The following is a 288,358-nucleotide window of genomic DNA, read 5'->3' on the forward strand; positions in this document are numbered from 1 at the left end:
AATTCCAAAGACTCCCACTGCATTTGGGGTCATAGCCAGTCTTTTTGACCTATGTCTTACCACCGTACTCTGATGATCTTGGAGGGGAGAATGAGTTTGCATAGCTTTGCCTCACTTAAATTTCTTACACAAGTCAAGACATCAACTCTTCTGACAACCTTGGTCCTCTTCCAGACTAGAAGACAAACAAGAGCCCTGGGAAGCATGAGGCTGTGGAAGAAAGGTAAACAGACCCCACCCAAATGTAGAGCAGAAAGCTGGGCCTAATGCCCTAATTTAGTAATTGAAACTGAAAGGAAGAATGAACCAAAACCAAATCAAACTAAACCAAATCAAAAACAAAATCCAAGCATCTTTCATAAAAAAATTATGATTTTTTCAAATAACAACTGAAAGCAGAGGTTACAAGGAAAAATTGATTTCTATCAATTATGTGAATAATTATAAGTGTGTAAATAATTGGAGTAATTAAAATTATGTCAATAGTTAGAAGAAATGCAGAAAGAGCTAAAATGTGAATAAGAACTTTTAAGGAAAAAGTTAAGAGGAAAGAATTTGCTTAGAAAAGAAAGAGGCAAATCTCACCCCAGAAATGTAATCCCTTCACCTGCTTTGTTGGGATCCTGCTGATTGGAAGAGAGGCATATGCTTGGTCTTCTCTTGGATCCTTTGGGTTGCCCTTCACATGCTGGGTTTAACCTCCAGAATCTTTTGATTTTTAGATTGCTGGATCTTCAGGGCCCTCTCTGGCATTTTAGAACAAAGCACTTTGAATCCCTGGACCTGGTGCAGCAGTATCTAATGGATTGACATTGTATTATTTGCTTCCTGTCATTTTCCAAGACTTCCAAAATCCAAACCTAATTATGACCATTCTTGAGCTTTTTCAGGGTAGTCTTTTACTCTTGCTGTCTTCAGATACAGAACCTTTCATATTACATGTGCCCTGTCTCTGGTCATACTTATGCTCAGTGGGGTTCCTTTTCTATTTTCCACAGATTCTGGCTCATTTTTTGTGAAATATTAGGTGGAATATATCAATATAATTTCTCATTGGATTTCTTGATCACCTTTTGGTCTGATACCAGTTTCATGGTTTTGTTGGAGTAGGTATGGAGGATGTGGACAGTCAGTCTCCAACTGAGGCAGTCATCTTGGCAGAATTTGTTGTGAATTTGTTGTGTTGTGTTGTTGTTCTTACTTTATAATGAGTAGACATGATTTATTATTGTTCTATCTTTTAGCAAAAGTTTTATATTGAAATATAAATAAATATTGAAATAGTGTTATAGTGACTAATTTTACATAAAAGGGGAGAAAATTGGTAACAATTCAAGAGATGCAGTGGTGAATAATAGGATTATATCCCCTGCAAAATGGGGTTATCTCCTAAGAACATGAAAGAAATGAGTGATTTGTAGCTTGTGGTACACCACAAATCTGACAGCATGAATGTAGGTTGGAGTAAATCAGCTAGTCCAAAGAGTAAGAGCTGGGGTTGGTGGTGCTATGCCACATTTGGAGTAAAATGAAGGAAATTAATTATAGAGTGGGGATTTCAAAGGGAATGGTGGAAGACATGGAATAGAATGTTTTGTGTAGGACTGAATTAATCATCATTGTTTGTTCTTCATTCTGGAAGAGAACCGTGATATCAGGGAGATGATGCTATGACATGCAAGTGAGTTGGATTTAAGTGAGGGAGGGCCGTACAAAGTGATCAGCCTCACTTTCTTCTCCAGAGCCATCTGGATCCAGTGGCAAGATATATATATCAAGGCAATTGAAGATGGCTCTGGAGGCAGTGGTAGAACTTGGCTTTTTTAAACTAAGCTCTTTGACAGGTCTCAATTTGATTGAGACCAATCCAATTAGTGATTAAGGCTGTTGTTATTGTTTGTCCTTCATTCTCAAAGAGGCAGGGAGATTATACCATTACATGCAAGTGAATCAACTGATAAATAGATATTATTCTGGTTTCCTTTACGTCTTAACTACAATTCCATTTTCTACAGGAAACCTTCCTAATTGTGGTGATTTCTCTTTGTTAATTATTTATTCTTTATCCTGTACATAGTAATATTTAGTTGCATGCTGTCTCCCCTAGTAGATTGTAAGCTCCATGAGGGGAGGGACTGTATTTTTCCTTTTTTTTTTTTAAATCCCTCGCACTTAGCACAGAGCTTGATATAGTAGGTGCTTTATAAATATTTACTTATTAGTTGATTAGAGAACAGGGATGAGAGTGGAACACAAAAGAAAAGATTTTACTTTTTAGTAATCTCAGAACTTCTACTAAAAAAAGACAGAAATGTTGGTAGCCCTGAAGTTGCACTTGAGCTCAGGACTATAACCAAGGTTTAGTAGGAGGTGGAAAGAACAGGCTGAAATTACCAGACTACTACTAGTGCTACTACTACCGTCTCCTCGTCCTCCCCCTTCCTCTTCCCCTTCCTCCCCCCCTCTTCCTTTTCCTCCTCTTACCCCCTTCCCTCTTCTCCTCCTCCTCCTCCTTCTTCTTCTGTTTTTTTCTTTTATTACTACAATGTTTCCCAGAGGATGGAGGACATGAAAAAAACTAGTTAATAGAGCTGTAGTTTTTCCTTGAGGGGAAGGGCTTGCTAACAATATCATTCCTTGTGGATGTTGGACATGGCATCAGGTGATCTTGAAGACTGCTAGAAATAGCTGAACTCCAGCTGGATTAAAGAAGTGACATCTGCCAAGAGTAGGCAAAGGTTAGACATTAGGGAAAAACTGAGATTCAATGTTTCATGGGGATCAAGGCCAGCAGAGAACAACATGGTAACATTAGGAGAATTTTTGCTATTTGAACTCCTTTCATGTGCCTGGGTACACATTCTCTGTACATGAACTCCTTTACATGGTCACACATAATCCCTATGTGTATGCAAATGACACAACATTCCTATGAGTGTATTTGTAATATGGGGAGCTCAAAGCTTTTTGGGAATTGGCTATTCTTTTCTCACTTATAAATGTTTTTGTTATGAATCAAGAATGTCCTATGGCCAAATGATAAAAATAGACATTAATTGGTGTTTTTAGCTATGACTTAGAGAGGATTCTGATGCTGCAAATACCTAGAACCAAGGATTGCTTACTGGAGAATTCAAAGATGGAGTGCTACAATAATTATCTGTCTACATAGTTTTCCTCTCATTAGATTATACATTCAATGAGAACAAGATCTGCTATATGAGTAGATCATAGAATCATAGGAGATAATAGTATATAAAATATTCTGAAAGCCAATAAGTACTATATATGTCCTCTATTGCCATTATCATTATTATTAAATCTGTTTGTGCTTTCCATATCTAGCATAGTGTCTCTTACACAGTTTTTGTGGTTCAGTCATTTTAGTCATTTCTGACTCCTCATGTCCCCATTTGGGGTTTTCTTGACAAAGATACTGAAGTTGTTTATCATTTCCTTCTCCAGATCATTTTATAGATGAGGAAACTGAAGGGTTAAGTGATTTGTCCAGAGTCATACAGCTAATAAGGCTGGATTTGAACTCAAGAAAATGAGTCCCAATTTAGTGCTCTATCCACCATACCATCTCACAAGTAGATTCATATAAAATGAATTGTGAATGAATGTAGGTAATAAGGAACTAAAGCCACAGTTCATATTATAAAAGATTCTATCTTCACCTTTCTGTTTTTCTCTCTACAATCAGTCCCTTAAAGAGCTCATTGATTCTTTTAGTTTTATACTGTATAATCAATGGATTATACAGTCTTATTATTATTATTTATTGTTATATTATATTATGATTAATATATTATTAATAGTCTTTACTTCTCTCATTAACTTTCAATTACTTGTGCAAGTTTAACTTGGAATTTCAACATCACCTAGATCTCAAAATATCTTAAACCAATGTCATTATCTTTAAACTGACTCTTCCCCAAGCCTATCATTTTTTTCTATGTATGGTACCACTAGGTTGTACCAGTTAGGGTCTTAGCGTCATCTTTAAATTTTAGAAATTAAACTCTAAAACCCTGCCTTCATTGCTTATATCCATTATCAACACTTATAAATTCTTATATGCCAATATTTCTTTCTTCTGTCATTTTTTTTTCTTTCTCAAGACTGTTTCCCTGGTTCAGGTCATTTATCAGTTCAAGCTTGGACTATTATAAAAGTCTCTTACCCCTATCATCTTCCCTCAGTCCAATTTATTGTGTATATCATCACCAGATGAATCTTCCCAAAGTACCACTTTCTTCATGTCACAATTCCCTTCTACAACTCCCTGTTGACTAAAAGAAAAAGAAAAATTTCTTTATTTTGTTATGCAAGATCATCTGAAGTCTGGCCCTTATCTAAATTTCCAGCTTTGTCTCTTATAACTCTCTGGTTTAATTCTTTTTTTTTTCAGTCAAATGGGCATAGTCACTGTTTATTTACCAAACCTTATGCTTTCCTGTTTGTATGTGTGAAATACTATCTCTTCTCCTTCTATCTGACTTCTCCCCATTGTTTGAGGTTTAGCTCAGGTTCTTCCTCTCTGAAGCCATCTCTGACCATGTCCACTGAAAGTGATATTTCCCTTCTTTGAAGTTAAACCTATTATTGCTCTCCCTAAAAGCATGTACAAAACTAAGGTGGAATATATGTATATAATACCTCAGTTTTTGGGGGGAGGGATGTTTGGACTTATGATCTCATTAGTTTAGGGATCATCACATAAAGAAACTGTATTAAATGATATAGGTCAGTAACTTTTCTGCTACTGATAAAAGTCTTAGAGAGTTGTCAAGGCTCAGCTTCTTAAATTATGGTTTATGACCCTATATAGTATCTCACAACTGAATGTGAGGATCATGAAATTATGATTTATTATTAGTAAATATTTGGTTTGCATATCTATTTTATATACCTATATACCTGGGGTCATGTAAAAATTTCTTGGGAGAAAAAGGGTCATGAATGGGAAAAGTTTAAGAAGGCTCTAGTCTAAGACACTAAGAAGTTAAGTGAATTGCACTGGGTGACCCAACTAGTAGTGTCAAAGGTAAGACCTGAACCCATTTTTTACCCATAACAGTGAGGCAGAGACTATACCACATCACGCTAATTGATTTAATCTTTCCTTACTACAGCATACAGTTAGTTCAGGAATCCTTATCATCAGTGCTTTAGTGACTATTATCGCGCTTTTTTACCTCCATTTAACAATCTATTTAACAATGGTCAATCAATCAATTAATGTTCAACAGATATTTATTAAACATTATACTTTATATTATTAGTATTTATTAGTTATTATATTATAGTTCTATTATATTATATTAGTATTATAATATATATTAGTCCCAGAGGATAATTGCTAGACAAAAATAAAGAATTCCTTGCCCCCAGGGAGATTCCATTCTACAGGAAGAAGCAACACATGGACAAAGAAACAAATACATTGTAGATTCATAGTAAATGCAAGATAATTTGGGGGTGGAGTGGAGACACTATCAAAGGGGAGGATCAGGAAAGACCTAATGTAGGAGGTAGCAATTGAGTTGAATTTTGAAGGAAACTAGGGACTTTAAAGGACAGAGGTTAGTTAGGCATGCATTCTTGGCAAGAGGGACTGCTTGTGCAAAGGCACAGAAATAGGAGATATGTAGAATGCCATATGTGCAGGACAGCAGGTAGGCCTTTTAGGCTGGATTGTAGGGGTGTGAAAGGGAACAATATATATACTAAATCTGGAAAAGCAGTCTAGAGCCAGGTTTTCCATATGGCTGAATGGAAATTGATGGCACTTTCTGGTGGACTTGAAAACAATGACAAGAGGCCAAAGATAGATATAGAAGTAAAAAAGAGAAATAGTATCCTAAAAGAGAAGGCTCTTTCCAATTAGACTGTGAGGTCCTTGAGAGCAAGGACTGTTCTTTTATGTCTCTAGTACTTAGCAAAGTGCCAGCACAAAATAGGTGCTTAATAAGTGCTTGTTGACTGACTAAATGACATTATAATTAGCAAGGAATGGAAGGAATAAACTGTGAAGCTGAGGAGCAAAAAAAGCAGGAACTGGAGGAGTTGTGACAGGTTGGAGTTGTGAACTCTACTAAAAGTGTTTCTATATGTTTTCCACTGACTGTTGAGAGGGAGAATGTGACTAACATGAGACCATAGGTCACAAGCAGGAAAAAACAAAACAAAACAACTTTTGTTCAACAGCATATCCTCAGAATGGAACCATTTCTGATGCAAAGTTTATTTTTTCATTCTTGTTTAGAGAAAAAGTGAATCCTGTGTTTTCATTGAGTTACTAAGCTTATGTTAGGAGCCCTACATAACGTTAATGCCTTAAAGAACTAGCACTGAAAGTTTAATGGATAGTCACACACACACGTTTTGACTCTTGTAGCACAATTTCATGCTACAGCACCTACTCTGACTGTCTGGTTGCAAAATCACTTCAATTCTCAGCCACTAATGTGTTCCTAATTAACACAAGTATAATAGAAGTTTTGAAAAATTCCCTCTTTCATCATGGAGAGGAGAGGCCTATAATGATCTTTCTATTTTGCTTGTGTGTCTTTTTGTTTGCTTATTGTGAGTTGCCAAATGGACACTTTCTTTCCTATAATGCTTCAGTATAATTCATCTTCTGCAACCAGTAATATTATAGAATTTCTCAAATATAATTTTCCCCTCTGTGGCATGAATAGGGATATTAAGAAGTGCCTCGGCCCGTGAGACAGAGTGTGTAGACCCTGGAAGAAAAGAGATAAAAGGCAAGAGAGAGGGCACGTGCAGAAGAATGGAGGCAAGACAAAACCATCTGATCAAACCTCGTTTAATTAGTGCAATAGTACAGATATATATATAGCACCAGGGTTGTTCGAACTTAATACAGGGTGGGGTCCTAGACAAAGGATTGGTTTCCCGCCCAAGGATGAGTTGATCAGGTGTCTTTGGTCATTTAGGAAGCTCCAGGATGTGATTAGGAATTGTATATCTGCCTATTCAAGGTTAAGGTGGTCTTTGGTCATGTAGGAAACTCCATGATGTGATTAAGAGATTCCTATTCAAGGTTAGGGCAGTCTTTTGGAATGTGGCCTTATGTGGCCATAGATTAGTGCAGGCTCCCCACAAAGAAGGGCAACTTATTTCTAAAAATCTGGAACCAGGAGCCATGTTTCATTTTTTTTTTCCTGAGGCAATTGGGGTTAAGTGACTTACCCAGAGTCACAGAGCTCTGAAGTGTTGAGTGTCTGAAACCAGATTTGAACTCAGGTCCTTCTGACTTCAGCGCTTGTACTCTATCCACTGCGCCACTTAACTGCTCCCATGTTCCATTTTTATTAAAAAAAATATTGTAGAAGGAGTCGTGAATTGATTCTACTATTCTGGAAAGCAATTTAGAATTATGTGAAAAGGATCAGCAAAATGTTCACATTCTTTGACCCAGAGATTCCACTACTAGATATATTTTTAATGACAAAAAGTAAGCCCCTCCTCATATATTACAAAATAACTATGCTGTTATAATAGCAACAGTTAATACTTTTACAAAAGGCTTACAAATTTCTTTTCATGTATTTTATCATTTGGTGCTTACCACAAACTTATAAGGGAAGTGCTATTATTATCCTCATTTTATAGATAAAGGAACTAAGGAGAAGAGAAGTTGATTCATTGGCTCAAGGTCAAGATCCTAATATAAGTAGATAAGGTAAGATTTTGAACTCAGGTCTTCAAGATTCAAAATCCAGTAGTCTATTCACTGTGTCATAGGGTAAAGAAGGAAAAAACAAGAAAATAATACCCATAATTACTAACAGCAGTGCAAATGTGGTTATTGTCCTTCACTTTTGAAGAAGACCAATGACACTACAAGGGTGACATCTTGACTTGGGAGTGAATTAGATTTAAATGAGGCAGAGAATTGAAAAGTCATTGGCACCTCTCTTTCCTCCAGAGTCATCAGAATTCACTAGCAAGACAAGAATTAAAATGATTGGTGATGGCCCAGCAGTAATGCAAATGGAAAGAAGGGGAACAGCAAAATAGTTGAAAATTAATATTTCAAAATTATAATGATTAGACTTTGTTCCAAAGAATAGATATGAGAAGATATATATATATTACATATTATATGTACATATATTATTACATATATACATGTTATATACATTACATATATACAATGTTATCTCTCTTGTCTATGTCTGTCTGTCTGTCTCTCTTTCTCTCTGTGTATCTGTGTCTCTCTCTCTCCCTGTCTCTCCCTCCCCTCTCAGAATCTCCCCCCTTCTTTGTAGAGGTATTGGAACACTACATATGGTGTCAGAATTTTTCACTACATTGGTTGGTTTGGTTGGACTTTTTTCATCTTTTAAAAAAATATTTTTGTCATAAGAGATGATTTGGGGAAAGTTGGGGCTACATTTGAAAATGGAGATGATCTAAAAGCAGATATCAATATAATTTCATTAAAAAAGAATGTTATAAAAGCTAGCTCAACTATGTCCTCATTGAAAAAACTGCACCAAAATCAGAGATCTTTGGAGCTGGAAAAGGCATAGTTCAGGTCTTTAAACAGTAATTAAGTACCTCCTATGTGCCAGGCACTGTGTTATGTACTGGGGATAGAAGGAAAAAAATGAAACAGTCCTTCTCCTGAAGGAACTTCTATTCTACTGATTTTTAAGCAATGATATTATCATAGGATCATAGAGCTAATGCAAGAAGGGGTCTCTGAAACCATCTCGTCCAACCTCTACATTATGTAGATGAAGAAACTGAGGTAAGATAGGTTGCTACTTGCCCACCACAATCAAAAAGAGTTGTTAGAATAGTGATTGGAATCTAGTTTCCTACCTTTTATTAAACAATTCTCTGTGGGCTAGAAACCATCTCTACTACATCAAACTGCTGTCAAAGGTGTAGGAGCTGTTCTTAGCTTCTAGTGCCTGGTACTAAGAGTCAGTGCATTCTAATGGATTATTTTTGATATCTTCTTTCTGTGGTTCATAAAAATGAAAGTCCATTTATGAAAAATAATCTAAAGTTACCTGAAAGGTAGGGACATAGACTTTTAGATCTAGAAGAGATTCAAATCTATCCCCAAATTATTATGAAGTACCTACTATATACCAGGAACTATGCTAGGAGCTGTTGACATAAAGATAAAAACAAAACAACTCTGTCTCACTTAATTACAATTCATGTCTAAGTCAAGATATCATCCCCACATGCTCTTCAGAAACAAAAGATGAGCAATAATTAACACAGGAGATCTGAGAGCAGCTGCCCCTTCCAGACCACAGGTGTTATTCTAACTCAGATCTTAAGGAAGCAGCACCTGTTGAGGGCCAACCACCCTCACTGATTGTCAACTAACTTTCATATGCATGACAGACAAGCCAGCCTCTTTAAAGAAGGAAGTAACCCTAAGGGAGAGACAGGCGATAGTATGTGCCTGGCAAGTCAAGTCACTACCACCATCTTTACTGCCTTCTCCCCTCAGATCCTGATGAAGATAGCTCAATACCATGAGCCTAAGAGTCCTGGCAATAACAATGCTTCCAGCCCACTATATTGAGAAGCAGTCCTTATGGAGATTTGGGCTTCTGCAGGTGTTATATCCATAGTCTTTATATAGAGAGACTTATTGGGTTTTTTAACTACCTAAGTTCTGTTAAATGATTCAAAATCAGAAAGTGATGATTCTATCAGTGGAAATGATGTTACAAAAGAGGCATTAACATCTCTTTTGCTACTGTACTCTAAGGACCACGGATGAGACATTATCATCCGACTTGCAGAAGAAAACTTTCATAGGTGTAGTCAACCCCATTAAAAAGTGAGCTTATTGAAAGTTTTGTATTTGTATTCTTAATATAAGTGGATGGTGTTCATTCAGTCTATCAATTTAAGTATAGGTGGGTAAGATGATTTTTAGCTGATAGTACATATTATAATTATATTTTTGCTGCAATTGGAGCCCCATTAAAATCCTGCTTTTCTTCCCCTTTCCCCTATTCCTAACTACTCCTTCCAAGGAGAGAAACAGAAATCCTTATCCATTGGAGTAGTAATTCCCACTAATGAATAGTTATTTGGTTTGTTGATGTTGAATTAGACATGAGTTAGAAGCTCACTTTGGTTTGATTCAAAACTTTGTTAGAGACAGCAGTTTGTGTCGATCAGAGAACAGAAGGAAGTGACTTTGAGTCAGCAATGACCAGGATTCATATTTTGCCTCTGATATTCATTAGCTTTGTGATCTTGAACAACTTCCTTCACTTTTCTGAGCCTCAGTAGCTCCTTTTGGCCACAGCCATAGGATAGAGTGACTTGAGAGATTTATGAAGGCGATAAAGTGCTGATTGGATAATTTGTACAGCTACCCATTTTTTTTTTTTTTTTTGAGATTTGCCTGTCCTTGATCTTGAAGGGGCTTGTGGGAAGAGGACAGAAACTATAGTAAGCATGCTATTAATGGTGGTGCAGGTGCTGGCATCCTGGACTGGAAGGAAGGTCAGGACAAATCATTCTTAAGCACTGCTTACTAAGAATCAGCCTACAGGGCTGATATGGGGATTAGGAGGAAAGATGATATATAAAACATCCTTAAAGCACTCTGTTACTGTCAGTTATTATTGCTACTGTTACCATGTAAGTATGCTCTTTTGTGTCTTCCACAAGTGCAGAAAGTGAACACGCATATCTAATCCTTAAAGAGAAATTAATCAGACCTTATATAGTGGAATAATTGGATTTAGGTAGATAGACATAACCCAAAGTTTGTGCTGCAAAGAGAATTGTGTTTAAGTATCTGTGAATACTAATTATGAATTTTTATTTGATCCTAGGTATATTTCCAATTTTATTCTGTCTAAATTCAGTGGAATAAGGGCTCCTATTAACTATTATGAATAAATAATCAGAGCATCGGGCTTTTGTATCACAGACATGTCACGTTTGCCTGTGAGAGCTACAAGCTAACTAATTTGAACTGAAATTTTAATTAATTTTCTCTGTCATAATTGGACACATAATCACTTGATGAAATAACAAAGGTCACGAGTAATTGATGACCCCTCTTATCATTTGGCTATTTTGAACCTCACAGATTTTATAACTGGCAATACATTCACTTGATACCAAGATGAATTTGTCACACTTTGGTCATATTCTTTTAAGATCCATTTTTTTTCTCCTGGATTTTTTTTTTTTTTTGCTAATAGGTTTCTGGGACCCTCAGAGAAAATGATTCTATCTTGAACAGCATGAACACCATGAACCTCAGTAGCCAACAAAATGTGTTACCAGCATTATCTATTATATTGAACCCATTTCCACAACTTCTCAGATCTCTTGCAATATTATGATAAAGGTCATGTTCCTACCATATCCACTATATAAGATTTAACAATTTTGCATAACCCAGCCAATTTAATCATGCAATTCATAGAATCAAAATTAGAAGAATTCTTGGAGATTACCTAGTTCAATCCAATGCAGAAATCTCTCCAAGGGTCATCTACTCATTGCTAGAATATATCCAGTTAAGGAAATTTCATCCCTCATAAGGCAATGTAGTTCATATTTGGATATATATATATATATATATATATATATATATATATATATATATGTAATTTGATTTTTTATTATATTCATACCAAATCTTCTATTGTGTATTTTCCAGCCATTTGGCCCTTGTGTTTGCCTGTGAGGTCCTCAACCTGAGGTCCATGGACCTAGGTAGATTTCAAGGGAGCTCTGTGAATTTGTATGGTGAAAAATTATGTTTTTATATTCATTAACCATTACTTGAAACTTAGAATTTTCTTCAATAATGATTAAAAAACATCACAGACACCTGTTATTGTGAGAAGTCCATTATCTTTATTTGACTACCAAGGTTAAAACTATTTCAGAACTACATGGAACAAAACCAATGACTTTTTGCTATGGAAATGTTCAAATATTTGAATATATTTTCTTGATTCTTCCAAAATCTATTCCATTGCCCTACTTTTTCCCCACTATCCTTTTAACAATTATTTTCTTTGTTTGCTGTAGTTTTTTTAGTTCCCTTCTCAAAATGTAGCACATTTTGAACTTTTTTGAACATATTTATTTGAACATAATATTCCATACATGGTCTGAAGAGCACAGTGAACAGAAGGAATACTAGTGACTAGGATAAGAATATTACACTCTTAGGAAGGGATCCTATGATTTCACTTAACTATTTTAATTGTTGGCTAGATTGAGTTAGCTACAATCATCTACAGTAAGTTATCTACAGTAAAACTTTCAGTTCTGCTATTTAAGCAAGATTCTCTCATCTGGTACTTTTGTAAATAAGTTTTCTTTTTAATTTGGGAAATGTTTGCATTTATGCCAATGAAATCCCCTTTCATTGGTTTTTATCTTATTGACCTGCCTGTTAACACAAATATCAAGAGTGCAAATGGTGCAGCCCTCATTCTAGACTCCAGGCAGAAGATACTATACTATATGTGTCTGTGTGTATTTGTACACACATAAATATGAGCGTGTGCACACACACACACACACACACACACACACACACCCCTGTGGCTTTAGTGTTGTTAAAATGAGAACATTTTGAAAATAGTTCCATATTGCTGAAAATTAAGCTATTACAAGATATAATAAAGAATGTATTACAATTTAATCCATTGTGGTCCAAAAATGTTTCGAAGGTCTCAGAAAGGAAGGAAACAAGCATTTATGAATCAGTACTCTATGCTAGGCATTGTACTAAGCATCTAACAAATATTATTATTCCATCTGACTCTCACAACAACCATGTAAGATGGGAGCTATTCTTATCCTCATTTTATAGTTGAGGAAACTGAAACATGAATTGCTCAGGGTCCCACAGCTAGGAAGTATCTGAGGCTGGATTTGAATTCAGATTTTCTTAATTCTGTATATCTCTCCCCATAGGCTTCTTAGGAATACCTCCATTAGACATAAAGATTAACAGAATCTGAAATAATTCCCTGATGATTAATTATAGTAATAATTAATCATATTAATGCTATAAAATCATTGTACTAATTTATTTCCATAATTTAGAGGAATAGAACAGGAACTTATTCCAAAAATTGGTAGGATTCTTGGTAGACAAATTGGTAAAAAGAAATGGTATTATACAGAATAATGAACTTTATGAAAACTTAGAAAGAGTTCTATGTTACACATTTCTAAAGTAACTCTTCCCAATCTGGACAGATGATTATTTCTCTCAGTAATTTCAGTATTGAGAAGTATTTGGGACATACTAGTTGTTCCATAAATTTTCATTAAGATAAAACATGAAAGAAAATTATAAATTGGTAGGAGTAGAAAGAATGTCAGAAACCCTCAAAAATGTGAATTTGTATTGCAGTTTTTCATAATATGCATATGAAAACAGGTTCTTATTGAGAGCTTGATGACATCACCCAAAGATCATGGTTTTTGTTTTTATTTCAGGGTCTGCTGCTTATATGGAAGTGGCAAGTAGGTACTGACTTATTACTACTTTAACATTTAAGAAAATAGGACAAAAATACTATTGCAATCTGCTTAGTCTTAAAATATAAAAACCAATTTATGCTGCAAGGAAGCAATGGATTGCTTAGCTGTGCAGCTGGCTTTGGAAAGCAAAGGTTTTAAAGGTAAAGTTGATAATTTAGGGAAAAAAAATAAAATCCATATTTACAGAATTTTCCAGTAGTGTAATATTCTCTGTTGAGATAAATTAAAAGATGGCATTTTACATTGATGGAGCACCTTTCATTTGGAGATTTACAATTTCTCTTTAGTTCATTCAACCTCAATCTATTTTTGTGAAGGAAAACTACTGAATAAAGAGATTAACTTGAATTTTGGCAGAAGAAAGATTCTGATTTCCTTCATTTTCTTATTTAGTCTGCATACCTCCCTGTCTTTGGTAATAGAAAAAATAATACAACTCCTGTCTACATTGAAACAGAGCTGATAATATCATGTCTTTTTACTTGTCTCTATTTTTTCTTTTTTTTTTTCTTTCCTCTAAACCTTCAAAGTGAATGTTTAAAGAATTTTGCATCTATTAAAATATTATCCTGGTTTTAGGAAGAGAATTGTGCCTTTGCAAAGATTAAGAAGAATTCCACATGAGGGTTGGAAAAGAAAGGGATCTCATAAATCAGAGGTGTCACACACAAATTGAAATGGATCTCTGCTGGCTGTATATGGACTTAGAAAATCATAAATTAAAGTTATCTCTGTTGTATTGTATTTTTATTGATTTTGTTAAACATTTTCTAATTACATTTTCATCTGGTTTGATATATTTGTGGCCTGCTTGTTATCTATCAGCCCTGAGTTTGACACCTTCATTCTAAATCACTTCAAAAATAGTAATGAATGCACTTGTCAAAGAATACTAATTTATTAAATTACAAAAAATAATTTAATAACAATAGGGATCTATTGAAAGTTCTTGGAGGAAGTATGTACATTAAGAAAATGTACAGAAGAACATTAGACATGTGCATTAGAAAAACACATATAATACCAAAAGTTAGGATAATTTCCTGTGGGAAAATAATAGAAAATTCTCTAACACAGGAATAAAGCAAATGATTATATTTACAAAGTACTAACAATTCTTTTTTTTTACCTTTTTGTTTTCATGATTTCAATGGTAAGAACTGCCTGTATAGATTATCTACATAAAAAAACCTGAGCATTTCTTTCCATGAAGAAACAATTAAAAAGAAAATCATTAGATGATAAAAGGGGTTCACCTTCCAGACATGTACTTCAAGGAAGTTATCATTAAGAAGAAAATAATTAGCATTTTTATACAGTGTTTTAAGGTTTGCAATGTACTTTATATATTTTTGATATATATATGATTTGATTTAATAGCATGTATCCCAAAATGTTCTTAGATGTTAAGTGGTACAGTGAATTTAGAGGCAGGAAGAACTGAGTTAAAATTTTGCTTCAGATAGTACAGTGACCCTATGCAAGCTGCTGTAATTCAGTTTTCTTATCCATTAAATGGAGATAATAATAGTACCTACCTCACAGGGTTTTTGTGAAGAACAAATAAGATATCATATATACATTATTTTTTGAATGCTAAAAAAACTATATAAATGATAGTTATTAATATTCTTTATAGCAATACTTTTTTGTGATAGCAAAAAATTGAAATTGTAAATAAATGTCCATTGATTGGAGAATTGCTAAATATATTATGATATATTAATGTAATATAAATTTAGAAATGACAAATATTATGAATATAGAGAAGAATGGAAAGATTTACATGAACAACAGGAGAGTGAAGTAAGGAGAGCAATGAAAATGTCATATATGATGACTATAATAATATAAATATAAATTACACCAACCATTAAACAATCAAAAGTGAATGTTGCACAAGTATAAAGAAAAAGCAAAGTTCCAAGGAAGAGACATAAGAAGATGCTTCCATTTAATCCTTTGTTATGGAGTGGTGTAGGAGAGTCCATGAGGTAGAACATTTCATATGTTTTCAATATTTTTGATGTAGTGATTGGTTTTGCTATTTTTTCTTTTTTCCCTTTAAAATGTTCTTTTATTATTGGAGCATTTTCTTGAAAAAAAAAAAAAGAACAGGAGAGATAATAGGGTAAATTTTAGGTGATGTAAAAATCATAGATGTTAATAAAATTATTTTTAAAATTAAAAATATAAAACGAAGTCCTTTTAGTTGAAATGATAAATCTATTACAACAAAAATATTTAAAAATCCAATAGTGTTTTTCTATATATTCAATAGGAAGACTAAAGTTAGATCAGACTTTGACCACAAAACATAATCATAATTAATCAAAAATAATTAAAATAGTAAATTAACCTAAAGACAAATAATTCATTGTATTTTATTATTATTTATATTATGTTACTATATAAAGTACAATGTCTTTTTATAGTATCAGCTTCCATGAGGAAAATTTAGATAACAATAATTAAGAAACCAATTGGCAAAACACCATAGAAGATGATAAAAAGGATGTATAACATTACCCAAAATGAAGGGAAAGAATTAAGGAAAGAATTTTTGTTTCTTAAGTGCAGTTCCTCAAATGAAGTTCAAGATAACAAAAAGTGTAAGTAGTGAGGAGAAATAGGAAATTCTTAGGTCAAATGTGCATCAAAGATGATGATTGATTGTTATGCTTTAAAAATTTATCTCACTTAAACTGAAGATATAAATAAGAGGGGATGTTTAGGGGAATACGTGTGTACAAAGCTTAGGTTAGGAGGTATACTGGAGAAATAAATGGAATTGCATACAATGCTGATACAACAATATAGAAAAAAATAGTGGAAAGAAAGTCCCACAACAATTTTAATCATAAATTTAAATGCTTTGAATTTACCTTTAAAAAGAGTGTGTGTGTGTGTGGGGGGGGGCAGCTAGGTGGTAGTGAATAGTTCAAATCTGATCTCAGACAATACTTCCTAGCTATGTGATCCTGGGGAAGTCATTTAACCTCAATTGCCTCAGAAAAAAAAAAGTCTCAGAATAGATTTAAAAAAACATACAAAATTCACAGAGACATATGTAGATTTTTGTGATGCCATTAAATAGGCCTCTGAAGAAATATCATATTTATAGTTTTACCTGAAAGGTCTTTATTTGGTATTTTTAATTTTTAAAAGTAATTTTATTAACATCTATTGTTTTTATATCATCTAAAATTTCCCTTATGTCTCTCCTGCTCTTTCTCCCCCCCAGAAATAGAAATAGGAAAATAAAGTTTAATGGACCTGAGTTAAAATCTGGTCTTAGACACTTATTAGTTGTGTGACCCTGGGGAAGTCACTTAATTCTAATTGCCTCCCTCCAAAAGAGGGGGATTAATGGAGTATAATATTAAAATGAACCCTTACCCTTATCTCTCAAATAAGCCCAAGACAAGCACAAGAAAGGAAATCTTGGAAATGAGAGAATAAATGAAGTAAGGTTTTAAAAAATGATTGTAAAGATAAAGCAAAAAACCCAATAATTTGAAAAGACTAACATTTTAAACAATCTGTTGAAAAAATTTTTTAAAAGGAGGAAAGTTGAAGTTACAAAAAGAAGAAAATTGTCAGTGCTTCATAGACATAATTATTTGCCAATAAACAAATCATTTAAAAGAAATAGAAAATTAGCTAAAAATTCAACTAACCAAACAAAATAGTTTTCTTGAAAAAAACAAATAAAAGAAAATAGAATAAAATTACCTAAAAGATTTATTATATTAAAATAATATTAATATTAAATTATATTAATTTATATATAAAATTATATATGATGTTATTCATATTCATGATGGTGATATATATAAAGTTTATATGTAAAATTATATATAAAATATATAATTAAATTATATTAAATATTATATTACAATAAAAACATTTGATCTGGATGAATTTATAAGTAAATTCTAACAAATATTTAAAAAAGCAAATTAAGTTCTGTAAGTTATTCTCAGGAATTGAGGAAATATTTTAATGAATTCTATATGAAAGTAATATCTCTAATTTCTTAGTCAGGGAAGCATAGTATAGAAACAGAGGCATAAACCTATTATCATTAATGAATATTAATTTGAAAAATTTAAGTAATATCCTAACAAAAAGATGTGTTTACAGAAATAATTTTTCATTATGATCAAATTGGACCTGTAATAAGGATTGAAGGATGGTTCAGCATTAGTAAAATAAAATAGTCCTAAAAGGAAAACTATTCTCAAATCCCATGGAACTGAATTCAGATATGATTTTTGATGCTAATTGCTTATGTGTGTTTGGGCACTTCATTTAACCTCAGTTTCTTCAAATGTGAGTTGAATTAGTAAGGCTTTGAGGTTTCTTCCAGTCTAGATATATATGATACTAAGGGAAAAATATATAATATAGGCCATTTTTAATGTAATCAAATTGCATTTACATACACACACACACACACACACACACACACACACACAACCAAAAACTATCATAATTTTCCAGTAAGGAAACAATAGAAACTTCACTAATATAGGAATAAAATAAAGATGCTTCCTTTACTCACTATTATTTAAAAGAGTTCTAGCAATGTTAGCTATAGCAGTACCAATAATACAAAAACAAAGAAAATAAGGCAGACATTAATAAAGTAGAGAAAAAAGCTTCCTTATTCATAGGCTAAGTGATGACTTACTTGCAGAACTCAGGTCAGCAATAAAGTGAATTGAAACAATGAATAGACCTAGTAAAGCAATAATATATAAAAGAAATCTCTATACCCTATCCCCCTCACAATTAGATATAAAAAAGTCTATTAAACAGTAAAAGAAAGAGAAATCTTAAATAAAATAGCTATAAAATGCACAATATGCAGTTGGATGGTTGAGTGGTTAGACTATTGGGCCTGGCTGGTAAGACTCACCTTCTTGACTTTAAATTTGGCCTCTGACACTTACTAGCTGTGTGACCATGGGCAAATCACATAACCTGTTTGCCTCAGTTTTGCCAACTATAAAATGAGCTGGAGAAGGAAATGGTGAAACGTTTCAGTATCTTTGCCAAGAAAACCCCAAAGGGGGTCATGAATAATTACAGCTGAAAACAACTAAGTCATCAGCATAAAATACATGTTTTTCTGTTTTATCTAATAAAGTTTATCTAATAAAGCACACTAAAGACACAGGGACACAACAGAAAATACTCTTTACAATTAAAGGAATATGCATTGCTCATAGAGGGCCTGAACCAATAAAATAAAATACTACTTCAATTTGCAGATTTAGTACTTTACCAATCAAAATATCAAAGGGTGTATTTTATGAATAATAACAGGATTCATTTAAAGGAACAAAATGTCTAGAATCTTAAGGAAACAATGGAAAAGGTCACAATAAAAAGAAAATATCATTTACAGACATTACATTATAAAGTTGTAATCATCATAGCTATTTGTTACTAGTTAAACAATGGAAAAGTAGGTTTGTGGAAGTGACTAAGTAAGCAAGAATTAAAAGCAATTGATCTCAGTAACCCAGAGGTTAATGAACCAAAAAAACACAATTTACTTGAGGAAGAACATACTATTTAAAAGAACTGCTGGAAAAACTGAAAAGCAGATTAGGAAAAAAATAGTGTCAGACAAACATCTTTTATAATACACAATAATATTCCCAAAATGACTATGCAATTTCAATATAAAAGATTCCCTTACATTTTCAGAATTGGAAGAGAAAAAAGTCGGGTACACATCCATTTGGGGGGAAACATCTTAACCAAAAAAGCATAAAGATAATCATAAAAGACAAAATAAGTAATTAATATTACATGAAATAGACATGTCTTTTTCCTGAACAAAGTCAATATTGCTCAAATAAGAAATAGAATCTTTGCATTAAATATAGCTGATAAAGTTCAAATTGTTAAGATAATGGAGAAGTAATACAAATATGTAAGATCAAGAACCATTCCCAATGTATAATTGGTCAAAGGCTATGAAAAATTATTTCTCAGAAAAAATTATACTCTATTAATAGCCATCTGAAAGATTGCTCCAAACCATTAATAATAAAAGAAATGCAAATCAAAACAATTGAGTATTTATATCACGTCCAGCAACTTGGCAAAACTAACCAAAGAAGGAAAGAAAGTCTATTATAAAATGTGTAATATATTTTATGTAATGTAAATTGTAATGTAATAATATAATTGTAATAATAATGTAAAAAATAAAAAAATAGACTGGTCCAATCATTTTGAAAATAGTTTGGTATTATAATTAAAAACAAATTTAAAATCCATGTCTCTTAATTCAGGTATCCTATGACCAGATGTATGCACCAAGAATGTCAACATTCTTTATGAGAGGCTCCACTCAAATATTCACAGCATCACTTTTATGAGGGTATAGAACTGGAAATAAAATAGGTGTCCATTAATTGGATGATTAAACAAATTATGGTAGATAAGTGTAATGAGGATATTACTATGCCAAAAATGAGGAAGATTTCAGAGAATCATAGAAAAACCAATATGAGCTGATATAATAGGAAATAAACTGAATAAGTAAAATCATAGCTATAACATTTTTAATGGAAAGAAAAAAATTACTACATAATTATAATGACCAAATCTGACCCTCCAAAATGATTGAGAAGACATACCTCCTTTACTTTTTTTCAAAAGTGAGGAACCACAAGTGTTGACTATGGCATATATATTATTAGGTATGGTTGATGTGTTGATTGGTTTTATTGGCTTTGTTAGAAGGGATGGAAATAGCTTTTTTTTCCTTTTCTTTCCTGTGTGTGTGTGTATGTGTGTGTGTGTGTGTGTGTGTGTGTGTGTGTGTAGATATGCCAATTTAATAAATATTTTGTGCTATGTACAGTTTTATTTCTATGCCAAATAAAGCAATTATGAGACACTTTAAGGAAGTACACAAAATAATAACAAAATTAGTTTGGAAGAACAAAAGCTCTAGAATCTTCAATAAAATAAGAAAAAACTATGAATGAGAGTCAGCATTGCTAGATCCCAAACTATATTATAAAGCAATAGACATATTTTTTTTGGTACTGGTACTGGTTAAAAATAGAAAAGTTAAATGCATAGAAGAGACTAAATGAATAAAAAACAAAAGGAAATCAAAATAGTATGCCTGTAGCAGAGAAGTTCAAAAACATAAATTAGTTGTGCAAAGACTCCTTCTTTGATAACAATTGCTGGAAAAATCGGGAAGCAGTTTGCCTGAAATTAGGATCAGACCAGTAATATATACCACATACCACAATGAACCCAAAATACTTATGCGGCTTGAACATGAAATGTCATATCATTTAAAAATTTTAAGAGAATAAAATGTTAACTATGTATGGGGAAGAATTTTTAACCACCTGAAGAATATTGTAAATAGAAAAAAAAAGGTAAAATAGATATTTTTGACTAGGCAAAATTGAAATTCATAAGAAGTCAATGTAGAACTACAAGAAAAACATAAAATGAGAAGTGTTTATATTAAATATCATTGATAAAATCAGATAACTATATACATGTATATAAGGAGCTAACAAAATGTATAACATCAAAAGCTACTTCTCAACAGAATTAAATGGTATGATTTGTTGTTATCTATCATTACATGGTATAAATGCTATATGAAAACATCTAAATAACCCATAATAAAAGAAATTAAAAGAAAAATTCCAATGTTTCATATCATACCAGACAAACTGAAAAAGATGGCAAAATATGGAAATAGTGTTGGCAAGATAGGCAACACCAGGTGCTCTTCGTGGAACTAGGAAGTTCCAGCCATTTTGGATTTCATTTAGGAATTATACAGTTTAGCTAATTCTTAAACTGTTCATACTCTTTGACCCAAGAATTCTAATGTCAGGCACATGCCACAGGCAAATTAAAGACAAAAATAAAATATAATTTTATCATCCACACAAATCATCAGCATTTCTATATATTCTATATCTATATATGTGTATACATATATATTACATAGTCTATATATAACTGACAAAGCTCATCAGCAAGAGATAGAAACAGACAGAAAGAGAAATGCCATTTAAAATAGCAAAATAAAATATTTGGGTGTCTAATTACAAAACATTTCTCATACAAATAAAGTCAGATCTAAACAAGGGGGAAAATATCAATTGTTCATGGGTAGGCCAAGCTAATATAATAAAAATGACAATCTGCCTAAATTGATCTACTTGTTCAGTACCATACTAATCAAACTGTCAAAAAGTATTTTCTAGAACTAGGAAAAAATAATAAGAAAATTCATCTTAAAGAACAATTTAGACCCAGGGATTTACTTTTTTTTTTTTTTTTTTTTTTTTTATAAACCATCTTATTTGTTTACTTCTATACCATGGAGAAATGATGGTTTAGGACAAATATCTATTAGAATTCCTTTCCACCTGAGAAAATAAAATTCATCTTCTATTGATAGGGCTTTCTCTAAAATAAACACGTTTTGCCTTAAATTTTGCCTGCTTTTAGTTTAGATTTATGAAATGGCTTTGGCTAAAGTTGTGTATATAAACAGATTCATCCCATATTAACCTTCAAATGGAAATGAAATGAGGCTTCTTTTATCCAAACTATAAAAGTTGTTCTCATGACTGACTTCCAGTTGAGTTAGACCTGACAGTCTAAGGATTGTGATCACCAAAGTGTTGCATTCACATTTCAGCATCATTCCCAGGGAAATGCTGAATTCAGCTTTTTGCTCTGGTTCAGCAAATTCCTGGTTCCCCAGTAGATTTGAGAAGTCATGAGTTGGGCATTAGTCCATGCTAGCGAGAACTTTGTCATTGTCCTTCAGTATACCCAACCAGGAACAAATAGGGTGCTTGAGGTTTGAATATTAAGGAAGCAATGAGGCAGTAATTTGCATAATGCTCTCAGAGAGGCCATTTCTACTTCTGAATTATGGAAAACAAATATCATCCCCCTTCTGAGATGACTATGGGAACTGTGGAATGGAGAGGCAGAACCATCTATATAGCCTATTGTGCTTTTATATTTCCTTTTCAAATTTGCAATTAATCTATTTTAGAGTGATAGCTAGCTAGTAATCACAATTCTCCCCTCCTCTTTATTTTCTTCATTCTCTTTAATGGTGTTCATCTTCTTTTAACCATAAAATTCTAACCTTGTTTTTAAATTTATTTTTACTTTTTAAATCTCTTATTCATGGGAGACAGAACGGTAAAGAAGAAAAGATATTTGTTTGGAAATGAGGAAATCTGGATTGTAGTTTTGGTTCTATCACCATTTGTTTAGTATCTTGGGAAAGTCACTTCATGCCTCTGGTTCTCAATTTCTTCAGCTGTAAAATGAAGAGTTATACTATAAGATGATACATTCCTCTCCCTCTCAAAAGTTTTCTTACTCCTCTGGATATCTAGGAGGAATGTTAAGCTTTTTGTGTGGAATTCTGTTGAGATTTTTAGGGTCTTTCTTATTTGTGGTTAACCAGAATATGGTCTCCAATTGTGATTGGGCCAATGAAGGCATGCTGGGTATCAATGAACTGAGCACACCCTTCAGGTATGGATGTCTTCTATGAAATGGGATGTAAGGGTAGAGTGACCATTAGCTACCATATTTAGTGAAAGAGGCTCTTTGACCAACTAGCAAAAATTAGGAATGCTCAGCATCTCTGCGCTGAAGTGGTAATTTTTCTCTTTTATTCCTAATAAATTTATTTATTTTTAATATACATTACTTTATGAATTATGTTGAGAGAGAGAAATCAAAGCAAAGGGGAAAAACCATGGGAGAGATAAAAAGAATTGAATATAACATGGGTTGATTTACAATCAGTCTCTTTAGTTCTTTTTCTGGATGCAGATAGCATTTTCTGTTCAAAGTCTATTGGGATTATTTTGGATCACTGAATCATTGAGAAGAATTAAGTCTTTCATAGTTGACCATTGCACATTCTTGCTACTGTTATTGTGTACAATGTATTCCTGGTTCTGCTTGTTTCGCTCAGCATCAGTTCATGTAAATCTTTCTAAGCCTTTTTATAATCAGCTTGTTCATCATTTTTTATAGAACAGTAACATTCCATTATCTTCATATACCACAACTTGTTCAGCCATCCCCCAATTGACCAGCATATACTCATTTTCCAAATCTTTTCTACCACAAAAAGAGCTGCTCTAAACATTTTTGCACATGTGGATCCTTTTCCCTCCTTTAAGATTTTTTTGGGATGCAGATCCAGTAATGGCACTGTTGGGCCAAAGGGTATGCACAATTTTATAGCCCTTTGAGCATAATTCCAGATTGCTTTCCAGAGTGGTTGGATCATTTTGCAACTCCACCAATGATGTATTATTGTTCCAGTTTTTCCACATTCTCTCCAACATTTATCATTATTTTTTCCATCATCCTAGCCTCAGAGTTGTTTTAATTTGTATTTCTTTAATCAATAGTAATTTTAAACATTTTTTCATATAATTATAGATGACTAATTTTATCATCTGAAAATTACCTGCCATATCCTTTGATTATTTATCAATTGGAGAATGACTTATATTCTTAAAAATTTCCACAATATTCTCTCTCTCTCTCTCTCTCTCTCTCTCTATATATATATATATATATATATATAGAAAAAAAATATATATTTTTTCTGACCTTTATCAGAAACGCTGGCTGTAAAGATTTTTTCCAAGGTTTGTACTTCTCTTTTAATTTTGTTTCTATTGGTTTTGTTTGTGTAAACCCTTTTTAATTTAATGTAATTGAAATTGTCCATTTTGCCTTTCACAATGTACATATAAAGTTCTCTAATGATATCTTTCCTGAGTATCTCCCTTGTTTAAGAAAATAAACCATCAAAGACACTTAACATTCAACAAAAATCATGTGAATGCCTCTAATTAAAAACTAAACCTCGTCATGAGAATTTTTTAACTTAGCCAGATAAGTCCTCTGGGAGCTGGTATAAAAATTATCAAGAGACTTAGATTCAAAAATTTTCCTGTTAGGCAAGATAATCCTGAGTATTCTCTTGGTTTTAGCCTTTTGAAAATCCAGACTCTTGCTTATACCAAAATGAGGTGTCAGAAGAGGAGTTTGGTGGATACAAAATGAATTATTTCTAAAATCAAACCAAAAAGAGACAATTTCGAAGCACTTTAAATGACAGACCATTCAGAGGGCAGAGTTTTGATTTTAGTAAACCAGTATACTTATTGAATCACTCATCAAGAAACATCTTTAAAACATCTATTATGCATCAGGCATTTTATTGGGGATACAAAAAGAGGCAAAAAAAAGAGCCTCTGTTCTTAAGGAGCTCACAATGTAATCCAGAAAACAACCAGCAAACAAGTACATACAAACAAGCTATACACAAGTTAAAAAGGAACTAATTAAGAGAAAGAAGAAAGCATCAGAATTAAGAGGGAAAAACTTCTTGTAGAAGATGGAATTATGGTTAGGATTTAAAGGAAGGCAAATAAGTGGAGAGGAGGAGGGAGAACACTTCAGGTAAGGAAGATAATGAGAGAAAATGCCCAGAGTTGAGGGAAGTATTTGTTTATGGATTATCCTTTATTTTAAAGATGATGAAACTTGAGGTTAGATGAGATGTGTCTAGCATAACTATCTGGTCAGGATTTGAACTCGGGTTTTCCTAACTCCAAGTTCCAAACTTTATCCACTCTGACATCTAGTTATTCAATCTATTCCATCTACTCTTTCTCTATGTTATATATTAACCTTGTTATTTTCATATTGTTTCCTAACTTGGAGTACAAACTTTGAGAATAGAAAACAAAACAAAACCAAAAACAAACCATTACTATCACTTCCAGCAAGGCAACAAAATCAATCAACACATCAACCATATCTAATAGTGTTGGCAATAGTCAACATCTATGGTTTCTCATTTCTGCAAAAAAGGAAGGAAGGAAGGTTTTCTCAATCCCTTTATGGAGTGAAATTTGGTTATTATATTTATACAGTGTTCAATTTCATTCTTTCTTTTTGTTTTTTCCATTAAAATGTTATAATTTTTTATGGTTTTCCTTGTTCAGTTTATTTCCCATTATATTAGTTCATATTGGGTTTTCTGTAATTCTCTGAAACCCTCATCATTTTTATAGTATAGTAATATCCTCATTACACTAATCTACCGATGTCTTCTCTGATTATAATGTAAGCATCTACTTTCCAGAGCTGTTGTGAAGACAAAATGAAATAATATTGTAAAGTGCTGTGTAAAACTTAAATCACTACATCAATGCTAGTTGTTATTATCATCACCAATGCAGATGGTCAATTGCCATGCAAATCATAGTTGTAGAAGGGTGTCTGAAGTGTTGAAAGGTAAATGGACTTTCCCAGCACCATACAACCATTGTATATCAGAGTCTTGACCAAAGACTTGAATTTCTGACTTTGAGGTTGGCTCTCTATTCACTGTCATGCTGCTTCTCATGCCATTCCTAATGCCATAGTAATGTACTCTATAATTATATGATCATGTTATTATATATCACTTGATGGTTTACTTCTTTGACACTTTCCTAAATATCTCTAATTCTAAATCTATGATCTTATGATTTCTGAGTATCTTAGTGGAACCTAATGGGCATTATTAACCTTTCCAATGACATTTGCATTTGAATAGGGGATTCCTGTAGATTGCAAAGCCTTCAAGACTCAAAGGAATAATTTTCCAAAGATGAAATCCAAGGGTGTATTACAGGTGGTAGGGGAAATATTTATGGTCCCAATGCCTGACAAATGGTTACCTCATACTGTTATATCACAAGACCATCCCTGTTCCTTATTAATTCCCTTTGAAAGGTCAACTTTGTAGCTCATAGAATTTGGCAGCCATGGATACTAGAACAATCTCAGGACATCTTGATGGTGTGTTTTCTCTGAAGTTTGGAATTCTCCTTGGACTAAGTGTACATGGAGTTGCAATTGAGAAGAAAGCCAGAAATTACCCAAATAGCATTTTTTGAACATTTCATATGAGGTAGATTTGTTAGAGTTTGAAACTGTTGGAAAATCTATTTTTGATATTTGGCAAAGAAAGAAATCATATGGACAATGTGATAAAAGATCATTGATTTAGAATAATTAAAAAATCTTAAAGGTGATGACCTTTATTCCCTATATTTTACAAATTGGAAACTGAGGTCCATGGAGGTTAAGTGACTAAGAAAAAAGGAAACAAGCATTTATTAAATACCTACTATAAGCACTGTGATAAGCACTTTACAAATATTATCTTATTTGCTCCTCACAACAAATCTGGGGGATAGGTGCTATCATTATCATTATTTTACAGATGAGGAAACTGATACTGAGAAAAATTAAATGCCTTGTCTGGAGTCACATAGCTAAGTAAGGTCTTTATTACTCCACCTCTATCACTTTGTCCAATGTGCTGTCTAGCTGCTTCTAGACTGGCCCAAGATGATATAGGTAGCAGGCATTAGAGTCAGAATTTGAATTTATGTCCCTTGATTCCAAAGCTAGGACCTTTCACTCTACCACATTGTCTGTGGAGATAATCAGGTTAATATGTAATGTAAAATAGCAATTTCTTTTTTTCTTCTCTAAGATATTCTATGGGATGTATTTTATCTCAAATATTTAATGCTTGTTCTTTTTTAAAAAATAATCTTTATCACTTCTCAGTTCCCGTTACCCATCTCATCTTACCCCTCTCTTCAGGGATAGACTGGTAAATGTTTAACTATTGATTCCCTGGGGTGTAAAGTGAGTACACAGAACACTTTTAAGTTTAATCTGCATTTTAAACCTTTGCTTTATAATTTTTAAAATCTAGACAATCAATAAAACAATTAATTAAGCACTAATTTGTAGTATTAGCTAATTTCTGAGGCATAAATGCTCACAGTGAAACTTCAACAATTGACTCTACCTCCAAAATATTCCTATCTCCCTTGTAACAAAATCAAGCAAAATAAATCAGCATACTGGCTTTTAGATATTATAATTTTTTGATTGCCTACATCTAGATTGAAGAGAGTCATAAGGGAGGCTACTTGCCTTTGGAAACTTTAAAAAAACAAAAGCTATTTGATTTGGTGGACTCAGAGTGTGGGCTAACAGAGCATGATGTTGGGCACCAAGTGAATTATTCTTTTCCTCTCTGACTCTGAGACTTAAGTACCTTCTTTTCATGAGGCTCAATGTGTGGGCACACACAACTATGTCATTCTGGCCTTCACTGTCCAGTATTGTCACCAAGCAGAGTGTAAAAGGAATTTTCAGCTTGTTGCTTGCAAGAGATTCTGTCTTTATCCAACTGAAGCATGAAATGAGTCAGGCTTTGCAGCTGTTATTACTTTCCAGAGAGCAGGTGCATGGTACTTAGCGGGGACAATGCCAAGAGCTCCACAAAGCTGTGTATACAGACTGAAGGGCCCAGCAGTAATCTGGGGAATGTGATCAATATAGACAACTAAGCTAAATAATTCAGATCTGGGCTGAGGGAGAGAACTCTTCTCTCTCACTAAGTTTATTTGCTTGAATCATCCAGAGCTTTGTTTAGATTCTTCCCTTCACTTTGTGTAGATAGCCATCTATTTGAAGAAAAGTTAGGTTACTAGACTTTCGACCTAAAAACATGGAGGAGAAATGTCATTGTGAAAAATCTGGGAGGATTTAAATAGAGATGAATAAAAGAGATGTGCATGTATGAAGATTTGTATATTAAGTACCTAATATTGTTTTCATTGTTGTTGTTGATCTTTCATTCTTGAAGATAACCAATGACAATATTAATTTAATGATTGATTGATAATTGGAGAGGTAATATAAATTTGTGAATAAAAAACGAATCTTGAAGAACTAAATTCAAGTCCTGATGCTGACATATTCTTTTTGTATGATCCTGGACAAGTCATATAAACTGGAAATATGCTGGATAATATTTTAAGGAGCTAAGTTGTGGAGCAGTTGCTCAATTGCATTAATAGAAAAAAATTTCAACACTGGGACTTTTCTATGCCAATGAAATCACAGGTCTAAGTTACTTAAATTATCTATTTTTGAAGAGTCCAGATTGTCTTTTGGAAATCCCTACCCTGATGCAGTTCTAAATCTCATAACTTATCAAGTTAGAGAATTGAATGGAATACCTAGAGATTAAATGATTTGTCTGGGATTACACAGAGTTAGGACTTGAACTTTTTGGACCTCCATATTTTCCTTCTATTCACTAGGTCATGTTATCTCTTGGAGAAGATAGAAATAGATGAAAATCTCTTGCAATTAAGGAACACCTTATATTATCTGCAGGTTAACATTCAGATAGTCAAATAGTCCCTTAGGAATCATTTTTAATTGCTTTTGTATTAGAGTAGAAAATATGGCCTGTTGTGAAGTATTTCTTTTTCAAAAAGGCTATGTGTAAGGTACAGAAAAGGAAAAAGATAACTAAATTCATTGGTTTGTATTCTTTGTTTCTTCTTCCCTCCCTCCGTCCCTCCCTCCCTCCCTCCCTCCCTCCCTCCCTTCCTTCCTTCCTTCCTTCCTTCCTTCCTTCCTTCCTTCCTTCTTTCCTTCTTTTCTGTCTTTCCTTCTTTTCTAACTAAGAACATTGTACAAGATCCTTTTGATCACACCAACAGTCTTGGGAGGAGCCTGAAGATTCAGATAAACAATTTTTTAAAAATTAAAAATATACTTGGTGATCTTTCAAGCAAAAGCAGGAGATGAGGGGGCAAAATCCTCACACATGAAGATAAAAACAGCCTTTAGGAAGGTCAAAAGCAACCTGAAAAGAGGTTTATTATAAGGAAGACTAAAGCTTCCTGTTTAACAGATAGAGCTGTTCTTATATATTGTCTGCCGCCCAAAAATATACAACTGATTTCCCGGTCAGTTGATCTGTGAGCAGTTAACTAGCAGCCTGTTTATTCACAATAACCTTGGGACTGAGGGGCAATTAAATCAGGCTGCCAGGAGTCTGTTGGTCCATAGTATACAGTAAGATATTGCTGATTAGTCCAGGACAATTATAAGAAATTAGTTTATTTCTAATTCAGAACCAGATGAAATAACAATGGAAATCAAGGAATTATTTATATCCAAAGTTAGAAAAGCTGAGGAATCTGAAAGTTCTGAAAAACTACAATGAAAACAAAGTACAAAATAGCTTCCTAGAATGGATTGCAAAAATAATGGTCTTGAATGACTTTGAAAAGGAGATGAATATCTTTGGACTAGAATTTTGTAAAGACCCTTTTGAATTTGATGTCATGAATCTAATAATTTAAATATAATAAAACCAAATAATTTTTAAAATCCCATGGAGAATTTCTTCATTTATCACCACATATAACAGTATATGTTGTGACTAGTGTTATAGTAAGATCATAGGAAAAAAAATGTTACCTAGGAATTCTCCTTAAGAACAGAATCAAATGCCTTAACAAAATGGCTTAAGAAAACTACTGATCTATAGGAAGATTATGTCAATATCTAACTGGTTTGTAAAATTAAAGTATGGAATATTTGATTAAAAGCAATGAAAAAATGCACCAAAGAATCTAGAATACAAAACTATATCTGTCGTTACCCACTACTTCCCCCCATATTATAGAATCTTGAAAAGTAATGATTTAAAGTAGAGATTAGAGACAGCCCCTGACAAAGAAGCATATGGAAAATTTCTTACTATCTCTGTGATCAAAAGTAGTCTAACATAACAAAAACAAGAGCTGTACAAAATGTGAAACAGGAAGTTTGCATACCATTAACAGAATTAACAACGGAACAGTTATAACAAGGGAGATAATAATAAACAAGGAAAAATAAAAGTTCTCTGGGAAACTGGTCATGAATCTGGATAAGATCCATAATCACTGATTCAAATGCTTCATAGTAATCAAGTGCTTTACCAGCTTACTCTCTGATACTAACCTAATCACTAAGTTACAGCTCTTCTATAAGCATCAAAGAATCAAAGGTATGGATCATTGAAAGAGCAATGGAGAAGTGCCTTTCGAGCACAAGTAACTTGCTTGTTTTTTTCATTCCTGAGTCTTAGTATTTTTTTTACCTTAAAATGGATATTTAGACTGCCTATATCACATGGCTAATATTAGGGTCAAATAGAATAATTTATGTAAAGTGTCTTGTAAAGTGTGAAATCATATAAATAAATTTTGATTATAATCCTACTTGTGTTTTTTTCTTATTCTCTAAAGTATCCTATATGACAAATTTTCTGAATTAGTGACCTCTCTATTACTACCACAACTACCATTTTATCTAAATATCTAAATGGAAATATCTAGAACACAAACCCCTAAACACTGTCCAAGGATCCTAGAACCTTACCCTGTTCATTAATATTCATTAACACTTAGCCTTGGAACTTTTAGATCTTTTTTATCTGGCCTCATGATGAACACTCATATGTGTTGCTGTCTCAACTGCAGTGTAAACTTCTTGAGAGCAAGAATCCATCTTTATTTTTCTACTTATGTCCCCAATGCTTAGTACATTGTTTGAGCCATAATAAGCACTTAATAAATCTTTATTTCATTCATTTGGAGATTTAAGACAGTAACTTAGAAATGTGGTGAGGGACAGAGGTATAGATTTATAAGATTTAGGGTTAGAAGGAATATTAGAGATTATCTTGTCCAAACCTGTCACTTTATAGATGAAAAAACTGGATTACCCAAAGAGGTAATTTATCAAAAATTGCATTGGTGGAGATAGAACTCAAATACAGACTTCAAAGTCATTTCCATAGAGGTAAGAGTCTAATCTGAGAATGAATAAAAAAGTGTTGAAAGGGTTGAACAAAGGACCAAGGACTGAGCTTTGAGAAAAATAGACATTTATAGAGAAGGAACCATTGAGAAGAAATGTTGAGAGATGTAGGAGAAACATAATAATTCCGCATTACTACCTAGTTCAAGGGTAAATAAGCATGCCTCTTAGACTAGTTAGGGCAGCTAGATGGAGCAGTGAAGAAAGAGAACACTGGGCTTGGAATAAGGAGAAATCTTCATGAGTTCAAATCAGGCTTCAGACACTTATTACCTCTGTGACCAAGGGCTTAGCTCTCTTAGCCCTAAATGTAAAATTTAACTCAGTAAAATGAACTTGTGAAGAAAATGGCAAACCACTCCAGTATCTTAGTCAAGAAAATCCCAAATGGGTTCATGAAGAGTCAGATAAGACTAAAAAATGACTGAACAACAACCCTAGATAAGCTGCCATACTTTTCCTTATTTTATTTTACAGGCAATTGGAGTTAAGTAACTTGCTTAATGTCACGCAACTAGGAAATGTTAAGTGTTAAGTGTCTGAAGTTAGATCTGAACTCAGGTCCTCCTGACTCAAGGGTTGGTGCACTCTCCACTGTGCCATCTAGCTGCTCCTAAAGCTGTCTTTAAAAACATAGTAAACTCCTTTTTAAAAAAAAAATACATGCCAATGGATTAGAAATATGTGGATGCCCCTAAAGTAATTTTAAAATGGTTGTGGAATACATCCCATATGATTTCTTTGGGTAGCACATTTATTTCCTAATTATGTTTTGCTGAAGTTAATAGGAATTAAGCTGTGTCCCTTGAGGTAGAAGTTGAAAATTTCCATGGGAATCAGTTTAGAATTCAAAATGTGATATGAGTGACCATAAAACAAATGTTATCTAACTTTAATTTTGTCACTGTACAAATTTCCTTCACTAATACAGATTGTTGTTCAATTGTGTCTGTGACCCTGTGAACCAAAGCATGCTACTATATCTTTTAGTATTTAAATACTGTCCATGGGGTTTTTCTTGGCAAAGATACTTGAGTGGTTTGCAATTTCCTTCTTCTCACTTTTTGTCAAAATTCTCTGCTATGGTCTATTCATCTTGGGTAACCCTAATATGGCAGAGCTCATATGCCATATATTATAACCCCCTGCCATGACAAAGCAATGATCCAAGAGGAGATGTATATTACTACCCATCTATATTTTAATCTCAGGGAATTGCCTGAGTTTCCGAGTTGTAAAATGACTTGTTCAGAGAATTTAAATTAGCAAAGTGCCTAGGGTCACATTGCTAATAAATAAATGCTGGTGAAAGAATCCAAACTTGGGTGTCCTTCCCTCTAAATCCATTTCTATTATGCAAGACTGTCTCAATTATCTTAGGACTGATTGAATATTGCAAATGAAAGAAGTCTTCTTTCCTTCCTTTGGAATGTAGATTAATGTGCAGCTATGTCAAACAAGTCATCTAGCAATGATTGTTTAAAGGAAGCCAGAAAAAAAGTAGGCAAGAAGTCCAAAGTATTTCATAGATCTTAATTTAATAAACCTTTTGGACACATCTAAATGCTTTCCTAAAAGTAGAATTTTTGAGAGGAAAAACAATCATGAAGATGCATTGTCAGTGCTTCAGAAGATGGCTATCACAGAATTAATGATGCCTTATAGGAGTAGCTTTTTATTTATTTTTTTAAAGTAGCATTTTCCATTTGTTTGGGGTTCTATTGATTATGTTGCATGTAGCCCTTGCCAATTAGTTCTGTCTCTAAGTCACTTGCTGAGCTTCTACGTGAGAGATAGGGCCCCAAAGTCCCTAGCAGCTGGAAAGAATGCCACTGAATCCGAGTGTGGCAATGACCCTTGGAGGAGGACAGATGGAGATAGCATAACTAGTAAGAGGGGAGGATCCTGGCAAAGGAATGAAATTCATTTGGATGGGACCCCCTGGAGGTTGGATATAGTTAAACAGCTTGCCAGTGGGAGGCTTATTATACAGCCAGAATTAGTTTTCTTCTGTGGGAAGAGTTCTTTACAGTATGAAAAATTCTTTCCTTCTCCTTGGCAATCATTGCTTTGGGCCTCATCTCTTTCCATCTCCCTTCCCTCCTATCCCTTTGTGCTCTCAATTCTTCCTCATTAACACTTCTAGTTTGATTAGACTGTTGTTCACTGATATGGGGCAGGTGGGTGGGGGAGCAAAATGGAAAACTCTAAAAAAAAAAGAGCCCAGGTTCCCAGTGTTCACAACAGGAAAAGTAGCTCCTGGTAATCTTTGACCACTGCCAAACATGTTTTCTGACCATTTCTGCCCATGTGCTTGAAAAGAATCTTCAAACTCCTACTCAGAAAGGTCTTTGTTGTGATTTCCTAGGAGATCTGGGGCTGGAACAAGTTTCATTTAGCTTTCTAGGTGTTGCCCTGTCTATAGGGTCAGTCTACACAGTACTATAGCCAGGTTCAGTGGTAAATTGTGAAAAGTACTGGTGGTTCTGTAATGCTGGAGAAAATGAGCAATATAGAGATTAGAGAGTATTTATTAATTTGTTTAATGGGAGATATTTACTGGGACCAAATGGATCCATGGTTTTTGATCCCAGGGCTGAATGAGACTATTGTCTCCAAGAATCCAGCTAACAATGAGAGTTCTTAATGATATATACACACACACATGGCTCAGACTCAGGGTAGACTGAAGCAGGGATGGAGTCAGGGTGCTGAGAACAGGAACAGGATTCTGACAATCCAGTTCTGACGGGATGAGGGGAGGCATGGGGGGAGGAACTCTGGAGATGGGGAGAGGCACATTGATAAGATGGGATCTGACATTCCCATAGCTTGGGATGGGGAGAGGCATTCTGATATTCTAACTTTTATTCTATCAAATATTCTGATAAAGAGGGAGGGGAGGTTTTGCAGGACTGAGCTTTTAGAAGCAGGGAAACTGAGTCAGGACTGGGTCAGGATAATTATGGAAACTGAGAACTGTGGTGTAACAGTTCAGTCTGGTTCTATGTGGGAGCTGCAGGCAGGAACCCTATACCAACATGGAACCATCAAGGAGGAGAAAAGGAATGATAGAATGTTCACCCAGAAATGCAATTTTCTGTACAAGTAAGAAACAGGGCATGGAAAGAGCAATAGATTTCGAGTTATTTTTTAGGATTCGTGTGATCTGAGGCAAGTCACTTAACCTCCTAGCCTCATCTCTAAAATGAAAGCATTTCGATTATGATTTCTAAAATTCTTGTCATTCTATATTCTGGTCTTCTAAGCTAGGAGTTTCTCTCTCTCTCTCTCTCTCTCTCTCTCTCTCTCTGTGTGTGTGTGTGTGTGTGTGTCTTAGACTCCTTTTTCCATTTGGATCCCTATTTGTATATGCCTACAATAAAATACACTGGATTACAAAAGAACCCAAAAGTTAGTGCAAAAGAAAAAAAGATGTCTTTTCCCCCCTTATCCATGTTTATATGCCCCATTGAAATCTATTCATGAGCCCATTGAAGGTTATAACACAAGGAATTCTCTTTTTAAGAAGCAAAATCCTGACAGGGTTTTCTACTAGTCATTTACACCTTTGTGTGACTTCTTTCAGCTTGGTGTAGAGAAAGAAAACTGGCCTTGACATCATCTAAGGAGTCTTTTTTTTTTATCTCTAGGATCAAATATCAAATCCCTGATATTTAAAGGTTTTTACAACCTGGTTCCTTCCTAAGTTCATTCTTATTCCAGTTGATTGTCCCTGTTGAATGCTAATGTTCAGCTTTGCTGTTCCTGAAAAATGACTGAAGTTCCAGCAGCCATCTCACACCTTTCAGTTGATTTATCAGAAAGCCTGAAAGACTCTATTTCCTCTTTTCCATGTTTTGGAATTGCTCATTTCTTTCAAGACTCAGCAAATGCCACTTTATGTAGGGAGCCTTTCCTGGTTTTCCTAGTTGTTAGTACCTACCTGTCTAGAGTTACCTTGCAACTACTTTTTCCAAAAAATAATATTTCCCCTCAATTATATCTAAAACAATTTTTAACATTCGTTGTTTTTTTTTTTTTTTTTTAAGTTTTGAGTTCCAAATTCTAGTTCTCTCTCTCTCCTTCCCTCTCCTTCCCTCCCTGAAATATGATATAGATTATACAGGTGCAGTTGTATCAAACATTTTCCTATTTGTAATTTTATGGAAGAAGATAAACAAAAGAAGAGAGGGAAAAAGGAAGAAGAGAAGAAAAGAAGAAAAGAAGGAGAGAAGGAAAGGAAGGAAGAAAGGAAAAAGGAAAGAAGAAAGAAAGGAAGAAGGAAAGAAGAAAGGAAGAGAGAAAGAGAAAAAAAGAAAAAGAAAGAAAGAAAGAGTATATTTCAGTCTGTATTTAGATGACATTCTTTTCTAGAGGAAGATAGCATTTTTCATTATGAGTCTTGGATCACTATATTGATGACAATAGTTAAGTCATTTACAATTGTTTATCATACAATATTTCTATTACTATGTACAATGTTCTGGTTCTACTTAATTCACTTTGTATCAGTTCATGTAAATCTTTCCAGGGTTTTCTGAAAATTTTTTGCTTGTCATTTCTTATAGAACAATAATATTCCATTCCTTGTATCTTCTTAGTATCCTGAAAGAATGTAATTTTCCTCTTCCATACTCTATACCCTCCTCCTTTCCCCTTTCTCCCCCAGCTCTCATCTTTGTAATGAAGGCCTGTTCAATTGTTTCCTTAATGGGCTTAGGGCAGTCAATACTTCCAATTCATCCCTTATCTGTGACTGAACTGGCTTCAGACTAAAAGGGACTGTGGAAGGAATGAACTTGCCTAAAGTAATTTAATTAAGAGAAAACATCTCTCTCTTTTTTTAAGCCTCCTTTTATCACTTAAACCTGTTTACTCAGAACTCAGTAGTTTAGGGGGTTGGTCCAGAGGGGGTAAAAAAGAAATATTAAGGAAAGTTGATCTCTTTTCTATTACTGAGGATTTTATAGGAATCTTTTAGTATAAAATGAAAACTCACAAGAATTTCTTTCATATGGTTTAAGCTCCAAGATAGAGTCCTGGGGAGAATCCTTTCACAACAATCCAGAGTGAGTGCTTGTTTTCTGCTTCTCCCTTTCTTTCTGTCAACACCCCAAACCATTCACAGACTTTTCCCTTCCAGCCAATTTGCTAGTTAATGAGAATGCACACAATTCACAAACCAGTTGTGACCAGTCATAGTTTTATATTTAAGGGAAGGCAGCTTTTAAATTATTCTGAAAATCAGAAATTATGAACAATTTAAAGAACAATATATCTTGTAGTAAGTAAATAAATGTCTGTTGTTTGTCAAAAGAAGGAGGAGGACATTGTTTTACAATCTTTTCACAGTGAATTTGAGCCAGTAGAGGTGGAAAGGTGGGAGGATTCAAATGGACCCAGCATCAAAGTTTCAGTCTCACATGATCATATACCTATGGGAGCCTCTTTCTATGACTCTTCATCTGTCAGTCCATACTTTGCCATTTTGTTGATTCCTAGTCTCAGAAGATAATGCAGAAGAAAGGATTCCTCACGCATTGCCTCTCTTTTCCAGACTCTTATCAGATCCTTCTCCTTCCAAGCAAATACAATTAGACTGCAATTACCACAAGTTCATTCAGCTAAGTTCTGGCTACTGCCTTTTCTTCTTGCGTAGGAGAACAAAAAGCAAGTGTTGTGTCCTGTTTTCTAGAGCCCCCAAGTTGGGGTGACAAAATATACCGTGATTTTTAGAGCCCTCACGCTGGGGTTATTAAAATAGCCTGCTTTCTAGAGCCCCTACGTTAGGGTGACAGAATGTATTGTGCTTTCTAGAGCCCCCATGATCAGGTGATTAAAAAATACCTTTTTGTGGAGTGGAGAAGTGATGAGGGGGGGACTCCTGAGGATGGTGGAAAAATGGAATCTGTTTATTCTAAGGACTTTCCCCTTTTTATACCCCCCATACCCTTATGTAACAAAAACACTGGGCATGTGCTAAGTATGTACTGCACAAGTGGGACCACATAAACAACTTGCTATTGTATGTAGTTTGCCACCTGGTATCACTCTTCCACCTGGTATCACTCTGCTTCAATCACAACACAGGTTATCACTGCCCCCTGACTTCTCAGGAAGGCTGAGAGGGCTCAGGGAAGATGGGGAGCTGAACCAGACATTGTCAGCAGGTTCCCTCTGGACTGAAGGGTCTTATACTTTACCTAGAGTTTTCCCCTTGTCTGTGACCCTTTACAGGTAAGAAGGAGAACAAGCTATACCCACTATGCACCAGGCACTGTGCTAATTGCTTTAGACCTCCTCAGCACCATCTCTCTCTATTTCTCTCCCTCAGTTTGGAGAAAATGGAGGATGGTGGGCATCTGGAAGCTTTTCCCAGACCTTCTGTTTGAGGAGGGTACTTATGGAATTTATCATTTCTTACCCAGCTGATCTCAGGATTTTTGTGAGCTCCAAAAACTCATCCTTCTGCAAGATGAAACCAACAATGAGACTTATCTATGTCCTCATCACAACCTTCCTCTAACTGGAGACAGTCTGTATTAGATATCTGAGAGTTCCTCTGAGTACAGAATCCAAAGAATTCCTCTCATCATTTTCTACCTAGCTGTCCTCCAGGATTTTCATAATCTTCCGAAACTCATCATTTTGCAAGATGAATTCAACTCCGAATCTCATATCTCCCCAGATCATTTCCTAGCCCAGCTGCAGAACTTCAATATTTTCCACCAATTTTTAGTTTCATTTTATGGGTTGTCTTCCCCCATTAGATTGTGACCTCTTGAGGGCAGTGACTGTCTTATAGCTTTCTTTGTATTTCTAGACACAATGCCTAACACATAGTAAGCACTTAATAAGTATTTGTGACTCTGATACTATTGATTATTTACATATAATATCTAATTTGGGGTGGTTCTCCTTCAGAACCTGATTAAATATTAATAACATTTCACCTGTCAGTCCTTTGAGGAAAGGAAATATTTCTTTTGTCTTTGTATCTAACATAAATAAACACTGGTTGGTGTATAAAAATTAAATTCCTATCTGAGCAATTTTACAAATTAAGAAATTGTATTGTTGGGGCAGTTAGGTGGTGCAGTGATTAGAGAACTAGTCCTGAAGTCAGGAGGACCTGAGTTCAAGTCTGATCTCAGACACTTAACACTTCCTGGCTGTGTGACCCTGGACCAGTCACTTAACCCCAATTGCCTCAGTAAAAAAAAAAAATAATAATTGTATTGTTAATCCCTCAAATTCATTGAGCTCTGCCCTGAAGTTAGAAGAGGAACACCATGGTAAATAGAAAAAGTATTGACTTGAATTCAAATCTTTCCTTTTATGCTTATTATCTGTGGTATATTGTACAAGTGATTTAACCTTTCTGTTCCTGAGTTTCCTTATTTTTTTAAATGAAAGGGACTGGACCAGATAGATGGTCTTTGAGGTCCTTTCAAAGACTAGATCTATGATCCAATAATTATAATTGATAGACTCATCATGTTCTAGTAGATGGATCTGAAGTTGGTGGCTTTTAATGATAGCTTTACTACTTACTGTGAGCCCATGAAACAGGGTGAGTCTCCATTTCTGCATGTGTAAGATGGCATTGGGACAGCTAGCTGGGGCAATGGGTAGGGTACCAGGCCTGGAGTCAGGAGGACCTGAGTTCAAATTTGGCCTCAGACACTTACTAGTTTTATGCCTTGGGCAAGTCATTTAACACTGCCCCAGTTTCCTTATCTGTAAAATGAGCTAAAGAAGTAAACGGCAAACCATTCCAATATCTTTGCCAAGATAACTCCAAATGGAGTCACATAGAGTCAGAAATGGCTGAAAAATGACTGGACAAAAAATTGAGCATGATAGTTTGTTGAAAGCACAAAAGTAGAAGGTATCTCAGAGACCACCTAATAAAACCTCATTTTATAGAGGAGGAATTTGAGGACCAAAGAGAAATATAATTTTTAAAATGAAAAATGCTTGGAACTTCCTGTGGAGCATGGAAAATTGCAGAAACTACACAGCTTCATTTTCCAGTAACTTAGAACATGAAGATACTTGCAAATCACGATGGTTGCATTTGCTGCATTGAAAGTTGAACGAATACAATGAAAAGACTAGAGGTGGAATTTATCCAGGACTAATCCTCTCCTGTTGAGAAGAGTGTCATAGAATCTTTCATGACTGTCAGTGTCACGAACTTTGGGTTTTTCTTCTCACTGGCAAGAGAGATCAAGCACGAACAGAGTCCTGGGCACTGGTTCAATGGAGAATCAGCTGGCAGACTTCCAGTAGCTAACTCTTTAGTTACTCTTTAGATTCCAGAGGTATTGAGTTGACCCATTTGAGAGAGCAGGGACAGTGTCATCTGATAAAATTCTGTTCAGCTCCAGAGATCTGTTTGGAACAGAAGTTCAAGAGATAAGATTACCAACAACTATAGTTGTATAATTGTATATATAATACTTACATACATGTTAAATTTAATAACTGTGATTAAAATTGTATTTATAATAACATTGCTATGTGGATTTAAAGAATTTAGAAGAAATATTGTTATAATTTTTTAAAAAGTCCAATTAGGAATGAAGGTTTTGGAGTAATGAAATAATTTGACAACTTATAAATTATAAAATACTATATATCTACAAAGAATTAACAATAAATAATATCTGTTAAGTTCAATTTAGAAAGTGATGATTCAAAAGACATTTCAGAATATTGAGGTGCCTCTCATTTTAGAGAACTATAGGTACTGAATAATAACAGCTCAGATTTGGATGATGCATTATAATAAAAGCTTTTTTAGCTCATTTTCTACCAAACATCCTGTACATACTATACTATTGTTGCCATTTTGCAAATGAGAAAACTTAGTTCCAGCTACTGTGGCACAGTCAAACTCAAATCCTAGGCCATCTGAGAACATAACCTCTCAATTACATTTTAAAACCAAATCCCTGGGATTAGCCTGTTTACTTGTCATTTGTCTTTTGAAAAAAGTAGAATGAAGAATATTCAGAAAGCGTTGTATGGTTGTTTGGAATCTAAGTTAGAAATTTACTCTATAGTATTCTTACCCTGATTTCTGGAAGTGAACTTGCCTTGATAATGAATTCAGATGATACAAAGCAACCTAAATTTCTGATTACTCTTTTCTTTAAAATAGAATTTCTATGTTTAGTAAGAGTTCCATGACAATTAAGAATGAATCAGAAGTATTTTTTATGTGTGATCTCTTTTAAAGAGAGCTAGGATATGGACTTGGCAGCTAACTCTCCACTTTTGATTAGGAGTTCAGCTTTTCCATTAAATATGATATACCCTGGTGACTTCCTTTCTGCTTTCCAGATTTTTCCATGCCATTTTTCCTTCTTGGATTATAAATTCCTTGAGAACTGACTTTATTTTTATACCCAGTGCTCAATACAGTACCTAGGGCATAACAAGTATTTGTTAAATGTTTATGAAATTGTATTGTATTGACCATAAACTTTCATCAAATTAAAATATGTATTTGGGAGATTTCATTGATTTAAGGAAAATTGGTGATATGATTTGGGCACTGAAATTCTGGTTTAAATTGCACAGAATAGCCCCCAAAGTCCATGTTTAGGAAGTGAAGAAACCTGAATTTCAGAATTTATTGCCATTTTTTTGGACTGATCTAGGTCTCATTTAGTTTAGAATGATTAGGTGCTTAAGGTTCCTTCTAGTTCTCACAAAAAATGAATGGATCAAATTCAGATCATATATTTTTTGCTAAATACTGGGGATGGGAAGAAATGTTCCCTCTATTGTCATGAGAAGTAGAATAATGAACCTTAAAAAATTGACAATTCATTTTCTAATTATTTCTAGATTATTAACATATTTTGCAAATGAGATTTCAGTCTACGTGGTCTTTATTTCTCTTTAATTTTTATACCTGTTATGAAATAAGTTTTTCTCTTTAATTTTATACCTGTTATGAAACAATTTTTTCAAATTTATAATTTTCCTTCTCTTCTGTTTCTATACTTGACTCTTGACTTTTCTACCTCATCCCTATAAAGATAATTCTTTCTACCCTCCCACCTCCCCCATTAAACTTACTTTAATGTGTTGTCTACCCCCATTGGAATATGTTTCTTCTGGGCATATTGTTTGATCCAGCAGTGTTACTACTCTGTCTGTATCCCAAAGAGATTTTTTTTAAAAAGGGAAAAGTACACATATGTGCAAAAATGTTTGTAGCAGCTCTTTTTGTAGTGGCAAGGAACTGGAAATTGAGTAGATGTCCATCAGTTGGAGAATGACTCAATAAGTCATGGTATATGAAGGTAATGGAATATTATTGTTCTTTAAGAAAGGATGAGAAGGATGATTTCAGAAATGCCTGGAAAGACTTAAAGGAACTGATGCTCAGTGAAGTGAGCAGAATCAAGAAAACATACACAGTAAAAAATAATGTGATATCCTCTGTGATGGACTTGGCTCTTCTCAACAATGCAGTGATTCAAAGCAATTCCAGTAAACTTGGAATGGAAAATGTTGTTCTCATCCAGAGAGAGAATTACAGAGATTTAATTTAGATTGAAACAGTATTTTCACTTTTTGTTTGTTTTCTTTTTCTTTTTCTTTCGCATGTTTTCCCCCCTTTAGTCTGATTTTTCTTGTACAACATGACAAATATGGAAATATGTTTAAAAGGATTGCACATATTTAACCTATATCACATTGCTTGCTGTTATGGGGAGGAGGGAGATAAGGTAGGAAGGAAGAAAAATTTAGAACACAAAGTTTTACAAAACTGAATGTTGAAAACTATCTTTACATGTATTTGGCAAAATAAAATACTATTTTAAAAGAATATGTTTCTTAAAGGTAGAAACTTTTTTGTTTGTATTTGTATCTGTGCGCTCTCTCTCTCTCTCTCTCTCTCTCTCTCTCTCTCTCTCTCTCTCTCTCTCTCTCTCTCTCTGTTTCTGTTTCCCTCATCTCTTTGTTCCCCCTCTCATCTCTGTTTCTATTCAATTCCCTCCTTCTGTCTCTTCTTAATAATTATAAGGCATTTAATAGGACATTTCTAAAATAATATAGCAATCATTCAAACAGTATGATAGATATAAAAAAGCATAATATTTCCAAATACTTTGGGGATTATGGTCTTTCATATAAAACTAAAAGATTATTAGCAAAATAATTTATCACGTTTTTGTAGGTGATTTTTTTCTTAGTTTAGTGTTATGTTTAGCTACCTTAGGAGTATCATGAATTTTATATCATCATATCTTTCTAATTATCCAAGTTATCACCTTTGAATTGTCCCTAATTCAACTTTCCCTAAGTCCCTGTAAAATTACTGCGAAACCTTACTGGGCACATTCACTAATATAAACAATTCCCTTTCTCCACTCACATAACAAATTTCTTTCTTTCTTTCTTTCTTTCTTTCTTTCTTTCTTTCTTTCTTTCTTTCTTTCTTTCCTCCTGCCCTTTCTCTCTCCCCCCCCCCCCCAATCTCCAATCATGTTAACCCTGCATCCTTTCTTAAAAATCTTTAATGGATCCCTAATGCCTCTAGGATAAAATATATTATCATTACCTTAGTGTTTAAAGGCAACCATACCAACTCCCACTTACCTCTGTAATTGTATTTCATGGTATTTTCCTTCATGAACTTTTTGTTCTAATCAAATTGGTCTGTTAGCTGTTCCCTGTACATAATATTCCATCTTTTATCTCAGTGTTCTTTCAAATGTAGTCCCTTTTATAAGTAATCTATTACTTTTCACCTCAGTTCCATAGAATCACTAGATTTCTTCAAGGTTTTACTTAGGTACCATGATCCCACATGAAGTTTTTCCTGATCTCCCTAGTTATTAGTATTTCTCTCTCTGTCTCTGTCTCTCTCTCTCTGTCTCTCTCCTCTGTCTCTCCTCTGTCTCTCTCTGTCTTTCTCTCCTCTGTCTGTCTGTCTCTGTCCTCTATCTGTTTGTCTGTGTCTCTCTCTTTCTCTCTCTCTCAAATTTACTAGGTATATAGTGAGAGAAATGATTGTTTTTCTCTTATATTAATAATTCTTGAATTAAGGCTAACATTTCCCCCTTTTCCTATTTTCTCATCCAGAAATCACCCAGTGTGGGATTCAGTCTTAAAACTCACCCAGGGAGAATGGCTGGGATGTAATCAAAGATAATAAAAGAATTTCCAAGTTTAGGCTAATGGATGCCATCCTGCTCATTGTTTTTGCTCAGACAGGTCTGAGAAAATGTGAATTCTCCTTTTTGTCAGACGATGATTAAAACGTGATAAGTCTCTTTGACCAAGATTTGGGTCACCCAAGTCATGTATCTCAAGACCCTCATTGTAATATTTATTTTCTCATTGTTAACTAGTTAGAGTTAATTGTCACTCTCAGCAACACTTACTCTTTCAAGAGCTTATACAAATTGTGAGCCCACTACCAAGAAGGGTCTTTGGTCTAAGAAAGAAAGTCAAAATGATGATCCTTTTATTAATAAACATATTGGCATTTCTAATAAAATTATTAAATTACCCAGAAACTATGTGTTTTGACCTTTTTAAACATCCCAATACTTTTTATTCACTTGTATATCTCTCATATCTACTCCATAAAATTTAAGTTCCTTGGAGATAGGAACTAGTAAATAAACTTTTGTCTTTACATATCTAGGGCCTAAAAAAAAAAAAAAATCCAAAGGCACATAGATCAACCAATCAATCATTAAAAATTTATTAAGAACTTACTACGTACCAGTCACTGTGTGAGCTGCTGTTGATATAAATAAAAAGAATGAAACAATCCCTGCTCTCAGGGAAGAAACATTTCTAATGAGGTAGATAAGTATACATATAAGCATATTCACCATATATATCAAGTAAGCATGTTGAACAGAGTTTGCAAGGATCTCTTCAGTTATCTTCAAGCTTTCTTTGACCTTCTCTGAGGTGTTTTTGCTTTTGACATTTATTTATGTTTGTTTATTTAGCTTGAGAGTGTCTTAAATTCTGTAGCTGCTTCTGGCTTCCAGATTTGAGAGAGAAAATGGGAGGTGACAACTTCAATTCAGGTTATGGAAGGAAAAGAATCTGGGAAATAGCCAACATGAGAGGAGCTGCCAATCTCCATCATATTCCTATTCTCAGTTTCCTATACTCAAGAACTCAGGGAGTTTTCACTTGGATAAGATCTAGTTGAGATCTCTCTCTTGGTTGAGCTGAGTTTCTTTACTCCCAGAGGAAAAACTTCTTCACTCTGTATTGTCTGATATTTATTCATATATATATATATAATATATATTATATATATATATGCTTTCTCTGACTTCATATTGCTATTGCTTTCGATAAATAGTTTCTTAGCTAAATGCTATATGTGTGTACTTATAGAATTGGAATTTGGTGGGAAAGAGGAAAAGACTTGTATGTAAAGCTTGGGGTCTTCCCTCTCTAAATAATGAAATAGTGATCAGAAATTAGTTTGAACCTGAAAACTATATTCCCTATACTACCAATAATACTTAAATATAATTCTAGCCCACTACTCTTTCTTGAAAAGTAACAAATTGACCAAGTTTTTGGCCTCAACTTTCTGTTTCCCCTTTTGATAAGAAATAATGTCTCCATTGGAGAAGATGGAGGAAAAAAAGGCCAAATATGTCTATTCTGCCTCCCTTCAAGGAATACTGTACTTTTTGTATAAGAACCCTTGTGAGAAACAACCCTCTCCACATATAAATACAAATAAATGTAAAGTTACCAAGTACAAGATAGTTTGGAAGTTAAGCAAGGTTGTGCATATAAAAGACAGTACTTTACCTGTGCCTTGATGGCAGGCTGTGACTCTTTGAGAAGGAGGTGAGAAGGGAGTACATTCTAAGTATGGGGAACAGTCAGAACAAAAATATGGACATAGGAGGTGGAGTGTCACTTATAAGAAACAGAACAGTTTAGCTGGATTGGCAAGTGAAGGAGCAGAAGTAATGTCTAGTAAGAATGGAAAGAGAGGTTGAGGCAGATTGTAAATTATTCTTAAAATCTAAACAGGAATGTATATTTGATCTTAGAGACAATAGGGAACCATTGGGAACTTATTGATTATGAGAACGGCATTGCCAGGTCTCAGTTTAAGGTAAATTTTTTTTGGCAGCAAGTTGGGATGGATTGGAGTAGGGAGAGGCTTGTGGCAGAAACACCAGATAGGAAACTGTTGTAATAACTTATATGTGACATATGTAATATGTGATATGGACCTGAATTAAGTTGATAGTTAAAGAAGAAGAGAGAGAAGGGGGTCAGATTTGGATGTTATAAAGGTGGAAAAGGTAAGATATGGCAACTCTTTGGATATATGGGTAAGGGGGAGCATAGAGTTGAGGAGAATGTTAAGGTGAGCAACCTGAGATATTTGAAGGATGGTGGTATCTTCCATGGAAATAGGAAGATTTGGAAGAGAGGAGACATTGAAGGAAAAGATAATGAATTCACTTTAGAACATGTTGAATTTCAATGCAGTGATTCAGGGAAATTCCAATAAACTTGGGATGGAAGATGCCATCTACATCCAGAGAGAGAACTATGGAGACTGAATGTAGATTGAAGCATATTTCACCTTTTTTATTGTTATTTGCTTTTTTCCTCATTTTTCCCCTTTTGAGTTGATTTTTGTTGCACAACATAACAACCATGGAAATATGTTTAAAAGAATTACACATATTTAACCTATATCAACTTGCTTGCTATCTTGGGGAGGGGAGTGGTAAGGGAGAGAGGGAGAAAAATTTGGAATATAAAGTTTTACAGAAATGAATGTTGAAAACTCTATACCTGTATTTGGAAAAATAAAATATTATTAAAAACAGTATAGAAAGAAAACTTTGCATATAATTTAAAAAAAGAACATGTTGAATTTGAGATGTTTCTGGGACACCCATTGGAAATGTCTGATAATTAACTGGTATGGGACTGAAGCTCAAGGGAGAAGACCATAGTTGAATATACATTTCCTAGAACTGACAATTAAATCCATAGGAACTGATACTAACAAGAGACAACATAGAGGGAAAAGAGAAAAGAGAAGGGCCTAGGATAAAATCTTGGGAAACATCTATAGTTAGAAGGCATAATATAAATGATGAACCAGTAAAGGATATGGAAAAGTGGTCAGATATCTGGAAATAACAGGAAACTATGGTGTCATGGAAACAGTACTGGGTGCCTTAATACATGTTTGTCAAATTGAGTTAAATAGAATCCTTTAATGGGAAGAAATATTACAAATTATCATCCATATATTTATTTGTTTGTTTAATCCCTAGATGAACAAGATTACTATATAATCGACCAAGGAATAGCACCTTGGTCCAGAATATTAGATTAATAGGCCTATTTTTCCTTGGTAGTCTGGGAAATATGATTAAAACTTTCTTTGGTTATAGAATGAAGTTCCCTACTTTTCATTTCTTGGAGGGGTGATCTGGGAAGGGAGGATTGAATTATATGACCCCTCTGTGAACCTAGATTCCTTAAAAGATCCTAGTCAGGAAATCAAACTTTATATTCAATATCCTTTTCTCCTTTCACTTTTTTTCTCCTAATGGAAGAGCTTATCTGTTCTCCTGATTTAATTGTTTGTCTCTTTGCAGATTTCTTAAGAATCTAATTCTCTACTCCAAATTGCTCTCTCTATGTCTACCAGCCACTTTCTACCTGCCTCTCAAACATATCTAGTTGGATGTTCCTCTGTCTTCCCCACCTCAAATTAAACATGGAAAAGACAGGAATAGAATAACCTATTAATCTAAAAAAGAAAAACATGTCAGAACGAGCCAGAGAAGGATGTAATGAGGGCAAACATCAGTGGTGGTTTTTAACCAGTTGGCCCACGTTCATCCTTCATTAAACAGCTGTAACCAGCATTGTTGTTCATAATTTTATTATGTAAATATTATGAAACTTATTTGACTTACAAATTCATAATTAATGAATAATAATATTAGTAATAAACTTCAACTAAACTCAGCTGCTTCATTTGGCAACTCGGTGTTAATAAACCTGATGTTCACATAAGTAGGAAAAAGTTAATAAAAACAATTTGCCAAAGGGCCAATTTTCCATTTGATATGACAGAGATCTTAATTTATTTTCTTCCCTTCTACTCATTTTCTCAGTTTATTGCAACAATTTCTGATTTTGGAGATGTGTGTGTTGAGCTGTGATTGAATTTCTTCTGAAGTTAATCAGTCAGAAGTTGAACTTAGAAGTGTAGCAAGCATTTGATATTCTATAAAATTGGAGCCACATAATCACAGAATTTCAAATTTGGAAGGGATGTTGGTAACCAACCATTTATTCTAGTCCATGCCAGAAAATAATCTAATCTTGATATAAACAAGTAGTCATCCAGCCCCATCTTGAACATACATTCTCTCTATATCTCTGTCTCTGTCTCTTTCTCCCTCCCTTCCTCCTTCTCTGTCTTCTTTTTTTCTTCTTTTCCCCCTTCCTTCCTCCTTCCCCTTCCCTCTATCTTTCCATTCCTCCCCTGTTCTTCTTTTTCTCCCTCCCTTCCCCTCCCTACTCCATCTCCCCCATCCTTCCTTTCCTTCCCTCCCTCCCTCCTTCCCTCCCTTTCTTCCTCCCTCCTTTCCTTCTTCTCTCTCTCTCCTTTCCTTCCTCCCTTTCCTTCTTTCTGTTTCTCTCTCTTTTTTTCCTTCCTTCCTCCCTCCCTCCCTCCCTCCCTCCTTTCCTTCCTTCCTTCCTTCCTTCCTTCCTTCCTTCCTTCCTTCCTTCCTCCATCTTATCCTACCTGTATCCCTTTCTCTCTTCCTCCCTTCCTCCCCCCCCCTCTCTTTTATATTTGAATCTTCCTGTAGAAAATGACTAAAATGGAAATGTTTTCCATGATTGCACATGTAAACCTATATCAGATTGTTGACTATCTCAACAAAGAGGGAGGGGAGGAAAGGAGGGATAAATTTGGAACTCAAAACAAAGAAAAAAGTTTTAAAATTATATGGAATTGGGGAAAAATTATAAAAATAAATAAAGTCTAGGAAAACTACATCTATTATTTTAGTAACCCTATCAAAAGAGGAACTATTAGCTTGACATGACCCATTTTTTATGAAGAACTGAATTTGTAATGAAAGCTTTCTTTTCTAGATATTCACTAAATGCTTACACAATCTATTCTAGAATTTTCCCAGAGATTTTATAAAATAAAGCTCACTGGCCTCTTGTTTTCAAATTCTATTCTCTTTCCCTTTTCTGAAAATCAGGATACTATTTGTCTTTCTGCAAGCCTGGAGTGATTAAAGCAGCTAAATGAAGCAGTGGATGGAGTGCTGCCGCTGGAATTCAGAAAGATTTGAATTTAAATCTTTCCTCAGATATTTAGTAGCTGTGAAACTCTGGGTGAGTAACTTAACCTTGGTCTGCCTCATCTATAAAATGAGATTAATAATAACCCTTATGTCCTAGAATGCTTGTGGGGATCAAATGAAACAATAATTATAAAACAATCTACAAACCTTGAAATTATATAAATACAAGCAATTATTATTGGTAGTAACAACAACAATGATAATAGCTAGCATTTATATAGAGAAATCAATTTATGTATCTGGAATCCAAGTCCAGAATTTTATGTACTGGACCAAGGGGCTAGTACCTGTTTTTCACCACTGTTTTTCAAATGTCATTGACAGACATTTAGCGATCCCATTAAACATCTCTTAGGTCTAAGGATATAGTTATCTGGGGCAGGAGCCTTGCATTTTGTTGATTTGTTAATGGAAACTAAATACTCTCCCACTATCTCCTTACTTATTTTGGATGTCTATTCTCTGTTAATCATTTCTGTTCTCCAGAGGTTTTTGTTGGCCATTGCAGAGGTTATTCTCATTGGCAGAAAAAAATATGAAGCTTAAGGAGGATTAATCAGCTTTGACTCTTTTGTCATTTGATCATTGTACTATTCACCCCAAGCAGGGGGTCTCATTCTCTCTTTAATCTTCTTTCTTTCACGAGGTATGAGGAGCAGATCTATGATTTTTACTGATTTAAAGAACTGTCAGAAGAGCACAGGTTAGGTTATAACCTTCTCCATTACTTTTGAGATGAGAGAATAACTTATAGCACTGAGAGGTTAAGTGATTTATTCAACATGTGTCAGAAGCAAGACATTATCCCAGTTGTTTCTACTACCAACCATGCTATACTGCTGGAAAACAAACAAATAACAACAAATTAAAAGTAAAAAAAAGTCTTTAAATTTCCTCTCAGCTTTAGCTCATTCTGAGCTTCTACATCTTTACAAATTTTTTCTTAACAGAAGTATGTTATATTTATATTTATTCTCTGTTACCTGACCTTGATACCTTCTTTTGCATGTGTCTCTAAAAAATCTAAGTCAAAAAGCCATAGCTGCTCTACTTTAGACAGACAGAATGTGTTCTATCCAGACAGATGTCTGGATAATTGAAGTCCTCTATAACTAACTATATCTTTCTTCTGTTCCAGGCTTGTAATCTGCTTCCTAAATTGCTCATGTATTTATTTTATCCCCCCCCCCCCCACACACACACATGCCTAGTGGTCACTTTACTATAAAGTAAAGTGAAGTGAAAACATTTTTTCTATTTTTTTGTTCCATTGATCTTTAACCAAATCCTCTCTTCCTTGCTTCTCTTCTCTAGTTCTTAAATATCCTCACATGAGAATTTCTATATTGGTTTAGAAGAAGAGAATAATCCTAGTCTAGACCGTGGAAAGTATGAAATGGGAATGTAAGGAAATATAAAATGAATAATCATAACCTTTTTAGGTTCTCTACATTTGATCTACAATATCCATTAAATTTTTTTTTCTTTTCTTTTTTTAATTCGGAAAACTAGGATGGCATCCTTCTCTACAATAAATGTTCGGGAGAACCTCTTAAAAGGATAAATTCATAAGTTTGCTACAGCAAACTTTTCTCTCCAAAGCTTTCTTTGATATTCAGTTCTAATTACATCTAATTACAGAGAAAGTGTTAATTAGGTGCTAATGGTCTTCAACACCTGCTAATCCTGTCAATGAATTGAATGTGTCCAGGGCAGGAGTCAGTAGATTACAGCATTTGAAACTGAATTCTGAATCTAGTCATTAGACAAAGTCTATCTGTCTCTCCACTTTCTTTTCTCCCCTCCCATCCTTTAATACATACATATTTATATGTATAAATATACACATATGTGTGTATGTGCATACATTTTGAAAAGGGTTTCTCTATGTTTGAACAATATATACAAACTAAATAGATGAGTTAATTTTATTTTAGCCTAATGATCTGGAGTGTGGGAGAAGGAATAGTATGGAGTAGGACAGAATCATGTTAATAAATATGGATGGAACAAGAGCCAATTATATAGACCAATTATCCCCGATGTAACCTAAAACTTAAGAAGAGTCATTTACAAAATTAGGATAATTAATTTGTATAATAACCATGCAAAATCAGTATTATTTTTCCTGTTTTATAGATGAATCAAAACATCAATCACATCTTTGTCAAGATTGAATAGAAAGTAAATGGCTTGGATGTCTACTCTTTGCTAGCTATTTTTGTGGCCATTTCTGATAAAAAAAAATTCTTTTTGGCAGAGAAAAAATCTGAAACTTAATAAGAATTAATCAGTCATGACTCTTTTAAGTGATCATTGTATTATTCACCCTGAGTAATGGTCTCATCTCTTCTTTGATCTTCTTTGTTTCTGTGGGGATAGGGATCAGGACTAGATCCATGATTTTGTTGATAAAATGAACTGCCAAAAGAGGAAACTCTTTAAAAATGCAGGTTAGGTTGTTCATTTTAAAGGTCTGATTTTAAAATCATAGTATATATTCATTTTATCATGTATAAAATAATGCTTAAAATCTCCTTTGCCATTAATTTTTTTTAAAAAAAGTATTATATAAATACTATTTTGAACCCCCTGCAAATAAAAGTCACATATGCTAAAATTACTTATAATATTAATTTCTCTTTAAATACAATAGTATTTTATTTTTCCAATTACATGTAAAGATAGTTTCCAACATTCATTTTTGTAAGATTTTTTTTTCTCTCTCCTTTTCTTGTGAGCTCCTCCCAAAACTTCAAGCAATCTTTTATAGGTTATTCATGTACAATCATTTAAAGCATATTTTCATATTAGTCATTTTATGAAAGAAAAAACAGAACAAAAAAGAAAAACTATGAGAAGAAAAAAGCAAACAAATAAAAAAGGTGGAAATAGGATGTTTCATTTCACATTCAGTCTTCATAGTTCTCTCTGTGGATACAAGTGACATTTTTCATTTGAAGTCTATTAAAATTGTCTTAGATCAATGCATAGCTATGAAGATTCAAGTTTATTATAATTGATCATCACATAATCTTGATGTTATTGTGTACAATATTCTCCAGGTTCTGCTTATATCACTTTGTACCATTTCATATAAATCTTTTCAGATTTTTCTGAAATCTATCTGCTCATCATGTCTTATAGAACAATGATATTTCATTCCATTCATAATGACTTATTCAGTCATTCCCCAATTGGTAGGCATTCACTCATTTTTTAAATTCCTTGCCACCATAAAAAGAACTGATATAAATTTTTTTTGCACATTTGGGTCCTTTCCCTTCTTTTATTGATCTCTTTGGGATACAGTCTCAATAGTGAGACTGCTGGATTCAAGGGTGTACACAATTTTTATCAGCTTTGGGCATAATTTCAAATTGCTTTTCAAAATGGTTTGATCAGTTCACAACTCCACCAATAATGCGTGTCCAGTTTTTTCACATTTCCTCCAACATTTTCATTATCTTTTCCTGTCATCTTAACTAATCTGATAGGTGTGAGATAGTATCTCAGAGTTGTTTTAATTTGCATTTCTCTAATCAATAGCAATTTCAAGCATCTTTTTCATATGACTATATATGACTTTAATTTCTTCATTTGAAAACTAAACGCTATATCCTTTGAGCATTCATTGGTTGTATTCTTATAATTTTGATTCAATTCTCTATATATTTGAGAAATGAGGCCTTTATCAGAAACACTGGATGTAAAAGTTGTTTGCCAGATTTCTGTTTCACTTATAATTTTGGCTGCATTGATTTTGTTTGTGTAAAACCTTTTTAGTTTAATGTAATCAGAATGGTTCATTTAACATTTCATAATACTCTTTAGCTCTTCTTTGATCATAAAATTTTCCCTTCTCTAAAGCTCTTACAGATAAACTATCCTTTGCTCTCCTAATGTGCTTACAGTATCTTTCTTTATGTCTAAAACATGAATCCATTTCAAGTTATCTTGGTATAGAGTGGGAGATATTGGTCTATGTCTTCTGCCATACTATTTTCCACTTTTCCCAGCAATGTCAAATAGTGAGTTTTTATCTCAGAAGCTGGAGTCTTTGAGTTTATCAAATAGGAAATTACTCTAGTTATTGATTATTATGTCTTATTTACCTAACATATTCCACTGATCCATTATTCTATTTCTTAGCTAGTACCAAATATTTTTATGACTACTATTTTATAATATAGTTTTAGGTCTGGTAGGACTAGGCTACATTGCTTTGCATTTTTTCAGTAATTTCCTTGATTTTTAAAAAATTTTTATTCTCCCAGATTAACTTTATTATTATTTTTTCTGTCTCTATAAAATAATTTGTTTTTTTTAATAGCCTTTTATTTACAGGTTATATGCATGGGTAACTTTACAGCATCAACAATTGCCAAACCTCTTGTTCCAATTTTTCACCTCTTACCCCCCATCCCCTCCCCCAGATGGCAGGATGACCAGTAGATGTTAAATATATTAAAATATAAATTAGATACACAATAAGTATACATGACCTAACCGTTATTTTGCTGTACAAAAAGAATCAGATTCTGAAATATTGTACAATTAGCTTGTGAAAGAAATAAAAAATGCAGGTGGGCATAAATATAGGGATTGGGAATTCAATGTAATGGTTTTTAGTCATCTCCCAGAGTTCTTTCTCTGGGCGTAGCTGGTTCAGTTCATTACTGCTCCATTGGAAATTATTTGGTTGATCTCATTGCTGAGGATGGCCAGGTCCATCAGAACTGGTCATCATATAGTATTATTGTTGAAGTATATAATGATCTCCTGCTCCTGCTCATTTCACTCAGCATCAGTTCGTGTTAAGTCTCTCCAGGCCTTTCTGAAATCATCTTGTTGGTCATTTCTTACAGAACAATAATATTCCATAATATTCATATACCACAATTTATTCAGCCATTCTCCAACTGATGGGCATCCATTTATAGATAGAAATAAAATAATTTGTTACAAGTTAATTGGTATGGCACTAGATAAGTAGATTAATTTAAGTAGAATTTTCATTTTTATTATATTATCTTAGCTCACCCATGAGCAATTGATATTTTTCTGAATATTTAGATCTGACTTTATTTGTGTGAAAAGCATTTCGTAATTGTCTTTGATAATTTGAATTTGTTTTGTCAGATAGACTCCCAAATATTTCATCTACAGTTATTTTAGCTGGAATTTCTCTTTCTATTTCTTGTTGCTGGGTTTCATTAGTAATAGAAAGAAATGCAGATGATCTGTGTGGATTTATTTTATATCCTGTAACTTTTAAAATTATTAATTGTTTGAAGTCATTTTTAAGTTTATTTTCTTGGATTCTTTAAATATATCATCATATCAATTACAAAGAATGGTAGTTTTGTTTCCTAATTGCCTATTCTAATTCCTTCAATTTCTGTTTCTTCTTTCAAAAGTTAACCATAATTGTTAATTCTTAACATTAATATTCTAGCAGAATCAAAATTGTTAGTGTAAAAATAAGTTGTTTACTCACACATGGCACATAGGTTCCTTTGACAAATATATTTTATCTTTGAATGAAGTTTCAATTCAACTAACATTTATTAGGGACTAACCATGCGTTAGGCACTAAACTAGGCAAAATCCTAGTCATCATGAGAATTGAAAAACAGAAGTATGTCTAGAATGATTTTACATATATGTACATATTTATGTCACCTCAAGGGGATAGAGGGAAGAAAGGGAAAAACATAACTTTATTATATATTTAAAAGGAATAGCAAGTACTATTGATTTTTCTTCCACATTTGCAGTTCCATAAATAAAATTATTTTTTATTATATTATGTTATAGGAAAAAAACCTATAATATTGAATATAATATGCTCACAGATAAGTATGTTGGAACATAATTAGGGGCCTAGGAGGGGATCTACTTTAATGGTATTTGATTAGACAAGTGGAAGTATCACAATGGAAATGAAATCTAATATATTCTTATTCTATTTTCTATTCCTTTTGTGGCTCAGTTTTTAGAAGAAATAGCAATTTTGCAAGGAGATCTAGTAACTAACCTTTATGAAGAAATAAAAAAATAATTACTTGTGATATAAATAAAAACTCCACTCCCGTTGCATTCTAATGGGAAAAAGGAAACTATAAGAGAAGCTGAGAAAGAGGGTGGGTGTTAAGTAATGGTTTGGACAATGCCCTGTAAATGAGGTGGAGAACTAGATAAGGACAAGTTAGGGTGAAAACAAAGCCCAAGTTTCCTGGAGGAGAGGAAGCAGGAATGTTGGCTGAAAGATAGGTATAATGGTGTGGCAGAAATTCTCCATTACAAATTCTCCACTTCACTGGCAGGCTAAACTAAATCCCTATCCTGGGAAGGGTTCACTCACCATGAACTTGAATCAATCAAAATACTTGATAGATCTCAGCAATGCATCAGAAGACCTGGAGCTATGTGAAACAATGCAAGAGTGGTGCAGATGCACGCCACATAATAGGTTTTGTTCAATAGGAAAGAGAAATGTAGACCTGCCTAAAAAGCAGGGTTGGGTAGACACATTAATTAGACGTGGAACTAGAGATAGGAAATAAATGAATTTCCTCTTTCTATTTTAATCTCCCGTCCTTCATTGAAGTGTGTGGTCGTGCAACTTCTGGAACCCATTTTAAACTGGCATAGATATATCTTCCTCAGCTAATTTTAGCAAGAGAGGCAGAATTTTAGCAGCAGGTCTCACCCACTCTAAGTTAATTTCTCACTTAGTACTTGTGCCTGCTAACTGTCTGATGCTTATATGGGAACTTACAGTTTTGCTTTTCAAGAGAAAAGAGGGAGGGAAGGTCTACTGCGAACCATCTCCTGTTGGCAGGAAAGGAAATTGTTCCTGTGTTCTTGGGGGAATAGAAGAAGGCATTTAGGGACACATCTGTCAATCTGTGAAAAATAAAAAAAAACTTTCTGCAGAAGGTCTCACTTCCATGTAGTACTATTTCAGACAAACTGTGTCCTCAAATACTTTATAGGAAAGCATTTTGATCGCTAAATTCAGTTTGGAGTGGGGGTGAGGGGAAAGAATAATTTTTGATTAGGGTCACAATAAAAAGTATGTAACCTATTGCAAGTTAGTATAATAAAAGTTAAGTATTTTGTGAATTCAGTTCATGAAAGATATGATGTATGTTGTGACAGGTTAGGCAGTGGAACACAGTGGAAAGAACACTGCATTTGGCATTGGAGAAACTCAGTTTGAATACTGGCTTTGCTATTTATAATTTTGGATAATCATATAACCTCTTTAGGTCCCAATTTCCCAGATCTTAGATTATCTCTAAGATTTCCTTAAATTCTAAATCTATTACCCTTAGTTATGAATTGGAAAGTGACCCAGATGGTCCAGAAAACAACAAGCTGGCAGGAACCAAACTTCTTATTTTACATAAGAGGAAACTGAGGACTAGAGAAGTAAAATGCAGAAAGGGGTGGCTGCAAGTGGTTGGGGGTTAAAGCTTACATGAACTTAGTATTACAATATGAGACAAATCTCCTCAATACTTAGTGGGAAGAGGTAGAAAGGAAACATGCAAAACTGAAGGGCATGGGCTCAGTTAAAGGTGGCTATATACTAAAGAAGAGGCTAAAGGGTTTGAAAATATCAGAAACTTACATAAGCAGGAGCACTTGTGGCCCCCAGTTCGACATGGACTGCTTCCCATGAATCCTTCCCTGGGGCAAGTGAGACAAAAAAGGGTTCATTCACTTGGTCCTTCCTCTCCTGAAACAAGACCTGGCTCTATGACAATGAATTCTATGAAGTGATTTTTAAAAATTTTGTCTTGCTTTTACTTTATATTTGTTTTGCTTTTATTATGTTTATTATTATTGCAATTTTATAAAAATGTATAAAATATAAATAATATTTATATAAATATTTATGCTACAATATATTATAAATAAATAATATAAGAATTAATTAAAATAGATTTATTTTTAAATTGTAATTCTTTTTTATCTTTGGGTATGTCCAACTTCCTTTATATTTTAAAATTTTATTTATTTTATTCAGAAATTCTAAAATTCTTAATTTTATTTGAGCTTAAGAAAAAAATTTTAAATAGCACGATAAGGAGGAAATTATGAGGAAATTACAAATCCTAAATGATATAGATTGGTTGAAAGAACTAGGGAATGTTTATGTTGGAGAAAAGAAGACATGACATGGAAGCAATAGTTTTTTTCAAGGATTTGAAGTTTGTTAGGTGCAAAAAGGATTAGATTTGTCTTCTTTGGGAAGATGGAGGAGAAGAAGAAAAAGAAGGAGGAGAGGAGGACAGAAGGAGGGAATGAAGAAAAAAGGAAGTAAGAAAGACAAAAAAGATGGATAGACAGAAACAAAAAAAGAAAGAAAAGAAAAAGAAAAACTGAACTACTTTGAGAGGTAGTGAGTTTTTCTTTCATTGATAGAACTCTTCAAGCAATAAATGGAAATTGGATGACTCCTTATGAAGTGGCAACTAGGTGACACAGTGGATAAAGTATTGGTCTTGGAGTCAAGAAAGGACTCTGGGTAAATTGCTGGTTTCAATTTTCTCATCTGTATAATGGAGATAATAATAATAGCACCAAACCTCCCAAACTAGTGGTACAGATAAGCTAAGAGAATACTTGTAAAGCACATTGTAAAATCTTAAAGTGTTATATAAATACTAATAATCATAATTATTGTTACTATTAGGAATAATAAGTATAGCAGATTATTGTTCAGGAATAGGTTAAAATATATGCCCTCTGAGAGGGCATATTCTACATATTCTAGCTCTTGTATTCTATGATTCAATGTATAGTCATTGGATTTTATTTAAGTAAAAAACATTAGTTATGCTTTAGTGATAACTTTAATAATAATAGCTGACATTTATGTAGTGCTCTAAGGTTTATAAAGCCTTACACATATACACATTATTTTACTTTCTCCTCACAATAGTCTAGTTACTATAGCCATTATTCCCATTTCCAAATGCGGAAACTGAAGCTCAGAAAATTTAGGATACTTGTCTAAGGAAATACATTTTTGAACCCAGATCTTGACAAACTAGAGAGGATGTTAAAGGCCACCTCATACATCCCACTCCCTTTCCAGATGAAGAAACAGAGACCCAGAATGATTATATAACTTGTTTAAAGTGACACAGGTAGTAAGTTATTTCCTTCTTTTTTAGTTCTCAGTTAAATATATTACCCTTTCCTCTCTTCCTTTTCAATTAATCCTATTCATTAGTTTTTTAGCTTTTGTTTTTTTTTTTTTTAATGTGTCCTTTTCTAGAGAGAGTTTCTTTTATTTGCTTCATTATACATCCTTCCTTTCTGTCTACTCTTGACTCTCGTTTTCTTATAACCTTAACCCTATAATTATTTAGTTTCTTTCTATTCTCCATATTCTTCATGGAGTCAAAACTTTCAAGGTATAAATTATGAACTCTCCTCTTTAGGGAGAACTTTGTAGATGCTGCCCTGTGGATTCTCCTGTTCCAGCATTCCTCAATCCCAGAAGTATTCTAATTCTTACAGGTCACAGACACCACACTTCTTTCATGGCAAGAGTCTCACTCATGTATCCCTGATTATGCAACCTTCCATTGATCTTCCCCTCATCTTTTTTCTTCATTCATCTCAAAAATCTCCTCCCTGGATCCATGCCTTCTCAATCCCTCAGGTGCCAGTTTCCCTTTGCACTTCCAACTCCCTGCTCTTTTTCAAGCACCAAATCCCCCAAACACTCAACCTAGAAAAACTCCTTTTCCAGAACACTTCCCTTCACCCATGTGAGTTTTCATCAATGGAACTTCCTTTCAAAACCAAAGCAAGGTCTCTCTCTTTTATTCCCACCTTTTAATCCCTGCCCGCTTGGTCGCCTGAATCCTCTTTTCTTCCTAAGAGATTACAGGGATCACCTTCCTCTCATTACTAGTCTGTGATTTGATCTAGGCGCATGACATACTCCCCTTCATCTCTGTAGTTCTCTCTCCACTTTCATGTAACCTCCCATTTAGTACTATAGTCTCACAATAAACAATGATTCACCTGCCTATAAAATGTTGCCAAGTTCTATTCATAATGTCCCAGACCTATCTCTACTTTGTTACCTCCACCTACCTTCTGCTTTTATTCCTGTCTCCTTCTGTACATTTAGTAAGGAATTTCTTTCTAGCTTCTCTACTATTTCTCTGTTGCTGTTCCTTTCCTTGGCTGCTTCATTTGCTTACTCCTCCTGAATTTCTGTTGTCCAGGGTATTAGAAAAGCAAATAATCTCTGTACATTGGGTTTTCTTTCTCAGAATGTTTCAAAAAGCCTCTTTCAAATCCATCTTTTAAAATTTGTGTTTGAGGTTAGATTTGTAGAGTAGGTCTCTGTGAGCTATATCCTGAGCTCCATTGCTCTTTAGAAATTATGATTCCATCCCTTCTACATTTTCTGGTAGATGCAGAGTAATCGTGTTATTTCAATTTACTTTCCTTTGTATTTTAAATCTTTATCCTGATTTCTTGAAGAACTTATTGTTTTTCCTGAGTTTAAATTATACTTAACTGATATATGTCTTGACATTTGTATCTATTTTTTTTTCTGAAAATGATCTATGAATTCTTTCAATTGGTATTTCATTTTCTATATTCAGAAGTTATGAATAGTCCTCAAGTATTATTTCTTGGATTGTGATGTTCTGGCTTTTTGATTTATCATGTTTTGGGAGATCTATAATCCTTAGGTTTTCTCTTTGCATCCTAAATTCATGATCAGCATGTCTTGCTTGGTTAAAAAAGAGCTTGCTTTCTTTCTCTCTCTCTCTCTCTCTCTCTCTCTTTCCTTCCTTCCTTCCTTCCCTTCCTCCTTCCCTCTCTCCTTTTTTTTCCCTTCCTCCCTCCTTCCCTTCTTCCTCCCTCCTTCTTTTATTCCCTCCCTCTTTCTTTCCCCTTTCCCCCTTCCCCTTCCCTCCTTCCCTCCCTCCTTTCTTTCCTTCCTGCCTCTTTCTTTCCATCCCTCCCTCTCTCCTTCCTTTTCTCCCTCCCTCTTTCTTTCCCTCCTTCCCTCCCTCCCTTCCTTCTTCCCTTTCTCTCTCCCTTCCTCTCTCTCTCCTCTCCTCCCTCCCTCCCTCCCCCTCTTCCTGCCATCTGTCCTTCCTTGCTTCTCTTCTTCTAGATTGCTCTTCACTTCTGTGAATTTGCATTGTCAATAATTTTTTTTTTTTGTTTCTTTGGTGAAAATTGATATCACAGATTCAAGTTTATCTGTTCTTCCTATTAATTTTGGTTTACAGGTCATAAATTCTGCTCTTAATTGTTTCTTTTAAATTGCTCAGGAACAGTTTGTTGTGGTTTCATGTTCTCCTTAAATTCAACAGTGTCTCATCAAGTGTTGAGTCATTTCCCTATGTTTTATAGTGTTTGTTCATAGATGCCTGAACTAATTTACTAAATCTGGAGATCATATATTTATCTGCTCTTAATATTTTCTCTGGTGATTCATCTGCTTTTGCTCAAGGTCTTTGAGTTCTCTTCTTCCTGAGAACTTCAGTGATTTCACTCTTCATCCCTCTTTATTTCCCCCTGTTGTTCACTTTTCAACTCTTTCCCTTGTGATTATGGTTTCCTTGGGGACAGGATCTCAAAGAAGTGTCTCAGCTTTCTTCCACATTGGGTAGTTCACTTAGGTCTCAGCTTAGGTCTCTGTTCAAAGTGTTTTTTTGAGTGAACAGAACTGGTCTTAGCTGGATATTGGGCCCTTTTCATCAGTCTTAGTGGAGTACTCTAGAGCTTGAGAGGTTTGAGCTACTGTGGACTGATCCAATAAATGCCAATACTAAGTCAGACAATATGATGAACCCCTGAAAATGGGACTGGGAGTGGGGAGAGGGAATCAAGTTGACTATTGAGGAACAAATTGGCTCATGTCAGAAACAAAGTAGAACAAACATTCTATGCCAATCAGTAATGAGATGAACCCATGAGTATCCTTGGCACTTCAATCCTGAGTGAGATAGGGACTAATCTTTGAACCTCCAACCCCATCCCAGGATATAGTCACAGTGTTCTGCTCTGCTTCCTTTGTTCTTCAGTTTTCTTGTCCTGTGTCGGCCATTTGAAATATTTCTATATTGCTGCTATGCAATTAATTTTTGTAGTTTGGATCTCTGAGGCTTCAGAAGGAGGGGAAAATGGTTGAGTGTGGGTTTGAGCTCTATTTCAGGGCCAGACATATGTCGTGTCCTTTTCCTTCTTTTTCTCCACTCTCCTGCAGAGATCTTTTACAACAAAGAACACTGTTTCCCTGCTGGCTGTCACAACCTGAGAAAACTTCTGCAGCAGGGAGCCAGGATCTCCATGACCCTGGAAAGAGGGAAGGACTACTGGATTATGGGATTGGGTTTTGCTACAAGATCCTTCAACTAGCTAGTGCAGCTTGCTGCCAATAGCTTGGTGGGTGGTAAGGGAGGGGGTCTGGGGTGAGCTTAGTGTAAGTTCACTTTCTTTTTAAACTTTCTTTTGGCTTCTGGTAGTCCTAGACAATGGAGACAGCTGAAGTTGCTTTACTTTTGGTATACTTTTTCTGGGAAGAGCTTTGAGAAATTGTTCTGATAAAAAAAGTAATATTCTATCTTATTGGCTATATGACCCAAAAGAGGTAATAGCTTTTAAAAAAAATCTATCTACATGTGTGTGTGTGTGTGTGTGTGTGTGTGTGTATACATGGACATGTATATGTAAAACAACCCTGTATAAAACAGATACACAAATCTAGCATTTACTGATAATAAATAATTTTGTGACCCCCACGTTCAGTTACAACAAATCACAGTTTAATAAGTTAAGTCAGTAAACTGCTAATAAATATAGTATAAATGTTTTTTTTTCTCTTTCCTTTAAAAGATGGTTTCCCTATCTCTCTCAACTGGAAGTGACAAAGATTCTTAAGAGCACATCTAATTACTGATTGACACAGGATGTTTGACCTACTCTGTTACCTACCTACGTCAATTTGCTCCTCCACAGTCAACTTAATTCCCTCTCCCTACTCCAGCCACATTTTCAGGAGTTCATCATGTTGTCTGACTTAGTATTGGCATCTTACTGGGTCAGTCCACTGTAGCTCAAACCTCCCAAGCTCTAGAGCTCTTCAATCTCATAGACCTGGCAGTAAGACTTATAAACATATGTTACCATGCCTAGTATAATTGATTTTTTGAACTCACTCCTCATTGTCACTAATTTAAACTGATTTCATTGAAAAATTATTTTGTGTTTTACCTGAAGGAGGTGAAAAGAGTTCTCTTGTAGAAAAAGGCTCAGGAGACAACTTTAAACCCAACTCCAGATTTTTAATCTATGAGATCTCAAAAGTAACTTTAATGAAGGAAAAGAAGCAGAATAGTGAAGAAGAAACCATAAGGTTTAAATAAAAACAAAAACAAAACAAAAAACTTCTAGGGGAAATTTTTTTCCTATATTGATCGTTTAATATGTGCTCCCTTGTGGACAGAATGTGAATGACTATCTTGATAAGAAAGACATCTTTTCTTTTCTTTCTTTTTCTTTAGGGGTGGGGGGAATGATTAGTTAATTTGTTGATTCAATAGCTTTAATATAAGTTTATATAAAGTTTTTTTTATTATAGGTTGCAGAACGTAGGGAAATATCAGGTGTGGGCTATTATTGTTACCACAGCAGTAATGACATCAATGAAGTCATACCTAACCCTCACAACCCATCCCATTTTTAATCAAATGGCCTCATGATTTCCTGGTGGGGGCACTGCTTTTATAAAAGCTGATCACAACTCTTCCACACTCCTTTCTCCTAGCAAATTCATCCCCATGTTTTTCCTCCTTCAAAGATCCACCCACAGGCACTAGTCAGTTTTTTGAAATTATGCCCTGTGAAAATTGTCACGAGCTTAATTATATGGCCTAATTTAGTATGATATTTGAAATGTGTTGTACAAAACATTATTGCACTAAGTCATATATCATTTATCCTTAAGGAAACCCAGAAATTAAAATACCAGATAAATGGTTTCACTGGTGCACATGCTATGGCTTTCTCTATTGTATAGTAGAGTGAACTTTTAAAGAAACTTTTAGTACTATTAGTTCAGTGTGTCTAGGCCCAATTCAATAATGACTTTGGGGTATAAAAAGGGAATCTTATTCTGATATGTTAAAATTATGAAAATCCCTATCCTGTGTTTGTAAGATATCCCTTTATTTGAGCAATTTAAATTAAATTTAATTTATAATGCCAATGCATACTTTCATCATGCATGTTTAAAAACTGCACCAATTAATAGATAAATTGCTGGTTAGGGGTTAGGTTGGAGTAGGTGAAAGACTGTGGAGAAGATTTAAACTCCCTTCTGTTCCTACTATCTATCCTTCCCACCAGGGAAGTATTTACAAGTTGTTAGTTCAGTCCCTTTCAGGTTTGAACTCTTCTGCAACTCTGGATTTTGATGACAACCTCCAAGAACACTTAGTCCCTCTTTCTGCTGGTCCTGTATAGCCTATATGCTTTCCAGGAGATGTCCCAACTTTCCCTTTTTCAGCACCCAGCTTCTGAGCTATTAAAAATACTAGTAGGACAATAGCCCATTTATGGCCTGGAAAACAATAGTCTAAGAGACAAAAGTGTCTTAGAAGAAAAAGAAAGGAGGAAACTTAGGATATTAGGAAATATAGGAAAGAGAGGAAAGGAATAAGCATTTATTTTGTATCTATTCTGTACCAGGCAGTGTGCTAAGTACTTTATAAATATCTCATCCTCACAACAACTCTGCAAAGTAGCTACTCTTATTATTTTCATTTTATGGTTGAGGAAACTGAGGCAAACAGGTTAAGTGACATAGCTATTAAGTGTCTGAGGCAGGATTTAAAGTCAGGTCCTTCTGACTCCAAGTCCAGTGCTCTATCTATTGCACTATCTAGCTGTATGATATGTCTATATCTATCTCTGTAATGTAGATGTAGATATAGATTTATAGATAGATATGAATAGATATATAGATAGATGCATTCACATTTTATAATATATATGTATAAATACATGCATGTGCATATATACACATAAATATTGATGCATGCATATATGTGTAAATACACATATACACACATACACACATAGGTATAGATAAAACTATGGCCTACCTTCCTCCTATAGATCTAATTTTCCTACTCAGCTTCCAGGAGACATTAGAAACATTTGCTTCACAAATAATCTCTACACATATTCTGTCACCAGTAGAATATCTCTCTTTTCTTGTCTTTTTTTTCTAAAGTTTTATCTACTTTTAGCAAATTGCTGTCCACTCAGAAGAGATGTAATAAATATTTGTTGAATTGTTGACTGATGATTACTAAAGACCAACAAGTAATTGTATTAATTCTTTTAACTTAACAATTCTTTAAAACTTCTCTTTAAAAAATTAGGAGCTATATGCAGAGGACCAAAAGAGTGGTAAAATTTTCTTCAATCTTAATCATAAGTAAATGCAAGTGTAATTTTCAATTTGCCAGACTGAAAAGACACAATTTTAATGTACTGATAATCCCCCAAAATGAAATTAGTGATCACTTACAGAAATCTTTGTTTCCAAAGAATAATAATTCTTTACATTTGTGTAAGCATTATAGCTTATATATCTGCCATGCTTTTTAAAATAGTATTTTATTTTTCCAAATACATGCAAAGATAGTTTTCAACATTCACTTTTGCGAAACATTGTGTTACAATTTTTTCTCCCTCTCTCTTCCTCTTTCCCCTTCCCAAGATAGCAAGCAATGCAATATAGGTTAAACATATGCAGTTCTTCTAAACATAATTCCATATTTGTCATGCTGAGCAAAAAAAAAAATCTGATCAAAAGGAAAAAATAAACACAAGAGAGAAAAAAACAAATAATTAAACAAATAACAACAACAAAAAAGTGAAAATACTATGCTCTGTTCAAGTCTGTTGGAATTGCCTTGAATCACTGCATATTTGAAAAGAGCCAACCTCATCATGGCTGATCATATGATATGTTTTTATATGTTATATCATATCACTTTATATGATATGTATTTCACACATATTACTTTATTTGAGCCTCAACCCACACTACAAAGTAGTCACAATGAATATTATATTCTCATTTTTTAGAGAAACAAACTAAGGCCAAGAAAGGCAACTTACTTGCTTAAGACTATTACAAAGCTAAAAACTGGAATAGCCAGGAAGATAATTGAGTTTTATTGATTTCAAGTCAGATCAACATGAATTTTTGAAATGCTTACTCTGTATGCCAAGTATTTTGGTATGTACTGGGAATACCAAAATAAGCAGAAAGAAAGACAACCCCTTCCCTCAAGGAACTTACATCCTAATGTAGGAAGATGACGGATAAAAGATGAAAAGCTAAGGGGCAGGGTGAAGAAGGGATGATAAAGAACGTCTGGAGAATCAGGAGTAGCTTGGAGAGGAATGAAGATATAACTAACTTGGGCATTTCCCTTAAAATGGAGATTCTGTGAGAAAACTGTCTATTAAAGGAAGTAACCACAGGGGCAAAGCAGACTTCCAGGGTGAGGGTGGTAAAATCTAGTGTTAGGAATAGAACCTGCAGAGGAATAATGGCGTTTGTGCCTCAACTGCTTTTCTAATCTCTTCAGGTCAATACCAAGTCTTCAGAAGTGTCCTTTTATCCCCCATTCTCCCTAACTTAAACTGATTATTCTTTTAAATCTTCCCAAGTGTTTGACCCTAGGTAGTTGAAAAGAGTTCTTTTGTTGAAGAAGCCTCCGGAGACTCTAAAGCCTGTTCCAGATTTTTGTCTGTAAAATCTTAAAAGCAACTTTAAGGAAGGAAAAGGAATTCAATGAAATCTCTTTTTACAAAGAAATGAAGAAACCAAGGAGACTTCAATTAAAAAAAAGATTCCAAGAGAAAAATAAATTTTTCTTGTATTGGTCACTTATCCTGCTACTTTAGTTTAGAGAGAGTAGGGAATAAGAGACTTCTAGTAAGAAGCAAATGTCTCTCTTTGAGGGAATTTGAGGTCAGATTATAAAGTGACCTCTCCATTGGGAGCAAATACCTCCATTCCTTATGTAGCCATTGAATCCCCAAATGAGAACCAATGATTCCTTTAAATTGTATCAAGAAGTGTTGTGGGATAAATCTTGTTGCTGTGAAACTCAGGAGGACATTTAAATTCTTTCTTTCATTGGGCAATCATTGTTATGTGTTGTGTTGCTGGGTAATATAAATCTTTTTTGCCATTGAGATTTTGATTTTAATGTAATAACATTCCATTGTGTAAGGAAGTTTGACTTATTTTTTGGAATTTTTTTTTTTAATTTGGGGATCATTTTTGAAATCCAATTCTCAAAAACCAACAAATTTCTTTAAAGGGATGCCAATCAATTGGGGAATAGCTAAGCAAAGTGTGGCATATGATTACAGTGGGGAAAAAAGAAGCCTGTAGACTTCTTTTGTAGCCTACAAGGTACCTAGTATGGCACTGGTGATAGCAGAGACTTTTAGCCAATGCTTGTTGGTAGGTATGGTAAACAGAAATCTATGTGACTTTTTCTGATCAGTAAGGATTCTCAACCAATCAATAATCATTCAGTACCTACTATTCTAGTACCTGGAAATATAAAAACAAAAGCAAAACAGTTATTATCCTCAAAGAGTTTATATTCTTATTGGGGAAACATTGTGTGTGTGTATATACATATTAGTGTAAAACAAAGATAAACAAAAACAAATAGGAAGTAAATTTAAGTTGCAGGCATTAGCAGTTAGGAGGAGGGAATGGAGGAGAGGAAAGGACCCGAAAAGGCTTCTAGTATAAGGAGGAGTTTTAGCAAACTCTTGATGGAAACCAGGGATTACAAAAGATGGAAGTGAAGAGAGATAACCATCATCTTACTATGTATGTGTGTGTTTTTTAAGATTTTCGCAGAAGCTTCATGGAAAAGAAAGAGTGAGAATGAAGGAAGAGACTAGATCCTATTAAAAAAATTTACTGCCAGGCTATTCCCTCTTTTTCATGATATTTTATTTTTAAGGCAACTCTACTCCATGTACTGTGACTCTAAGTGCTATACACTTTATAAAATATGTGACATGTTTTGGATCAAATAGGAAATACTCAGCAATCTTTCACCCACTGAGTTTTCTTGCTGTGGATCAGCTGTCCTCTCCTAATAACCACCATTGGAGATCTTTCGTAATTATTATAACCCCCTGCCTGTTCACTACCAATTACATACAGCACTGGCAATGGGGAACAGTAGCTTTCATCTTAGAAAAAGCAATAGGAGATGTTTCCCTTCCTTTCTTCCCCCTCCTAGATTTATGGTGCTTCTGATGCATTAGCACATCACGTTTACTAATGTGAAACCACAGCGGTACCTTTCAGTTAGGTTCTTTCATCATCAGTCCCTCATTGTAATGAATTCACTGGAATATGTGCACCATGGCTCTCAAGGGGAATATAATAGGCCTGTTTAAAAATAACCATACTCTTTCCATGCTGAGTTAGTTCAGTCTCTCTGTAAACATTTGACATTAAAAAGATACAGTTTAAGGGAGGGAGTGGAGCAGTAGGAGGAGATGGTTTTTGCAAATTTTAGATAGAACATGAATTTTTAAAAAATTCATTTCTATTTACCTTCCTCTTTTCCAGAAATGCTTAAATGACACTACAATATTTATGTAACCTTTGAATGTGTGTGATGATCAGGAAGGAAGGTTATAACCAACTCTTACTATTATTTCTACATACAGTGTGGTGTAATGAAAAGAGAATTGAGTCTGTAGTCAGGGAAACTAAATTTAAACTCCAGTTTTGCTACTTACTACCTAGATAACCTTTATTTTACTCATTTTATTTCCACGAACCTTAGTTTATTCATCTACAAAATCTGCAAATTGGGCTAGCATGGTCTCTAATGTTGCATTAAGTTTTAAAGGTGTGGTCCTTTGAATGTAATTTTGCCTGCAGGAAATTATTTATTCACGTAGACAGGATTCAAATTAATTTATGTTTTTTTTTTCTTAGTTTACTCTGATAACTCTTTCTTTAAACTTCTCATTGAATATATTAAGGAACTAATGATCAGAGAAGAAAAGGTAAAATTAGTGTTTGCCCTGGAGTCAGAGCAGCTAGGTTCGAATTTTTCCTTTGATTCTCTCTTATGTGAGAAGTACTTAATCTCTTTGATCCTCAGTAAAGGATCTGTAAAGTGAAGGAATTGGACTAAAAGACTTCTTACATCTCTTCCAATTCTAGATCTATGAATGTATAATTCCACAATAAAGTCAGTGTTTAATTGGTGACAAAATAGAACTGATGCTTTCCTTCAATATATCATTGAATGTCCTTGTATCAACTTGAATTCATATAATCATAATTAAATTTTTAATTGATTTCCTAGTTTTTAACATTGTTAAATGCCAATGATTTCCTCTCTCCACCTCACTAGAACTCTTCCTTGTAATAATGAAGTACAGTGGGAGACCAGCCAAGATGGAAAGTAGGAAGAAGTATTGCTGAGCTTTCCCACCTACTCAATAAAGACGTAGAAAATGTAATAAAATTGAATCCTAAAAGGGAAATCCAAGGAAAAAATTATAGTCATTTTTTTTTCCAGTGGAAGCTGATTTAAGAAGATATAAATTTTTGGATACTGGAGACAGGGGTCTAGATAAGAGGGCTTTCTGGTTTGAAGAATGAGATAAGACCTAGGAATAATTGCAGGTCTGAGTCCGTGTGCTGGGTAATAAAAGCAAATAGCACTTGTGTGGGAGTGGAAATGAATAATGGAAGTGAATATCAGATTTTGATAGTCTCCAACCCTATTTAAAGTCTATAGTAGAATAACCAGGGAAGAGAAAACTAGAACCAAAGAAACTACTAGTAGTACCTTTCAGCTAACAGATGCTATCTAGAATCAGCAGCAGTCTACTGGAGAACCAACTGGGAGCAAGTCTGTAGTTGTATTGCTCAGACACAGATCTAGGCCAAGAGCTTACAAAATTTAGATTAAGGAAACAATTAGACTTGGACCAGGTCAGAAATTGGAAAGAGAATGAACAGTATAGTGTAATAGCCAAGCAATAGATACCTTGAAAATTAGAATAGATAAAAAAGATGATGATTTTATAAAACAAGAAATATTTTTTAAAAATAAAGAAAGGAAAAATGGAAGAAAATATGTTATTTCATATCTAAAACAAGTGACTGTGAAAACACACCAAGAAGATATTGTTTTAGAGTTATCAGATTACCTGAAAGTTACAACAAGAACAACAATAACAACAAAAAGAATCTAGACATCACATTTCAAGAAATCATGAAAGAACACTGACCAGATTTCTTAGAATCAAAACACAAGATGGAAATACTAAGAACTCATGTTACCTCCTGAAAGAAACTCCAAAATAAAAGCAGTCAGGAGTAAGTATAAAGCATCCAGATTTTAAATATATAAATATGTATGTTATATATATATATATATATATATATATATATACATATACATATATGTGTACACACTCATGTGTATGTGTGTGTGTAAGAAGCAGAGAGCTTTAGAATAGGATATTTTAGAAAACAAAATATATATTATTAATTTGGGGTGAGGGGAGAGAATAAAAAGAGGGAATGAATGTTTAATGAAATAGATGACTTGTAGGCCTTCCTTTTGAAAAAAAAAACCAGAGTTGTATAGACACTTTGAAAAATAAATGAAAGAGCCAAGAGAAATATAAAAAGGTAAATATGAGTGAGCAATCTCAAGGAATTAGACAAGGATGGGACATTTATTGTAACAACATCGTAATAACATTGAAGGAGTCACATTAGATAGAAGGTCTTGAAGTGATTTTTGTTATAATCTGATGATTATAATAAGAGAGGAGAAAAGGAATATACTAGGAGAAAATGAGAGAGAAGGTGGGGAAAATAATTTCACATCATTTGGGTGCAGAAGAAGGCTATACAAACCAGAGGATTTTGAAGAGAATCAGAATCTTGAAGCTCATTTTCATCTGAACTGGTCAAAGAAATAAACAGAAATACAGATACAACTGGTGAGGAAATGCATTTTACTTAACAGGGAAATGGGAATAAAATGGGAAAGTGAAAATAAGAGGAAGAATAGATCCATCTGTATAGGATTCTCTCTACCAATACAGATTGGCAACATGCTCTATAATATACAGTATTAGAGAGCTGGATGGGGGCACTATCCCCATCCTAATTTGTGTAAATTGCTTTACTAGTGTTGTATAGTTAATATGTTCTAGTGGTGAGACTTGAATTTATCAGTTCTCTCTCTCTCTCTCTCTCTCTCTGTTTCTGTCTCTGTTTTTGTCTGTCTCTGTCTATAATATGCTGCATTTATACCATTTTCTGTAGAAGAAAGATTTTAAGCATTTTAGTGTTATCAACCCCTTTGGCAATCTGATGAAATCCATAGATCACATCTCAGAATAATATTTTATTATCTACATTCACAATTTTAAAAATATAAAATTTTAGTTAGAGCTTAGTAAAAATAATGATTTAGTAAATTTTCCCACAGGCAAATTCACAGATGCTCTCCAACTCTTTCCCCTCCCCAAAATGTCTTTCGGTCCATGTCCCTGAGGGTAAGAACTATCACTGTAGATTAACCTAGATGTTTGGTCTGAATTGGTCAATGTTTATAAGCCAAAGATTGTTATTTCATGCACTTTCTTTTCCTTTTTTTTCTCTTCTTCTTCTTGTTCTCCTCTTCCTCTTCCTTTTCCTTCTTCTCATCTTCTTCCTTTTGTTGTTCTTCCTATTCTCATCCTCCTCTTTTCTGTTCTTGTTCTGTCTGTCCTTCCATGTTCCTACTGCTTCTCCCTGTCTCTTTGCTCCTTACTCCCTTGATAGCCCTTTTAAAATGACCTTTAGGGAAGAAAGAAAACATTTTCCAGATTTTATTTTCAATACTTGCATTTTTGCATATTGAAAATCAGCTGAGACCTGAAGCATAAGCCCATAGGAAACATGATCACACTCTCCTTTATGAATTCATGAACCAAATACTAAGAGGATACTAGATGCTTAGTTTGTTACTTTAATTGTGTTGTTTATCTTATATCAAAAGGGTGTAAGAAATGGTGTCTCCAGCACAAGTAATAATATCCCAGGCTCTTCAAACTAATATAGATCATTGTATACAGTTCATATTTTAATAACAGCATCTTGTAATCTGAATACAATGAAAAAAATAGGAAGTTATAGAAATGATTCACTTTAATTGTCAGACAACAGAAGGATAGGGGTCTCCCAACAGCTGGAACCTGTTGCCATGGAAACCTTAATGTTCCATCATCTGAGACATTAAAAATTGTGACATTTAATAGATACTACAGTTGTTTGCATGTTTCATTAGTTTAAAAAATCATTATTCTGGGACCCATGAGAGTTGATTTTTTGGGAAAAGCATTATTCTTTATTAAAATTTATCTCAGTGGAATATGGGATCACTAGAAAAGGAAGTGAGATGACTCAGGAATAAATGACCCATTTTGGCATCAGTGCTACTTGTTCTTTCTGTACTTCTCCTGATGATTGTCTGGCTAACTGAAATGATAGGATCATAGTTTCGAGCTGAAAATGACTTTAATGGTCACTGGTCCAACTCCTTAATTTACAGATGAAAAAAACAGGTCTATATACATGTTAAGTGATTGGCTTAAAGTTACATAGGATATAAGTGAGAGTTAAAATTTGAATTCAGATCCTTTAATTCTAATGCCAAAGTATTTCCCAGTATGTGCAGATCTCCATGATCCTTGTAAAAACAAATAAAATCTTTAAACTTAGCTTGACACTGTTACCACTAAAATTATCATAATGCTTCTATATAGATTTTAGAAAGGACATCCTAGACTGTATAAGGTTGGAATATTGCTGTCATATAGGAAATGATGAGTTGGTGGAATTAGAAAAATATAGAAAGACTTAGATCTATGAAGGATGATATTATCTATTGCAGAGAAACAGAAGACAAATAACCACAGTATGATTTTTACAAAGATGCATATGAATATATATGTTTATGTATGTACATAATTAAAATATCTATGTATATGTACATATATATGAAAATATATTTATATATACATGTATGTATGCATATATACATATACATATATATTCTTAGTTGTAGCTTCCTCGGGGAGGGGAGGAAGAAGGGGGAAAAAAAGAATAAAGTAAAAAGTGCACCACAGAAAACAAAAGAAAACCCAAAAGGAAACAAAGAAAAGATGGACAGCTCTAAACATAATGTGTAGTATTTATTAGGTAAGCTTTCTTGAAATGGAAATTTATTGCTTGATATGTTGAATCCTCTCATGTTTTGCTGTGCACATGGTAATTTTTTCTCTTTCTATTTTGTATTTAAATTTAAAAGAAAAGAAATGAAAAGACCAGCCTATATTCATCTCATCCATTTCCTTGTTTCCCACTTCATAACCCATCAATTTTCTTCTTTTCTTATTAAAACAGTTGTTTCTAAGTCACTAATGATCTCCTAATCTTGAAATCAAATGATCTTTTACAATGCTCGTTCATTTTGACCTTTTTGGAACATTTGATATTGATATTGTTGACTTTCTCCTCCTTCTGATACTTTCTTCTTCATTGATCTTCATGACCTAGTTCTTCCTTTAAAAGAAGAAATCTTGGTCTTCTTCAATGGTTCATTACTTATTTCTTACCTCTTAAGTATGGCTATACTTAAAGATTCTATGCTTAACATTCTCCTTACTCATTCATTTCTCTCCCTTACAATAGCTTATCTATTCCTGTGATCTCAATTATAACTAGATTAGATGACTCCGTAATCTCTTTGTTCCATTCCAGACCTTATCCTGAGTGCAAGTCCTGAATTTTCAAAGGTATTCAAGGAATCTCTATTTAAATGTTTTACTGGCACCTCAGACTTCTTGTGGCTAAAACAAAATTCTTCATCTTCATCCCTAAACCTGTCCTTTCCAAATTAAACTATTTTCTATTAGTAGCACCAACTCAAAACCTCAAAAGAACTTTCATCATCATCTAATTGGTCCTATATATGTCAGTTACTTCAATAATGATGTTTCTTTGACCCCTATTAAATCCCTTGCCTTTTTGAAACTGAAGTCGATACACATGCAGAGTAATTAAAGTCATACAGAACATACAGAACAATAAAACCAACAGAAACCATATGATAATCTCAATAGATGCAGAAAAAGCTTTTAATCAAAAAAAATTTTGCATACATTTCTTCTGATATGTTTAAAATAAGTTTTTATTGATGGATTTTTTTTACATGATCATAGATTTGTCTAATCTCCTTTTTTCCTCACTACTTTCTTTATGAGGGCTATTCCATATAAGACATTTATTTTTAAATACAAAAAAAAGAAAGAAGAGGAAAAAATCAGCATAGCTGATAATTACATGCAACCCCCCCCCAAAAAAAAGTATGTGCACTGTTCAATACTTGTGGACTCCCCAACTCTGCAAAGGAGTGAAGTGGGAGAGTCTTCTCATATCTCAACTTTTGTGCCATGCTTATTCTTTATAATTTTGAAACATTCATTTTTGGTGTTTTTAGTGATTCTTTACATTTATTTCTTTGTAGTCATTGTATATATAGTTTTCTTGGCCCTGTTCATCTCATTCTACATTCGTTCATATTTTTCCATATTTTCTCCACTTATCAAATTCATTGTTTCTTATATTTATCTGACTATTCCTCAGTTGAGGAGCATGTACATTGTTTTCAATTCTATGCTATCTCAAAACAATACATCTATAAATATTTTGGTATATATGGAGATATTTTTTTTTTAAAAAAATCACTGGTCTCCTTGAAGTATAAGCATATTAGTAGAATTTCTGGGTCAAATGGTTTAGATATTTTAATAACTTTGCATAATTCCACATAAATCCAGCATGATGGTATGGATTTATAGTTCCATCAACAATGTATTAGTATGCCTATACTCTCACAACTAACATTAATAATTCCCATATTTTGTCATTCTTCCCAATTTTCAGAGTGTGAGGGGAAACTTCAAGATTGTTTTGACTTGTATTCTTTGATTAATCTATTACCATTAGTGATTTGGAACATTCTTTCATGTGGTTTTCAATAGTTTTATTTTTTTCTCTGGAATACTGTTTATATCCTTGGATTTTATCTATTGGGAAATGGCTTTTCATATATATATATATATATATATATATATATATATATATATATATATTCATCTGAAAATTTTGATAAAATATTTTTCTCATTTAAACTATTCCCTTCTGATCCTAAGTGAATTAATTTCTTTTCCTTTTTGTTAAAAAGCAATTTTCATATAATGTTATATGAAATCTATTTTATCTATTTTATTTTTTGCAATGACTCTATTGGCTAATATGGCTAATAATACATCATTTACCTATAACTGTGAGAAGCATATTTATCTTCTAATAATTTTAATATGATTTTTATTTGAAAGCCATGTATCCATTTAGAATATGCTATGGAATATGATAAACAGTGTTGGTATAAGCTTTAATTTTTGCCAGAATGCTTTCTAATATTTTTCTGAGTAGTTTTTATCAAATAGGAAGCTTTTTCTTAAGTAACTTATATTTTCAGTTTTTTAAACACCGGATTATAAAATTTAATTATTTCTGATACTACCTCACCTGGAATGTTATATTGATTTGCTTGTCTCTTTTAAAATTGATACCACTTAGTTTTGATGACTGATGCTTTATAATAAAAATGAGGCATGGAAATACTATTTTGCCTTCATTCATACTTTTTTTTTTCCCCCTTCATTTCCTTTGATAGTCTATATATTTTATCTTTCCAAATGAATTTTGCTATTATTTCATCAAGCTCCTTACTATTGAATTAAAAGTGTGAAATAATTTTGGATGTATTATCATTTCTATTTTATTAGATCTATATTTATTACTTTAGCCATAAGCACTGCATAGTCTTCTAGCTATTTACTTATTATTATTTTTTTTTTTTTAGATAACTCTGTAACTGATTTCATTCAAATCTTTTATGTACCTTGGTTGATGGATCTCTTGATACTGCATGTATTTTGTTTATATTTGGAATGCAATTTCCCTTTTTATTATGTTTTTTCTTGAAGTTTGTTATTATTATTAAGAAATGATGTCATTTTTTGAGTATTTATTTTGATGTCTGAAACTTTGTTAAATCTATTGTTTGAATTATTATCTACAACTTTCCAAGTAAACCATTAAATCATTAACAAATAAGGATAGGTCATCAAATTCCACCTTCTCCACCTCAAATTTTATAGATGAGGAGCTTTAGATCCTGAGAGATTTCTAAGGTTCCAAAGGCTAATTAGTTTTAGCAGAGCCTGGACTTGGGGGGGGGTGTGGAGCCAAAATAATAGAAGAAAGCCAGGATGCTGCTTGAGTTCTCCCAGTTTCCCTTGATAACCAAATGAAGCCTCTGGACAGAGTCTGATGGAATGAAATCGCTCTCCAGCTCAAGATAAACTGGAAGAACTTCAAGAAAAGTCAGTTTCATTGAGCAGAAAAGGGTGTTCAGCCCAAGTTAGAACTCTGGGAAAATTGGTAAGAAGGTTGCAAAATCAGCAACTAAGACCCTTAGTTCTGGCTCAGTAGAGATGCAAATCAAGGCAGCAGCTTCCAGGCCCAGCCCAGAAGGCAAACCAGGATGTTTCCTGGAAAGAACAGGCAAAGCAACCTCCTGCAAACACAGGGAGTCCCTGTGCTCAGAGCCAAAGCTCAGAGCTTCACAGGAAGCTTAAGAAAGCACTCCCTTTACCCTAGGAGCAGAGCTCAACAATAAAAGTAAATAATAATAATAATAATAATAATAATAATAAAATAAAATAAAAGGATATACCAAAAGAAAGGGGAAAAAATGAGCAAGAAACAGAAAAGAACCTTGACTATAGAAAGCTACTATGGTGACATGTCAGATGAGGACATAATGTCCACAGAAGAAATCTTAAAGAGTGATATGGTTTCAAGCCCAAGTCTCAAGTACTTCTTGGAAGTGCTTATAAAAGACTTTAAAAGGCAAATAGAATAAATAAAAGAAAAATGAGAAAGGAAATGAGAGGAATACATGAGAGAGTCAACAGCTTGGAAAAGGAAGGAAAAAAATTATCTGAAGAAACAACTCTTTAAAAAGTTGAATTCACCAAATAGAAAAAAAAAAGATATAAAAACTGTCTGAAGTAAATCACTTAAAAACTAAAACAGGGCAAATGGAAACTAATGACTCTGTGAGACAGCAAGAATCAGTCAAACAAACTAAAAAGAATGAAAAAAAAATGGGAGAAAATGTGAAATACCACATTGGCAAAACAGATGACCTGGAAAATAGATCCAGAAGAGACAATTTAAAAACTATTGGGCAACTTGAAGGCCATGACCCTCTCCCCCCCTCAGAAAAAAGAGCCTGGATGCCATTCTTCAAGAGAACATTAAAGAAAACTGTCCCAGTATTCTAGAAAATTGGGGGGGGGGGAGGGGGAAAGAGGAGACTTATTGAAAGAGTCCATCGATCACCTTTGGAAAGAGATTCCACAAGGAAAATCCTAAGGAACATTGTTGCAAAATTCCAGAAATACAATCTCAAGGAAAAAATACTGCAAGCTATCAGACAAAAACAATTCAAATATCAAAGAGCAACAGTCAGGATTATCCAGGATTTGGCTACTTCTCCAATAAAGGATCAGAGGGCCTGGAATACCATATTCTGAGAAGGCAAATGTCCTAGGTTACAACCAAGAATTAACTACTCAGTGAAACTCAGCATCATCTTTCAGCGAAGATGATGGAGCTTCAAAGATATAAGAGACTTTAAATTATTTCTATTAAAAAACCCACAACTTAACAGAAAATTTAATCTACAAATACGGGGCTCAAGAGAAGGATAGAAAGGTAAACAGGGGAAAAATGGATATTATTTATAGGGTAACAGTTTATATCCCTTGATGGGAAAATGATATCTCTAACTCTTAAGAACTGTATGTCACTGGGACAGACAGAAGGGGATGTCATATGAACTGAGGATATGATTGTGAATGGACTATGATGTGATAATATCAAAGAAAAAGACATTAAGGAGTGAGGAAAGGTCTGTACTGGAAAAAGGGAAAAGGGGAGTATAATGGGACAATTAGTTCACACAAAGAGGTGCAAATCCAGAGAAGAAGGGAGGGGGATGAGCATTGTCTGAAGCTTAATTTCATCAGTTTTTGACTCTAAGAGGGAATAACTTAATCATTCAGTTGGATATAGAACTTTATTTAAAGAAGTAGGAGGAGAAAGGGGAAAGAAAAGGGAGGGGCTGGACAGAAGGGGGGGCAGAAACATGACTAAGGACAGGATGGAAAGAGAACAAAATATATACAAGGGAGAAAATAGGATGGAGAGAAATACAAAACTGGTAATCATAACTATGAATGTGAATGGGATGAACTCTCCCATAAAAATGGAAATTAATAGCAGAGTGAATTAAAAAACAGAATCCTACAATATGTTGTTTACAAGAAATACATTTGACACAGAGAGACACGTACAGAGTAAAGGGAAAAGGCTGAAACAGAATTTATGCTTCAGCTGAAGTAAAAAACAAAGTAGATATAGCAATTCTGGTCTCAGATAAAGCAAAAGTAAAAATAGATCTTATTCAAAGAGTTATAAAAATTATATTCAATTAAGGGCCAGGAAAAGATAGACTAAAAACCAATTGGAAATTAAGTAATCTAATACTAAAAAATGAGTGGATCAAACAACAAATCACAGAAACAACCCATAATTTCATCCAAAAGAATGAAAATAATGAGACAAGATACTAAAACCTAAGGGATGCAGCAAAAGCAGTTCTTGGGGAAATTTTATATTTCTAAATAGTTACATGAATAAAATAGAGAAAGAGGAGATCAATGAATTGGGCATACAACTAAAAAAGTTAGGAAAAGAACAAATTAAAACTCTGCAATTAAATACCAAATTAGAAATTCTGAAACTTAAAGGAGCGATTAATAATATTGAAACTAAGAAAGGTATTGAACTAATAAATAAAACTAAGAGTTGGTTTTATAAAAAACCCAACAAAATAGATAAACTTTTTATTGTGATCAGAAATAGGAATGAAAGAAACCAAATCATCAGCAAGAAAAATTAAAAGAATGAACTTACCATCAATGAAATTAAAGCAATAATTAGGAGTCATTTCGCCCAGCTGTATGACAACAGGTCTGACAATCTAACTGAAACACATGAATATTTACAAAAATACAAATTGCCCAAATTAACAGAGAGGAGATAAAATACTTAAATAGCCCCATTTTAGAAAAAGAAATTGGACAAGTCATTATTGAAGTACTTAAGAACAAATCTCCAATTGGATTTACAAGTGAATTCTACCAAACATTTAAAGAACAATTTATTGCAAACTATTTGTAAACTATTTGGAAAAATAATAAAGACGTGGTACTGCCAAATTCTTTCCATGATACAAATATGGCACTGATAGCTAAACCAGGAAGAGCCAAAACAGAGAAAAAAATTACAGACCAATCTCCCTAATGAATATTAATGCAAAAATTTTAAGTTGCTGCAATCTCTTTGCTAATATTCTATTTATCAGCAGGATAATACACTATGACCAAGTAGGATTTATACCAGGAATGCAGGGTTGGTTCAATATCAGGAAAACTAATACCATAATTGACTATATCAATAATAAAACCAACAGAAAAAATATTATAATCTCAATAGATGCAGAAAAAGCTTTTGACAAACTACAACACCCATTGAAAACACTAAAGCACAGAATAAAGGGACTTTTCTCAAAATAATAACCAATATTTATCTAAACCAATAGCAAGCATTATTTGTAATGGAGAGAAATTGGATGCATTCTCAATAAGATCAGGGGTGAAATAAGGATGCCCCTCATCACCATTATTATTCAACATTGTTCTAGAAATATTAGTTTTAGCAATAAGAAAACAACAAAAAATTAAAGGAATTAGAATAGACAATGAGGAAATAAAACTATCACTTTTTGTAGAAAATATGATGATATACTTAGAGAATCCTAGAAAATCATCCAAAAAATCTACTGGAAACAATTCACAATTCAACAGCATAACTATATATTACTGACAAAGCCCATCAGCAAGAAATAGAAAGAGAAATTCCATTTAAAATTAATGTAGATAAAGTAAAATACTTGGGGATCTATCTTCCCAGACAAACGCAAGAATCATATAAACATAATTACAAAACACTTCTCACACAAATAAAGTCAGATCTAAACAATTGAAAAAATATCAATTTTCATGGGTAGGCCAAGCTAATATAATAAAATGACAATTCTGCCTAAATTGGCCTATTTGTTCAGTGCCATATTAATCAAATTGTCAAAAATATTATTATTATTATATATGTATATAATAAAAATATTATTATAGAAATAATAATAACAGAATTTATCTGGAAGAACAAAAGGTCAAAAATATTAAGGGAATTAATGAAAAATCCAAAGGATGGTGGTTTAACAGTAAACCTAAGTAAACCTTAGCAAACCTAAAACTCTTATTATAAAGTGGCAGTCATCAAAACCATTTGGTGCTGGCTAAGAAATAGAGTAGTCAATCAGTGGAATAGATTAGATACACATGACACAGTAATCAATGCCTATAGCAATCTAGTATTTGATAAACCCTAACTCTAGCTTCTGTAATAAGGACTCACTATTTGTCAGAAATTGTTGGGAAAACTGGAAAATGATATGTTAGAAACTTGACATAGACCTACATCTCACACCCATACCAAAATAAGGTCAAAATGGGTACGTGATTTGGGCATAAAGGATGACATCATAAACAAATTAGGAGAACAAAGGATACTTTACTTATCAGATCTTTGGAGAAGGGAGGAATCTATGATCAAAGAAGAATTAGAGAACATTATGAAAAGCAAAATTGATTACATTAAATTAAAAAGATTTTGCACAAACAAAACAAATAGAAACAAGATTAAAAAGGAAGTACAAAGCTGGAAGAAAATCTTTGCAGCTAGTGTTTCTGATATAGGTCTTATTTCTAAAATATGTAAAGAATTGTGTCAGCTTTAAAGAATACAAATCATTCTCCAATTGATAAATGATCAAAGGATATGAACAGACAATTTTTAGATGACGAAATTAAAGCCACCTATAAGTATATGGAAAAAATGCTCTAAATCACAGTTGATTAGAGAAATACAAATTAAAACAATGCTGTTACCACTTCACATCTTTTAGATTGTCTAAGATGACAGGAAAAGGTAATGATAAATGTTTGAGAGGATGTGCGAAAACTGGAACCCACATGTGCAAAAATGTTTGTGGCAGCCTTTTTTATAGTGGAAAGAAGCTGGAAACTGAGTGTTATGCCCATCAATTGGAGAATGGCTGAATAAGTTATGGTATATGAATGTTATGAACATTATTGTTCTATAAGAAATATTCAGCAGACTGATTACAGAAAGGCCTGGAGAGATTTAACAGGAACTGATGCTAAGTGAAATGAGCAGAACCAGGAGATTATTGTACAAAGCAATAACAAGATTATATGATGATCAATTCTGATGGACATGGCTCTTTTCAGTGAGGAGATAAATCAGGCCAGTTCCAATGATCTTGTGATAAAGAGAACCATCTACACAGAGAGAGAACACTGTGGGAACTGAGTGTGGATCATAATATAGCATTTTCACTCTTTTTGTTGTTGTTTGCTTGCATTTTATTTTATTTCTCATTTTCTTTCCTTTTTTGGGGGGGGGGAGGGGGATTAGGCAATTGGGATTAAGTGACTTGCCCAGGGTCACACAGCTAAGAAGTATTAAGGGTCTGATTCTAATTCAGATTCTCCTGACTTCAAGCTGGTGCTCTATCCACTATGTCATATGGCTGCCCCATTTTCTTTCCTTTTTGATCTGATTTTTCTTGTGTCGCAAGATAATTGTATAAATATGCATATATTAGATTTAACATATATTTTCCCATATTTAACATATTGGATTATTTGCTATCTGGGGGAGAGGGGAGAGGAAAGGGGGTGAAAATTGGAACACAAGATTTTGCAAGGGTCAATGTTGAAAAATTGTTATGTATGTGTTTTTAAAATAAAAAAGCTTTAAAAAAAAAAGAAAGAAGAAAGAAGAAAAGGAAACTGGGACACTAATGCATTGTGATAAAATTGTGAAATGATCTAACTATTCTGGAAACTAATCTGAAACTATGATCAAAGAGCTATAAAACTGTGCATGTCCTTTGACCCAGTAGTACCATCACTAGATCTGTATCCCAAGGAAATCTTAAAGGAGGGAAAAGGACCCATATGAGCAAAAATATTTGCAGCACCTTTTTTTTGTGATAGCAAAGAATTGTAAAATGAGTAGATGTCCATAAGTTGGGGAATGGCTGAACAAATATGAAGGTAATAGAATGTTATTGTTTTATTAAAATTACGAACAAGCTGAAAAGGCTTGGAAAGATGTACACGAATTGATTCTGAACAAAACAAGTGGAACTAGAAATACATTGCGCACAATAACAGCAGCAAGAATGTATGATGATCAGTTGAGAAAGACTTGGTTCTTCTGAGTGGTTCAGTGATCAGGATATGTTCAATTTGAACAGAAATTGCCATCTGCATCCAGAAAAAGAACTAAGGAGACTGAATATAAATCAACACATGCTATGTTCATTTCTTTTTTCTGGTTTTTTTTTAATCTCTCATGTTTTTTTTTCCTTTTACTCTGATTTTTCTCCCAACATAATTCATAAAGCAATTGTATATTAAAAATAAATAAATTTCCTAAAAACATATAAGAATAGCTTTTAATATCTTTATCTACTTTTTCTTTCTCTTGTCTTATTCCTGTTGATAGTATTTCTATGTATAAAATAATAATAAAGAACACAGGCATGTTTCTTTTGTTCCAATTTCATTGAGAAAGTTTTGATATATCCTTATTAAAATGCTTGCTTATGATTTAAAATTGATAGTTTTTGTAATATTAAAATAGAATCCTTCTATGCCTGTACTTTGTAGGATTTTTAGCAAAATGAGTATTGTTTTCCAACAAAAGCTTTTCCTATGTCTATTGAAATAATCAAATGGCTTGTGATATTTTTGTTTTTAATACAATGAATTGTGTTGATCATTTTCCTAATGTTGAACCATTTCTTCATCCCTATATAAATCCAATTTACAAATAATGAATAATTTTTGCATGAATTGCTGTCATTTGTTTAACAGGATTTTATTTTAAAATGTCAGGTCAATATTCATTAATGATATTAATTGTTTATAGTTCTTGTGTGCTTTATCCTTCCTTAATTTAGATAATAGGAATATCTTCTCCCCTTCCCCTTCTTTATAACTAATTCTATTCTTTTTTCTGAGTTTGTGTTATTTCTTATTTTTTTTTTGTTTTCCTGTTATTTTGAATATTTTATATTTTAAAGGCATTCTATTTCTTTGGTGTTCTGTTTTGTTAAATCTGATTATTATTAGTTTTAAAATTTCTTCTGATTTTGTTGTAATTTTGCCTTGTTTGTTATTTTGTTGATTTTATTTTATGCCCTATTTTAATTAAATTAGCTAAAGTTTTTCCCCCAATTTTAATTAGTCTTTTGAAAGAACTAGCTTTTAGTTTTATTTTGCACCAATTTTTGTTGTTTTTCAGTTGTTTCAGATCTGTCTGACTCTTTGTGACTTCATCTGGAGTTTTCTTGGCAAAGACACTGGAGTGTATTGCCATTTTCTTTTCCAATTCATTTTACAGATGGAAAAACTGAAGTAAATAGCGTTAAGTGATTTGAAGACTAGATTCTAACTCAGGAAGATGAGTCTTACTGATTGGAGTTCCTGTCCTGTACTCTATCTATGCCATCTGACCAGCCTTGTGCTGATTTTGGATTTGTTTATTTGTTGAATTCCTAATTAAAAAAAAATTATTTCTATTTCATTAATTCTCTCTATTTTGTTAATGTATATTTGTAGGGATTTGATTCCCACCCCTCCCCTCCCCACCAGTAATGCTTTAGAAGGTTCCCAGAAATTTTGGTAATTTTTTCATCATTATCATTTTCTTTAATGCTTCTGTGATTTATTCTTTGACCCACTCATTTTTTATAGTCTCATTTTAAAATTTCCATTTGATTCTGTGTCTTTTGTTTTTGGTCCTTAAATTGATTACTATTTTTGTTGGTTATAATCTATAAAGGATTTACCATTTTTATATTTTTACAGTTTTTTTCTTGTAAAATCTCTGTGCAATAATATATTTTTTTAAAAGTTCCATATTGTGCTGAGAAACACTTGTTTAGCAATTGCATTTAAAAAGACTCTAAAAGTCTTTCAGTTGGGAGGATATAGAACAATAGCTTGAGGGAACAGCAGAGTGAAGATTTTTAAAGGATAAGGAAGATCTAAGTATGATTTTTAGGAAGAAGAAAAAGTTTATATAGAAAGAGAGTTAAGATTAGAAGGATGGCTGACCAAAAGGGAAAGCCTTTCAAGGAGATGGAAGGGGCAGGATCAAGAACATAACTAGAAGGGTCATTTCATCAGAGACTAAAGCAAAGAAGGATAATATGGTGAAGGTGATGAGAGAGAATGACGTGTATTGTAGAAATGGGGAGGGAAAGCTAACCACAGAGGGTCTTTATTTGGAGAAAAAAAAAAAAAGAAATGAAATCCTCTACTAAGTGAGAAAGGAGGGAGTGTCATAAATAGTGTGAGAGAAAATATCCTTGGAATAGAGGTTGTAGGAAATTCAACTGAGAGTCAATTTGGAAAAAGTAAAAATCTTGATAAAATATTGAGGGCCCACTTAAAATTAGTTTTAACTCTATCAGATTACTTGCTGTCTTGGGAAGGAGGAGGTACAAAAGAGAAGGAGAAAAATTTGAAACAAAGTCTTACAAAAATGAATGTTCAAAATTATCTTTTTATATATTTGTAGAAATAAAATACTATTGAAAAATTTTTTAAAATTAGGTAATGTAAATTTTGTATTGGGCCTACTCAGTATGATTGTGTATCTTTCTCAAATGCCGTGCTATAACATGTGAATATTAATGGAGAATGTAGATGGTGGTGGAAGGGGGAAGGAATTACCCAGATCTCTGATTTTGTTTTATATTTTTTGATATATGATTTGATTAATTATTGATTATGATTTTTGATTAAGGATTTGCTTCCTTATTTTGAAAACATATGTAAAGATAATTTTCAACATTAACCCTAGCAAAATCTTGTGTTCCAAATTTTTTCCCTCCCTTTACCTCACTCCCTCTCCTAGATGGCAAGTAATCCAATATATATTAAACATGTGCAATTCTTCTATACATAATTCCACAATTATCATTCTGCATAAGAAAAAATCAGATCAAAAGGGAAAAAAGCGAAATAAAATGGAAAGAGAAATAAAACAACAACAAAAAGAATGAAAATACTATGTTGTGATTCACACTCAGTTCCCACTCTCTCTGGGTGCAGATGAATTTCTTCATCTCATTGTTGAAAAGAGCCATTTCCATCATAATTGGCCATTGTATAACCTTGCTGTTACTGTGTACAATGTTCTTGTTCTACTCACTTCATTTAGCATCAGTTCCTGCAAGTCTCCCTAATAACCCTAAATTGTGTAACCTTAAAGATAAGTCTCTTCAGGCCTCTTTGAAATCAACCTGTTGATCGTTTCTTACAGAGCAATAATATTCCATAACATTCAAATACCATAGCTTATTCAGTCATTCTCCAACTGGTGAGCATCCACTCAGTTTCTAGTTTCTTGCCACTACAAAAAAGGGCTGCCACAAACATTTCTGCACATGTGGGACCTTTTCCCTTTTTTATGATCCCTTTGGGATACAGGCCCCTGATTAAAAAAAAAAAAAAAAAAAAAAAAACTTATATGGCAATAGGAAAGGATACCAGGGATTTGTGAGCTATAAATAGCACAATGCTTGACTGGTTAATTATAGGGTCAAGATTTCAAACCAAAGGTGATGGATCAGGAAAGTAGGAAAAAGTTGAATGACCAGAGGGCATCCTTTAATCTTTCTAATACAGTGCCTGATTAATGATGAACTGAACTGACAAGGCTTCAAAAGCAACCCCTTCTAAACTAAAGTTAGATTTTTAGGCCTAGTTCACTGACACTGACCACTGACTCAGCAGACTCATTCAATAAGGCAGTGCTTTTCAATAAACCACTTAGTTTCTCTCCTCTCGATTTTTCATCTACCTGAAGCTAAACTCTGAATTCATATTCTGGTTGCATAACTTACTAGCTATGTGTGAGACTTTGACTGATTCTGATTCAATGCCCAGGATGGCTAAATTCTAAGACTTAACTGACCTGGGAAACAGGACTTTCATGCTATGGAACTTGTAATTAGCTTTTCTAGTCCTCTGCCTCTCATTTCTCATTCCTTATTAGGCAATTCAGAGAATTACTCTCTCATTTAAATGGCACTGATGACCCCCAAGGCCTTGCTTCCTTGGTGACAGGGTACTCTCTTATTACTTCCATGTCAGGTCTTTGATTTAACTCTGGGTGCTTGAGCATCCAACGTCTTTGGTCCTTTAACTGGGATTTGCATCCTACTGGACATATGAACTATCAGACTGTCATAGAGCTGGAGATAGTCAAAGCTTCACATTTATGCTGTCACCCATAACTTCCATCCCCTTGTAGAATTCTTTGGAAACAACTTTTTCTTTTGTCTTGCATCATGCTACAGTGTGAAAAAATAACTTTTCTGACCCCTGCTTTTAAAATTTATAAAAGATAAATCATAATGCTGGTACTATTTTTTTCCACTGGGCTGTTGCAAACTGTAAAAGAACACATAAATATTAGCTGTGATTATTATTGTTGTTATTGTTATTGCCAGGGCAATGAAACCTTTCTATCAAGTGCTTGTTTTCTGATAGCTAACCTGTATATCTAATTCTGTCTCCTGTGTATACATCAAGATAATGCACTTTTCTCACTCCAATATGGGAAGTCCTTAATACAGGCTTTACTTGTGTCTGTGGACACCAAAGTTATAATGGGATTCTACTGCATTATATGAAACCCTTTGTAAAACTTATGTTGACAAATGTTAACATTATTATGTTTTTCTTCCAAGGCAGTACAAGCTTCAGGGAAAAAATTTTCTTATCAAGTTTCTTAACATATTTGAGTGAGCCACTAGGGCATCATTCAGTTAGTGCCTGGAAAAATAATTCACTAAATGGTACCTGAAAGGTTAATGGAGCTGACAAAAAGGCCACCCTCCCTTTGAACATTAAGAAGGTAAGAATGCAAGTCAGCATGTTCTATAAATACACAGCCTGATCTATATGTATATAGAGGAAGGTAAAAGATTGTTCAAATACTCAGGCACCCATGCTCCTGGAATGCCTGGGGACAGGAAAACCATAACTTTGGGGAATTGGAACATTTGTAAAGTCAAAGGGAGAATGACTAAGAGGAGAAGGAATAGGCTGGATAATTCCATTCCATGTGCATATGCACATATATATGTATGTATTTATTTATCTATCTATCTTCCTAGGTACTATTTAGCTACTTCTACCTGCCTGTCTGTCTTTTATCTATGTATCTATCTATCCATTTATGTATCTATTTATTGATCTAGATATCTATCTACCACCTATCTCTCTGTTCTGTCTTTCTAAAGGCATCTATGTATATACATTTCTATCTATCTATCCATCCATCATCCATCTATCTGCCTATCTATCTATTTATCTATTGTCTATCCATTTACAGGTAGCTGTAAATTACCTGTATTTATTACTGGGCCACATTACTAACTTTAGACTACTGTGAATTTTTTACACTGGAAACAGTTAAGTTTTTCTCAAATTTATTTGAATGTATGTAAGTATGAATGTAAATATCTGGGATTAGGTTTATTATTTAATTAATTACTTATTCAGCAAACCTACCATACCAATACAAATCTGTCTGTCTGTCTTTCTGTGCATCTATGTATATATTTTTATCTCTCCATTCATCATCCATCTGTCTGCCTGTCTGTCTGTTTATCTATCTATCTAACTGTTGTCTTTCCATTTACAGGTAACATTCTGTTAGTTAGTAATGTGTAACTAACACATTACTAACTTTTAGACTACTGTGACTTTATTTTACACTGGATACAGTTAAGTTTTTCTCAAATTTGTTTGAATGTATGTTAGTATGAATGTAAATATTTGGAATAATATTTATGATTTCATTAATTACTTATTTAGCTAACCCACTATACCAATACAAATTTATACCTACTCTTTTTCAACTTACATTCTTGAGAGTTGTCTGAGGCACTGAAAAGTGAAGGGACTATTGGGTTCACATAATCAGTATGTTTCAACTTGTCTTTTTAACTTTTAGGGTGGCTCTCTACTCATTATGCTATATTGTCAAGCTGTCCTCTCTGATATGCATTTATGTCATGTACATATGAAAAATATATTAATATATTATAAATGTACATGTATATGAGCTTATGGTTTTTATAGATAGAAAAGTAGTACTTTAATATATATATATATATATATATATATATATTGTATATATATATATATATATATATATATATATATATATAGGAGAATTCGGATAGTCTTAAACTCAAGGCCAGCTCTTTATTCACTGTGTCAAACTATATTTCTCAATTTCTCATTCCCTAACCAACTATGAGAGAGAGAGAGAGAGAGAGAGAGAGAGAGAGAGAGAGAGAGAGAGAGAACAGAGAGTCACACACAGAGAGACAAATAGAGAGTAATAGTGAGGGATGGAGAGACAGAGAGAAAGAGAGAGAGACATAGATACAGAGACGTAGAGACACAGAGGGAAAGACAGAGAAATGGAGACAGACAGACACACAAAGAGAGTCAGAAAGAAAGAGAGAGATAGCAACAATTGGGAAGGAGAGAGAAAGAGAGAGAGAGAGAGAGAGAGAGAGAGAGAGAGAGAGAGAGAGAGAGAAAGAGAAAGAAAGAAAGAAACCTGGCCTCTTTCTCTTCTTTGAATGCAAGCCTTTCCAGAGGAATCCTGTTCCCATTGAGTCTAGAGAGCTTCCCTCTTATTGGGGGGGGAGAGGAGGGTTTCTGGATTGTGAGTCATATCTTGAGTCACATTTCTATCCAATATGCTTCATGTAGTAGGCAGTAACCAAGTATTTAATGAATTTCATTTCTTGTTCTATGTTAGTATAAGTATGCTATCTTTCTGGGCTTCCATTATGATAAATGAAGTTACAAAGTTCCAAAATATCACTTTAGTAGCTGGGGGTAATATTTTCTTTTTTTTTTTTTTTTTTTTTTTGGCAATTTTGTTATCCCATTTGATCCCCCACTGGTTTGTATCTATTTAAGCAGGTACTGTAGTCGTGCATACTTTTTTTTTTTTTTTTTTTTTGGTTGAGGTAGAAAATCTGGCTCTACTTCCTTAGATTTTTACACTTTGATTGATGATGGTAAAATCCCTGTGGCACAATGGACAAAGTTTACTTCTCTGACTTACTGCATATTGTTTTGGTGTTTCTGAATGTCAGAATGCCCCAAGCAATGTGACTATGGAGGGACTTTTCTCACTTGACATACGAATGTCATGTGTTATTTTCATATACAAGATATATGAGTTTGTATATATTTCTCTTCTGCGAGCACTAAATTATATGGAAACCCCACAGCCCAATACTATTCTTCCTTTTTCTTTTTTTAACAAAGGAATCTAAATTATTCTTCAGTCATAGCATTCAATTACACACTTTAATTACCAAGGGATCTATATAATAAATAAGTATCTCCATGTTGCCTTTAGAAGGCACAGGTGATTCTACTGACCAAAGAAAGCCATAGGCCCAATTAGGAAAAAGGCAGATTTTGTTTAATGATATTAAAAGCAGAGAAGAGAACTAGATTTAATAATGGAAGAACTAAGTTTGAATCCCAGCTCTCCTATATATATGATATATACACATATGTGGTATATGTACCCACATATGTGTGTGTGTGCATGTGTGTGTGTGTAAATCATTTTCTCTCCTTTCATCTCAATTTCCTACTCCTGGTGCTATAAAAAGTTGAAAGGTAGAGTGATATAAAAGATAGGGCCAAGGATTTCAATAGATAGAGAGAGCTATGTGCAGTCAAAGAGAGGACTATGGGGATTGAATGTGGATCACAACATAGTATTTTCACCTTTGTTGTTCTTGTTTGCTTGCTTGTTTGTTTTCTCATTTTCCTCTTTTGATCTGATTTTCTCTCTATTTAGAAGAATTGCATGTTCAACCTGTATTGGATTACTTGCTGTCTAAGAGAGGGAGGGCTGAGGGAAGGAGAAAAATTTGGAACACAATGTTTTGCAAGGGTGAATTTTGAAAACTATCTTTGCATGTATTTTGGAAATAAAATGCTATGAGTATAAAAGATAGGACCAAGTTCATTGCTGTTAGTCAAGAAGACTTGAGTTGAAATCTTATCTCATGTGATCATAAATCAGCCTAAGAGTCTTAGTGTCCCAGGTCTAAACTGGAAAGCATTTCAGAAGTCATCTAGTCTAACACTCTTATAGAAAGAAACTTCAGAATGGGGAAGATTGAGTGATTTAGCCAAAATTATACAGGTAATAAGTGTCAGGTCTCCTAATTCTAGAATGAACATGTTTTCTATAAAATCGTTTCCTTTCAGCTCTTCCTTGAGATTACAGAATAAATTACAAGTGAGCTGCTAATTGGCATTGATGGAGGAAATTTGTATACCAAGAAATCCCTACACTGATGAAATCATAGATGCAGACTTCACACAAATATGAGGAAGTGTGATTCAAACACCCTCCCCTCCCCCACATTCTCCCTACTTCTAAGTCTTATGAGGCTTTCATTATCATTATCCTTCTTCCTACAATTTCTACCTCCAAATACATGCCTTAGACACAACAAGCTGGCAAATAATAATATCTATCCATGAAGATGTAGGCAGCTACAGCTCAAAGTATAATAACTCTCTGATATATTTGTATTTCAATCAATGATTCTCAAAGATTCACAGCAAATAATTTTTAATGGTTTCATTTTAGGCAATGTGACTGGTCAGTGAGAGAGATTGGCCAAGGAGAGATTTTCCAGGGCTTCTCAAATTATATTACCTTAGGAGAAGTTAAACTCCCTCCACTTCTTTGCAGAGATAGGAAACCATAGATGTGGAATACTTCATGTAATATCAGACTATGTTAATATATTTGTTAGTTTTATTAAACTTCTTTTCTTTCACCTTTAAAAATCTTTAACATCTCTCTGGAAGGTGGTGAGGAGAGGGATATAATGGGACTATGGTGATTTAAAAATGAAAGCTACCTATAAAATTTATTTTAGAAAGAGTCAGTTGAATGGGGCAGCTAGTTGGTGTAGTAGATAAAGCACCAGCCCTGAAATCAAGAAGACCTGAGTCTCAGACACTTAACACTTCCTAGCTGTGTGACCATGGGCAAGTCACTTAACCTCAATTGCCTCAGCAAAAGAAAAAAAAAAGAATCCATTGAGAGACAAAATAACAACATAACAATTGAGAGACAAAATAACAAAACAACAGGTCCTGTCTTGGGCACATATTAGCTATGAGATTTTGAGCAAGTAATTTCACTTTTCATAGCTCAGTTCTTTAAAACAGCATGTTATAAATACCTACATTGGTAGAAAGACATTTTTTATCAGGGTATTTGCTATATCAGTGAAATTGTAGTTTTCTTCCCTATCTCTCTCTTCTGTCACTAGAAATGAGAAGTCTTATGAATGCCTTACATATACATGGAGCTGTTTTTTTTTTTTTTTGTTTTGTTCGTTTTTGTTTTTTCCAGTGCTGGTGATGACTATACTCAGTCAACTCCAAACTTGTGTCTATCCCCCTGAACTATGGCATGCATTTACATTGCAGTTGGCTGCTTTGTTAGGATCTCAGTCTACCACCCTGAGACAGTATACCTCTTTGGGAAGCTAACTGACTCATAAGTGAGTTGACTCTGCAATTTCTCTTTTATGAACAAAATGTTTTATTATTAATTGTCCAACCTTGATGTAGCACAATGCATATCTGGTAGCTGTTTAATGTTTTGAAGAATACTCCTCACAGGAGCTTCTTGAGCTAAGGGGTATATGTTGGTCCATTACAAAGAAAGACTGTATTCTTCCCCCACCTTCCTTCTGAAAGCACAACTTGGCTGAAGTCTCTCTTCCTAGTCATTCTTTCTATCTGCCAGAAAAAAATCTACTTTCAATGTTTTTTAAATTGGCAATGATCATTCCTGATTATCATTTTTTAGGGGTGTAATTTTCACCTGCTGAAGATTCTCTTCCTAAAACCTTATTTGGGTGACCCAGATAGGTAAGCATATTGACATCTCTGCAGTGCACATTAGCATAGCAGCAATCTCACAGCATTGATTAGCAGACAGAAAACAGTAACAACGTCTTCAGATTTCCTTCCAAATGTTAGAGTTCTTTCATTTTCAAAGCTGGGATATTTTTTTCCCAATGAGTTGTTTCTAACCTATTTTTATCGTGGAGCATCGAAATTTTTAACAGCTTTGGAAACAGTGGGGTTTGTGCCAACATAAACATGAATCTTGAAGCAAAAACCAAACCAAACCAACAAACAAAAAGCACCCCCTTCCCCATTAATTGACAGGAGTGGACCCAAAGCAGGGAATAATTAGCCATTTACCTTCCACATGGGAATTGAACAAGATTATCATGAATGTTCTTTCCCTCTTTAATTTATTAACTAATTTATTTATTTAATTTTCTGCAAAACAAAGGACAATTCTAGGAGCTTGTTCCTTCATGGCTTTATGTCTAGTATATAGCACTTGGCTAGAGGTATCAGAAAAGATTTCAGATGGAAGGTGGTACATGAGCTGAGTTTTGAAAGAAACCAGAGATTCTAAGAGGTAAAAGTAGAGAAGGGGATACATTCCAGGCATAGAGATCAGACAGAATAAAAGTATAGAAATAGAATCTAGAGTATTGTGTGTAAGGAATACCAAAACTGTAGGGCAGCTAGGTGGTATAGTGTATGTAGAGCCAGACCCTTCTTCCTGAGTTCAAAATTGGCTTCAGACACTTACTAGCTGTATGACCTTGGGAAAATAACTCTGCCTTAGTTTCCTCATCTATAAAATAAGTTGGAAAAGGAAATGGCAGGTCACTTAAGCATCTCTGCCAAAAAAAAAAAAAAGTCAAACAAAAAAAAAAAAACCCAAATGGGGTTATCAAGAGTCAAACATGCCTTAAACTACTGAACAAGAACAATGACTAGATTGTAGAAAGTATGAAAAATAATGTATACTAAATTGAAACGGTAAATTGGAAGCATTGTGAAGCTCTTTAAAGACTAAATGGTAGAGTTCATAACTGCCAAATGATGGAATTCATAATTGATTCTAGAAGCATTAGGAAATCATTGAAATTTATTAAGCAAGATAGTGAATGATCAGAATTGTGTTTTTGGAAAATCACTTTGGCAGCAGTATGGAAGATGATTTATATCAGGGAAAGATTTGAAACAGGTAGGCCAATTTGGAAGCTATTGCCATAGCACAAGAAAATAATGATGAGGTTATGAGGTGGTAGCTATGTGAATTGAAAAAAGTAGAAAGGATGTGAGAGCAGTTGTGAAAGTAGAGTCAACTCTAATCTAGTAACTGAGCAATGGAGTTCCCAACCATCTGCCCCTTCTTTTTCATGTCCTCCAATGAATACTTTACAAGGGATTAAGGGAAAATATTCAGGTCTTTTTTCTATATTTCTTGATATTGCAATTACACCACTATAACTTTTGTTTTTTTTTTTCCCATTGGTTAATGTTTATTTTTGTTTCCAATCTTTATCCTGTCATATTCTGATGATATCCTTCCTATTGCATATCTTGTGTTATTCTCCTTGGGGAATATGTTACAGCTTACTCATGCTCATCACATGTCTTTTTGTTGCTTTTAGGGTACCCTACAACTTTAATTCTTTAGAGATTAAGTTATCCTTTGACTCACAGGCATATTGTATTATTAGAAGAATATCAATCTTTAAAAGATAGACCTTTGTTTTAGGGAGAAATTTGGGTCATTACAAAACACTGTGTAATTTCCCAAGGGTATGAATATGTACTCTTCACCAGCTATTCAGTCCTGTGTCCAGCAAATTTTTTGGAGAAGTTTATCCAAGATAAATGTACAGATGAACCATCTTAATGGGTTGTACAATCAATTGCATATTACATTCTGGACAACCAGCATTCTTAATGTACTTGGATTTTCCAATGGGAATAGTTAAGACAAACTCTTTTGAGTTATTATGGATGTGATTTAGGAGTTCTGCAATATTTCAAGGATTGACGCAATCATCAGGGTCATCTGCAAACAGTAACATCTGGAGGACATCACAATCTAGAGGGATTTAATTTGGATTCTGTACTAGACATCCTCTATGACTATGATAAATGCCTTTGCAAAACATGTCTCTCTATTTTATAATTCTCTTTATATTAATAAATGGAAAACATACTTATTCTGTTACACCATTAGAAGAATGTTCTATGATTTTTACATGTGGATGGGAGATAACTTTTGAAGGAGATCTTTTAAGATGGCATTTTGTCTTCCTACTTGAAGTACTTTATTTTAAAATAGCAAATGGATAAGTTTCTTATTCCTTTTATTTTGTAATAAGTTGTATGATTCTCCTTTCCCCACCAACATTTAGCATTAGCTCATCTTTAAAAAATTTTTATATATCAATTCATCAGTATCTTCTCTCTCTCTCTCTCTCTCTCTCTCTCTCTCTCTCTCTCTCTCTATCCCTCTCTCTCTCTCCATAAAATCCAGAAAGATCTGGATTAAAAATCTCATTCCTGACATATATAGGATGTGAAATCCTAGTTACCACCCTGATCTAGATGGCCCTTATCACCTTGTGGCTGAACTCTCGCCATATCCTGCTGATAGAATTCCCTGTCACAAATCGTCACAAATCACTTCCAATTCTATCTAGTCTTTATTTCATTTGTAAAAGTGATCTTCCCAAAGTACAGATATGATGTTACCTCCTCATCCAATTCAATAAACTCCAGTAGTTCCCTTTCACCCCCAGCATAAAAATTAAACACTCTTTGTTCTAAGTCCTTCAGAATCTTCCTTCCTCTCCTCCTAGCTTACCTTTCCAGGTTCCTAGTATTTTCCTTGCCCTATCTGCTCTGTGATACAATATTGCTATCCTCCTTTCTATTCATCATGTGATACATTCCACGTCCCAAATTTGGTCATTTTTACTGGCTTTGCCTTATACCTAGATCTTCTCCCTTCTCATTGGTGCCTTCAGGATCCCCTGGTTTCCTTCAAGTCCTTGCTAAAATTTCACCTTTTACAAAAAGCTTTCCTGAGCCTTGCTAATTTTAATACCTTCTTTCTTTTAAAAAAATTCCTCCAATTTATTCAGTAAATATTTTATTTGTATGTTATCATCCCCATTGTTCCTGTATCTTTAGCCTGTCCTGTACCACAGCTACAACTCATTCCTGGTGCATAGTAGGGACTTAATAAATATTTACTCACTGACTTTCTTTGGAAGCAGTAAGATTTCATGTTGATGTCTTTCCTTATTTATAAAATGGACATCATAGTAATAATGGTGCTCCTAACTTCTCAGTTTTAGTGAGAAAAGTGTTTTGTCAACCTTAAAACACTATACAAATAAGTTATTATTACTTTAACCCAAATCTTTCCCAATTCCAATGCCAAGTAATAAATCCTTCACTCGAAAGTGAACTTGTGACAAGCATGTGTAATAAATAAGTAGGAATCTGAGTAAGAGTCGGGCAAAGCTGTAATGAAAAACACACAATAATATAGAAGTGAATAAGCACTGAGATGAAGTAAATTTAAGTCTAGACTCTGACATTTCTTCACCATGTGATTTCACTTAAACTCTCATAGATTTAGTTTTCTCATATGTAAAGATAATACTTGTCCTATTTATTTGACATGGAATTTTTGTTTGGAAAAAGAAAAGGGACTAGACCAATGATTTCATTGATACAGAGAGCATCAGGATAAGGAAACTCCCTCTATAAATAAAATTCAGCACATTTTTTGTAATTAATAGTTTTAAGAGAGTTGACTAAATGATTTGCCCACAGTTTCACCACCAGTATATAACAGAAGTGAGACTGAAATTCAAGTCTTCCTAGCTCTACAGATAACTCTTTATCTATCATGCCATGTCATCTCTCATGGGCCTCAAAGAAAACATGCATACACACACATATACACACATATATGTATATGAATACATATATATATACTCATACACACATATATACAAATACACACATTCATATATAAATACATATACCATGCTGCCTCTCAAAGGCTTCAAAGAGAACATGTACATATATGTCCTCATATACATAAACATATGTATGTTCATATATATATAAAATTTAAAATAAAAATGTTTTATTCTTATGTATTACTAGTTAAACCAAATGGCTTATAGTACATGATTCATAACATTATATTTTGGGTTATTTATTCTCCCCTTTTAGTTAGTAGCTCCTGGCTGAGTGAATAATATGCCTGAAAATGATGCACCTGTATCCATCTTTCAAAGTGTTAATGCTATGATAATTTGTTGCAGTGATGGGCCAACCCCTTATGAGTTAGAAATGGATACTACTCATCAATTTGCTTGTTTGTTATCCAGATCATCTAGTCCTAGGGAAAAAAGAAAGAACTGAATTTTCATTATTAAAAATAAAGCACCTCTCAGTTTATCATATATATATGTGCTAGGGATATGTTATCCATTAAACTTCATATTTACTAGCTTCAAGATTTGAACCACCATCAGTTATAGTCTCCCAAATTTCATTATGGAGAGAACATTAAGGAAGGGAGAAGTTAATTTAAAAATCAAAATAAAAAACATAGTGCTCATGACTTCAAAATACAAAGGGTGGGAATGGGGGTGAATCATCACAAAATCAATTTGCAAGTACCCTGAAGAGACGTGGAGTATAGGGAATAATCATCATTGATTTGTAAAGAACAAGTCCTGTCAGATTAATCTGATCTTCTAGGACAGAGTGACAGGTCTGGTCGATAAAGGAAAGTGAGAGATGTAATCTATTCTGACTTTGCCAGGCTTCCTATTTGGTCACAAAACCATATACTCAATAATAACCCTAGAAAATGGTAGTGCTCCGTTAACTGGAGGGTGGCATCCAGAGAAAGATTATCATCACCAACTTATACTCTTAAAATAGGTGATTATCAAGGTTTTATCTTTATCTCTCCTCTTTTCTGTTTGCATCTGCTCCCTTAATAATCTCACCCACTCCCATGGCTTCTGCTGTTACCTACTAGTACATAATCCACAATCAATATATTTATTTCTTCTTCCTCTTTTGGGCAGCAGACTTATGTCTCCATTTCCCTAAAGGACCTCTTTTTTTCTTTGAATATTCTGCTGATACTGCTAATTCCCCATGTCTAAATGCAAACTTATCTTTTTTTTTTTTTTTCTGAAACTTGCTCTGTTTCCAGGCTTCCCAAATTTCTGTTAATGGTATCACAATTCTCCCAGTCACCCATGTCCATCTGATTTAGTAATGTCTCTTAAATCAATGTTCTTTCCATTTTCACAGCTACCACTTCATTTTAGGCCTCAGTAACTTCTTACTTAGGCCATTTCCTTCTAACTCTCCTCCCCCAAATATTTCTTAGCTATCCTAAGCACTGCAAACAGCTATTCTCTTGGTAGACAAACATTTATTTCTCTTTCAAATGTCTCCTTAGAAACTAGGGCGAACCTCCACCGATCATCATCTCAAAGAGATCCTTTGTGGAAAACACATAGGAATATTATTGCCAAATTTCTAAACCCCTAGATCAAAGAAAAAATTTTGCAAGAAACAAGAAAAAAACAATTCAAATACATAGGAGCTACAATTAGAATTGTACAAGACTTATTAGCAGCTACAATGAAAGAGTGTAGGTCTTGGAATCATATCTACCAACAATCAAAAGAATTAGGCCTGCAGTCAAAAATATTATATCCAGCAAAATTTTCTTTAATTTTGAAGGTGGAAAATGGACATTTAATGAACTTGCAGATTTTCAAGACTTACTATGAAGCAAACCCAAACTTAACAGAAAATTTAATATAGAAGAACCAATATCAAAGATCAATTTTAAGGAATTCAACATGGACAAATTGGTTTTTTTAAAACATGGTAAATGTAAATGTTTAAGATTCACATCAACAATAGGGTAGCTCAAGAGAAAGATTGGCAAAGTTAAGGTAAAAATAGTAATCATGTTATATAAATGAGGTGCTATATATATAAGAATAGCCATAGGGGCATTAGAAAGGGGAGGAGGCTTGTAGTTCTGAAAAACCTACTTACATCAGGAATGGGTTCAAAAGGCAACACAACATATATACCATGAAGGGCATAGCATTCTCCAAAAATCTATAAAGAAATAAGGAGGGATCAATGGGTAGATGGGGAAGCAAAGGATGAAGGAAGAAGATAAGGGAGGGATCCATGAATAGGGGAATGTCAAGTAATAGATTTAAACAAAGATTAGGAGGGATAGGAAAGATGTATGTGTATGTGGGGTATATGTATGTGTGTATGTATATATCTACATATGTGTACATATCTTTTCTTTTTTTTATAACTTTTTATTGACAGTACATATGCATGGGTAATTTTTCACATTATCCCTTGCACTCACTTCTGTTATGATTTTTCCCTTCCCTCCCTCCATCTCCTCCCCTAGATGGCAGGCAGTCTTATAAATGTTAAATATGTTACAGTATATCCTAGATACAATATATGTGTGCAGAACTGAACAGTTCTCTTGTTGCATAGGAAGAATTGGATTCAGAAGGTAAAAATAATGTGGGAAGAAAAACAAAAATGCAAGTAGTCCACATTCATTTCCCAGTGGTCCTTCTCTGGGTGTAACTGATTCTGTCCATCATTGATCAATTGGAACTGAATTAGATCTTCTCTTTGTTGAAGATAGGCTACTTCCATCAGAATACATCCTCATACAGTATTTTTGTTGAAATATATAATGATCTCCTGGTTCTGCTCATTTCACTCAGCATCAGTTCATGTAAGTCTTTCCAAGCTTCATCCTGCTGGTCATTTCTTACAGACAATATATTCATATATCACAATTTACCCAACCATTCTCCAATTGATGGGCATCCATTCATTTCCAGTTTCTAGCCACTACAAACAGGGCTGCCACAAACATTTTGGCACATACAGGTCCCTTTCCCTTCTTTAGTATCTCTTTGGGGTATAAGCCCAGCAGCAGCACTGCTGGATCAAAGGGTATGCACAGTTTGATAACTTTTTGGGCATAATTCCAGATTTCTCTCCAGAATGGTTGGATTCATTCACAACTCCACCAACAATGTATCAGTGTCCCAGTTTTCCCGCATCCCCTCCAACAATCATCATTATTTTTTCCTGTCATCTTAACCAATCTGACAGGTGTGTAGTGGTATCTCAGAGTTGTCTTAATTTGCATCTCTCTGATCAGTAGTGATTTGGAACACTTTCATATGAGTGGAAATAGTTTCAATTTCATCATCTGAAAATTGTCTATTCATATCCTTTGACCATTTATCAATTGGAGAATGGCTTGATTTCTTGTAAATTACAGTCAATTCTCTTTGTATTTTGGAAATGAGGCCTTTATCAGAACCTTTAACTATGAAAATGTTTCCCCATTTGTTGCTTCCCTTCTAGTCTTATTTGCATTAGTTTTGTTTGTACAAAGGCTTTTTAATTTGATATAATCAAAATTTTCTATTTTGTGATCGGTTATGATTTCTAGTTCTTCTTTGGTCACAAATTCCTTCCTCTCCACAAGTCTGAGAGGTAAACTATCCTATGTTCCTCTAATTTATTTATGATCTCGTTCTTTATACCTAAATCATGTACCCATCTTGATCTTATCTTGGTGTACGGTATTAAGTGTGGGTCCATGCTTAATTTCTGCCATACTAATTTCCAGTATTCCCAGCAGTTTTTGTCAAATAATGAATTCTTATTCCAAAAGTTGGGATCTTTGGGTTTGTTAAACACTAGATTGATATAGTTATTGACTATTTTGTCCTGTGAATCTAACCTATTCCACTGATCAACTAATCTATTTCTTAGCCAATACCAAATGGTTTTGGTTGCTGCTGCTTTATAATATAATTTTAGATCAGGTACAGCTAGGCCACCTTCATTTGATTTTTTTTTTCACTAATACCCTTGAAATTCTTGACCTTTTGTTCTTCCATATGAATTTTGTTATTATTTTTTCTAGGTCATTAAAATAGTTTCTTGGGAGTCTGATTGGTGTAGCACTAAATAAATAGGAATATTGTCATCTTTATTATATTCGACCGGCCTATCTAAGAGCACTTAATATTTTTCCAATTATTTAAATCTGACTTTATTTGTGTGGAAAATGTTTTGTAATTTTGCTCATATAATTCCTGACTTTCCTTTGGTAAATAGATTCCCAAATATTTTATGCTATCAACAGTTATTTTGAATGAAATTTCTCTTTGCATCGCTTGCTGTTGGATTTTGTTGGTGATATATAAAAATGCTGAGGATTTATATGGATTTATTTTGTATCCTGCAACTTTGCTAAAGTATACATATCTTTTCTTAACTGTAGCTTGCTTGGAGTGGTAGGGGAATGAAAAGGGGAAAAAGAATAAAGTAAATAAGGCACAGGAGAGAACCAAAGAACAGTTTACAAGGAAGTAAAGAAAAAGTGAACATTCATGAATATAATTTTTACTAATATATATATATATATATATATATATATATATACACATATGTACATATATTTTCTTGATCTGGTAATTTATTATTACATATTTTGGTTCTTTGCTGTGCACTTAAGGCCAGAAGGAAGATGGGAATCCACCAGAGGGCATAAATACTGCATAATCTTCAGAAAAGCAAGGGGAATTTATTGGTATTTAGGGGTTCAGATAATTAGTCTTTTATTAGTCTAGCAGGGGTCCTCAAAATTTTTAAATAGGGGGCCAGTTCACTGTCCCTCAGACTGTTGGAGGGCCGGACTATAGTAAAAATGTGGGCCTTTAAATAAAGAAACTTCATATCCCTGGGTGAGGAGGATAAACGTCCTCAGGTGCTAGCAGCATCTGTCCTGCAGGCCGTAATTTGAGGACCCCTGTAATTTAAGAAAAATCTATCCTGTATTCAATTTCTTGTCAACCTGAATCCTTTCAGGGAAAGTTTGGTGCCTTTATCAGATAAGACAAATTCCTGTGAAGACTCTGGGAGGCGGGGAGCAAAATGACTCTTTTTTATTTTTCGAGGAGAGGGACCTGTTGAGTTGTATCACAAATAACGGCCCATTTATCAGATATTTTAGGTATAGTTACAGCTTCAGAAGCATCAAGCATAATAATATTTATTAATGAGTATTGATGAATAAATCTTTACAATTTTTCTATGAGAAATTGACTTGTTGAACAAACCTTTCCCCACATACTCCATTCCTTTGTCTCTTGACAGACAGTGTGGTATAGTATATAGGGTACACAGTTTTCATTAATTCCAATAGTTTATCTTCTTGTCCTTTATAATCTGTCTAAACTATAGTCATACCTATTCCAGATCAATGTAAAACTGAAGCAGCATTCTTTTTAAGAAGGTTTCTGGCTTTGCAAGTTGCAAGTTTGAGATTTTTCAGTTGACTTTCTTCCTTGACTCAGCTCCTAGAAGACCTGATTGACAATTCTGCCTCAGATACCTTCTAGCTGTAGGACCCTTGGTTAGGCATTTATATGAGCCACACTTTGCTCTCTACAAAAAGAAGGCATTGGACTCGATGGCTTCAAAGTTTCCTTCCAGCTCTTAATCTGTGATCCCAAAATTTGATGATCTTTTTGCTACAAGAATTGATTCTGGGAGAAGAAACTTATATATATCTTAGGCATACTGTTTAGAATTTTACCTTAGTTTTAGCCCTTTCTACGTTTCTGATTACCACCCAGGTTCAAGTTGTGAAAGCCTCCCCCACAGAGATCCATGTGGAAAACAGAGCTGATGCTTGTACTTGGATTAATATCAGGAGTAAGAATATTTCGACTGTCATTCTGGCTCTACCACTTATTAATCTTGTGTCACTAGGGACCTAGGGAAGATACTTGCCATCTCTGAGATTGCTTTCCTCTTTGTAAAATGAGGATAATACTTGTAACAACTTACATCACATGACTGTTCAACTTGATTTAAGTATTTATTAAATGCCTACTCTGTGCAAGATTCTATAGGTGCTAAAGTGCAAAGGAAAAAAAAGGAAGCAATCTCTATCCTCAGGGACCTTACTGGTAAGATGTAACATATATAGGAAAAAAGAAACAAATAAAGCTAATTTGAAAAAGAAGAGGACACTAACAAAATTTAATATGTTGGTTTTCATATAACCTATCATTGGACTTACTTCTGAAGCCTTTCCAGTTTGTTAGAACTTCCCAATGCTTATGCTGTAGACTCATAACCTGAACAACTAAGTTCACTTCAATGCCACAGTGAGGTCTTGGAGGAAATTCTTAATGAAGGAACTATATTCATAGTTTTAAATGAGTCTCCTAAGACAGCCATACCATTAGGTCTACAGTCTATTTTTTCAACTTCAAATGTACTCTGTTGTGGTCTTATTAAATGCTTTCTCTGTATTGTCTCTCTGTCTCTCTGTGTCTTTCCCTCTCATCTCTCCATTGATTTGTGTATCTCTATTGCTATTCATCTAGCCTATCTTTTATTTCTAGCTATTCTATTTTTCTATCACCTGGATCTATCTTTTTGTTCCTCTATTGAGCTCTCTCCTAAAATGAGCTTAGAAAGTAAGTAGAGATAAAGGGTTTACCTTTGGGCCAGGAAGACAATGTGCTCCAGTCTTGCCTCTAATCTGTTCTGCCTGTTGATCAAGGGCAAATCTAATTCTTCAACACCCTCAGACAATTTACTAAGACCATTAATTATAGCTGATTGGCAGATCTGCTCTAGTGGAAGGAGCATCCCACACTAGGAGTTCCCTACACAAATGAAATTGTAGGTCCAGACCTCTTCCCCAAATATCTTGAAATAGGGAAAGAAGTTTAGGATTACATAATTATTTCAATATATTTGAAAGTATAAGTCTGGATTAAAACAAATGATTTGCTTTATAACATTTGTAAGGGAATTATATATTCCTTCATTTTTTGCAGTTATAGAGTTCAATGGTGATGGATTAAAAAGACTAGAAGCAATTTACTGTCTGCAGCATCCTTTCCCAAGGTATTAGGTAATTAAAAAATTCTTAGTAGCAAATAACTTGCCTCAATAAAATCTCTGACAGAGTTTCCAGGGTGGTTGCTTTTCTCTTTGTCAGTTTAGACAACTGCTTCTCTGTAAAACATTTTAAGCCACATCTAGGCATATGGATATTGAATGGGATGTGGTACAACCTGAGCATGAGCAAGATATCTTTCCTTTTTTCAAAAAACAACATGTCATGATAATGGACATTTAACCTCTTTGCTCCTGAGAACACGCTTCAAGACTATGTCAGTTTCACATAAGTTTCTGATCAGCATTGACAGATGCTGGAAATTCTCAATGCTGATGAAATTGTGCAACCAGATTTAAATTTAAATTTAAATGATATGGGATCAGCTAAGTGGGACAGTGAATAGAGCATTCAGCATGAAGTTAGAAATACCAGAAGTCAAATCTAATTTCAGATACTTGCTAGAGGTGAGATCCTGGGTAAGTCACTTAACTTCTGTTTCCCTCAGTTTCCTTCTCTGCAAAATGAGATTAATAATATCACTTGTCTCCCAGAGTTGTTGTGAGGGTCAAATATGATAATACTTATAAAGTGCTTAGCATACAGTGCCTAGCATTGATCCACACTTAACACCGTATACCAAGATAAGGTCAAAATGGGTTCATGACCTAGACATAAAGAATGAAATTATTAATAAATTAGAGGAACATAGGATAGTTTACCTCTCAGACCTGTGGAAGGGGAAGGACTTTATGACCAAAGAAGAACTAGAGATCACTACTGATCACAAAATAGAAAATTTCGATTATACCAAACTGAAACGTTTTTGTACAAACAAAACTAATGCAGACAAGATTAGAAGGGAAGCAATAAACTGGGAAAATATTTTTACAGTCAAAGGTTCTGATAAAAGGCCTCATTTCCAAAATATATAGAGAATTAACTCTAATTTAATAAAAAATCAAGCCATTCTCCAATTGAAAAATGGTCAAAGGATATGAACAGACAATTCTCAGATGAAGAAATTGAAACTATTTCTAGTCATATGAAAAGATGCTCCAAGTCATTATTAATCAGAGAAATGCAAATTAAGACAACTCTAAGATACCACTACACACCTGTCAGATTGGCTAAGATGACAGGAAAAAATAATGATGATTGTTGGAGGGGATGTGGGAAAACTGGGACATTGATTCATTGTTGGTGGAGTTGTGAACGAATCCAACCATTTTGGAGAGTAGTTTGGAACTATGCTCAAAAAGTTATCAAACTGTGCATACCCTTTGATCCAGCAGTGTTACTACTGGGATTATATCCCAAAGAGATTATAAAGAAGGGAAAGGGACCTGTATGTGCACGAATGTTTGTGGCAGCCCTTTTTGTAGTGGCTAGAAACTGGAAACTGAATGGATGTCCATCAGTTGGAGAATGGCTGAATAAATTGTGGTATATGAAAATTATGGAATATTACTGTTCTGTAAGAAATGACCAACAGGATGATTTCAGAAAGGCCTGGAGAGACTTACACGAACTGATGCTGAGTGAAATGAGCAGGACCAGGAGATCATTATATACTTCAACAACAATACTAGATGATGACCAGTTCTGATGGATCAGGCCATCCTCAGCAACGAGATCAACCAAATCATTTCTAATGGAGCAGTAATGAACTGAACTAGCTATACCCAGAAAAAGAACTCTGGGAGATGACTAAAAACCATTACATTGAATTCCCAATCCCTATATTTATGCCCACCTTCATTTTTGATTTCCTTCACAAGCTAATTGTACAATATTTCAGAGTCTGATTCTTTTTGTACAGCAAAATAACGTTTTGGTCATGTATACTTATTGTGTATCTAATTTATATTTTAATGTACTTAACATCTACTGGTCATCCTGCCATCTAGGGGAGGGGGTGGGGGGTAAGAGGTGAAAAATTGGAACAAGAGGTTTGGCAATTGTTAATGCTGTAAAGTTACCCATGCATATATCCTGTAAATAAAAGGCTATTAAATAAAAAAAAAATGTCAATTGTATATGTTAAAAAAAAATACAGTACCTAGTATATATAAGCACTGTAACAATACACTTATTATTACTATTAAATCTCTGAATCTCAGTTCCTAGAACAATACTTGAGAATATAGGAACTTCAGATGAGTTCTAGCATATGTGAATGAGGTAATTTTCCACACTAGGAGTTCCCCATATTGACAAAATCATGGGCTAAATACCAAACTAAAACAAAACAGAACAGAACAAAATAAGTCTTTTGAGGTAGGGAAAGAAAGTTAGCAATTTACACTTTCTTTTTGGAAAAGAATACCAAACATGGCCACTTTTCTCTGCTGTTTCTTTCTGGAAGTGTGCTAATGAGTTTTCCTAAAGTCTGAACTCTTTGCCACTTTGAATTTACCTTAAAAAAAAATTAACCCAGGAAGTGGTTGTGGATGTAATCATCTGATTAGCTTTTTCCTTTGGGATATCTCAAACTATACCAGTTGATATCAAGGGAAAAGGAGGTGATGAAGAGGTGACATGCTTTGCACAAGGGGCTGAATGGAGAAAAGCTCTGAGGTCTTCTTAGCCTCATTCTGGTCCCTGAATAGCCACAATGTTTTTTTTTTCCCCTTTGGGATTTTAGCAATTTAGGGAACCTTTAGATTCTAGGTAGGTCATAAGTTTGGAAACCAGTAAAAGAATGATGATAACTTATTTTAAAAATAAACCCTGAGACTTCAGCTCTTCTGGTTGTTGAAATCTCTAGGAAGAATCTAAAAAATGTCTTTCTCATTATGTTCTGTCTTCTCCTTCAAAGGATTGAGCAGCCAGACTGAAGCCTGGGATGTATGACGTGCCAATAAGACCACAAATAAGTTTTACTCACAGTTCATACTTAGATAAGGAAAAATAAATCTGTGGGGATACTGGGGGTGCTTATTGACTTGTCTTGACTTCTATATTAAGCCGTTTCTCGTTGCATTCCCCACACGTCTCCCCAGTTCCCAGGGACTTAATTTTTTTATTTTTTTATTTTTTTACCAAATTTCATTATATATAATCCTGTATGTGATCTCCATTAGAAAAGTGACTTTCATTTTCTTCTTCATATCTCCTGAATCTTCATACAGTATCTGGCACATACTAGATATTTAAATAAATGTTTGTGGATTGATTAATCAATTACATGGGATATTGTGCAGTAAATTGGTTTAGAAACTCTAGCTTCCATCTAACATTTAGTAGTTGAGAGACAAGCTGAGTCTATCTAAATATTAAGGATATTACATGCAGCACTTTAGTCATTCAGAATTACTTGAGGGAAAGCCTTCAAAAACTACTCAAATATCTGTTTGAATGAAATTTTAAAGTAAAGTCAAGGTAATTCTTTCAGGAACTCACAATAAGAGATTAATGCCCAATAATGAAATAATAATAGCACATCTCTATGGAGCTTTAAGTTTACAACATTGTGAGATATATAGTACAAGAATTACTGTCTGTAACTTACAGATACATTTTTGATAGGATACAATTAAGTTTAACTTGTATTGTTAACACTTTGTCCATAATTTTTTAAAATCTAGAAACCAATACAATCATAAATTATATTTTAATTTATGATATTAAAAAATTTCAGAGGTTTAAATGCTTTTAATAAAAAATTTCAATTATTCTCACACATTGATAGGAAGTGGTCACAGCACATTCCTAGAAATGACTTATCAAGTGTCATACAATTGAATTTGAACCCAGGTCTGTTAAGGGCTCCAAATTCATTATGCTTTATTGTACCATTCAATGTCCTGTAAAGATTCTGCCATGGGTTCTCTTATGATTAGCATAACTTGCAAATATTATACTCTGTTTTTAAATTAATATGACAATTAAAACATATTTCATTGTTTAATTTGTATTTAATTAAACTTTTCTCCATCACATTCTTTTTTTAAAAGCTTTTTATTTATAAAACATATGCATGGGTAATTTTTCAACATTGACCCTTGCAAAAACCTTGTGGCCCAAATTTTCTCCTTCTTCCCTTCATCCCCTTCCCTATATTGTAGTGTGATTTCTAGAGCCCCATGTTAGAGTGCCAAAATGTACTATCTGAACTAGCTCTCTGGAGGATATCAGGACCAGCCTGAGTCCTTGGTCTTAGAGAGACAGTGATGAGGTAGGGACCTCTGAGGATAGTCAAATATAGAGTTCATTTATTTCAAGTTCTCTCAGTCTTAAATACCTTAGTACAATTACATCATTACAGCACACTGAGAATGTGCTAACTATAAATCCACTGTTATTATTATGTAAATGTCTCTTTACTGCAAGTATCTCTGCTTCAAGTAGAACATAGGTTGTTATACCCCCCCCCCCGACTTCTCAGGAAGGCTAAGACACCCCCACGGGAAGATGAGAACCGAGGCAGACATTGTCAGCAAGTTCCTTCTGGCCTGAAGGGTCTTATTTATACTTTACCAAGAGTTCCCCCACTGTCTGCGGCTTGCTGCACTAGTTGGCAAGTAATTCAATACATATTAAATATGTTAAAAATATATGTTAAATCCAATATATATACATATTTATAGTTATCTTGCTGTACAAGAAAAATGGGATCAAGAAGGAAAAAAACCTGAGAAAGAAAACAAAATCAAGCAAACAACAACAGAAAGTGAAAATGCTATGTTGTGGTCCACACTCAGTTCCCACAGTCCTTTCTCTGGGTGGAGATGGCTCTCTTCATTACAAGATTATTGTAATGGATCTGAATCATCTCATTGTTGGAAAGAGCCACATCCATAAGAATTGATTATGGCAAAATATTGCTGTTGCTGTGTACAATGATCTCTTGATTCTGCACAATTCATTTAGCATCAGTTCACATCACATTCTTTTAAAATATATATATATATATTTATTACATATTAAAATAATTATTAACCTTTTTTAAGTCTTAATTTCCAAATTCCATCTCTTATATCTCTCTTTCTCTATGTCTCTGTCTGTCTCTCCTCTCCTCTCCCTAATCTCTGAGACAGTAACAGTTATATGTTATATATGTGCAATCATGTAAATCATATCCATTTACTTATTTTGTACAAGAAGACTTGAATAAAAGAAAAAAATGAAAAAAGTTAAAATAACTTCAGTTTATATTCAAACAATATCAGTTCTTTTTCTAGAGGCAGATAGTAGGCTTCATCATTAGTTCCTTGGAATTGTCTTGGATCATTGTATTGCTGAGAATAGCTAAGTTATTCACAATTCTTCACCAAACAATTGTTTTTGTGTACTATGCTCTCCTGATTCTATTTGGTTCACTTTGCATCAGTACATACAAATCTTTCCAGGTTTTTCTGAGATCATCCTGCTTGTCATTACTTATAACTCAATAATATTCTACCATAATCATATTCCCACAGGTTGTTTAGTCATTTCCCAATTAATGATAATTTGGTTTTTTTTTTAAAGGGTAAATATTCTCTTTTTACATTGTAAGAAAATCTGTAGCTCCTTCCCTGATAAATGTGGAAGCCCTGGTAAAGCCCAAATCCTCTGAGTCACTGTACCAAACTAAGGACTACAGTTGAGGGGAAAAGCTCCCTTTCTTACAAGAGAGTTTGATTATCATCTAGCTAATCAATTTCTTAGTCCCCAAACAATGACATTGATATCATCATCTTGGCTCTCTATTCCCTTTCTCAAAGTTTGATTCTGCTTGACCGATAAAAACCTCATAAAAACCTACCATGTTTTATGGGTTTTAATGTACTATTCAACCAGGGACTCCAGAGGGCCTGAATTAGTTCCCTCCTCCCTGACTGCCAACTCATATTAAGAATAGTTCAATCAATCTCTCAATCCCTCAGTCAGTCTGGTTTGCTTTGCTATCTCTGTTGACTCCCTTTTTATTCATAATTCCATCTTGTGTTATCTCCTCTCCTGCTTTGGAATCCTGAACCTTACTGAAACTACATTAATTCATCTAACCTATTCACACTTCTAACTTGTTTGGAAATCCTTTGTTTCATGGGTAGCAAATTCAATTCCAGGGCATTTCAATTGTGATGTGAAGAGGAAAGAGTAGGAGTCCAAGATACCTAAAGTGTTAGGAGTGACATTTCTTTTGCAGAATCTGAGCTAATATCTCATGCTGTCCTTGGGAATTGATTGGTCTAGAGAACTAGGGCTTGAACACTGCCTTGACTTCCTTGTAGCCTGAGGCAAAAAGAGCTCAGCCTATTGAGGGGGTATTGATACTCTGGAGATCTGGTAGAATTCCCTGGCAAATAAATACAGTGATGGAGAGGTTCATTGCTTATTTACAGTAAATTATATCATTTTAAACTTATTTTAAACGATTGCATTTTTTAAAATTGAATTTTATGGCTCATGAGTGTTTCATTGAATTTCAACCCTGAATTACTGAACTGATCTGGTCTAAGCCTAGTTCAGATGATTTGGTATAGTTGTGAGGCTTGGATTAAGATGATTTGTGGTTTATTTCACATTTGAAGTGAAGGAAAAGCCATGAAAAGGAAAAGGAATCTCAGGTGTTTGATAGAGAGTGCCAGAGGTATCCAGTGACTGGAACACTCTTAATCCCCTATCAGTGAGAAAAGGGGGGGTTTTTCACTGACCCTATACAATCAGTCTGATGGGACTTATGCATCAATTAGTCAATCAATAAATATTTATTAAATACCAACTAAGTACTAAGGATGCAAAAACAAAACAAAACAAAACAAAACAAAACAAAAAAAAACAGTGCCTCCAAAGAATAGTCTAAAGGGGAAGACAGCATGTGAATGAATATTTACAAAGCAAACTATGCGAAGAATAAATAACAAATAATTAGCAGAGGAAAGAATTAAAAGGGGTTGAGAAAGGCTTGTATTGTATAACATGAGGTTTTATTTGGGACTTAAAATAAAGAAGTAAAAATATTGCAAAAGATAGTATTCCCTGGCTCTTAAAATAGGTTTAAAAATTTTTGCTTTGTAAGAATGAGTAAAATAAATTATCATCATGAATTCAGCAGAGACAAGAATACATGTACTCTTGTTTTTAAAGATTGTGCCTCAAAGCAGAAAATTTGTCATGTTGTCCATGCCTCTATCTAAGTTATTGATAAAAATATTAAACAACATATGGCTAAACTTAGATCTGTGGTTTAATCCACAATGGCAAAATTGATATTGAACAATGATTCAATGATTATTCTTTATGTCAAGCTATCCTACTAGTTCTGAATCCATTTATAATCATCTTTTACCTTAGAAGTATACTTGTTTCTTCAAAGAAAAAATAAACCCAACAGCCTACTAGATTATTCTGGTGAATTAAAAATGTAATTGCCATTAATTTCATTGGAACAAATGAGCCCCCAAATTAATGCCCATTGGTAGTCAATGTTTATGTAATTGATTATGTAATACAAAAATAAATCAATAAAAACTTCAAAAATGATAACACATTAAGCAGATAAATTTATTATAATAAGAAGACAGGGGAATTGAAAGTTACATTAACACTGATCATTTTAAGGGATATAATGTTTGAGATTATCACTACTTCAAACTATCAAACCACAAGTACTCTTAGAACTTTATGTAATATTCATTAAATATACAATGGCTGAAATGAACTCATGATAGTTCTCATTTTGTGGTGCTCAACTGTCTACAGGATACACAAACACCAAATGACTCTTTGTAAATGCAAAAAAAAAAAAAAATGCCTTGTAAGCTAAAGTAGAAATATTAAATGAAATTTCTTATAAAGTCAAATTATAATAAAACAAACAATCATATCTCTGGATATGACAATAATTATATTGTCATTTATTCAACATTTTCACCAGAATAACATGGCACACTTTATCAAAAGGTTTGCCAAAATCTAGGCAAATTTTTCCTACAGTATTCTCCTCAACTACTAGTTTAGTTAAAAAAAAAAAAAAGAAATATAGTTAGGCAGTTAGAAAACATGTATTAAACAGTTAGTATGTTAAAGGCTGAGGATACAAAGAAAGGCAAAAATGATTTTTGCCCTCAAGGAGCTCCCATCCTAATGGGATAGATCACACATAATTTATTATGTACAAGGCAAATATAGTATAGAATAAACGAGAAACTAAGATTGAGATGAGAGGACAGAACATTTTAAATATGAGTGAGAGTCAATGTGAAGGCATAGAGATGGGTTTGGAGTTTTAAGTGTTTGATAAACAGTTGGATTATAGAGGAGATAAAAATTAGGTTTATTTGATTAAGGAAAAAGGAAAAGAACTTATTTTTTCCCCTCAACAGTATTTTATTTTTCCAATTACATGTAAAGATAGCTTTCAATATTCATTTTTGTAAGATTTTGAGTTCCAAATTTTTTATCCCTCTCTCCCTGATGTTCCCCTCTCCAAGACAGCAAGCAATATGATATAGGTTAAATATTTACAATCATCTTAAACATATTTCTATAGTTATCATGTCATAAAACAAAAATCAGAACAAAAGGGAAAACTATAAGAAAGAAAAAGCAAACAAAAAAAGGTGAAAATAGTATGCTTTAATCTGTATTCAGGCTCCATAATTCTCTCTCTAAAGGTGGATGCCATTTCCATCCCAAGTCTATTGGAATTGTCTTGGATCACTACATTGCTGAGAAGAGTTAAATTTATGATAGTTGATCATTACATAATCTCACTATTACTGTGTACAATGTTCTCTTGAGAACCTATATGTTCTAAAATTTTTATAGTGGTTCTCTTTGTGGTGGGGAAGAACTGGAAATTGCAGGGATGTCAATCAATTGAGGAAAGGCTGAACAAGTTGTAATATATGTTTGTGATGGAATACTACTATACTATAAAAAATAATGAGAATGATCTTAGAAAATCATGGATAGATTTGTATGAAATAATGAAGAGTAAAATGACCAGAATTAAGAGAATATTATATACAGTAATAGCAATATTGCTACAGTAATAGCAATACATATATATTTTGCTGAAGAAATTGGGATTGTGACTTGCCTAGGGTCATACAGTTAGCATGTTAAGTGTCTGAGGCCAGATTTGAACTCAGATCCTCATGACTTCAGGGCTGGTACTCTATCCACTGTATCACCTAGCTGCCCCACAATATTGTTTTAAGAATAACTTTGAGTGAATAAGTCATTTTGATTACTATAAATATCCAAATTAACTATGGAGAACATGTGAGGAAAGATATTATGTGCATCCAGAAAAACAAATGAAAAATAGAAATTTGTATAGAATAAATTTACATACATATACCTATTTGTATCTAATGATAGCCATTTCAGGGGTGAGACTAGGGAGGGAAGAAAAAATAAAATTTACATAATAATTTTATTATATATTTAGAAGGAATAAAAAGTCATACATAACAGATTTGCAGTTTCATGTACAATCATATTTTTATTATATTATATTATAAAATGCTTGTTTTATTTCATAAATTAAAGATAAAATAAATAAATGTTATATATTTAAAAAAGAAAAGTCATGTATAAGGAGTTTGAAAAGGTAGGCAGGGGGAGGTTAGTAAGTGCTTTAAATGTCCAAAGGAGGATGATATATTCGGTCCTGGAGGTAATTGGAAACACCTGGAGCTCTTGAGCAGGAGGGTGATATAGTTAAGCCTACTTATAAGAAAAACAACTTGGCAGCTGAGTGGAGAATGAAATGGTGTGAGGGCAAGTAGATCAACTAGAAGGCCATTTCAGTAGTCAATCTAATTCTGAGAAGATGAGGGCCTGACCCAGACTAATGATGAGGAGTGTAAGGGACATATGTGAGAAGTGTTAGGAAAGTAGACAGATTAGATATGGGATTGAGAGAGAATGAGGAGTTGAGAATAAGACCGATTCTTAATGATCCATGCTGCTCTTTGCAAATACTGCTTCTTTTTCTAAATGTTTGGTTACTAGCTCTTTAATGATCCATTCTATAATTCCCCCTGGTCCTAAAGTTCAGCTCATTGATAGATAACTGAAGATTCTATTCCTTACCTCCATCCTATTTTGAAAAAAATATTGGGACATTTCTGCAATTTTTATGTCTTCTCCTGTTTTCTTATATTTTTCAAACATTACTGCTGTTGCTCAACAATTATAGCTGCCACTTTTTCCCTCAGTACCTGAGTACCTCCAGTACCTTGTAAATCAGAGTAGGATTATTAAATGAAATTCCTTTTAAAGTTGAATTCTAATAACATGAATGGTTTTATATATATATGTGTGTGTGTATACATATGTACATACATTAAATGTACTTAAAATAAATATACACATTTATGAAAAAGATACATGGATATACATAGATATAAGTATTATGAGAATATGTCTCAACATGTATACGCATACATTAGGATATGTTGGTTGATGAACTCCCTGTGTATTCATATGAATTTTATTTTCCTCCTTTGCAGAACTTTAACTTTTATGCATTCATAATTTCTTAAAAATTTCTTTCTTAAAAATCTTTGAAATCTGCTTACCAGCCATATCCTCATGATTTTGCTATATGATAGAAATGGATAAATGAATGCCAATTAAAATGTTGAGGCTTTGTAATGTCTTCCTAGAGCTCTGGATTTGGAGTCAGAAAATCTGGATTAGAATATTGACCTTGATATTTGTTAGCTGTTTGATTTTGCACCAATCTCTCTTTTCTTCTCGGACTAGATTACATATAGGGTCTCTTTCAGCTCTAAATCCTATGATTTTATGATTCATTCATTCAATCAACTTTTGTTTTTAATTACTGGAGTTCTTCTGGATATCATCTACATTTGAATAACAGTTTCTCATATCATGGGGGATTGGGAATGTGGGGCTGGTGAGCAACCTACAATATCAATTGTTCCTACTTTGTTTATGTAAGGTCATCCCATCCCATCCCATTCCATCCATCACGTCGAGGAATAGAATTGCCCATTGGTGATGAGATCCTACTAGGAAGTTGAAATTTCTTCATGCTGATCTAATTGGACATCTGTTTTTTCGAGTCCCTGATGAACTTTTATTCTCCTTTCCACAAGTGTGTCTTGAGCAAAATAATTTACAAGTCTAAATGTGAAATGCTGAAGCCCTCTTGTTTATTCATATCAAACTGAGATATGATCATTGTAGTTTTCTAGTCATCGTAATTAATTAACTGAAGCCATTTTGAAGCAGCAGCTGGCACTCAGCAAGCTTCTTTTCTCAAATCACTTTCTATTGGTAAGGTCATTAATAATTTGCCTAAAAGGGAAGCAGATCCCCTAAAGATCTTTGTTATTCTTCTGGGGTTTTTCAGAGAGAGTAGCACAGATATAGTTCTCTTGATTCTTGCAATTAAATATCTTGCCAGTTCATTCTATGATGGTGATTTCAGGCCTGATTTTGATGTTTCCTCTATGTCTTTGCTGCTCAGCCCACTTAGAAAACAAATCATCATCATCAACAACAAAAGAAATCCATATAATTTTTCTATTCATCTCTCACTTAGAACTGCTTAACTGTCATCTGAATTAAATCCATTACAGAACCATTCTGTGTCTTGAAATAAAGAACTGGTCTATTGGAAATAATTAACTTTTGGGGGCGGGGATTTCCACAAAGAGAATATTTATATTTATAGATACTTTCTGGTTAATTCAATGCCACATTATTGTCTAAAGTACTTAAAAGGGTACAAAATAAATGACTTAGAATCATAGATTAAGGCTAGAAGGGCCTTTAGAAATTGTTTAGTATATGCTCTTTATTTTACAGATGAAGAAACTGAGACTAATTGAGGTTGAGTGACTTGTTAAAGCTAAAACTAAAATTCAAACCAAGTTTTTTTTTAACTCCATAGTTCTCATCTTTTCTACTGCACTTTAAGGAATTACTCATATTCTCCTTAAGGAATATGAGTAAAATTGAATATTCCTACCATATAGAAAAAATTTCCATCTCTAGACACTGTTGATGCTTTTGTAGTATATCATAGGTCCAATTTAGCCCTCACACAACTCTGAGGTTATCACTACTTCTGAGGTTTGACAAATTGTTTATTGTCTGCATCTATTTAAATCCATAGCTCTGAGCCCCCATATCAATAAATCTCAATGCCATTTCAGACAAACAGCATATGAATTTAAAAGAAGAGATAGATTAGTGACTCTCTCTTTGCTGCCACCATCTTTATTGTCTATATTACAGTTATTTATGCCCCCTCACAGCCCTCAGATTATTTCCCCTTCTTTCTCAAGGAAAAAACAAACAAACATTATTCTTCCTTTTAATGTTGACCTTCAGCACTTTATCATTCCTTGATTTCCCAGTCTACTTCTCTTACTTTCCCCTTATTACAACCTTGGCCCTTGTAATAGGACCAATATCTACCAGAGTTCTTCTTTCCTCCCACAACAATGATATAATGGGAGTTAATTTTCCTTAAAAGTGGAAAGGATCTTGTTGGTTCCTGCTTTTCTTGATCCTACTTACTAGTCATCTAAGGACATAGAAAAGAACATTCACATTTTCCCCAAATACTTCTCCTCTCTCCAAATTTGCTTATTTCTATTTTTTGTAACACCATTTTTTCTATCATCCTAATTAAAAAACAAGGAATCATTCTTGACTCTTTACCTTATCTACTCTACATCTATTTCAATCAGGTGCTAAAATTTTATCAGTTTCAGAAGATATTTAATATTCATTTACTTCTCACCCTCCAATCCTCTAATTAAGGCTTATCGTTTCTTACCTGAAATATTACAATAACCTCCTAATTCATCTCTCTGTTTTCAGTCTCTCATCTGCAAACAATCCTTCATAAAACTGCCAAAATAATTTTTCTACGACACAATTCTGAAAGCTGTCCTGCTCAAGAATATTCAATGCTACTAGGTCTGTATGCCGAAGAAGCTGCTTTAAAAAGGAGAAAGGAATTGTGTGTACACAATTGTGCTATGATAAATAATGAGCAAAAAAACTTCCCTTCTCCCAATGATGGCAAGAAATCTGATAAAAGTTATACATGTGCAATCATGGAAAGATATTTTCATATTAATCATGTTGGAAAAGAAGGAACAGAACAAAAGGGATAAGCCACAAAAACAAAGTGAAAATAATATGGTTTGATTCCATAGTTCTTTCTCTGAATATGAATAGCATTTTCCATCATGAGTCTTTTAAAATTGTCTTGGATCATTGTATTGCTGAGAAAGCCGAGTCAGTGATAATTTATCATCACACAGTACTATTTTCACTATATACAATCTTTTCCTGGTTTTTCTCACTTCACTTTGCATCAGTTCTTGTAAGTCTTCCTAGTTTTTTTTTTTTTTCTGAAATTTACCTGCTCATTATTTCTTATAGCATAATAGTATTCCGTTACATTCATGTACCACAATTTGTTTAGCCATTCACCAATTAATGGTCATTCCCTCAATTTCCAATTCTTGCCACCACAAAAAGAGATGCTGATAATATTTTCATACACATGGATCCTTTCCCCTTTTTTATAAACTCTTTGGGATAGAGACCTCTTTTGGAATATAGTATTGTTGCAACAAAGGGTATGCAGAATTTTATTGATCTTTGGGCATAGTTCCAAATTACTCTTTAAAATAGTTCAATTCACAACTCCATTCACAATGCATAAATGTCTTCATTTTCCTGCTTTTTTCTCCAGCATTTATCATTTTCCTTTTCTGTCATCTTATTCAATCTGATAAGTGTGAGATGGTTCCTCAGAGTTGTTTTAATCTGCATTTCTCTGACTATAATTCTTCATCTGAAAACTGCCTATTTTGGGCTTTTAATTGGGGAAAGATTTGTCTTTCTATAGATTGGACTCAGTTCTCTATATTATTTGAAAAATGAAGCCTTTATTAGTAACGCTAGTTGTAAAAATTGTTTCCCATCTTTGTTTTCCTTCTAATCTTGGATGGTTTTGTTTTGTTTATGCAAAAAAAATTATTTAATGTGATTAAAATTATCCATTTTGCATTTCATAATTTCCTCTGTCTCTTTTTTGGTCATGAAGTCTTCTCTGTAGATCTGACAGGTAAACTATCCCTTGCTCTCCAAATTTGCTTATAGTATCATCCTTATGTCTAAATCATCATCACTTAGACCTCATCTTTCTATAGATGATCCTGGTCTATTCCTAGTTTCTGTTGTATTATTTTCTAGTTTTCCCAGCAGTTTTTGTCAAATAGTGAGTTCTTATCGCAGAAGCTGGAGTCTTTGGGTTTATCAAACAGTACTTTGATTGGCTATGGCACTACATTTAGGTAGAATTGTCATTTTTATTATATTAACTTGGCCTACCCATAAGCAATAGATATTTTCTCAATTTTGTAGATCTGACTTTATTTGTATGAAAAGTGTTTTGTAATTATGTTCTTATACATCTTGGATTTGTCTTGGCAAGTAGGTGCCCAAATATTTTAAATTGTCTTTAGTTATCTTAAATGAATTTCTTTTTCTATCTCTTACTCTTGGACTATTTTGGTAATATATATAAATGCTGATAATTTATGCGTGTTTATTTTATATCTTGAAATCTTTCTAATGTTAATTATTTCAAGAGTTTTAAAAGTTGATTCTGTAGGATTCTTTAAGTTCACCATCATATCATCTGCAGAGTGAGTTTTGTCTCCTCATTGTCTAGTCTAATTCCACCAATTTTTTCTTGTTATTGATACAGCTAACATTTCTAGTACAATATTGAATAATAGTAGTGACAATGGATACCTCTGTTTCATCCCTGATCTTTTCTGGAGGGGTTCTAGCATATCCTCAGTACAGTAATGCTTGATAATGCCTTTATATAGATCCTACTTAAGGAAAACTCCATTTAATCCTATATCTGCCATATTTTTAATAAGAATGGGTGCTGTAGTCTATCAAAAACTTTTTCTGCCTCTCTTGAGATAATCATATTATCTGTGTTAGTTTTGTTATTGATGTGGTCAATAATGCTAATGTTTTTTCAAATATTGAACCAACCTTGAATTCCTGGTATAAATCCCATCTGGTTATAGTATATTATCCTTGTAAAAGATTGCTGAAATCTCTTTGCTAATATTTTATTTAAAAATTTTTGCATCAATATTCATTGGAGGAATTCTTTCCCTATCTTTCCTAAATATGTTATTGGAATTAATTGTACTTCAAATGTTGATAGAATTCTTAAATCTATCTGGCCCTAGAGATTTTTTTCGTATGGAGTTCATTGATGACTTCTCCAACATCTTTTTCTAAAATGGGATTATTTAAGTATTCTATTTTCTATTCTATTAATCTGGACAATTAATATTTTTGTAAATATACATCCATTTCAATTAGAATGTCAGGTTTGTTGCAGTACAGTTGGGTAAAATATTTCCTAATTATGACTTTACTTTCCTCTTCATTGGTGGTAAATTCACCCTTTTTCAACTTTAGTAATGTAATTTGGTTTTCTTCTTTCTCAAAATTAACCAAATTTAACCAAGTTAACAAAAGATTTATCTGTTTATTACTTTAATAACATCAAATTTGCTTTTAGTTTTATTTATTAGTTCAATAGTCATTTCATTTTTATTAATCTCGCTTTTGATTTTCAGAATTTCTAATTTGCTATTTAATTGGGGATTTTAAATTTTGCTTTTTTTCTAAATTTTAAATTCCATGCCCAATTCACTAAAATGCTCTTTCTTTATTTCATTCATGTAACCATTTAGAGTTATAAAGTTTCACCTAAAAACTGCTTTAGCTGCATGCCATAAATTCTTGTGTGCTGTCTCATTGTTGTTCTCGTTGATATAATTGTTGATTATTTCTATGCTTTGTTTTTTGACCCAATCACTTCAGGATTAGATTATTTAATTTCCAATTAATTTTTAATCTATCTTTCCAGAGTGTACTATTCTGTGTAATTTTTTTCATCATGATCTATAAAAGGATGCATTTAATATTTCTGCCTTTCTGAATTTGAAATTTTTAAAATATGTCCTAATATATAGTCAATTTTGTGATGATACCATGTACCATTGAGAGAAATGTATATTTCTTTCTATCCCTATTTGATTTTCTCCAGAGGTATAACATGTCTAATATTAGTTTACTGCAACAGGTCTTTCATATTTCTTTATGTGATATAATTTAACCTATTATACCTTCACCTTTGCTCCACTTCTAGTGCAATGGTTTTTCACCACTTTTTAAATAATTTTAAAATTACATTGAAGTCAACTTGTACCTATAATCTCTGTTCAAGTACACCTTTTCTAACTGACCCCAATAGAGATAGAATTCTCAAGAATTACAAGATCTTTCCACGTAGGGTTGTAACCAATTTAACCTTATGAAATATCATGTTTTTTTATTCTTGTTTACCTTTTTATGCTTCTCTTGAGTTGTATATTTTAAGACTGAATTTTTTGTTCATCTATGGTCTTTTCATCAGGAAAGATTGAAAGTCCCCTATTTCATTGGATATACATTTTTTCTCCTGAAAGATTACACTTATTTTTGAGTTTTGATTCATTTGATTTTGATTTCTTCATCTGAAACTGTCTGTTCATATTCTTTGACTGTTTATCAATTGGAGAATGGCTTGTATTTTTATAAATTTCAGTCGATTATCTATATATTTTTAAAATGAAGCCATTATCAGAATCCTTGGATGTAAAAAAGTTTCCCCAGTTTTCTGCTTCCCTTCTAATCTTGGCCACATTGGTTTTGTCTATACAAAACCTTTTTAATTTAATATAATCAAAATTATCCATTTTATATTACATAATGTTCTTTAGTTCTTCTTTGGCTATAAATTTCTTCCTTCAACACAGATCCTATCCCTTGTTCTCCTAATTTGCTTAGAATATCATTTTTCATGTCCAAATCATGAACCCATTTTGACTTTATCTTGGTACAGGGTTAGGTGTTGATCAGTGTCTAGTTTCTGCCATACTATTTTCCAGTTTTCCTAGCAATTTTTATCAAGTTATAAATTTTTATCCTAGAAGCTGAAATCTTTGGGTTTATCAAACACTAGTTTACTATAGTTAGACTATAGTGCCTTGTGAGCCTAACCTATTCCATTGACCAACTACTTATTTCTCAGCCAGCACCAAATGATTTTGATGACTGCTGTTTTATACTACAGTTTTAGGTCTGGTACAGTTAGGCTTTCATTTGCATTTTTTCATTAATTCCTTGGAAATTCTTGATTTTTTGTTCTTCCAGATGAACTTTGTTAATATTTTTCCTAGCTTTGTAATGTAATTTTTTGGTAGTTTGATTGGTATGGCACTGAGTAAGAGATGAATTTAGGTAGAATTGTCATTTTTAGTATATTAGCTTGGCCTATTCATGAGCACTTGATATTCTTCCAACTGTTTAGCTCTAACTTTATTTGCAAGGAAAGTTTTATAATTGTGCTCATATGGTTTCTGACTTTATCTTGGCAGGAAGATAAATATTTTATATCATCTACAGTTATTTTAAATGGACTTTCTCTTTGTATTTCTTGCTGCCAGACTTTGTGGGTAATATATAGAAATTCTGATAATTTATGTGGAATTAGCTTGTATCCTGTAACTTTGCTAAAGCTGTTAATTGCTTCTAGTAGTTTTTAAATTGCTTCTCTAGGATTCTCTAAGTATACCATCCAATTCTACTTTTAAAGGAATTGTATCCTTCAGTGCACTTTTTTTTTTTTAATTTGGCCAATTCTATTTTTAAGGAGTTGTTTTCTTCAGTCAATTTTTATGCTTCCCTTTTCAAAGTGTTGACTCTTTCCATAATTCTTCTATATCCCTCTCATTTATTTTCCTATTTTTTCTTCTACCTTTTAAAAAAAAGTTTATTTTTAAAAACATATGCATGGACAATTCTTCAACATTTAGCCCTTGCAAAATTCTATGTTCCAATTTCCCCTTTTTCCCCCACATCCTCCCCTAAATGGCAAATAATCCAATATATGTTAAACACAGTAAAAATATATGTTAAATTCAATATATGTATACACATTTTTACAATTATCATGCCTTACAAGAAAAAAAGAGAAGCAAAATAAAATGCAAGCAAATAACAACAGAAAGAGTGAAAATGCTATATTGTGAACCATACTCAGTTCCCTTAGTCATCTCTCTGGGTGTAGATGGCTCTCTTTATCACTGAACAATTGGAACTGGTTTGAATCCTCCCATTATTGAAGAGAGCACCGTCCATCGAAATGATCATTGTATAATCTTCTTGTTACCATGTACAATGATCTCCTGGTTCTGCTTATTTCACTTAGCATCAGTTCATGTAAGTCTCTCCAGGCCTTTCTGAAATCATCCTGCTGGTCATTTCTTACAGAACAATAATATTCCATAATATTCATATACCACAATTTATTCAGCCATTCTCCAATTGATGGGCATCCACTCAGTTTCCAGTTTCTTACCACTACAAACAGGGCTGCCACAAACATTCTTGTACATGTGGGTCCCTTTTCCTTCTTTAAGATCTCTTTGGGATATAAGCCTAGTAGAAACACTGCTGGGTTAAAGGGTATGCACAGTTTGATAACTTTTTGAACATATTTCCAGATTGCTCTCCAGAATGTTTGGATCCATTCACAGTTCCACCAACAATGCATCAGTGTCCCACTTTTTCCACATCTCCTCCAATATTTGTCATTATCTTTTCCTGTCATCTTAGCCAATCTGAGAGGTGTTCTGCTACCTTTCTTATTTGATTTTTTGCAAGGCAATCAGTGTTAAGGGCCACATAGTTGGAAGTATGAAGTGTCTGAGACTGGATTTAGAATTAGGTCCCCCTGACTCCAGTGCTGGTACTCTACACTTATAACTAGCTGTCTCCTTACTTGATTTTTAAGAAAATTTAAATTCTTTTTGAGGTCTTCCAAGAGGACTTTTTGGACTTGAAACTAATTCATATTTCCTTTTGAGTCCTTGCCTGATACATTTTGACAGTTTTCCTCTTCTGAGCTTGTTGTCATAGTATCTTTCTTTACTCAGGATTCTTTTTTGGTTTTTATTTGCATTTTTTAAGTCAAGTTCTGTTCCTGGGGCACAGGGGACATTGTCCCTAGATTTTGCCCAGACAAAAGACAAGACATCTGTGCTGTGGTTAAGAACTACTCTCTGGCTTGTGTGAACAATACCTGTGCTGGAATATACTCCCCTTTTACTCAAATAAGATAGACCATTCCTGAAGTCTTTCTAAATTATCTCAAGCTGGAAAATTCTTTTATTCCATCTTTTTCAAAATTTCTATTATTCAAGAATTCTTTTAGGGGCTTGATTTAAGGTTGTTTTAGAAGCAAATTGGAACTTCCTGGCTTCACTTTGCCATTTTAGCTCTGCCCCACAAAAAGTTTTATAAGATAGAAGATCTCATTGATGGCACCATGACCTGAGATCAAAGACTTAGTCCTGGAAGTACTTTAAAGATTCTTTGGTACAACTCCCTTATCTTATAGATATGAAAACTGAGATTTGGAGAAATTAATTCCATAAATATTAAGCAATTAAAGTATTTTTTATTTTAATTTTAAATAAATGTATATTTATTTGCATGTTCTTTGACTCCATATTTTTCACTTTGTCTTTTGGGGAAGGTAGGAGCAAATGGGAACAAGGAAACAAGTTGAAAGGTGATCTTGGCAAAAAAGAGGGGCACCATTTTTTTTTGACCCAAATTGTTTATTTTGCTATATAATAAAAATGTAGTATACTATAGATATTGTCATAAATTAACATCATTTCTATATAATAGTTTCCCAGGATCTCAATGCAAGAAATTATAAGCATAATACTAACATAAACCAATGCCATGGATTTAAAAGATAGACATAATATCCTAATTCAATTAAATAATCTTCAAATTATCTTACATGAAAAAAATATTTCATTTGCCTATTAATTTTGGGAATCTATACTAATTACATTCAGTAACCAGAAGAGAATAGGTATCTATTTTGCTCTTATTCTTATAAAGGTAGCACCAGGAGTTACTACTGAGTGCAAAGATCAATTATGTTAATAATAATAATTTATTTGCTCTGGTAGTTTACAGTAAATAATTACAGGCACATACCTGTTAAATTATGTTATTAAACATTTGTACTTCTAAGGATTTGGCTAAATTCTTTGTTTCTTTATATTGACAGAGGGTCAGTTTTGATTAAAGTCTTGCTGAAGAAATATTTGCACTTGATACTCTTCTTGCCTCTGAGTCTCTATCCCTTTTTCCCTTTTTCTCTTCTCATCTCATTTGCTTTTTGAAGATAAAAGTCATCATCAAGAGGATTTCAGAGAATTGTCTTTATTATCCAGAGGCAAGATAGAAGAGAACTATTGTATCATTTTGTAAGGGAATGAGATACTATGTCAGCAGTGCTTGTATTTACAGAGCGGGGAAAATGGAGAAAAGTCCTTCCATGGTCTATTCTTTTTTATGTAGCTTTTTATTTACAAGATATATGCATGGGTAATTTTTCAGCATTGATAATTGCCAAACCTTTGGTCCCAATTTTTCCTCTCCTTCCCCCTACTTCCTCCCCCAGATGGCAGGTAGACCAATACATGTTAAATATGTTAAAGTATATGTTAAATACAATATATGTATACATATCCATTTGGGGCACCACTTTTAATAAGACTTGAAAAGAGGACCTAGACTTAGAGGAGTAAAGAAGAAGAACAAATGAGATAATCCACATTGAATGGTTATGAATTTATTGATGAAGTTGATGGCAAGGTAATAGGCAGGGATAATAGAATCAGGTCTTAAAATTTCCAAAATTTGTAAATAGCTGATTTGGTAAAAGTGAGAGAAAGAAAGCAAGGTGGGAGGAAGGAAGGGGAGGGAGAGAGAGAAAGAGGAGAAGGGGGAATATGGAGAAGTAAATAGAAAAGGGAAAAGGAAAGAGGAGAAAGGGAGGTAAGAGAGACAGAGACAAAGAGAGAGAGACAGAGAGAGACACATACACACACAAAGACAGAGAGACAGATTCACAAATAGAGTGAGGCAAAGAGTCAGAGAGGGGAAGGGGGGAAGTGGGAGGGGAGGGAGAAAGAGAGGGGGAGAAGGAAACAGAGAGACAAAGTGACAGAAAGAGACAGAGAAGAAATAAGGGATGGAGAAATAATTTCCATGCAGGGGTAAGGGGCCCATATGAAGTTAACAGGACTTTATGGAGGACATAGTCATCCTTGTTTCATTATTTCCTTTAGCAGACTTCAATAATCTGGGAGGTGGATGATTGTAATTACTCAAAGCGCAGATTAGCAGTGCAGAAATGCTGAAAGAGCTACATCAATTTCTTGACTCAATTTCAAATTTCCCCTTTTATTTCACATCTTCACTTGCACTAGCTGCTCTTTTCCCCACTGGAGTTTTGTGGCAATGCTTAGTTATGGTTGTCTTTCTACTAGACAACTCTTCATTTAAATTTGCAGTGTCATCACTGTCTATATCCAACCTCCTATTTAAAGGTATCAAGGTTTAATACTTGGTCTTCTTTTCTTTTTTTCATGCAATCTATCCTTTTTAGTGATCTCCCAATTTGATAATTTTAGCTATCATCTCTGCAAATGATTTCCAGATCTATACATCTAAAAATGAATAAATCAATTCTTTTTTGATCTCTAGTCTTGCATCTCTAATGATCTGGAGTGGACATCTATTTGTAGATCCCATACGTATCTCAAGCACAACATTATCAAAAATGAAATCAGTTTTTTTTTTTTTTTTACCCCAAAGCCACCTGTTTCTTTCACTTTCCTTTTTTTCTATAAAGGGCATCACAATTCTTTTAAAATTTAATTTAATTTTAAATTTATGGGAGATAACAAGGATTTTCATGACAGTATGATAAAAAGATTACACATGAAATTGCAAAGCTACTATGTACAATTTGCTATTCTTTTCAAATATACCACAAAAATTATCATGTAAATTTCTTCCCCTCCCTTTTTTTCTTCCATCTCCAACCACAGAGATGGCTACCATTAGACACAAATAGGTGTGTGTGTGTGTGTGTGTGTGCGTGCATGTGTTTAAAATTATTCTATACATATCTGTATTTGCCCAGGTATGTAATTCCTGAGCAATCCTCAATTCTTCACTATCACTCACTTCCTATATCCAATCAGTTGTTATGTTATTGATTTTAGCTCCTCAATAATTTTCATATCTATCCCTTCTCTCTACTCTCATATGGTACATTTATAATAGTCACATATTCATTCTCCTCGTACACAGTCTTTATCCTCTCTAAAGCATCCTCCACTCAGTTGCCAAATTGATATTTTGAAAGCATATTCTTGACCACGTCTCTCATCCTACTCAAGAAGCTTCAGGGACTACCTAGTGCTTTCAGGACACAATATAAAATCCTCTGTTTGTCATTTAAGCCTTTCATAATCAAGTTCCAGCCCATCTTTCTGGGATGATTATATAGTATTTGGTAATTTCAAACTAAACTCTTTCTTGCTATTCCCCTTATACAATTTCTCATCATCTACATCTAACACTGAACAAGCTGTTTCCCATGTCTGGAAATCTTACTTCTAATTTTCACTTCTACCTATTAAAACTAACCCTCTTCTAAGCTCAGTTTAAGGATCACCTTTTTAAAAAAGTCTTCCCTAACTAACCCAGTTGTAGCACCTCCATCCCTGCAAAAAATAAAATAAAACAACCTTGAATTAATTTTGTATGCATTGTATATTTTTCTGTGAATATATCATATTTCCCTGATGTAGTGGTTTTCAACCTTTTTGGTCTCAGGATCTCTCTAGAGTCCTAATTTTATTGAGTCCCCATCCAAGAGCTTCTGTTTATGAGGATTACATTTGTTGATATTTTCTCTATCATTAACAAAATCTTAGTATTATGAAAAAAGTTTTCACTTTACAGATTCTCTGAAAAGGACTCGGGGAATACCAGAAAATCCTGGACCATGCTCTGAGAACTACTACCCTGGTAGAAAGAGTGATGATTTAAAAATGTTTTTTAAAGCAATGACTGTCTCACTTTTGTATTTATATCCCCAGTGTTTAGAGCCAGGCATATAGTTTATATCCCCAGTGTTTAGAATAGCCAGGCACAACAAATGCTTGCTGATTGGTTGAAGAGTGGAAAAAAAGGAATTATTTAAAATGCTGTCATTTAGATAGGGAGGGAAGTGAGGCTTCATTAAGGTTGATGAACTGGAATATATGGAAAAACTTGGGAATTAAATGTCTGATATGGAGATATTGTGAGGAGAGGTGGAGCAGAAGTAGTTGTTTGTGAAAATGAGCTCATAAAGGAGAACATCCAATATCCTTATTTTTAATTCCCATGCATCTTGTCATTTCTATTCTAGGCATGCATGGAACATTTTTTATCTGTAAATAGTTAGATTTTAAGGTTCTCTTTAAAAAATATGAAAGCAGTGGACTGGGGAGTCTCCAGGACTGCTTCCGTCATTCAGTAATATGTGTATATGTCAGGGGATGAAAGGGATGGAGGAGGCAAGACACGCTGGGCCTGGGTTTCCTTTGTTATAAAATGAAGGGATTGTATAAGATGTCTTCTATGGTCTTTCTGAGCCCTCAAATTCTGTGATTCTAAGAATCTCTGAAAGAAGTTAGTGGAAGCATTCAAATGGTTTAAATATTAAGGTTAAAGAGCTGATAAAGACCAACTTTAATATGAAATTTAAACAGGATATTTAATTACTCTCTGCAACTACCACTACTGAGGAAGTCAGGGATACTGCAGCTTATTAATAAGAGGTATGCTACATGCTGTGACCAAGTTTAACTCTGAAGAAAATACATGAAAGACTACCTTTTCTTTACAGAAGTAGGGAGTTATGAGTATCTAACAGTGCATATGATAGCAGATGTTTTTGATGTGTAGGTTAATTTACTGAATTTTTTCCTCTTTTTATTTTTTATTAGAGGAAATATTCTCTTGGAAGGAAAGGAGAAGGATATATTAGAAAGTACAAATGATGTAAAAACAAAAGATAGCAATAAAAATGAATTTTAAAAAGTCAACTATGCATGAATAATTGGAACAAATTTGAAATATGCATTCTAAATCATATATTACTCCTAAGTCTTTCATAAACCCCAAATCTTTTGTATTTGTATTTGTTTAGTCATTCATTTTTCTTCCTTCCTTCCTCCCTCCCTCCCTCCCTTTCTTTCTTTTTCTTTCTTTCTTTCTTCCTTCCTTCCTTCGTCCCTCTTTCCTTCCCCCCTCCCTCTCTCTCTTTCTCTTTCTTTCTTTCTTTCTTTCTTCCCTCCTTCCTTCCTTCCTTCCTTCCTTCCTTCCTTCCTTCCTTCCTTCCTTCCTTTCTCTTTCTCTTTCTCTCTCTCTCTTTCTTTCTTTCTCTCTCTTTTCCTTCTTTCCTTCCTTCCTTCCTCCCTCCTTCCCTTTCTTTCTTTTCCTTCCTTCCTTCCTTCCTTCCTTCCTTCCTTCCTTCCTTCCTTTCTTTTTTCTTTCTTTTTCTTTCTCCCTTCCTTTCTTTTTTCCTTCCTCCCTCCCCCTTCCTTCCTCCCCCCTTTGTCCCTTTCTCCTTCTTCTACCCATCTATCCATCCATCATCAGAAATAACCATCTTCCCTTTTTACTTCAGTATTAATTACTCCACAGTAGTTGTTATAACTAGGAATGAAGAAATGGGATGACATTTTTGATGTGTTTTTTTTTCTTTTGGCAATTGCCTGCCAGCAGAATTTTAAATAAACATAAAAGAAGATTAGTAGTTATCATTGTTTACTAAGAGCTTGTGGAAACTTATAAATTACCCACCTCCTGTGATAATGACTTGAGAAAACTGCTAGATACTGTAATAATTTATGGCAGCAGGTAAAAACCTGATTAATACTCCATGGAAATTCATGCACAAATAAGAAATGTTTCTAATGGTTCATTTTCAGTCACAAAGGAATGACACATAATATAGGAAAATCCAAAAGGTACATTGCCCAATTTCTTTGTTTATCTGTAATATTATACTTCTACAAGGTATTGTTCACATTGTGGGTGAGATTTTTGCTATATTTCTCATCTTAGTGTCACCCAAAAAATAAAGTCTCTCTGTCTCCCTTTCCCTCTCCCATTCCCTCTTCTTCTTTTTCTTTCTTTCTTTCTTTCTTTCTTTCTTTCTTTCTTTCTTTCTTTCTTTCTTTCTTTCTTTCTTTCTTTCTTTCTTTCTTTCTTCTTCTCTCTTTTCTTCTCTTCTTCTCTCCTCTCTTCTTCTCTTCTCTTTTCTCTCTCTCTCTCTCTCTCTCTCTCTCTCTCTCTCTCTCTCTCTCTCTCTCTTCCTCTCTGAGAGAGGAGAATGAAAATGCTAGATGACCTGATTCCTAAATTTTTTTAAAATTTAGGGCTCTTTCCACTGTATGTTCCACTTCAGGAGAAGAAAACTTGGGGTGCAAAAGGGGACAACATGATAGCAGCAACCTTCATCTAAGTGGGATGTTGGATAATTTAAATACTGAAGGCTCACAGAATGATATTACATAACTTCTTGAAAGTTCTATTCAAACTGGAAATGAAGTGGATGCACATCGTTGGAGAATGGCTGAGTAAGTTATGGTATATGAATGTTATGGAATATTATTGTTCTATAAGAAATAACAATCAGCAGGATGATTTCAGAGAGGCCTGGAGAGACCTCTCTCCATCAGTTATATGAACTGAAGCTAAGTGAAATGAACTGAACCAGATCACTGTACACAACAACAACATATTATACAATGATCAATTCTGATGGGCATGACTTTTTCCAACAATGAGATGATTGCGGTCAGTTCCAGTGATCTTGTGATGAAGAGAGCCATATACACCCAGAGAGAGGACTGGGAACTGAATGTGGATTACTACATAGTATTTTTAGTCATTTTGTTGTTGTTCACTTACACTATGTTTTCTTAATCATTTTCTTTTCTTTTTGATTTAATTTTTCTTGTGCAGCAAGATAATTGTATAAATGTTTACATATATTAGATTTAACATATATTTTAACATGTATAACATATATTGGATTGTTTACCATCTAGGGGAGGGGGTGAGAGGGAAGGGGGGAAAAGGCTATGCAAGGGTCAATGCTGAAAAATGATTTGTGCATATGTTTTGAAAATAAAAACTTTAATTAAAAATAAAATAAAATAAAATAAGAAGTTCTATTCAAGGCTAAGCTTAAACAAAGAAATCTCAGACTACTCCAGGGTAAAGTAAATTCAGTGGTGTCAGATTCAAATAGAAATGAAAGCCATTAAACTATGCATAAAGATCCCTGTAGGTTGCAACTTGTTCAGTTGTTTCAGTCCTGTCCAACTCTTCATGATCCTATTTGCAGTTTTCTTGGCAAAGAAACTGGAGTAGTTTGCTATTTTCTTCTCCAACTCATTTTACAGGTGGAGAAATTAAGGCCAAGTGACTTGCTTAAGGTCACACACAGCTAATAATTGTCTGAGATCATTTTTTGATGTTAATGGTATCTATGTTCTATTATATTCTCATTTATTTTGTTAAATATTTCCCAGTTACATTTTAATGTGGTGCCTTATAATCTGGACACAATGTTGTCTCTGGGATCCATGTCTGACAACCTAAGGAGTAATGAACAGAACTAGATTGGGAGGAACAAGATTTGAATCCTGCTTCTGATTTTTCACCATCTCAACATTTCAAAATTGGAACAGACTCAACAGACAATTTTGTTTAACCTATACCCTCTATAACCAACAACTAATTGGTCATTTAATCCTTTAAAAGAAAGAGTTTTAGTGAGAAAAATTGACTAATTCTTTTCACCCTATAATCTTCCCCTAAACCTTCTCCACTTTGGGATTAATCTAGTTACTAAATCTAGTTTAAAGTTATTTCTTTGTATCTTTGTACCTTTTGACTATTGATCTTGTGTTCTCCTCTGGGAGCAGACAGAATAGATTTAATTCTGCTTCCACAAGACAGTCCTTACATTATTTGAAGACTGTGAGCATGTTCTCCCTTCTGCCTGCTACAAAAGTTCTGCTCTCCAGGGTATCCATCTTCAAGGATGTAGTGCAAAAACCATTGATTTTGAAATCGGAGGACTTAGGTTTAGCTTTCATCTCTACCAACTTTACTACCTGAATGGCCTTAGGAAATCACTAAATCTCTCTGGGCCTCAGTTTCCTTATCTAGTAGGTGAGGAAATTAAGGGCCTCTAAATATCTTTCAAGTTCAAAATCTATGATCCCTGGGCTATTTTAACCAAATCCTCAATCTGCTTGTTCTCAGTCCTCATCATCCTGGTTGCACTTTCTCTTCCAGATTCTCTTCATCTAAACAATGTTTTTCTAAAAAATTATGGTAGGCCTCCCAACTCAACCCAAGTATCCAGATGTGATCTTGCCCCCAATATGTGATTTAGTGCCTGAGTAACCACAGAAAAATCAATTCAGATTCCCAATTCTTAGTTTCCTCATCTCTAAAACAATCACCACTACACCTTTAACCTCTGGCAATATTCTGAAAAAAGAAAAATGCAAAGTGTCCCAAAAGTCTCAGTGTAGTTTTGTTTTCATAACTCAATACTGCACTGACTTTTGGGTCACTCTGTGTGTTAAGTATATTGTAAACCTCAGGCAACTATAAAATGTTAGTTATTGCAGTGAACATTCTAACCTCCTATCGTATTTATTCAACTCTACAATTCATTTGGTTACTAATCATTGCCTTGGGAAAACTTGAATGAGAAATTACTATCTTTTTATTTTTATTTAACCTTTTCATTGATTTATAACTTATCTCTTTAAGTTATAAACTTCCTGAGGGCTGGTAGCATATCTTATATTGTTTTGTGTCTTCTACAGGCCCAAATAGAGTGATTCACAATCAATGGGCATTTCCTAAATATCTATGGATTGATAGAGAAAAGTATGGATAGATAACCAATCAGTTAACAAGCATTAAGTACCTATTATGTTCCAGGCAATGTACTCTGGCTCAAGATACAAAGAAAGACAAAAACATAATTCCTACTCAAGGAGTTCACATGCAAACAACAATGTACATACAAAAGGATATATCTATATGTGTGTGTGTATGTAAGTACTATGAATGTATGATCTATAAAATAGAAGATAACTAGAGTGAAGATGAAAACATTGGGAATAGTGATGGGGTGGGGGAAGAAAAAGAAGAAATTAGAAGGACTTCTTTTAGAAGATAGACTTTGAGCCGAGGAAACCAGGAGTGAGAAGGAAGAGCCCTTTAGGAATGAAGGATAGCCAGTGAAAAAACAATAGAATCAGTAGTCGGAGTACTGTGATAGAAGGTCTGTATTGCTGGATCATAATCAGTGTGAAAGAGATTAAAGAATAAGAAGACTGGAAAGGTAGGAAAAGCTCAGGCTGTGGAAGCTTTAAGAAGCAAAGCAAGATTTAGATTTTATCCTGGAAGTAATAGTAAGCTAATAGAGTATATTGAGTGGAGTGTAGAAATGCTTAAATATTTTGGCCACAAAAAGAGAAGATGGGATTCTTTGGAAAAGACCCTAATGTTGGGAAAGATTGAAGGAAAAAGGAAAAGAGGATAGCAGAGCATGATATGGATGATAGTATTATGGAAACAAGGAATATGAACTTGAACAGATTTCAAGAAATAGTGAAGGACAGAAGTAGTGTGCCACAGTCCATGAAATCACAAAGAGTTGGACATGACCAAATGACTGCACAGCTGAAAAACAACAATGACAGGGATGACAGAAGGCCTTGCAATAGTTCAGTCATGAGATAATGAGGATCGGTATAATGATGATGACTATGTGAGTGGATGTGTACAAAAGATGTTCTGGGGTGAATTCCAGTAAGGAGCTGTTCTTATGTGAGGTCAAAGATCTGTGAGATCTGAGTGCTACCGGAATCTGGGGCAGCAGAAAGAATATTTCAGCATGGATATTCCAGGAGAGTTCATGTAGCGAGTGTGAAAGAAGAAACATAGCATGAGCAAGCAGAGGTTGGTAATTAAGATTAAGGAAGGGAAGGGAAAAGTATGGGGTAAGAACTTTGCTTGGTATCCAGATTTGGTAGTAGTGACATTGAATGGTCCTAGAGCAATATTCATGTTTGAAAAAATTTCTGGATAAATACTAGGAAAACATAGGATAGATGGAAGGGCAGTAAGGCTCAAGGTTCTCCTGTCAAGAATTTGGTCCTGATATTAAGGTAGACTTGGAGAATTTTAATTAGTGACACGTTTACTTCTGCCTAGAACTCAAATTCCCAGTGTTATGATGTTAGACTCTGATTGTTGAGTATTTTCTTTACATGACCTTGTCTCAGGTCCCCCATATCACTTCCTAGTAATCTGCATGTCACTGTGAATGTACCACCTCTCCCACCCTGCAGTTCTAGTTCTGAAAACAGTAATCAAATTAATAATACAATTCCTTAAATAAAACACGTGCATCAAAGTGCTTTCTACTAGTCACCATTAACTCTAACTTCTTTGCCTAAAATACTTTGCCTTGGCCACCACTCCCCCTATTTGTGGTTTTCTCCTAAGAGAGGAGGAAGATGATATCCTCTTAGGATGTAAGCTTCTTGAGGACAAGAACTATTTTGCTTACCTATATTTGTATATCCAATAATTAGTGCTTTGCATATAAGAGAATATATCTATATGTATGTGTGATCTATAAAATGGAAGGTAATTTCAGAGTGAAGGCAATAATACTGGAGATTGGAATGGAGTGGGGGATGAGAAAGAAGAAATGGGAAGGATCTCTTGTAGAAGGAGGGCTTTGAGCTAAGTTGTAGAGGAAGCCAGGAGTGAGGAGGAAGAGCCATTCAGGAATAAAGGATAGCTTTCACTATAGCTTAATAACTGTGTTTTCATTCATTCATTCATCCTTTCATCTTCCCATTCACTTACCACAAAAATGTGGGAAATTTTTCATTTGCCTATGTGTACCTATGTATGCCATCTAGTTTTCCATTAAGACTTTTTGCTACTTCTGTAGTCACCATAAAATTCTGTACTAATGTGATAGTAAAATTGCACAGTAGATACAGCACTGGGCCTGGAATCTGGGAAATCCAAATTAAAATGTGATCACATGATTCTCTGCCTGCTTTAATTATTTCATCTGAAAATGGGAACAATAATAGCACCTACCTCCCAAGAATATTGTAAGGATCAAAGGGGATAATAATTGTAAAGGGCTTAGCTTATAGTAAGCACCATGTAAATATTAACTGCTATTCTTATTATTATAGTAACTCTGATTATATACCTATCAAGTGGTCATTCAGAATATACTTGAAAACCTCCAGTATTGGGGAACCTGCTATGTCTTGAGACAACTCATACCTATTTTTGCAGGAAAACGTTTGTTCCTTTAAGCTTCTGTTTTCCTTTTTTTGTGATTTAGAATGTATATTATTAATGGTTTTGATTCTGGAGCTGAGCAAATAAATCAAGGCTAATGTTTGATATGACATCCCTTCAAATATTTGAACAATCTAATCTGAATAACCTGAATCCTACAATTTATATAGCTTTTGTGGCATATTCTCCTTGTCCCTCTTGGTACTAAGCGCAATGTTTAAGAATACTTTCCTTTAAAAAGTAATCTTTTACTTCCTCCCTCTTTTTATAAGCTTCACTTAAAAGAATTGTCAGTTGTCAATTTGCTCATGGATTGGTTGCTTTATACTTGGCTCCCATGACCCTATGTTTGGTCCAATTCTCTTGCTTTTGGCTCCTATTCTCATGTGATTAATTCTGTCTGCTGTTCTTGCTCCTTGTCTAACATGATGAATTCACTCTTTGATCTTTAACACTGTTTGACACTTGACATTATTCCTGACTGTGGTTCTGCCTCATCCATTGTTAAGTTCTTGCCAGCTATTCCTCTCCATGCAACACCTGGCTGTACTGGGAACCAGGTGAGAACACTTCCAACTGGTCACTGGAGTCCAGGACTTAACTTTCTCACTCCATCTAAGAGTAGACACTTCTTCTCTTCTGTAATTCACGAAAGGACTTTATCATGAATCCTTTTTATCCATCTATTCTCTATCTTATTTTTTCCCTCCCACTTGTAAAAAGAAAGTTATGATGTTGGCCATAGGATTATGACACCCATGAAATACCAATCATATTGATGTATCCTTCTGACAGAAGAGACAGTGTGCTTTGGTATAAGGAGCTCAAGATTCATATCCTGATTTTGCCACTTAGTATCTATGGTGACTACTGGATGGTCAATTAAACCTCTATGATCCTTAATTTCTTTATTTGTAAATTGGGGACAATAAGGCTCATTGCCATCCTTCCAGGATTTTTATTTGTAAAGCTCAATATGTTAGATAAATGTGATTTGTAATCAGCTGTTTTAATCTTGGCTTTTACATTGTTCTTTGTTTCACTTATGGTCATGGGGCTTAACTTCTCATGTTTACTATAAAGATTATAAGAAAAGGCAGGCTTTAGTGTTATATTATACCTCAGTAAGATACCTAGACTACCTTTTATATTTGCTGTGACATGTACCTGGGTCTAAAATAAATTAGGGAACCCTAAATACAATTAAATTATACCCTAAAATGCTTAATGCACCATGAATCTACTCTTTCCTTTTGGATGATGTTTTCAAGTATTTGTACTGATAGGAAATCTTTGAGAGTATAGAAAAATGCATATTATATTCGATAGGAAATGGAAACAGGGATAACTAAAAAGGATAACTAAAATCTAATTGTTATAACTTCCTTGCTTAACAAATTCCAGCAGCTGTCTATTACCTCTAGGATCAAATGCAAATCCCTTTGATTGTCAGCTAAAGTCTTCCACAATTTGGTTCCAACCTACCTTTCCAACCTTATTATACCTTATTGCATTACTCTCCATCATGCAGCCCTAGCTCTGGTCCAGTCTGGTATTCTTTTTTTTCTCTTCAATATGCATTGTGATATGCACACAAAATTCTGTCTCCCAGTTTAGGAAGACCTGAATTCAAATCCAGCCTTAGAAACAAGTCACTTAATCTCTATCTGCCATAATTTCCTCAACAGTAAAGTATGGATAATAATAGGAATGATTTCCCAGGTTGCAGTGAATATTGAAGGTGTTTGTTCCTTTTTCTTGCCCCCATTTCTTTGCATATACTGCCCCCAGTGCATGTAATGTACTTCTTTCTCACTTCTACCTTTAGAATCACCAGTTCCTCAAAGTTCAGCTCAAACTTTACTTTCTATATGAAGCCTTTCCTGATACCTCAGACTACTAGTGTCCCTACCCTCTTCCCCAAACACTGCCTTCTAATTATTTGTTGTCAGCCTTCTCAGACAGAATGTAAGTTCCTTGGGGGGTAGGGATGATTTCACTTTTATATTCACATCCTATAACCTAGTAGAGTGCCTACCACAGGGGGTACCTAATAAATAGTTTTTTGATTGACTGACTAGGTGTCTGCATTTTTTCAATGACATAATGAGAGTCAAATCAGAAATTTTCAACAATCCTGTTCTAATCAATGAGTCTCTAGCACTAAGGACAGTTTTGAATTAAATCCTAGCACATGTTAAAACAAAGAGAACAAGGAGTAAAATGATTTTTCTTTTTGTTCTTCTTCTTTTTTTTTTTGTAAGGCAGTTGGAGTTTAGGGTCACAAATTAGGAAGTGTTAAGAGAGTCTGAATCCAGATTTGACCTCAGGGCCTCCTGATTTCAGGACCAGTGTTCTATCCACTGCACCATCTAGCTGCTCCTAGGAGTAAAATTCTTAATGTAGTACAGTTATGACAATTGGTGTTTATATTTAGTTTTACAATTTCTAGGGTATTTTACAAACCTGATTTCATCTGATTTTCAAAGAACACTATGATATATTTTTTTCCCCTTTTTACTGATAAGAATTTTTATTTCCTTTTTACTCATAAAAAACCAGGTTCAGAAGTGGTAATTTTTGTTGTTTGTTATTCGGTCATTTCAACTGTGTCAAATTCTTCATGACCCTGTTTGGGGTTTTCTTGGCAAAGATGGTGGAGCGGTTTGCCATTTCCTTCTCCAGCTCATTTTGCAAATGAGGAAATTGAGGCAAACAGGATGACTTGCTCAGAGTCACACAGCTAGTGAGTGTCTGAGGTCACATTTGAACTTTCCTGACTCTAGGCTCAGAGCTTTTATCCACTGTACCACCTAGCTCCCTCTAAGTGATTTATTTACTCAAGGTCAGGTAAACATCAAGTGTCAGAGCTGGGATTTGAATTCAGACCTGTCAAAACTCCAGATCTGGTGTTCTTTCTATGTAGTACAACACCACTGCCCCTTGTAAAATAAGCATCAATTCTTAATACTTTGGGAAAGAGCATGTTTAGATATTCCTGTCATGCTGTTTTATAATTCCCAGAAATACTGATTAATCTTAATAGAGTAGTTGTCAGAGTTATTTTCAATTGTTCTGCCTTGACTTTTAAAGAGATTATTTCTGAGGTGAAACAAGAGTAGATTAATAATACTTGGACTCTTCTCTGTCATCCAGGGCTAATTTGTGGAGGATGTTAGAGACAGTCAGGCAATAGCTCTTACAGCAAATTTCCTAGGCCACCTGTCAATATTTTACTAACTTGCAGGGTATGTCTTTATTCTAATTTTACACATATTTTCTTCTGGGATTCCTCAGAAGGAGCCAGGAAAGAGTCATATAAATATGTCCTTCCAAATGTGATGTGGGAAGAGAAGGAATTTTATGGGGTTTTTTTTGTTTTGTTTTGTTTTTGTTTTGGGTGGGAGGAAGAGTTACTTGGCCTTTTCTAATACGGGACTTGAATCTTTAGTTGTCAAAACAGAAATAGTATCATTTGGCAAGTGCTTTAGGAGTATGTACAGCTGAGATTCATATGCCAGCTGGGAAGACTCTAGATTCAAAGTCTGAAGCACATGTTGGCTTTATGCTATTATCGGAATTGCTTATATTATTCTTCTCTCCTCTCCTTACCTAAGTGGCAGTGGTTGGCATGTTACAAATGCTAACGTGCTTCAAGAGTCTGAAACAGAGGAATTTCACAGGAACAAAAAAATCTATTGCCTCCATGTTGCTCAGCAACAAAGGGATGCCATTACTCCAAGACTCAGGAGGTTCATAATCTCTTCTTTCCAGGTAATAAACTCTTTCCTACATGTGGTCTAAAGAGCAAAGATGACCAACTACAGAGGGGATGCTTCTAAAGATTCCTGCTATGTTATCAGTTCTCCAAAATTTTAAAACTCTATGACTTTAAAACTAAAAACTAAAAATTCTCCACCATTAATAGGGAATTACAAACAATATTCCCAGCTGAAGTTTCAGTGTGCAATAACACTTCTTTTCTAGCTGGTCACTCTTAGAACATTTCAGTAAATGACCAGTGGGGCAAGAAATAGAATAATGGAGAGAGAGCTAGACCTGAAGTCAGAAAGACCTGAGTCCAAATGTGACTTCAGACACTTACTAGATGTGGGATCCTGGGCGGGTCACTTAACCTTAATTTGCCTCAGTTTCCTCATTTGTCAAATGGGGTTAATGATAGCAAATTCCTGCCACAGTTGTTATAAGGATCAAATGTAAAGCACTTAGCCTGGTACAATATAAGCAAATATGAATGTTAACTACCATTATTATATTTTTGCAGTCACAATGACTGGTTTAATAGAAGACAACTAAATTCTGCCTCTGTACTCAACTTATTACAATTTGTTGTTTGGTTGAAGTATATGAAGAAAATCTAGCTTCATATAGATATGGAGCTAGAAATGGAAGAGTATTTTAGTAGGCAAAAATGCCTTCTTTTTATTAGGAAAATAGTTTTGATCTCACAAACTCCCCCAGGTACCCTAGGGGTTTTCAGTTCACATTTAAAACCTGCTGTATATCACAGCATATATCACACATATATCACAGGATCCTACCATAGTAATAGTAGGTTGAACATCATGGAATAAACAGAGAAGAGTTTGTGAATGTGTGGTGTCTGTCTGTCTCTCTCTCTCTCTCTCTCTCTCTCTCTCTCTCTCTCTCTCTCTCTCTCTCTCTCTGTGTGTGTGTGTGTGCATACTTGTATTTATGGGTGCCTGTGTGAGAGACAGACAGAGAGGCAGAGAGACAGATAGAGACACAGAGATATACAGAGACAGAAAGACACAGATAAAGACAGAAACAGACACACACAGAGAAATAGTGAGACAAAGAGAGGGACAGATACAGAGAGACACATACAGAAACAGAGACAGAGAGAGAGAAGAGAGATAGAGAGAGAAACAGAGAGACAGAGAAACACAGAGATAGAGACAGAGACAAAAAGCATTAGAGAGAGAAAGAACCATAGAGAGAACACACATCCAGAGACACACACAGAGGCAGAGACCCAGAGACAGAAATACTCTCTGAGAGAGAAATAGAGATAGAGAGAGAGACAGAGAAACAGAGAGACAGAGACAGGGAAATAGAGAGACAGAGACAGAGAGATAGAGACAGGCAGAAAGATTTGTAATAAAAACGTAAAAGGCACACTGAGAGAAAATTCTCTAGCTCACCAAAAATACAGCATGTTTACAAAAAGAATAGAATTAAGTTTGAAATAAATATTTCTAACACAAAATTGTGTGTATGAGGACATATAATCTCCATCTCCAAACCAGTGAAGGAAACTGTGTAACCATTCTTCTGCCAGCTAAAAAAGTACTTAAGGAAAAAGAGAAATATAATGAATTGACAGTTGGAAAGGTCCTGAATGACCCCCTAGTTCCCCACATTTTTAGATAAAGAAACTAAGACCCCGAGTGGTTAAAAATGATTTACCAAAAGTCACTTAGTAAGTGGTAGAATTGGGATTTAGAGTTAGGTCTTATGAGTCCAGATTGAAAGTTTATTTGCCATAAATTATAGATACATCTATATAATCTGCATCTCATCTCTCCTTGAGGGCTGAATTCTAATGACTATGGTAGACACAAGAGATATTTTTATAGTGTTACTTACTCCATAAACTAGAGGGCAGTTTAGATTTCAAAGTCTTGTATTGTTGCAACTGAAAACTACTTCCTTTGTCTAGTCATATTGCTTCTCCCTTTCCTAAGACCTACTAATTCTAAAGAAGAGGAGACATGTACTTGAAGCAAGGGACAGTTGGTGATGGGTCATGAAAGGGAAGGTATAATAAAGGCAAGATGATGGATGAAGGCAGGATAGGTTTGAGGGGTAGAGAGTCATTCAGTTTTTTAAAAATGTAGAATACAAGAAGGAGGTTTAAGATGACATAAAACTAAAGGAATAGGTGGGAGCTATATTGTGGCATTCCTTAATTGCCAGGATGTGAAGTTAGTATTTTTTTTTCTGCAGTTAATGAGGAACAACTGAATTTTTTTTTCAACAGGGTTGTTCACTGAAGGAAGATTACTTCAGTCAGATTACATCCAAAAAGTTGTTTGAAGAGGACTTGTCAAGAGGCAGGAAGAATGAGTGAATAAATGAGAAAAAAGCATTTATTTTTTGTGCTAAGTGTTGGGAAAACATACGAAAAGCAAGGAAGTACTAATCTAAGAAAGCTTACATTCTTATAGGAGGAGGCAACATACAAGACTACTACAATAGCCTAAGTAAAATATAAAGATGAGGACCTAAACTAAGATACTAGTAGCTTTGGAAATGGAAAAGAGAGGGATGAATAGAAAAGAGAATGTACTATAGAACTGCCTGCATTATCAGCTGATGCATATAGGATGCATGAAAAGAGAAAAAACAAATGATATACTTTAGAAAGTCTTGCAACAGCATAAAGAATGGATTGGAGGTTGAAGATAGTGACAATATATAAAAAAATGTTAGGAGAGTTGTAATAGTCCAGATACGTAGTGGCAAGAGATCTTTCCAATAGGGTTTAACAGTGTAACATGCAAGTCAAAAAACAAAATACAAACAATATAATACAATGTAATAAAGTATCAGGTCTCATTAAAACAACCATAAATTCCAGGAATAGGAGGCTGTAGATATATAAACATGATGAATTCAATATGACCATAGACATTGTGTAATCTTGGTTAAATCACATAATTGTGGACTGCTTCAGATTCCTTATCTGTAAAATGGGAATAATAATAGTACCTATTTTACAGGATTGTGTAAAGCTCAAAGGAGATCATTTCTGTAAAGCACTTAACCCCTAGTAGGAAGACCTCAGTAAGTGATTCCTCCATTGAACACTGTCCTGTGTGTTGCTGTGGTTTGGAGTATCATGTTCTACTCTGGGGACTAGAGTTTAGGAAGTACATCCAGAGTAGAGCAACAAGAATGAGGAAGAAATGGAGTCCATGTCATGTGAAGATTTGATGAAGGGAATTATTTCTGACTTAAAGAAGAAAAGATTTGAAGGAGGGGGAAGATTATTTGAGGGAGGGGAAGGAGTAATAGCTGTGTTCAAGAGCTGTCATATGGGAAAAAAAGAATTATACTTATTTTGTTTCTCCCCAGAGAGTAGAACAAGGGATAATGGTGGAGGAGGGGAAAAAAAAGGCAAATTTAGACTTGATACCAGGAAGAACTTCTAAACAATTTGTTCAGTGGTTTTTCGATTCTGCCCAACTCTTCATGATCCTGTTTGGGGTATTCTTGGCAAAGTTGCTGGCATTCTTTGATTTTTTTTTCCCAGTTCATTTTACAAATGAAGAAACTGAGAAAACAGGATTAAGTGACTTGCCCAGGGTCACACAGCAAGTCTGAGACTAGATTTTAATTCAGGAAAGTGAGCCTTCCTGACTCTAGGCCTGGCACTCTTTTCATCTAGCTGTCCTATATAATTAGAACTTAATAAATGCTTGCTGATTGATTGGGTGGTTTTATCAATTAGTATATCTTTTTTTTTTTTAACTTGGCAATTTAAAAATCTTATTTCCTGCAGTATGGCATTCAGGCTTTTTTCTCCATATATTTTCTGATAGACTTATAATACTTAAATGATCTTTGAGCCCCTATTTTCAAAGTCTGATGCTTTGGCTTAAGTAGAATTCAAAGTTGCTCTCTTGTTTCTCTGTATCCAAAGTTTCTTCAACTTCTCTATTTTGAAATTTTATAAATCAACAAGCATTTTCTTTCTTCCTTTCCCAACTCATTCACTGGAGGAAAGAAAAAAGAAAAAACAAAATCCTAGTAACAAATATTCATAGCTAAACAAAATAAATGCCCACATTGATGGTGTCCAAAAATGTATATCTCAATGTACAAATTTAATTCATTCCTTCTGGGTCAGGAAATGGGTCCATTAAGATTGTGTTTGACCATAGTTCTTTATTCTTTCAAAGTTCTTCTTCTTTTTTTTACAATGTTGTTATAGAACTTCTCTATTTCTTGAATTCCTAAACTCTTATTCTTCTTGTTAGAGCCTCATTTGCTATGAAGAAATTTTCTGTCATATGTTCTAAGATGTCTACTATTTTGAACCATTTATTTCTTCTTTAATAGTTAGGTTTCTCATCTAACTTTCACTCTAAACTCTTATATTAAAAGTTTTATTTCACTTTTTAATCATTCTGGAATTTTTAATTTTTATTTTATGATCTTTGGAAAACTGATAAAATACATTACCTTGCTTTTTTCTTTGGGGACAGTTTTTGGTTCTTTTCCTGTGAAAGTATACCCCTATTAGTGCTTTGTGACCTTTTTGAACTCAGTCTTTTTTCTTCTCTCTTTTTTTTTTTTTTTCTTTTTGGAATCCCATAATTGGTTTATATGCTTAGAGCTATACTTATTACACTCAGCCTCTTTGTCTTTAAGTCCTTTTCTTCTTTTTCTAAGCAGTTCATGACTTCTCCTCCCTTTTCTTTGTCAATATGTAAATATTCCTTAGCAGGGATCTCTGAAGCTGGTCAGCTTCTGCCTTCTCAAGTTGGGTGGTGTGAGGATATGGCTGACTCCTTCCACTGTGGGAAATGAAGAGGACTGAGAAAAATTTATAGCCTCACACTTACTCCCTTTCCTTAGGCAGTAAAATCCCTTCTTCTCTAGCTGGCCCCACATTATAGTACCTAAAGTACTGTCTTTAGTACACAATCACATCCTCTTTTCTTATGAAGTCATAAAAAATGTGCTAAGTGGCACAGGGATGGAGCATTAAACTTGCAATTAGGAAGACAAAGTTTTAGCTGTATACCCTGAGTAAATCACTTTACCTCAGTTTTCTCATCTATAAATGGGAATAATAATAGTATATACCCCCAAAGAGTTGTAAAAACGGAGATAATATTTGTAAAATGCTTTGTAAATCCTAAAACACTAAATAGATGCTAATTATTATTATTTATGTGAGGGACAAATAAATCTTTTTTCCTTGTAGGGGATGTAGGGAGATCAATTGACTTACTGTCTTTAAGAGATAGAAAACAGGTTCCCACTATTGATGGTGTCCAAAATAGTTGAACCAAGAAATACAAACTTGACATGTTATTTGCACTAATATTCTTATATTCTCATGAGCTATGGTTTGGTATGAGGTTAACCAGAGGTATTATGAGATTCTAATGAAGTAATGTCCGTAAAGTACTTTAAGACTCTTTCTCTCCCTCTCTGTATACACACACACACACACACACACACACACGCACGCACACACCACATACACATAACACAACACATATGTGTGTGTGTATATGTACACATACACATGTATACATACATAAACATGTCAGTTATTATTATTTTTATAATTATTATCACCAGGCCTCCAGTTTGATGATGATTTTATTTCCTGAGTTCCATAGTACTCCTGCTGAGCTCAAGCTTTGTTTATAGAGCAATGCAGAGGTGTTCTGGTAAATATTTTACAGCTAAGCTCTCTGGGAGAAAAACTGTATGCACACACTTCTAAATTTAATCTGCATTATTAATATTTTCTTGTCTATCCACAAAACAATAAATCAAGCCCTGATTTGCAGTGATCACCATGTTTGAAATATAAATGATTGTGCTAAACATTTAACAATGGGGTTTGCAAGCTGGAAATGACTACAACATACCTCTGATTCAAACCCACAAAATACCTAGAACCTGAGGGAGCTAACAGGAAGATCCTGAGATGTAGGGGAACCAGGTGTTATATATAATTAGATTTATTTTTGCTGATCTTCTCAAATCCCTTTGGTGGCTTCCTATTGCCTACTAAACATAGTTTAAATTCCTTTTCCTCACTTTCAGAGCCTTCTACAATCTTTTCATTTTCTATATCATTTTGTTCATTAGAAATTGGGGCCTTCTGGAATTAGAAGAAATAAACATAAATGCTGCTGTGGGGGAGAAGAGTGAGTCTTTGCAACATTTTCCTTGTTGATCAGCTATCATAATGTTCTTCTCTAAAATATAATGTTCTCTGGGAGCAGGTTTCTTAGGGGGCTTCTGGAGGCAACCTTCATTTCAGTTCTCAGTAATAATCACTGAAAATGCAGCCAGGGATTAAAGTCCAAATCCTTTATTTTCTTTGTCCAAGTCTTGTTCTTCCTTAGGCCCAGTTAGCTTTCTTAGAGGCCTATCTCTCTCCTTGGTTCCTGCAGCTAGTCCTTTGCCTCTGCCAGCTTCAGCCTCTCATCCTCCCAATGTCTCCGGCCAGCACGAAGGTGGAAGTTGGAATGAATCTGATTCTGCCTCCTAGAGTGGACTTGTGGGCTCCTGTCTTGTGAATCTCCTGGACTCCATCCTGGTTGAGGCTCCTAGCTTATATATGTTCTCTTAAAGGTGTGAAAGGTATGAATTCTAATAAGTTCTAAGTTCATTAGTGAACTAGAGAACTATTAAGTACCATGCTAAATTAGATAATTATTGTCTCTATCAATTCCAGTGACTTAGAGCACCTTGTAAGAATTCTAATAAGCTATCATGGTAGACTCCCAACATTTCTCCCTTGGATATTTTGGACTGGTATCTGAATTTTGGTGCATGTATAGTTTGAGTGCCACTTGAGATAGAGTGGATACAGGGTAGACTGTGTGATTTAGTGCCTGTAGAATGTAAGATAAGATTTAGTAGAGTTTTTAAGGGGAAAAGATTGGAAGATGGGAAAGAGGGCCCATGTATCCATTTCATTTCTGTTGAATGAGTAAATGAAAAAGACATTTATTAAATACTCTGAGAAGCACTAAGAATTCAAATAGGAAAAGAAGACAGTCCCGATTTTCAAGTATGTACAAGGGCCATGGGGACATCATTTTTTTCTTCACTCCCTACCTCACTACAACTAGCCTTGTGGAATTATGACCTGATAGATGCCATGTGTTGAAACCCCTGCTTTCTTAGAAGCTACAGCTACTGAAGACATAGAAAATTCTCACTGCCAAAGTCAAATGGTTCAACAGAAGTAATCATTATGGATTTTTTAAAATGTAAATGCCATTAAAGAAGATGTATTAAATGAAAGTTTTTTTTTTAAATAAAGAAGCCTATAATGGATAATTTTGATTGTAATTAAATTCAAAAGGTTTTGTATAAACAAAACCAATGCAGCAAAGGGAAGCAAAAAACTGGGAAATTTTTTTACATCCTTCTTCCTACATTCTTCCATTCTTCTGATAAAGATCTCATTTCTAAAATATGTAGAGAATTGACTCAAATTTACAAGAATACAAGCCATTTGCCAATTGATAAATAGTCAAAGGATATGAACAATTTTCAGATGAAAAAATTAAAGCCATTTCAAATCATATGAAAAAAAAGGCTTAAATAACTATTGATTAGAAAAATGTGGGCACCTAGGTGGTACAGTGGACAGAGCACCAACCCTGAAGTCAGGAGGACCTGAGTTCAAATTTGACCTTCAGATACTTAACACTTCTTAGCTGTGTGACCCTAGGCAAGTCACTTGACCCCAATTGCCTTAGCAAAAAAATAATGTGAGAAAATTGGAATAATAATACACTCTTGGTAGAGCTGTGAACTGATCCAATACTTCTGGAGAGCAGTCTGGAACTGTGCCCAAAGGGCTATCAAACTGTGCATATCTTTTGATCCAGCAATATCTCTACTGGGTCTGTATATATCCCCAAAGAGTTCATTAAAAAAAGGGAAAAGGACCCATATGTACAAAAATATTTGTGGTAGCTCTTTTTTTTTTAGTGGCAAGATACTAGAAACTTATGGATACTCATCAGTTGAGAAAAGGCTAAATAAGTTATGGTATATGAATATTATGGAATATTATTTTTCTATAAGAAACAATCAACAGACTGATTTCAGAAAGGCCTGGAGAGACATACATTAACATACATGAACTGCTAAGTGACCAAAGATAGAAGTCAAGTAAAACCAAGAAAAAATGGTACATGGCAACAAGATGAGATTTGGCTTTCTCATTTTTTCTCCTTTTGATCTGATTTTTCTTGTGTAGCATCATAAATGTGGAAATATGTTTAGAAGAATTGTGTATTTAACCTATATAGTATTACTTGCTATCTAGGGAAGGGGGGAGGTGGGGAAGGAGGGAGAAAAATTTGGAAGACAAGGTTTGCAAGGGAGAATGTTGAGAACTATCTTTTCATGTATTTTAAAAAATAAAAACCTATTGATATATTTTTTAAAAGAAAAAAAAAAGATGTATCACCATCTACTGTGCTATTGTATCCTAAGGAAGATAGGGCATTTCCTTCTACCTTGCAACTGTACCCTTTTTTATCTCCCTAAATGGAACATGAACTCTTGAACATTGTAAGTGCTTAATAAATTCTTTTATCGTTCATTCAAGGAACTCACAAACAAATTGAGGAAGAGAGCACATATATGAGAGCATTTTGACTAGTGGAAGTGGGGGTGAGGATAGAAAGATCTAGGAAGCCTTTTTGTGCATTGGGGTGAATCCCAGCAAGATAAGAAATTTGGGCAGGATTACCATATCACCCATAGGAATGAAGAATCCACCTAGGGATAAGAATAAAGCAGTGATTCTGGGATCCCCAGGATGGAGGAGAATAAGAGGTCAGCATCCAGGCAAAAAGGGAAAAGGAAGAAGGCAGGATTCATAGAAATGGGAATGTGTGTGTGGTGATACAGGAAGACGTATGAGAGGGATAGACCTACTTAAGACTACTTCCCTATTTATTCAGCCAAACTGAATTGCTTTCCTCCATCTTCTTTTATATACCCTATATATTGTCTTGACTTTGTGCTTTTCCTTACCATTTTTTCTTTAGCAGCATGCTTTCTTTGCCCCTACCCTTTCTACCTGTTGATTTCTTACCCATTCTTTAAAATGTAGCTCTAATGCTTGCTACCACCTTTGAGATAGCCCAGTTGATTTCCTATTATCAGTGACTTCCCCTCCATCTTCAGAGACATGTAGGATTTTGCCTACATTTTTATGTTATACATTATTATATATTGATTGCTATCTGTATTTGGGTTATAGTCTTCCCTTACTCTAAAACTTGCTCTATGAGAGCAAGTACTATGTTTTTGATAAACTTTATATTTCTTCTATCACTTTAGACAGTGCAAATCAAATTAAGAAGATTTAAGATATTTAATTGAATAAAAAATTCAATTATGTCATCATGGTATTGTGAAGAAAGAATCCAAATTGAAGTTTGAGGATCTGGATTGGAATCATGACTTCCTATCTCTGTGACTTTGAACAAACAATCTCACTTTTTGTGTCTCAGTTTCCTCATCTGAAAAGAACTTAAGTTCCTCCAATTCTAAATTTATAATCATATGAAACAGGGGAAATTTGATCTGTGTAATTATTGACATTTTGATGTCTGAAATGGCTGACTATTGCCTTAACCCTGGTTTTTGATGTCAACTCAAATTGGCAGCCTTTTAATCTTAGCTAACATATTGTAACTCCAAGTGGAAAATTATCAGTATGTTAGAAATCATTCTTCTGGTCTACCTTCTGGAGAATTAAAGTAGATTCATTGTTCTCTGCTAGCCTCCATTATCTAATGTAATACTTGGAAGAATTTCTTAACTTTTTTTTTTAAAAAGAAGAATGGCTTTACTATCAGCCTTGTCTGCAAGAAATATGCATGGCCTTGTGATTGGTTCATTTCAAAATAAGGCCTTATTTTTCAGCGGTTATTTTACTGTGAAGGAACTATATCACTGCTGGACAGAGTGCTGGACTTGGTGTTAGGAGACTTAGATTAAAATTTTACTTCAGACATTTATTGGGGCATGACTCAGGGCAAAACACCTAATCTCTCAAGATCTAGTTTCTTTATTTACAGGATGAGGGTGATAGTTGGATCAAATAAGATATAGTACTTTATAAAACTTAAAGGGCTAAATGGCAAATATAGTCATCATTGGTTATATAATATAATAAAAAATGTATGAAAAATACTCCTTTTTCCTATATTGACTATTCAGTACCACAGTTGGTCAGGCTATAAAACCCTTACTCTTGAGTTCATGTGACAAGTACAATATAATTTTTTTACATATTTTTTCCAGAGTTTAACTCAGAAATGATATCAAAGTTCATCCATTTATTTTTCTAAATGCTTTGACATTCATTCCTTTCTTTTCTAGAAGTGAGATCAGAGAGAAGAGTCTGGATCAAGGATACCGGATAGTCTTGAATGAATAGAACTCTTTGTTTACAAAGATCAAGGGAAGTGATCCAGATTCACACTGATTTTTTTTCTTTCCTTCAAGTTTCAAAACATCAACTCTGCATGTCCTAATGAATGATTCTTTCTGACCCAGAATATATTAGAATAACACCCAAAATCTGAGCAATATTTTTCCTATGTTAAATTTTTCCTTTTGTAAAGAAGAGTCATGAGAGTGAGTAGTAAGTGTGTGCATGTGTGAGGAGGTGGGGTAAGACAACAAAGGACTATGATTTGTGGACTTGAGTTTTCTCCTTTAGGTTATTCATCCTTAGTTTCTTTAATTAATGCTCTTCAGGTATGGTATATATTGTGTAATCCAAGTCACTTAACCTTTGTTTGTCTTAGTGCCTCATCTGTAGAATGGGGATAATGTCTCGCAATATATCTTGACAATATTGTGAAGCATTTTGCATGAATACTACCTATCCTCCTCCTCCTGATTATTACTATTACTATAATTTTCCTTGAAAGCAAATACTTTTTGAAAATTTTCACCTTCATAGTCCTACTTCCAAGCATGGTACCGTGCATGTAGTAAGTCCTTAATAAATGTTTATTAGATTCCATTCCATTCCATTCCAATCTATTGAATATCTAAGAGTCAATAAGACTTGTATTCAAATACCACATCTGATATATACTATGTGACCCTGACAAGTTACTGAATCTCTCTGTGACTCAGGCAATTTTCTATCACTATAAATTGCAGAGATGCTCTGATCTTCTTAAACCAATGAAACCACTTGTCCCATCAAAAGAAAAAAGGAGAAAGGACATCCTAAACCAATCTCTATTCTTACATGTAGATTTCTTTTTTAGGAGTTTTTTATAATGTAAATTCTCTGACATGAAGGCAGAGACAGAATCTAATTTATTTTTGTTTCCCCGCCCCCCCCCCCAGAACAATTCAGTTCTTTGCACATAGTAGGAACTTAGTGCATGTCAGAAGTAATGAGTGACTAATATTTCAAGGCTGTTGAAGATGTCTGTATCCTAAGGAATTAACGTAGGTGATAAAAATAAAAGAAGAATGCAAAGACCCACAGGAAAGGAACTCCAGTTTAATACAAACAAGACAGCAACACAGAAAGCCCTGAGATTATCTTTTGTAAAAGGAGAATTGGAACCAGTTTTCATTTCAAATAGCATTTGATGGTGTGTTGTTGTATTTTTTTTTCCTCAAAGGAGATTTCTTATTTGAGAAGAGATGTATAAAATAGAAACCCAGAATGGAAAGCTGCCAAGTCTGATATCAAAGAATCCAATTTATTGCTGAGAGACTGCAAACTTAAACTCTCCCTGTTTGCAAGTCATATCATCAACAGAGGTCTCACTGAAATTTCCTGTATGCAGCAGATTCTGAATCATCTTACAGAGTAGCTAGTCATAAAAAAAAAAAAAAAAAAAAAAAAAAAAACAGGGCTAAGAAACTATGTAATATTAGATTAGCAATAGTGTTTTGCAGGACCATTATCACCAGGAACAAACAAAGACACTGAAGGACAAAGAACAATTCCTTTCTTTCTTAGTTGCACATTCCTGCCAAAGAATAAGTGCTTTAGTGTCTATGAAGAAAAATGTCTGTTCTCATAAGGTGACCCATTCGCCATGTTTAATAAATGTCCATTGATAACTGTCCTTTCATCTCACACTTTACATTCTGGGTGTACAAGTCTCATGCCTTCACATTACTTTATGGATGAAATGTCAAAGTTTAAAACCTATAACCTTGCTACTCATTACAGAGCAGAATTCAAGAACTCAGGTCCTTCTTGAATCTATATCCTGTTTGCCTGTTTGCAAAACAGGTAAAATGTAAATTTCTTTAAAATCTCCCCCCATCTTGAATTTGTGCCTCTTTTCACCCACTCACCCACCCAACTTAGACGTGCTCCCTGGGTAGTCATGATACCTAGGTATGGAATAGTGAGAAAAGTTTGGACTTGGACTCAGGAAGAAAGATACCAAATGTACATTTCTATTTCCTGACTAGGTGACTCTGGGCAAATCATTTAATATTTGTGAGTTCTTCATTTGTAAACAAGGGTAATTATAGTACCTATTGCATAGGTTTACTATAATGGTCAAATGAAATAATGTATATTTAAGTACTTCACAATCCTTAATTTATACATATATAGCATTATATAACAAATATAATTATATAATAACATGACAAAAAAGCTTACATACATACATATTAGATTAGATTAGATTTAGATATAAATCTTAATATGTATGTATGTAAGCTTTTTTGTCACTATAACCTACCTTCCTTATTTCTTCCTATTTTCTTTTTCTAGAGCAAAATGTGCTCCCCTATGCCCTAATTCATTCCAACCATAACAACAATAACAACAGCTAGCATTTATATAGTGCTTACTATGTGTCAGACACTGTGTTAAACATTTTATCCCCCCCCAAAAAAAATTAGCTCATTTAATCTTTACAAAACCCAGGGAGATAGTTCTTTTATTATCTACATTTTTACAGTTGAGCTAACAAGTTAAATAACTTAAACAATGTGACACTTAATAAGTCAATCTTGAACTTGGATCTATTAGACTTCAAGCCCAGCAATCTATCTAGTATATCACCTAGCTATGTAAAGGTATGACTATCTCATCAAAGGAAGAAATTTGATTTCCTGGATAGTTTGCTAAAGGAATTAAGAAAAGTAGTATTTGAATCCTACATTCAACATTTGAATGAATGAATGATAAATAATTAACTGTATTATAAGTGATTAGTATGTGCTAAGTGCTGTGTTAAATATTAGAGATATAAACACAAAGAAGGAAGACAGTACTACCTTCAAGGAGCTTACATTCTAATGAAGGAAGAAGCACATAAAGGGAAGTTGGTGGAGGGGACACACATACAAAGCAACATGGTTTGGAAATGGCCAGGAGATGATATGGAGACCTATTTACTAACAAAATAATAACTAACTCTTAGAACCTTGAATCTCAGGGGCCATGTCCAAGGTTCAAGTGGGAGGAATAAGAGGGAAAATTAAGAGCATGATTAGGTGGGAAAAGAACCTCTCTGAGTCTGTTTTGTCACTCACAAAATAGGAGATAATAATATCTAGAGTACAGCTTCTTAAATTGTGGGTTGCACCCCATATTGGATCTCCTAGCTGAATGTAGGGGTCATGAAATTATGATTTATTATCAATAAATGTTTGATTTATATACCTGTTTATACCTGAGGTCACATAAAAATTTCTCAGGCAAAAAGTGGTCACAGTAGAAAAAGTTTAAGAAACCCTCATCTAGAGAATCTACTTTATAGAATTGTTTTGATGCTTACAAGAGATAAGTAGGTAAAGTGCTTTGAAAACCTTAAAATGCTATATAAAATGGTCAATTATCCTTAACTTGATTACTTTTTCAAGAGAGATATCCTTAGCATCTAGCCTATACCTGGCATTTCATAGGTGCTTAATAAATGCTGATTGAACTAAATTAAATTGAATTTACATGTTATTCTTTCCAGATTCCCAAATAAAGAAATGGTGGCAGAGTAAGACAAAGTGACTTTCCTATGGTCACATACCAAGTCAATGACCCATTTCCAGATTTTCTGATATGTTTCTTCCCACTAGACTATGCTTCATTAAACCAGCTCAGGTATGGTTGTCTCTTGAGCTTGCTTACATACATTTTTCGTTTTCAAAAAAGTGCACAAAAAGCACTTGCCAAAGTGTTAAGGTTGGGCAATGAAGCCAGATGTGGCCAGATGGCAGATTGTGAGTACTGACAAGGTCAGTGTGAAGTTCTAATGTTTATAAGAATGCTCTGGACCTCAGAATACAAAGGAAAAACTTGTCCTTCCATTATAAACTGATATGACTAAAAAATAAATTTCTGTAGAAAAATAGTTTGATGTCTTATAAACTTGGTCACTCTTGAGTTAATAAGATAATATTTCTTCAGTGACTTGGTGACTTCAGCCTGTGGTCCAGTATTACCCCTTTCTTGTCTTTCTATTTGAAACCCATGTATCAAACTTACAATCCAGTTTTTGACATAAAAGACCTGGGAGAAAGCTTCTCACAAATTCTTTCCTATATATGTCTTCATCCAGGGAAATCCTAGGAAGTATTTCCTTCCTTCTCTCCCTCCCTCTTTCCTTCCTTCCTTTCCTACTATTTTTTTTCTTTATTCTTGCTTTTATCTTTCTTTCCTATCTTCCTGTCCATCTTTCTAAGTGCTTATCTGTCTCTCCTAGCTAGACATCATAACTCTCATAAAATCTTCCAAGTTTATTCCCTGACTCTGGTGAATTCTGTGAATATTATTTTTTGGTTTCTTTCACTCTTCCCCAAAAGATCCTCAGTCACTTGTAAATACTCAAACTAACAAGACATTGAATATAAGATAAATTTTAGTTAATTCAATTAAAAAATTGCAGAATATTCTCATACTTGCAAGCTTTGAGAATGCCTTTCTAATAGGCTTTAGGCAATTCTTCTCTCTGATAGGTCCTACCGTATGACTCAGTACAATAAGGGGATAGGGTGATTTTCTACTATGCCAATATCTCTAGCACTTTTAAGGGCAAGGGCTAAGGACTGGTTCTCTTTTGTTAGGGTTCTGTCATCACTGTAATAATATCTTTGGCACCTGATTCTTCTGGACTGAGTAATCCTTCATATCCAGAAGTAAATAACTTTTTGCACATAGCCATCCTTATGAAAGAATAGGAAAGAATTTGTCCAAACCTTCATGGAGAGAGGCTTAGATGTAGGTCCATAATATATCCTCCTACCAGTAGCATGGGGGTGTTCTATGTGGCTTGAAAGGAGGTAGAATAGACATCTACTCTTTTCTCTTCTCATTCTTCTTCAAGAAAATTTTTATTTCTGCTAACAGAAAAAGCAGGTCATGGGTGCACCTTGACCATCCTGCTTCCCTCTGAGAGATGGAATACCGGGCTAGAATTATATTTCTTTGCCTCCATAAATATTATTAGTCTAGGAGATGTTTTCAGATTCAAGCTAAAATTCTGATTGCTATTCACTAATAGTATTTGAATGATTCCCCATTCACTAATGGGGAAAGAAGGATCCAAGCTCTGTAGATAAAATTTGTCTTTCAAGTTCTACAGAGAAATTTTAAAGAAACTTTTTTTTTACCCAGACCAATAATCACAATACAAATCAATAGCAAAATAGAAATCAGAGGAAAATATACGTAGGAAAACACATACTAGACAATTCAAAGTGTAGGAGTTCTTCCATCTAAAGAAAGGGAGTCCCAGATCTCACTCAAGAGGAAATTCCCTCAAGTCTCAAATGTAGTTAAGCCAGGAATAGTAACATGTTTACTCTCATCTCAGCTTCTTCTCAGAGTCTTATTTTTCCTTCAGTAATCTGAAGTGGAGGTTGGCATTTTTGATCTTTTCTTTTGAGGCTAGAAGTCAAAAGCACCAGAAGCAAATGTAGAACCTAAAAAGATTGAAAAGACTGAAGTTCTTCTTTCTCTGGTTCTAGCCAGCTCTACCTACCTCTCAAGCAGGTGTGGGACATAGTAGGGAAGAGAGAGCTCCATAACAATGGGCTTTGGGACTTGGATTACATATATTTTCTACAAGTAAAATACTGTGTATTTGTGTTAATTGTCTTGTCTTTCATTTAGAGATATTAGTAACTAAGGTAATCTATTAGGATCCATTTCGATATCCATAACATTCTGGGCAATGAATCAAGTTGATTTTGTTTCAAAGCAAAAACTATAGTCAAGTCCTATACCCACCTGTATAGGTGCTTGTTTTATGCAAGTAATGTTGTTTTTAGGTTATAAAGAAATCTTGAAGTTAATTAAGAAGTTACGAGAGAGAGATATATGATAACATCATTCAAAATCATTGATAAAGCATTTGGTATGTGTCAGGTACTCTACTAAGCACTGGAGATACAAGGTTAGTAATAGCAAATTATATAATTACACAGTCACAATTGTGAATAATTTGTGATTTTGATAGTCTAAGGAGCTCAGGGGTGTAGAAACGACTATCAGTTTTGCTAGATAAGTGCCCAAAAGTTTCTTGAAGCACAGAAAGACATGATCATACCTTAAGTTTCAGAAGTAGAGATTTAAATGTATTTCTTCCTAACTCAAAGCCCAAGTCTTGATCCACTATACTAAGCTGCCTCATAATTAAATAAGATTCAATGAAAAAAAAAAAGACTACTTAGTGAACTAAAATAAATGTACTACTTACTCTCCATTAATGTAATTTACAAGCTGCTATTCAGTCAGAAAGATTTAAATAAAAATCATGTATTCATAGAACATTTTGTAGCCTATTTTTGCTAGTTGGTTGGCTGATATTCACTGTATGAAATAAAAATGGTTCTAGGGAAAGTGATTGATCAAAATGTGTAAATATTTTTCAAACAACTAGACATTTTTACATTTTTTTTTTCTTGGAGAGCACAGAAAAGATGATGACTCATTAAACAAAGTAGGCACATTGTATTATAAAAGTAGAAATGATAACATCTGTTCTTATTCTTTTTCCAGGGGACATTCTAAAGATAAATAAGAGAATATATGGGAAAGCACTCAAGGCTTTTTAGAAAGCACTGTGGTGATTATTCAAGTTACAGCAGTAATAAGAAGAAACAGTATGGTATAAATGATAGAAAGCCAGTATTGGGGTGGAGATCTGGGTTCAATTTCCATCTTTGACACTGGTTGTATGACCCTGGGTTTGTTACTTAAACTCTCAAGACCCTAAGCAACTCTAAGATTGATAATTGTAAAGCAAGTGCTGAGATTTGTATTAACAGAGAATTTCCTTACTGAGGAGCTCCCTACCACCATGAAATTCCAAATTCAGACTTCTCCCCTTTCCCCTCCAAAAGGTAATATCAGAAATAATTACATGTAATTTTTTCACACTTCTAGATACTAATTCTTTCTAATTTTATTGATACATCTCCAGTTTCCTCTAGGTACTCTTTCTATTCTATTTCTAGACTGAAGCTACCTACAACTCAGTAGAACTAGGGTTAAGAACTTCTGTTCTTCTATGACTCTGTCAACCCTGACCAAATGACCAAAGAGTCACAGCAGTTTTGCAACTGCTGTTAACTCTAAAATCAACCAACCAAATAAACAGATAAAAAACTAAAAAGCTTACACAGGTTATCAAAACCACAGACTCTAAAAATGAAACAAAGCAAAATATAACCAAAGGGATAACCGTGAGTTACAAGCAAAAAAGCTTTCTTTATCCATTAGAGGAGGGAAACTAGACACATATCTTATGAAACCTCCTGTACAGGAAGATGTACTTTAGTGTGAACAAATACACCAATGGCTATATAGTGAGCTGGATTCCCTTCAATGAGGGTTAATAGTAACAATGAGACAAGTTTAATTCATAGAAAGGCTTCATGACTAGAACATGGTTATCACAGGTATTTGCCCAAACTCAGAGACCATTTGTGCTGGTATAAAACAATTCTGGGATTTTGCTGTGTTTGAGGTCATCCTGAGAATGTGCACAGAAAATTGTTGCTATGCCAAACGCAGGATACAGCTTGCTTATTGGGCCTCTGCTCTAAATAGGATGTTTCCTAAAAGTAAATTGAGAGAAGTAAAAAGAAAGGGATGGTCTTAACTAAGTGTCACATAACTCTAAACTCTTAATCTTTAGTATCATGGACCTTTCTAAAAAGCTGATGAAATCCAGAGACCTCTTCTCAAAATAATGCTTTTAGATTACCAAATTATATACATAGAATTGCAAAAGAAACTGCTTACATTGAAATACAATTATCAAGCATCCTGTACCCCAAGATGATGGTACAGGCAAAGAAAGAAGCAGTAGCTTCGCACTACCCCTCCATGAGAGAGTAACGGTCATTATCCTGCAAAGCTAAGAAGGCAGTGTTTAAGGATGTTCACAGTCAGAAAAAAAGAAGAAAATTTGAACTCTTCCTAGCCCAGATATTCTTAGAAAAGTGCTCCTAAGTGGAGCAAGCCTGGTAACTAGGAGGTTTATTTGGGAACTAGGATATGTTTCTTTCTCCCATCCCTTTATCTTGACTCCACCTTCCCCTTTTTGTTCTAAGAGCTATTAAACAACTCTTCTCTCTGATGAGTCCCACACTGGAAATTATACAGCTCAAATTATTCAATCTCAGTAAAGAGACAGGTGAAAATTGTTCCTCTTTACCCATGATTTTTCTGCTGCACTCATCTCCTTAGTACTGGGAAAGGACTGCTAAATCTGCTGCAAAGAAAACAGGATAAGAACACCCTCGATTACTTGTAGACATCAAAGCCAACAAACATCAGATCAAACGGGCTCGAAAGTTGATGAGTGACATTGATTTGGCCAAAGGTTAACATACTGAAATGGCCTGATGGAGAAAAGGCCTGTTGTGTATGACTTGCTCTAGGCTTTGATGCTTTGGATATTATCAGTTAAAGTGAAACTATCCAAACTACTTCCAAATAACCTGTTTCACATACAATAAAGCTTTCTAGGATACACTTTTTTTTTTTTTAAAAAGAAAGTTATTAAAGAATTTTAAAAATATATAGGCAATTCAGCTATGGCCATAAAATCTATCACCCTAAAGTCAGTCCATTAAGGAACCTCTCTGAACTCAGCTACGCAGTTATCAGAGGACAGACATACATATCTTCCATTATTGGTCTGGTATTTAAATCCTTTCTATCTTACTACTCCCCCTCAAGGAACCCAGGGTCACATCCATCTGTAATGAAGCATCAATATTAGGAACACAGAGAATGTTTAGTTTGATGTTTTTGTCTTGCAATTATTCTTTTCATCCCAGAAAATTCTCTGCTCCTTAAATATAACTCAATAAAATCAATCAATAAATCAATAAATAAGCATTTTTAAGTGCCTTTTAAATGACAGGTGCTGTGCTCCTGAGCTCAAAAAGATTACATTTTATGGGATACACCAATATATCTATACCCAAAGCCACAATACACATATAGGCAAATATATGAATAAATGTATATGTATTTATATATGTGCATACATATACACATATATTTGTAGTGTACTACAAAACAGACCAAGGTAACTTTGTGGGAGAGGTATTAAAAAATGGGAGAATCAGAGAAGATTTAATGAGGAAGATATGATCTGAGTCTTGAAGGAAGCCTAGCATTCCATGATCCCTCCAAACTACCACCATCAACAACAATAGCAATCAATTACCACCACCATTACAACAAAACAACAACTTACAAAGTTTCCAATATGGGCATTTTTGGGGCCAACAAAGTAACTATGAATATAGTCTTTGTTGGTTATTCAATTGTTCAGTTGTGTCCAGTTCTTCATCACCACATGAACCACATAGCACACTAGATCCTTCTTTATACTATAGAAGATTAACACTTTTTACCATATGCTATTTTAGAAATTGATTTTAAATTGATTTTGATTGACATAAAAGCCACAAGGGCATACTGTTTAGGCTTGGCAACCTAAATAAAAAAAAAGACGGCTCTATTTATACTCTTCTTTGAAGCTGAATTATTTTTAATATCAGAAATTTTATTTTTTTCTTTTTTGTTTTAGTTCCAAGTTCTCTCCCTCTCTCTACCTCCTCTCATATCCATTGAGAAGAGAAGAAATATGATATACATATGCATATATTTGTCTTTATATACATATTTATAGAGAGAGAGACACACCCATGTTATTTTTAAAAAAAACATTTCTGCATTAGGTATGCTCTGAGAAAAAAATAAATAAAGGAAAAAATATACTTCAACTTCTCCCCTTAGACTATCAGATCTCTAACTGGACATAGATAGCATTCTACATTATGAGTGAGTTGTGGTAGATTATTGTATTGATTAGAGTTACTAAGTCTTTCATAGTTGGTTACAATATTATTGTTGCTATATAGATTTTTCTCCTGGATCTGCTCATTTCACCTTGCATTAATTTATGTCTTCCTAAGTATTTTCTAAAATTGTCCCCTTCATCATTTCTTATATATAGAATGAGTATTCTATTACATTCATATATCATAACTTATTCAGCAAGTCCCCAATTAATGATATCCATATATTTGATTCCTTCTTCTAAAAATTGCTTATATCTACAGTTTGACAATTTATCAATTGGAGAATGACTTCTATTTTTATAAAATTGGCTCAGTTCCCTACATGTGTGAGGAATGAGAGTTTTATCAGGGAAACTTGCTATAAATTTCCCCTTCCAGCCTTCCCTACCAGTTTCCTGTTTTTCTTCTAATTTTGGCTGTATGGGTAAAGAGTGAGCTATTGAGAGTAGAATACGATTATATTTTTCCACAGGCAACATTACAACTCTAGTTTTCTCAACTAGAAATTAATGTCTGGAGAGCATAGAGAAAGCACTTGTGAATCTGGCCTTCTCTCTCCAATATAATGTTTTAACTTTTTTTTTTTTTTGCCATGGCACATAACTAAGTGCCAGGTGATGGAAATATAAATAGAAATAGAAAGCAAGGTAGTTTCTTTCCATAAGGATCTTATATTCTAATGAGGGAAGATAACACATAAAAGGGAGATGAAAAAAGGAGGGAAAGATGGTGAGGAAAGTATTCACTCTGGAGAATGATAAAAGAAATACAGTCAAGAGTAGAATCCTTAAAGGAGTAAAGTTATGGCTGGCATGGATTCTATAATGGAGGATTAGGGAAGAACCAGACAATAAGAAGAAGGGCTGAAAGGGAGGAGTATACTTTTAGTGTGACAAAGCCAAAATGAGTTTTCAGAGTTAGGAGCTGCTATGCAATGGCAAAGGAAATCCAGAGTGTCAGGAATGGAGTCCAAAGAGGAATAAAGACTTAGAAATAAGCAGAATCTAGATCTATGATAAAATGTTATTTCTATACTAAACATAGACAAGAAAAGAGCATGATGAAAGAAATGGAACAAATACAAAATAGTTTTAGGCATCAATGAGGACCAGTGCAAAGGCATGGAGATGATAATTTAAGAAATAGAGGAAAGGACAATTTGGTTAGATGAAGGAATGTGGGAGAAATGAGAAATTAAGACAAGATGACATAAAATCAGCTAAAAATTGCCCACGTGTTTGTTTTTTGGTCTTCATAAGATTGTTGTTGTGCAATCATTTAGTTGTGTCTGACTCTTTGTGCACCCTGTCGACCATATTATCCTTGGAGTTTTCTTGGCAATGATACTGGAGTGATTTGCTGTTTCTTTCTGTAGTGGATTAAACCCAGTAGTAACTTAGCTACTTGTTCAGTATTACATAGCTAGTAGGTGTCTGAGGCTGAATTTGAACTCATGTTCCAGGTGTCTCCAGTTCCAATGCTCTCTTCATAGCAGCTTCCTAGAGAAATAGCTAGTAAGTTTCTGAGGCTGAATTTGTACTCAAGTTTTCCTGACTCCAAGCCCAGGGCTCTATTTACTGAGCCACTTCCATGACTCAAATAATTTAAGTGTACATCACCCAGGATTCCCAGGTGGTTTTCCATGCAAGTACTAGCCAGTCCCAATCCTGATTAGTTTTCAAGATTAGATAAAATAGCATATTTAGGGAGGTATGATTATAGACAAGATAGATGATAAGATGGTGGTTCTGAAATATAATTCTGTTAATTCTTTACTCGTCAACAAGTCAACAACACTTATTAAGATTTTACTACGTGCCAGGTTAGGAGGATTATTCTAAGATTCTGGGGCACCATAGAAAAATAGAACATGAAGGGTTAACCAAAAGCTCTTGCACAGCTATACTGAAAATAATGGATGATTTTAGAAAGTTCAATATCAAACACCTGCATTTCTATACTGTCTTTCATATTTCTGGGTTATTGTTTACAAATGAAAAGTTAAAAAGCAAAATTGATTTTTTGAAGAATAAAGAAAAGGAAGGAAGATGTGTGAAGAGTAGATTTTATAATTTTATTTTCTCTAAGTGTGTAGATTTATATCAGTGTGGATTACTGTGGGATTTCTATTTCTAGAAGCCAGTTTTTGGCACTCCTCCACTTAGGACACCTTATCTGTTGGGTGTTGCCCTTTCTTGCAAGTTTGTAATAAATCCTTTTTGCTTTTCCAAAAAAGAAAAGAAAAAAAAAAAGCCACTTTTCTCTAGCAAACCCTCTCTCAGTGGCTGCATGGATTTCCCTATAAACACTCTTTTACATATATCAGAGCTGTAGCTGGAAGAAACCTCCAAGGTCCCTTAGTGTAATTTTCTGATTTTACAAATAAGGAAACTGAGGGACAGAAGGGTTAAGGACTCACTCAGAACACCACAGTTAGTAAGAGTCTGAAAAAGAATTTGAATCCAGGTGTGTCCGATTCCAAGTCCAGTATTCTATTTATTCCTCATGTTTCTATGCTTACTTTGACATATACGTTCCTGACTATTCCAAGTAGATCGGGAAATTCTCTTTTTCTAGTTTTATGCTGCTATGGCACAAACCTTGGGTTAACTGAGACTAGTGAAGATTTCTGCTATTGTGTGAATCTGAAGGTGGTGCACAAGGGTGCATCCAAGGGCCCAGAGGACTATAGGATAAAGTTCAGCAAACTGTACCTAATGAGATTATGCAGATGCTTTCAAGTGTCTGAGACTGCTGGAAAATGAAAAAAGGCATTCTGAATCTTCAACTCTTTGCTCTTCCAAACATTCTTGGTGGCCTACTGCTTTTTTCTTCTATTGCATTTGTTTTGTGACTTTTATTTTCTTAGGCCTTATTAGGGACGGAGTAAGTTCTTTTTAATTATTACTTTGGGGGGATTACCCCCTCTCACTGGGTTGTTGTGGAAACTGCTAGGCAGTTTCAGGTTTGGAATTTGGATTTTTTCAAGTTCCCTGCCTGTCACCATTGTCGACCAAAAAGCTGTGCAATGCATCCATTACCCTGGGAGTTACTGAACTCCTAGCTGCAGTTCACAAAGCTTTGTGAGTAATTTATTTTTTTATTTTTGTTCAGATAATGATGTCTAAGTCAAATATTAAAAATGGCCATGGGGCAGGATGGGGGAAGAAGAGTAAAAAGGCCATGGCTATCTCTAAGATCCTTTTAAGTTCTAAATTCTATGATCCTATGGGGAAAGTGATGAAATTTCTAAGACCAGTAATTACATTTGAAGAAGAGTGCTGACTGGGTAAAATCCTTGTGGGAAAAGGATAAGAATGAGTTATTTCAGCCCCAGATCAGGCACTGCTGTGATAACAGCAATAATGGTCCAAAGCTACAGACAATCACTTATGGTTATTGACAGAATCAAGTGCAGTCTGAGCCTTTCTCTGGAGGACATTAGGAAACTATTTTTCTAAAGGTAATATGTTCTTTCATCAACAGATTAGAAATATCGCAGTCTACAACCCATTAAACAGATTGTCCCTGGGCTCTCATCCAAAGTAGTACCAGTTTCCTCATTGTATCTGAACAAAGATTCCCCAGCTTCAGTCCTGTTCTTAGCACATTAAATCCTCGTTACAGTGGGATACAGCCAGCCAGAGAACATAGCTGTCCCTTTCTCCCCAAAGAGTATTATGACAGTCTAAGAATGGTCAGGTTTTGTACCCTTAAGAATATTTCACTAATAATTGCTAGCATCTATTGATTGCTTTAAGAATTTAAAAAGTGCAATAGCTCATCTGGTCCTCTGTATACGAGGGAAAGGAAGTGCAAAATGGTCAAATGACTTATTCTGGTATCATACCACCATTCAGTATCTTCACCAAGTCTAACTCACTGCCTTCTTGAACAGGACTCTCTCCGGTCATTAATATTCTTTCTGGTTAGTGAATTCTCATCTCATCATACTCTGTCCATCTCAGAGATTCTGAATCCTAAGTTATCAACATACTCATCTCATTCCCCATTCCTCATTGCCTACATTTATCCCTAACACTAAAATATCCAGTTCCAGATCTGTCTGCCTCTTCTACCATGCTCTTTGGAATTAAAGGATTTACTTTCATCTTAAACCTTTTCATTTTCTACTTCTTGTCTTCTGGCATTCACTGATACTTTTCTTCTTAATGATGATACAGTATTTCTGGCTAACCTTTACAATTCTGGTTGTACTTTCACTCATATCCCAAATACCATATTTGTGGCATTGGGGTTGAAATACTCCTTTTTCCCCATTGCCATTCCCAAATTCTTCTACCTTCCTCACTCAGTAACTTCTCCTTTAAAGTTTATTCAATTGAAATTTATCACCCTATCAATATTATGGGAGCTGCCCAGGGTCCCACAATTACTGTGTCTAAGGCTAGATATGAACCCAAGTTTTCCTAACTTCAGGCCAGTGTTCTATCCACTGAGCCACTAGTTGCCTCCTTTTCTCCCTCTACTTTCTTTTTTTGTGATCCCATCAATTCCCACAAAGTCAGTTATCATCTCTAGACAGATGACTCTCAAATGTGTTTATTCATTCCTAACCTCTCTCCTCATCTCCTATCATAGATATTTCATATTGGATGGTTTGGAGATCTCCTAAATTGATGATGTCTACACTGAACTCATTATATTCCCTGACCTTTCCCCCAGACCAAAAATTTCCTGTTTCTGTCAAGAGCATCACTATATTATCAGACACTTGGATTTATCACCTGGTGTCATTTCTGATTCCTCATTCTTTTCATCCCAAATATTTAATCAATTGTCAAGTAAATGTTTAACAAATACTAGATGGTGATGATGATGATGATAAAGATTCAACTCAAGTTTTCCTGGCTCCAGGCCTAGCACTCTACCCATTTCTCCACATTTCTTCTCTTTGATAAACTGAAATCATTGACCAATTTAACATCTTATAGTTTTCAAAGGTAGGGTTAACATTAAAGACAAGACCTAGCAATATTCTGGATATCTTCTTCTCTGAATATAATTCATCCAAATATACCAAAAGGATTTGCTTATTTCAAGTGGTACTATAAGTGGGTACAGATCAGCAATTTTGTTTAAATCTAATCAATATTATTATTTAAAAGAGGTAGTCTGGGGTAGTAGACAGAGTCCTTGGCTGAAAGTAAATGAAATGTAGGTTCAAATCTTACTTTTGATATATAATAGCTATATGACCCTGGATAAATCACTTAATCTCTATATGCCTCAACTGCTTCTTTTGCCAGATTTTCACTTAGTGAAGGAATGCCTACACAGGATTCTCCATGATGAAAACAAAAATCACAGATCCTTTGAAGATTTCTTTGTCATCAGAATAAAAGATAATATCTATTTAAAAGGTTTGGTATGTTATATCTTATTTTAAACCTTAGTGTAGCATTGATAGAGTTCAAAGAGCAGATAGGTAAAAGTTGGAGAATGGGCATGTCATAAATATTTGAAGATGATCACATTTGCACACACACATTATCTTTCACTATAACTTAACAATTATGGAATGAGTAGATATACAAAGAACATCAGGCATCATAATAAATTCATATGTTATGCTCCAGAAAAAATTGGAAACAACAAATCTGTTAAGAAATATAAGTAATTAAACAAAAAATCCCATATTGTCCATGTTCCAAAATATGTTTCATCTGCATTTTGAGTCCAATACCTCTATGTAAGGAGGCACAATAACAGACCTTTGAAATGGTGGTTGATTATTACATTAAGTAAAGTTCTTATGTTTTTCAAAGTCGTCTTTACGTGATATATATACATTGTTGTGGTAACGTTGTTCTATATCCACTTATATGAGGGTTCCCATATTTCTGTGAAATCATTTCTTTAATAATTTCTCATAGTACAACAGTATTATATTATATTCATATGCTATAATTCTCCAGATGATGGGCACTCCTTAGTGTCTAGCTCATTGCCACTATAAAAAGAGCTAGTATACATATTTTGTACATATAGATTCTTTTCCTTTTTGATATCTTTGGTTCATTAGTGACATAACTGGGTCAAAGGACACGTACAATTTAATAAATTTTATGGTATTGTTCCAAATTTTTCCCAGAATTACTGGATCATCACAGCTCTACCAAATTTTATTAATGTATCTTTCTTCTAATAACCTCTTTAATATTTGTCATTTTATAGTCCTCTTTAATAATCTAATGAGTATGAGATAGAACTAGAAAGATCTCTTCTCACCCTCATCACTATTACCCATTTCATTTTAAAGGTTAAATGAATTTTTTTATGTATATAAAATTTTAAAATATTTTGTAATCAAAATCATCCATTTTATCGTCTGTATTCATTTGTTCATGAATCCTTTATACGTAGAGGCAAAAAGGGATTTTTTACTTATTATTCTAATTTATTTATCACATGGATTAATTTTAATATATGGTATTAAGTGTTGTCTAAGTCTATTTTCTGCCTCTATTATCAAATTTTTCCAAAATTCTTTGTTGAATATTAGTAGGCTATTGTGGTGTTTTTCTTCTTTAAAATATAATGGTTCTCTCTGGGAGCAGGTTTCTTGGGGAGGTTTTCTGGAGGCAGCCTTCGTTTCAGTTAAAAGTAATAATCACTTCTAACTCCGCCAAATGATAAAAATGCAAATGTTTAATTTTCTCCTTCCTTGGGTCTGGTTAGCTTTCTTAGAGGCCTCAGCTTTGCTTGGTTCCAAGAGCTCTCGTTGCTAATCTTTTGCCTCTGCCAGCTTTGGCTTTTCTTCTTCCAAATGTCTCCAACCAGCACCAAGGTGAAAATTGGAATGAATCTCTTGTCTCCTTGCCCAGGGCTGGGCAGCTTTCTGGAGAGCCTTTCACAACAGCCTTGGTCTCAGTGGGGGAAGTGCAGGAGCCCAGCCACCACATTGGGATGAATTAATCTGATTATGCCTCCGAGGGAGGAGGGCTTCTCCTGAACTGCTCTGACTGGCTCACCGAAGCTCTATTTATGCTGGGTGTAAAAGGTTGACTGCTCCTCAGAGAGTGAGATTGTGGGTTTCCTCCCAGAGTGCTCTCTGGCCCTAAGAGCTTCTTGCTTATAAGAGCTCTCTAAAGGTGTGAACACAAGCATTGTTTCTATCAGTTCCACTTAGTATCTTGTTTCTTCTGGCCTATAACATCTCCTTGTAAGATCAGATCAATCATACTGAACCATGCTAAATTAGATAATTATTGTCTCTATCAACTCTAATGAGTTAACACATTGTAAGGATTCCAACAGGCTACGAGGCATATTTTCTTCTATATATTTGTATACTTAATCTGTTCCTCTAATTCATTTATCTCTTAATCAGTTTTAAAATTCTTTTACTGACTACTACTCTGTAGCATAGTTTGAAATTGGGAACTGTGAGGGCTCTTTTATTCCCATTATTTTTTCATTATTTCTCTTGAGAATCTACTTTTTGTTCTTCCACTGAAATTTGTTATTTTTCCTCCTAGATATCTAAAGTAACCCTTTAGTAGTTTGATTGGTATGATACTAAATAAAGCAATTTGGATGGAATTCTCATTTTTATATTAACTTTTCTTATTTTCCTGAGTGTTTTATAATTACATTTCATATAGTTCTAGATGTGTTTTGAGAGGCAGACTCCCAAGTATTTTATGCCTTCTATAGAAATTGTAAATAGAATTTTTCCTCTTCTTTTTGAGCTTTTTTTCTTTTTTTTTTTGGGGGGGGGGATGACATACAAAGATGTAAATTTATTTTAGATTCCACAACTTTTCTGAAGTTATTGTTTCAGTTAGTTTTTATTTAGCAATTATCTGCAAAAGAAATAAATTTTTTTCTTCTTTGTTTATGTTTATCCTTAATTTATTTTTTTCACCTTGTTGCTATAACTAGGCTGTTTAGCCCTTATCAAATAATAGTGATGATAATGGATATCTTTACTTTATATGTGATCTTATAAGAAAGGTCTCTAGTTTATTGCTATTACATATAATATTTTTGGAACTCATGTTTGTATTTTGAAATCTCTACATAGCACTAGTCCTTTTTTTTTTTTTTAAACATGAATGCTTGGAAGTCCTTTATTCACTAAAAAATAATTTCTTTTAACACTTGAAAGATTAAATTCAATTTTTATGGGTAAGATATTCTTGATTATAAAACTACACATTTTGTCTTTTGGAATATTGTATACCAAGATAAGGGCAGCTGCTAAGTCTTGCCTGATTTTGGCTATTATTCCTTGCTACTTAAAAAGTTTTCCTTTGGCTATTTATGGTATTTTTTTTCCCCTTTCACTTGGAAACTCAGGATTTTAGCAATGACATCCCTGTGAATTTTCATTTTACTATTCCTTTTAGCTAGTGACTAGTAGATTATCTTTATTTTCATATTACTCTTTAGTTCTCATAGATCTGGGCAGATTTCTTCATGATTTCTTGAAATATGACATCCAGGTTCTTTTTCATTGGTCAATGCTTTCAGATAGCCCATTATTTATTAAATTTTCTTTTTTAAAAAATTTTGTTGTGTGAAATATTTTTTGTCTTTTATTTATTTTTCATTTCTTTGGTTCATTCTAATTTTCTGGGAATTTATTACTTAAAGATTTGAAATTCTTGTACTAATCCAATAATTCTCTTTCTAAATCTTTCCTCCAAAGCTTTTAAACAGTTAAATTTGACTTTCAATAAAGAATTCTGAAAGAATCTGCATTTCAAAAAAAAAAAACCAAACCCTTTATGTTAACTTTACTGTCCAGTTCTGCACTCTTTCTCTGGCTCCACCCCCCCCCCCAAAAAAAAAAAAACCCTCTTAAAACAAAAGTCCCTTAAGAAAAAGAGAAATACCTAAGAGTGGTAGAGACTGGCACCTCTGCCACATTGGGGGATTGGCTTGAGGTCTTTGCCCTGCTTTGCCCAGTCATCTATCTCTCATTCTTTCCTGTCTATGATCTTGTATGTCCCCATGTGTCTGTGCCCTCCCTCCATGTTCTGACAAGTTCACCATATGGCTGATCCCATATTCTCTTGTTCCTCTTCCTGCTTGCTGTTTCTCTGTTCCTGGTCCCCAATTATTCTTGAATCTGATGCTGACTTTCTGTACTAGCATGTGCCCCTATTCTGCCTTCCTCATTTTGGTTGGCAAATTTGCACTATGTAAAAATTGATTTATATAGAAGACTGCAGAATGCTCTGCTTATGTAAAGTGAGAATTGTATGTATTTTGTGTGTATATGTATATCTTGTACATCTTGATAATACTCAGATATTTGGTGTGGTTTGTCATTATTGTAATGGATATTTCTTTTTTGTTTCCTTTTTGAAAAAACAACTAGCTTTTAATTTTATTGGGTTTTCTAGACAGAGAATTGTACTATTTGAAGAGACAGTTTAATTTCTTCAGAGCTAATACATTTTTCTTGTTTTACTTGCTTTATTCGTTCATACTTCTTGCTAATTTTAAAATCTCTAAAATAATGTCAAATGGCAATAAGTGTAGACAAACTTGATTTATACCTATTGTTAGTGAAATTGCTTCTAGTATTTCAACATTGTATATAATACTCAAATATTTTTTTCCATTTTATAGAAAAATCTTACTGTTCTGATGTAGTTAACATAAATAAATGCTGCATTTTGTCCAAGACTTTCCCTGAATCTAACAATATAGGCAAGTAGTTTATTTTTTTCCCTGTTGTTGGCATGATTTAGTATTCTGATTATTTTCTTGTCTTTATGCCATCCTTTCATGAAAAAAATATTTGGTAAAGATGTATAATTTTTAGACATTTTGCTGGAGTTTATTTTCAAGCTTCATTAAGAAAAATAAAAATTATATTACAAAATATATTAATCAGATTCACAGTAGATTGCTCAAGGAAGAATCAGAGAAATTAGAATAAAGAAATAATACTAATAGGCATGGGGCCATGAATCCAGAAATATCTACCCCCCAAAACTTGATATGATATGTAAGTAAAGGAGCTAAATTTTATGTTCTTTCTCAGCAAGGTTCAATGGACTTTTTTCTATTTGTGAAGTGTCATATTTTTCACTCAATTATATACAATTTTCTCAAAAAGTTTCCAGAAACATAGGATTCAGATTATTTTGGTTACCCTCTTCATTTCTCCCTCACCCATGATATTAGTAATCTTTAAATGGTTATGCATTGATCCATCTTCCATGTGTATCACTTGAATTTTCATTTTCTCTGATTCTTTTGATATTTCTATCTTTTTCTGAATCTTTTCCCCTTATTTATATGTCTTGTCCATTATTATCTTTCCTCCTCTGTTATTGGTTGCTTCTATTGATTTTTGATTTGTATTCTAGTATACTGAGGAGCAACTTAGTGGATAGAAAGCTGCTCTTGAAGTTGGTTTTGAATCCAGAAAAATCAAATGTTTGCCTCACATACTGGGTATGATCCTGAGCAAGGCATTCTATGTCCATATGCTTTGGGGAACTCTTGGGGAAAATTTATTTTCTTCTAAGCTTTTAAATCACTTTTATTAATTTTAGCTTTTTCTTATAGGCATTTTTACTTTAGTAAATATTTCTTTAAATTTTGAGATATCAAAGTTCATTTTTGTTTAATGTCATTAAAATACTATTGATCCATTTGAAAATTTCCTTTATGATATTTTGTCTTGTTTCTTTTTCCATCTGAGTTGCTTCTTGTACTTTAGATGATTCAGTTGTTCTGTGGTATATTATTTTTTTTTGTTTCATTGGCAGTCTTCTTCATCTTGCTCATTTTCTATTTTGGTTGATTTGTATTTTCATGTGTGGTTTCTTAGCTTTTTTTTCTTTTTGGTCTTTCTATTTGTTGCTTTTTTGAGGAGTATGTGAGGAGACTGGTTCTCTTTGAACCTCTCACAGCTGAGTCACTTTTGGCTGGAGAACCTTTCCCTGAACTTTTTGAAGTTAACTTTTCTAAAGTTTGAGTTACATGTATGATTATGCCCAGTGTTCCCTTCCCTTGCTATTTTGAACTTCCAGATGGCATGGTCATTTTCTTCCAAGGTTCCTATATCACTCCCACATTGCCAAACAGCTCTTCCTTGTTGATCTGAATGAAGTCAGGAATAGCAGTTCCTCTCATTGCTTCCTTTACTTACTGACATTTTTGCTTGGGGGCTCAGAATTTAAATTTATTCCAGTGGGTGGAAGCACTTATGTGGCCTTGAGCTATTTAAATGTTAACTGTTCATTTATCCTTTAGAATATAATGTTTCTTTTCCCAATATAGGCTACTCCACTTACCCTCTTAGGAAACTATATGTACACACAGAGAGAAATATATATGTATGTTTGTATATGTATATATATATATATATGCACATGTGTATATGTGCATATATGCACATATACACATGCAAGCATATAGCTAATTAGCACTACTCTGTATATTTGCTCAATATTCTAATAACCAGTTTTTCAGATTGGAATCTTTATAATGTTTTCAGGCCTGGAACAGTAACTACAATGTCATACACAAATAGGATCATTGGAAAAACCTTACCAGCTATAGGAAATCCTTGTTTTATTGGGGCTCTACACTAGATGCCTTCCATGATAGTGGCAAAAAGTACTGGTGGTTGTTTGTCTCTTTTATACATTATTTGATATTAATAATCAGAGAATGGTTATCCCTTCTGTCATATCTTTTAAGAAATCTTGTATGGTTTTGAAATATGCACTGGCATAGGGCATAGGGCTATACCATAGGGGCCAAAATACTATCCATCCCTACCACAGAACTATTTCCTTTTTCCTTAATGGTAATGATGATTATCTAAGCCAATGAGACTGGGGGTTAATACTGAGTGAGAAGATAAACCTTAAAAGAAGAGAGCTTTCTTCATTCTTTGATAAACTGGGATTTGAGCTTAGAGAAAATGGATAAAATGAGATTTTTGAGTTTGTGGGAATTTGTGAGTCAATTTCCCGTTATATCTAGTAGAATGCATATAAACCCCATATGAGAGAATTAATTAGGAAATAAATCAAATAGCAGACTGAGGAGTATGTGTGTGTGTGTGTGTGTGTGTGTGTGTGTGTGTGTGTGTGTGTGTTGAGATATCTTCTCTATGAAATTACTATAGCCTTCTATATTAATATTCTATATACTTAGGACAAACATCAGCAATAAACCATATCTAAATGGGAGGAAAATGGCCTGGACTGCCTTTGGGAAATAAGCAATAAGTTTAATGTTCTCTAAAGTTCATCTTTTGAAGATTTCCATTCTTCATTTCTTCTGAAATTCTTTGAATTTCAATTCAATTCAACCCTAACCCTAAATGCACTATTATGCGATACAGCTCGGAACTGTGGAATACTGCAATCATTAAAGAGTTAAAGTTAAATTAATTCAAGAAGCAGTGGAGGGGTAGATGGTCATTGTAAGTAGGCTACAAGTTACTAACAATAAATTGCAAAATGTAAAATAAGTTAGGGGCAACTAGATACTTCAGTGGATATAGCACCAGGCCCGGAGTCAAGAAGACATTATTCTGAGTTCAAATCTGAGTTCAAATCAAATCACTTACTAGCTATGTGATCCTGAACAAGTTTGAACCTGTTTGCCTCAATTTCCTCACCTGTAAAATGAATTGGAAAAAGAAACTGCAAACAGTACCTTGGCCAAGAAAACTCCAAATGGCCTAATAAAGAGTCAGACATGATTGAAACAACTGGACAGATACAAGATATTATCAGAAAAATGTCTGACTGGAAAAAAGAGGTGGACCAATCATATAATAGGAGTGGGGATGACTTTATGAAAAACCAAATACTCAACTGATATCAATGCAATTTTAAAGGAAATGAAAGAAGGTATCCAGCATGTTGGATAAATCTGGAGTTGTTGCCAGTCATCCTCACCTATTATTTCTTACTAGATTCCAAATAACTCAAGAAAGTTAGATTGATGACTTTGTACATCTCTGCTTCACTTAATTACAATTCACTTGCAAGTCAAGATGTTACTCTCCTGATGTCATTGTTCCTCTCCAAGAATGAAGGACTAACAAAAACAAACAGAAATCCTCTGTGAAAAATTTGTGAAAGAACATGTTTAAGGGTCATACATAATAGGAAGATATGCATAAATTGCAATCTATACTAGTGAACGGAGTAGTTACATAAATGAAATCAAATCTATTGAAGTAATGAAATATGCTTTTTCCAATAGACATCTGAAATAGAATAATACCTGAATTCTATGATAATCCATTCATAAATTCCCCCTGACAATTAGCAAGACTTTAATGAGTAGAGGAATTTACCAAGGTGGGAATAGTAAAAACAGTTGATAGAAAATATCCCAACCCTCAAAATTTATGGCAGAGAGAGAGAGACAGACAGACAGAGACATAAACTGAGATTATCTTTCCACTCAATAGCAGTTTTTTTCTCAGGAGAGAAGGCTCAAACTGGAATGAATCCTCTCAAGTGAAGATCTTCTACCATTAAACTAATCCTTTGATAGAATGAGGTCACCACTGAACCACCTGCTTTTTAAATAGATAGACCCAAAGCTTTGCTTGATTCTTTTAACCAATCAGAAGATGTTTCCTCTGTGGTAGTCTTCATCCAATAATGAAAGCCCTTTGATCTCAAGATAGTATGTATTTTTCCTGTCTGTGAACTATGAGTCAGATTCACAGTAGAAAGGACAAAGAATTTGTTGTCAGAGGCAAGAGTCCAAATCTCACCTCTGTCAGTTACTACCTGTGTGATCTAGGGGAAGTTATTTCATCTCCCTAACCCTCAATTTTCTCATCTTCAGAATAAAGGAGCTAGATTAAACGAACTCTAAGGTTATATCCAGAGCTTAGATTCTGTGATTAATGGACAAATGGCAAATATACTAGTAACCTAGAATTCTTATTTTAATTATTACAAGTTTTGCTTAAGAACCCAGTGAGTTACAGAGGAAAAAATGAACCTGGTTCCTTAGACTATATAAGTCTAGGGATCTTTCTTCTCTATAGAGTCCACTAATTGTAGTGTTTCTTATTTTTAACAAAATTGTCAAAAGTTTCAATGTCACTAACAACTTTGAATAGTTTGAAGAGCGAAGATGGTTAAAATTGAATAATAATTGAATATATGATTGAATAATTATTGAATTATAATGACAATGAATAATAATAGTCAGAACAAACCAAGATTGGAATGATACTACAAAAGAAATTCTCACAAGTATAATATTAACTTACATTTCTATATTTATATATATATATTTTTTTTGAGACACAGTGTGGTAGAGTAGAAAAAGAGTAATTCTTGAAGTTAGAGAGATCTATATCCAATTCTGCTTCTGCCACATACTACCTGTGTGTCTGGGAAAGTCACTTAACTTATCATTATTTTTGGAAACTCTTTCAAGATTATAGATTGTAGTGAAGATGCTCATCTTCATTGGTAATTGGGGTTTCATCACTGAATATTCCCTGTACTTAAAAAAATCATGTCTCGTCCCACTTATATTTTATGCAACTATTTATATTCATGATTTCATTTGCTTTTCCCAATACACTTTTGAAAAAAGGAAACAAGGCTATAGTTGATTTCATCAAAATATGGAAAGGTCATCCCACTTGGAAGAGGTTACAGAGAAAGAATTTGAATCTGGTTCCTTAGACCAAGTCCAAAATTCAAATACAACAGAGTTGGGACATCGAACCTGTTTTGCAATTCTAAATCCAGTGCAATTTCTACTACACCATAGAGTTCAAGTCACTGTAAATTTTTCAGAAGCTGAATGCTCCTAGTCCTCTTCTGTCCAATACTACCACCTTTCCTTTAGAATTTCCAGATGGGGCCAGTAGCCGCTAAGCTTCTGGAACTGCAGCACACAGAGCCCTCCCATAACTAACAGAAACTAACTATGCCTTTTCTTTTTTACTTCCATTCCTTTGAGCCATCTTCCAATTGATGAGTTACAAGTTGAATTCAGTAAGGTTTTGTGTATGTGTGCCTGAGAGACACCCAATTGCCAGAAATACTACTCATTCCCCTTAAACCTACAGACTATTTTTCATCATTTTCTCAATACTGCAATATGTCTGCACTAGATTTTCCAGACAGGTTGGAAGAGATATGGCTCCTACAAGGACAACAGCTCCCTAAGGCTATATTCCATTCTCTGGAGCACTACATATTGATAAAAAAGAATCCATACCACTATTCATTGCACTTAAAATAGGAAAATGCAAAGAAAAGAAAATTTCTACTGAGGGCCACTTGTTCTACCAACTTTACTTCTGTAATGGTTATATTCCTTGTCACTTTCAGATGAATTATTTCTCCATTTTGATCCATATTTAGGGAATTATTTACATTTTTCTTGAGAGGCAATGTGAGATAGTGAATAGAGAGCCAACTTTAGGCATGTAGTACTTTTGATATGTATCATGACTTCCCCTCCTCATCCAGTGTGACTTTTACTCATATCATTACATAAACATTTTACTCATCCTAAACCTTAGGAATTTTCCTTTGACTTCTAAAATGTGTTATGACCAAAGAGTACCATTAAGCTTTCTTTATCTATTACCCTCAATTCAAAATGCACAACTATCCACCTCCTTTTCCAACTGTAGCCTATCCATAAATTTTTCTATTGCTATTTGATAAATTAAATTCTACTTCTGAGGTGATAAGATTGCATAATTCAAAACCAGAGAAATTCTCAAAATGTAATCTGAGAACCATGAAAGTGGGGGATGCTTCCTGAAACCCTCTTGATAATAATACTGAATCATTATTTTCCTATTAAAATATTTCTCTATTTTCAAACCACATATCTATGTAAGATTAGATTTTCTTCATACATTTAACCAAAACCACATATCATAACAGATTTAATATGAAAGGAGATATGAGAATTTAGTTATTTTCTATTAAACCTCACATTAAAGAGATTTGTAAAAATATGTATAATATCCCTGCTCTTCTCATTATTTTTTTTTCATTTTGGAAACTATAGTTATTTTTCCTTTAAAATATTCTGTTTGTGTTAACATATAATAAGATTATTATTATTTTAAATGAATTAATATATATCTAGGTAGATCGATAGATTTAAAGTATATCAGTTTAAATTCCAAATATGGAAAATAGTGGTAGATATAACCCACATAAACAAAAACTCTTTGGGGATTTTGATAGTTTTTTAGGTAAACAAAATGCTCCTAATATCAAGAAAATTTGAGAATTGTTGCCATATAGCATCAGTAAAAGAATATAGCAATATATACTCAGGCAGCTAGGTGGCCCACTAGATAGCATGCTAGTCCTGGAATTAAAAAATCTGAGTTTAAATCCAACCTCAGATACCACTATATGTCCCTGAAAAGGTCACCTAAATTTTTCCTACCTTAGTTATTTCTGTAAATTGGATTAATAGCACCTCTTGCTTTGTAATCGTAAGCATTACATACATAATAGTTTTTATTGTTATTATTATTATATATCAAGGACTTCTAATTTCATCAGTGTGAGAAATACAAGTTTGAGCCCATGTACAATGCAGATTGCAAGCCATTCAAGTCCTTAGAAATTTTCTGAGGGTCTGAGAGAATTAGTGTCTTGCCAATGATCACATAGCTAGGTATTAGAGACAGAATATGACTCAGGGCAGTTAATCATATAAGCTTTACATTCCCTTATATAAAATTAATTATTTCCTGAAGATAATGGGTAAATCATCCATTATAACCAACTTATTTTCAAGCAATGGCTTGAAAAGCACTTTCATTCTTTCATTTCTTCATTTAACCAACGTTTATTAATCCTGAATTAATCCAAATCCATCCTGTCTTCTACTTATTATATTCTGTGTTCTTCTCATTGTTTGTTTTCAGTGCTTGTTCAACACATATATATCTTTCTATATTGATTTAATGAACTTTTGCATCTGGTGAAAAATCACAGCACCTATCATTTATGCTTCTCAATTACTAAAGTAAAGGGGAATTGTTGCTGATTCCATATCCTTAAGAGTACTGATTAAGAAAAGTAGATTCAGAGATAGGAGATGCAGTAATGAAGTTTAGGGCAAAAGGCACAAAATGAGAAAGGAAGACAAAGTTAAAAACATACGTTTACATCCATCACTTCTTCCTGATATTTCTGTTTTGGAGGTGGATACAAATAGACCGAGAAAGCCCACTGGAATCCTATCTATCTTTCCAGCCTCACTTCTAAAGTTACCACCTTCATAAGATATTTCCTAGTCTTTTTTCTTTGACTCCTCATAGCATCTTTTATTTCTTTTTGATCCCTAATTGATCTAGTTTTATTCTAATTATGTTATACAATAACTGATTAATATTTATTTTTCATTTACTTTGACTTCAGTGTGGATTTAAAGATCAATTTCTTTCAAGTGACTATGTAATTTTCTGGAACTTGAAATAATTTAGAATTTATTAAGTACCTATTATATAAACACTGTGCCAGACACTGAGAATGTGAAGAGAGAAATGAAATACCTTACATTGTTCTTGGTGAAACAATATGAACAAAGAGTGATAAATTTAAGTTATTTACAAAGTAAAAACAAAATAACTTTCTCAGTGGAAGCATTCTGGGACATCCTCATACAAGAGATTGCCTGAGAACTGAACTTTTAAAGGAACATGGGAGAAATGGAATTACAAGCATGAGGGCCTGTGCAAAGGCATGAGGGCAAAAATAGAAGTTTATATATGCTATTTTTGCTAGAATGTGTGTTACATTGTCAGTGCAGAGAAAGTGCAGTGCAGTGCAGTGCAGGGAAGAACATCTTTAGAACCTAGTTATTAATATACATATCATCTACATATATCAACATGATCCATCATGTATTTGAGCTTTATTTATGACATCCTCCAGGATACCATAGTACAATTTTGGCAAGCATTACAGAAAAATTTCCATTAAAATTGTTAAAAAATAAAAAGTTTGGGCAGTTAATCATATAAGCTTTACATTCCCTTATATAAAGTTAATTATTTCCTGAAGATAATGAGCAAATCATCCATTATAACCAACTTATTTTCAAGTAATGGCTTGAAAAGCACTTTCATTCTTTCATTTATTCATTTAACCAACATTTATTAAGTTTCTGCTATGTGATCAAAAATTGAATTAATAAAAAAATTAGTTTTTTAAAAGGAAAAACCATATGAACCATTAGTTAATTTGATTTTTTAAAAAAAGGAAAGTTAAATTGCCAGTATTAAAAATGAAACGGTGAATTAACAAGTGAAGAAGAAATAAAGGAAATTATTAGGAATTATTTTGTACAATTATATATCAATAAAACTTATGAAATCTAAATAAAATAGGTAAATATTTACAAAGGTATAAAATGTCCAGATTAACAAACAAAATTAAAGGAATAATCTAATCTTTACCAAAGAAATCTGAATAAATCATAAATGAAATCTCTAAGAAAGAATTGTATCAGATTTATAGCTATCAAAAATTTAAAGAAATATTAATTCAAATATGATATAAAGATTTTTAAAATAGTAAAAGATTAAATTATTTTATTCATTCAGCACATTAGCAATCACATTATCAAAAATTATTTTATAGACTAGAAAAAATAATAAAATTCATTTGGAGAAAGGAAAAGTCAAGAATATTAAGGGAAGAGGGGAGGATTCTGAGAGGAAGGTGGAGTAGGTAGGTAAATTTTAAGCTTTCTCGATTTACCCTACAAATAGAACAAATTTGCTCCTCAGGGTAAATGTAGACCAATGAAAAATCAAGAAGATTTGGGGCAGAGTAGGAGTCCTCTAGATACAACTTGAGGAGATCTGAAGAAAGATCCTGACCTGGGTCAGGATTAACCTGAATGAAGTACAAATACCTCCAGTCTATCTGTGCAGAAACTTCAAGTGGGGATCCCTCCGGGTAGCAAGGCGTGTCTGTAACCTAAGCAGGAACCACAGAAACTTTCACTTTCTTAGCCAGTGGAGGTTTGAACCTGGGACATCCGATTGAACCACAGCTAATTGGGAACTCCAGGCCCAGCTGTGCTACTAAGACAGGGCACTGAGTGAGAAGGAACCAACCCCCAGGTGAGTACAGAGGCAGTGGAGAAGGGATGCCTGCTGGCTATGGGCACTTGAAGGAGGGTGAAGCTATTAGTTTGGGGGTCCTGGTCAGAGTAGAGAGTTGAAGGGAAGTTTGAGGCACCATTGCCCCACTCCAGGGAAGATGAGAATTCATCTTCAGAGAAGGACACTTAAGTGAAAAAAAATTTTTTTTTCCTTATGAGATGTTTTACATTCGGTTCTATTTTCTCATTCTTTATAATGTGTTTTGTTATTTGTTGGTCTTTCATATCTTCACTGCCTTCCCCTTGTCCATTTCTAATTTTCAAAGAGTTATTTTCATCTTTGAGACTTTATACTTTCTTTTCTAATTAATTAACTTTTTTTTTTCATAATCTTCTTGTTTTTCTTGGATGATTTTAATTTTTTTTTTTTTTTTTTTTTTTTTTTTTTTTTTTTTTTTTTTTTTTTTTTTTTTTTTTTTTTTCTTTTTTTTTTTTTTTTTTTTTTTTTTTTTTTTTTTTTTTTTAGTTTTTCCTCAATGTCTCTCATTTGATTTTTGAATTCCTTTTTTTGAGTTCTTCTATAAATTCTCTGTAGGCAGGGAGCCAATTCACCTTACTTTTTGGGCTAGAAGCTTTTTTTCACTAAAGTGTCATCCTCTCAAGATGAACTCCTGCCTTCTCTGTTCCCATAATATGTTTCCATGATGGTGTTCTTTCTTCTTGGCTGATTCATTTTTTTTAAAAAATAAGAGGTATTATTAGTGTAAACACCTCTAATCATGGGGTAGGGGAATGGGGTTATCTCTATTTCTGCCTCTTAGAATCCATAGTTGCTTTTAAAAGTCAAAGCAAGATTCATTGTCTACCAGAAGTTTTTCCTGACTTTATTCAGTCTCCCCCCACCACAAAGATCTTATATTTATGTATTTATTTTGCATTTTTATTGTACATACCTACAGATCTGCATGTTATCTTTGTTGATAGAATGTAAGCTCCTTGAAGGCAGTGATTATTCCTTTCTTGTCTTCATCTTCCCAATGCCTCATATTAATGCCTAGAACAAAAAAAGGCAATTGAGAAATACCTGTTGATTTGCTGAATAATAAATAGAACCACTCTCAAATAAGGCTGATCTTCCTTGAAGCCTGCCCAAAGTAATTTAACAAAAAGATGTCATTCATTGTTTTTAAAGTGACTCAATTAGATTGAGGAAAAATTTAATGATATCAAGCATGACAAAATAAGCATAAACTCTATCCATCATCTTATTGAAAACTTATCTCATAAACAACCTCCTTCCACACCCATTGGAGTCCCAATAAAATTCTTTGATAAAGAAAAATGATATTCACACACTTTTTTATCTGTGAAGATGATCTAAGGCCTATATTCTGGACATCATTTTCTCTTAGACAGCTAAATGATCCAAAAAAGAGAGTATTGGAATTGGAGTTAGGAAGACCTGCATTCACATCCAGCTGCAGACACTTACTAGCAATAGGACCTAAAGTAAATAATTTAAGTTTGCCCCAGTTTCTTTTATTATAAAATAAGGATAATGGCTCCATCTATCCCTCAGAATTTTTGTGAAGATCAAGTGACATATCTATAAAGGTTTTAGCATAGAATTTTAGCATAGAAATACTTATTCCCTCCTTCTTCCTCCTAGTTATTTACTGTTTGAACATCACCAATTTAAAGAGTAGGAAGGAAGGGGGAGCTCACTGAATCTTAAGCAAGTTTTTAAAAATCCATTAATCTCCCTTTATACACTTTCCTTCAACTTGAATGCATTTGCATCTATTTCTGACAGATTTCTCTTAAGATTTCTTATCACATAAATTCTAAAGATGGTGTACTTGCCAAAGAGACAAACTTGTATTGCAACTGGATTATAAACTTCTTACAAATAGGGATTATTTCATTCTTTATACTTGTATCCCCAGTCCCTATTACAATGCCTGGCACATAGTGAGTGGTTCATAAATATTTCTTGACTGATTGATTGAAGACCCAAAGAGTTCTCTGTAGATTTCCAGTAAGGAGTATCCAAATAATCATTTACCACATCCTGAAACTTTGGTGATCTCAAGAATCCCAGCGCCTGAAGTCAGAGAGTTGGAGAACCTCATAGTGAAAAAGAACCTAAGACATTATCTGGCCTACATCAGATATGAACTACAAACATAATCAAATGTTCATCCAGCTCCTTCCTGAAGAATCTCGTAGTAGAGGCAGCTGATTTCCCTTCTGGATTGCTCTAAACTAGAGGGAGTTTTTTCTTACACCTTAATTTATCTTTTTGTACATTTTTCCTAAGCTTTCTAAGACAAAACAGAAAAAGTCTTATCCCTCTCTCAAATGACAGTCTTTTATATAGTTGAAGATAGAGATTTGTCTTGTTATTGTTCCCAGGTTAAATATACTCTTTTCCTCCAACTAGTTCTCTTATGGAATTAACTCCAGGTCCCTTCATCATTCCAATTGTTCTCCTCTAGATTCTTTCCAGATTATCAATGACTTTCCTAAAAAGTGGTACCAGAAATGAGCACAGTTCTCCAGAAATATCCTGATATGGGGCATAGCAGAGAAACTATTATTTCCCTAGGCCTGGACACTAGGCCTTTCTTAGCAAATCCTAAAATCATATTAACTTTTTTCCATCTTAGACTACAGGCATGCTTCTGTCCTTTAGTGAACCTTTTAAATTTTTTTTAAAACTTCATTAGATCTCCTTTAGTTCTCCAAGACTACTTTTAACAGAAGCTTGGTCTTGATACTTCTAAAATGTTTGAAATAATCTTTTTGTACCATTTTTCCTTTTCCTGCTCTTTTAGCTACTTTTTTCCAAGCTTCCATTAATATTTTAAGATGGCTACAATGTCTTTTAGTTGTTTCAGCTCTTTTTAGTCTCCTAGAATTTACATATAGTTTTAGCTAATTGGCCAATTATACAGTATTTTTCTGTTGTCTTTAACTTTGTAATCTTGCTCATAGAGGTTTATAAATAGCAAAAGAGTTCAAAAGAGCATTGAATTTGGAGTCAGGAAGACCTGTGTTCAAATTCTATCTCAAACACTTGCTAGCTATGTGTCTTGAGCAAATCACTTAACCCTATCAGTCTGAATTTCCTTGTCTATAAAATAGAGATAATCTTAGGACCTACTTACATAGTTTTTGTGAGGATCATATGTAAAATGCTTGGCAAACCTTAAAGCGCTAGATTGGTATTGATGGTGATGATGATGTTAGTTTTAATTTTGTTTTAGTTTTTTTTTTTAGCATTTTTTTGTATTTTAGTTGATCCTTGAGTAAATAAGGAAAACATGTTTTACTTTACCCCATCCAGCTCATTAATGCTATAAATGAATTGACAAGGTCTATTTATCATTTGGGAAGAATATCCTATTCCTATTTGGTTAATTTGGAAAGGAATGATGCCTTTGGACAAACAGTAAATGGCTTCATCTCTAAGTGATAGCTAGTAAGATGTACTTTGAAAGTTGCAGAAAGTTTTTAGATAGGAATAACTATCTAACTAACAGGAAATAATCATTGAATGAGTGGGTAATTAGAGAGTCAGTTCAAGAGAATATTAGGCAGTTAAAGAAACCATTTTCCAGATAATCATGGATACAGTGAGGTATCAAGCACAGAAACAGTTTCAAGGGGCATGAACCCACCCAGTAAAAGAAGTAAGCAGATATGGGCTCAAAAGAGCTAGCCCTAGTAATTGAGTTAGGCTGCAAAAAAAAGGTTAAAAAGGATTGTAAATTCCTGCAGAAACAGAATAATGAGTAGTTTGGGCAACACATTTTATTTATATGTGTTCATCATTACTATTGTACTCTAAATTTGCTTCTTCTCTTCCTCTAGATGAAGTATGTATTACTGAAAGGAGAACTCCTCAGGTTTTTATGGGAGGGTAAGAGGAATGGTTTATATTTTATTTTTTCTATGCTATATTAGTAAATATCTTTGTTAAGAGCTAAAATGTGTCTGTTAGCTTACTGTTAAAGAGAAGCATACAGGTGGGGACTTATGAACTATAGTTTTAGGAGAAGCTACTGATAGAGTACCCTAGAATCTACTAATAATTATCTCTGGATTACCCAACTTGTAAGTGAGAGAACAAATTGAAGAAATATTTCTGAAGGGATAAAATCATACATGATTTCATTAGGGTTGGAATTCCCTTTTCATATCTTAATTATTTCTCACTTCCTCATCCCTCAATTCCTTTTATACCTATATGCAGGATTTATTCAACTTAATGGAAGACTCATTAAAAAAAAATTTCAATTCAACTCATCTACTCTAGAATATTGTGCTAAGTGCTGATAGTTAACAAATATTTTATGTAGATGAATTTTATGTAAATGTTAATAAACTATGCATATTATAAATCATCCATGCCTTCTCATACATCATTCTTGTCTATAATTTCATTTAATCATAAATTCACAGATTTAGAACTAGGAGTTATCTTAGATATCATCAAGTCTAATCTCATCATTTTACTGATTAAGAAACTGAGGTTGGGACAATTGATTTGCTCAGGGACCCATAGCTAGAAATTGTCTGAAGCAGAATTTAATCTCAACTTAATCTCTTTTCAACTCCAAGTCCAACAGTCCACTCATCATATTGTTTAGGCTGCAACATTCTGAATATTCTATTGACTATTTCTGTATTTCAGAAATACTAGTACAATATTCAGGATACACATCTGCTACCTTCACTCTCATTACAAGACTATTCCATCTCCTTTCATGCTACTTATACTTAAGCCTACTCATTCAAGTGTTTGAATCACATGTACATTTTATTCCTCAGGGAATATAGTATGACCTCTAGCTATGTACCATTACTAGAGAATAGAGAAGGATCTGTGATTTCTTCAGTGTGAGGAACTCCCCTCATCAAAGCAGATTGTAACCCTTTACCATTTTTAGTAGAAAAATCCCAGAAAGTTGTCTGAGAATAATAGGGCATAAATAACTTGCCTATTGTTACAAAAGTAGTGTCAGGAGAGAAATAAACCTGTATCTTCCTGGCTGCAAAATCAGCACTCGGTCTAAAGACAGCCACACAGTATACTTCTAGAAAATGTTAATGTTTAACACCTAATAGGATTAGGTGGCACAGCAGATAGAGCATTAACTCTGGAGTTTGGGAAGATCTGAGTTCCAAAGTAGCCTCAGGCACTTGCTAATTGGATTAATTCTGTTTTCTTTACTTTTCTCATCCGTAAAAAGTGAACTATAATAGCACCCAAAACTGTATGGATCAAGTAAGATTGCAAAATTTTTGTCACAGTTCTTGGCACATCTTAAGCACTATATATTAGTTATTATTGTTTATATTATATTATTTATTAGTGGAAGTTAGCAGATTGTGATAATTGAAAGTGCTTTGTGATTTCCCAAATGTAATTCAGGTTCAATCTCCTCTTCTTATACAGTTTTGGGCTCTGATCATATTTCCCTGCAGTAACTGTCCATAATATATGTATCAGCAGGCTAATTCAATGGGCCACCCATTCAACTGCATGCTATAATCTGGCCAGTATGCATTCTACATTTGCTTGATTTTTCCTGTGTGGATTACTAGGCCATTTCCTTTAAGTAGTGGAATTCAATGAGGAGGTCTTGAATCATTCTAGATTTGATTCAATAAGCACATTATTATCCTAAGCAGGAACAGCTGAAGAACCTCAATAAATATTATAAATCCCTCTTCCATTCAAACTCTTATATGACTAGGCTGAATAAATTTGACTCATGGATGACTCTTGGATATCTCATATGACTAGAATGAATAAATTTAGCAAGCAGATGTAAGGCTGTTTTGTGCTTGACTTGATATTGGTAATCCAAGAATCACTGAACAAAATCATCTTTGTGGTTTTATCTACATATGCATGAGAGCCACCTAGTAACAAACAAACAAACAAACCCAAAATAAAACAAAACAAAAATTGGGGGGGAGGGGAACTAATCTACTCTAATGCTGTTTTGCTTTGCAAAGTCCAATAACTCTTCTTTTTGTTAATCATAAAAATAATAAAGAAAGTATGTTCTTGTGTTCTCTAGGCTTCCTCATCAGTTGTATGACTATGAAGATATATTTTGTGGTAGAAATCATCTGCAGAAGTCTGTCTGTTGCCTTACATTTTCATGAAGCATTCTCTTAGCAGAGTCAGACAGTAGATGCTTACTTACAATCTGGCCGCTCAGCCTACTACTCTTCTAAAATTACATCTTCAAATTACCAATAATTTTTTTAACCTCTTGTTTTACTGAATTTTTCTCAGTCCTGTTTGTGTTTACATGTGTCATATGGCCTTATGAAAATGTTTTCCATAATTTCACATGTATGATTGCTATTGTATTCGTTTCCTTCTCAGTGTGTAGGGGAGGGGTAGAAGAAAGAAGAGAATCTGGAAACTCAACATTTAAAAAGAAAATAATATTAAAAATAAATAATAAAAATTTTAAAAAGACTAAAATGGAGATGAGTTATTGATTTACAATGGTAAGAAAGAAATTTCTTACTGGTGATTCCAAATAACAATGAAATCACAGTTTCAGAGTAAAATAAATTTTTTTTCCTGTGTATTTACTCACTTTCCCTCAGAACAGAGGGATACCTTATCATCCATCTCTGACTACTTAAGCATGGTTGTCACTCAGGGCTTTAATATAAGCAATATTTTCTTTTCTCTCTACACTCCTTTCATGATTTTATAAAACTAGTCAGTTAACATTATTTAATTATCAAATCTTAATAAAGGATTCCTAATATCTAAAAATAATCTCTTCCTAAACTTCCAGTTCCAAATTGCTAATTGACCCCTGTACATCTTGAGATCAACTTGTTTACAAGTGAAATCATTATTCCCCTTGAATTTCCAATTCCCCATAATACTGTCTCTTTTTAGGATAATATGCTCTTCAAAATCTTCCATCTTTGTAACTCTGGAGTTCTTGATCTTCCCTTTCCTTTGCCTTCCGTTATCAATCAGTCATCAATTTTATCTTTATAACAACTCTTAAATCTATCCCTCTCTCTCTCCACTTTAGAGGTACCACACTAGTTGAAGCAGTCATTAGTACTCACATGGGTTACTATATATAATAGCCTCTTCATTAGTATCTATGCATCCTGTCTCTTCCTTCTGATTCATCCTCCACATAGCAACCAATATACACTTCCTCAGGCACATATCTAACCACATCATTCCCCTATTCATAAATCTACAGTAACTTGCTACTGCTTTTGTGATAAAAAACAAATCCCCCAATCTGGCTTTTAAAACTACCTTATTTTTCCAATCCTATTTCATTTTTTTCCTTTCATTTACTCTGAGTTCTGTACAGACTGGACTACCAGTTATTCCCCAAAGTTGGCATTACATCCTTATTTGTGTTTCTTCCAGCAGGCTATCCTCCATGTCTGAAAAAATATTTTCCCACACTTCTTCACTTTTCAAATTCCTTGTCCTTCAAGACTTTAGCTTACCCGTCACCACCATTCTCTGGATAGCATCCATGAAACCTTCTCTAGACCCCCCAAGAGGTTAGTTCTGTCTCCTTCCTCAGATTAGCTCATATTAACTTATTTGTGTACAAACTGTATCTATTCAGTTGAATTTAAATATTTTTTGTCCTAGTATATTCGATGTCTAGTTTTACACATAGTAGATGCTTAGTACATATTTATTAAAATAACTTGTTTTCATTACATTTTTATAGGTACAAGAAAAGAATACGAATCAGATGTTACTGATTTCAATCATCTTTTTAAAAAATGCCATCTGTGCTCATTTCTACTGTTCTGAAATATTCTTTCTTTAAAAATGTAACATTAAGTATTACAGTGGAGCACAAAGAGTCAGTTCTTTCCTCCCTTTCTCTTCCCAACCAGAAAGAAGCAGGCTCAAAATCTTCACTAACCATACTTGCTCTTCTCCAATTATGTTGAAACCTCCCTCCCTTTGGGAAAAGAGGTGAAGTTTTGTCTTCAGGCTCGGTATTCAGGAGCATTATGAGTTCAAAACTATATATATATATATATATATATATATATACATACATATATATATATATATATATATATTTAAATGATTCTGATCAAATCATTAATCTCTTGATGGCACTAGATAACACTCAAAGACATAAAATTGCAGAACAGGTATGAACCTGCATCAATTTAGTGAGTTTACTCATCAAGGCCTCTTTAGTTATACCTCTAAAACCAAGGAAACCAACAAAAAGATAAGAAAAAATTGAAAAAGCAGAAATAGAGAACAGATTAAGAGATATATACTTAGGTATATATCTATTGGAAGAAAGGAAATAAATATTTGTTAAGTACGACCTATGTGCCAGGCACTGTGCTATGTGCTTTACAAATTTTATCTTATTTCATTCTCACACCAACCTGGGGGATGTAAACACTATTACCATTATTTTACACATAAAAGAAATGAGGAAGACAGAGAAGTCACACAGCCAATAAGAATCTGGAATCAGGAAGATCGGACTTCAAGCTCAATGCTCTATCCACTGTTCCACCCAGCTGCTCCTATTAGGGCTGGATGATTGAAATGGATATAGAAGAGGAGAGAAAGGGAAGAGTTAAAAATAACCTGAAACCACCATACCTTGGAAACTGAGTGAATGGTATTGAAATTATGACTTCAGAAGAAAGAATAGTTTTGAGAAGAAAGGTCAATTACAAATAAAAGCTAGAACTATATTGTAGATAGCTGGAAATAGGAATCTGTGAATTAGAAGACAACTCAGCACTGAAAATAGAGAACTGGGAATTATTTATATAGATTTAGTAATTTGAAGAGATTGGGGCAAATTAGGTTGCTTAAATGCAAGAATGTAAATGTAGGAAAAAATGAGAATCAAGGATAGACTCTTGATTTTTATTTTTTTCTGCATTTACATTCATGCATTTAGGATTAAGGATAGACTCTTGAGGGACACATACCTTAAAGAGTCAGAAAGAGGACATGAAAGGAACAGAGAAGCAATATGGCATAGTGGAGAGTGTGCTGCACTTAATTTAGGTTTGAACTGTGTTTCAATCACTTACTATTTGGAATACCCTGGGAAAAACACCATCTCTCTGGTCATACAGGTTAAGGATCATAGATCTAGTGCTTGAAATTTACCTAGAAATCACCAAATCCAAATCTCTCATTAGCTTCCCCTCTCCATTCTTTGTTCCCCAAGAAAATTACCTTTTTTTCTAAGAAATGAAGGATAGACAAATGATTTAAGGATTTCTTTCTTACTCACTTTCTTCATTTGACACATACAGTTGAACTTGATCTCCCTCAAAACCTATGCTCCTATGATCCAATTAGGCAGAAAAACTAATGCTTATTGAAGTGCTCAAGAAGGCTTTTGAGAGTCCCTTGGACATCAAGGAGATCAAATTAGTCAATATTTAAAGAAATTAATTCAGGCTATTTGATGGAAGCACAAATACTAAAGCTGAAGCTTTCTACATAATGAAAAGATGAAATTCACTGGAAAAGAATGATGATGGAAAATTTGAAGGCAAAAGGAAAAAGGGGTAATAGAGGATGGGGCATATGGATAGTGTCATGGAAACAACAAATATATACTTGGACTGACTGAAAGATAGTAAATCGTAGCCTTGGTGTATTATAGGGGGAGGAGGAGTTGGATATGACTGAAAGAATGAACAAAAATAGCATGGGCAGTATAACCAGGAAAGTATAGCATTTCCATATTTAAGAAAAGAGAGAATGAAGAGTAAAAGGTATTAATTTATAAATCACACCAAAATCTGAAAAGAAATTAAGCAGCATAACTAAAAACAAAAGGAAGTGGGATTTAATTTCTTGGAGGTCAGTGGCATTTTGGGTAGGATTGAAAAACCTTGAGCAATAGTAAGAATTCAATGGGAAGAGACAGATTGAAGTTTGTTTTTTTTTTTTGAAAGATTTATGCAGAAAATTCTTAGAGAAAGTGGGAGGACAGGAATAGAAGATCCAGCTAGAAGGACTAGCTTTAGTAAAAGGGGATACTCTGTTTGCTACCAGAGGCAAGGAGAAGAGAGTTGGAGATGATTCAAATAATTTTTGAGAAATAGTTTTTTAGTATTTCATGAATGTGCATGTAACACACTATCCATCTGTTATCTCTCAATTCAACATTTAGCTTTTAAACATTTTTTCCTTTTTGTTTATCATTTTATGTTTTAATGTTTTTAAGAATTTTATTATAATTTGCTGTGTGCCATTTATATTCCTAATGACTTTAATCACTTAAGACTTTATTATTTTAGTTTTCATCTTAAATTTTTCTTGCCTTTTTTCCCTTTAATATTTTTAGATTATTCTTATAGACAATATATAAGAACTAGAAGGGACTTGAGAGAATAGTCTAGAACCCTCATTTTACAGATTAGGAAACTAAGGTGTAGAGAGGTGAAATGATATTTGCAAGGAAGGGAACCCCATGAATAAGAATAAAATAGAACCCAGTCTTCTTGAGTTTCATTCCAGCAGTATTTCTTCTATGGAATCATTCTTAGGCTTGTAACACAAAGCATCCATGACCCTTTTAACCAACTACTCTAAACTTGTATGTTTTTGAAATCTAATTTTCTAGCAATAATAAATCAAAAATAATAAAAAAACAAGTATTTAAAGGACCCATTAGTATCTTTAATTCAAATACTTCAAATTACTAGATTCTCTATATTTATCAATTTTTCACCCACTCAGGAAAATAAAAAGTTTGCTATGACAATGGTGAATTGATTTGACTGCCTTCAGGTGGAAGATTTAATCCTCAGAGCAGGAAGGTAGGAAATTTAATTAAATTTGACTGACTCCCCCTTATACCCTACAGACAATACTAAGGAACTAAATGCAAGCCTAGATATTGGAAAAGTCTTGGCTAAAGAGTTAAACCTGATGGCAGAGACTAACAACATAGGACACACTAAGTATAGCAATAAATTAGATCTCTTCTCAATCAATAACACTAGCTGAGTGGACTCTATCCAAATAATTCAGAAGCAGGCAATATGACTCACTGAAAGGAGGTAAGTGCCAGTTCAACTTCCCTCTTGTAAAACACCTCCTCCCTTTTAAAGGTTACTGCTGCTCCAAGTTTTAATTCACCGGGGAGAGGCAAACAGGAAGCCCTTAAAAACATAGATATGGTCCAAATCATGACAGGAAGTGAGTCGAGAACCAGGGCAAAGGAAACAAGAAGGTGGCCTCATCTGCTGATGCTCTGAGCCACAAAATTTGCCTGCCCATCCTTCCAATTAAAGGATGCTTTCCTTCCTGGTGTCTAAAAACAAATGTGATATATTTTAGGAAATGATCAAGAATAAATTAAAAGTAGCCATAAACTCAATTCTCCAAATATTTATTGAGGGCCTATCATGTAAATAGAATACAAGAGAAAACTCATGAATGGTCCCTCCTTTATTCAAAATATAAAACCAGTATAGCACACAAGAATTTAGCTTTGTGCTATTCTTGGGAGGCCATGTTGTATAGGAAGCACCATATTTATACGTGACTGTGTCATTTCCTCTAATGGACTCTAAGTTCCATGAAGCTAAGAGGGTGATGACTTAACTAAACTATCATCTCAGAAATACAAAAATAATTTTTTCCTATGAAGTTAGGAGATTGATGTTTGAACTCTGATTCTGTTACTTATTAGGTAAATAACTTCCACTAAATCACTTAACATCTTCTGGACTCAGTTTCCTTATTTCCTGCGTAATCTTAGGTTAATATTAGTTGTATTGCTATCTCATAATGTTATCATTAAAGAAAACAGGTCATAAACTTCAAAGTTCCATATGATTGTGAGATGATTTCAAGACAACCTGGTAGTTTCAGGAAAGCTTAGGATTTAAAGGGAAAGAAACTTTAGTTTCAATAATATAAGAACTCTGATTTCTTTGACCTGAGGTAATTTTTATCGTTATACAAGGACACAACAGTTTCATTGGTGTAAGGAACTTTGAAGAAAAGAGAGTTGTCAATTCAGGATAACTTTGGAGCACCTTACAGTCTTAGAATTGCCAAGAACATTGAGAAGATACAATTAAATTGCATGACTGTGTGAGTTAGAGGCAAGAGTGTAGTCCAGGATGTGGGTAGTTTTCTATCCACTTAGCCATCCCACCTCTCAGTTCCTTGTGATTACCAAGTAAATGACCAGTCAATAACAATATCCATAATAATACACATCTTAGTTTTATATAGCTTTAAACATGTCATATCTATTATTTCATTAAACAATTAGCCTAAGGCCATATATCTATAAAGTGGCAGAATTAGGATATTATTCTAAATTTCTTGACTTCAAGGCTAAGACTCTTTATACTACAGTTATATTTCCCCCCTGAAATGACTCAACAACATGACAAAGTAAGTATCTTATTAAAAACATTTTTAAGTTAAGATATCCATTCTTTTTAGGAGTCATAGTTCTGATTAGCCTAGATTAGGGGAAATCTCTCCTTTGAGAAATCATTTGGATAAGATGCCAAAATCTGTCTTCTTCCAGTGTTCTAATGAGAGAGCATATTAAAAAAAAGCTAAGAGAAGAAAAAAAAAAAAATGTGATTGCGGCTCACTTTCAAGTTGCACGCCTCCTAAATTCTTCTAGTTTACAATTCCAAAAACATTTATTAAGCTCCACAATATGCAAGATACCCTTTTAGGTTCTGAGATACAAAAAAATGGAAAATGACACAAGAAGCTTCCCCTTTTCTGAGAAGCCTGTAGTCAATTAAGAAGGATACAACATATATTGGATTTGTCAGTCCCAGTTCTGCTATTTACCATTTGCATGACATTAGATGAATCATTTTATTTATTCTTTATGCCAGTTTTTCCTTCTTTACCCCTGTTTCATGTGAAGAGTTGGCCATTCCCCTTGCCAAAGCAAATTATTCTGCCTGTACAAATGATTCCATTTCATCCCATTTTCTCCAGCAATTATACCCTCTATACTTCCCAGTTATTTTTACAAATCTTCAAGCTTTCCCTAACAAATGGCTATTCCCTAACTTCCTCCAAATGTATCTGTTTTCCCTCATTCTCATAAAATTCTCACTTAATTCATCCATCCTCAAGTGTTATCATTCTTTATCTCTCTTACCTTTCATAGATAAAATTCTTGAAGGTTATCTACAATAAGTATTTTCCATTTCTTTTCCTCTCATCCCCTTTTAAACTTTCTACACCCTAGCTTCCAGTCTCATGATTCAACTGAAACTTTTGGTCTTTTCTCAATCCTCATCTTTCTTGATCTCTCTGCAGCCCTTGACACTGTCAATCACTTTCTTTTCTTAGAGGGAAGTTAACTCTAGTTTTTTTTTTTTCCTTTAACACAATTCTCTCTTGGGTCTCCTATCTGTATAAGTTTTCCTACTGAATCTCCTTTGTTGGATCTTCAACCATGTCATGTCCATTAACTGTGGATATTTTCCAAAGCTCTATTGTGGTTCTATTCTCTTCTCCAACAATATTATTCTACTTGCTGATCTCATTAATTTCTATGGATTCGATTAGCATTTCTATGCTGAAGATTTTTAGATCTATTTATTTAGCTCTATCCTGTCACCTTACTGGATCTCTTACTGCATCTTGCTATTGGGCTAAGATGATTCCAGAGGAGGAAATGAGGCTGGTGATTTTGCACATCCATGCCTCACTTAAATTAAATTCACTAGCAAGTCATGACATCACCTCTCCAATGTCATGGTCCTCTTTGAAAATGAAGGAGAAGCATCAACAACATGTGAGTAGTAGTACTGGGGATCCAAATGGTCAGTTCCAATTTAGCAAAACAACTTCTTCCTTCATTTATTTTTCCTACTGCATCCCTCCCTCCCTCCCTTCCTTCTCTCCTCTCCCTCCTTCCTTTTTTCTTTCCTTCCTTCCTTCCTTCCTTCCTTCTCTCCCTCCTTTCCTCCCTCCTTCCCTCCTTCTCTCCCTCCTTCCCTCACTTGCTCCCTCCCTTCCTCCCTCCCTCTTCCTTTTTCCCTCTCCCTCCCTCCCTCCCTCCCTCCCTCCCTTCCTTCCTTCCTTCCTTCCTTCCTTCCTTCCTTCCTTCCTTCCTTCCTTCCTTCCTTTCTTCCTTCCTGTGGTGTTCTTTTTCTTTAAAATATAATATGATGGTTCTCTCTGGGAGCAGATTTCTTGGGGAGGTAGCCCCATATGTATTGGGGCTAATATCAGTTCAGATCAATAATCACCCCAAATGCAGCCAGGGATTAAAGTACAGTCTTTTATTGTCTCTTCCAAAATCTTATCTCCTTCACTTGGGGCTCAGCTAGTTTTCTGGAGGCCTTCTTCCTCCTTGGTTCCAAGAGTTCTTGCCGTTAGTCCTTTGCCTCTGCTCCCTTCAGCCTCCAGCCAGCACAAAGGTGAAAGATGGAATGAATGTGCCTCTGCTTTCTTCAGCCTCCAGCCAGCACCAAGGTGAAAGTTAGAATGAATCTGACTCCACCTCAGAGAGTGGGCTTGTGGGCTTCCTCCCAGAGTGCTCCTGGCTCTCAATCTCCCAGAGTGCCCTCTGGCCCTAAGAGCTTCTTGCTTATATGAGCTATCTAAAGGTGTGAACATAAGCATTGTTTCTATCAGTTACACTTAGTACCTTGTTTCTTCTGGCCCACAACATATAACTGTAAGATTAGATCAATCATATTGAACCATGCTAAATTAGATAATTATTGTCTCTATCAACTCTAATGACTTAACACTTTGTAGGATTCCAACATCTTCCTTCTTTCCTTCCTTCCTTCCTTCCTTTCTTGCTTCCTTCCTCTTTCCCTCCCTCCTTTCTTCCCTCCCCTCAACTCCTCATTCTTTCTCATGTCCAGATCCTATCTATTGCCGAATCCTGTTGATAGTATCTTTCTGATATTTCTCATAACACTCCCTTTTTTCTTCTGACTCAGCCACTCTTCTGGTCTAGACTCTTCATTATTTCATTAATGGACTATTGCAATAGCCCACTGGCTTGTTTCCCTGCCAAAAGTCTCTCCCCACTCTAGTCCATGCTCCACTTAGCTATCAAAATAATCCTAAAGTATAATTATGACCATATTGTCTCTTTCTCTCTCTCACACACATACAAATCCCCTCACACCCTCCCTCACCCAACATTCAATAAATTCTATGATTACTTCCACAATTAAATTATAAACCATTTCTTTGGCATTCAGCGCTCAATATTCACCTTTCTTTTTCTTATCACTTTCTATTCTCTTCCTCCATGTATCCTATAATCCAGTCATGTAGGTATCCTTGTTCCTTGAATAAGATTCTCTAACTCCTAACTCCAGGCATTTTCATTTGCTATCTTCCATGTCTGGAATTATCTCCTTCTTCATCCGTACATTCTGACTTCATGGGCTTCTTTCAAGTCCAAACTAATATTCCATCTTCTACAAAAAAGTGTTTCTTGATCCTCCTTAATGTTACTGTCTTCTATTTTCTACAGTTTATCCTACATTAATCTTGTTACTTATTACTAGGGATTGTCTTTTGCCATTATGTGTGTGTCTGTGCATGTATATAATATAATATAATATAATAACATATGATATGGTATTATATGATATGATAATATATAATATATATGTAATATATATATATATATATATATATATATATATAATATATAATCTCTTCCTCCCCTCTTTGCTGTGGGAGTTCTATCAATTTCTTTTCATCTTTCTATTTTTAGCTTCAAAAATGGGATGTTTGAGGAGGAAAAGAGGAAAGAAAATAAGAAAGAGGTTTCTAATCTCACTGATAAGTGATTTTTCAAGTGATATAAAAGCACCCAGCTTATACTTGCCTATTTTTTGTAAGTTTTGTTATATCCTATTGGTATTTTGCCATATCATTTTCACCAAGTTTTGGTTCTTGAAGTTTTCTTAACATTATGATGACAACAATAGATCACATTGTCTATTGGTTACCCCTCCCCAGAAGGCTGACTCATCTTCTTAATTTATGAAATAAAAATTATTTTCATAAAATAGTAGAATAAAAAAGATAATTGCACATGAAACTGCAAATCTATTATGTATAATTAGTTTTTTCTTTTAAAAGTATAATAAAGTTATCTTGTAAATTTATTTTTTTCTCCTTGTATCTCCCCTGCCTTAGAGATGATTACCATTAGACACAAATATATATATATACATATATATATGTACATAGTATGTGTATATATACACATGCATAGTATATATGTATATATAATTTTATGCATACGTCTACTTATCAGTTCTTTCTCTTGTTGCAAGCATCTTCCTTCATATATTCTTTGTAATTAATTTAACTATTTATAATAGTCAAATAATAGTCAAAATGACTTAATCATTTAAAAGTTGTTCTTAAAACAACATTGCTATTATCGTATACAATGTTCTCGTGGTTTTACTCATTTCATTCTTCCTCATTTCATTTAATCCCTGATTTTCTAAAACCAATAAACTTGTCTTTTCTTACAGCACAGTAGTATTCTATCATGATCATATGCCACAACTTTTTCAGTTATTCCCCAACTGACTGGCAAAAAATTTATAGACAGTTTCTCAGATAAAGATTCCATATCTAAAATATATAAAGAACTTTTAAAATCTATTGGAGAATAATTTTTCAAAATTATATGGAAGAACATAAGATAAAGAAGATCTTGGGAAATATTGGGGTGAGATAAAGGTCAGAGAAGTAGTAATGAGGGAAGTTTGGCAGGACCAGATCTTAAATGATATTATAAAATAGTATTTCTTTTCGGGGTAAAAAGGAAAGGAGCTGTTTGTTAAGAGCAATAATACCAAACAGGGAATACAGTCATAGAAGGGAAAAAAGATGCCAATGGGGAATAATCTAGGTGAGTAGTACTTTCTCTCCCACTCTTACTTCATCTTGGGTGTACAACAGGATGAACACTCTGGTCCAAGATTCCAAAGTTACTCAGGGAGTAGTTGTAGAAAGTTTTATCCAAAAAACTTATGGAGAGTTTTTAGCCAAAAAAGTAATTTAAAAATTAGTAGGAAACTATTCTATCACACATGAAGAAGCTAGATGATATAATAGAACACTGGGCCTGGAATCAGGATTACCTGAATTCAAATCTGACCTTAGAGATTTACTAGTAGTGATCACAAGTAGTGTGATCCTTGGCAAATCACTTAACATCCGTCTGATCCATTTTCCTCTGTAAAACAGGAATAATAATCCCGTTTACTACCCATAGTTGTTGTAAAGTTAAAATTAGATTGTTTTAAAAGCACTTAGCCATAGTGCCTGGCAAAAAGTAATTACTTTGCAATTAATTGCATATAATTAATAATTGTAAGTAATTAATAAATGTTTATTTCCTCCTGTTTCTCATGAGATAAAGTAATGAAATAGTCTAGACCACTAAAACTTAGATATTCTTTTTGAATTGCTTAATAAAAATGAAGTAACAAAAGGCAGAGAGCCAGGAAACTTAATTCTGAATGTACCCCAACAAGCAAATCAAATGACATGTATCCAGGTCAGTTAAATTTTAGATTCCTACAATTTAGTATCCTTAAGACTGAGGCCATATCAGTCAAACAGGTTTTCACTGGCTTACATTCTCAAAACTGGTAGCAAAGGGAAGGAATTTTTGGCAATAATTATAAATATCTAGGCTTAGGGTATTGATAGAGTCAAATTTGCTGCTCATCAATCACAAGAACAATGTGAAGTAGGTAAAATCAATTCCATGATTTTAATTAGAATATTAGTGTCATGGAAATTTCCCAAATCCTGTTTCACAGGTATTTTGGAAGGCATTGCAAAGAAGCATCACTACTTTTGCATTGGAAGTATTCTAAATTGACTTTAATTAATCAATCTGTGATCATTTAAAAAGTTCATTTATTCATTATTTAACAAATATTTACTGAGGAATTCAAGGTTTGTGGAGTTAAAGGAATTGTGATAAACAAATGTTTATCACAAAAGTTAGACTTTAAAATATGCATGACATGGCCCTGTCCTAAGAAGATGGCACTAATAAGTTTTATTAGTCTTCTAAATATATATAGTCAGTAACTGGAAGTCAGGAATGCCATATATAATTGATTTTCATTTTATTTATGAAACACAAATCTTCTTCTGAAAATGCATGCAAGCAGTATTAATATAATGTTTCTAATTAGATGATGGAAATTTCTCAAGAATTCAATACATATGTCAAATTCCCTGATTACAATACTCTTTTTCCAGTTGTGATTAAAGAATTATAATATTGTAACTCTGGATGCTAAATTTAAAAAAAAACAGCTTCTTAAGAACATTCTTAGATTTTGAAACCTCATGTTATAGCTTGGCTAATTTGAAATTAACTTATTCCTTAAACCACAGAGACTGAAAAATTGAGAGAGAAGATGCCAGAGACAGAGAGAGAGAGACAGAGAGAGAGAGAGGGAGGAAGGGAGAGAGGGAGGGAGGGAGGAAGAGCAAGAATCACTGAAACTCAGGCACCAGAAAAAGTATATTTTCATTCATGCTACAGTGTGGATGATGTGGATGTCAAAAGCTTTCAGCAAGGACAAAAATGGCAAAAAAGCTCAGCTACTACACTGATGGTATTTAATTTCAAAAGGCTACAAGGCAAAGTTTAGGGAGAGTTTGATGCTTGACTTTTTGTTCATCGATAGATGACTGTGCACTCATTGTAGCCTCTGAGACTAAGATGCAACAGAGTATCGATCAACTCTCTGACACTTATGCTAACTTTGGTCTGACAATTAACACTAAGAAAACAGGTTCTCTACCAGCCAGAACTATAAAATCTGTATGTGAAACCATCAGGGATACAGAAAAGGGATACAAAGATGATATTACCAGAGCTAGTTTAGTGCTGGGGAGATTCTGAAAGTGTGGGAGAGAAAGTCTATAGAGCTGCTGTGCTGATCTCATTGTGAAACCTGGACAATATGTTAGTGCCATTCCAGGAAATTGAATCATTTCCATTTGAATTGTCTTAGAAAGATCTTGAAGATCACCTGGCAAGATAAAGTACTAGAATGCCAAATATTCAAGCTATATTGCAGAGAGTGTAACTCCAATGGTCTGACCATGTAGCTTGAATGCTAAATATATCTTTACCTACAAGAGAATTTTATGGAAAATTAGCACAGGCATGTGCTCACACAAAAGTCAGAAGAACTGGTACAAGGTCACTCTCAAAGTCTCTCTGAAGAACTTTAGTATCAATTGTGAGACATGGGAGACATTGGCATGGGATTGTCCAGCATAACATGTCCACATCAAAAGAGGCACTGTGTTCTAGGAACAAAGCAGAATTATAGTAGTACAAAGGAAGAATGAGATGTGCAAAACTAGAGATATGTCCATCCCAAATGTTCATATGGACTATTTGTGCCCAAACTGTGGTAGAAGCTTTTGAACTTACCTTGAACTAATTAGCCACAGTTAAACACCCTTTGTATTGAACACAATATTGTGATATCATTAGTCCTCTTCAACACCATATGGGTGGGCATATTTGTCCAGGGCCTTGGCAAGTCTAATGCTTTTGAGCATTAGACTTATTGGTTACAAGGATTGTATAAAGAGGTGTACTGTAAACGTTTAAAACTAACCTTCCCAAAAATATATGCACAAACACTTTTAAGTTTTATCTACATCATTAACATTTTTCCTGTTACTTTTTTAAGTTTAGGGAATCAACAAAACAGTAAATCAAAACGCTGGTTTTGTCGATTTCCTTGGCTGCCTGATTTGAGCCAATTCTATATTAGACTTGATTTGCATGTCACTACTGTAAAAAATGCAAGCCAGAGAGATTTAAGGGCTCAGAGTAAACTGTCCTTTTTTTTTGTACCATGGGCTCTTTCCTCTAAAGTTAACTCTTCTTTAGGTTCTTGTGTTAGAGGACTTAAGTTCAATTCTTCCTACCTGTATGACTTAGTAACTCATTTAACTCCTTGAAAAATTAGGGGAATGGATTAGATAGTATCGAAAATCTCTTCTAAAACAACATTTATGATACTACAGCCTTTCTACACCAAGAGGTCATTGTTCCAAACTCTAATTTTTGATTCTGTTTAGCCATCTGGATTTCCTGGCACTTGGAAAATTGGCCTATCCCTATCAGAGTATTTTGGCTCTTTTCTTGGAGCACAGCTCAAACCATGTTCTTCCCTCCACCAAGCATGCTTTCTTTTTATAATCCTGTTATTTGCCCTTCTTACTTCACCCCTGTTTACCTCAATTTTCACATCTGTAAAATGAACTAGAGAAGGAAATGGCAAACCAACTAAGAAAATTTCAAATGGGATCATGAAGAGTCAGATAAAATAGAAAAATTACTAAACAACAACAAAAATTTGAATTCTACCCTACTACAACATATCTGTAAGTAGTGTAGAGTAGGAGGAGCAACATTTTAGAGATTTATCTTGGTGATCCTGATTCACATTCCTTTTTAACAAGTTATGGAAGTTTCACAATGGTGAAAACAATTTAGAATCATAGGGATGCCCATAAATTGGGGAATGGCTAAGCAAACTGTGATTTATTTTATGAGGGAATACTACTGTGCTATAAAAAATCATGAACTCATTGATTTTTAAAAAAACATGGATAGACTTGTACAAAATAATAAAAAGTAAAATGAGCAGAAGCAAAAAGAATATTGTATACAGTAAAAACAATATTGTTTTAAGAACAACTTTGAGCAATTAAGTCATTTTGACTATTATTAATACCCAAATTTACAACAAAGAACCTATAAAGTAGGTCATTATTTGTATCCAGAGAAAGAACTGATAAATACAAGTATGTATGGAATGATTTTATACATATACCCTGCCTCACCCCCCCCCCATTCCCCCTAACACACACACACACACACACACACATTTGTGTCTAATGATAGCCAACTCTAGGGGAGAAGAAAAAAAAGGGAGGAAAGCCACATGATAATTTTATTATATATTTTAAAGAAATAGTAACCTATATATAATAAATATGCAGTTTCATGGGCAATCTTTTTATATTTCCATATTTTAAGAGCTAGAGAACGCAAATAATTACAAACAATCCTTTCAAAATCAACAGAAAAAGCAAGGAGCATTTTGTAAGAAAATAATAATTTAGTTTAAAATTTAAGGATTGGGGCAGCTAGTGATGCAGTAGATGCAGCACCACCTTGCAGTCAGGAGGACCTGAATTCAAATTCAGCCTTAAACAATCACTACCTGAGTGACCCTGGGCAAATCACTTAATTCCAAATAATTCTAAAAATAAAAAATAAAAATTTGAGGACTGGGCAGACTTTGAAGAACATGTTGTATCACAGCAAGATACTCTGTCAAAATTTTCTGTCCTTGTGTATTCTCTATAATTTATGAGATAGTTTAAATTGATAGCAGAAATATTTTGTCCTTGAACCAAATTCCAAGTATTTTCAGGTATTACTGATTTATATTATTAGACTACATTGTTAGTCTGCTTTCTGACGTGCAAATCAGTATAATTTCTATTGTACTCCACATCAATGCCAAACCAAAAAAGCTGTCAACATGCACTGTAACTCATGTACAACATTTAAAATCATATTGTGTCCATTTGGTCATATAATATATTTTTTACCATATGGATCTGTTCTAGTTTTATCTTTTTTGTCTCCAGAACCTAGCACATAGCAAATGCTTAATATTAAAAATTTTCATTCACTTAATAAATAGGATTATATATATATAATATATGTCAAATTATATATATATATATCTACATAGTATATGTATTTGTATATTTTATATATTTCTGTATGTGTTGTCAGACTGCTGGGCAGTCAGAAAATGGATCTTTCTGAGCACAAGTTTCTGATAAATGGAGAGATCAAATATAAAAGAATCAAAGAAATTCCTTTTGTACTTTATGTATTTACTCTATGAAGAACTTATGGGAAAATATGCTAGAGATTTTTTTAATTAATGCATTTAGTAAATCACATAGAATTGGAAAATATGGAGACATTAGAACCTGAATTAATGGTGGGAGTTTTCATAACCATGAAATAATGGAGGCAAATGAAGACCAGAAAGATTAAATGATTTTTCTCAAGCTCACATAGGTAATGAATCATGGAGAGGGGACTAGAGCCCTGATTTCTTGATTCCTAGTACAATGGAGCTAAAAGAATATTTCTCCTTTCATCTCCCAGAGTTTCTTCTCCCCCTTCCCCCAAAGGATCAACATGAGGGTTTGAGTTATGTAGGGAAATCAGCCAGTACAGTCTGAGATAATACATGTACCTATAAGCTGCTTGTAGATGTGAGGAGACCCTTTAAAGAGAGATGTTAATGTTTAAAAGGAATCTTTCAGGCCAATTTGTGGAAATTTCCTCAAAATGCTTTAGCCCTTCCTATTTACATTTCCTTTAGCTTTATATCCCTCTTGGTGCCAGGTGTCCAAACATGTGACCTATAATGAATTGTCTATCAATCATTAGCAAGTATTTACTGAACACCAAAATAGATACTGTAATACTGTGAATAACATTTGAGGTGGCAGAGTTTGGGGTTTTGGAGAATATAGAAAAAGGAAAGGAAGAAAAACAAAGACAAAGTTGAAAATTTTCTAGTTTTTCCAATTTCACAAGGAAAACTACTATGACTAAAATAAATGAAATTTAATTTGAAAATGTATCTGAAACTTCCATTTTGACAACATGTAATTTCAGGAGAAGTCATAGAAAAATAAATTTCATCAAAAGAAATAGAAGAGGGAAAGGTCAGAAAACAATTTTTAAAGATCAAGAAGAGTTTGGGAATCAAAATCAAGTTTAAGAAATCCTCAATGTGCTACTTAGAAAAAGCATAAAATTGCTTTAGGCAAGGTTACTTGTCCTGGACTTATCTGTTATCTGGTAATTGTTATAGTTCAATTTTTTGCCTTCTTTTGTGAGGATGATGATGGTGGCATCTTTGAGATCCTGTGTCATTCCTTGTATCATTGCATGTGTCAAGGGAAAGTCTATACTGATATGTGTACCCACAGTCTATATATAACCACTTCTAGCTAGATTTTCTGTCCTCAGGCATTCTTGGAAAATTATATCGATGTATCTTTCTATGTCAATTATTCTTACCAACTTTGCAAAACTTTCTTGAGTGAAATAGGACAATAAAAAACTCAACACAAAACTCATAAATGTATGGTCTTTGAATTTCATTAGAATATAAGCTCAAGATACTGTCCCCACCCCTTTTTTCCCCCTAGATTAGCACAGTGTTTAATATTAAGAAAATGCTCAATAAATACTTGTTGATTAAGATTGATGTATTGACTACATAGTGGATCAAATCATGTCCCTGAACTATAACAGGAAGAATCTGATGGAATATGGTTTGTCTTTGAATCAGATTTAGGTCCCATATCTATAGTAGGATAATGAAGTGGTTATATTACTAGAAGAAAATTAAAATATAACACATTCATTAGGATTATGATATATTCCTCCAAGTCCTTCTCTGTTTCCTTGTTTATGATAACCCTAGGTCCTTAAAGGCCAGACCAATAGTCCCAACTTCTGACAGATTTAGATGTTGGTTAGAATTTGAGTACTGGGGCTATGTTTATGTTGTCTATTATCTGATGATGATGATGTTGTTTAAGTCATGTCTGACTCTTCATGACACCATTTGCAAAGATAATAGAGTGGTTTGTCATTTCCTTCTTGAACTCATTTTACAGATGAGGAAACTGAGGCAAACAGAGGTTAAAAATTTGCCTAGAGACACACAACTAAGTATCTGAGGAAAAAACTTTAATTAGGTCTTCTTGACTCCAGACCTGATAATCTATCCACTGAGCCATCTCGCTGCCCCCAAATTCTTTGAACACTTGTCCTATGGTCTAAGTAAATTCACAGAGCTTAGCTCCTGTTTAATAACACTAGGATGAATTGTTCAGCCCCAGCAATTGTCAAGGACCATTTGTTAAATTATGGAAAAGCCATGAACTTTAAAGAACATCCACACTGCTGAAATCACAGATCTGTGAGTTATTAAAGCATAACATAGTTTTTATATGTTCTGAAGGTCCAGACCTATGATTTCATAAGGATAAAGAACTCCTAGAATGAAAATTGGTATACCAGTAGAAATCATCAGCTCATGTGTAGCTTACAGTTTCAGAGTTACCAAATCATTGAGATTTAATGGATTTGCCCATGCTCACACAAGCAGAATGTGAGATAAGATATAAACATATATCTTCGTAATTTCATATAGCAAATAGATGTCCAAAGTGAAACTTGAACCCATCTTCTTAGCTCTAAATTCATCTCTCTAGAGAGAAAATAGAACATATTCATTGTTAATGGGGTGGTTTTCCAAGTCAATATGTGGCTACAGGGATCACTATGTATGATTTAGTGGCCCATTTCTATTTGAGTTTGACTTATACTTTAAACTACATTACCCTCTATAATTAAATTATCTAATACTAGAAAAGTTGTAATTCAGAGACTACATTTGGACAAAATGAGGCAATTTTTCTTCAGTGGTCAAGTATCCTTCAGGGGCATTCAGTTACTCAGACATGGAAAGGTGTCTTAAAATGAAAATTAATTAGTGAATAAGGATCAATTAGAAATGGGCAGTTATATGAAAGAACTCATCACAGAGGAGCTGATTTTAAGGTAGTAATAACAGGTCAATCTCTTTTTAGAATAAAGGATTTTTCTAGTGACCAGCTTTACATTAAGTATTGACCTATATTTACAATCATTACATTTGTAAGAGGGTTCTTTAAGTCCCACTTTCTTAAACCATAGGTTGCAGCTCTATGTGAGGTCTCATACCTCAATGTGGGGATTATGAAATTATGATTTATTATCAGCAAATGTTTGATTTGCATGCGTATTTTATATACTTATATAGCCAGGGTCATGTAAAAATTTTCTCAGGAAAAGAGAGATTGTGAGTGGAAAAAGTTTAAAAAGTCTTGCCCTACATAACAGCATCTCTGGTTCCTATGAGGGGACATGAAATAATTAGACTTAGATATTATATATATTACACATATAATATATATAATAATATGTGCTATAATATTATATAGACATAATATATTATAGATATAGGTATACCGCCACTGAAAGGCAACTAGAAGGCTCAGTAGACAGAATTTGGGGTCTGAAGTCAGAAAGACTTCTCTTCCTGAGTTCAAATATTGTATCAGTAACTATAGTGACCTCTCAGTCACACTTAGTAATTGTGTGATCCTGGGCAAGCACATTTATCTCTGTTTGCCTCAGTTTTCTCATCTGTAAAATAAGCTGGGGAAATAAATGGGGAAAAAAATCTCCAGTATCTCTGCAAGAAAACCTCAAATGGTGTTATAGAAAACCAGACATGACTGAAATGACTGGATAACAATTACAATTAACATGATGGACTTTATTTACCTAAAGACAAGAAGAAGTCACTCAGGAGTGCACATGAGAGGTAACTGAGATGGCTAATTAATTTAGATAATCAGTCTGCTGAGACACAGCTATGTAGTTACTTTCATGAATCAATTAATTAGTTGATAAATTAGAACCTAAAGCACTGTGCAAACTTAGGTACAAGGACAATTTGACCTGTGATAACAACAAATAATATCCTTTTTTCTCCAAGACTCTCTCCTTTCAGTTCTTTATTTCATAGAACTGTCAAAATAATCATGTTAGAGCATAAGTATGATGATGTCATTCCCTTACTCAAAGACCTTCACTGGCTCAAAATAAAAAATACAAACTCCTCAAACTGGTACTTAAAACTCTTTACAACGGCCTCTACCCTATTTTTTGAGTCTTATTTCATTTTATATTCTTCTCACATTATCTTCCAGCCAATCTGCCCTTACTTATGTCCTAAATTGTACTGTCCACCTCCTGCTTCTGATGTCCCTTTGCATAGATTGTCTCCCATTCCTGGGGTATATACTCCTTTATATCTTCCTCTTAGAATCTCTGCCTTCCTTCAAGGCACAGTTCATGTGCCACTTGCTATGGAGAGCCTTTCCTGGAAGATTATGGGAAGATGGCAGAGTAGGTCAACAAATTTCAAGCTCTTCAGATTTCTCCCACAAACAAAACAGATTTGTGCTCAGGGTAAACATGGACTAGTGAAAAATCAAAAAGACTTGGGGAAGAACAGAGGTCCTGGTACCTGAAGAAGATCTACAGAAAGCCCCCAGGCCAGGAATTAATCCTTGAGAAGTGCAAACACCTTTGTTAGCTCTGCAAAAAATTTCAAGTGGGGAGCTCTGGAGAAACCTGTGTTTGCCTGGAGCCTCAGCAGGAACAACAGGAATTTTTACCTCCTGGACAATGTGTGGAGTCAGGGGTCAGAGTCCAGGAAGACTGAGGGAATCTCTATTGATTAGGAATGCCAGGCCCAACTCTGCTGGGGAGATGTGGCCCTGGGTAAGAAGGAAGCAGAACATCTGTGAGGGCAAAAGCAGGGGGACTGTAATGCTATTGATTGTGGGCACTTGCAGGAGGATGGATCTTTTGGTTTGGAGTTCCAGATGTGTTGCAAGTTTTGAGGTAGTATAGGATAGGGCCTATCACTGAACCCAGGTTTTCAGGATATGAGAGATTAAGGAAGGTTAAAATTCCACAGAACAATTAAGTGATCAGTAGAAGTCTTGAGCAAACTAGGAATTGGAGAGCTAGGAAGAGAAAGGTGGATTCAGCCAATTAGAAAGTGTCTTGTGGTTTTGAGAAAACCACAAAACTTAAGATAATAGCCATTCCAGCCCAAACTAATTGGGGTCAATAACCTAACTTGACCAAATCACTATTGTGCCTGCTTAATAGGCTAATTAAACATTAGACAACACACCCAATAGGAGAAGTTTTCTGGCATTTTTTAAAGGGGATGTATGATGAGGGAGGGGAAACATATATAAGGAAAACATATAGTGGGCATATTAGAAAGATTATAACTTGAAAGAGAATGGACCAATCTGGTCTCTGAAGAGAAAGACTATGTCAAACTAGCAAGTATAAAGCTTCTCCCACTTCTGTGCTCAATGCATCCTCTTCCCAAAGAGGAGTGGGGCCCACTCCTGGACAGAAACATTGATTCTTTTTTTTTTTTTTTTTTAATAAATTTTCCTCAAAATCTGATTTTTCAGTGTCAGAAATATATTTCTAACACAGATAATAGGGTAGAGTTGAGGTGAAGCTGGAGATACCATTCTCCTACCCCATGTGGCTTAAACTAATTAATTAAACTAATACCTCTTATTTTAAAAAAATGATCCTACAAAGAAGAAAGACCTCATCTACAGAAACTTACTAGGGAAACAGGGAAGACTGGGATTCATCTTTAAAGAAAGAAAATTAAGTGAAAAAAAAAAAAAAAGCTTCTACCCCAAAGAGTAATGTTAAATGGCTACCTGCCCAGGAAGAATTTATAGAACTCAAAAAAGAATTTAAAAATCAAATAAGAGACCTTGATGAGAAAACAAAACAAAACAAACAAAACAAACCATCCAAGAAAAATAGGAATATTATGAAAGAAAAGTTAACCAACTAGAAAAAAAAAGATACAGAATCTTAAAAACAAAAATAACTCTTTGAAAATTAGAATTAGGTAAGGGGAAGCCAGTGAAGCTATAAGAGACCAAGAAATAACAAAATGGAATATAAAGAATGAGAAAAGAACAGAATGTAAAGCATTGTATAAGAAAAAACAACAGATCTAGGAGGACAGATCAAGAAGAAAGACTATAAGAATAATTGAATAACTGAATACTGTGACCACAAAAAGAACCTTGACACAATAATGCAAGAAATAATCCAAGAAAAGTGTCCTGGAATGATAGAACATGAGGGAAAAGTAGAAATATAAAAAAAAAAAAAATCCATCAATTATCACCTCAAAAAAAAGGATCTTTTGTGGAAAATACATAGGAATATTATTGTCATTTAACATGTATTGTTCTACTTGCCATCTAAGGGAGGAGGTAGGGGGAAGAGGGTAAAAGTTGGAACAGAAGGTTTTGTAAGGGTCAATGCTGAAAAATTACCCATGCATATATCTTGTAAATAAAAAGCTATAATAATAAAAAGGAATGATATTGTCAAATTTCAAAACCCCCAGATAAAAGAGAAAATTTTATAAGAAACAAGAAAAAAATTCAAATATGCTGGAGCTACAATTAGAATTGTACAGGACATATAGTCACAATAAAAGACCACGGGTCCTGAAATTATATATACTGGCAATCAAAAGAACTAGGCCTGTGATCAAAAATATTATATTCAATGAAATAATCCATATTATTGTATGAAAAAATGGACATTCAACAAACTTGCAGATTTTCAAAACTTAAATGAAATCTGAAATAGAAAATTTAACATATGAAAGCCAATATCAAAGATCAATTTCAAGAAACTTAACATGGACAAATTGTTTATATTTTTTACATGGAATGATATGTTTAAGATTGACATCAGTGATTGGGTAGTTCAAAAGAAATATTGGGCAGAATTGAGTGTACGCTGATTCTAAAAAGTAAAATCATCTAGAAAAAAGATAAAAACAGTAATTATGTTATAAAAATGAGGTGCAGAGGAAGAATAGACATAGAGTTATTAGAAAAGGGAAGAGGGCTTGTAGCTTTCAAAATCTTCTTACGTCAGAAATGGTTTGAATAGGCAATAATATATATATGTCATGAAGTGTATAGCACTCTCCAAAATCTATGAAGAAATAAGGGGGAGGGGAAATTATAGAAAGGGGAAGAAAAGGGTAGAGGAAAAGACAAAGGAGGATCCATGGTGGAGGGAGATTAAGTAATAGCAAGGCATGTTATGGAGCAGAATTAAAGCAGAGAATTAGCAAGGATGGAAAAGAAGAGATATACACAAACTACAAAGATCAGGAGTAGAATTTATCAGAAAATAAAGTATGGCTAGTAATCATAATCTTAGACAAAGTAAAACTTAAAAGATTCAATCAAGAGAGAAATCTACATTATATGTCAGCCATACTAATATTATTTTAGACATATATTTACACATGGGTAAATGTGTGTGTATGTATAAGTATGTCTGAGTATTTGTAGGTATGTATGCATGTTGCTCTATGTGTGTATGGATATAGATATATGTGTATGTATAGGAGACCGTAGGTGTGTGTGTGTGTATATGTTAATATCTGTATATGTATATATAAATATATTTATGCTTACCTATAGCCTGCTTGGCAGAAGAGGAAGGGATGAAAGGGGAAAAAGAATAAAGTAAAAAAAAAAATAACACAACAGAGAACAAAAGAACAACCCAAAAGGAAGCAAAGAAAAGATGGACACGCATAAATATAATTTCTTTTTACTATTATATATCATTTATTGAACTGGTAATTTATTTCGGTATATTTTGAATCCTCCCTGATATTCTGCTGATCACATGACAATGTTCTGTCTTGTTTTGCTTTATTTTTCTTTTCTGTCTTTTTTTTTTCTATTCTGTTTTTAAAAAATAAATAGAAAAATTTAAAAACAAAGGAGAGCCTGTCCTGATCCCCTTAGTTGTAAGTTCTATTTTTCCTCCTCAAAATATCACATATATCATGCTTTTGGAGATGTGGTTAAAGAACCTGGATTCAGGATACAACTCTGGTAGGTGTGAAGCCAGAGCCAATCACTTAAGCTCTCAGCTCTCTTTCCCTTCCTTCTTTGTCCACCATTGTAAATTTCGAAGGACACCTAAATCTGCACTAGTAGAGAAAGGTTCCTCAATGTAGATGTACTGAAGAAATAAACAGTTATGGATGATGATAATAATAATATAATATAAGACATTATACTATTCTATGCTATGCTATGAAATATTATAGCATACTACATGAATATAATAATATAATGTAATATGATATGACAGACATGGCATGACATAATGCAACAAAATGCAACACAATACAATGCAATGTTCAAAAACTTCAAATTAATGTTATCTTCATTTTATTGCATAATTTATTTTTGTTTAGGCATTTCCCAATTACATTTTAATATGGTCCAGAACTATTCCTGCTAGGGAAAAGTTTGACACTTTGACTTAAAAAAAAAAAAAAGAATAGAATGTATTGTGATATGATATGATATGGAAAAATAATATGTAATATATATAAAATATATATAATACATTATGCTTTGTTATATCATAGTACAATATAGTATATCGTAATATATAGTATAGTCTAATAGACTATGATACAATATAGTATAATATAGTGTAAATATATTACAGTAGTTTGGCATAGTATGATATATTACAATACAGTATAGCATAATAGGATACAACATAATGTAGCATAGTACAATATAATATAGTATAATAAAATACAGTATAAAATAATACAATACAGTATAAATCAATGCATTACATTGTGTAGTATATTACAATGTGGAATAATACAATATAGCATTGTATAATGTATAACATTATATAGCATATTATAACATATGGTTATATAGATGACAGTGGATAGAGAAGAAGCCAGATTGAATAACAACCACAAGGTAATAGAATACAATAGTATAGTATAATATGGTGTTGCACTACATGATATTTTACTTGAAATTACTAAGAACAACTAGGTAACTCTTTTACAATCAGTCTCCTCATGGATTATAAGTTTATTGATGGAAATAAGCTTTTTTTTTTTTCCTTTTAGTACTCAATAGTTTCCCATACAAAGTAGTGGCTTCACAAGTGCAATTGATTGGATTGACTTGAACTGGATAAAAATAGCAGTAATTTGCATTTATATCCCATGGTAGCTAGGTGGAACAGTGGATAGAGTGATGGGCCTGAATTCAGGAAGACTCATCATCCTCAGATATTTACTAGCTGTATGACTCTAAACATGTCATTTAACCCATTTTCCTGAATTTCCTTATGTGTAAAATAAACTAGAAAAGAAAATGGCAAACCACTCTAGAATCTTTGCCAAGGAAACTCCAAATGGGATCACAAAAAAGTAAGACATGACTGAAATGCCTGAAGAATAAAATTTAAATTGTGCTTTACAACTTATTTACAGATGATGAGATGAATGTAGGGAAGTCAAGTTACCTGCATTTGGAAATAATAGCCAGGAGTAGTTAGATGGCACTTGTAGTAGCTAGAACCCTGGCCCTGAAGTCAGGAAGACCTGAGCTCAAATGTGACCTCAGACATTTAATACTTACTAGCTGTGTGATCCTGGGCAAGTCACTTAATCCCATTGCCTTGCCAAAAAAAAAAACATAATTAGAATAATTAAAATGGAAATAGTAACCAATTTTAGTAGGGATGAGTAAATAAATACTCTTAGTATAGGCATTAACTATTTTTCAGAGTTTGATCCAAAATTCGCAAGACCTTTTCCAGGGAGCCAGAACATCAAAACTATATATAACTCACATAAGCAAAAGCTCTTTGAGGGGCTTCAGTAATTTTTTGAATATAAAGGGGTCTTGAGACAAAACAACAACAACAACAACAACAACAACCTTGAAAAACACATAAGTTTAAATACTGCTTCTATCCCTAACAAAAAAATGTCAGCTATTTGCAAAACAAGCAGGTCTCTATTAGAGAAAGGATTCATTCCTTTCTATTCTCTTTTGCTACCCCGAGGCTGTTTAGCTATTGTTTATGTTTCTGGTGCCTACTCTCTGTTACTGTTTTCTAAGATGTTTAATTTTGTGCAAGGCCTGCCTTTGCTTCAGTGCTATTAAAATTGGGAGACAGACATGGGAACGGGAAGTTGCAGAGAAATCTTGCCCTCACTCTTAGAGGCTTTTTGTAGGATAGGAGACTTTCCAAAGAAAAATGCTGCTGAGGTAGTCACAGTTGATTCTGAAGAGAAAAAGAGCTAAATATCCTAAGAAACTAAAGAATAAGTGATCAGCTAACTTAGGTTTAAAAGTCTCTTATCTTTTAAAAAGAGACTGTCCATCTTTTTAATTTTTACATTCTGTAGAGGAGGATGTAGAGGATGTAGATGATGACAATGATGGTAAGCCATTTATTAAGCAGTTATTATTTTCTAGGAATTGTGATAAGCACAAGAAATAGAAATATAAGCAAGCAAAATAGCTCCTGACTTGCAGCTTCCATTTGAAAGGGAGAAAACAATATGTAAAGGGAAACTAGGAAGAGAATAATCAGGAACTGATATCGAGGTCGGCTTAAGATAAAGTGAAGTTCCATCTGTCAGAGCCCAAGATCAGAGATTAAGATTATAGAAAAGAAAGGGATGAAAAGATTGGCTGGAATGTAGCTGTCCTGATTTGGAAATAACTGAAAAGTGATTTGGAGGTGGTTTTAAACCAGGTATATTTAAAGCTTGTGAGAAATGAAATATAACTACTTCAAAGAATTAATATCTTGTGGAGAATCACACAGTAGCTTATATCATTTACCCAATAAGGAACTTCAAAAAGAAAAAGGTAGTAAGAGACCTCATCAAGAAATTCTATGATTGCAATAGAATTTGAATTGGTCATGTGGTAAAATGAGGAGTGGCAGTTGGACGACTGGAGTGCTCCATGAGTCCCCTAAACCAGGAAAAAACAAAGAAAATCTCTAGCATATTGAGTTGACTTCATGGTAACCTTATGGGGGATGGTGCAAGAATCACACAGGACAGGTAGATGTTGATGAATTGCAATCTGTAGGATTCAAGGGAAGTCAAATGTATGAGATTATGAATAAATTGGAATATGGATAAGAAATGGAGGCAAAGATCAGGAATTAAGAATGAAGACCAAAGTGTTACATGATTCTGTTGTTTTTGTTTTTTAATAGTGATAGGAATTTCAAAGCCTAATATGAACTGGAACTTTTGATAAATATTAAAGATAATACAACTTTTTAAAATCTATGTTGAAAATAGGAGAACATTAAGGTCATTTGTTAGTTATAAGCAGAAAGCATAGATATACATAACATGTGCTAAGTATGATGGGAATTGGGAAAACATTACTCATCTTCTGATATGGAAGAGATGAAGAGAAGATGAAAATGCGTAAGAGAATGAAAGCAGAACTACTCACTCCTATTGTACCTTGTTTTCTTTATAAAGGAGAATTATTTTTCAGATGAAGAAATAAGAACAAATTGTTTATTGTTTAGCAAGATAAATAAGAGATAATAAGAGAGCACTAAACTGTTCTCAGTGAGTTCAAATCTCTTGTCTTGGTACTTTGACATTATACCATACTAAAAAAAAATGGGTCAAACCTCATTGGAGAACTATTCTCAATGATCTTTCAGGAATCATACTAAATGAGGGAAATGTTCCAGGGCTAATAATATAATTAATAGTATCCCAAATTTCAAAAGGAGGAAATAAGACATTAGGGCAATAGATTTAGAGTGAGATTCTTGCATGAAGTTTTTAAAAAAGATATTCCTCTGACTTAATTTTTTCACATTTTTTCCAATTACAATTGAAGACAATTTTCAATATTTACTTTCATAAATTTTGAGTTCCAAATTTTATCTCCCTCCTTCACTTTACTCCCAAAGACAGCAAGCAACACATTTCCACATTAGTCATGTTGTGAAAAAAGAATCACAAAAGTGAAAAAACCACAAGAAAAAAAATGAAAATAGTGTGCTTCAATATGCATTCAGATTTCATAATCTTTCTTTGGATACAGACAGCATTTTCTACTATGGACCATTTGGAATTGGCTTGGATCATTTTATTTCTGAGAATAGCTAAGTCATCCAGAGTGTATTGTTATAATATTGCTGTTACTGGATACAATGTTCTTCTGATTCTGCTTACTTGGCATTAGTTCTTTTAAGTCTTTCCAGGTTTTTTAGAAATCTGTCTGCTCATTATTTCTTATAGCACTTATTTCTTATATTATTCCATTACATTCACATAACACAACTTTTTAAACCATTCATCAATTGATGGCCATTCCCCTCAATTTCCAATTCTTTATCACCACAAAAAAGAGCTGCTACAAATATTTTTGTACATGTGGATCCTTTTCCTTTTTTAAAGATCTCTGTGGGATACAGACTTAGTAGTGGTAGTCCTAGATCAAAAGGTATGCACAGTTCTATAGTCTTTTGGTCATAGTTCAAATTGTTCTCCAGGATGGTTAAATCAGTTCACAACTTTACCAGCAATGTATTAGCATTGCCTTTCCATCCCATTTTCTCCAACATTTATCATTTTTCTTTTTCTGCCATATAAGCTAGTTTCATAGGTGTGAGGTAATACCTCAGAATTGTTTTAATTTGCATTTCTCTACTCAATAGTGATTGAGACCATTTTTTTTCTTTTTCTTTTTTTTTTTTTTTATTTAATAGCCTTTTATTTACAGGTTATATGTATGGGTAACTTTACAGCATTGACAATTGCCAAACCTCTTGAGACCATTTTTTTCTATGATTATAGACAGTTTCAGTTTTTTCATCTGAAAATTTCCTGTCCATATCCTTTGATCATTTATCAACTGGACAATGACTTGTGTTCATATAAATTTGACTCAGTTCTCTGTATATTTGAGGAATGAGACTTTTTATCAAAAATATTCATGGTAAAAACTTTTTCTCAGCTTTCTGATTTCCTTCTAATTTTGGTTGCATTGGCTTTGTTGTGCAAAATCTTTTTAATTAGGTGTAATCAAATTTATCTATTTTGCATTTTGTAATGTTCTTTATCTCATTTGATATTTTTTACCCTTTTCCATACCCTTGACAGATAAATTATTCCTTACTATTCTAATTTGCTTATGGTATCACCCCTTATGTCTAAATAATGTACCCATTTCGACTTTATCTTGGTATAGGGTATGAGATGTTAGTCTACAACTAGTTTCTTTTTCTCTTTTTCAGTTTTCCCAGCGGTTTTTGTCAAATAATGAATTCTTATCCCCAAAGTTGGAATCTCTGGGTCTATCAAATAGTATATTACTAAAGTCTTTTACTGCCATGTCTTGTGTACTTAACCCATTCCACTGATACACCACTCCATTTCTTAGCCAGCACCACATAGTTTTGATGGCTGCTGTTTTACAAAGTTATTTTGAATCTGGTATGGCTAGGTCACCTTCCTTTGCAGTTTCTCCCCTATTAACTCCCTTGATATTCTTGACATTTGTTCTTCTTATTATTATTTTTTCTAGTTCTATGAAATAGTTTCATGGAGAATGGTGGGGGAACCAAGCCAAGATAGCAGAGAGCAGACACAACTTTATGTGACCTCCTCCAAGCTTTTCTGAATCCAACAGCAGATTTAGCCTATGAATTAGTTTTGGAGTGACAGAAACCACAAATATTTGGAATAAAGCACATTTTCAGAAGAAGATACTTTGGAAAAACTTTAAAACAGGGCTGTTTCAAATGGGCAAGGGGAAAGTCTGTAGAGCCCAAACTGCTGCACAGCGATCCCAGGGCAAGGAGCTGGGGCGGGGAGCCAGAGTATTGCAGTGTCCAGACATTGAGGAATCTTCTGTGAGGCTCTGAGGCTACTCTGTCCTGGTTGCAAGCAGGTGGTTTAGAAGATTTGCTGTAAAACACACAAAAGTAAAAACAAAAGGCAAATTGTAAGCCCCAGAGCCCCAGATGACCCAGACCTAGCAACTATTATCCAGCAGTGGAAGTTAGTCAGAAATGTTGACCCCAGGATAAAGTAAAGTAGCTGTTCCCTGTTTGCTTTAAGAACAGCTCTCAACCCTTAAAAATGAGTAAAAATGCAAAAAGAACTTGACCATAGATAACTTTCATGGAGAGAACAGACTTCAAACCCTGAGGTTCCTAAAGCCAAATCAACTCCAGCTGAAGTCCCGAAAGGAAATATGAGCTGGTCCCCATTTCACAAAGCTTTCTTGGAAGATTTCAAAAAGAACCTTAAAAGAGACTTAGAGGAGAAATGGAGAAAGGAAATGAGATCTTTGCAACAAGGTATGGAAAAGGAAAAACAGAAATTATCTGAAGAAAACTTCTTAAAAATAGATTTGATGGAATAGGAAAAGCATATAACTCCCTACAAAATAGATTTGATGAAATGGAAATAGCATATAACTCCTTACAAAATAGATATGGAAAAGATACCAACTTGCTGAAAAACAGAATTTGTGAAATGGAAAAAAAGTGCAATGAACAAAATAATTTCTATTATCAGATAAAGTAAAAAATATTGTAGGCAGCCAAAAAGAAATAATCCAAATACCAAGAAACCACAATAAGAATTACCCAGGACTTAGCAGCTTCCACCTTAAAGGATCAAAGGGCCTGGAATCAGATATTGCAAAAGACAAAGGATATTAGATTATAGGCAAGAATAAACTATACAACTAAATTAAATCATTATCTTTCAGAGATAGCATCTTTCAATGATACAGATGAGTTTCGTTTGTTTTTGATGAAAAGACCAGAGCTGAAGAAAAAAATTTATCTCAAAACACAGAATTCAAGAGAAGCATAAAAAGATAAAAAGGAAAGAATTCTTGAGAACTATATTTCTGTTATGGGTATACTTAGAGAGTGTGGGTATAATTTGATTGCATTATGGTAATATGAAAAAGAAACTGGAAGTAGAATTGGATTGTACTGGAAAAGGCGGAAAATGGAAGTAAAATAAGGGAAATTATATCTCATGAAGAGGCAAAGAAGAGGTATTATAATTGAGGGAAAAAAGGGAAAGGGATGAACATTGTGTGAATTTTACTCTCTTCAGATTTGGCTCAAAAAGAGAATGTGAGGCATATTTGGTTTCACAGAGAAGCTTTTCTCATCTTATAGAGAAGTGGGAGGGGAAAGGGGAAAAGAAAGGCTAAAAGAAAGGAAAACAGAAGTAGTAGAGAAAAAGTGTAAGAAAGGAAGAGGGGCTCTAAAGGGGGAGGACTCTTTGACGGAGGTGGTTGTCAGAAGCAAATACTGGGGAGGAGGGAAGGAGGAAAGAAAAGGGAAAAGCATAATTTAGGGTAAATAAGATGGCAGGAAATACAGAATTAGCTATTTTAACTATAGGATGAACTCTCCCATAAAACAGAAGTGAATAGCAGACTGGATTAAATGCCAGAATCCTACAATATAGTGTTTACAAGAAATACATTTAAAACAGAGTGATACATACAGAGTAAAGATAAAAGACTGGAATAGAATTTATTATGCTTCAGGTGAAGTAAAAAAAAAAAAAAAGCAGAGGCAGCGATTCTGATCTCAAATCAAGCAAAAGCAAAAATTGATCTAATTAAAAGAGATAAGGGAGGAAACTATATCTTGCTAAAGGGTACCATAGATAATAAAACAATATCAATACTAAACATCTATGTACCAAGTGGTATAGCATCCAAATTCCTCACGAGAATGTAAGAGAGCTGCAAGAAGAAATAGACAGCAAAACTATACTAGGGGGGGATCTCAACCTTGCTCTCTCAGAAGTAGATAAATCAAACCATGAAATAAATAGGAAAGAAGTTAAGGAGGTGGACAGAATTTTCTAAAAATTAGATATGATAGATCTTTGGAGAAAGTTGAATGGAGACAGAGAGGAGTATATTTTTTCTCAGGGGTTCATGGAACCTATGCAAAAATTGACCATGCATTAGGGTATGATGCAGAAAGGCAGAAATAGTAAATGTGTTTTTTTCAGATCATGGTGCAGCAAAAATTACATGCAATAAGAGGCCAGGGGAAAATAGACCAAAAATTAATTGGAAACTAAATAATCTAATCCTACAGAATGAATGGGTAAAACAAGAAATCATAGGCACAAAGAATAACTTCATACAAGACAATGATAATAATGAGACAATATACCAAATTTTGTGGAATGCAACCAAAGTAGTTATTGGGGGAAATTTTATATCTCTAGATGCTTACTTGCATAAAATAGAGAAAGAGAAGATCAATGAATTGGGCTTACAACTAAAAAAGTCAGAAAAAGAACAAATAAAAACCCTCAATTAAATACAAAATTTGAAATTCTGAAAATAAAAGGGGAGATTAATAAAATGAAATAAAACTATTGAAATAATAAATAAAACTAAGAATTGGTTTTATGGAAAACCAAAATAGATAAACATTTAGTTAATTTGATTAGAAAACAGAAAGAACATTAAACATCAAATTATTAGTCTCAAAAATAAAACGGGAGAACTTTCCACCAATGAAAAGGAAATTAGGGCAATAATTGGGAGTTATTTTGCCCAACTATATCTCAATAAATTTGATAATTTAAGGGAAATAGAGGAATATCTACAAAAATGTAGATTGCCCAGGTTAACAGAAGAGAAAATAAATTATTTAAACATTTCCATTTTAGAAAAAGAAATAGAAGCTCAATCAACTCCCTAAGAAAAAAAATCTCCAGTGCCAGATAGATTTACATGTAAATTGTACCAAACAGTTAAAGATCAAATTAATTTGATTACTATATAAACTATTTGAAAAAATAGGGAAAGAGGATTTCTATCAAAGTACTTTTATGACACAGATAATGGTGCTGATACTTAAACCAGGTAGAATGAAAACAGAGAAAGAAAATTATAGACCAATTTCAAAAATCTTAAATAAAACATTAGAAAAGAGATTACAGAAAGTCATCCCCAGGATAAAATATTATGACCAAGTAGGATTTTTACCAGGAATGCAGGGCATAGATATAACTGACTATAATAATAACCAAAATAACAAAAACCACATGATTATCTCAATAGATGCAGAAAAAGCATTTGACAAAAATCCAACACCCATTCCTATTAAAAAACACTAGAGAGTATAGGAATAAATAGGTTTTTCCTTAAATGATCAGTAGCATCTATTAAAAACCATTAGCAAGCATCATATGTAATGGAGATATACTAGAACTATTCCCAATAAGATCAGGGATGAAATAATGTTGCCCACTATCACCATTATTATTCAATATTGTATTAGAAATGTTAGCTTTGGCAAGAAGAAATTAAAGGAATTAGAGTAGATAATGAGAAAACCAAATTATTACTCTTTGCACATGGCATGACAATATTTTTAGAGAACCCTAGAGAATCATCTAGCATTTTTATATATTACCAACAAAGTCCAGCAAGAAGAGATACTAAGAGCCATTCAAAATATATAGTCAATAGTATAAAATATTTGGGAATATATCTGCCAAGGGAAAGTCAGGAACTATTGTGTACATATGAACACAATTACAAAGCACTTTCTACACAAATAAAATCAGATCTAATGAAGTACTCATGGATAAGCTAAGCAAATATAATAAAAACAACAATACTACCTAAATTAATCTATTTTATTTAGTGCCATACCAAACTCCCAAGAAATTATTTTATAGAACTAGAAAAAATAATAACAAAGTTCATCTGAAAGAAAAAAATGTCAAGAATTTCAAGAGAATTAATAAAAAATCGCCAATGAAGGTGGCCTAGCTGTGCCAGACCTAAAACTATATTATAAAGCAGCAGTCATCAAAATAATTTGGTACTGGCTAAGAAATAGAGTAATCAATCAGTAGAATAGGTTAGGTTACCAGGACAAAATAATCAATAATTATAGCAATCTAATGTTTGACAAACCCAAAGACCCCAGCTTTTGGGATAAGAACTCATTACTTGACAAAAACTGCTGGGATATTTAGAAACTAGTATGGCAGAAACTAGGCATTCACCTATACCTATCACCATATACCAAGATAAGGTCAAAATGGGCTCATGATTTAGATATGAAGAATGAAACTATAAGCAAATTAGAAGAACATAGGATAGTTTGCTCTCAGATCTGTGGAGAAGGAAGGAATTTGTGACCAAAGAAGAACTGGGAGTCATTACTGCATACCCAATAGATAATTTTGATTATATTAAGATAAAAACTAATGTAGTCAAGATTAGAAGGGAAACAATAAATTTCTAAAATATATAGAGAATCAAGCTATTCTCCAAATGGTCAAAGGATGCGAACAGAAAATTTTCAGATAAAGAAATTAAAAGATTTCTAGTGATATGAAAAGTTGCTTTAAATCACTATTGACCAGAGAAATGCAAATTAAGACAAGGCTTGAGATACTACTACACACCTCTCAGATTGGCTAAGATGATAGGAAAGGATAATGATGAATGTTGGAGGGCATGTGGGAAAACTAGGACACTAAAAAATTGTTGGTGGAATTGTGAATGGAACCAGCCATTCTAGAGAGCAATTTGGAACTATGCTCAAAGCTATCAAACTATTCATACCTTTTGAACCAGCAGTGTTTATGCTGTGCTTATATCCCAAAGAGATCTTAAAGGAAAGAAAAGGACCCACTGTGCAAAAATGTTTGTGGCAGCTCTTTTTGTAGTAGCAAGAAACTGGAAATTGACTGGATGCCCATCAGTTGGAGAATGACTGAATAAGTTATGGTATATGAATGTTATGGGATACTATTGTTCTGTAAGAAACAATCAGGAGGATGATTTTAGAGAGGCTTGCGTGAACTGATGCTAAGTGAAATGAGCAGAATCAGGAGATCATTGTACATAGAATTGGTACATTGTACCAATATTATATAATGATCAATTCTGATGGACATGACTCTTTCCCAGTTCCAATGATTTTGTGATGAAGAGAACCATCTACACCCAGAGAGAAGACTATAGGATTTGAGTGTAGATCACAACATAGCATTTTTACTCTTTTTGTTGTTGTTTGCTTACATTTTGTTTTCTTTCACATTTTTTTCCTTTTTGATTTGCTTTCTCTTGTACAGCAATATAATTATATAAATATGTATGCATATATTGGATTTAATATATATTTTAACACGTTTAACATATAGTGGATTACTTGCCATTTAGGGGATGGTGTGAGGGAAACGAGGGGAAAGTTTGGAACATAAGGTTTTGCAAGGGTCAATGTTAAAAAATTATCCATGCATATGTTTTGAAAATAAAAAGCTTAAATAAAAAAAAGTTTCATTGGTATGGTACTGAATAAGCAAATTAATATAGGTAGAATTGTTATCTTTGTTATGTTAGCTCAGCCTATTCATAGCAATTGATATTTTCCCAATTGCTTAGACCTGATTTTATTTTTGTGACTGTCATATAGTTCCTGGGTTTGGCTTGGCAGATATTTTGTATTGTCTAGAGATGTTTTAAGCTGTTCATTTGTTTATTCATTTGTTTAAAAGTTATTTATCTGTTTGTTTATTTAAAGGTTAGTTATTTATTTAAAAACAATTAATTAACTAGGTAATTTAAAAGTTTTTTTTTTTAATCTTTTGATCTCTTACTGCTGGGATTAGTTGTTAAAATTAACACATGGAGTACAATATTAAGTATAAGTGCTGAAAAATTAGTGAAGAAATTCTAAGTTAAGGCATATGGGTAGATTGCCCATGTTTATTGTATTTACTCAGACAGATGTGGGAAAATGTGGATTCTCCTTTTGTTAGATAAGTAATATAGAAATGGATATCTCTTCCTCAAGACCAAAATCAGGATAAGCAAATCTCATTATAATATTCATTCTCTCAACTTTTTAAATGGGTGCTAATTTTTTAATTAAATATAAAATGAGGAAAGAAAAAAACATCATGTATGTAGCAGAATATGAAAGGATTGAAAATATAAAGCAATAAATTTCCATTACAAGAAAGCCTATGTAATAAATATACTATGCATTGTGTTCAGAGGTGTCCATCTTTTCTTTGCTTCCTTGCAAGTTTTCTTTTGTTCTCTGCTGTGCATTTTTTACTTTATTTTTCTTTCTTTCTTCTTCCCCCACCTCCAGAAGATTACAAATAAGCATAGAGATATTTTTATATATACATACACACAAAGATAGATTTACACATGCATAAAATACACATATACATACTTACATATATATGCATAGACATAAATATTTATAATCATACACATACATAATCATAAATATTCATATACATGCTTATTTCTAGTTATCTTCTGTTTCTCTAAAGATGGATAGTATCTTCATTCATAAGTCCAAGTCTTTCCATATTTTTCAATTGATTAGCTCATCATTTCCTAGAACATAGCAGTAGTCCAATCTTATATTGTCTAATTATTTTAAATGGTCTAAACAATATGATTAATATGGCTAACATATAGGGTAATTTCTCAATTTCTCTCTTTTAATTAAATCTATTTTAGCTTTAACTTTGTGTGAAATCATGATTATGACCTTTACTTTTTTTTAATCTAATAAATTCTACTCCAGGTCTTTATTTTATGTTTGTGTATATCTCTCATTTTTATATTTCCTGAAAGCAACATATGGTTGAGTTCAAATTTTTAATCTATAATTAGTTTCCATTTATGCATGAGTTCATCCAATTCACATGCTGAACTATAATTAATTGTTTGTTTTTTTCTCTCCTATTTTCTTCACCATCCTTCTCACAAATTTTTAATCTGTCAGTTTCCATCTTATGTGTAAATTCATTCCATTAACATTCTAAGCTATAATTACTTGTTTATTTTCCTTCTATTTTCCCTCACTATCTTTTTCACCTTGTTCCTATGCCTCCTCACTCCTCTACTTTACTTTTACCTAATATCTTGACCTCCTATTTAAACTCTTCCAAAAATCTCTCACTTATCTTCTCTCCTCACTGTATCTCCTTGACCTCTTATTTCTTTCTGTATTTAGAAGACTTTTATATCCTTTTAGATAAATATTATTTAACTCATTCCTGAAGAGAGTAAGGTTTCAGTGCTACCTGCCTTCTCCCCTACCAACTTCTTCTGTATAATTTCCTTCACCTCATTTGTTTGAGATAATTATTCCTTTAATTATATTATATTATATATATTACATTAATTGCTTTTTTAAGAATTCAGTTTAACTCAAGCCTTTCTTTCAAACTGTTCCCCCAAAATAGCATAAACGAACTGACAGTATTTTTATATATAAGAAGTAAACAATTTGATCTTATTGAATCCCTTATAATTGGTCCTTAATATTCATATTTCTTCTGAATGTTATGCATCAAAATTTCCCTTCAGTTTTTCTGCTTTTGTCAGAAAAATCTAAGAGTCTTCAATTTGTTAAATATCTATTTTTTCTTTTCATTCCGAATTATGCTTAACCTTATCGGAGAAGTTACCATTGGTTGTAACTTTTGTTTTATAAAATTAGTATCCCAAGACTATGGTTCTTCTATATAATATTATACTGGATATAAATATTACTATGTAATATTTATTGTGACTCCATGATATTTAAATTGTTTTTGTTTTTCCTTGTTTCTTACAATATTTTCTCCTTAATCTAGTATTTTTGAAACTTGACTATGAGATTCTTGTAAGTTTTCCTCCTGGGATATCTTTCTGACGGTGAGTGATGGAATTTTTCCTATTTCTACTTTGACTTCTTATTCTAGAATTTCAGAATATTTTTCCTTGATAATTTCATGTAATATTGCATCAAGATTCTTTTTTTAGTGATAATTTTTAGGGAATCTAACTTTTTCATATTATTCCTCCTTGATCTGATCTTCAGATTAGTTGTTTTACTGATGAGATGTTTCACATTCTCTTTTTTTTTTCATCCTTTTCATTTGTTTGTTTTATTATTTCTTTGTGTTTTAGAGTGTCATTAGCTTCCCTTTGTTCAATTCTGTTTTTCAAGGAATTATTTTCTTCCATAAGATTTTGGTTCCCTATTTTAAATTGGTTTACTTTCTTTTAATAATTTTCTTGTTTTTCTCAAATTACCATTATTTTTATTCCCTAATTTTTCCTTGATCTCTCTCATGTGATTCTAAAAATCCTTCTAAGAAATCTTTTTGGGATTGGGACCATTCAACTTTTCTCATTGAAAAAAGAGTAGCTTTTTAAATTCCTTCTTCACAATATGAATCCTGAACTTTTCTATCCCCATGGGAACTATTTATGGCTGGTGTCTTTCTCCTTGCTTGCTCCTTATTTATTTATTTGTTTGTTTGTTTATTGTTTTATTTTAATTTTAGCAGTTATTAGTGTGATGAAGTTCTAGTCCTGAGGCATGGAGAATTATGCCCCAAGCCTCGGTTCCTTCTTACTATTATTTTCTGAAGTCTGTCCTGGACCTCAACCTTGAGCTCTCCCTTCTACTCTTAATCCTTGATCAGAGCCTTCAATCATGCTGTTTTGCAAATAATCTTATTACTTGCAGCTCCTCTGGTGGCTGCAAACAACAGTTGTCTAGTCTTCCCTGGAACTGAAAACAGGCACTCTCCAATGCTGCAAGTTCGCAGCTAGCAGGGTCTCTGCTCCTCTGCTACTGCACTCACAAGACCTGTACAAGCTCCTTCTTATTCCCTTCCCCCCAAACTCCTGAGGCAGTCAGCCCCCGGGGAGACTTCTGGCCAGCACAGCTGTGCTTGAAGTCCCTGAACAGTAGATGGTCCTTCAATCTTCTCCTACTTGATCAGTAAAATGAAAATTTCCAACCCCAGCTGCCCCAGGGCTTATTGTTTGTTGATTCTACAGAGCTGGCCTGGAGGTGTTTGCACTTCAATTAGGCCAAACTTCTACCACTGGAGGTCAGGTCTTTTCCGAGATCTTCTTAGGTTGTTTTTGGAAAGCAACTGCTTTAGCAAGACTTTTATTTCTGCTACTCTACATTCCCTCTGAGGCAATGTTCTGTGTTTTTTCTTTGGAAGAAATTTAGAGCGCTAAAAATTTTCTGGCCTACTCTGCCATCTTCTTAGAGTCTTCTCTCCTCTCATTATTTGTTAGTCAAACAGAGTGGATTTATACCCTCAAGTTCATCCCCTTTTACAAAGGCATATCAATTGTAAGCCTACCACTATGAATTGTGTTTAGATTGAGAGAGATAGTAAAATGACCATCCCTTTTATTAATAAAATGCTAACATTATCAATAAAATGACCAATATTCAGAAATTATGTCTCTTGGACTTTTTAAACATCATATATTGAAGCCATAAGATATGGAACCAGAATGTTAATGTTATTTTGGGGAAAGAACACCTATTATGTATACAATTCATGTACTATTTGATCTTGAATAGTATTAATAGAAGTATAGTATCTAGAGTAAGCAAATTTATATTTCCATGGACTGGTACCGGTCAGTCATTAAACACTTATTAAATGCTTATTATGTTCCAGGCACAGGGCAATTTAAAAATGACAAATAAAATTAAAATATTATGTCCACTTCTTGGGGCCACATTGTAAAAGGGAAATTTGCAAAAAAGAAGATGCCAGGAGGAAATTAATCAGAACAATGAAGATGTTAGAAATCATGCTTTATAAGACTTGGTTGAAAGAATTGGAATGTTTAACCTGGAAAAGAGAAGGCTTAGATAGTACATGAACTCAATCTTTAAATATTTGAAGAGTTATTGTGCATGATACAGAGAAAGAACATTGCCTCTGGAGTTAAGAAATTTTTATTCAAATACTCTTTCTGAATTTTATCTTAAGAGCCTTAACTTCCCCAGATCTACATTTCTTGCTCTATCTATATGCAATTTTTCTGTTTGGTCATTGATGGCAAAACAAGGTAAGTACAAAGAAATAGATTTCAATTCAAATACAAGGGGGAAAAACTAACACTGAGTTAAGTAGGATATGTGATCTGCCTAAGGCAATGACATTTCTGTATATCATCAAGTAGAGATAATCTTTTTTATTCTCTCTCTCTCTCTCTCTCTCTCTCTCTCTCTCTCTCTCTTTCTTTCTCTATTATATGTAGGATTCATGCTTTGGATAAGGATTGGACTAAATGACCTCTGAGGTCCCTACCTACTCAGTCTCTGATTCAGTGAATCTCATTCTAAAAACTGAAAGCTATTTTAAGTGTTGAAAACAGGTATAATTAGGTTGAAGCTTTGACCACCCACTGACCATAGTGACTCGCTTCACAGAAATGCATAATTTATGCCATTATCTCTGTTCCTGACACTACAAACCCAGCACTCCTGGGGGCATATGCTGTCCAGCAAAATGTCTCTGGCAATTACCTGCAGAATAGCCTAGTGTCAAATCTTGATTAATTATATTTGCAAAAGAAAAATATCTCTAAGTAGTAGGAAAGATCCCTTAACAATTGCTTTATTCAGAAAAGGGGGCGGGGGGGGGGATTCCAAAGCTATTGAGTGGGGTCTTTGAAAGTGAAGTTGTTGCAGTTTAATTTATGTGGGTGACAACTGTAACTAGTTTTTTCTGCCAGTGTTGAAGATCCCATCTAAAAGTAAATCTGATAGGCCAAGGGGGAAGAGGGAGATCCCATTCATTGTGCCTGAAAATTAGGATGAATGGAGTTTCCATTAAGTCTTCTGATGACACTTACTAATTTCCCCAGTGAATCTGGCTGCTTCAGATGGCTCATGTGCTATTTATCTTCATCTGCATTTGGACTGTATTTCTGAATTCATGAATTACAATTGCTTTATTTGAAGGAAAAACAATCCTAGGGAGAATTAAATTCATAACCCCAATCTGAAAGTTTTTTTTTCTTTATAAAGCCCTCGTGGGTTTTCCTTTTCTTTTTTAACACCCCATCCCCCAAAGTATTTCATTGCAGGGGCCAAGAGTCAGTGGGTGATAAGAAATAGAAATGGACATAGACTCAATTCTTCCATTGTTTTTATTCCAATGATTTTTGCTGTTGTTTAGGTACTTCGGTCGTGACTATCTATGATGCCATTTGGTCTTTTCTTGGCAAAGCTATTGGAGTAGTTCTCCATTTCCATCTCCAGCTCATTTTACAGATGAGGAACTGGGCAAATAAGAGTAAATTACTTGCTCAGGGTAACACACCAATAATTGTCTGAGGCTAGATTTGAACTTAGGTTTCCTGACTCTAAGTCTGGTACTTGCTGCACTACTTAGCTTCCTTAGATCTAGCTTATATAAGCAGAAAGTCAGAAGTGTGAGTTTAATCTGTTCCTATAACACTAGACTTGCCAGTATTTCTGGAATCATTGAGGAACAGGCATTTTCATGTGAAAGATCTAGTATTTATCCAGCAGGAAGGAACTTTGGAGTCCCATCCCTTTCACTTTATATATGATAAAAGTGAGCTACAGAGAGAAAACATGATGGAATAGAAGAGTCCTGGCTTTAAAAATAAACAAACAAAACAAAACAAAACAAACAAACAAACAAACAAAACCCAAATCCTCTGGATTTTAATCCTAGAGCTGTTTCTTAGTTTCTGTGTGACTTTAGATAAGTCACTTCACCTAGCTGTGCCCCATGAATTAAAACAAAAACAAAAACAAAAACCTTTACTAGTTGTATTCATTGTAATTGGACCTTTGTGATTCTATGCGTTTTATTTTATGCATTGAAAATTATTCGAAAGCTTCATCAGATTGCCAAAGGGGTCTATGACACTTGAAAAAAAAAAAAAAAAAGAAGAACTTTTGGGCTAGATGATTTCTAAAGTCCGTTTTTGCTCTGATTTCTTTTATATTAAGGTTCATTGACTACTCTGAGGTCACATAATACTCAAATCTCAACACATTACCAGACTTATATGAAATCATTTTTTCTATATTTTTCCTAAGTTTAATGCTTCACTCATTATAAGCTAGATGTTGGTTTTTAGAACATTTGATTACTTCCTGACTGCCCAGGTTCTTTGTATGATTTTCCTTTTATTTCCACTCCCCCAAAGTACATGCTATACTCGATTTTACTCCTTTCTTTCCACCCTAATCAACAACAAGCATTTATTAAGCACCAATCATATTCCAGACAATCAAAATTCTCTCTATGAGCATATCATTCCTTTAAAGACTGGCTAGAAAGTGCCAAATGGCATCCTTAGAGAATATATCATATATACTTTGTACTTACTTGTGTTTGAGTCTTGTATGTGTAATAGATTGTAACATAATTCATTTTTTAACCTTTGTATTCTATCTTCCTTACTCCATAATTCTCAATTCCAAGTCTATGTTATACACTTGCAAGAACTTAATAAATATTTGTTGAATGACTGATTAATTTGATGATTTTTGTTATAATTAATAAATACTAATGAAATATTAATTTTTTCAGTGTTTCTCAGAAACTTGGTATCTAAAAAACAAAGGAATAAATCATGATTTTTCTGGGCCCCAATTTCTTCATCTGCAAAATGAGGAACTGATTGCATTAGATGGACTTCAAGAACCCTTCCAACGTTAAATCTATAATCCATGTCTACTAATAGGGATTTCAGGTCCTTTGGTTGATGAAAAGATAGGTAGACCTCCAGTATTGCATATGATACCTTTGTCTCAGAACTGGCTTTAATGAAAATTTAGGTGTATTGAATCCTACCACAGACACTTAGTATCAGTGTTGTTTTGGACAAGTCTGTTAAATTCCCAGAATCCCAATTTCTTTATATGTAACATGTATGCAATAATATTTCTACTATCTGTCTCATAGTATGGTTCCTGCAAATCCTAACTTACTTTATACTTCAAGGACCTATGATTTTAAATTCCTTCCTTTACATATCATAACTTAAACTCTTGAGGAATTGTCTGAAATGAAGCTCAGAGTATTTAAATAACTTGCCCAATATCATATATGGTGTCAGAAGCAATGCTTGTCAGAACTTTACAATTACTCTATCCACTATATTATATTGCCTCTTAAGCACTACATTGACAAGAACAGTAGTCATTATTATGTTGTTATTATTCAATCATATCCAACTATCATTAACCCATCCAAGCTTTTCTTGGCATCTCATTTTACAAATGAAGAAAGTGAGGCAAACAAGATTGTGTGACTTGCCTGGAGTCTAAGGCCAGATTTGAATTCAGAAGATGAATTTTCTTTACTCTAGGCTCTATCCACTGTGCCATTTAGCCATCTTTATTTTTATTAGATGGTAAATTATTTATCTTTATTTTATCTTTCTCTCTACTGTTATAATCACTTGTAGATAATAGCAACCAACATAGATCACATTGATTCTGAGCTAGAAGGGACTCTTGTGGCCATTGAGTCCATATTTCATAAATGAGGAAACTCAGTCATTTTAGAGAGGTTAAGTGATGTGACCAGGTTTGTACAACAATAAGTCGAGGTAGGACTTGAACCCAGATCCATTTTTCTTAGTAAATAGTTTGTTTTACTTATAAACAAAAAGTTTTACTTGGGCATTTTAGCAATTCTGTGGCAGATATAGTCTTTTCAGGTCAGAGCTGGGCTGGCCAATAGTGAGACTAGTTGCCAACTATTTCTAAGAAATAAAATCATTAAGGATCAGTGCTTGATGTAACCTCAGTGATTTAGATAGAGCTGTTTGAATATAGGAAAAGACTGGAAAATAATCAGGGAAAATCTAGAAAGAGCAAGGCCAATATTAGTTGATAGGAGATCTAGATCATTTGGAGGCAGGAGCAGGTGGAAGCAGAAACTGTAGCCAAGGAAAGAACATCTTCATGGGCAGCCATGTCTTTTTGAGATGAAGGTGAATTCCTGGGTCTTTTTTCTTCTCTTTGTGCTTCCTATTCCAACCTGGCTCTGACATGCATAATAGATAAAAATGAAAAGAATTGGGCATTTTGTGTTGCTTTCTTGAAAACAAGCCTCTTTACTGATAGATTGAGGAGTAACTTCAAGGCTCCAAGTGAATGATTTCTAAGACCTTGAAATGAATTATTGGCTTAGGATATACCCACTGTAAATGAAACTTAGAAGATTAATTGCAGCTTTGCATGCCAGATAAGTTGGAACATATTCCCTGAGTTTGGGCCTTCTAGAAATAAATGGTATATCAAGTCATATCACCCAAATTTGGTTCCTAGAAGAAAATATTTTTGGTGGGAAAAAGAAGATAATAGCTTTCCAAAGAAAATGAAACATGCTTCTTTTTTTAAGAAAGTATTTTTGTGTGGATATTTTTTCATTTCACTTTTTTTTGACTTAAAATAATATTCCTCAGGGTCCTCAACACAGTGGAAGACAGGAACATTTCTGCAATTCAAGGAATGAATTGAGTTTAGTTTTGTCAGAACTAGCTGTTGGCTCCTTCAGAACTGCAATAGAATGGTTAAAGTAAATTATGGGTAAAACTACTGACAAAACTGGATTTTATGCTGAGGAGTCAGAGTGATTAATCTGTCATGTAGCAGAGGAAAGTTCAGTTCCAGAATATCTCTTAATTTGTGGTCTGCTCTCTACTCTCAAGTAGAGAGGTTTTTTTTTTTTTCTATCTTTACTTTTTTGATAACTCTTCTTTTTATTTTGCAAGTCTCCAAAGCCCATAAAATTCATTATAAGTGATTCAATTCAGTAGTTTTACCTAAGGTAAGGGCCAATATGTCTGTCTCTTATCCTCTTCACTCAGACTTCATCCTTACCCTCCAAATATTCTGATTCTGGTTTAACCCCATGAAGCTAGGTCTGTAAGGGATTGAGCACCTAACTCAAAGTGATCCTACTTTATCCTTGATTCAGAGAACCCTGGAAAGATTGAGATTATACTATAATTCCACCAGGAATGTACTAGAATTGCATTCTTCTCTTCTTGAAAAATCTGTAATGTTATGTTATTTTACCAGAAATTTATATCTTCATATTGTGATTTCTAGAGTAGTGATAGTACTTTCCCTAGCCTCTATCCCCATTATGTTTATTATCTCTGAATTTCAGAAAGTAAATTCCTTGAAGACAGGAATGATTTTACTTTTGCACTTGTATTCTCAGCACCTAAAACACTGCCTGCCACATGGTAGATGCTTAATAAATACCAGTTGATTCTTTTATTCATTCTATAAAGTCAAATTGATCTCCCAAGTTTCTTTGTATCAAAAATAAATCAGGGTCTAGTTTGATCTTTGTCTTAAGGGCTAGTATAGAACCAGAACACTATTTGGGGAGTGTAATTACTCTTTCTATTTTATGTTACTCAGTCCCATTTTAATTATTGACATAGAATTAAAATTAATAATATGGTAAAAGAATTTTTGAGGTAATTTAACTAGATTGTTTCTAAAGATCTTTTCTGAAAAGATATAATCTTGGAGGCATCAGAATTGGATTCCTTAAAATATATTCTTCTCTGTGTCTTAAATTAGAGGAATAAATATATTAGTTATAATGAAGGTAGAATGAATGAGACTTTGCTCCAGGAAACCAAACTAAAGAAGGTATTGCAGAAGATAGAAACATTTTAATTTAGCACCTATTTAGTGAAAACAATTAATTAGCATAGAAAGCTACTTGATGACCTACTTCTACTCCCTAACTGCCAGATCTCCCTACCACCACCACCTAGGTTTGGATTTAAAGGTTAGTTAAGGGGCATATGTTGTGAAGCTTGTCACGGGTGTCAACTTTGCTAGTAATGATTATGAAGCTATACTGTTTCATTAAAAATAAGATTAAAAAAAAATTCAATGTATGTACGCTCAAAAAGACAATTCTCGATGCATTTAAAATTGGGATTCAGTGACACTGAATAAGTGAGAAAGGAAAAGGTTGGAGGAAGTCTGGAAGTGTATGTAAGATAAAAGAAGGTAGCTTGAGATTAAACATGGAATCTACAAGTGAACCTAGGCTTACTTTTGCATAAAATTATGTTCTGGTAACCCTCTTGATTCGATCAACATGCATTTATTAAGTGCTTACAGGACACAAATACAAAAGATTATCACAATCTTCAATTAGCTTCCATTCTACCAGAGACAAATAGCATGTTAAGAGATAGCTAAAGACAAGGTGCATAAAAAAACATATGTTGCAGGGGACACTCACCATGGGGGTTTCAGAAAAGGTCCTGGGAAGGATGTGGTAGTTGAACTAGGCCTTGGAGGAAGTTGAGAGTTTCCAGAAGCCAAAGTGACAAGAAAATACATTTTAGGAATAGGTGAGAGGGGTCGAAGGTTCTGCAAAGTTATGGAGATATAATGTCATGTTCAGGGAACATTTAGTAGACTGAGCTGAAACATAAAATGAGCGACAAGGCAACATCAGTTTCCATGGGAGAATGAATGTTATTTTTAAACCTCTGACACTTAATGTAGTCCTATTTCATTCTTTCCATTAATAATAATAATAGTAGTAATAAAATGTAGAAGAAATGTTCAGGAAAACGCCTGATTGATTAATCTGATCCATGTGAACAGATTTCAGTGCATGGATCTTTGTTAAGACTGGGATACCTCAAATGGAGCTGAACAAACACACTTGGCCCTTTTGGAGGGATTTCAGTCTAACAAAGTTCCACATTCTGTAATGTCTGCTACATTAAAGAAGGTGGGTAGATAAGGGGAATCAAATAAAGCAGAACTATCCAAAAAAAAACCCAAAAAAAAAACCCCAAAACATCTCACCTTAACAAAGCCACCAAATTCAGAGCCATTTAATAATGATGATACTCTTCATTTAAGAGCTAAAAATAAAGTAGGTTGGGGTTCAAAATCATCAAATTTTTATGAAAACTACTCCTATTTAGTTCATTACCACTCATGGATGGTCAGCATAGAGTATTAACAAAAAAAAAAAATTGAAATTAGATTTCACAGAATTCATATGCTTGCAAAGTAAAATTATTAGTTATTAATTAACATTCAATTTCCTGCTGCAGTGTCAATATTTGTGCTTCATCTACTTTTTTGGTCTGTTTTAATATATACTATGGCTATCTTCCAGGCTTTTAAAATATTTTAGTCATGCTAATCAAAATATTAAAGAAAAACCCCCTTATTTGTCAGGATGGTTGAATGTGGTGCTGAATGCTTTTGGTTTCCTATTTTGAGGTAAAATTGATAGATAAATAATCAAGCTATCAAAAGAAACAGTTGATCAGAGTTTAGGAAATCAGAGCAGATAGGCCCAAAGTAAAGGAGGCAGGAAGCAGAAATATAACATATCATTTCTCCTATTTGATTTTTGTTTAGTTTTCCTAAAATCAGGTATTTGTATATTAATAGTAGCTCACATTTAAGTCCATAATGTGTTTTTTCACAATAAGCTTTGAAATATATAGTGAGAGTATTATTGTCTCCCTTTTACTGATGAGGAAGTTAAAGCTAGGAGAGTTTAATGGATTTGTCTACAATCAAGCAAATATGACATACCAGAACCAGAATCCAATCCCAAGTCTTTTTGCTATGAATTGATTTATGGTCCTTTTTAACCATGCTATATAATTTCTAAAGGGGGAAGAAGGGGGCAGAAGAAAATTAAATGTGGTTGTTATATCTTAATGAACTTTGTTGTCATCTTTTGTTAATATTGCCCATATATTGATAGAGTTTGAATGTGAGTTGGACTCTCTAATCTAGACAGTGGGACAGAGTGCTGGATCTGGAGCTGTGGAAATCTGGGACTTCAATCCCAACTCTGATACTGAGTATCTGGACAACTTTGATTCCTCCCTCCCCCAACTTTCATGTGGAAAATTGAGTGGAGCTAAATGAACACTAAGGTTCCTATGATCTTGACTGTGATAAGTGCTCAAGATTAAACTTTCTTTTGGATTTGAGGCAGTTCTGCAGTTTCCTGTATCATTTGAATTGATCTCCAATGGGTAGTAGATGTATTCAGAAGAATCAATATTCTTTGATGTTTTCCAAGATGACAGGAGGAGTAGGAAAGTGGGACACATGAATATCCTCTGTAATTCTGTATGTGGTCAGAGAACTTATTGAATTAGGATGCTGGTAGTGTTTTGTTTTTTTTGTTTTTGTTTTTGTTTTTTTTTTGTATTCAATGGAATACAAAACAAAAAACAAAGAAAATTCATTGCATTTACAGAGGAGGTAAACATGTTACAGAATTTTCCCAGTTGCCAAAAAATTTCCAGAAATCAAATTTATTGTGGTTATTTGAGTCTGAATCTCTGGGTATGCAATTAGTGAAAAGAAAATTCAACTCCTCCAAGGCACAATGATCCTCTTCTCTGAGAGAAACAAGTAGATGGGGAGAAGGTGTCAGTTCTGGGAGGGAATTTCTGTCTAACAGATTCACATAGCCAGCTTAGAGAGCGGCTTTCCCCAGGATCTGTCAGACAATCTTCCTTTCCCTGTTCCTCTTGACAGTCATCAAACTAATGACTCTAATTTATATTCTTAAACAGAACATGAGACCCATTTTCCAGATTTAGATAAATTGATAATTGAAAAGAGGAAGATGAGGTTGAATGCAGGGGAGGTGATTCCTGTAATAGCCTTGTAAGCATTCCTTGGTACAAACTAAGTGAGCTTGTCTAGATAATTACTGGTATAGCATAGGTGTCAAATGGAATGTTTGGAGGTTAAATGAGGAGTAATAGTGAAATTTTAATTATGTGGGGAGCATAGTAAAGGGACCTCCTTGCATTTGCAACATGTGTGCAAGTATGGGAATATGGAGGAGGGAAGAAACCTCAAATGGCATTTCAAGGTACATGATTGATAGGGCTACTTAATTCACATTTATTTATACATGAATTAAGTATGGAGAGGGTTGTAGGAAAAGACTAATAATTGTATTTTGTAATCGTAATCATTATATGAAAGGCAAATGAATGGTAGTGTAAAAAGAAAGCTGAGTTTGGAGTCAGAAGACATGAATTCAAGTCTTGCTTCTTCCACCTATAACTTCTCTGAAATGTTTCCATTTACTTAATCTTACTGCATCTGTAAAGTGTGTGTGTGTGTGTGTGTGTGTGTGTGTGTGTGTAAAACTAGATGATCTGTAAGGTCCCTTCTAGTCAGAAATGTACCGGTACATGTTTAACAATTAGATGTCTGAAAAAACAAAGTACACACAACATATTTTTAAATTTTATCTACATTAGCATTTTCTCTTACCATTTTCTTGAGTCTAGACAATCAACAAAATAATAAATCAAGCCCTGATTTGGTACAATTCAATTCCTAAGGTGTAAATGCTTACACAGAAAAACATATAAGCTCTTTTGAGTGAGTTCGAAGCTGATCTTTGATTCAATTTTTAGAAGCATCATGATGTAGGGAATCTAGCTCTGCATCTGAAATTGGAAGATTTGAGTTCTAGGCCTGCCTATTATGTTTATTGTGTGAATTGTAGGTAGATATGTTAATTTTTGGAATCAATTTTGTTCACCTTGTAATATGGGAAACTATTGTTTGGTACTATTCTATAAGGTTTTTTGAGGAAGGAGGGACAATTAGGATTAAGTGATTTGTCCAGGATCACACAGTTAGTAAACAGGGTCTTTTAAAGGAAACTCCTTTGTGACCTTTCAAGGACTACATAAATATATGCTTTTGTTACAAAAGAAAAAGGATCTGTTGTTATGGTACCAAAATTTTAAAAATAAGTTTCATCAATAACTTTTGTTTTTTGTGAGGCTATCATTTCTGAAAAGGCCTTCCTCACCCACCCACTCACCCCTACTAGAGACTGAACCCTTTTCTACAACAACAACAACAAAAAAGAAAAACAAGTAAACAAAAAAAAAATCTGATCCAAATTTTTAAAATAGAAAAAAGCACACTTACTAGAATCAGAGAAATAGGTTCACATTCTGTCTATGCTATTTACTTGTGTGACCCTGGACAAATCATTTAAACTTTTTAAATTTCAATTTCCTTATCTATAAAATAGGAAAATAGGAGTCAGCAAGTTTACTTTGAATGAGAAATATTTTTATTTGGTTTGATTTTGTGACATTAATGGTCATGTGCATGTTTCTGTGGACACTAGACTGCCTTAGAATTTTTTGTCTTGACCAGATGAAATTTAGTTAAATGTGTTTACTTACCACTGTAGCTAGTCATTATAGATTCCATAATCCATTTTATTGTCCTTTTAAATTCTGTAGTTTTTAAGAACAGATATTACTTCAAAGAAATGTGTCAAAGAGCATACTTCAATGACTGTAAGAGATATTGCAATGGCTCATAGTATGGGGAAGTCAACACTTAGATCCTTCAGTGAAATAAGATCATTTGCCACAAGAAAATACAGTTGAAAATGAAAAGAAATGCTAAGAATTATTAAGCTATTGCAATCTAATCAAACCTCAGAAAACAAAATAGGACTCCATAAGGAATATTGCAAGTAAAAGGATTGTTACTGGGTTTTCTACATGTAGTGTAGGGATAGGATTCTCAAATTTGTAAGAACAGTGAGAAGATCAATTTAAAAAAGAAGCCAGTTATTTATCATTGCTATGAAGGAAAAAAAAATTTGTCATGGACAGGACAAATACTGGAGTGTTGCAGTTTGGATTTGAGGCTTTACAAAACTGTTTTCAGAAGTTTAGCTGAATCCATAAGGTCTGGACTGCTTTATAAAACTGAAAGATACCCACTTTAAAAATAATTAGGGAATTTTTTTTTAAACTTTCAATAAGCCTATAAATCTTGTCTTTTTGTTTGGAATAGTGAAAAGAATAAACATACTGATATTGTGAGAAGCAGGATTATTCTGGAATTATAATATCTTCCAAATGGAAATGGAATAAAGCAACATGGTCTAATGCCATGATATATGTCACAGAAGTTTAAGATATGTATCCAAGAGATGGAAAGAAATAGAAATCAATAACCTGAGAATATTTAATTTATTGTTGTTTAGTTGTTTCAATTATGTCTAAATCTTTGTGACTCAATTTGGGATTTTCTTGGTAAGGATACTAGAGTGATTTGTCATTTCCTTTTCTAGTTCATTTTACAATGATAAAACTGAGGCAAATAGGTTAAAGTGACTTGCCCAGGTTCACATAATGTGAGGCTGGATTTGAACTTAGAACTTCTTGACTACTGGTGTTTTATCCACTGTACCACCTAGTTATCCTGAGAGTGCTTAATATTCAATGTAATAAGTAAAGTTTCCTGATGAAAAAATAAAGTGTACAATAAACCTTATGAAATTCAAGACCAAATTTGTTTAAAAAAAAAAAAAAAAAGGTGATTGTAGCAAAATGAGAACCTATTGGATTTTCAAAAATTTTGAAGATGGGAAAATATTATAAAGTTTACCACACAAATCAGCATATTTAATTATTTTACTTTGTTTCAAATAATCTATGGTTCAGGAGGGAGGCTTATTTTTTTATCTGTTCTCTGAAAACAAGGCTGGTTTTTCAATTGCTAAAAGTTTGGCTTCTTTTTAAATGACCTTTCCATAAATAGTGTTGAAGTCATGGTGTCTATTGTTGCCAAAACAACCTAATCAATCTCACTATAAATAATCATTATTGGGGTGAGGGGGGGAAAGAAAGTTAAAGTAATTGGCATGGTGTTGAGATAACAGGTTAACAATTGAGTTCTTCACTTTATGATGAGTTCTTTGAGTATTGATTAGACACAGATCAAGATTAACAGATTGCCAAATGAGGGGCCTCAAGGTATGATCTTGGGGCAGACAGGTGGCACAATGGATAAAGCACTGGTTCTGGAGTCAGGAGTTCAAATATGGCTTCAGATACTTATTACCATTGTGACCCTGGGTGAGTAATGTAATCTCTCTTTACCTCAGTTTCCTCATCTGTAAAGTGGAGATAATAGCACCTACCACCCAGGATTGTTGTGAGGACCAAATGGAATAATAATTATTTAAATTATTAGAACACCACCTGACAGATAGTAATGTGGCAAGTAAAAGATGAAATGACTGAAGAAAAAAGATTAGAACTTCTGAGCATATGAATTTATTAAGCAATGCATGACAACTGCCCAAAAATGTTGGCACTGGACCCCAAACAGAGGGAGAGACAGATTTTTATACATTAAAAACAATCAATTAAATAAGACTAATTAAAAGAGAACAGTTAATCAGGACACTAAAGTAGGGAATCTGATTTATAATTGGAGGAAAGATTAGAGTTTCTAAGTTAGAGAGGAAGAAAGAGCAAGCAAGTATAATTCCATGAAATTAGAAAAAGATTTGTCCCATCCTCCCCCTCCCCAAGTATCTGTAAGCAATCAAAGGAATATGGAAACCATAAGCAACTGATCAGCATATAGCCAGTTTTTAGGCATATGGGTCGCTTAAGATGCATATTTGTGAGAAAACTCCTTGGATCTGATGGATTTTTAGTCAGTTTAATTTAGGTCCTTAATTTGAGATTTCTAAACAATGGGTAGGGATGCCAAGCGGGGCTAGTTTCAAACAATGCAACAAAGTCTTCTTATAATTCCCACAACTGAATAAAATTGTGAACAGAAATTAAATTAGACTCATAATTAAATAGAAAGGGAATTGACCTAGCTCCAGAATTGAGTCCAGAAGATGGAGTCAGTGTGATTCACTCAGTTCACACTATAACTTTTTGTTCTAATCCTCTTAATTCCTTTAGTAAGTAGTATATAAATGTCAGCAATTATTATAACAATAGCAATTATTGTTTTTGTTATCAACATTGTTGTTATTTAAAATTGTATCAACAGTATCTCTAATCCCTTTTCTGAATTTGACATTATAATTTCTTTATAATGGTGAATTAAAAGTTCAAGATTAGATTTTGACTTCACCTTCTGCAGTCTTAAAACATCTACCTGTTAGGTAGTTGAGTTTAGTGTCACTGAGTCTCATATATGCACCATTTAAGATTTGTGCAGTAAATAACAAATATAGTTCTTTAAAGTAAACTATGATTGCATTTTACAGGGGAGACCACATACAGCTTTCCCACCTGCTTTAATATTGATTTAACAAGAGAAGTAAATCTTGAACATTTAAAAAGTAAACATTTGATTTCAATAGTCAGAACAGCCCAGAATCTGGTTCCCAGTCTCTTTTTTTTTTTGCTAGACTCTCTGCTCATGTCACATAAGCTTTCTTTCCCCATTTTGATGGATGTATTCAGTTTTAGGTAGATAGTGTATTTAAAGTCTTCCAAAAGAAAAAAAATCAGTTTATTGTGTCAAAAATGTCTTAATCGAGTGACTTTTCATTCTGTTGGGCAGTATAAAAGTATGCCAAATTTCAAAGTACAGGCAATCCAGTTCCAGTGCCATTACTATTTTTAGCCACTCTCTTTCTTTTTTCCCCATTTACCTCTACTCCGTGTCATTCCTCATAATACACATACATGCAGAAACACATGCACATAGGATCACAAGTCTGGAGCCACAAAGTACATCAGAAGCCATTTAGTCTAACACTTTCATTTTACAGAAATGAAAACAAAGGCTTCAGAAATGTTAAATGCCTTATCCAATGCATCTCAGGATACTTATCTTCTCTACTATAATCACCATTAAGGCAAATATATTTTCTTGCATGCAAACAAAAATGAAACCACAAAGGTTTGTGAAGTAAATTCTTTGTCTAACTATCTTTAATTTCATATAATACACATGTGCTGTCTTGAATACAATTCCTTTTATAAGATCTATGATGAGCTAGATGTTGCATATTACCAAGGATGGTTCTTCAGTGCTTGAAATATTTTTCCTTATTATCTTTACCCTTGTAATTCACGTTTCCATTTATATTCAAATACTACTTTTTACAGATGGCCTTTCCCAAATTCCTATTAGAGTTTTCCCATATCATTCCACACCTCTTCATTCCCTAATATTTACTTTAGAAACAATTGTGTCTAAATAGATAGAGCATGAAGGACAATCTGCATTCAAATCCTGCCTCAGGCATTTACTAGCTATAGGACTCTAAGCAAGTCTTCAAATCTCTCGAAATTTATTCATTTATAAAATGAAGATAATAGTAATCTCTATCTCACAGGGTTATTGTGAAGATCAAATGAGTTAGCATATTTAAATGACTTCAAATCTTAAAGTTATATAGAACTATACTAGCAATCATTATTGTTATTACTTCATATATATTTTGTGTTACCTTTTCTATGTATGTACATTTTACCTGTAAGATAGAACAAAAGCTCCTTGAAGGCAGGCCTTTTTTGTTTTGTCTTTGCATGGAGGTAGCATGGCTAACTGAGAGAACAGTGAAGTTGGAGTCATTAAACCTGGACTCAAATCTTGCCTGTAACTTAGAACCTGCGTAAGTTCAAGCAAGTCATTTAAGCTACTTGGGCCTCAAATTTCTCATCTCTACAATGAAAGAGTTAAATTGCATGGCATCTTATTTCCCTTGCATCTTGATACCTATGTTCCTGTGATCTCTAGAGATCAACACATTGATAGATAATATAGTCAGTACTCAAGAAATACTAGTTGAATAAAATGGAATGAAGTTCCACTGAGAATGAAACAGATAAAGAATAATCAAAAGTTTACATCTGATTTGCTGTTTATTTTTAATTGAACACAATGGATTTTTAGTCAATTATTCAATAAATACTTAAGTGTTTATGTGCCAAGCTTTATGCTAAGTAGTGAGGCTACAAAGAAAGGCAAAAAAAAAAAAGTCAAGGATTTTATATGTAATAGAGACGGTAATATGGAAACAACTATGCACAGACAAGATAATCTTTCACAATCATTTGCTTATACTGGCTAGATTTACTGTGGGTTAAAAATGATATTAAATTATTTCAAATTTTTGAGATATGAAAAGTTTTCAGCAACCTTGGGCAAGGATACCCAGCTGACTTTGCAAGGTGAATAGCCTTAGGGAATGAATTGCCCTCCATTAAATATGGGTCATTTTGAAAGAAATATGGCAGCTCAATCTACCCATGGGGGTTGGCAGTAGTCAACCACCCTGCAGTTCTATGCATACAGTTTTTCTATCCTTACTAACTACAGAGTCTTGGTAGGAGGAGCAGTGCTTTTTTTCCCCCTTAAAAGCAGTCACCTCTTTCCAATAGTAAGGAGAGCAAGAGACCTCCTGCCGAAATGTCTATTAGGCCATTGCATCCAAGGCCAGGCCAGTGCTGCAAAGCTGGGCAAAGCAAATAATGGAAACATATTTCAGTTTTTTCAGCTCAAGTGGCTCTAGCTTGAAGATGTTGGAAATGGTAGTCAATAAAAGGATATTAAAAGATTGAAAATGTCATGGTGACATTATCTTTTAGAAATACCAGACCATCAGTTAAAGTACTGAGTCCCAATGGTACAGTTTGTAGGATTTGTAGCAAGAATTTGTGTGAATTCTATCCCCATTGATAGCAGTCTTTTTATGGAAGACTTGGGTATATGCAGTTCTTGATATCACTCAGCAGGGACTGGGTCTCATTGTATAGGCTGTGCAAGCCTAACCCATTTGGGCAATTTACAAATAGTAATAAATTAAGTGTAAGGAATAATTGATTGCATTTAGTAATGGGAAAAAAATTTTTGTAGTAAAAATCTGCATTTCTAAAACACCAGGTTTCCTATGGACCTAGTCATTTTATAGACTACAGAGCTTATTTGGAATAGTAGTCTGTTTTGGTTTCTTTCTAGGATTTATGAAAACTACACCCATTGCCAAGGATTCCAAGCCACACATATTGCAATAAAAGCACCCCTTGCTTTATGGTCTGGGCACATGCTAGCAAAACTGACTATAAAGTGAATCTTATTTTGTATTTTATTTCATTATGAAATTGAAAGTGCATTCTGTAAGGAGAGCAACAATCTGGACTTTGGGTATGGAAAGGATAAAATACTGATCAAGCACTTGGCATGCCAATATTTGCAAGTATTTTGCTTGCTTAAACTTATAATTGTCTATTAAGATTCCCATTTTTTTCTTTTGAACATGTTTCTGACGGATTCCTTCCCCCTTTAGTTTCCTTTATCTTAAGACCTTAGTTATCACTTGTGTCAATTGGTTCACTTGTTGTCCAGTCACAAGAAGAGTGGAGTGATGCAGCAGAAAGGACAGAGGGTTTGACATCAAATGACCTCAGGTCTCATTCCATTTCTGCTCTTGACTAATTGTGTGATTTGGGCAAGTGATTTAACCTTTAGAACCTCCAACTTTATTCCCTTACAACTAAGCTGATCGGAGCTCCTGGCAAGCATCTATGAGTGGCCAAACCAAATGATCATTAGGCTTACAAGATGTAGCATGAGAGTTTTTGAAGTGACAGCTCACTATGGCTTTTGCTTAAAATGGTTTTTTGTCTATTGTCTATTTAATAGATGACTTGGCTCTATTTAATTGAACTCACTACATACCACTTGGTGCAAAGTAGTTGCTTACTTGTTGCTGGGTCTTAGTGGCTATTGACTCAGCCTTTATCCAATTGCCCATTATGAGTTGTATGAGACAGGATGTTCCCTCTAATAAGATGGGTAGGGGAAAATAGTGCATTCATGCCTAATTTGTCCAGGCCCTTTGGATGTCAGAATTCTTCACAAAGAGGTTTTGACTTCAATAATCTTGACATTCTTCCTTCTCCACTAGCCAAATCCCTGCCTTACCTTTTTATTCCCAAAGACCTAGTTTCTAAATAAAGCCTTTTTGCTTGAGTCATCAATATCTGTGACTGTCAAAAAAGAAGATGAAGTTCAGGAGCCATTAATCTGTTAATTGGAAGTGCTGAGAAATGGAGTCAAGCTAGACCTCTTGGGAAGAAGACTAGTATGTGAGTGTTGAGGGATGAGACCAGTTAACATCTTGCTCTATAGCTGATTCTTTCAAGGCAGCCATGAGTCTGGCCAAATGGTTGTGGACTTTGAGAGAAAAAGATTGTACAGTCAAAGACTATCATTTGGGGTCAAAACCAGTGGAAGAATTTTGTTGATGCCTCCAGCCACATACAGTTATTTGTGGAGAACATCAGTGTTTATTTGAGATGACCTCTATGGAACTAAACAACCAAGTTAATCTTGTTATGAGAATGACAGAGGCAATGGAATGGACATGGAGGCCATGATGTTATGTTGTGGTGGGAATAGGATCATAAAAGCTGCATAACTAAGAGCAAAGCAGCTACTTCTGCTCAGTGGGGCTTCTGATGATCAAAGGACCCGCCTATCCTGTTCGCAAGTGCAATCTCAAGTTATTAAGTTGGTTCCTGCTAAACAAGCTTTGTTGTCATACCTCCTGACTACAAGGATTGAGTACCCTATCTCTCAAAAACCATATCTAATGAACTGGTACCAATCTGGAAAGAAACAGAGCTCTACTTAGTTATCTGTTTCTTGGATCCAGACTCTAGAAAGATCTCTCTAATAAGGATGGACTGCTTCTGGATATAGTTCTGGTTGATCCTCTTATTCCTTTCTTGTTGTCCAGGCTTAAAATTCCATGTTTCTTCAGAAGACTCCATTATTCCTGAAGAAATGATTCAAGTTCCCTTATATCCAGTAGCAGGTCAGCTTTCCCAAGGGATGGTTCAGGCAATTCCTTTTCAAAAAGGGTTTAGAGGAAAAAGGATAATATTGTCTGGAGGTGTCATGTTCTGCAATTATCTGAAGAAGAAAAATGTTATCTCTGCATAGCTATAGTGAATGTCAGTCAATCAATAAGTATCATTAAGCATTTTCTATGTGTAAGGCATTATGCTAATTATTGGGGATACAAATAAAGGCAAAAACAATTGTTGCTCTTAAGGTGCTCACATAATATGAAAGGCAGACATGGAAATAACTAAGCACTTACAAGATTTATGTAGAGACATAATCTCTGAGGAGAAACATCTGGGGGTCTGAGAAAGGTCACTTGCAAAAGGCAAAGAGATCCCTAGCTCATGTGACAGTGCTGCATTTCTGGATGAAGGTGAAGGAGAAGGTCTTATGTAGCCTCTTAGAAAGAAGGGGACAGGCTTTCACGAGAGAGCTGAAAAAAGATAAAAATTTGGTATCTTATTTGTCTTGAATCTCCCAGGAAATGGGGAGCTTCAGATTGATGGGCCAAAAAATACTGAATATGTGGTGGTACAAGGCAAGACTCTGGCAATGAGACAAACTACATACAAGACAGTCATGAACTTTTAGCTCTCAATTAGAGATGACCCTAAGCAGAGAAACAAAGAAAGGTAAAAATATGGTCCCTGGTCTGAAGGAACTCACATGCTAATGATCTAAAACAGGGAAATGTCAACAACTCTTAGGATGAAGAAAAATTTCACATAAAAGGTGGTATTTGATTTGAATTTTGAAGGAAAATGGAGATTCTAGTATAAAATGAAGGAGGACATTCCAGGGAGGCAGAGCAAAAGCTGGAAGTGTTATGTATAAAGGACAATAAGAAGGTCAGTTTGGACAGACTATAGGGCTTAGGAAGGGAATAATATATAATAAAGCTGGAAAGGTAAATTAGGACCAAATTATAAAAAGCTTTAAATGCCAAATAGAAGATTTTTTATTTGATGCTACAGGCAATAGAAAGTCACACTATGATTTGTTATTATTTGTCCTCATTCTCAAAGAGAACATATGATGTTGTAAAAATAATGTCTTGATTTGTGCAAATTGGATATGAGGCAGAGTTGCACAAGTCTCTAGCTTAACTCTCTCCTCTAAAGTTATTGATAGTTCAATGACAAGACAAAGACCAAGTTAAACTGGCCATGACCCAGGATGCACTGAGTGACCTTAGCCTTTCTACACTGAGGTCTTTTCCAGAACTCAGTTTATGTGAGACACACCCATTTAAGTACTAAGAGCTAGGTAAGAGTTGAAACAAAAAATGACTTAATACCATCACATGGACTTGGCTCTTCTGAGCAATGTGATGATCTAAGAGATTTCCAATAGACTTAGGGTGGAAACTGCCATCTGCATCCAGAGAGAAAACTATGAAGACTGAATGTGGTTTGAAGCATAGTATTTTCACCTTTTGGATTTTTTTTTCCTTTTTGGTCTGATTTTTCTTGCACAACATGATGGATATAGAAATATGTTTAAAAGAATTGCAAATCTTTTACCTATATCAGATTGTTTGCTATGTTGATGACGGACAATAAAGGTGGGAGAGAAAATAAATTTGGAACACAGTCTTACAAAAACTTATATTAAGAACTTATAGTTCCCTTTATAGTATTTAAAAACATAAAATATATTGAGAAAAAATAAATAATAATAATCTTTTAGAAATTTATCATCACAAAGATATTAAGGGAAGGACATGATTGGAACTACCATTAGGAAAATTACTTTACAGATTGGCATACTTGTTTAGTAGTTAGTTCCTATTGATATTATCTTTAGACTAATATCCTTGTTTGTAAAGAATGTCTAAGGATACTCTATAGAGTTATGCTTCAAAGACATAAAGTTATAAAAATAACTATAACTTTGGCCTTTACTCAGTAATGTCATTACATAAAATTTTTGAGTAAGTATGGGTCCTTGGCAGAAAACTCAAAATTTGAACTATTGACACATACTTATGAAATTCAAGTGTAATTACCTATCAAAACTATTATAAAATATAATAACTATCATAAAAGATGAGGCCAAAATTTAGTACAATACTTATTTTAGTTCATAATCATTAGCTAGTTGGTACAGGTGATAGAGAACTAGGTCTAGAGTCAGGAAGACCCAAGTTCAAATGTTCAAATTTCATCTCAGACATCTATTAATTGTGTGACCCTGTGCAAATCTCTTAACATTTGATTTGTCTTGGTTTCCTCAATGATAAAATGGGGACAATAACAGCATTTACCTTGCAGGATGATTGAAGGATTAAATGAGATAGTATTTGTAAAGCATTTAGCACTATGTCTGACAAATAGCAAGAGCTATATAAAAGCTTATTCCCTTTCCCTTACTGTTTAATTGACATGTAAATATAATCTGGTTCATCATCTTTCCAAGATTTGCTACCCATTGGCCTGCAAAGCAGCCTTTTTTAGTTTTTACTTGCAAGGAGATACCTAATGCTATGTATGATTGCCTTGAAGAAAGGCACACTGATACCTTGTCTCTCCATAGCTCTCATACTTCTGAAAGGTAAGAGTGGAAAGGTAATACATTTCCTTTTCTTCAACATTTTGCCTAGAGATGACCTGCCTTAATATATACATTTTTTCTGGGTTTGCCAATTATGGGCATATATATATATATATATATGCCAATTATTATCATGGCCAGTGGGTTCCTGAGTCATTGAATGAGATTCTCTGACCCAGATATAGGTTTCAAATGTGCTGCTGCAAAATAGTTTTACTGCAGAACTCTCAGGAACAAAATAAGCCCAGACTATAGATGATTTATTTTGACAAACTATGAATATATGTTTATAAATCAATAAATATAATGTTCTGTAACTAGTAACTAAAATCTTAGATAAAATTTGCATGCATGATAAAAAAGAGATTGTTCTAATAACACCTATCATCAAAGAGACTTAGTAGGACCTTCACCTGACAACTCTTTGTTCAACCCTTAGTTCAATTTGTTGTGTGTACCCTAAATGACTTTTGGAAAGGCACTTAATTTCAGGTTTTCTATCTGTCTTTAGAAGAAGAACATTGGGATACATAATTTAAAGGTCCTTTTATATCACTAAAAATTTTGTAATTCCGTGATTCCATTAAGCAAAGTGATAAAGTGAATTAATAGTTCTCAATTCTGCTTAGTCACTCTACTGTTGCTCAACTCACTCAGCATTCACATATAGCCTGCAATGCAGCAGCTTCAAGTTCAAGATGTCACACCTTCAGAAGTTAAACTAAACAAACCCAGTCTACTTTAAGTAGCAGAAACTGGTGCTCCTTTCTACATGATAGGAAGGATCTTCTACCTTAGTATGAAGAATGAGGTAAAGATTAGAGTTCAGAGATTCACTGCAAGAGGACATAGCAATCTTACTCTGGGGATGCAATGACCTACAAAAATATGACTTTGGACATGATAATTTCTGAACAGTTTGTTCTACTTCAACTATTGATAACTCTCTCAAAAAGGTATAGAGTCATATCAGAAGAAGAGATGAAGGAAATGTATCCTGGATTAAATTCCTTTTATTCAGCACTTCAAACCCATCAACACATCATGAATATGCAATGGCAAGAAATGATGGAGGAGTTGATTAGATTTCAGAGGGTTTAATGGAAGTAAGCTTGATGCTAGGACAGATCCAAAATCAAGAGCCATAAGGAAGTCTTAATTAATTAGTTTTGCTACTTCCTCTTTTTTTTTTTTTTTTTAATTTAATAGCCTTTTATTTACAGGATATATACATGTGTAACTTTACAGCATTAACAATTGCCAAACCTCTTGTTCCAATTTTTCACCTCTTACTCCCCCCACCCCCTCCCCTAGATGGCAGGATGACCAGTAGATGTTAAATATATTAAAATATAAATTAGATACACAATAAGTATACATGACCAAAACGTTATTTTGCTGTAGAAAAGAATCAGACTCTGAAATATTGTACAATTAGCTTGTGAAGAAATCAAAAATGCAGGTGTGCATAAATATAGGGATTAGAATTCAATGTAATGGTTTTAGTCATCTCCCAGAGTTCTTTTTCTGGGCATAGCTATTTCAGTTCATTACTCCATTAGAAATGATTTGGTTGATCTGTTGCTGAGGATGGCCTGATCCATCAGAACTGGTCATCATCTAGTATTGTTGTTGAAGTATATAATGATCTCCTGGTCCTGCTCATTTCACTCAGCATCAGTTCATGTAAGTCTCTCCAGGCCTTTCTGAAATTATCCTGTTGGTCATTTCTTACAGAACAGTAATATTCCATAATTTTCATATACCACAATTTATTCAACCATTCTCCAACTGATGGACATCCATTCAGTTTCCAGTTTTTAGCCACTACAGGCTGCCACAAACATTCGTGCACATACAGGTCCCTTTCCCTTCTTTATAATCTCTTTGGGATATAATCCCAGTGGTAACACTGCTGGATCAAAGGGTATGCACAGTTTGATAACTTTTTGAGCATAGTTCCAAACTACTCTCCAAAATGGTTGGATTCGTTCACAACTCCACCAACAATGCATCAATGTCCCAGTTTTCCCGCATCCCCTCCAACAATCATCATTATTTTGGATGCTTTGTTTCTACCAATACCAAAACCATAATCACTATTCATAGTGGTAAAGACAAGAATGTGGCAACATGGATAATTTAAGTTTAAATCAAATTTAACAATTTCCGTTTAATAAATTTACCTAGAAATTGAGAAGCAACATTACATAATGGATAGAATTGTTGTTATTTTTCAGTTGTGTCCAACTCTTTGTGACCACATTTGGGATTTTCATGGCAAAGATGCTGAAATAGTTTGCCATTTCCTTCTTCCACTCACTTTATAGATGAGGAAACTGAGTCAGAGTTAAGTGACTTGCCCAGGGTCACATAGTTACTAAGGGTCTGAGACGAAATTTGAACTCATGAAGATGTCTTCCTGATTCCAGGCCCTGAACTCTATTCATTGTACCATGTAATAGATGGAATTAAATTGCCTCTGAGATCTACTAGCTACACAATCCTCCATAAGTCACTTGAGAAAAATCTTGAAGATTAAAAGTATCTTCATTTGTAGAAATTTCATCTCCTGAGAAATCACAGATCTTATCCTTAACCTAAGTAGAAATTATATTATTATTATTATTATTACATTATCATATTACAATTCTATATGATTACCATCATATAAAATCAATCATGCCAATAATTATTACTTTTTTGTTTTGCTCTGGATCTGCAAATTCATTTGTCTAGAGATCTCCCCATGAAGAAATTCACTGTATGAATGCAGAAGACCATTGACTCAGCAACTTACAGTTTTAGATTGTTGCTTAGTACATTGTTAGATTAAAAGCTTTACTCAGAATCACATAGTCTGTATTGGTAAGGAGTAGTACCTGAATCTAGGCTCCACTATAGCCACAGAGACTCACTAAACACAATAGCACATTACTTCTTCATATATTATTATATATAATATATCTCTAATAATAGAGGCCATGTGGTAGCAAAATGTAAATTCCTAGAGGACAGAAACTGTATTCAGTTTTTTCTTTTACCTCCTCATCACCTAGCATATTGCCTGGCTAATAGTGTTTAGATAAATGCTTATTGAATATAATATATACATATAAAATATATTACACATACATACATACTTACATATACCCACATATATATTATGGCATTATATTATGTTATCATATGAATTATATATTAACATTATCTATCTATATATAACATTATAGATAGATAAATAAACATTTATAAGGCAGCTAGATGGCTCATGAATAGAACCCTGGACTTGGAATCAAGAACTGACTTCTAATACAATTTCAAACTCTTACAAGCTGTGTCACCATGGACACATTAATTAATATCTGTGTGTCTCAGTTTCCTCATCTATAAAAAATGTATAATAATAGTACCTAAGGAGCCTATGAGATAATATTTGTTAAATAAGCACATTGTAACTTCAGGCATTATATAAATTCTAGGTATTGTTATGTACTATTTTATGGCTTATGAAACCCTTAACAAACATTTTCACATTTTATCTTCTCTTGTAAAAACAGATAACATAAGAATTATCCATTTGACATTTATGGAATTTATTAAGTATGGTCTTCTTACTTGGTATAAAAGAAAGCTAAAGCTAAGTGGTCCCATAGATAGAGTGCAGGACCTGAAATCAAGACTACTCAATCTTCATGAGTTCACATTCAGCCTCAAACATTTACTTAGCTGTATGACTTTGGGCAACTCACTTAATTTTGTTTGCCTTACTTTCCTCATCTATAAAATGAGCTAGAAAAGGAATTGGCAAACCACTTCAGTATCTTTGCTTCAAAACCCCCAAATGGGATTGTGAAGAGTTGTACACTGCTCAAATGACTAAACAACAACAAAGCACAAAACACTGATATGACAACTTCATTAAAAAGTCCATTGGTTTTATTCTGAATTCCCCCCCCCCCCCCAGAATATTTGTAGGTAGAATTAGATGAAAAGACTAATGCATAAGATTATAGAATTTTATTTTGATTGGAATCTGAGATGCCATCTAATATTACCCTCTTTTTTAGAAGATGGGGTAACTGAGATCCAAAGAGATCAAATGATTCAACCAAGATCACCTGCATACCCAATATGGTGGAGGCAAGATTCTAATCTAGGTTCTCTGATTCAGCATTATTAGCACATTCAAGACAACTGGAGATGACCTAGGATGCAGTAGGAGATCTTGATCTTTTTAAGTTAAAGTCTTTCCCAGGTTTCTGTTTGACTTAGACAATGTCCACTCAGTGGTTAAGGATAGGTAAGAAATGAGGCAAAGCATTCCCTCTTTTATCTTTAAAAAAGATAAAAGTTTAAGTTTAAAAAAAAAATTCATCTGGAGGGGAAGAATCCCAGGGTTTCTGGCCAAAACAGAAACAATTGCTATTTACATTCACTTTGCTCCAATCAGGGCTCAAATAGTGTCAAGTAGGGCTTGGCCTGGGATCTAGAGTTGAAAAATCTCTAAAAGCTTGAGTGATTTGAATTTAAGGCCTAGAGCATCAACCTTGAGATATTTTACCAGGCTCTAGGAATCAAAGTTTACATTCCTTTGGGTGGAGTACTTGCAGATAAGGATACATTACCACATGGGACAGTTGGAAGGAAAGGGAAAGAACAAGAAAAGGAAAGGGAAAAAAAAAAAGAAAGGGAAAGAAATGTATTCTCCAACTGGCCAGTTCCAGTTTGATTTCCAGTAGGCAGTTTTTACTACTCACAGAAGTTGTTTTTATCCTTCATTTTCAAAGAGGACCAAGATATCAAGGAAATGATATCATGACATGCAAGTAATTTGTATTTAAGTGAGGGAAGGCTGCACAAAGTCACCAGTTTTACTTTTTCATTTGGAGCCCTGTAGGTCCAATGGCAAGATATAGATTAGGATGAGTGATGAGTGCCCAAAGGAATGTAAATATTAATCCTGAACTCTCACCAGAATTTATTGGTTTTTTTGTTTTTTGTTTGTTTTGTTTTGTTTTGTTTTTTACTAGATTTCTTCCTTAAGGACCATGCCTTAAACCCAAATCACTCTGGCTCTCATTGAATTGTCAATAATAAGTCCAGGGCCAAGCCCTACTTGGTCATTATTTGGGACCTGATTGGCTTAGAGAGAATGTAAATTTCAGTTGTTTTTGTTTCAGCCAGAAACTCTGAAGATATAAATACTAATGTGTACATATATAGATACATTTTTTGACTAGGTAAGAAAAGACTATCCTCTATCTCTTTTCTTACCTAGCCTTAATCACTGATTGGGTATTCCATTAGTCAACCTGAGACTTGTTAAAGAACTTAGCTTAAAAAGACCAGGGTCTCCCCACTGTATCTAAGGCTACTTGCCTCCAGATGGTCCTTTTCCAGAACGAAGGACAAACAACAACAATAATAACAACAACATTAGCACGTTATTTGGTTGGAAATGTGAGTAATGTTATTTAAAGTAATAACCTGATGCACAAAATCAAGAAAAAGCAACTTTTAATGAAATAAGGAAAAAAGCCAAAATTTAATTAAAATTGTACATTTTAATGTCATAATTTCATTCACTAATATAATTTTATCAAGTAATACAAAAAGAATAACATTGTATTGACTTGCTCTGATTAGGGGAATCTACATAGTATGAGTGTAGACTTTATTTAGTATATATATTTAGCTCTTATTTTGGAAATATTGATCTCATCTCAACTTGTTTACTTTTCCTTGCCATCATACAATGGATGCCTACTAGATGAAATTGTGAATATAGATTTCAGTCAAGGAATATAACTCAGAAAGTGAGCAGTCCTTTTAATCTGAAAATCCTTTTAATTTTAATTCTGAATGATGGCTTACAAATTACTTAAGAGGAAATTTTTTTTTCATAATTATAACTTTTTATTGACAGAACCCATGCCTGGGTAATTTTTTACAACATTATCCCTTGCACTCACTTCTGTTCTGACTTTTCCCCTCCCTCCCTCCACCCCCTCCCCCAGATGGCAAGCAGTCCTATACATGTTGAATATGGCACAGTATATCCTAGATACAATATATGTGTGCAGAACTGAACAGTTCTCTTGTTGCACAGGAAGAATTGGATTCAGAAGGTAAAAATAACCCAGGAAAAAAAACAAAAATGCAAACAGTACATTCATTTCCCAGTGTTCTTTCTTTGGGTGTAGCTGCTTCTGTCCATCATTGATCAATTGAAACTGAATTAGGTCAGTCAAGACCTAATTCTTGTCAAAGAAATCCACTTCCATCAGAATACATCCTCATACAGTATCTTTGTTGAAGTATATAATGATCTCCTGGTTCTGCTCATTTCATTTAGCATCAGTTCATGTAAGTCTTAAGAGGAAATTTTAAAAAAAGTGATACCTCAAGTTTTAGCCTAAAGTTATTTAATAACAGCAATGTAGAAATAAGGGATAATAAAAATGACACTATGTTACTTTCATCATCAAGAAGTGTCCAGAACAAATATATTTCCTTTCTCCTTCTCCACACCCTATCCTGACTCCTATCACTTACTGTTGTCAGAACAATCTATACCAATGAGATTTTTTTTCTCCTAAAGAGTAAATTTTAAAAATTGGATGTTGATAAGGGGAACTGTGATGAGTGACTGTTGCATCAGTGTCATTATGTTGGTAAGGAAATTCATCCACAGAAATCTCAACTTTGCTGCCATTGAGGCCTGATACTCATTTAGGGATAGGGGAGTTATCTTGAGCAAACTACCCATCCCGAAAAGGGTTCTGTATGACTCAGCCAACAATTCCAAAAGGAATGAAAAATAACTAACTCTGTGTAACTTATTGAAAAGTTGCATAGAATGAATCCTCTAGGAATAATATTTTGAAGTTGGGAATGCTTGACTCTATTCTATTTTGACTACCAGTGATATATGACTTGTTAGTGTTTTTCCCCTTATGGTGATCCTTTCAGAGGTAGCCTTTGTTTAAGCAAAAACACACAACAGAACAATTTTTGTATTGTTTTGTTTTGTTTTTAAGGGCAGGAAGCTGAAAGCATGTGGCAGTATAAGAACCTTACCTTAATAAAAGCAAAGATTGGTGAATAACAAAATTACCTCTTCTAGGTCAGTTTGCTTCTGATTGAAGCAAATATTGCATTGTGTCCTGGATGACAGTGAAAGTACACAATTATTATTAGGTACTTTGTAACAAAGAGTTAGTTAATCACTGTCATCTGTCTTTGTTTTGCTATCTTGTTTGACTGAAAGCTAGAATGTAAGGAATGCCTCAGGCTAAGTCTATTTATTGCCTGTTGGTTTTCTTCCTTGCTCCAAGGGCCATTTTCATTACTGATAAAATATGACCAAATAGGTATATTTGAAAGCTCAACAGTATTTGAACATTTCTCCTCATTCTGAGTCATGATGTGAAAAGGCAGCAGGGACATTATAGTTTGTAATACAGACTGGCAGACTTTGCAATTGTGAATGCAAACTGTCTTCATGTGAGAATGGAAAGAGACAGAGAGTCAATTAATCAATAAGCATTTATTAATCATTTACTCCTACATGAAACATTGGGCTAGATACTGAGAATACAAATGTAAAACTGAAAAGGCTCCTACCCTCAAGGAACTTACATTCCAACAGAGAAATCTTCCATTGGTAACCATGGATGCTTCTTGTTCTTTAGAGATCATGCATGGTAACATAGGAACTGGGATAAGATGTGGTTTATTTATAGCCTGGCTACCTATCCACTCAGATGATGGGGTTGCTAAGATAAAAATGAAGTGGCCTTGCCACTAAGGGAGTTTAACTTCAATAACCATATGTTTTTGCTCATCAGAGCTCAGACTTGCTTTATATATCCATATCTTACTATCTATCCTGATGTATATCATACATACTATATTGATATATTATAATACATACACATTATATGTATACTACATACTATCATCTATGTATACATCTATATATGTATGTGTGTATATATATATATATATCACTTTATCTATACATGCCTTTAAGTCTCAAGTAAAATCTCATCTTTTATAGGAAGTTTTTCCTTTGACACTAATGCCTTTCCTAATTATTTCCTATTTATTCTCTATAGATTTGTGTACATGTTTTCCCCGTTAGTAGATTTTAAGATTCTTAAGATCAGGGATGGTCTTTTATCCCTTTTTGTATCCCTAGATCTTAACACAATGCCTGTAGTACTTAATAAATGTTTATTGGTTGATTAATTGATTGATCTGTTGTTGTTCAGTCATTTTAATTAGATCCAACTCTTCCTAATCCTATTTGGGATTTTCTTGGCAAGAATACTAGAGTGGTTTTCCATTTCCTTCCATCTCATTTTATAGATGAGGAAACTGAGGCAAACAGGATTAAGTAACTTGCCCAGGATCACACAGCTGGTAAATGTCTGAGGCCAGATTTGATCTCACCAGCTGATTCCAGGTCTTGCACCATATCCACTGTGCCATCTGGCTGCCCAGAGATGATTGATAGTAATACATCAATAGCTTTGTTCCTTTAAACATGAATCATTTCCTCAGGAATCCTAGTGTAGTTAATAGGATCATAGATTAAGATATCAAAGGGACATTAGAGATGCATCCCACTCATTTTATAGGTAAGGAAACTGAGGCCTAAAAGGTTACCCAAAGTCAGATCTATAAGATAAATCCAATTGAACCCCAAATCCAATATTCTTCCTTGTTCCTAGATGTTCCAAGCATTTAATCAAGATGTGTTCTTTGCAATGCCTAAATTCTATACAAAATTGTTATTCTGCCTTCAGCGTACAGCTGGGCTTATATCTGGCTTTCCTTTCTACAAGGTGGTTTAGTGTTCTACCATTTAGTTTTTAGGTAAGTAGATTGCTATCACTAATATTCTCCTGTGTTTTGGTATGAATCCAAAGATATCCCTCATTAGCTTCTTTATTAGTACATTTAAATATCCTCTTAGCATCATTAAATCTGAAATGACTTTATTCTTCATTCAGCAGTATTTGTGTTCAACATATTTGCCCAGTTTTCTCACAGGGTTCTCAATAGCAGACACTAAGATGCAGTTGGCATGATGGAATCAAATTGTATTACTATTCATTTGGAATAGCTGACATTTCTATGACTACCATTTCTTTGCAGCCCTATTTGTGTCTTTTGCTATAGCTATTAAGAGATGACATCTTTTCATGTTTATGATATGACTTGGCCACATAGTAGGCTTTCAAGAAATACTTGCTTTTCATGAACATTCTAAATGGATGGTTTTTTCCATGAGCTGAAAATCCCTATTATTGTTGGCAAAACCTTCTTGGGGGCTTATATCACATTCTCTATTCTTTGTTATTGCTATCTTCATTCTACAGAAGCCCTGTTTCAGATCCTTCACCTAGTAGTTTGGTACTGTAGGAATCTGTCAGGCTTGATGGATTAGAACAACTAAACTGGCCTTGTATAAAATAATTTAAAAAGAAGTTTTGCAAATTATTGTAAATAAAGTAGGCTCTCATTAATTGGGAGAGTAGCTGAACCATCTGTGCTACATAGTATAGATCTAGAGATGAAAAGGACCTAAGAGATGATCCTATCATACACACACACACACACACACACACAAACACACACACGTGTGTATGTCTGTGTATACATCTCATTTTATATACACATTCCTTTAAGTTCCAAGTAAAATCTCATCCTTTATAGGAAGTTTTCCCTAATATTCTAACAGAGAAATCTTCCATTGATAACCATGGATGTTTCTTGTTTTTTAGAGATCATTTGTGGTAACATAGGAATTGGGGGTAAGATTTTATTTATTTATATTCTGATTATCTACCCACCTAATCACCATGCCACTGAGATGCTTTAAGAAACAACAAATGTGAGAAATTCAGAGGAACATGATAAGATATGTATCACTTAGTGCAGAACAAAAACAGAAATTAACTTTCCCTTTCTGTATGGGTATAAAATATACACAGAAAAAGAGTATGTATATATAAAATATATATAATATACATATATGTATGCATTTTTAAAATCATGCATCCATATATAGAGTAACTACATTAATATAGAGAGCTATAACATAAAAAGTCATAGAATTCGGATCAAATATGATGAACAATCTTGGCCTTGGAGAACTGACGATGAAACATAATCTCCTGGTATCACTAAAAGGAAAGAGAGACTGTGGATGTGAAATGTAGTTAATACTGTCAGAATCTATACCTTTGTCCATCGGGTTTGTTTAAGTGTTATTATTGCTTTTTTGTTGTTATAAGGAAGGATTCATTGGAAAATAGGGTGGGTCAGATTAAGGTGAAACTGTGGTATAAAAAGAGAAGCAATAATAAACTTAAACCTAAGTTTTCTCCTAGTGGTATAGAAATTATGGCAATTATATTTTATAAAAACAACAGAAAAATATCATTCTTCATGTGCTTTTTTTTTTTTTATTCTACAATGCCATTGAAAAGAAGCTGAGTAATATTCCTGGCAAGCAGTAGGAATTTTGAAACCCTAAAGAGTATCAATTAAGGAAAATCACCAGAGTTATTTCTAAATGTGCAAAGAAAAATGATTACTTACTATAACTGATTCACAATATAAAACCTAAGAAATATTGTTAATGTTAATAGTAATAGCTAAAATTTATATAGCAGTTTAAGGTTTGCTAAACAGTTTACATATGTTAACTCATTTGGTCAGTAATAACTAATAAAGAAATAATGGAAGTGAAAATTAAATTGAGAAAGTAGAAATTTTTTTTCAACTTTTTTGTAAGGAGTGGGACAAAGAGAACATGCCAAAGTTTTTGTCCAGGATAAAACAGCAAAAAGTTCTTGTAGAAACCTGTAAATAATTAACAGACCACTTAATTAAATCCAACACAAACTTAGCTAATCACATGGAACTTAGCTAAAACATGAAAGTTTATAGTGATATACATACACACTTATAGTCATTTATTTGTTAATGTTGCATTCATTAACCTGTGCATATGTTTTGTCTAGTAGAATGCACCTTGAGGGAAGGGATCACTTTATTTTTACTTCTGTATACTTAGAATTTCACACATAGTAGGTGTTTAAAAATAAGTCAATTGCAGTGGATAGAGCACCAGGCCTTGAATCAGGGATATTTATCATCTTGAGTTCAAATTTGACTTTAGATACCTACAGTCTGCATTATCCTGAGCAAGCCATTTAACCCTGTTTACCTCAGTTTCCTCATCTGTAAAATGAGCTGGAGAAGGAAATAGCAAACTATTCCAATGTCTTTGCCAAGAAAATCCCCAGTGGGAACACAAAGAATTAGACATGATTGAAAAAAACAACTGAACAACAACAAATTGAATTGAATGCTTCTCCACCTATGATCTTTCATAGGATATGAGTGGATATGAGGATTGTGTCATGGAGAGGTGAAATCTTGTATCCATGGATACAAGTAAGACTGTGGCAGTCCCAATTTTGGAACCTTGCCTAGAAGCAAACTGAGGACTGAGGGGAAGGCAGAGAAAATGGTCCCTGATCTTCTAGTTAGTTGCCTGGATAAATAAGTTAGAGAATGCATAGCAACAAGCTCAGGAACAGTAGAGTAACATGTATTCATTCTAAAGGCATACCCATGTTCCTTTACTTTCATAAGGATGAATCTCTGACATCTGTATATCTTTCTCCCCCCCCCCCAAAAAAAACCCAAACCACCCAAAACTCATTTCATCCAATCTCAGAAAAATATTGGCATTCTAAAATTTCTTTTGGGTGGAGTATTTTGGGAGGAAGGCATCATTATTTTAGTTCTAAAGAAGCTACCCAACCATTCTCAACCAGGTAATTTTTTAACATCATATTGCTAGGAAAATCACTGTCAAGAAACAAAATAAAGCAAAACAACATTACATTAGGAATCTGATATTGCTTATTTGTGATATAGAGGAAAAACCACTGGAATTAGTCAGAAGATGTGGGTTTATTAGTTTCATGATCTTGGAAAAGTTATGTCTTCTCTGAGACTCAGTATGTTTAAAATAAAGGCAACTAAACCTGAACAACCCACCTCCTAGAATTGTTGTGAAGACCACATAAAGAAATGTATGAAAAGAGATAAGCCAAGTTATTATTTGTGTAATGCTTCATGGAACTCATATGTTATTCATGATGCCTTGAACAAGTAATTTCCTCTATCTAGTTTTTAGTTTTCTTATCTGTAAAATAAGAAGACTGGAGGAGATTCCATATCTACAGCCTATGATTTCAGAGTCATAGTTAGGGTTGAGCAACTTGAACAATGTCCAAAGGAACTGAAATTTAAAGAGTATCAGACAATGCAAAACAATGTAAATTAATATGCATTTATTAAATGCTTACTCTGTGCCAGGCATTAAGTTAAACATGGGATACAAAAATGGGGGGGGGGAGCGGGCGAGAAACAGATTGAGAGAGGTTCCCCTTTTGATATTAAGAATGGGCTCACAGTGTCTAAGAGCCCACCAGAGGTGTGGCTGTCCAAAGGGAAAGTACCTGTCCAAGGACCCAATTTATATCTAAGGAAAGGCTTGTGGGTGAGCCAGTGATGTTGGGGAAAATAAACTCCTTAATGAGTTCGAATGCTAATATGTCATAATAATAGAGACCAGATCAATATTCATTTTATTCACAAATAATGGGGAAAAATGAGAGGGGGGAGGGAAGAAGAGGAGAAGGGGAACTGATATATATCAGACAAATACATATTAATATAGAATAAAACTCATAAGGGCAGCTCTGTTTTGGGGAGCACAGGCACATGATGCATTCAAGTGGATCATTCAGGTTGAAAATCTTGGTCCCATGGGATTGGCATGGTCCTAGGGAGAAGAAATATACTTCAGTGGGAGTATGTACTCCCAAAGAAGGGAGATTGACTTCAAAATACCTTTCTCAGGGTGAAATACTTAAAATCTGATCTTGATGATAAAACTGACCAATATATATATTAAATTTCAGGACATACAGGGCATTCTTGAGATACACAGATACAGGGAGAAAAAGACAAACTAGTAGTTGGTAAGATGTTATTTTTGGACATACAGCTATATTAAATGTAAAGTGTTATTGTCAGTATTTTTCCATATCCTAATCATGTACTGGCAATGGTTTCCATGCATAGATTCTATAAATTGTAGGCTCTCGTGATGGCCTCAAGTTCCCCGGCCTTATCTTACAACATTACTCCCCCAAATACTCAAATTTGTCTTAAAGAAATGAGATAAGTATATATTTCATTTTGCTTGTCCTGGTAACATTTTGTAGACCTAACTCTGGGTTCAAAAATTGCTGACTCTTTATGATCCTGGAAGATACTGCTAATTTATGACTTCAAAATTAGTTTCTTATGTTTCTTTTCTTTTCTTTTTTTTCTTTTTCTTTTAGGGAGTAAGGAAGTAATCAACCAATGTGGACTTTTCACGAATAATATAGAGTTGTTCAGCTGAATGATTGAAAAATGAGGGTTTCTCAGGGACTTTTAATTCTGTTCATCCTATTTCTCCAGCATCTGAATGCACAAACCAAGGTCTGGTTACACTTTTTCCCAGAAATGTGTGTGCATATTGTGTGCAGAAGGAGGATTTTTATCTGCAGCCACAAAGCCCCAAATGATAGCTTTTCCTTTTGTTTTAGGAACCAGAGCCAAACCAAATAAAAGAGTGGAAAAAGTTACCAAGTGTTTAACATCTGAAAGCAGAATAGTTTATAACTAGAAAAAGAGAAAAAAAAACTAAATTTGAGGAGTCACTGCTTTGCCATACTGCCTTCCTTCCCTCTCCCCTTCCCCTTTCCCCCTTCTTTTCCTAGCTGAAAGAGATGCTGAGGTTATTTTGCAAGTAAAATTTATCATGGTAAAATAGACACATGGACATGATTTCCACTGTGTCTAATGTGGCAACAGAGAGTGGGGGTGTGATCATTTTTTCCATTTAGCTCAGAAGGCTGCTTCATTTTTCATTTACACAAGTCTTCTTCTCTAGTAGTTTACTCTGTTGACGTGGCAATAAGGTGCTTGACAAGCTTGGGTTCTGATGTTGGCAGGAATTACCCAAAGCCGGCAGGTCTCTAAAGACTGGAAAGAACACTGGTGGCTGCAAAGGATGAAGTCAGGCTTCCACTAAAGCCTATTGAATAATTCTAGGAACCATAGCAAGGGAACCTATGAAATAACATTTGGTGTGAAAATGCATAACAGGTCTCTGAGGACTGTTATTTCTACAGCAGTTCTGAGTTAGAAGAGAGATCCTCTCAGTCAGAATCCAAGCAAATGCTTATCTTAGTATTGCAAAAAAAAAAAAACCCTAAGAATGTAGTTGGAAAATGCAGCAAAGGTAAGTTAAAGAAAGTCCATAACTAAGCAGAGAAGCTACACAATTCTTAACAATATAATTCAATCCAATTATTGCTCTGTTTGCTGGTCAGAGCCCATACCTTCTAGCTATGACTGATATGTGTTCCCCAATACAGCAAGATATGAAATAACAGATTCTGAAGTATTGTGCTTCTTCTTACTCCAATTCAATAACTCAGTTCAGGTCAACAATGAATACTTATTAAGAATCTATTATGTACCCAGGCATCCTAGGCCACTGCTAGTCATCTTGACCTTTGCCTTGTCACTGGTCTTCAATGATTCTGGAGGAGATAGTGAGGCTGATGACTTTGAGAAGCTCTGATCCATTCTTATCTAATTCATGCACAACTCAAGACATCACTCTTGGGCTGTCATTCATCTTCTTTGAGAATGAAGGAAGAAGAACAACACGCTCAATTTATTTCTTAAGGATTTAAGACTTTAAAATAAAAAATAAATATCAGACCTGAGTCCTTCAAAAGTAATCAGTCAAGAAACATTTATTCAATACCTATAGTGTATGCTTGATATGGTACTAAATGCTGGAGATATGAAGGCAGAAGTGAAATAGCTCTTATTCCTAAGGAGCGCAATAAATTTTCTATTAGGAGAACAAGTACTTAGGTACTATTAATTAAATAGTATATTTATATAGTAATATATATACATATATACATTAGCATGTAAATATATATGTAATGTATATATTAATATAAATAAATATACGTATATATAAACATATAAAATACATAATAATATGTACTTACTATTAAATACAGAATATGTACAAAGTAAATACAAGTAAGTTGAGAGGGAGACACTAGCATTTAGGAATTACAAGAAAGACTTCATTTAGGAGGTAATGATTCACTTGAGCTTTGAAGGAAAGTAGGGATTCAGTGATATAGAGGTGAGAAGGGATCCCATTGTAGGGAAAGGAATATGTCTGTGAAAAGACACAGATATAAGAGATAGAAAGCTGGGTACAAGGAATAGCAAATAGATCATTTTAGCTAGAACATAGTCTGTAAAAAGGTAATAACATATATAGTAAAGCTAGATAGATAAATTGGAGCCAGACTGTGAAGGGCTTTAAATGACAGAATTTGGGATTTTCCTAGAGGTAATAGAAATTTTTAGTGAATAGTGGAGAAGCTTAGCTTGTGGTTTAAGAATATTATTTTTGATAGCTGTTAGAAGCAGCTTTGGAGATGGAAAAATCCGAAGAAGAAAGAACAATCATAGGAAAATATTGAAATAATCCAGTCTAGGTAAAACCCTAGATTAAGATTAGTAGCCCTATGAGTAAAGAAATGGGGATAGATGTGAGTGATATTTTTTGAAGTAGACTCAACAAGATGGTACAATTAGTTGCATATATGATGGGTGAAGGGAATAAAGGGAAGAGAAAAGTTGAAGATTATGCCAAGGATGATAACTTGGGTGATTGGAAGATGCTGCTCTCATTTCAAATACTTTTCTATCCTGGTATTTATTCCATGTTGAGATTAAGTGAAATAAAATCAGAGATATTATTACAAATAGCAATAAGCTTAAAATCACTGCACTTTTTGGAAAAGCAAGTGAGGAGAGGTCACACAATTTGGTTGCTAATGTGTGGCTTGGGAATGAAAAACAGATTTGAGTTTGGATTGAGATAAAGGCTGAAGTTCTTATAGTGAACAATGAGCTGAGATTACCTGAAACCTAACATTTGCAAATTTTTATTATCATAAACACACTGCAGTGCTTTCTGGACTGAGAAATGTTGCCTTCATTTGCAAGGATAGGCAATTCAAATTGAAGTATTTTTTTTTTCCTTGTCCACATTGTGATTTTAAAAAACTTGACCATTTTAAATATTTTTAGTTTAGTATTAAAGAATATTTTTACTACGTTACATAAAATAATTTCTCCTTCATTGGTCATATTCCTGTAAAGTATAAATGCAAAGATAGAACTTCTTCATTCCCTCTTTTAATATTATTTTATGTTTTTAAATTTTTTGATTGGTCAGGACTCAGAGGGCCTAGCTAACATAGACTACAAAGGTAGCCTGTCTCCATTTTGTGACCCAAAACTGGTTGTTATTGATAGCTTAATCTAGGAAATTAGGATGGTGATTTAGAGAATTCCCTTTGCAAATTCAACTTGATGAGCTAAACTAAGTAGTGGATAAAACTGGACCTAAATCCTAATCCAGCCTCAGATTTAACTAGTTGTGTGATCTGAGTAAATCATTTCACCTCTGTCTACCTCAGTTTTCTTGTCTGTAAAATGGGGACCTACCTCCCATGGATGTTGAGAGAATCAAATGTAATAGTATTTGTAAAGCACTTTACAAAGCTTAAAGCACTATGTAAATGCTATTATTATTATTATTATTATATACTATCCCTAATATTTTCCTACAATATTAATATGCCTATCCTAAAATTCAACAGAGAACAAAGAATATATTAGATTTTACTTTTTATGAGAGAATGTTGAAAATAAGAATAATGATATATGATGTATTTTATAGCAGTTAATACATTTTGAAGCTCTTTCTCTAGAATTATCTCATTTGAGATCTTAGAAAGATGAATAAACCAGATTTGGAGAGTCACACTACTTTGTTTAAAATCTTATCATTGTTACTTTACTTATACACTGTAACTTTTAACTGTTAGTTAGTGTTACTAACTAAACACTGTTACTTGTTTGGACTTGGAGAAATTATGACTTCTTTGTGCCTTAGTTTTCTGATCTAATAACAATATTAGCATTTATAGAGTCATTTAAAGTTTTCAAAACACTCAGGTTGGCAAAAAACTGAACTTATTTGATTCTCTCCATACCTTCCCCTACTTTTTACCATCAAGGATACTACTATGCTCCTATCACCCAAGTTCTCTATATCATTGAGTACAAAATAGTTACTTGCTTGGTACTGGGCTCATCCTTTATTCAATTGCTTATTATGAGTTGGGGATGGTTCTCAAACTAGGTGTCATTCTCAGATCCTTATTCTCAGTCACCCTCATATCTAATCAGTTGCCAGCTACTGTAACATCTCTGTTGTGTACCACTTTCTCTTGTTTAACATTTCTACCACCCTCATGCTAGCACTGATCAACTCCTAATGGAATTATTACAAGATCTTGATGGTTGCTGACTCTACTTCATGTCTCTACTCAGCAGTCCCCTCTCAGATGTCACATCCTAAAGTGCAGGATCATGTCACATCCCTATTCAATTAGAAATTAATTTAAAATCTGCTGATTTAAAATATTGGGCCAAATAATTGGGCCACTTCATGCCTTTTCAGATTTCTTATATCTTGCACATTTCTTATACCTTATACCTCTGGGTATTCTATGATCCAGTAACACCTTCTGCTGTTTGTAACACTAGGATTATGAATTTTCACTGATTGTACCCATGTATGAAAGTCTCTTTGTCCTTATCTTCATCCTTTACCTTTCCTGGCTTTCTTCAAGCTTTAGCTAAAGACCTATCATTTGCAAGAAGTCTTCTTACCGCTAGTGCTTTCCCTCTGTTAATTATCTTCAATTTATCCTGTATATATTTTGTTTGCATATAGTGATTTGTATATAGTTTATACATAGTAGATGTTGTTTTCTCTATTAGACTATGAGTTCCTTGAGATGGACTTTTATTTTTAAGCTTTCTTTATATCTCCAGCACTTCACACGCTCCTGGCATAGAGTAGGTATTTAATAAATTTTTTATGACTTAATTTGAGCTAATATAATAAATAAATAACATAAGCAGGATCCAAATAGACCTGGACAGTTCAGGACAATTGATTGAATCTAGTAAGGCAAAATTTAATACAGATAAGTGTGAAACCATTCACTTGGGTTCAAAAAATCAATTTCACAAGTACATATTTAAAAAATGACTTTACAGAGGTTTGGAAAAATGGTTTTAGGGGACTGAAAGCTCAGCATAAATATAATATGAAAGCCTCTCTCCATCCCCTTAGGCTGTATTCATTGACAAATATATTGTCCGGGAGTAAGAAAAGAAACTAATCATTTCTCTTTATTCTGCACTGGTCAGATGGCATCTGGAGTATTATACTTAATTTTCAGAGCCATATTTAGAAGAACATTAGTAATCTGAATTGAGGAAGGATAACTAGGATGGTGAAAGCCTTTAAGATAATGCCAGATGAAGATCAATGGAAAGAACTTAAGCTATTTAGCCTGGAAAAAAGAAAATACAAATCTCTATTTTTGATGGACTTGCATATGGAATACAGAATAGCCTTGTTTTATAAATATATATATATATATATACATATATATATATATATATATATATATATATTAATTATTGTTCTCAATCCCAGAGAGGAAAAACTAGAAATAATTCATGAAAGCTAAGAAGAGACATATTTTGAAGAAGAGACATGTACAAGAGTACATGAGGGAAAATACTGTGATTAGAACTATTTAAAAGTTAAATTGGCTTATTTGGAAAATAATGGGTATCCCCTTTTTGGAGGCCTTAATGGAAAGCAAGATTACCATTTGTCATATATGTTGTAGAATGGATTTTTGCTGAGGTATGAACCTTATATCTCTGTTGTTATTTAGCCAATTAGTCATATTTGACTTTTTGTGACCCTGTTTTCTTGGCAAAGATACTAGAGTGATTTTGCCATATCCTTCTCCAGCTCATTTTACAGATGAGAATACTGAGGCAAGCAGGGTTAAGTGATTTGTCCAGGGTTACACAGCTGGTAACTGAGTCCAGATTTGAACTCAGATCTTCCTGATTCCAGCAACAGCACTGTTTACTACACTACCTGCCTGCCTCCTAGATGCTTCTGCTATCCCTCCAAACTCTGAGATTCTAAGATATTTTTAAAAATACTTTGTGCAATAGGTTGGGGAGGAATTATAATCCGCAATTTTCAGGTATAATCTTTTTTTAATGTAATAGAGGCATGTCTGTAGGAAAGCATGAATCCTCAGGCCAGACAGAAGTCTTCAGAATCTACTTTCCTATGTGATTATAAGTCTATGGTATTAAGTGATTATATCAGAAGAAGGAAATGGAGATATCAAAATGAAGGATGGAGTAATCACATGGATACAGTACATGACTGTGCCAATAAGTAATTCAAACAACAAGCCTTTACTAAGAACCTACTGTATAGCAGGAATAAATTATGCCCTGGAAATAAAAGACACAAATGGAATAGTTTCTGCCTTCAAGGTACTTACATTCTATAATCCATACAGGAGAAGGAATAGCATTAGTACAGAATCATATTTCCCTGCAGAGAACAAGATGAGAGAAACCAAGCAAGGTTACCTGTTATTAGGACAAAACTGATAGAAGGCAACAGATGTTTTGAGTAAAAATTTTCATGATATATGAGTATATATGATATATGAACATATATTATATATGATGGTGGGATGATTGATTTATTCAGATCATGCTTCTTAAAGCAAGTGATAAGATGTCAATCTCATGGGCTTTAGACTAAGCCCCAAAAAATTCTTTACTAAAAATCAAATTTTGGAAGAATCATGTTGAGATAGGCGGAAGAAATTTGCTCATGTCTCACAGGTCTATAAATTACCAACTAGAGAACCGGAGTCATTCAAGAGATTAAAGAAAGCATTTTTTTTTTTTCATTTGAAAGAAAATGTAGGATCTAGTTGTGACAGAGAAGGGAAGTATAGAGGAATTTAAACAACTCTTTGGCAATTTGGAACTGAAGACTCAATTTGAGAGAAGATCCAGATAAAGATCAGTTCTTTCTCCAACCTGCTCTCAGTACCTGTCTATCCAAACACACTGTGATGTAATTTATAGCTTTATCTTTCAAATGTTTCCAGTAAAATCAATTTGACTGAAACACAAAAAGAATAGAAGCTAACCAAAAAGATGTAAATGTAAAGTTAGGTAGAGAGTGTCCAACATTTACCTAAATGTTAGGAATTTCTTAATTGGGAATCTTGAGATATTGTGTGTAGTCTGAGAACTTTTCATTTAATGAATTCCCTAAAGTTGAAGATGGAGAACCACATGAATCTTAGGTACCATTATATGGTTTTATACTTTAGCATGCTAATTATTATAATGGTATTATATATGGATATTTCTAGCCCTTGGTATAACTCCACAATAGATATTTTCCACTTTTTCTTCAATCTGATATATAAATCTCAGAGAGAAGTATTTCCACACTCTTTGCTCTGAGATAAAGCCCTGTTTTTTGAAGCAGGGTTATTCCTTTTCTTTACCAATTACTCTTTTTTTTAAACTTTTAAAAATGCATGTTTCTAGAAAGGGGCTGCATGTGTCACAATAGTCATAGAAACATATTTTTGTAGTTATATAAAACAAAACAAAACAAAACAAAAAAACCAACCAGTTAAGCACCTATAGATGGAGAAAAACTATCCAAATTGCTGCTAATATAATGGAACATCATTGTACCATAACAAATGAAATGAGAGAAAGTATGACATAGTACATATAGATTTGACATTCAATTTAGACACCTGGGTTCAAATCCTATCTCTGAATCATCCTGATTATATACCTGTGGGTTAGTGATTGAATCTTCCAGGGTTCTAGGCAACTCTCTAAGATTATAAATCACACAGCAGATGTTTATTTGCATTGGAAAAACAAAAAAAACAAAATTCTGCACTAGCAGCTCCTTACATTATAATGAAACCACAAGATTGATTATTTAAAAAAAATAGAAATGAAAAGTATGAGAAATGAAAAGTATACCAGCGAAACATGGTATGACTTGCATGAATTGACACGGGGCAAAGCAAACAAAATTATGATAACAGCATATACAGTAATGTAAATGAAAATAACCCCCCAAAGTAATTTGAACTCAGATTAAAGACAAAGTTCAATATTTATTCCAGAAGAAGGATGATAAAACATACTTCCCTTCTACTATAGGGAGGTGCAGGACCACAAATATACATTGTGGTATAGGATAAAGAGGAGGAGGAAGAAGAGGATGAGGACATGAATGTGCATAAAGTACTGAGTTGTTTTTATTTAACTGTTTCTTTGACAAGGCCCTGGATTTTCAGAGTGGGGGGGGGGGGGAGGGCAAAATATTGGCAAGTATTTTTGGTGCCTTCCCCAAAAAAGGGCATCAGTAATTTTTATAAAGGATGTACCTTGTTTGATCTGCTTTCTAGATATAAACTAGAATTTAGATGATCTTAGGAATTTCCAGCCAAACGAGGATGAAGTCTCAAAACAAAGAGTTGCATATTATCATTCATATACCCTTTATTAAATCTAATAATCCATGTCCATCCAGTATTAAGTAGTAGTAATGCTAAACTTCATTTGAAAAATGTATACTAGTACAATATGAGAATAAATTGAATAACAATTGGGTAGCTTTAGTTAGCAAAGGTACAATGTTTTGTTTTTTCCATTAAACTATGAGCTCTGAGATTATAAATAAATTAGAGGAACATAGGTTAGTTTATCTCTCAGACTTGTGGAGGAGCAAGAAATTTATGACCAAAGATGAGCTAGAGACCATTATTGATCACAAAATAGAAAATTTTGATTATATCAAATTAAAAAGCCTTTGTACAAACAAAACTAATGCAAACAAGATTATAAGGGAAGCAATAAACTGGAAAAACATCTTCACAGTTAAAGGTTCTGATAAAGGCCTCATTTCAAAAATATATAGAGAATTGACTCTAATTTATAAGAAATCAAGCCATTCTCCAATTGATAAATGGTCAAAGGATATGAACAGACAATTTTAAAGATGATGAAATTGAAACTATTACCACTCATATGAATGAGTGTTCCAAATCACTATTAATCAGAGAAATGCAAATTAAGACAACTCTGAGATACCACTACACACCTGTCAGATTGGTTAAAATTACAGGAAAAAAATAATGACAAATATTGGAGGGGATGCAGGAAAACTGGGACACTGATGCATTGTTGGTGGAGTTGTGAACGAATCCAAACATTCTGAAGAGGAATCTGGAATTATGCCCAAAAAGTTATCAAACTGTGCATACCCTTTGAGTTACCCCAGTGCTCAGCAGTGCTACTACTGAGCTTATACCCCAAAGAGATACTAAAGAAGGGAAAGGGACCTGTATGTGCCAAAATGTTTGTGGCAGCCCTGTTTGTGCTGGCTAGAAAATGGAAAATGAATTGATGCCCATCAATTGGAGAATGGTTGGATAAATTGTGGTATATGAATGTTATGGAATATTATTGTTCTGTAAGAAATGATCAGCAGGATGAATAGAGAGGCCTGGAGAGATTTACTTGAACTGATGCTAAGTGAAATGAACAGAAGTAGGAGATCATTATATACTTCAACAACGATACTGTATGAAGATGTATTATGATAGAAGTGGATTTCTTTGACAAAGAGACCTAACTCAGTTTCAGTTGATCAATGATGGACAGAAGCAGTTACACCCAAAGGAAGAACACTGGGAAATGAATGTACTGTTTGCATTTTTGTTTTTCTTCCTGAGTTATTTCTACCTTCTGAATCCAATTCTCCCTGTGCAACAAGAGAACTGTTCGGTTCTGCACACATATATTGTATCTAGGATATACTGCGACATATTTAACATGTATAGGACTGCTTGCCATCTGGGGGAGGGGGTGGAGGGAGAGAGGGGAAAAATCGGAACAGAAGTGAGTGCAAGGGATAATGTTGTAAAAAATTACCCAGGCATGGGTTCTGTCAATAAAAAGTTATTACAATTTAAAAAAAAATAAACTATTAGGTCTTTGGAATCAGGAGCATATAATCCAGTGCAAATAGAATTTAGGGAACTAGAAAGTACATATACCAACAAAATAAACAGAATTCAAATGACTAAAATTGCTACTATAAAAAAAATCTCTATGTATCTATTGACAGATATAAAAAAGTTTTTAAAGTTTAAAAAAAAACTATAAAATATAAAAAGTATTTGAAATATTCAACAGCATGAAAAGAAATTCATTCATATTTCTGAATCCTTCCATAGCCTCCCACAAGCATCTGCAACTTGCAGGTTGATTTTTAAACTGGTAAGTGTCAAATTTATTTCAGTAATACTTTAAAGAAAGGCAGAAAAGAAGGATTTTTTCACTTGGTTGTAGTGTGTGTGTGTGTGTGTGTGTGTGTGTGTGTGTGTCAGAGGGGAGCATAGTTAGACACATCCCATCCCATTTGGAAGAAAGGCATCAAAGGGAGTTCAGAAGCACTTAACTTGTGCCTTTCTTCCAATTGTGTCATATGAATGAGCTATTCTGTTTCAGACTTGAAAATATTGTACTATTCCTTGTTCACCCTGATATTTCATCTGGAAGAGAAGGCAAGAGGACTCAGGGAAAATCTCTTTTTCTCTCCAGATTATTAGAGAGAATGAAGCAAACTATCTTTTTTTAAAAAAAAAATTATTTTTCCAAATACATGTAAAGATACTTTTCAATATTCATTTTTGTAAGACTTTTTGTTCCAAATTTTTCTCTCTCCTTTCCTTACCTCCCCTCTCCCCAAACGAGCAAGCAACTCTGATTTAGGCTAAATGTGTGCAATCCTTTTAAACATATTTCATGTTGTGCTAGAAAAATCAGATTAAAAATGAAAAAAAAAACCCATGAGATAAGAAAAACAAACAAAAAATGTAAAAATACTATGCTTCAATCCACATTCATTCTCCATAATTCTCTCTTTGTGGATGACATTTTCTATTTAGAGGACTAGAGAATAAAAATACCAACAAGTCTATTGGAATTGCCTTGAATCACCTCATTTTTGGGAAAAAAAAAAAAGTCTATCACAGTTGATCATCACTTAATCTTGTTATTATTTGCAACCTTTTCCTGGATTGGCTCACTTCCTTTGGCATCAATTAATGGAAGTCTTTACAGGCTTTTCTGAAATCAGCCTGCTCATCATTTCTTATAGAACAATAATATTCCATTATATCCATATACCAAAACTTATTCAGTCATTTCCCAACTGATGGACATCCACTCAATTTCCACTTTCTTGCCACTACAAAAAGGGCTGCTACAAACAATTTTTTTTCATGTTGGTCTTTTTTCCTCTTTTATGATCGCTTTAGGATATACACCCAGTAGAGACACTGTTGAATCTGCACAGTTTTATAGCCCTTTGGGAATAGTTCCAAATTGCTCTCCAGAACTGTTGGATCATTTCACAACTCTACCAGCAATGCATTAGTGTCTCATTTTTCCCATATCCCATCCAACATTTATCATTATCTTTTCCTTAATCTTAGCCAATTTGAGAGTTGTGAGTCATTTCTCTAATTAATAGTGATTTAGAGCATTTTTTCATATGACTAGAAAAGGATTTAATTTCATGAAGCAAACTTTCAAAAATGAAAAGCAAAGCTGAAAATAGGAAAGGTTTCTGTGTAATAATTGATGGGTAAGGATCATCTGAAAAGACTAGCAAGAATCCTTACCTATATCAAGCAGTTTGAAGGTGGGAGACTGCCACAGAGAAGAAAAGGAAAGACAATATTAAGGTCTTTATACCTTTTCAAGGTGATCCCTCACTTCTCAAAAGTCAGCACTTCTCACTTATCAACTTACACTTTCTAGATTCTTTAAAAGTTTATTTCTTGGTCCCCTCCAGTTACTAGCACTCTCTCCCTCTTGAAACTCCTTTGTATGGATCTATTTAGTTATTTGTGTACATGTTGTATTGCTCCCAGAAGAGTGTAAGAACTTTGAGGGCAGGAATAATTTTATTCTTGTATTTGTATTCCCAGTGTCTAGCACAGTAGTTTTTACATATTAAATGCCAAATAAATATTTATTGAATTGTTTTTTTTAAAGAATAACTGAATGCTTAGAACAAGCAATAGATAGGAGGCTTTTCTAGAAGAGGAGGCTTCTGAGGAAAAGCACCTTTTTTTCCTTAAAGGTCAAATAATATGGATCGATAAGTGCTAGCAATAATTTAACCAAAAGAGGGAAAAGAAAAAGAGATAGTTGTGGTTGTTAATGAATCCTTGTTGAAAGGTACAGAGGAAGTTATTAGTTGACTTCATAATAATTACAGAAAAATCAAACTAAGTGACTGTTGCCCATTTCCAACGATTTACATGGGTACAAACAAGACTGGCAAAGGCGTCTGGAAACATTACAGAAAAATTACAAAAACTTTGGGGAAAAACGATGACTATTAGCAATATTGGTGTTTTCATCACAGTTATTCATCAAAAGCAAGGAATTTAGAAGAGAAAAGCAGATTTGAGAAGTGAAAAATTATGTTAGATGACACCTGAAAATGGAGTTGGGATTTCTGGACAATAACTTAAAATATTGGAGTGACTGGATCTTAGCCAGCTATGCAGTATGTACATAGCTCTATGTATGTACATGTGTATTGTACATTGTATTGGATGTAAATGTATATAGGCATGTATATGTGTATGCACATGTACCCAGTAACCTAGATATCACAATAGCTAGAAAGAAAAAATGCATATATGTTTTTGTTGCATGTATATTTTAAGCCATATTAAAATCATCATAGTCTCCAGGATTAAATGTCCAGGTTAGTATTAGGGATAAAAAAGAATGTAGAAAGGATAGTGGTGAAGGGGCTGAAACAAGATTTTGATACATAAATACTCAACCTATGGATAAAAATTAAGTAAATTAGGAATCCCATTACAAGGCAGATTTGACTTTTTCTCCATCACTGAACTTTGATGGTGAACTCTGGAAAGGTACGAAGAAGAATTTCTTTGAAAAAGAATAAATTAGAAAGTGGTCCTGGACAATTAGAGAATGAGAGAATATTATTAATGTGAAGAAATCCTGAAGCCAAAGTAAAAGCATGGTAGAGAACGTTGGAGTGATATTAGAAAAGATAGAACCTGAAAAAATATAATCAATGTTTATGCAGCAATTCATTTGATTAGAAAGAGGAAGTAGATGAGAAGTTTGGGAAACAGATCATAGATTTGGCACAGAGGTATGCTTTACAACAGATGAGAATTTTTGGTATCCAAATACATGACAGATCTACTTCTCTATTTCAATCAGAACAGCAAATAAGCTTTTTTTTTTTTTTTTGACTTACCTTAATGATAAGATTTCATTGTCTAAAGAATATATTAAGAAATAATGTAGCTGCCATTTTGGATTTTATTCTCACAAAAAAATTGAAATGGCAGTTTAAAAATACATTCTTAGTTTATATTTATAGTTGTGTCTAGGATCAAAAAGATGATATGTATGCTGTCCTGCTTAAATCACCTCTGATGTACTGTGTTCATTTCTGACTCAAATTTTAATTAAAACATTGATAAATTGCTGAACATCAAAAGAAGAACAACCAACTTTGTGATAGGCATTGAGATTTTACATATATATATATATATATATATATATATATATATATATATATAAAGAGAGAGAGAGAGAGAGAGAGAGAGAGAGAGAGAGAGAGAGAGAGAGGAGGGAGGGACCAAATGAACTAGGGATATTTAGCCTGAAGAAAAAAAGACTTAGCTGTTTTCAAGGATTCAAAGTTCTGTCATGTGGAAGATGTAATCAATCTATTACACTGTGTCTTCTTGTTCCCAGAGGACAGAAATAGAAACAAGTAGAACTTGCAAAGAAAAAAAATTAGTTTTGGGACAAGGAAAATCTTTCTAACAAAATAACCTAAATGCAAAGTAGAATACAAAGAGCTTTGACTTGAAATCAGAGTACTTCAAATGCCATCTCTGACATTTGTAACCTTCTTGGACCTTAATTTCCTTCTCTATAAAGAGAGAATGTTAGACTACAGCAGGAACTCCATAATTCCTCCACAACACCCTTTAGCATATAGATAGATTTTACTGTGAACCTGGATGTGAAAACAACAACATATTGATATGCATTAGTCTTTAACTGATATTTAGGAATTCTTTCAATTATGGGTGTAGGCAACAAACGTGATTCTGAGAAGAGATCTATAGACTGAACCAGTCCTCCAAAACAGTCCAAGACATCAAAAAAAAAGTCTAAGAATCTCTGAACTTGATGGTCTCTGAAACCTTTTCCTGATATTTTCCAATGTTCCTTTGAGAGAGATGAGAAGAAGTATTAGGTCCCTTTGTTGGAGGTCTTTAGGCAATGGTTGATTGATTATTAAGGGGATGTGCTGTAGGGATAATTCTTATATAGATTCAGTTTGGACTAAGGTCCCTTCATACCATGAGACTAAAAGTTTTTCTGACTATTGTCTCTTCCCTATTGCTGACTACTCTTTCTAAGGTTGTTTTGTAATATTTTCAATCCCTAGGAGTGTTTGAAGCTTCTTTTGTGTGGACATCTTTTCTACTTGGAGACATTTTTTTTTTGGCAATTCAAAAATCAAAAGAAAGGTAACAACAAAGAAAAGGTAATCAATATTTAATTTTAATTGAAACTTAAAAAAAGAATAATGGTTTGCTAAAATAAATGAGCAATCAAATAAATATCTGTCTGGTCCCCTTCCTCCCCCCTACCCCCATTTCATGATGTATTCATAAGTATGGGATTCCTAATCAGGTCACAACATCCAGAGAATTTTCAGCAGTGTAATCCTATCATCATTTCATGAGTGAGTTGGAATAAATACAGCATAATAGCTTTGAATAAATTACAAATTCAATTAATCTTTCTATTTTTTTCATTTCATTTTCCATTCATATTATAGTAAAAAAAACTTTTTTTTCTACCATGAAAGAGATATTTCAAAATGCAGACTTGAAAAATCCTATTTCAATTTGCAGTCTGAGATTCTGGTGATATTAGGGTTTGTATATCATTGTTTTGCACAGTGTCAGGTATTTTTTTTTTTTGCCAGTTCTAGGATTTGGATTATTGAAATGCAAATGCTCAGAAGGTTAAAAGTCAAGCTCCTCTGGGGCTTGTTATTATGTAGTTAATACCCAATAGTTGTTCATTTTTTAAAGTACTTTATTGCATTTCAAAGGGATATAGAAGAAAGTGAACATATATGTAAAGAGGGGAAATTTTTCTGAGATTTGTGATTTAATATTATTATTTACAATTCTCTTTCTTTGGTGGGAAATTAGACTTTCTGGGGAAAAAATGAGAGGGACTTTAGAAACCACTAGAACCATAATTAAAAACAGAATGATTTGGTTTTTTAATTTATTTTTTACATTTTTTATTATACCTTTTTATATACAAAACATATGCATGGGTAATGTTCATATAAGTTTCTCCAAGTTTCTCTGTATTCATCCTGCTGGTCATTTCTTATAAAACAATAATATAGAATGATTTGGTTTTGCCCCATGATGACAAAATTTAGAATACTTAACAACATGTTAGCAGTAGAAAAGACTGTGTTTAACACCTAGTTAGCAATAATAAGTTAAAATAGAAAAGTACCAGATATCATCCTTTGGCTTCATCTCGTTAGCTCTTCCCCAGTCTAGTCCTATACTCATGAGACAGTAACCTGTCCATCAGTGACTTCCCAGAATCAACAATTTAGTGTCCTTTCATCTTTGTTGTTGTTATTGTTTAAATTTTTCAATCTTCTCCAATTCTTTGTGACTTCATTCAGTATTTTTTTGGGTAAATTTACTAGAGTGGTTTGCCATTTTCTCATTTCTTGTTAATTAATAAATAAAATATTTAGAAATAAATCAGAGAGAGGAAAAGAACACTGTGGGGTATAAAATGGATAATTTTGATTACATTATATTAAAAAGGGTTTGTATAAATAAAACTAATATAGCCAAGATTAGAAGGAAAAGAGAAAATTGAGAGAAAACTTTTGTAGATGGTTTCTTAGATAAAGGTTCATATTTCAAATATATAGTGAACAGAGCCAAATTTATTAAAAAATGTGATTCATTTTTCAATTAATAAGTGGTCAAAGGATATGAACAAGCAGTTTTTCAGTGAAGAAATCAAAATTATATATAGTCATATAAAACACCCAATAACTATTAATTAGAGAAATGAACATTAAAACAACCTTGAGATATCATCTTATACCTACCAGACTGGCTAAAATGATTGAAGGGGAAAGTAACAAATGTTGGAGATGTTGTGGAAAAATTGGAACACTAATTCCCTGTTGGTGGAACTATGAACTTATCCGTCCATTTTGGAGAACAACGTGAAAGTATGCCCAAAGAGTTTTAAAACTGTATAACCTTTGATCTAGAAATACACTATTAAGTCAATTTCCCAAAGTGATTAGAAAGAAAACAAAACTTATATATTCCAAATATTTATAGCAACTCTCTTTGTGGTGGCAAACTACTGGAAATTGAAGAGATATCCACTAATTAAGAAATAATTAAATAAGTTGTGGTGATATATGATTTTGATGGCATTACAGTTATAAAAAAAATTTAGTTGATTTTAGGAAAAACATGTAAAAACTTTCATGAAATAATGAAGAGTGAAATGAGCAGAACCATGAGAATATTGCACATAGTATATTATTCAAAGAATACTTTGAATGGCTGTCATTTTGAGCATTATAAATACTCAAAAACTTATAAAGGAAAACTATCCACAAACAGAGACAGATTTGATAAATAGAAGTATATATAGTATGTTTTACCATGTTTAAATTTTTAGTGTATATTCAGACAAACTTTCACAGGATGATTTTTCTGGATTTTTTTTGGGGGGCAAAAATGTATTTTAAAACTTTATAAAACCGTAATTTTATTGGTGTGGGTTCTTTTTCTACTAATACAAATAATTGTTCTTGTAACTTTGGTGGATGATGTTGGAGAATTGCTGTGAATATATATTTCATCTACTCATTATCCTGTATCATCATTTACTTAGGTTGATCTTTAGTCAACAGATACATAATCCATCACTAGGACTTAATCCCTTAAATTTTTCCAATTTAGCAAAAGCTATCAGTGCCTGTGTTACCTAAAAGAGTGACTAAAACTTTTTCAGCCTCAGTACTCCTTTGTGTTCTTTAAAATTGTTGAGGTTTAAAAAAAATGAAATTGTTGAGGTTCTCATTTCCAAAATATAAAGAGAATTGACTCTAATTTATAAGAAATCAAGCCATTCTCCAATTGATAAATGGTCAAAGGATATGAACAGACAATTTTCAAATGATAAAATTGAAACTATTTCCACTCGTATGAAAGTGTTCCAAATCACTATTGATCAGAGAAATGCTAATTAAGACAACTCTGAGATATCATTACACACCTGTCAGATTGGCTAAGATGATAGGAAAAAATAATGATGAATGTTGGAGGGGATGTAGGAAAACTGGAACATTGATGCATTGTTGGTGGAGTTGTGAACGAATCCAACCATTCTGGAGAGTAATCTGGAATTATGCCCCAAAAGTTATCAAACTGTGCATACCCTTTGATCCAGCAGTGCTACTACTGGGCTTATATCCCAAAGAAATACTAAAGAAGGGAAAGGTGTCTGTATGTGCCAAAATGTTTGTAGCAGCCCTTTTTGTGGTGGCTAGAAACTGGAAAATGAATGGATGCCCATCAATTGGAGAATGGTTGGGTAAATTGTGGTATATGAATGTTATGGAATATTATTGTTCTGTAAGAAATGACCAGCAGGATGAATACAGAGAGGCTTGGAGAGGCTTACATGAACTGATGCTGAGTGAAATGAGCAGAAATGAGATCATTATACACTTCAACAATACTGTATGAGGATGCATTCTGATGGAAATGGATTTCTTTGACAAAGAGAAGATCTAACTCAGTTCCAATTGATCAATGATGGACAGAAGCAGCTACACCTAGAGAAGGAACACTGGGAAATGGTGTAAACTGTTTACATTTTTGTTTTTCTTCCCAGGCTATTTTTACCTTCTGAATCCAATTCTCCCTGTGCAACAAAAGAACTGTTCAGTTCTGCACACATATATTGTATCTAGGATATACTATAACATATTTAACATATATAAGACTGCTTGCCATCTAGGGGAGGGGGGGGTGAAGGGAGGGAAGGGAAAAGTCGGAACAGAAGTGAGTGCAAGGGATAATGTTGTAAAAAATTACCCAGGCATATGTTTTGTCAGTAAAAAGTTATAATAACAAAAAAATGTCGAGGTTCTCCCCAAAGAGCTTTTGTTTATATGGGTAAAACTTATTGATATTTACTGTTTTTTAAATGGCTTACTATTATTATGAAAATAGCTTTCATCTTGAAGACCTCTTGAAAAGATCTTGGGGACCATACTTTGAGAACCTTTGACCTGGGATTTAAGCTTTTTGAAGGCAGGAAGTAATTCATTATTGCCTTTATACATGGCCCAGGCAAAGAGAATTATTTCTTCCTGAGAGACCGACTCACCAAAGGAAAAGGCGGTGGAATTGTTGATGGGTTTAAAAGTGTGCAATAGGGGAGAACAGACTTCAAAGTAGATGGCTGGGATTTTCTCAGTAAAAATAGAGTGAAATCATTGAGGGAAGACCCTGCCTCGGTTTTGTATTTATGTCCTCAGGTTATAGTTAGGTACATCTGAAATTCATTGATCTTGCAGAATCTAATAACTTTCATCACCTAATACATTAATGATGCCTCCTTCTTCCATACCTATGTCATGAACATAGGGGTACTTTCACTTCTGGATATTTATTTTCATTTGTTATTGTCTTAATAAATCTTTACATTTGTCAAACACAAGGTTATTATAATCATGTATTACTATATGTTGTATATCTTCTCTTTTTCTTGTTATTGATATATTAATTGACTAATAAATGCTTGATGATTCATTTCTGGGATGGTGTGCAAAAGTAGGGTAAGGGAGACTTTGTACTAGGTGCCCACTAAATATCTCACTTTAGATGTTAAGGGCCTAGGAATTGAAGATCTTGCTCTTCTCAAAAACCTCACCTTAATCTCTAAGCTAATGATGCTTCTTTATGAATAGTAGTTAGTAACTACTAAATCAGCATTTCTTGAGCTGGATTGAATCCAATTGAATGGAGTATTACAACTCTAAAAGTTTTGTTTTACATGTTAGACAAAGAAGGATATTTTCAAATGGAAACACTTGAAATGTTGTGTGATGGCAAAGCTGTAAACCACTACGAAAGGGATCTCATTCTGTGTATTTGCTTGGTGAGCACAAATGAATTCTCCAGTCAAATTGGGTGTAATTTAACAGTTGTTATATCTGTTTCTGAACAATAAGTTTCAAATTAACATGAAAAGAAACTCTTCTACTTTTATTGCAGCATCACATTTGTTAGCTTAGTATTCTTTTATTAATACAAATGATTTATTCTCAGAATTAACTGTCAGTTGTCATTTCATTAAATTATCAAATATTTATAAATTCCTTTTATGTCTTATTCTACACACTGTGTATTTTCTATATAAGCAATTACTTCTTGTCAACTTGAATATGTTTTAAAATACTTAAACATATAGTAAGTAGCCCTACATCTTAAAAATATCCCAAAGTCTACAAGTCTCTTTCTATGTATTATTTAAAGCATAAGGATTGTTCTTCCCTTTCCATTATTCATTTTGCTCTCAAGAAAAATGTTTGAAACTCTAGCCTGCTCTTTGTCTCATATTTAGTAATAACTTCTGTGATATTCTAGACATTGATTTAGATGTCTCCTTTTATCTATGTATTTTGGAAGTTCTATCATTATAATGCCAAAGTGCTCACACAAATATTTGAGATACTACAAGACAGGGCGACAAATTTCTCCACACTTCCCATTACATTTTAATAGTGGAAAGCAGAATGGAGAAGAGAGATAATAGAGAATAGGCAAAGATTATGATCATTTTCTGGATTCATTGTAATAACTCAGGCCTTGGCTACTTTACCCCATATTTTTTAATCCTATTCAAGGGGAAGATGTATATAAGAGAAATAATGATCTTACTATGTCCAAGGACTTGCTATAGCTCTGCCCCTAGGGTGATAATATATTACAGAATTCTTGTATAACTTTAATATGTTCAATGTAGTCCTCTCACCCATTGTTATGTGTCTTTGTCAAAATCATTTGATGTCTTTTGGCTTTAATTTTCCTCTCTGTAAAATTAAGGGTATTGATCTACATTATTCCTAAAATCCCTTCTAGCTCTAACATTTTGTATTCTAATTGTCTAGGTCCTTCGTACCTCTAAGAGCTGATGTTCAAAGTTTTAAAGTTCCTTCCAGTACTGACATTTTGTGATTCTGTGGTTGTTCTTTCAAATAACAAAACTGTTTAGACAGTATCCAAGATGGATCTGCACTATAGTAGAGAGTGTTATAACAAAAATCCCATTTTATCTGTCTGCCAATTCAATTTAAGAGAATTTATTAGTGAAATATGAATAGTGAACTCTGGAAAAAAAAAGACTTAGGTACATTCTGAAATTCATTGATCTTGCAGAATCTAATAACTTTCATCATCAAGTACATTAATGATGCTTCCTTCTTCCATACCTATGTCATGAGCATGAAAGAATTTTTCCTTCCTGATATTTATTTTCTTTTGTTATTGTCTTGTTTCATTAGCTTAATTTATTTTTTCTTATTAACATTTATTGTCTCTCTCCTATAGCGTCAACCTATTGAAACAAAAAAAAAAAAAAAAAAAAAAAAAAAAAAAAAGGAAATGAAGGAAAGAGAGAGGAAGGAAAAGAAAGGGAAGGGAAAAGAAAGAAATGCCATAACAAATATTCATATTCAAGAAGAGCAAGTTTCCATTTTATCTTTGTCAAAAATTTATTGTCTCCTTCTGAATTTTAAATCTATCGTCTTTCTGATAAGTAGGATAGTAAGCTTTATTTTTAGTCCTCTGGAACCAAGGTCAGCATTGATCAGAATTCTATCTTTTGATAGAATTTTTGGAAATCCATTTTTGGAAATCTCAATTAAATTCATCCTTTTCATTTGCTTAGTTTTTTTTTTTTTTAAGAAACAGTAAAATGGAAACTTGAATGCGTCTATTCTTGGACCCCCCAAAAAGATATATGTTTACTCTTTGTCCTTTTGGACTGTCTCTGAGATAGTTGGAAATGACAGCTTTTCACTATCACTTATCATTGTTTGTCAGGCTAAAGTCAGCAAGCCAAAGAGGTGAGCCAAGTGAAAAGACACAGGCTAACAAGAAACTTCTCCTTGGCTATTTCTTGCTGACAAAGAAATGCAGACTTCTACCAGGGGCAACATGTTCTCTGGAGTCACTGACTGCTATACTCAGATTGGAATGCTTCCAGTTTTAGAGATTATATATATATATATATATATATATATATATATATATATATTTTAGAAGACTATCTTTCCTCCTTCTGTGATTTGGATATAAACAAAGAAACCCAGAGCATCACTATTTATTTCATTCATCACTCATCTCATAGAAATACATATATACATACTTTTTACATGTATATTTATGTATATACATGTATTTGTCTATATGTTTCTCTGTGTGTATATACAACAGACACATATAAATACACACAAAATGTAGCCCAGAGCACAGTTTTTAATTGTGCTACTCAACTCAGGTATAGGAAATATACATACATACATAATGTGCATGAGTATAAACACATTTAAGATAAAACTATCCAATTGGGTCTCCTCTCTCAGAAAAATTAGAGATTGATTTTTTCCTATTCATTTCCTCCATAGGCCCTTTTCTATCTGGCTTCTATTTCCATAGCTTTGCTTCATACATACTCAGTTCACAATCAACAAATCCAATGGGCTCCTTGTGTTACCCTTTTGTTACAAACCTCCCTTATTTATTGTTTGGATTCAGATGGCTCAAAGTGAGTGTAAATACCAATTATTATACTTTTGACAGAATCCCTGAGGGTCTTCCTCTCCTAGATTTTTTTTTTTGACAAGTAAAAGAGGCTCTCTTTGCCTCATTTGTGCCCAGCCTTAATCACTGAATGGGTGTTGGTTGCCTTAGACAGACTGAGACCTGGGAAAGACCAAGGCTTCCCATTGCATCTGAGGCCATCGTTAGTCATTTTGATTTATATTTTGCCACTATATCCAGATGACTCCAGAGGAGAGAGTAAGGCTGGAAACTTTGCAGTTATTCCTTACTTAAATCCAATTCATTTGCAAATAATGACATCTTCCTGTTGTCATGTTCTAAATAAAGGACAATCAACAACAATAATCCTTCTTAATCCTTATGAAGTCTGATTCTTTTGACTGAATGTCTCTTGTTGGACAATTTCTTCTGTGGTATGATGGCTGGGAAAGAGCAATGGAAATGAAGTCAGGAACTGATTCTACTGAACAATCCATGAATTGCACTTTATTTCTTAGTAAAATTCTTGATATGTTACAAAAGGATAGTGTATAAATATATCTGATTATAATATGTAGAGCTAATTAAAATGTTAGAAGCATCCAATACAACTCTTTTATCTAATAGATGAGGAAACTGAAGTCTAGAAAGATGAAGTGTCATGTACAGGATTGTAAAGGTAGAAAGTGAAAGAATGAAAATTCAGCTTAGATTGTCTAATTCTAAATCCATTGGTCATTTCTATAAACCTATAAAAAGAAATAATCACTATGAGTCAATAAAGATTCAAAAATATTAGGTCATGACCAAGTAGTCATTTTCTTTTGTGATAGCAAGCATTATCAGGGAAGTTTTTGAAAAAAATCATATTCCACCACAGATAAAATGGAGAAATATGGTCAAAGAATAGGACAGTTTTGTTGAATCTGAACTGATTAAATACTGAATCCAAAGATTAATGGTTTGATCTCACCTTAGAAAGGGATGTCTAGTAAATACACCCACCATCTGCTCCTGAATCTATGTTATTTCACATTTTATCACAATTTTATCAATAATTTTATCAATTATCCACAATTTAATCACAATCAGTCAATATTTGATGAATTCTTATCAACCCTTTAGATTATGTAAAATAAAAGATAAACTAGAGGGTGACAGAATAGGATCACAGAATAACTTGTTAATCTAGAACAATGAGTTAAAGAGTATCTAGATGGCACAATGGATAAGGTGCTGGGACATGAATCAGAAAGACCTGAGTTCAAATCTGACCTTAGACATTTACTAGCTATTTGATCCCGGGAAAGGCACTTAACCTCTGTTTGCCTTAGTTTCTTTATTTGTAAAAAGGGAATAATAATTACATCTATCTAACAGAGTTGTGATGATCGAATGAGATGACAATTATAATGTGCTTGACACATAGCACTACATAAATGTTATTTATTATTATTACATCAAATAAAATTAAACAATATGAATAAATAAAAAGTTCTTTGTATTAAACTTCATAGTCATAAGATGGGCAGGCATGAAGAAGATTATTTGAAAAAAACTGAATGTTTTGTAAACTTAATATGTAAAGCTTAATATGAGTCAAAACTCTACTTGAAAGTCAGAAAAGCTAAGCAAGTCTTGGGCTATATTAAGAAAAGTACAGTATCCAAAGCATGGAAGGTCATAATCCTACTGTAGCCCACCCTGATCAAACTACATCTGGAGTACTGTGTTCCTTTGAAAACATCACATTTTCAGAAGGACATGACAAACTGGAGGGGCGCAGGCAGGATATGAGGTATGATGATGATCATGTGATCAATAATTAAAGTGATTTGGAATGTTGAGTCCGGAGGAAAAAAATAAAAATAAAACTAACATTTTTAGAGCTTTAAGTTTTGTGAAGTACTTTACAAATATTAACTCATATGAATCCTCATCACAACTCTAGGAGGAAAGTACTTTGTTTTATTGTTCAGTCATTCAGTAGTATCCAATCTATCTACTGTGACTAATAGAGTCCAGCTTTTGGACTATAGCATGTCAGAGCTTTTTATCCTTTACTATCTCTCAATCTGCCCAAGTTCATGTTCATTGTTTCCATGATACCATCTATCTACCTTTTCTTTTTGACATCCCCTTTTTTTTCCTTCACTCTTTTCCAACAACAGTGTCTTCTCCAGTGGGTTGGTCCCATGTTCTCAATATTTGACCTTCTAATGAATAGTCTGAATTACTTTCTTTAAATATTGACTGATTTGATCTCGCTGTATCCAAGGGGCTCTCAAAAATCTCCAGCACCACAATTTGAAAGTATTTATTCCAGAGCACTCAGTTTTCCTTATAGTTCAGCTTTCACAATCATACATTGCTAGTAGAAAAACCATAGTTCTGACTATACAGACTTTTGTTGGTAAGTCAGTGTCTAATTTTTAGTATATTGTTGAGCTATATTATAGTTTTCTTTCTATGAAACAAATGCCTTTTCATGGCTATAATCACCATCTGATCTTTGAGCCTAAGAATATCAAATCTAATACTGCTTCCATCTTTTCTTCCTTTATTTGCCAGAAAGTTATGAGATTAATTACCAAAATCTTAAACTTTTTTTTGTTGTTGTTAAGCTCCAAGACAGCTTTTATATTTTCCTCTTTTACTTTGATTAAAAGGCTTAATTCTTCTTCACTTTCTACTATTAGAGTGGTATCACCTGAAATCATGGATATTTCTCCACATATTTCTCCTTGATTGATTATCTAGCCTGGCATTTTGCATGATGAATCCTACATAAAAGTTAAATAAATAATGTGACAATATAAAGTTTTGTCATACTCCTTTTCCAAACTTAAACCGATAAGTTATTCCATATTTAGTTCTGTCACTTCTTGGACTGCATACAGGTTCCTCAGGAGAGAACTAAGATAATGTGGTACAAACATCATTTTGAAGACTTGCCACATTTTGTTGTGATCCTTAGTCAATGGCTTTAGTGTAGTCCATGGGGCAGAAGTAGATGTTTTCCCCTCTGTAATTCCCTTGCATTCTTTGTAATCCAACAAATATTGACAATTTGGTCTCTATTTTCTCTATCTTTTTGAAAACCAGCCTGCTCTTCTGGTAATTCTTTGTTCATTCATTGATGAAGCCTAACTTGCAGAATCTTAAGCATAATTCCATTAAAGTGTGAAATGGGCTCAATTATTCAGTAATTTGAATATTCCTTGATTTTCCTTCTTTAGAATTAGGACATAAACTGATCTTTTCTAGTCCAGTGGCCACTGTTGTATTTTCCAAATTTTCTGGCATATTGAGTATAACATTTTAACAGTTTCAACTTTTAGAGCTTTAAATTGCTCATTTGGAATTCCATCACTTTCACTAACCTCATTGTTAGCTCCCTAATTACTGATTTACAAATAAGAAAAGTGAGTCAAACACAGGTTAAGTGATTTGCCTAGGTTTACATAGTTAATAAATATGTAGGACCAGATTTGAACTCAGGTCTTCCTGGCTCATGGCCCAGTGCTCTATCCACTCTCTCAACTAATAGCCTTTTTAAACTATTTTACATTAACAAGGCATTTAACTTTAATTTAATCCTAAATCAATTTCAATGCAATTTCTACCCATTGCTCCCAGAACCAAGAAGAATAGTATTAATTTCTCTTCCACATGACAGTTCTGCAACTATTTGAAAATAGTGGATATAACTTTTGACAATATGATTCTGTCATTATGGGTAAAATGGAGAGATAGAGTCAAGGCAATAGGACAGTTTTGTTTAATCAGGACTGATTAAATGATTGAATCCGAAGGTGGATGGTTAATGTTTCTACCTTAAATTGGGAAGAGATATTTAGTGAAGATTCATATAATTCAATTAAATTTAATAAACATTTATTAAAGGCTTACTAGGTGCCAGGCATTGTGTTAAATACTAGCACTATAAATAAGAAAAAGAGCCTTTAAGGAGCTTACAATATACAATTATTCCTTCTAAAGCATGACTTTCCCCATCACAATTTCAATATTTTGTGAAATAAATGGTAAGTTTTTGAGAGTTTTCCAGAAATTGTAGATGACACTTGAAGGTCAGCAGATGCCACAAAAATGCTTAGAAACTCAGAAATACATTAAATAGATATTTAACACTGAAAAATATTCACCCAAATTTTATAATAAGGTACTGTGAAAACCCTATAAAAGGAAAAAGATCAGACTCCTCTGGTGCAAAGGGAGAGCTAATAAATTTATTTGGATTTTCCCTGCCCCTAATCCCCACAATATGGAAAGGATATTGTGATGGGAGGAGAACAACACCCAAAAATAGATGGGGGAGGGGTATCAGGGAATATCTTTTTCCATAGAGATGAAACTAATCAGAGTAACAGATGTAAAGTGAAGTTAGGGGAAGTCCAATTCCTGCTCTCTATAAGGGAAGGCTTTGGAAGTTTATTTCTACACCACCAGGTCTCCAATCAGAAGGGAAAGAAAGTTGAGAGAACTGGAAAAGTATTGAATATACAAAGTTTGAGTTAGCAGTATGTTGCTGAGATCAGAAGTGATCAGTTTATTGTGAGAGGGGCATTTTGTTCCTTGGTTGAAACCAAGCAGAGTTGCAGATGCAGAATATAATATAATTATTACTGAAAACCTGAGATATGGGTTTCCCAAGGTGGAAATCAATTATTGCTCATTAAAGGCTTTTAAATAATGGCCAAATGGCTACTTATTAGGTGTATTGTAGACCTATTCTTATTAGTTGAGTGTCCATTCCAATATTGAGCTTCTGTTATTCTAAATTTGTATATCTTTGTGCAGTTTTTCTGGGTTTCAATCTCCTCATCTGCATAATGAATAGTTTCTAGTAGATAATAAGGTCCTTTTAAGCTTTAAATCCCATCATTCTATGGTCCCTTAAAGTCAGAGATACCATTTTCTAGCCACTCTTTTGCCTTGCCCTAAAAGTGTGCTTTTCTCAACAGTCTCTTTGCAGTCATTTCTTCTTTCTATTCTCTTTTTTGCCAGTCCTACTAAATCCCACAGCTTTTGCTATCATCTCTATGAAGAAAATTATCAAACATTTATCTCTAGGCCTGATCTCCCTAATCTCCCAACAAACATCTCCAACTGACTACATGACACATTCACTTGATTTATTCACTATCACTTTAAATTCAACATTTACAAAATAAATATAATTATTTTTATTAAAAACCTGCTCTTCCTCCTAACTTCATCATTTGAGCCAGCAGTGCCATAATGCAGTGTTAGTTACTGATAACTGCAAGTAAGCCAGCTTGGCTTAAAAAGCAGAGATTCAATAGAGGTGATAAACCTGGAAAGATAGACTGGAGCCAGATGGAATAGGGACTTTAAAAGCCAAGCAGAGGAGTTTGAATTGTAACTTAGAATCAAAAAATCTTGTAGCTTCTTGATCAAGAAAATGTCAGAATTTTCTGTTAGAAATATCAAATTGGCAGTTATGTAGAGTGGAAATGGGAAAGAGAAGAGACTGGACATATGAAAAAGTGACAAGAGGTGATAAAGAAGAGACCAATTCCAAAGTTATTGAAATTGTGTCAAGAAGTGATAAATATAAAGAGATGATTAAAAAACTATACTATAGGATGGTTATGTGATTAGAGAAAGGGATGGAAACAAGAACTGTTATCAAAGTAGAACCAAAAAGTCTTCGATGTAAAAGGTGAGAAAAAAGTCTTAAGAACTGAAGACAAAGACTGGGACTTCTCTCCCAAATGAGAGCCTTCCCAGAAAAGGAAAGTAAATCTCATCCTAATTTTCCAAAAAGAGAAGAGAAGGGGAACTAAAAATTATAGAAAAGTGAATTTAGCTTTAATGTCTGGCAAATCTGTAATATATCATTAAAGAAATAATTAATGAACAACTGGGAAAGAAAGTGGTGATCACAACAAATTAGCGTGGCTTTGTCAAGATACCATGCCAAAAAATATGATAGAAGGGCAAAAGCACTTTATTTAGGGCCAGAAAATCTGGGTTTGAATCCAAGTTCTGTTACAAAGTTCCTGCCTGACCTTGGACAAAGCACTTTTTCTTTCTAGGCCTCAGAAATTTTCATCTGTAAAATTAAAGTTTTGGATTACATGGCCTGTAAGGTCTCTTTCAACTATAAATAAAAAAAACAAAACAAACAAAACAGTTAGTGGACTTGATAGCAAAGAGAATTCTATACTTTATCCAGATTTTACCTAAACATTCAATAAAGTCTCTCAGGAAATTGTTTTTTTCAGTTTAGTTTTCCCTATCTCATCTAAACTAGAAGTTCACACCCTTACTATTGAAGCTGGATGTGGAAGTTTTGGCCATTCTGTTTCTGACCTGAGCTGGTTGTCCCCTTTGTAGGGAGCTGGGTGATTGCTTCACTCCAAGAAGCTAACCACATTGGTGCTGGACTTAGTTTGGACACCTAATACACTTAGCCCACTCAAGTTCAAAACTTCAGAGCTCAAGAGATCCCTAAGTCTCAGTCTCTCTGAGAACAGAGACTATAGGCATTAGCCACTATCCCTGGATTCTCAAGTTTTTTTTTTTTTTTTTTTTTTTGTGGAAAACATAGGAGAAAATGTGAATTAGATTAAGATATAATTAAATTGTTGGATCAAATGAGTGATCATTAATGGTTCAATGACAACTTGGAAGAAGACACAGAAATGTTTTCAGATTTGTAGAATATACACAGTTTGATGGGTTTTTTTAACATGCTGTATGACAAGAGTTAGGGTAAAAAAAAAATAGATCCTGACAGGTTAAAACATTGGTCTGAATCCAAACAGTTGAAATTTTATAGTTATTAGAAAGTCTTGGGTACAAAAGAAAATATCAAATTCACAAGCATAAAATGAGCATTTTTGAATAGACAACAGTTCATCTGAAAAAAAAAGATTTAGGGTTTTAGTGAACTACAAGTTTAATATAAGTAAATTGATATGATAATCAAAAAATTAATGCAACCTTAAACCACATTGAAGTAAGGAATGGTGGCCTGATAATTTGTCCTGATAAGGTCCATTTTGAATTATTATGCCTGTATCTGCAGTCATCTCTTAGGAAGAACAATTATAAAATGAAGAGTAGAAAAGACAGGTAAGGTGGAGAATATGCTCAAGTGGATTCTACATAAGAATCAATTGAATGAAATGAAGACAGTTGGAGAAGAAAAAGTTTAGTCATGATACAATAACTGTCTCAAAAGTATTTGAAGGATTGCCATTTAGAAGATGGATTAGGTTTGTTCTGTTTGGTCCAGTGATCAAAACTAGGACCAATGCAGAGAAATTGCAAAGTGGAACATTTGAACCAATTAAAAATTTCTTAAAAATTGGAGCAGAAATATGTTGCCTCAGAATGTAGTAGGTTCCTGTCTCCTGAATTCATCAAACACATGCCAAATGACCATTTTGAAGGTGTATTATAGAGAGGCCTTTTGTTTTTATGTATGAGTTGGCCTAGGTAACAAATAGTCAACACTTATGAGTACAGGCTGAGCCAGATTAAAATGTAATTGGGAAATATTTGACAAAATAAATTAAAAAACAATAAAACATAGATAAGATTAATATTATTAATTAATACTTTTCTAAGTCAATATGCAGCCCAAAGGGATTCTCATGTACAGTTCAATGGCTTCCATTTCAATTTAAATTTGACACCATTGGTTCACAGCATTCCTAAAGTTTTTTCCAAATTTTAAATTCTGGGGTTCTCTGATTCTGAGTAGCATCTTAACTTATAGGAAACCAAGAGCTCATTATCTGTGGTCAGAAGGGCTGGGTCCAAGTCCAGGCTTTGCCAACTACCAAGTGTCTCTCTGATCATTAGTTTTCTCATCTGTAAAATAAGACAAGGATTGATCTTATTCCATATCCATTCTCTCCCTCTTTGCCCCCATAGTCTTAACATTTTGTTATTTAATCTGACACTTTGTGACCCCATTTGAGATTTTCTTGGCCAAGACATTGCAGTGGTTTGTTATTTCCTTCAGCTCATTTTATAAATGAGAAAACTGAGGCATTAAGTTACTTGGCCACTTTTAAGCTGAAGGAGGATACTTTGGAATGAGGAGTCCAGAAGCAAGAAGGTCACTTAAGAAGTTCATGTGTGTACCACTACACATCTATCAGATTGGCTAAGATGACAGGAAAAAATAATGATGAATGTTGAAGGGGATGAGGGAAAACTGGGACACTGATGCATTGTTGGTGGAGTTGTGAATGAATCCAACCATTCTGGAGAGCAATCTGGAATTATGCCCCCAAAATTATAAAACTGTGCATACCCTTTGATCCAGCAGAGCTACTACTGGGCTTATACCCCAAAGAGATACTAACTGTATGTGCCAAAATGTTTGTGGCAGTCCCGTTTGTAGTGGCTAGAAACTGGAAAATGAATGGATACCCATCAATTGGAGAATGGTTGGGTAAATTGTGGCAAATGAATGTTATGGAATATTATTGTTCTGTGAGAAATGACCAGCAGGATGAATACAGAAAGGCTTGGAGAGACTTACATGAACTGGTGCTAAGTGAAATGAGCAGAACCAGGAGATCATTATATACTTCAACGATATTGTATGAGGATGTATTCTGATGGAAATGGATTTCTTCAACAAAGAGAAGATCTAACTCAGTTTCAATTGATCAATGATGAACAGAAGCAGCTACACCTAAAGAAAGAACACTGAGAAATGAGTGTAAACTGTTTGCATTTTTGTTTTTCTTCCCAGGTTATTTTTACCTTCTGAATCCAATTCTCCCTGAGCAACAAGAGAATTGTTCAGTCCTGCACATATACATTGTATCTAGGATATATTGTGACATATTTAACATGTATAGGACTGCTTGCCATCTGGGGGAGGGGGTGAAGGGAGAGAGGGGAAAAATCGGAACAGAAGTGAGTGCAAGAGATAATGTTGTAAAAAATTACCCTGGCATGGGTTCTATCAATAAAAAGTTAAAAAAAAAAGTTCATGTGTATTGTATATATTTCCTTCATTCATTTGTTCCTTCCTTCCTCTCTTCCATCCTCCTTCTCTTCTCTCCTCCCTTTTTTCCTTCCTCCCTTCCTTTCCCTCTTCCTTCCCTTCTTTTTCTCTCCTCCCTCTTCTTCCTCCTCTCCTTCTGCCCACATAGGGAATTATATCCTTGCCTGTGATTGGTCTGCTCAAAGGAATATAAGTTTTGATTGCTGAAGCCTTGCAAGATAACTTGGTGTTTATGGGCTAGATTTCTTTTTTTTTTTTTCCTTCTTATTTATTCTATCATCTTTAAAAACCATGCTTTAAACCCAAATCACTGGCTCTCTTCAACTGGTCAAGAATAGTTTCAGTTCAAATCTCATTTAATCACAGTTTGCATTATGATGGATCAGAGTGAGTGTAAATCACAATTGTTTCTGTTTTGGCCAGAAACGCTGAGGTCTTCTTCTCCCTGATTGCTTTTGTTTTGACTAGGTAAAAGAGATCATTTTGGGGCCTCATTTCCTATCTAATTTTAATTACTGAGTGGTCATTGACTCAGACAAACTGAGGTCTAGGAAAGACTTTAACTTAAAAAGGTCAAAGTCTCCCACTGCATCTGGAGCCATCACTGGTCTTGACATATCATGTCATAGGACTCTAATGACCTGAAGAAGAGAGTGAAGCTAGTGACTTTGCACAGACCTACTTAAATTTACTTGCAAGTCAAGACATTATCTTCCTGATGTCACTATGTCACTATGGGCAACAAGAATAAGAAAGCTATATATTTCAATTTCTTCATCAGATCAAGAGGAAAAAATATGAAGCATCTTAACTTACCAATATATGCATGCTACTTTGTAATAGTATAATCAGTTTGGTTATTTTATGATATGTAAAGCTATGTTTTTTTTTTTACTGGAACAAAGGAAATGGTGCTGTGGTAAACTGTCTGAAATTATATAAGTAATAGTATGTGATTGTATACTTGTTGGTCCAGCTTCTTTTTGGAAAAACCATGGAATCTCACTTTCCTTTTCATTTATAAGATTGTTCCATCTTATATAAACAAGTGATTTTTGTCATTAATGAGTTAAAGGCCATTTTCCCTTTAGTTGTGAAGTTAGTGAAGTTGAACAAAGGTTAGTGAGCAAATGCATAATGTAAAAATACAAAATGGATCATTGGGTCCATCTGTAGAGGGTTTATGAAAAGTCAAGGGATAATAACCACACAAGAGAAATGAGAAAGTATCCATGATAATGAAATAACAGATCCATACAACAAATGATCCTGAAAAATTCTAAATGATTAAGAAGGAAACCAGGGCATTTGCCAGATTCAATACTAAGCAGAATATGAAATATGTATTGGTCAGAATCTCTCTGCTATGAGAGGTTTAATATTCTAATAATTTGTTCCAAATAGAAAAAGAAAAATAATGTAGTTACTACCATGTTCTTTAAAAGTGAAACACAAGTCCAAATGTGTCTGGATAATCTTTTTATATATCGTGTTATTTCTTCTTTTGTCCCAAATAAAATGTTCAAATGAAAATTAAAAAAATAATAAGAAGAAACCTAAAAAACCAGTAGGTAACAGGAAATGAGGAAGGAGTTAGAAGGAAGAGAGGCTAGAGAATTTTATGGATGGCTTAGACCAATCTATGGGCATGGGGGTTTCACAGGGCTCAGGTCTTTGTAGTTTAGGGCCACTATATTGTTGCTCTTGGATGTTAGTCATTCCAAAGTCACATTCACCAAATCTAGTGGCATATATTTATTGTCTGCCTTTACTATTGTATTGTGGAAAGAGGTCTATTCCAAAAGTATTTCTATACATTTTAAACTTGTTAATCATGTATTCTTAGAGTATTTGATGAAGTATTAATTTTTTCTTAATTGCCTTAGAATGAGGAGTCTTATATTTTATTAGCATCATACAGGTTTTTGATTGGGCAACTTTTAGTTCCATCACCAGCAATTTTTACTATGCCTTAACTCAGGGGTCCTCAAACTTTTTAAATAGGGGGCCAGTTCACTGTCCCTCAGACTGTTGGAGGGCCAGACTATAGTAAAAACAAAAACTATGAACAAATTCCTATGCACGCTGCATATATCTTATTTTGAAGTGAAGAAACAAAATGGGAACAAATACAATATTTAAAATGAAGTAAAGTTAAATCAACAAACTTGCAGTATTTCAATGGAAACTATGGGCCTGCTTTGGGCTAATGAGATGGTCAATGTTTGGTTCCATATTTGTCACTGCTAGTTGTAACAAGTGATGCAAGTGTGCATCCGTTAGTCTTGATCTGGTTGGAGATTTCAAATGTTTCATTCTAGAAAAAGTCTGTTCACAGACATAAGTGCTGCCAAAGATGGTTGCCATTTTGAGTGCATGGTTCCTGAGATGAGGATATGTCTCAGAAGGGAGAGATGTATAGAAATTATGAAGGCTGCTTGACTTGAATGTGTCTTTCAGAGAGTCACAAT

This window comes from Sarcophilus harrisii, chromosome 4 (genome assembly GCF_902635505.1).
Source record: "Sarcophilus harrisii chromosome 4, mSarHar1.11, whole genome shotgun sequence".
Classification (NCBI taxonomy): Eukaryota; Metazoa; Chordata; class Mammalia; order Dasyuromorphia; family Dasyuridae; genus Sarcophilus; species Sarcophilus harrisii.